The sequence below is a fragment of the Scyliorhinus canicula genome, chromosome 27 (genome assembly GCF_902713615.1).
Source record: "Scyliorhinus canicula chromosome 27, sScyCan1.1, whole genome shotgun sequence".
NCBI classification, from domain to species: domain Eukaryota; kingdom Metazoa; phylum Chordata; class Chondrichthyes; order Carcharhiniformes; family Scyliorhinidae; genus Scyliorhinus; species Scyliorhinus canicula.
The window spans coordinates 3,833,948-4,052,766 of record NC_052172.1 but is presented as its reverse complement, the minus strand read 5'-3'; the positions used below and the strand labels follow the sequence as shown (position 1 = coordinate 4,052,766).

The following is a 218,819-nucleotide window of genomic DNA, read 5'->3' as shown; positions in this document are numbered from 1 at the left end:
CCCCCCCCACCCCCCCCCCCCCCCCCCCCCCCCCCCAGATTCTGGGTCCCTGTCCCGTTCCAGGTCCTGAGCACAGAGACTGGGTTGACAATCCGGTGCAGTGTTGAGGGATTGCTGCGCTGTCAGATGTGCCGGGTGAAAGGTCAAACCGAGGCCTGAGTTTATTGCCTGGTAGCCGCTCATTCCTGCCCACAGTCAGCCCCAGACGTAATGTCACGCTGGCCGGCCAAATAACGGGCGGCTAGTTTGAAGCGCGCTCTGCAAAAGGCTGAGGGCTGCCGGGGAGGGTGGGCGAGGGACGGAGGGGCAACCAGAATAGGGAGGATTGTGGGCTGGCTCCCTCAGGGGGCAGCTGATCCGTCAAAAATAAATTGCGACGGAAAAACAATGCAAAGTGTGCCGAGGCAGCACACTCAAACACAATCCTCAGTCCCCAGATATTGTTTCTTTTTTTAAATTTCGAGTATCCAATTCATTTTTTGCCAATTAAGGGGCAATTTAGCGTGGCCAATCCACCTACCCTGCTGCTTGGGGGGGTGAGACCCACGCAAACACGGGGAGAATGAGCAAACTCCACACGGACAGTGACCCAGGGCTGGGATCGAACCTGGGCCACCCTTCTGCCCCGAAACTCCGGATTAATGGCAACCCAGGAATCTCAGGCTCGGGGAATCCAATTTCCGGGGACAATTCTGGAAAATCCACCCTCAGCACCCTACCCAAGGTCAACACCTCCACCCTATCCCCATAACCCAGTAACCCCACCCAACGCTAAGGGCAATTTTGGACACTAAAGGCAATTTATCATGTCCAATCCACCTAACCTGCACATCTTTGGCCTATGGGAGGAAACCGGAGCACCCGGAGGAAACCCACGCACACACGGGGAGGATGTGCAGACTCCACACAGACAGTGACCCAGCCGGGAATCGAACCTGGGACCCTGGAGCTGTGAAGCAATTGTGCTTCTCTGGGGTATCAGTCGATGATTGTAGGGGATAGTTGGCAGACGCCTGGCTACCTACATCGTGCCTGCACGCCAATTTATGGCACCCGATCAGTACAACTACCGACTGCCTAATGTACTGAGTTGAGGAGCTGTGGCAGCAAAGTCTCGACATTTTCTGAAGACGAATATTGGAGCAACGAGACAATTCAGGCTGATTGTCCCGCTAGCGATCATCTCCCCTTGAGGAGTCCTTACTGCTCTTGGTATGTTAACTTGCGAAGGGATCGAGAGTGGATTGAAAATGAAAGACAATTCAAACTCGGGAAGCACAGGAAACCTTCCAGAAGCTTCCTTCCTCGGTGATTTGTGCTGAGCCGTCACGTTTCTTTCATTCTTGCAGACAGAGCCCGCAATCCACTTTGCTGGCTTGCTCCTGGCCCCAGAACACTGCACAGGTGCCTTGCCCCACCATCGTGTCCTTACACACACAGCACCGGTCCGGTGGCACAGTGGTTAGCACTGCCGCCTCACAGCGCCAGGGTTCGATTCCCGGCTTGGGTCACGGCCTGTGTGGAGTTCTCACGTTCTGCCCGTGTCTGCGTGAGTTTCCTCCGGGTGCTCCGGTTTCCTCCCACAGTCCAAAGATGTGCGGGTTGGGTGGGTTGGCCACGCTCAATTGGACCCTTAGTGTCCGAAAGGTGAGGTGGGGTTACGGGGATAAGGTGGGGAGTGGGCCGAGCTGGGGCGCTCTTTCGGTGCAGACTCGATGGACCGAATGGCTTCCTTCTGCACCGTAGGGATTCGCTGAGCTCACACGTGCAAAGACAAAGGTGTCCTCACAACATTGTCCTCAACGTTATGAGGAGCAGGAAATGAAATGAAAATGAAAATCGCTTCTTGTCACGAGTAGGCTTCAATGAAGTTACTGTGAAAAGCCCCTAGTCGCCACATTCCGGCGCCTGTTCGGGGAGGCCGGTACGGGAATCGAACCGCGCTGCTGGCCTGGCTTTCAAAGTCAGCGATTTAGCCCAGTGAGCTAAACCAGCCCCTATGTGTGAGTGGGCAATTCAGCCCCTCGAGTCGCTCCTCCACTCAATATGATCATGGCTGCTCTCCTCCCGGCCTTATAACCACCTTTCTGCCTGTCTCCATAACCCTTCAACTCATTACTAATTAAAAACCTCCTTAAATTTGTTTGGTGTTCCGGGGTCCACTGCACCCTGGGACAGAGAATTCCACACGTTCGCGACCCTTTGAGTGAAGCAATTCCTCCTCGTTTCTGTTTTAAATCTGCCGCCCCTTGGCCTTAAACCATGGCCTCTCGTTCTAGCATGTCCACCAAGGGGAAACGTCCGCTCTACGTCTAACCTGCCAATCGCCTTTAGCGTTAGAGTAAATTTCTCATTCCTCGGTACGAGTTGGATTGAGGAGTAGCTGACTGGGAGAAAGCAGAGAGTCGGGATAAACGGGCCCAACGCTGTCTGGCGAACTGCGGGGTGTCGCAGGGGTCAGTCCTCGGACCTCGACTGTTTCCAATCTATATAAATGGGACAGGGTGCAACATAGCAAAATTTGCGGATGACACTAAAATAGGTGGGAAAGCACGCAGTGAAGTGGAGGTACAGATTTCACAGACGGATATAGATAGGCGTGGATCTTTCGCAGAAGGGGTTTAATGTGGATAAGTGTGAGGTTATCCATTTTGGCTAAACAAAAAAGAAAGGCAAATTATTATCTAAATGGGAAGAAGATACAAGATGTCCCTGGCCAGAGGGATCTGGGTGTCTACATTGCCCCATAAACTAAACATTTGGTCGATGTTTATTTTGGGGCAGCACGGTAGCATGGTGGTTAGCATAAATGCTTCACAGCGCCAGAGTCCCAGGTTCGATTCCCGACTGGGTTACTGTCTGTGCGGAGTCTGCACAACCTCCCCGTGTCTGCGTGGGTTTCCTCCGGGTGCTCCGGTTTCCTCCCACAGTCCAAAGATGTGCGGGTTAGGTGGATTGGCCATGCTAAATTGCCCTTAGTGTCCTTAAAAAGTAAGGTTGGGGGGGGGGGTTGTTGGGTTACGGGTATAGGGTGGATACGTGGGTTTGAGTAGGGTGATCATTGCTGGGCACAACATCGAGGGCCGAAGGACCTGTTCTGTGCTGTACTGTTCTATGTTCTATCAATCTCATTTAGTATTTATACACCTCGATCAGATCCCCTCTCATCCTTCTGAACTCCAGCGAGTATAACCCCAAACTGTTTAATTTCTCCTCAAACGTCAACCCTTTCATCCCCGGAATCAATCTGGTGAACCTCCTCTGAACTGCCTCCAATGCCACCCCATCCTTCCTCAAATAAGGAGACCAAAACGGGACACAAAACTCCAGATGTGGTCTCACCAACACCCTATACAATTGCAACAGCACTTCTCTACTTTTATACTCCAGTGCTTTTGCAATAAACAGTAAAATTCCATATTCCTTTTTTATTGCACGCTATACCTGCCCACCGACTTTCTGCGATTCGGATTAAGGCACTAGTTCTCCTGCCCAGCAGAGGGTCTCTCTGGAAATATTGGGCAGGTCAGGCAATATTACGTGTTGTGGGTACACCCACAGCGTTGTGAGGGAGGGGGCTTCCAGGATTTTGACCCAGCGACAGAACGGCCGATATCTTTCCAAGTCAGGATTCCTGCGCGGATTGGAGGGGAACCTAAAGGTGGCGCCGTGTGTCCTCTGCCCCTTGTCCTTCCCACTTACCAACCATTCAGCACCCTCTTCCCAAGCAGGATAAGTTGCTGTTGCCTTTGAGGGTTGGTGTTTCTTGCGAATCTGACCTGATGAGTGCAAGGTAGAAAGCTTTGATGGCATGTCTCTTTTTTCGTCAAAACAACATATTTTATTTCGAACAGAGTGGGCCGGCAGGGCCTCAGATGATGAATGGCTCCTTCGACATTGCACCCTGTTCTCAGTCCTGTACTGGGTTTGAAGCTTTGGATAACGTGCTTACATCACTGGCATGGGAGTTTAATCCACAACTTTATGACTAAGGGGTAAGTGTAGGACACATCTTGCACTCACTAACTGGCCCCATAAGGGGCACAATTTCAGAGACACGATATTTGGATTCGAGCAAAAGCCCAGTGGCCAATGTTGCATCTCCAAGAATAGAACAGTACAGCACAGAACAGGCCCTTCGGCCCTCGATGTTGTGCCGAGCAATGATCACCCTACCCAAACCCATGTATCCACCCTATACCCGTAACCCAACAACTCAAAAATTTGTCGGCACAGGCTTGGAGGGCCGAAGGGCCTTGTTCCTGTGCTGTACTTTTCTTTGTTCTTTGACTCGGAATGTTAACTCTGTCTCTCTCGCCACGATTGCTGCCAAACCTGCTGAGTTTTTTTCCAGAACTTTCTGTTTTTAATTCACATTTCCAGCATCTGCAGTATTTTGCTTTTACTTCAGGCGCCAGAGTGCCGTGGCCTCGCCATCCCCACCAAACACTGAAGAAGCGCGACACCATCCTGGACAAAGCAGCCGTGCTTGATTGCTTTTTTCACACAGAGGGTGGTGAGTGTCTGGAACCAGCTGCCAGAGGCAGTAGTAGAGGTGGCTACAATTTTGTCTTTTAATAAAGCAGTTATATGGGTAAGATGGGTATAGATGGATATGGGAAAAATGCAGGCAAATTATAATAATAATCTTTATTGTCACAAGTAGGCTTACATGAACACTGCAATGAAGTTACTGTGAAAAGCCCCTAGTCGCCACATTCCGGCGCCTGTTCGGGTACACAGAGGGAGAATTCAGAATGTCCAATTCACCGAACGGCACGTCTTTCAGGACTTGTGGGAGGAAACCGGAGCACCCGGAGGGAACCCACGCAGACACGGGGAGCCGGGAGTGCAGGAGGCGAAAGAGGCGGAGAACGTCTGGGGAGAACGTGCAGACTCCGCACAGACAGTGACTCAAGTTGGGAATCGAACCTGGGACCCTGGCGCTGTGAAGCGACAGTGCTAACCACTGTGCTACCGTGCTAAAGACCTTGAACAGCCAATTGGATTTATTAATTTTTTTTTAAAAATAATTTTTATTCACATTTTCACAAAAAAGAAAACAGTAACAGAAAATTCAAAGAACAAAAGAACAACCCCCCCCCCCCCCCCCCCCCCCATATATACAAAAGAGAAACAATAAATAAACGCCCGTCATTAGTGAAGATTCAACCCAAAACAAAAACAAAGAGACAACCCCCCCGGGTTGCTGCTGCTGCTGACCTTTTGATTTTACTGTTCTGCCAGGAGATCTAGGAATGGTTGCCATCTCCTGAAAACCCCCTGCACTGACCCCCTTAGGGCAAATTTCACCCTCTCCAATTTAATGAACCTCGCCATATCGTTGACCCAGGCCTCCACGCTTGGGGGCCTCGCATCCTTCCACTGAAGAAGAATCCTCCGCCGGGCTACTAGGGACGCAAAGGCCAGGACCCCGGCCTCTTTCGCCTCCTGCACTCCCGGCTCCACTGCAACCCCAAATATTGCGAGCCCCCAGCCTGGATTGACCCTGGATCCTACCACCCTCGATACCGTCCTTACTACACCCTTCCAAAATTCACCCAGCGCTGGGCATGCCCAGAACATATGGACATTGTTTACTGGGCTCCCTGAGCACCTAATACACATGTCCTCGCTCCCAAAGAACCGGCTCATCCTTGTCCCAGTCATGTGGGCCCTATGCAGCACCTTAAACTATATGAGGCTAAGCCTCGCACATGAAGAGGAGGAGTTCACCCTTTCCAGGGCATCCGCCCACGTCCCCTCCTCAATCTCCTCACCCAGCTGCTCCTCCCATTTATCTTTCAGCTCCTTCACCGAGGCCTCGTCTACCTCCTGCATCACCTGGTACACTTCCGAGATCCTCCCCTCTCCAACCCACACCCCCGAGAGCACCCTGTCCTGAACCCCACGCGGCGGCAGCAGGGGGAACCCCGCCACCTGCCACCTGACAAACACCCTTACCTGCATGTACCCAAAGGTGTTCCCCGGGGGGAGCCCGAACTTCCCTTCCAGCTCACCCAGGCTCGCAAACTTCCCGTCTATGAACAGGTCCCCCAGCCTCCTGACACCTGCCCTGTGCCAACTCAGGAACCTGCCATCAATTCTCCCCGGAACAAACCGGTGGTTCCCCCGTATAATTGGATTTATTAATGACCGTTGTTTATTCAAGACCATAGTTTGGGTCTCCCCCCAGGTAGAAACATCATCTCTATGTCTCTATGTCAAACCCATCAAACCCCTGTCTAATTTTCAAGAGCTGTGTTAGTTTACTCTGCTTAGAAAAAGTTCCAGCTCTTTCCTCTGAAATTTACTGTTATTCTTGAAGTTTTCTTTCTGCATCTTCTCAAGAACTTTGATTATTATTTTTCTAATATGGAGGAAATAACTATCCACCAGATACCAGGGGTAGTGAGCGCTCCCTCAGTACTGACCCTCCCACAGTGCAGCAGTCCCTCAGTACTGACCCTCTGACAGTGCAGCACTCCCTCAGTACTGACCTTCTGACAGTGCAGCACTCCCTCAGTACTGACCCTCTGACAGTGCAGCACTCCCTCAGTACTGACCCTCTGACAGTGCAGCACTCCCTCAGTACTGACCCTCTGACAGTGCAGCACTCCCTCAGTACTGACCCTCTGACAGTGCGGCACTCCCTCAGTACTGACCCTCTGACAGTGAGGCACTCCCTCAGTACTGACCCTCTGACAGTGCAGCACACCCTCACCACTGACCCTCTGACAGTGCAGCACTCCCTCAGTACTGACCCTCTGACAGTGCGGCACTCCCTCAGTACTGACCCTCTGACAGTGCGGCACTCCCTCAGTACTGACCCTCTGACAGTGCAGCACTCCCTCAGTACTGACCCTCTGACAATGCAGCACTCCCTCAGTACTGATCCTCTGACAGTGCAGCACTCCCTCAGTACTGACCCTCTGACAGTGCGGCGCACCCTCAGTACTGACCCTCCAACAGTGTGGCACACCCTCAGTACTGACCCTCCCACAGTGCGACACTCCCTCAGTACTGACCCTCTGACAGTGCAGCACTCCCTCAGTACTGACCCTCTGACAGTGCGGCACTCCCTCAGTACTGACCCTCTGACAGTGCAACATTCCCTCAGTACTGATCCTCTGACAGTGCGGGACTCCCTCAGTACTGACCCTCTGACAGTGCAGCACTCCCTCAGTACTGACCCTCTGACAGTGCAGCACTCCCTCAGTACTGACCCTCTGACAGTGCGGCACTCCCTCAGTACTAACCCTCTGACAGTGCAGCACTTCCTCACTACTGACCCTCTGACAGTGCAGCACTCCCTCAGTACTGACCCTCTGACAGTGCGGCGCTCCCACAGCACTGACCCTCTGACAGTGCAGCACTCCCTCAGTACTGACCCTCTGACAGTGCAGCACTCCCTCAGTTCTGACCCTCTGACAGTGCGGCACTCCCTCAGTACTGACCCTCTGACAGTGCGGCACTCCCTCAGTACTGACCCTCTGACAGTGCGGCACTCCCTCAGTACTGACCCTCTGACAGTGCGGCACTCCCTCAGTAGTGACCCTCTGACAGTGCGGCACTCCCTCAGTACTGACCCTCTGACAGTGCGGCACTCCCTCAGTACCGACCCTCTGACAGTGCGGCACTCCCTCAGTACTGACCCTCTGACAGTGCAGCACTCCCTCAGTACTGACCCTCTGACAGTGCGGCGCTCCCTCAGTACTGACCCTCTGACAGTGCGGCACTCCCTCAGTACTGACCCTCTGACAGTGCGGCTCTCCCTCAGTACCGACCCTCTGACAGTGCGGCACTCCCTCAGTACTGACCCTCTGACAGTGCAGCACTCCCTCAGTACTGACCCTCTGACAGTGCAGCACTCCCTCAGTACTGACCCTCTGACAGTGCAGCACTCCCTCAGTACTGACCCTCTGACAGTGCGGCGCTCCCTCAGTACTGACCCTCTGACAGTGCAGCACTCCCTCAGTACTGACCCTCTGACGTCTCTGACACTGAGAGATTGAGAGGTGGCAATGTTCTTCAGGGCACAGTGGATATGATAATCTGATCACTGAAGAAATATCTCTCCTTTCTGAGCACAGTTCCTCTCCGTACTGATTTTCATTGACACAATAATCAGTAAATGCAGGAAGCAAAGGTCTCCCCTGGGAGTCTGTGTGTACAAAACACCATGGAATCAATGTTAGAACAGCAATCCAATTAAAAATACATTATTACAACAAAACGTAATTGAAAGAATGTGGTGGTAGGTGAAAGTTAATTGAAACACAATCCTGTTTAATGTTTCCTGATGACAGTTTTTGAACCTCGTTCCCTGTTTTATAACTGAATCTATTTCCTGTTTAATCTGTTTAATCTAATGCCAATCAGGTGACATTATCGAGCCCAACTCGTGTTTCCCTCAAAAGGTCTTCGACCATTTGGCCCCTTCAAGCTGGTCAATCGTGGAGTTTATCACTCAGTGCGGTGCTGGCAGAGAGCGAGGGGAAGGATGGAGGAGAAGGACAGGGAGAGGGGTGGGGGAATGGGAGGGAGAGGGGTGGGGGAATGGGAGGGAGCGGGGTGGGGGAGGGGTGGGGAAGGGGAGGGGGTGGGGAGGGGTGGGGGAGGGAGAGGGGTGGGGAGGGGAGGGGAGGGGAGGGGGAATGGGAGGGAGAGGGGTGGGGGAATGGGAGGGAGAGGGGTGGGGGAATGGGTGGGAGAGGGGTGGGGGAGGGGTGGGGGAATGGGAGGGAGAGGGGTGGGGGAATGGGAGGGAGAGGGGTGGGGGAGGGGTGGGGAAGGGGTGGGGGAGGGGTGGGGAGGGGGTGGGGAGGGGAGGGGTAGGGAAGGGGAGGGAGAGGGATGGGGGAGGGGTGGGGAAGGGGAGGGGTGGGGGAGGAGTGGGGGAGGGAGAGGGGTGGGGGTGGGGAGGGGAGGGGAGGGGAGGGGGAATGGGAGGGAGAGGGGTGGGGGAGGGAGGGGGAGGAGAGGGGGGGGGGAGGGGAGGGGAGGGGGAGGGGAGGGGGAGTGGGAGGGAGAGGGGAGGGGAATGGGAGGGAGAGGGGTGGGGGAGGGGTGGGGAGGGGGGAGGGGGGGAGGGGAGGGGAAGGGTGGGGAAGGGGAGGGAAAGGTGGGGGGGAGGGAAAGGTGGGGGGGGAGGGAGAGGTGTGGGGAGGGCAGCGGGAGGGCATGGGCGAGGGGTGGGGGAGGGGAGCGGTAGGGGTGGGGGCAAGGGGTGGGGGAAGGGAGGGAGAGGGTGGGGAAGATGAGGGAGAGGGGTGGGAGAGTGGAGGGAGAGGGGTGGAGGGGGAGGCGAGGGAGAGGGGTGGGTGCAAGGGGTGGGGGAAGGGAGGGAGAGGGTGGGGAAGATGAGGGAGAGGGGTGGGAGAGGGGAGGGAGAGGGGTGGCGGGGGAGGTGAGCGAGAGGGGTGGGTAGGGGAGGGAAAGCAGGAAGTGGGAGGAGGTGGGAACGGAGGGGTTTGTGGTGGAGGGAGGGGAGGAGAGAAGGGGAGTGTGGGGAAGGTGGGAGAAATGTGGGGAAGAGGAGGGAGAGGGGTGGGGGCAGGGGTATGCGGCTGAGGCAGCGGGGAGGAAAGGAGAGAAGGGGAGAGGGAAGGGTGGTGGGGTGGGATGTGGATGGGGCCTGAGGCAGTTTGAGTGAGGGAGGGAGGGGAGTGGAGGGAGGAGGGAGGGTTGGGGAGGAGGGAGGGAGGGGAGGGTTGGGGAGGAGGGAGGGAGGGGAGTGGAGGGAGGAGGGAGGGAGGGGAGTGGAGCGAGGAGGGAGGGAGGGGAGGGTGGGGAGGAGGGAGGGAGGGGAGGGTTGGGGAGGAGGGAGGGAGGGGAGTGTTGGGGAGTGAAGGGAGGAGGGAGAGAGGGGAGGGTTTGGGGAGTGGAGGAGGGAGGGGAGGGTTGGGGAGTGAAGGGAGGAGGGAGGGAGGGGAGGGTTGGGGAGTGGAGGAGGGAGGGGAGGGTTGGGGAGTGAAGGGAGGAGGGAGGGAGGGGAGGGTTGGGGAAGAGGGAGGGATGGGAGTGGAGGGATGGAGGGAGGGAGGGGAGGGCTGGGGAGTGGAGGAGGGAGGGAGGGGAGAGTTGGGGAGGAGGGAGGGAGGGGAGTGGAGAGAGGAGGGAGGGAGGGGAGTGGAGAGAGGAGGGAGGGAGGGGAGGGTTGGGGAGTGAAGGGAGGAGGGAGGGAGGGGAGGGTTGGGGAGTGAAGGGAGGAGGGAGGGAGGGGAGTGGAGGGAGGAGGGAGGGAGGGGAGGGCTGGGGAGTGGAGGAGGGAGGGAGGGGAGAGTTGGGGAGGAGGGAGGGAGGGGAGTGGAGAGAGGAGGGAGGGAGGGGAGGGTTGGGGAGTGAAGGGAGGAGGGAGGGAGGGGAGGGTTGGGGGAGTTGAGGAGGGAGGGAAGATGGCACAGGGACATTGGGGGTGTAGAGAGGGGAGGGGAGCAAAGGGGTGGAGGAGTGGGGAGGGGGGGGGGTGATAGAATGGTCATGGTTCCTCCAGGGTGAGAACAGTGGGCCTGTGTGTAGCTGGTGTAAGCAACAGGGGCCCAGACGGTGAGATTCTCAGACCAGCACGTGGATTTGACCGGTTTACCCTTCAACAACATCGGGGAGGAAATGTTACAGGAAGTTTCCAGCCTGTCTGTCACAATCTCTTCCGCCATCGTAAAACCCACCTCCGTCTTTCTCTCTCTCTCACCTCATTCCCACTGAAATTGCCGTCCTTCCCATCACCCCTTCCAGCCTCAATATTCCCACCTCCCTCCTGACCTCCACCGCTCGCAAACTCCACATGATCCAGTACTCCGCTGATCCACCCCACTCCTTACATTATCCCACTGACCTTTCACCCATGTCCAGTCAGTGGCTCCACACAGCCACTGCTTTCATTTCTAAACCTTCATCTCAATTCACAAATACATCCGTGATCCCCCCGCCCCCCCCCCCCCCCCAACTCCCCCTTCCCGAGCCCAACATCCCAATTCACACCCTAACCCGGCTTCGTATATACCCCTCTCCATGTCCTCTCTCCCACCATTGTGGCCATGGGTCCCACCCTGTCTCCCTAATCTCGTACCCTTCCCACTTTATTACACCTTTCCCGCCTTCAAAACCGTCCTCAAATCCCACCACACCTCTGGGATATCCCTGTTTGGCACCTGACAACTTTCCCCCTCTTGGCAAACGTTGAATCCCTACAGAGCAGGAAACCTTTCGGCCCGTCTAATTCACACTGACCCTCTGAAAGAGCACCCGACCTCGGCCCATTCACCCCTGCCCTAACCCCACCTAACCGGCACATCTTTGGACTTGTGGGAGGAAACCGGAGCACCCGGAGGAAACCCACACGCGGACACGGGGAGAAGGTGCGGACTCCGCACAGACAGTGACCCTAGCCGGAATCGAACCCGCGTCCCTGGCGCCGTGAGGCAGCAGTGCTGACCACCGTGCCGCCCTGCTGCCCATTGCTCGGTCTGCCCCAGGTGCAGGGTGGACACTATGGAAAGCCAAACTGATCTGTGGCCATGCCGGGGGGGGGAGCATAGAGAAACCAGGGGACGTCTCCTTCAGTTTCCCTGTTTCCGATCCTGTCTTAGGACACTGATATTCCGATTTCGGCCGAAGTTGCTGCAAAGTAAACGGACTAAAATTACCTCACGCAAAGCTGCGGAAATCCAAACGAAGAAGATGCAGGAACATCAAGAATAAGCAAAGCCACTCCAGTGGCCATCCCTTCAGCCAAACACTCTCTCACGGCCTTGATGATGCCTGCTTGTTAATTCAAGGGGTGGGTGGGGGAAACGGGGGGACGTTACACAACGTCAATTTGGCTTTTTCTTCCATGGGATGTGGGTGTCGTGGCTCGGCCAGCTTTTGTTGCCCATCCCTAATTGCCCTGCAACTGAGTGTCTCTTAAACTGAGCGTCTCGCCCGGCCATTACAGGGGGGGGGGGGGGGGGGGCAAGTAACAGCCAACCACATGGCTGTGGGTCTGGAGTCACGTGTAGGCCAGACCGGGTCAGGGCGGCAGATTTCCTTCCCTCACGGACATGAGTGAACCAGATGGGTTTTTACGACAATCGATGAGAGTTGTCATGGCGGCCGTTACTGAGTCTTAACTTTGTAATTCCAGATTTTGTGAATTGGATTGCGATTCCACCACTGCCCCGGTGGAATTTGAACCCTTCCCCCCCCCCTCCCCCCGCAGAACATTAGCCTAGGCTTTTGGATTGCTAGTCTAGCGATATTACGATTCACACCACTCCCTCCCCCACAATAACCTGTATTCACCCTTTGTTGCGTTATGCAATTTGGAATAACACAAGCTGCCACTTGATGCAGTTTTGAGTAAAAGATGCTCCTGACTTTGAAGTGAGTTCAATGTGTTTTATTGAACTATTGGCACAGTTCTCAATGCGTGCGACTCTCTGCTAATCTAAATGTAGTAACTCAGTCTGACTGAAGCAGCCTTTGCTCTAAGCCACGTGCTGGGGTGTGTTGCTGAGGATACGCCCTGTCTGACTCTGTAGATGTTGGTCTGTGGAAAGAGACTCATCCCTTTGATAGTGAGATACCACCCCTGAGTGTCCTGACTGCTCATTGGTCGTGTCCTATTCTATGTGTTCGTTAGTTGCATGTTTGCACATCATTTTTTTTTTTCTTTTTTTAAAAAAAAAAATTTAGATTACCCAATTATTTTTTCCAATTAAGGGTCAATTTAGCGTGGCCAATCCGCCTACTTTGCACATTTTTGGGATGTGGGGGCGAAACCCACGCAGACACGGGGAGAATGTGCAAACTCCACACAGACAGTGACCCAGAGCCGGGATCGAACCTGGGACCTCAGCGCCGTGAGGCGGTTGTGCTAATCACTAGGCCACCGTGCTGCCCTCGTTTGCACATCATGACACCCTTAACATAGAGAACCGTTCCTCTATGCTTTATTGTTTTTATTTTTTAATATAAATTTAGAGTACCCAATTCATTTTTTCCAATTAAGGGGCAATTTAGCGTGTCCAATCCACCTACCCTGCACACCTTTGGGTTGTGGGGGTGAGACCCACACAGACACGGGGAGAATGTGCAAACTCCACACGGACAGTGACCCAGAGCCGGGATCGAACCTGGGACCTCGGCGCCGTGAGACTGCAGTGCTAACCACTGCGCCAGCGTGCCGCCCTTCAATGTGCTTTATTGACATGTGAGCAAACATAGCCAATCAGGTGAATGAATAAAATGCTTAAAGAAGATGATTAAAAGTCAAGACAGAGGAAAACGGCTTTTCAGGAAGGTCTTCCCTTCAATGCATCTTGACTGTCTCAACCGCTGACTGCAGGTCCCTCTGGAGAACTGTCCATTGAATCCTCGCCACTTTGCCCGCCCGAATAAAGGACGGGATTAATTCTTGACTCCCCCAACAAAAGGACTTTGGAAGAAAAACTGGCAGACACTGGAACCAGGAACAGAAAACTTGGCAAAATAATCTACTTGACTGACTGCCCGTCAAGGACAGAGGGAGACTATCCCACCTCGGTCCTGGCCCTTCCCACCAATCCCGTATCGTTCAATTTACAGAGCTGGGCCCAATCCCCAGTTCACCCCCCACTCTCTGGAATTCATCGTGAGACACTCACTTTCCTCCAGGCTCAATTTGAAAGAAAGATTTTCTCTTTTTATGGGTCAATCCCCAATCCAATTTTTCTAATCCGTGCTGAGGGCTTCGGCCAAGGTTGGTACCATGGCAGGTACAGGCTTGGAGGGCCGAAGGGCCTGTTCCTGTCCTGTATTGTTCTTTGTTCTTTGAGCAGAACTCCACGCGGTTAGGGGACTAAGGAGACTTTACTTATCACTTAACTCTTTAGCTCACTTCTTTTTTTTAAAATTTAGATTACCCAATTATTTTTTCCAATTAAGGGGCAATTTAGCGTGGCCAATCCACCTACCCTGCACATCTTTGGGTTGTGGGGGCGAAACCCACGCAGACACGGGGAGAAACCCACGCAGACACGGGGAGAATGTGCAAACTCCACACGGACAGTGACCCAGGGCCGGGATTCGAACCCGGGTCCTGAGCGCCGTGAGGCCACAGTGCTAACCACTGTGTCAGAGTGCTGCCCTAGCTGACTTCTTTTTAAGGACACGTGTTAGCCAGACCCTGTGACACATCGCAATGTGGAATTTCCGGTTATTTAGAAGTGAATGAATTTTTTTCCCACAGTCGGTCGCAGGTTGAATAGCAGCATGGTTGGTAATATCGGAGTGATTTATGCTGCTTCCCTTAATGTTACAGCGAGCCAAATGCTCCCTTGGGATGGCTAAGGTCCGCTCTCATTGTTTCCTGCCTTTTGGTTTCAATGAAGCAATTTCCTACGGTGCCTTTACCTCACGGTGACAAAATGTCCAACGCTATTGTGGGCAAGTGGGAGAGGGAGAGAGAGAGAGGGTCCGGGAGGAAGCTGGCAACAAACAATGGGTGACATTTTCATTCCATTTTACAGTCGCACAATCCTCCCACGTCTCGGAGGCTCCGCTGCTCCAATATCGCTCCCCCCCCCCCCCCCCCCCAATCCGCCTGATTGTGGTCAGCATCAGGACGGCAGGGCGGTTAGCACTGCTGCCTCACAGCGCCAGGGACCCAGGTTCGATCCCGGCCTTGGGTCCCTGTCTCGGGTGACCTCCCCCCCCCCCCCCCCCGCGCCCTTCCTCCCCTCCAAACTCCAATATCTTAAGAACACGATTGGCAAAAAACTTTCAAAGAGAATGTATTTCTCCAGGGCTGCTGGAGAATCCACCATTCATCTCCGGAGGCTTCACTGTCGCTGGGCTAAAGTCCTTGAACTCTCTCCCTAACAGCACTGCAGGTGTACCTACACCACACGGGGGCTGCAGCGGGTTCAAGAAGGCGGCTCACCGCCACCTTCTCAGGGGGCAATTAGGGATGGGCAACAAAGGCTGGGACCTTGCCACGTCCCGTGAATGAACTTTAGAAAGAATTGACGGTAGGATCTTTGCATGATTTCTAGCAGCGTTCTTAGTGGAGAAATATTCTCTTTTACCCTTATTTTAAAAATAAATTTAGAGCACCCAATTCATTTTTCCCAATTAAGGGACAATTCAGCCTGGCCAATCCACCTACCCTGCACATCTTTGGGTTGTGGGGGTGAAACCCACACAGACACGGGGAGAATGTGCAAACTCCTCACAGACAGTGACCCGGGGCCGGGATTGAACCCGGGTCCTCAACGCCGTGAGGCAGCAGTGCTAACCCACTGCGCCACCGAGCCACTCTGCTTAGATCCCTGAAAGTTGCCACCCAGGTTGATAGGGTTGTGAAGAAGGCCTATGGTGTGTTGGCCTTTATTGGTAGAGGGATTGAGTTCCGGAGCCATGAGGTCATGTTGCAGCTGTACAAAACTCTGGTACGGCTGCATTTGGAGTATTGCGTACAGTTCTGGTCGCCTCATAGGAAGGACGTGGAAGCTTTGAAACGGGTGCAGAGGAGATTTACCAGGATGTTGCCTGGTATGGAGGGAAAATCTTATGAGGAAAGGCTGATGGACTTGAGGTTGTTTTCGTTAGAGAGAAGAAGGTTAAGAGGTGACTTAATAGAGGCATACAAAATGATCAGAGGGTTAGATAGGGTGGACAGCGAGAGCCTTCTCCCGCAGATGGAGGTGGCTAGCACGAGGGGACAATGCCTTAAATTGAGGGGTAATAGATATAGGACAGAGGTCAGAGGTGGGTTTTTTATGCAAAGAGTGGTGAGGCCGTGGAATGCCCTACCTGCAACAGTAGTGAACTCGCCAACATTGAGGGCATTTAAAAGTTTATTGGATAAGCATATGGATGATAATGGCGTAGTGTAGGTTAGATGGCCTTTAGTTTTTGACTTCCCATGTCGGTGCAACATCGTGGGCCGAAGGGCCTGTACTGCGCTGTATCGTTCTATGTTCTATGTTTTACACTTACGACGTGGTGCAAAATGTCAAATTGTGCAGACCAAGGGTAGCCGTGTTTAATTCCCGGGATAGAGCTGGCTCACTGTCCCTGGGAAAAACTACCAAACAAAACATCAGTCAGAATTCCAGTTCCTGAGAGCCGTCGACAGTAACGTTGATTTGCAAAGCGATTTAAATGTGGTAAAATTACCCAAGATGCTTCACAGGGGCGATAACAAATTTGCCATTGAGCCTCCAGAAACCTCGATCAAAAGAGGTCAGTTTTAATGATCAACTTTGAGGCGGGAGGCTTGCCGAGGGAGGGAATTCCAGAACTTGGGGTCCCGGGAAGCTGGAGGCCTGGTCGCTAACGGTGGGTTAAAATCGGGGACGTACGTAGTGCCAGAATCGGAGACGAGCAGGGATTATGGAGGGTTGCGGAGCTGGAAGACGCTGAAGAGACGGGAGGCAGGTGAGTCTGCGGAGGATTTGAACACGAATATTAGAACAAACTGGTTCCGAGCGTAATAGAAAAACAAGCAAAATGCTGGCCCCTGTGTCTTTGCCTTTACACAGATAAGGGAGCTATTTCAGAGGTGGTGACTGCTGCTTTATCTTGAGTGGGTCAGGAACCTGACTCGGGCCGAGTCTTATTGTCAGAGTTCAGACGTCGCTTCCTGGGGATATCTTTTCTCACAGTTCCTTCGAAAACTAAAGTGGCGGCAACAGGCTGCCGAGGAGTGAGAAAGTGGGACATTGGGGCAGTGTGCACACACTCTCACACACACCCTCACACACACACTCACGCAAACTCACACCCTCGCACACACACCCTCACACACACACTCACGCAAGCTCACACCCTCACACACACCCTCACACACATACCCTCACACACACCCTCACACACACACACACTCACACACCCTCACACACACACCCTCACACACATACCCTCACACACACACTCACACACCCTCACACACACACCCTCACACACACACCCTCACACACACACACCCTCACACACACACCCTCACACACACACACCCTCACACACACACCCTCACACACACACTCACACACCCTCACACACACACCCTCACACACACACACCCTCACACACACACCCTCACACACACACTCACGCAAACTCACACCCTCACACACACATCCTCACACACACACTCACACAAACTCACACCCTCACACACATCCTCACACACACACTCACGCAATCTCACACCCTCACACACACTCTCACACACACACTCACGCAAACTCACACCCTCACACACACACCCTCACACACACACTCACGCAATCTCACACCCTCACACACACACCCTCACACACACACTCTCACACACACTCACGCAAACTCACACCCTCACACACACACCCTCACACACACACTCACGCAAACTCACACCCTCACACACACACCCTCACACACACACTCACACACACACCCTCACACACACCCTCACGCAAACTCACACCGTCACACACACACCCTCACACACACCCTCACACACACACTCACACACACACCCTCACACACACACTCACGCAAACTCACACCCTCACACACACACCCTCACACACACACTCACGCAAACTCACACCCTCACACACACACCCTCACACACACACTCACGCAAACTCACATCCTCACACACACACCCTCACACACACACTCACGCAAACTCACACCCTCACACACACACCCTCACACACACACTCACGCAAACTCACACCCTCACACACACACCCTCACACACACACTCACGCAAACTCACATCCTCACACACACACTCTCACACACCCTCACACACACACCCTCACACACACACCCTCCAACACACCCTCACACACACCCTCACACACACACCCTCACACACACACCCTCACACACCCACTCACGCAAACTCACACCCTCACACACCCACTCACGCAAACTCACACACACACCCTCACACAGACACTCACGCAAACTCACACCCTCACACACACACCCTCACACACACACTCTCACACACACACTCACGCAAACTCACATCCTCACACACACACCCTCACACACACACTCACGCAAACTCACACCCTCACACACACACCCTCACACACACACTCTCACACACACACTCAAGCAAACTCACACCCTCACACACACACCCTCACACACACACTCACGCAAACTCACACCCTCACACACACACCCTCACACACACTCTCACACACACTCACGCAAACTCACACCCTCACACACACACCCTCACACACACACTCACGCAAACTCACACCCTCACACACACACCCTCACACACACACTCACGCAAACTCACACCCTCGCACACACACACCCTCACACACACACTCACGCAAACTCACACACACACCCTCACACACACACCCTCACACACACACTCACGCAAACTCACACCCTCACACACACACCCTCACACACACACTCACGCAAACTCACACCCTCACACACACACTCACGCAAACTCACACCCTCACACACACACCCTCACACACACACTCACGCAAACTCACACCCTCACACAGACACCTTCCACACACACACTCACGCAAACTCACACCCCCACACACACACCCTCACACACACACTCACGCAAACTCACACCCTCACACACACACCCTCACACACACACTCACGCAAACTCACACCCTCACACACACACCCTCACACACACACTCACGCAAACTCACACCCTCACACACACACCCTCACACACACACTCACGCAAACTCACACCCTCGCACACACACACCCTCACACACACACTCACGCAAACTCACACACACACCCTCACACACACACCCTCACACACACACTCACGCAAACTCACACCCTCACACACACACCCTCACACACACACTCACGCAAACTCACACCCTCACACACACACTCACGCAAACTCACACCCTCACACACACACCCTCACACACACACTCACGCAAACTCACACCCTCACACAGACACCTTCCACACACACACTCACGCAAACTCACACCCCCACACACACACCCTCACACACACACTCACGCAAACTCACACCCTCACACACACACCCTCACACACACACTCACGCAAACTCACACCCTCACACACACACCCTCACACACACACTCACGCAAACTCACACCCTCACACACACACCCTCACACAGACACTCATGCACACACTCACGCAAACTCACACCCTCACACACACACCCTCACACACACACTCACGCAAACTCACACCCTCACACACACACCCTCACACACACACTCACGCAAACTCACACCCTCACACACACACCCTCACACACACACTCACGCAAACTCACACCCTCACACACACACCCTCACACACACACACTCTCACACTCACACTCACGCAAACTCACACCCTCACACACACACCCTCACACACACACTCACGCAAACTCACACCCTCACACACCCACCCTCACACACACACTCGCGCAAACTCACACCCTCACACACACACCCTCACACAGACACTCACGCACTCACGCAAACTCACACCCTCACACACACTCTCACACACACCCTCACACACACTCACGCAAACTCACACCCTCACACACACACCCTCACACACACACTCACGCAAACTCACACCCTCACACACACACCCTCACTCACACCCTCACGCAAACTCACACCCTCACACACACACCCTAACACACACTCACGCAAACTCACACCCTCACACACACACACACCCTCACACACACACAGACCTTCACATACACACACACACACACACACCCTCACACACACACCCACGCAAACTCAAACCCTCACACACACACCTTCACACACACTCACGCAAACTCGCACAAACACTTACACAAACTCACACCCTCACACTCACACAAACTCACACCCTCACACCCTCACCCTCACACCCTCACCCTCACACACACACTCACGCAAACTCACACCCTCACACACACATCCTCACACACACACTCACACACACCCTTACACACACCCTCACACACACACTCACGCAAACTCACACCCTCACACACACCCTCACACACACACTCACCTAAACTCACACCCTCACACACACACTCACGCAAACTCACACCCTCGCGCACACACACCCTCACACACACACTCACGCAAACTCACACCCTCACACACACACCCTCACGCAAACTCACACACACACCCTCACACACACACTCATGCAAACTCACACCCTCACACACACACCTTCACATACACACACTCACACACACACCCTCACACACACACCCACGCAAACTCACACCCTCACACACACACACTCACGCAAACTCACACACACACACACTTACACAAACTCACACCCTCACACTCACTCACACTCACACTCACACCCTCATACACACTCACTTACATAAATTGACACACTCACATCCTCACACACCCTCACAAACACACTTACACAAATTCACACCCTCACACTCATACCCTCACACTTACACAAACCCACATTCTCACACTCACACCCTCACACACTTACACAAATTCACACCCTCACATTCATACCCTCACACACCCTCACACTCATACTTACATAAGCTCACACCCTCACACTCACACCCTCACACACTTACACAAATTCACACCCTCACACTCACAGTTACACAAATTCACACCCTCACACTCGCACCCTCACACTCCTTCACACACACACTTACACAAGCTCATACCCTCACACTCACATCCTCACACTTACACACACTCACACTCACACCCTCACAATCACACCCTCACACATACTCACACTGACACAAATTCACACACTCACAGCCTCCCCACACACTCACACTTACACAAATTCACACCCTCACACTCACAACCTCACACACACTCACAAATTCACACACTCACATTCACACCCTCACACAGACTTACACACACTCACACCCACAGACTCACACCCTCACACAATCTCACACCCACACACTCAGACATCTTCATGCTCACATAACCTGACACTTACACCCCCCCCACACACCTCACCCTCACGCACATTCAAGCTCATACACACACACACTAACATACCCTTACATTCACACACATATACATGCACATATACACACACTAACACAGACTCACATCTCGGATACTCACATCCATACACACACACACTAACACGCCCTCAAACTCACACTCACACACACACCGTCACACACACACCCTCACACACTCTCAAACTCACACATGGGATGCATGGGAATACTCCCTTGGAACTTGGGAATATATCGGCCGTTCCTTCACTGTCGCTGGGTCAAAATCCTGGAACTCCCTCCCTAACAGCACAGTGGGTGCACCTACACCTCAGGGAGTGCAGCGGTTTGAGAAGGCAGCTCACCACCACCTTCTCAAGGGGCAATTAGGGATGGGTAATAAATGGCAGTCTAGCCAGCGACTCCCACATCCCGTTGATGAATAAAATGTGTGTGTGAGGTTTACATTGTGTTAAGTGTGTGAGGGTGAGGTGAGGTAATGAGTGTGAGGGTTGACCGAGATTGCTGGTTACTAGGTGAAGGAGGGGCAAGTTGAATTGAGTTGTGCGAGAGACCAGTGGTCTATCTGTATAAGGATGTGGCATTTGAAGATTCGCTCGCTCACCTTGACCTCTCTTGTGAGGTCATTCGACCTCTTGAGGTATTGCATCCAGTTCCATTGAGTGCCATTGGCCATGGTGACCATCTTCTCCCACTACCTTGGTAGTGCTATGGGTAAAGGACATCTTTCTTGTGGGCCACTTTTAGCGCTAAGGCTGGAGAGAGAACTATCCTTGACCAAGCATTGCAGACTGGCGCCCATGGGAGAGGCTGCTGTCTAAGGTCCTCCCACCAACGTGAACCGTGGTGTCAGTAACCGTGGAAGAGGCTGTATGCTTGACCAGTAATCAACATTATAAGTGCTGTCAGTAACGTACAATATTGGATGAAACTGATTCGTTTTAACTTTACACGATGTCGACTTTGAATCACCATGTGCCACACACAGAGTCAGGGCACAGAAAGATCCCATTCAGCCCTTACAGCCCAGTGCAGACCAGGCCTAACCACAAACAGAATGTTGCATGTTTATTTTGTCTGTAGTTAGATATTTTATATCGTTCTTCCCATTCCCGAGGTGGAGATGGTCGACATCTTCAAATTCCCAGGTGTGCACATCACCAACAATCTGTCCTGGTCCACCCACGTCAACGCTACGACCAAGAAAGCACAACAGCGCTGATACTTCCTCAGGAAACTAAGGAAATTAAGCACACCCACATTGACTCTTAGCAATTTTTACAGATGCACCATAGAAAGCATCCTATCGGGCTGCATCACAGCCTGGTATGGGAACTGCTCGGCCCAAGAAACTACAGAGTCGTGAACACCGCCCAGTCCATCACACAAACCTGCCTCCCATCCATTGACTCTGTCTACACCTTCCGCTGCCTGGGGAAAGCGGGCAGCATCATCAAGGATCCCTCCCATCCGGGTTACTCTCTCTTCCAACTTCTTCCATCAGGCAGGAGATACAGAAGTCTGAGAACGCGCGCTAACAGATTTAAAAACAGCTTCTTCCCCGTTGTTACCACACTGCTAAACGACCCTATTATGGACTGAACTGATCTCATACATCTTCTCGACTATGTAGTATTACACTCCGTACTTCACCCGATGTCTGTGTCTATGTATTTGCATTGTGTATTTATGTTTGTCCGATGTTTTTTCATGTATGAGATGATCTGTTTGGACTGTACGCAGAACAATGCTTTTCACTGTAACTCGGTACACGTGACAATAAATCAAACCCAAATCTATTGGCCTCTTGCCCTCACAGACACTGGGAGCAGGCAAAATGAACCCTCCCCTTAATAGGCGCAGGGCTGGCTTGAAGCCTGACCTAGGCCTCAGCTCATCGTCGAGGGTGTGCAGCCAATTAGCAGCGCGTTGGGAGCACAGAGTGAGCAGTGCGGTTCAAGGCAATGAGCAGGCGACATAACGCCTGTGCGGACGCACGGTTTAGGGAGCAGGGGGAGGCCATTCGGCCCCTCAAGCCTGCTTCGCCATTCAGCTACATCTGACTATGGCCTTAACCCGACTTCCCTGCCTGCCTGTGCGTTGTGTGAATTGGAAGGGACGGGTAGAGTTCATTCCCTCACTGCAGTCCCCAGACTTTGTATTCACGGAATATCAAAACTTTCCCTCAGAGGTGTACGAGCTTGAATCTTTTTTGAAGAGGGCCTCAGGTAGCAACAGGGGTTCCTGTCAACCAAACCCATCCAGAAGAGGATTTCAGTTATCGACTGCTTACAAATTGGACGTCACTTTAGAATCATAGAATCCCGACAGTGCAGAAGGAGGCCATTCAGCCCATCAAGTCTGCATCGACCCTCCGAGAGAGCGCCCTACCTTGGCCCATTCCCCCACCCGATCCCCGTAACCCCACCTAACCTTTTGGACACTAAGGGCAATTTAGCATGGCCAATCCAGCTAACCTGCACATCTTTGGACTGTGGGAGGAAACCGGAGCACCCGGAGGAAACCCACGGAGGGAATCCACGGGAAGAAAGTGCAGACTCCGCACAGTCACCCGAGATCGGAATCGAACCCGGGTCCCTGGCGCTGTGAGGCAGCAGTGCTAACTACTGTGCCACCGTGCTGCCAACTCTGACAGCTTCTCTCCCTGTTCTAAGGTCTGTGGCCACCTCTCGAGCATTACCCACCTGGCAGGAAGCCCCCCAACACGGAGGCTGGTCCCTGGGTGAGGAACCTGCTGGGAAAACAGGCCCCCATTATTGCCAAGTCATTGAGTGCCTTAAAGACAGAGAGCAGGGCAGCACGAGTAGTTAGCACTGCTGCCTCCCGGCGTCGATGCCCCAGGTTCGATCCCGCCTCTGGGTCACTGTCCGTATGGAGTTTGCATATTCTCCCCGTGTTTGCAAGGGTTTCGCCCCCACAACCCAAAAATGTGCAGGCTAGGTGGATTGGCCACACTAAATTGCCCCTTAATTGGAAAAAATGAATTGGGTACTTGATGTGACCATCAATTCACGCGAGACAGAGAGTTGAAGTGAACAGTGGCTTTAATCGACTAGAACAGTGCCTGCCTGCGACTACTCTGCAATGAGAGCCACGTACAGGGCAGCTGCTCTTTGTGCCTGTGGTAGTCACCACTGTTGTATTGTATATATCAAATATGAGGTGTAATACGGTAAGGCTCCTGTACTACAGGTACGGGGGTAGATCCCTGCCTGCTGGCTCCGCCCAGTAGGTGGAGTATAAATGTGTGGGCTCTCCGAACAGCAGCCATTTCGGCAGCAGCTGTAGGAGGCTGCACATCTCTGCGTAATAAAGCCTCGATTACTCTCTACTCTCGTCTCGCCGTAATTAATAGTGCATCAATTTTTTACGCAGAGATTTCAAAACGATGGATCTCCGCATCAAGCCTGATCGCCTGCAGCTGCACCCTCAAGCAGACAATGCCAAGTCGGCCTTCACACATTGGCTAGCTTGCTTCAAGGCATACATCGGATCTGCGACAGAACCACCCTCAGAGGCACAGAAGCTCCAGATCCTTTACACGCGGCTGAGCTCAGACATCTTCCCCCTCATCCGGGACGCGCCGACATACGCTGAGCCCATGGCACTATTGAAGGAGAACTACGCTCAGCAGACCAACAAAATCTACGCCAGGCACCTCCTGTCCACGCGGCATCAACTCCCCAGTGAGTCTGGAAGATTTCTGGCGTGCCCTGCACGCCCTGGCAATGGACTGCGATTGTCAGGCCGTTTTGGCCGTTGAACATTCTGAACTTCTAATTAGAGACACGTTCGTTACAGGCATAGGGTCGGCTTACATCCGCCAGCGCCTCTCAGAAGGGGCTACCCTCGACCTCGCGGCAACCAAGAAACTCGCGATCTCGCTCACAGTCGCCTCCCGCAATGTACAGGCGTATGCCCCCGACCGCGCGGCCCACCCCTCCTGGGCATCGTGGACCCCGCCAGCGGCCACCCCATCGTGGACCCCACCAGCGACTGCCCCCAGCCAACCCCAGGCCTGCGCCACGCGGCAGCCAACCAACTTCTGCGGACAGACAAAACACCCCCGACAGCGCTGCCTGGCACGGAGCGCGCTCTGTAAGGCCTGCGGGAAGAAAGGACACTTCGCTGCAGTGTGCTAGGCCCATGGGCTCGCCGCTATTTTCCCTGCACCACCCACGTGCGGCCCATGGGTGCCGCCATCTTCCCCGCCTCAGGACATGTGCGGCCCGTGGGGGCCGCCATCTTCCCCGCCTCAGGACCCCTGCTCGTTGGGCACCTCATCGGGCTGCTCATCGCCTGCAACTGCCGCCGGCCAGCCGCGTCTGGCCTCGATCACGATCGACCAGTCCCGACAGCACAACCTCGCGACCGCGTCGACAACAGTGAAGGTCGATGGGCACAAGGTTTCCTGCCTTCTGGACTCCGGGAGCACTGAGGGCTTCATCCACCCCGATACGGTAAGGCGCTGCTCCCTCACGGTCCACCCCACCAACCAGAGAATCTCCCTGGCCTCCGGATCCCACTCCATGGCGATCCGGGGGTACTGCATCACCACCCTCACCATCCAGGGCGTAGAGTTCAGCGGCTTCCGGCTCGACGTCCTCCCCAAGCCCTGCGCTGCCCTGCTACTCGGCCTGGACTTCCAGTGCAACCTCCAGAGCCTAACTCTGAAATTTGGCGGGCCCCTACCACCCCTTACTGTCTGCGGCCTCACGACCCTTAAGGTCGACCCACCTTCCCGGTTTGCGAACCTCACCCCGGATTGCAAACCCGTCGCCACCAGGAGCAGATGGTACAGCGCCCAGGACAGGACCTTCATCAGGTCTGAGGTCCAGCGGCTGCTGCAAGAAGGCATCATCGAGGCCAGCAACAGCCCCTGGAGAGCCCAAGTGGTAGTGGTGAAAACTGGGGAGAAAAACAGGATGGTCATTGACTACAGTCAGACCATCAATCGGTACAGACACTCGACGTGTACGCCCTCCCACGCATATCTGATATGGTCAATCAGATTGCACAGTACCGGGTCTTCTCGACGGTGGACCTGAAATCTGCCCACCACCAGCTCCCCATCCGCAAGGCGGACCACCCGTACACCGCGTTTGAAGTGGACGGCCGCCTTTACCATTTCCTTAGGGTTCCCTTCGGCGTCACTAATGGGGTCTCGGTCTTCCAACGGGAGATGGACCGAATGGTTGACCGGTACGGACTGCAGGCCACCTTCCCGTACTTGGATAACGTCACCATCTGCAGCCACGGCCAGCAGGACCATGACGCTAACCTTTCCAAATTCCTCCACACCGCCAAACTCTTCAACCTAACCTACAACAAGGAGAAGTGTGTGTTCAGCACTAACCGCTTCACCATCCTCGGCTATGTGGTTCAAAATGGAGTACTAGGGCCCTACCCCGATCGCATGTGCCCTCTCATGGAACTCCCCCTTCCCCACTGCCCCAAGGCCCTCAAACGATGCCTGGGGTTCTTCTCATACTACGCCCAGTGGATCCCTAACTATGCAGACAAGGCCCGCCCACTCATTCACTCCACTGTTTTCCCCCTGACAGCCGAGGCTCACCAGACCTTCAACCATATCAAGGCTGACATCACCAAGGCCGCGATGCACACGGTCGACGAGACCCTCCCCTTCCAAGTCGAGAGCGATGCATCAGACGTCGCTCTGGCCGCCACCCTCTACCAGGCAGGCAGACCCGTGGCATTCTTTTCCCGCACCCTCCATGCCTCCGAAATTCGGCACCCCTCCATCGAGAAGGAGGCCAAAGCCATCGTTGAGGCTGTGCGGCATTGGAGGCATTACCTGGCTGGCAGGAGATTCACTCTCCTCACTGACCAACGGTCGGTTGCCTTCATGTTCAATTACACACAGCGGGGCAAAATCAAAAATGATAAAATCTTGAGGTGGAGGATCGAGCTCTCCACCTACAATTACAAGATTTTGTATCGCCCCGGTAAGCTCAACAAGCCCCCCGATGCCCTATGGTACCTGTGCCAGCGCACAAGTGGACCGACTCCGGGCCCTGCACGATGCTCTCTGTCACCCAGGGGTCACCCGTTTTTTTCACTTCATGAAGGCCCGCAGCCTACCCTACTCCATTGCGGAGGTCAGGGTTGTCACCAGGGACTGCCAGGTCTGGGCGGAGTACTAGCCGCACTTCCACCAGCCAGACCGAGCGCACCTGGTGAAGGCCTCCCGTCCCTTTGAACGCCTCAGTGTGGACTTCAAAGGGCCCCTCCCCTCCACCGACCGAAACACGTACTTTCTTAACATGGTCGACAAATACTCCAGATTCCCCTTCGTTGTCCCATGCCCCGATATGACGTCAGCTACCGTCATCAAGGCCCTCAATAGGGCAGCATGGTGGCACAATGGGTAGCACAGCTGCCTCACGTGGCCGAGGTTCCAGGTTCGATCCCGGCTCTGGGTCACTGTCCGTGCAGAGTTTGTACATTCTCCCCGTGTTTGCGTGGGTTTCGCCCCCACAACCCAAAGATGTGCGGGGTAGGTGGATTGGCCAGGCTAAATTGCCCCTTAATTGCAAAAAATGAATTGCGTACTCTAAATTTTTTTTTAAATAATCAAAGCCCTCAACACCATCTTCGCTCTGTTCGGTGTTCCCACCTACGGCCACAGCGACCGGGGGTCCTCCTTTATGAGCGATGAGGTGCGTCAGTTCCTGCTCAACAGGGGCATTGCCTCGAGCAAGACGACCGGCTACAGCCCCCGGGGAAACGGGCGGGTGGAGCGGGAGAATGGGACGGTCTGGGAGGCCATCCTGCTGGCCCTACGGTCCAGAAATCTCCCGGCCTCCCGCTGGCAGGAGGTCCTCCCCAACGCCCTTCACTCCATTCGGTCGCTCCTGTCCACTGCGACTAACAAAACTCCCCATGAACGTCCCTTTGCCCTCATCTCCATCCCCGGGTGGGACCAAGGAAAGGGCGGATTATCCTGGAGTGGGGGCTGTGGTGGGGTGCGCTGGGGGGAGGGAGGGTGGCGTCGGGGCGGGGGGGGGGGGCTGTGTGGGGACCCAGCTGGCGCCAGGTCCCTGAGGGAGACTGTGTCGGGGTACGCCGTACTGCGGGTTCGCTTGGAGTAGCTGTTCCCTCTCAAACAACGGGTTTGCCTTGAGGAGCCGCAGGTGCCTGCAGAGGAGAACGGGTCCTGGAGCTGCCAGCCATGTTGGGAGCAAAACCCCAGAGGTGGACTTCCTGGACTCTTTTTAACAGGGGGTGAATGTGGTAGTCACCATTGCTCTATTGTATATATCGCATATGAAGTGTATTATGGTAAGGCTTCTGTACTACAGGTATGGGGGTCGATCTTAGCCTGCTGGCTCCGCCCAGTAGGCGGAGTATAAATGTGTGTGCTCACCGGGCTGCTGCCATTTCGGCAGCAGCTGCAGGAGGCTCCACATCTCTGTGTAATAAAGCCTCGATTACTCTGTACTCTCGTCTCGCCGTAATTGATAGTGCATCAATACCTGCCCTCAAGGGGGCGGAGCCAGGGGCGGAGCCCACAAGGGCACCAACATGATACATTCCGTGTAGTACAGCAGAATGGTCCATAGGTGGAGCCCACATGGGCAACAGCGTGATACAGTGTAACACATGGTGAATGGTTAGTACAATACATTCACCAGAGTACTCTAAATTTGTATATAAAAAAAGACAGAGATAGATAGAGATAGAGAAATACAGCACAGAACAGGCCCTTCGGCCCACGATGTTGCGCCGAACTTTTGTCCTAGGTTAATCATAGAATTTTGGACAATTTGTCATGGCCAATCCACCCAACCTGCACATCTTTGGACTGTGGGAGGAAACCGGAGCACCCGGAGGAAACCCACGCAGTCACGGGGAGGATGTGCAGACTCCACACAGACAGTGACCCAAGTCGAAATCGAACTTGGGGCCCTGGAGCTGTGAAGCAATTGTGCTATCCACAATGCTACCGTGCTGCCCTTAAGAAGTTAACCTACACTCCCTTATTCTACCCTAATCCAAGTACCTATCCAATAGCCGCTTGAAGGTCCATAAATTTTCCGACTCAACTACTACCACAGGCAGTGCATTCCATGCCCCCACTACTCTCTGGGTAAAGAACCTACCTCTGACATCCCCTCTATATCTTCCACCATTTATCTTAAATTTATGTCCCCTTGTAATGGTGTGTTCCACCCGGGGAAAAAGTTTCTGACTGTCTACTCTATCTATTCCCCTGATCATCTTATAAACCTCTATCAAGTCGCCCCTCATCCTTCTCCGTTCTAATGAGAAAAGGCCTAACACCCTCAATCTTTCCTCGTATGACCTACTCTCCATTCCAGGCAACATCCTGGTAAATCTCCTTTGCACCTTTTCCAAAGCTTCCACATCCTTCCTAAAATGAGGTGACCAGAACTGCACACAGTACTCCAAATGTGGCCTGACCAAGGTTTTGTACAGCTGCATCATCACCTCACGGCTCTTAAATTCAATCCCTCTGCTAATGAACGCTAGCACACCATAGGCCTTCTTCACAGCTCTATCCACTTGAGTGGCAACTTTCAAAGAACAATGAACATAGACCCCAAGATCTCTCTGCTCCTCCACATTGCCAAGAACCCTACCATTAACCCTGTATTCCGCATTCAGATTTGTCCTTCCAAAATGGACAACCTCACACTTGTCAGGGTTAAACTCCATCTGCCACTTCTCAGCCCAGCTCTGCATTCTATCTATGTCTCTTTGAAGCCGACAACAGCCCTCCTCACTATCCACAACTCCACCAATCTTCGTATCATCTGCAAATTTACTGACCCACCCTTCAATTCCCTCATCCAAGTCGTTAATGAAAATCACAAATAGCAGAGGACCCAGAACTGATCCCTGCGGTACGCCACTGATAACTGGGCTCCAGGCTGAATATTTGCCATCCACCACAACTCTCTGTCTTCTATCGGTTAGCCAGTTTGTTATCCAACTGGCCAAATTTCCCACTATCCCATGCCTCCTTACTTTCTGCATAAGCCTACCATGGGGAACCTTATCAAATGCCTTACTAAAATCCATGTACACTACATCCACTGCTTTACCTTCATCCACATGCTTGGTCACCTCCTCAAAGAATTCAATAAGACTTGTAAGGCAAGACCTACCCCTCACAAATCCGTGCTGACTATCCCTAATCAAGCAATGCCTTTCCAGATGCTCAGAAATCCTATCCCTCAGTACCCTTTCCATTACTTTGCCTACCACCGAAGTAAGACTAACTGGCCTGTAATTCCCAGGGTTATCCCTATTCCCTTTTTTGAACAGGGGCACGACATTCGCCACTCTCCAATCCTCTGGTACCACCCCTGTTGACAGCGAGGACGAAAAGATCATTGCCAACGGCTCTGCAATTTCATTTCTTGCTTCCCAGAGAATCCTTGGATATATCCCGTCAGGCCCGGGGGACTTGTCTATCCTCAAGTTTTTCAAAACGCGCAACACATCTTCCTTCCTGACAAGTATCTCCTCAAGCTTATCAGTCTGCTTCACGCTGTCCTCTCCAACAATATGGCCCCTCTCATTTGTAAATACTGAAGAAAAATACTTGTTCAAGACCTCTCCTATCTCTTCAGACTCAATACACAATCTCCCGCTACTGTCCTTAATCGGACCTACTCTCACTCTAGTCATTCTCATATTTCTCACGTATGTGTAAAAGGCCTTGGGGTTTTCCTTGATCCTACCCGCCAAAGATTTTTCATGCCCTCTCTTAGCTCTCCTAATCCCTTTCTTCAGTTCCCTCCTGGCTATCTTGTATCCCTCCAGCGCACTGTCTGAACCTTGTTTCTTCAGCCTTACATAAGTCTCCTTCTTCCTCTTAACAAGACATTCAACCTCTCTTGTCAACCATGGTTCCCTCACTCGACCATCTCTTCCCTGCCTGACAGGGACATACATATCAAAGACACGCAGTACCTGATCCTTGAACAAGTTCCACATTTCACTTGTGTCCTTCCCTGACAGCCTATGTTCCCAACTTCTGCACTTCAATTCTTGTCTGACAGCATTGTATTTACCCTTCCCCCAATTATAAACCTTGCCCTGTTGCTCGCACCTATCCCTCTCCATTACTAAAGTGAAAGTCAGAGAATTGTGGTCACTACCTCCAAAATGCTCCCCCACTAACAAATCTATCACCTGCCCTGGTTCATTACCAAGTACTAAATCCAATATGGCCTCCCCTCTGGTCGGACAATCTACATACTGTGTTAGAAAAGCTTCCTGGACACACTGCACAAACACTACCCCATCCAAACTATTTGATCTAAAGAGTTTCCACTCAATGTTTGGGAAGTTGAAGTCGCCCATGACTACTACCCTGTGACTTCTGCACCTTTCCAGAATCTGTTTCCCAATCTGTTCCTCCACATCTCTGCTGCTATTGGGGGGCCTATAGAACACTCCCAACAAGGTGACTGCTCCTTTCCTATTTCTAACTTCAACCCATATTACCTCAGTAGGCAGATCCCCCTCGAACTGCCTTTCTGCAGCTGTTATACTATCTCTAATTAACAATGCCACCCCCCCACCTCTTTTACCATCCTCCCTAATCTTGTTGAAACATCTATAACCAGGGACCTCCAACAACCATTTCTGCCCCTCTTCTATCCAAGTTTCCGTGATGGCCACCACATCGTAGTCCCAAGTACCGATCCATGCATTAAGTTCACCCACCTTATTCCTGATGCTTCTTGCATTAAAGTATACACACTTCAACCCATCTCCTTGCCTGCAAGTACTCTCCTTTGTCATTGTTACCTTCCCCACTGCATCACTACGTGCTTTGGCGTCCTGACTATCGTCTACCTTAGTTGCTGGACTACAGATCCGGTTCCCATTCCCCTGCCAAATTAGTTTAAACCCTCCCGAAGAGTACTAGAAAACCTCCCCCCCAGGATATTGGTGCCCCTCTGGTTCAGATGCAACCCGTCCTGCTTGTACAGGTCCCACCTTCCCCAGAATGCGCTCCAATTATCCAAATACCTGAAGCCCTCCCTCCTACACCATTCCTGCAGCCACGTGTTCAACTGCACTCTCTCCCTATTCCTAGCCTCGCTATCACGTGGCACCGGCAACAAACCAGAGATGACAACTCTGTCTGTCCTGGCCCTTAACTTCCAGCCTAACTCCCTAAACTTGTTTATTACCTCCACACCCTTTTTCCTACCTACATCGTTGGTACCAATGTGCACCACGACTTCTGGCTGCTCACCCTCCCCCTTCAGGATCCTGAAGACACGATCAGAGACATCCCTGGCCCTGGCAGATAGATATGTTCTTGATCAATAAGAGGATCAGAGGTTATGGGGAGAAGGCAGGAGAATGTGGATGAGAAACATATCAGCCATGATTGAATGGCGGAGCAGACTCGATGGGCCGAATGGCCTAATTCTGCTCCTATGTCTTATGGATAGAGCCCCCCCCCTCTATACTCATCCAACCTGCCCAAGTAAATATTGAGGGGGTGGGGGGGGAGTGTAAAGTACAAAGGAGAAGATCTATGACTGGCTGGAAGGCAGGAGGGGTTAAATGAGCAAAGCGGTGATGGTGTAGGACAAGATGAAGAGATAACTCAATGAGAAGGGCCAGAGGAGATGGAAATGGGGAATGGGAGAACTATCTCCAACCACAGCTGTCCTAAACGGAAAATGGCAGAGGGGCTGGTTTAGCTCACTGGGCTAAATCGCTGGCTTTCAAAGAAGACCAAGCAGGCCAGCAGCACGGTTCGATTCCCGTGCCAGCCTCCCCGAACAGGCGCCGGAATGTGGCGACTAGGGGCTTTTCACAGTAACTTCATTGAAGCCGACTCGTGCCAATGAGCCATTTTCATTTCATTTCATTTCAAGTGACCCAATCAATTGCTGCAAAGTGTCTAACTGAGGTATGAGGTAATGTTCCTCCAATGGCAGAGTGAACATGTGAACATACGTGTGTGGGGACAGGAGCAGGAGGAGGCCATTCGGCCCCTCGAGCCGGCGCCGCCATTCGATAAGATCGCGGCCGATCTGACAGGAACCTCGGCCCCACATTCCCGCCGGCCCCCACCCCCGTAGACCTTTCACCCCCCCCCTTGTTAATCAAGAATCCATCCGGCTCTACCTTGAAAAGATCCAAAGATCCTGTTTCCACCGCCTATTCGGGAAGGGAACCCCTGAGACGCACGGGCCGCCGAGAGAAAGGAACATTCCGGAGGGGCCCCCCAGCCAGCGCAGAGCGATTGCCCAGAGGAAGTTTGCATTTCTGGGCAATTGCTGTAAAATCCCCTGACCGTCAAACCTCCGAGAGGGATTCCCCCAGCGCATCTTTGGGGTCACCCCCCCTTCCCCCCCCCCACAACCCCCCGCCCCCACCCCCCAACAAGCCCTCTGCTGGGAAACTCAAACGCTCTGATTTAATACTTTCCCGATGAATGTGATTATCTCAGATCCTCTCCCCACTTTCATTTCCTGATTTACGGCTATTTCTGGGATGCTATTTGTATCGTCGAGAATGCAAACTGAAGTTGTCGGGATGGTAGAGTGGGTCTACGGTGCCAGACCTAAGCAGACATTGAAGAATGTAAAGTGATGCAATGTTCAATCCCTCCATGGGTCTCCCCACTTTCCATTCGCAGTTGCCCAGATATATTTTCTATCGGGTGCTGAGCCTTGTAATCTCTTCTCTTACTTAAATATCTACAGAATCTCGTACCGTCGATCTTTATATTTGTAAGGGGGAGTGTGGTGTAGGGGCGCACGGTGGCGCAGTGGTTAGCACTGCCTCACGGCGCCGAGGATCCGGGTTCGACCCCGGCCCTGGGTCACTGTCCGTGTGGAGTTTGCACATTCACCCCGTGTCTGCGCGGGTCTGGCCCCCACAGCCCAAAGATGTGCAGGGTGGGTGGATTGGCCGCGCTAAATTGCCCCTTCATTGGGAACATTTTTCAAAAATAGGAGTGTGGGGTTGGAGGCCGAAGCCAGGGAGCTAAGAGTGGGAAGGTGAATTGAAATGGTAGCTTATTGGGAGCTCGGACTGACTTTTGCGAGGTGATGGTTTCCACAAAGCCCCCCCCCCCAAATCTGTGTTTGATGTCCAAAGATGTGCGGGTTAGGTGGATTGGCCATGCTAAATTGCCCGTAGTGTAAGGTTAATGGGGGGTTGTTGGGTTACGGGTATAGGGTGGATACGTGGGTTTAAGTAGGGTGATCATTGCTCGGCACAACATCGAGGGCCGAAGGGCCTGTTCTGTGCTGTACTGTTCTATGTTCTATGTCTGGGAGACGAGACGCTGCACACAGTTTGGTGCAGTATAGGTGAAGTTGCTACAGTCCCAGATGACCATAAGCTGCTTTCCCCTTTGAGGGGGGAGAGCTGACTGGTGTTGATTTAACCTGAGGCGCAGGCGAACACCACACCTCGGGCGAGGGGCAAGGTTGAGAAGGCGGGGCCTTCCTGAACAACCTCAGTACACAAAATGGCAATAATAGTCACCTTTATTTATTTGGAGTGTCCTTGTAGCATCTCCTCTGCCCTCCTCGTGATCGCTTGCCATTGTGGATCTCGGAGTAGAGCCCTTGTTTCAGGAGTCCTATATCGAGCATGCGGACAATGTGGCCCGGCCCATCGCAGCTGGTCGAGCGTGACCAGTTCCTCGATACTGGGGATATTGGCCTGGGAGAGGAGGCTCACGTTGTTACACCTCTCCTGCCAGTGGATTTACAGGGTTTTCCGGGGGTAACATTGGTGCCCTGGACATGGGGGGAATCGCTTGCTTCAGAACGCACAAATTGGAGAACAAACATCCATGAAGGCTCCAATCACCTCGAGCATCATGGGGTGGAGCAGGCGGAGGCCAGGCGTAAACAGCGGAAGGAGCACGCAGAATCCAGAGCATCCCACCCACCCACCTCATCAAACACCACCTGCCAAACCTGTGGCAGAGTCCAGGATTCAGCCACCGCAGGAACCACCTCTCCGGAGTGGAAGCGAGTCACCCTCGAGCCTGAGGCCCAAGAAGGAGACGAAGGTGGCCGACTGAATTAAGTGCATTTTGGAAGGCGCCGTACGCATTGAGAGACTCAACCAAAAGATGCCTTTAAATGTCATTTTGGGTGAGTTTGATGGGACGTTTCCAGCTGGCTTTCTGGGTGATCCAGACGGGTATTCACCCACAGTTAGGCCCCCGATCTAACCAAATAGGACCCCCCCAGCGAGCGTATTCAGCCACGTGTGTCACACAGTCACCCGAGGCTGGACCCGAACGCGGGTCCCTGGCGTTGTGGGGGCAGCGGTGCTGACCACGGTGCCACTGTGCCGCCCACAAATCGGCCGTTTCTTCACCGTCGCTCAGTCAAAAACCTGGAACTCCCTCCCTAACAGCACCGTGGGCGTACCTACACCACACGGGAGACAGCCCACCACCACCTTCTCGAGGGACAATTTAGCACAAGCTCTCCAGTCTGCTCAAGACAGCTGACGACCTGCATCCTTGGTAACATTCGAGAACATCCCCTCTCCCTGCTCTCAAAGGGTTTGATCTCCTTCCTAAAGTGCTGTGCTCAAAACTGGAGGCAATCCTCCAGCTGTGAGGGTGAACCAGTGATCCAGGTTTCTATTTGTGAACTTAAACATCCCGAACGTTCCTTTTTTGAAAAAAGAACAAACGGCCTTATCGACTGATCATGTGACCTTCAAAGACTCGAGGGTGTAAATCCTCATGTCCCTTCCTGTTGTGTTTGGTCCTTTGTACTTCATGAAGGAACTCACCAAACACTTCAACTTGTCCAAACCAGGATCTTTTATTGAGTCTTGCGCAGTCAGATAGCAATCTGGTACAGAGCATGTTATCATGGAGGCTGCTAACTTCTCCTCTGGAACTTGCCCCCAGCACTGGCCATTCACCTGTATGTCTTGTTACCCTCTCAATCTTCTTCTGAAGATGGCCGGATGTGTCTTCCTTTATATCGGAGTCAAGGTCACCTGGCCTTGGTCGAGAGACCGCATGGGGTGTCTATACCGCCACCTGCTGGCTGGAGGTCCCACACCTTCCAACTACGATATAGCCCATAGGCATATCATCACATTTCCTGCACCCCCGTTCAAAATGGTTCGTTCCAGACTGGTCTTTCCTCATTCTTCCGACCAAATTGCACCACTTCATGCTTCACATTTGTCGGCCATCTGCCCCTTTCACCTGGCTAGGCCCTCGCCCCTGTCACCTGGCTAGGCCCTGGCCCCTGTCACCTGGCTAGACCCTGACCCCTGGCTAGGCCCTGGCCCCTGTCACCTGGCTAGACCCTCGCCCCTTTCACCTGGCTAGGCCCTCGCCCCTTTCACCTGACTAGACCCTTGCCCCTTTCACCTGACTAGACCCTGGCCCCTGTCACCTGGCTAGACCCTGGCCCCTTTCACCTGGCTAGACCCTGGCCCCTTTCACCTGGCTAGGCCCTGGCCCCTGTCACCTGGCTAGACCCTCACCTGTTTCACCTGGCTAGGCCCTGGCCCCTGTCACCTGGCTAGACCCTGACCCCTTTCACCTGGCTAGACCCTCACCTGTTTCACCTGGCTAGGCCCTGGCCCCTTTCACCTGGCTAGACCCTGACCCCTTTCACCTGGCTAGACCCTGACCCCTTTCACCTGGCTAGACCCTCACCTGTTTCACCTGGCTAGGCCCTGGCCCCTTTCACCTGGCTAGACCCTGACCCCTTTCACCTGGCTAGACCCTGGCCCCTTTCACCTGCCTAGACCCTCACCTGTTTCACCTGGCTAGACCCTGGCCCCTTTCACCTGGCTAGACCCTGGCCCCTTTCACCTGGCTAGACCCTGGCCCCTGTCACCTGGCTAGACCCTCACCTGTTTCACCTGGCTAGACCCTGGCCCCTTTCACCTGGCTAGGCCCTGGTCCCTTTCACCTGGCTAGACCCTGGCCCCTTTCACCTGGCTAGACCCTGGCCCCTTTCACCTGGCTAGACCCTGGCCCCTTTCACCTGGCTAGACCCTGGCCCCTGTCACCTGGCTAGACCCTCACCTGTTTCACCTGGCTAGGCCCTGGTCCCTTTCACCTGGCTAGACCCTGGCCCCTTTCACCTGGCTAGGCCCTGGCGCCTTTCACCTGGCTAGACCCTGGCCCCTTTCACCTGCCTTGGCCCTCGCCCCTTTCACCTGGCTAGACCCTGGCCCCTTTCACCTGGCTAGACCCTGGCCCCTTTCACCTGGCTAGACCCTGACCCCTGTCACCTGCCTAGGCCCTGGCCCCTTTCACCTGGCTAGACCCTGGCCCCTTTCACCTGGCTAGACCCTGGCCCCTTTCACCTGGCTAGACCCTGACCCCTGTCACCTGGCTAGACCCTCGCCCCTTTCACCTGGCTAGGCCCTGGCCCCTTTCACCTGTTTTGGCCCTGGCCCCTTTCACCTGGCTAGGCCCTCGCCCCTGTCACCTGGCTAGACCCTGGCCTCTGTCACCTGCCTAGGCCCTGACCCCTGGCTAGACCCTGACCCCTGTCACCTGGCTAGACCCTGGCCCCTTTCACCTGGCTAGACCCTGGCCCCTTTCACCTGCCTAGACCCTGGCCCCTTTCACCTGGCTAGACCCTGGCCCCTTTCACCTGGCTAGACCCTGGCCCCTTTCACCTGGCTAGGCTCTGGCCCCTTTCACCTGGCTAGACCCTGACCCCTGTCACCTGGCTAGACCCTGACCCCTGTCACCTGGCTAGACCCTGACCCCTGTCACCTGGCTAGACCCTGGCCCCTTTCACCTGGCTAGGCTCTGGCCCCTTTCACCTGGCTAGACCCTGACCCCTGTCACCTGGCTAGACCCTGACCCCTGTCACCTGGCTAGACCCTGACCCCTGTCACCTGGCTAGACCCTGACCCCTGTCACCTGGCTAGACCCTCGCCTGTTTCACCTGGCTATGCCCTGGCCCCTGTCACCTGGCTAGGCCCTCGCCCCTTTCACCTGGCTAGGCCCTGGCCCCTTTCACCTGCCTAGGCCCTGGCCCCTGTCACCTGCCTAGACCCTCGCCCCTGTCACCTGGCTAGACCCTGGCCCCTGTCACCTGGCTAGACCCTTGCCCCTTTCACCTGGCTAGACCCTGGCCCCTGTCACCTGGCTAGACCCTGACCCCTGTCACCTGGCTAGGCCCTCGCCCCTGTCACCTGGCTAGACCCTGACCCCTTTCACCTGGCTAGGCCCTGGCCCCTTTCACCTGGCTAGACCCTGGCCCCTTTCACCTGGCTAGACCCTGGCCCCTGTCACCTGGCTAGGCCCTGGCCCCTTTCACCTGGCTAGGCCCTGGCCCCTGTCACCTGGCTAGGCCCTCGCCCCTGTCACCTGGCTAGGCCCTCACCTGTTTCACCTGCCTTGGCCCTCGCTTGTTTCACTGCCTAGGCCCTGGCCCCTGTCACCTGCCTAGGCCCTGGCCCCTTTCACCTGGCTAGACCCTGGCCCCTGTCACCTGGCTAGACCCTGGCCCCTGTCACCTGGCTAGGCCCTGGCCCCTGTCACCTGGCTAGACCCTGGCCCCTTTCACCTGGCCAGACCCTCACCTGTTTCACCTGCCTTGGCCCTCGCTTGTTTCACTGCCTAGGCCCTGGCCCCTGTCACCTGGCTAGGCCCTGGCCCCTGTCACCTGGCTAGGCCCTGGCCCCATTCACCTGGCTAGGCCCTGGCCCCTTTCACCTGGCGAGGCCCTGGTCCCTGTCACCTGCCTCGGCCCTCGCCTGATGTCTCTTGCTAGGCCCCTCGCTGTTGCTATGGACGCTGTACATCGAGGACCATCGCGCCTCATAAACTAAAAACTGCTCGCGTCGGCGATGGACCCCCCCCCCCCCCCCCCCCCCCCACCAAAGGATGTTTCTCACGTTTCAAGTTAACTTGGTATGAACCAGGGTTATTGTTAAGAGTTGAGAAATTTGGAATTTCCTTTCGGAATGACTCCTCTTTGCTGGCGTCCCTTCAGCTCCACAATAGCAAGGATTAAAAAAAAACATTCTGCACCCCCCCCCCCGGCCTCCCAGTGATCTCCAGGAAGGTGAAAGTTCAAACAGGGGCACCTCTGCTGTTCACTGGGAGGTCACCTTGGCCGCTCCAGCTGAGGTGAATGTCGGGATACTGATGTCACATGAATCTCTGGCTCGATTCTGTTCCGCTGCCTGCCCTCTCGTACACACAGAGTACAAAACAAACGCGTTTCCTTCCCTTGTTGTCTCCAGCTCCCTGAGCGGCTCTGCTTTCCCAAGTCTCTGCTGCCCCCTAAAAGCTGCCGTTGACATTTTCCTTCCCCCCCCCCCCCCCCCCCCGGACTTTCCGATGAGCACGTAGCCTTGCTGGCTGCCCAACGCCTGGCGTAACGTGGCCTTGCCGGAGGCCCGACAGCGAGACAAGCCAGCATTGTTTTTAAATTCATTTGTGGAATGTAGGCCCCACTGGTTAGGCTGGCATTTGTTGCCCGTCCCTAATTGCCCCCATTGGCTTAGACATCGCTGCTTGACTAAGCGGCAAGAATCAGCCAATTGGCTGGTGAAGAATCTGTTCACTTTCCTATTGCTGCACCTCTAGGATGTAGACCAGTGGAGGAATGTGGGGGTGGGACTGTCAGAGCAAATAGATGATGAAACACTCACACACACACACACACACACACACACACACACTCATTCGCACACACTCATTCGCACACACTCAGTCTCATTCACACACTCATTCATACTCACTCATTCACACACACACACACACACTCATTCGCACACACTCATTCGCACACTCAGTTTCATTCACACACTCATTCACACACACTCATTCGCACACTCAGTCTCACTCACACACTCATTCATACTCACTCATTTACACACACACACACTCATTCGCACACACTCATTCGCACACTCAGTCTCATTCACACACTCATTCACACACACTCATTCGCACACTCAGTCTCACTCACACACTCATTCATACTCACTCATTCACACACACTCATTCGCACACATTCATTCGCACACTCAGTCTCACTCACACACTCATTCATACTCACTCATTCACACGCACGCACACACACTCATTCGCACACACTCATTTGCACACTCAGTCTCATTCACACACTCATTCACACACACTCATTTGCACACTCAGTCACACTCACACACTCATTCATACTCACTCATTCACACACACACACTCATTCGCACACACTCATTCGCACACTCAGTCTCATTCACACACTCATTCACACACACTCATTCACACACTCAGTCTCACTCACACTCATTCATACTCACTCATTCACACACACTCACTCATTCACACACACTCATTCACACTCACTCTCATTCACACACTCACACATACTCACTCATTCACTCACTCTCATTCATACACTCATTCATACTCACTCATTCACACACTCATTCGCATACTCAGTCTCATTCACACTCACTCATTCACACACTCACACATACTCATTCACACTCACTCATTCACACACTCACACACACTCACTCATTCACACACACTCACAGATGCACACTCATACACACACTCATTTACATATACACACACACTCACTCATTCACACACACGCTCATATGCATACACACACATATTCACACACACACTCACATATGCATACACACTCACTCATTCACACACATATACACACACACTCACACATCACACATTCACACACACACTCACATATGCACACACTCACTCATTCACACACATATACACACACACTCACACATCACACATTCACACACACACTCACATATGCACACACTCACTCATTCACACACATATACACACTCACATTCACACACACACTCACATATGCATACACACTCACTCATTCACACACATATACACACACACTCACACATCACACATTCACACACATATACACACACACACTCACTCATTCACACACACACTCACATATGCACACACTCACTCATTCACATACATATACACTCACTCACTTACACTCACATATGCACACCCACACCACACACACACACTCACACTCATTCACATACACTCACTTGCTCACACTCATGCACACACTCACATATGCACATACACATGCACTCACATATTCTCACATTCTCACAGTCACCACAAAGTCTTACTCACACTCATACACACATCACATATGCGGCACAGTGGTTAGCACTATCCCTCACAGCTCCAGGGTCCCAGGTTCGATTCCCCAGTGGTTAGCACTGCTGCCTCACTGGGCCAGGGACCCAGGCTCGATTCCGGCCTCGGGTGACTGTGTGGAGTCTGCACGTTCTCCCCGTGTGCGCGTGGGTTTCCTCCGGGTGCTCCGGTTTCCTCCCACAGTCCAATGATGTGCAGGTTAGGTGGATTGGCCATGCTAAATTGTCCCTTAGTGTCCAGGGATGTACAGGTTAGGTGGGGTTATGTGATAGGGTGGGGGAGTGGTCCGAGGTAGGGTGTTCTTTCAGAGGGTCGGTGCAAACCTGATGGGCCGAATGGCCTCCTTCTGCACGGTAAGAATTCTATGGATTCTATTCTATGCACACACATATACTCACTCTTAGCCATGCTCACAGACATGCTCATACATACACACATTGACACAAGCACACACACTCAAACACACTCACTCACACAAACACATTCACACACAAACACACTCACACACAAACACACTCACACACAAACACTCACAAACACATTCACACAAGCGCACACATTCAAACACACAAGCACACACACACTCACACACTCGCTCACATACTCACACAAACACACACACAAAGGCACACACACAAACACATTCACACAAGCACACACACACGTACTCAAACACATACTCACATTCACACACAAACATACATTCACACAAACACATACACAATACACACTCAGACTCACACCCACTCACACTCGCACACACACATTCGTGCACACACACACAATACACACTCACACACACACACACAATACACACTCACACACACACACACAATACACACTCACACACACACTGCCCCAGTTGAAATGAACAACATCAGTAAATTGTTGTGGGAAAATGAATAAAGGACGTGATAGGAGAGATAACGAGGAATGATTTCCTCTGGTGACGGATTCCAGAACAAGACCAAAACTGGGGCCAGTCCATTCCAGGCTGATGTCAGCAAACATGTCCTCACTCTCCCTCCCCCCAAAATAACACTGGGGCTGGGGGTCACCTGAAATTTAAAAAACTGACATTGATACATTTTAAAAAATTTTTTAAAATAAATTTAGATTACCCAATTATTTTTTCCAATTAAGGGGCAATTTAGAGTGGCCAATCCACCTACCCTGCACATCTTTGGGTTGTGGGGGCGAAACCCACGCAGACACGGGGAGAATGTGCAAACTCCACACGGACAGTGACCCAGAACCAGGATCGAACCTGGGACCTCAGCGTCGTGAGGCAGTTGTGCTAACCACTAGGCCACCGTGCTGCCCAGATACATTTTTAATAGAAGCAAAATACTGTGAATCTAGGAAATCTAAAATAACAACAGAAGATGTTGGACGATCACCACAGTGTCTGTGGGGAGGTGGACAGTGACGGGCACGTTGCGCTGGGCGGGAAAACGTGCGGGCCGGATAGAACGCGGGTGAGGCTGAAATCGGGAACCACGCCGGCTGCCGATCGGTTTCCGAACTAGCTCATTTGGGCAGCACGATAGTACAAGTGGATAGCACTGTTGCTTCACAGCGCCAGGGTCCCAGGTTCGATTCCCCGTTGGGTGCACTGTCTGTGTGGATTTTGCACGTCCTCCCCGTGGCTGCGTGGGTTTCCTCTGGGTGCTCCGGTTTCCTCCCACAGTCCAAAGACGTGCTTGTTAGGTGGATTGGCCGTGATTAATTGTCCCTTAGTGACCAAAAAGGTTAGGAGGAGTGATTGGGTGACGGGGATAGGGTGGAAGTGAGGGCTTAAGTGGGTCGGTGCAGACTCGATGGGCCGAATGGCCTCCTTCTGCACTGTATGTTCTATGTAGCTGGAGATCAGGATCCCACACGGTCAATCATGACCGGTACAGGCTTGGAGGGCCGAAGGGCCTGTTCCTGTGCTGTATTGTCCTTTGTTATTTGAGTCCTGATCGGCTCTCCGAAACAGCACAGGATGGGTGGCGAGACACCAGTAATCACCAAGGAGCACCTATCTAACCGGCTTCCTGCGATCTAACCGGCTCCCCAGCGAGCGGCCATTTGGGGAGGTGGGTCACCATCGTTGGGGAGGTCTCCCCTGGGCTGGGGTGCAGCAAGAGGGCTCAGCACCTGCAGGTCCGCCATGCCACCCGCCGGATCGTGTATACCCATAACGAGGGCAGCTCAGCTGCTGCCTGTGTATCCCACCTGTTATGGGCCAGGGTTTAGAAACTCCACAGTATATTATGAAGTCCACCTGTAATCTATGTATACAACTCTTAATGAATGCCCCCTTAACTGTTCCAATGCAGTAACAAAATCTCATAAACCAAAACCCCCTTTTCAAGGGCGTGGCCCAGCACTCTGCATTCTCACTTGAAGACTGGCCTTCCCTGCGATTCTGACCCCATCTCACCAGCAGGTTTAAACCCTTTTGGAAGGCAACTTTATCTTTTAAGTTACCAAAGCAGGTTGCTACAATCAATGGGTTTTTTATGGGAACAACTCTTTAAAATGAAAACATAGAAAGACAGGAAAAACCTACTTTTTCCTCCTTGAGTCCACTGCAGTCAAACTGAAAATGAAACTAAAACAAACCTCACAGCCACAGCCCAGCTCCACCCACACAATGACATCACTGAAGCCATGTGATAAGACAAAAACCTTTCTTAAAGGGATACTCCTATGACACATCGAACACCCCCAGGACAGACTCTCGTCCATGGTAATGTAGTGATGGTCACTTTAACCCCCGCTGATCATGCGGCCGCTGGCTGCACAGTTAAAGCGGATGGCACGGTAGCACAGTGGTTAGCACTTTGGCTTCACAGTGCCAGGGTCCCAGGTTCGATTCCCGGCTTGGAGTCCGCACGTTCTCCCCGTGTCTGCGTGGGTTTCCTCCGGGTGCTCCGGTTTCCTCCCAGGTCTACAAAATTATGAGAGGTATGGACAGGAACAAGCTTTTCCCAAGAGTGGGGGTGTCATTTACAAGGGGTCACGATTTCAAGGTGAGAGGGGGAAAGTTTAAGGGAGATGTGCGTGGAAAGTTTTTTACGCAGAGGGTGGTGGGTGCCTGGAACGCTTTACCAGCGGAGGTGGTAGAGGCGGGCACGATAGCATCATTTAAGAGGCATCTAGACAGGTATATGTATGGGCAGGAACAGAGGGAAGGTGACCTTGGAAAACAGGAGACAGGTTTAGATAAAGGATCTGGATCGGCGCAGGCTGGGAGGGCCGAAGGGCCTGTTCCTGTGCTGTAATTTTCTTTGTTCTTTGTTCTTTGTTCTCACAAGTCCCGAAAGGCATGCTTGTTAGGTGAATTGGACATTCTGATTTTCCCTCTGTGTACCCGAACAGAGTGTGGCGACTAGGGGCTTTTCACAGTAACTTTGTTGCAGTGTTAATGTAAGCCTACTTGTGACAATAATAAAGAGTTATTATTATTATTGTTAATGGGAGACTGTCAAGGTGCCCAGCCATGGCTGTCACTGACTGAGCCACGCCTTGCACACCACCACTAATGGTGCTGGCATCGTGCACCAGGCTCTCCACTGCAGTCGCCACCCTAGCAGTGTTGGCCTCAGTGCCATTCATCGCCGACATCTCCTGCGCCCTTCGCCTTTGGGACTCTTCCAATCGGCTACGGACCTGCTGGAGTGTCGCTGACATGCCCGTCTGAATCTCACGGCCGCCCCCCCCTATCCGCTCCGGGTAAACCTGCCCCAGAGGCTCAGCATCTGACTGGCACCCAGCTGGGTCCTGGGATCCAGCAGCCCTCCCACTGCTGCCTCCCCTGGGGGGTTCCTGCCCCCACCTGATGTGCATCAGCAGCTGGGTGCTGCTCACCAGAGTCTGCCTCAGAAGCCTGTCCACCGCTGTCACCCGCCGAGGTGCGTGTCGCTGCGCTGGCGGAGGGTGGGGATGACAATCGATGGTGACATCCTCCGAGGTGTTTTCTTGGACAGCAAGCGAAAGTAAAGGCCGCAACACCGCCGACAGCACATACGTCCCGGCCGGGACTACCGATTATGACGGTCCCAATCTGGGCCGGCTTTTTAGTACCTGGTTCACGAGCCCCAGCTGCTGCCCCCCCCCCCCCCCCCCCCCCCACTTAGGCCATATTCCATGGGCCCCTGAGGGACATCAATTGGGACCCCCCCATGGGTCTTGTGAGGATTAATACAGTGTCGGCCAGACCGGCTAAGGACGGCAGATTTCCTTCCCGAAAGGAGCATCAGAGAACCAGGAGGGTTTTGACGGCAATCGGCAAGGGTTCCGTGATCGTCACTGGGCTTTGAGTCCCAGATTATAATTTTTTTTTAAAAATTGAATTCAAATTTCGCCACCTGCCGAGGTGGGATTCGAACCCAGGGTCCCCCAGAGCCTGACCCTGGATCTCTAGAGGCGGCACAGCGGAACAGTGGTTAGCACTGCTGCCTCACAGCGCCTAGAGACCCAGGTTGATCCCAACCTCGGGTGACTGTCTGTGTGGAGTCTGCGCGTTCTCCCCGTGTCTGCGTGGGTTTCCTCCGGGTGCTCCGGTTTCCTCCCACAGTCCAAAGATGCGCGGGTTAGGTGGATTGACCGCGATACATTGCCCTAGGCAGGGTTAGGCGGATAGGGTGGGGCATTGGACCCAGGTAGGGCGCTCTTTCGGAGAGCCGGTCAGGATTCAAAGAACAATACAGCACAGGAACAGGCCATTCGGCCCTCCAGGACTGCCCCGGTCATGATACCGGCCGATGGGCTGAATGGCCTCCTTCTGCACTGTCGGGATTGACTAGATGCCCCGTGACGAAACCCACCACATCCTCGATTTCCTTCGCCACCGTTGCCCAAAGCTCCGGAGATCCCTCTCTCAATCCTCTCCGGCTCCCCACGCCCCACCCCCCCCCCTCCCCCTCTCTAGGACTCCTCTTAAGACGCCCCTGAAAGCCTAACCCGTGCGGCCAAGCGCGGCATCCGTTCGGCAGCCGGTACCCGCCGTCTCGCTCGCCGCTGGCGCGTTTGCTACTTATAGAACAGTACAGCACAGAACAGGCCCTTCGGCCCTCAATGTTGTGCCGAGCCATGATCACCCTACTCAAACCCACGTATCCACCCTATACCCGTAACCCAACAACCCCCCCCCCCCTTAACCTTACTTTTATTAGGACACTACGGGCAATTTAGCATGGCCAATCCACCTAACCCGCACATCTTTGGACTGTGGGGGGAAACCGGAGCACCCGGAGGAAACCCACGCACACACGGGGAGGACGTGCAGACTCCACACAGACAGTGACCCAGCCGGGAATCGAACCTGGGACCCTGGAGCTGTGAAGCATTTATGCTAACCACCGTGCTACCCTGCTGCCCTTGTTGGAGCTTCACGTGCGACACTGCGCTGCGCAACTCTGCGGCGAAGAGCTCGGTGGAGTCATCCACGGCGAGGGGGGGGGGTACAGCATCTGTGGGGGGGTGGAGGTGGGGGGGGGTACCGCATCTGTGGGCCGGTGGGGGGGGGGTACCGCATCTGTGGGAAAGAGAATATAACAGCAAATTATTCCCTGTAAACATCGCGAGCAGGAGGAAACAGGACCCTTCCACTCCTACAGGCAAATCTCCTCAAACAAACCTTTGCTGAGGAGACGCTGGCCTGACGTTGCCTTCAACGCTGCAGCACATACCTTACCTGCTGTGAGAATGTGCTGGTTCCTCACAGCATCTCCTGACAATTAAAGGAAATGGCTGCCCTGGTAACCCCGGCGCAGACAAGGCTTTGATGTCCCAGTAACAAACCGATTGTCGGGCTGGATGAGCATCTGACACTCCCGCCTGTCGCACTCATTAACCTCGTGGAGCAGGAGGCAGGCAGTCACTTCCTGCTGTTGTTTCCCCAAGTAACCGCTGCTCAGCGCGCCCCTCGCCAACATTCATATCTCAGCCACCTAGACCCAGTTCAACCTGCCTGGGGTCGCCGTGCACATTCCCCACCAAATAATAAAGAGAAACAAACCCACAGAGTGAAACGAGATCGGAAGGGCCGGTGGTTATATTCCCGCTCGGTTGGCTGGACGTTGGCTGGCTCACCTCCTCCCGGTCCCTCTCTCTCTTTGAGTTGAGATGGCGGCTGCTTTGGAAAGGCTTCAGGCCCCCCTGATCCCCCCCCCCCCCCCCCCCCACCGGCCTCCCCCAACACCCCCTCCCTGCACCCCCCCTTCTCGCAATGGCTTCTTTCTCTTTCGAGGTATTTTATTTTAGGTATAGGTATAGGCCCTAATCCTATACCCTATCCTCTTCACAACCCCCCCCCCCCCCTCCCACCCCCCCCCCCCCCCCCCACCCTCCCACCCCCCCCCCCCCACCCCACACCACCCAACCCCTCCCCACTCCTCAGCCAGTAGGAATAGTTAGAGTCATAGAATCCCCACGGGGCAGGAGGGGGCCATTCGGCCCATCGAGTCTGCACCCACCCTCTGAAAGAGCCTCCTACCTGGGCCAACTGCCCTGCCCTATCCCCGTAGCCCTACCTCAACCTGCACATTTTTTGGGACACTAAGGGGCCAACCCACTTAACCCGCACATCTTTGGACTGTGGGAGGAAACCGGAGCACCCGGAGGAAACCCACGCACACACGGGGAGAACGTGCAGACTCCGCACAGACAGTCACCCGAGGCCGGAATTGAACCCGGGACCCTGGCGCCGTGAGGCAGCGGTGCTAACCACCGTGCCGCCCTGGATTTGATAACCACTCCTGTGAGCACTTGCGTCTAAAAAGGGAAAGCAGAGATCTGGAACCAATCTTGACCTGTCAACATCAAAGTCTGACTGCCCAGGCCCAGTCCCACATCCACCTGCTGTCCGCAGGCAGCAGGAGTTGCCTTAGGACCTGATGAGGAAGCTCAAATCCTCCCAGTTAGAAGCTATTCCTTGACCAGAGCTCTGCTGGGTGTCTCTGGGCTGTGTTTGCCCCCACGCTGTAGCTGCTGACAGACCCGATCCAGACTCTCCACATCATTCAGGTGACATCCGGCTGCCAGGGGGGGTAGTAATGAAATGAAAATCGCTTTATTGTCACGAGTAGGCTTCAATGAAGTTACCGTGAAAAGCCCCTCGTCGCCACATTCCGGCACCTGTCCGGGGAGGCTGGTACGGGAATCGAACCGTGCTGCTGGCCTGCTTTAAAAGCCAGCGATTTAGCTGAGTGAGCTAAACCAGCCCCTTAGTAGGTGACCACACTTAAAAAAAAAAGACTTCATTGGCTGGAAAGAGATGTGGTGGTTGGGAAAGGCGTTACATAAATGCACGCATTTCTTGGTTCTGAGGCTGATTCGAAAATCAGTCAGGAGGCAATGGTCGCTGAGGGGAAATAGGTTGAATTTACGTTGATTGGTCCAGTCCAATAGTACTATTCCCACCCGGCGCGGAGGAGGTTAAATTCCTCCCCCAGCCAACACCCCTGACGGCGCCCAACCGGGCTAATTCCTCCATCTTGCAGTCCGAAAGGCTGGAGGTGATGTGGTCAGAAGGACAGGAGGAGAGGCTGACAACTTTTACCCAGCTCCCAGTTAGACCTGATGTGCCTGGCGGGGAGGGAGGGAGGGAGCGAGGGGGGCCTGGGCTTGTCCGTCATTCGCCGCTGCTTGGCTCCATTTCCAATTTCCTGCTCTGCTTCTCGTAGCTCGGGGGAGAGACTTTGACATTCTCGTCCAGTCTGGATTTAGCCTGGAACTTCCTGCGGGAGGGCTGAATATAGCTGGCAGGGCTGCAATCCTGACCATTTAAATCATGGCAGTGGTGAATCAGGGGTAAAATCCTGTGGAGCTTCTGACAGCAGCAATTAATTCAATCAGGAGGCTGATTGTCACTAAGGCGTACTTTGAGTATTTTTCTTCAAAAATATATTTATTGCCGTGTTTGCGTGGGTCTCACCCCCACAACCCAAAAGATGTGCATGTTAGGTGGATTGGCCACCCTAAATTGCCCCTTAATTGGAAAAAATAATTGGGTACTCTAAATTTATAAAAAAAAGTATATATATATTTATTGAAGTTTTATAAATTAACAAACAATCCACCATCGCAGGCGCAAGGGCTCAAAGTCAAAATGTGACAAACGAATCGATAACAAAAACGCAAACTAAAACTTAAACACTCCCTCAACAACTGACGGTGTCTAGATCCTTCAAATAAGGAAATGGAAAGGCTGCCATTCCGGGTAGAACCTCTCCACTGACCCTCTGGATATATTTAATATTTTTGACCCGGGTTCGATTCCCGGCTTGGGTCACTGTCTGTGCGGAGTCAGCACGTTCTCCCCCCCTGTTTGCGTGGGTTTCCTCCGGGTGCTCCGGTTTCCTCCCACAAGCCCCGAAAGACGTGCTGTTGGGTGAATTGGACATTCTGAATTCTCGCTCCGTGTACCCCAACAAGCGCCGGAATGTGGCGACTAGGGGCTTTTCACAGTAACTTCATTGCAGTGTTAATATAAGCCTACTTGTGACACCGATAAAGATTATTATTAAATCTCTAATATAGTGTGAAAGAAGGTATCCCAGAAGTTGGCATGTTTGGGACAGGACCAAAACCTATGTGTGTGTGGTTAGCCAGGGCAAGGGAACAGCAATCACACTTGTCCTCCACATTTGGGGAAAACCCACTCATCTTTGGGGTCCTGTGTAATACTTTGACTGGAGCAACCAGACTCCAAGGACGGGGTGTTGACCCTGTACCTGGGGTGGCCACGTCCCGATTCCAAAATGGACATTCGCAAAGAGTACAGGGAAAATTGGACAGTGCTAGGAAAACAAGCAAATGCAAGGTTTGCCTGTGGATTGGAACTTGCAGATCCCAGACAGAACTGACACTACAAGCCATTAGCATAGTAATGAGCTATCTCCGGGGCCAAAGGAGAAACATTTAAGCAATCGGTACCAGGGCAGACTCCCCGGCGCCAGTGGAGACTAAAACAAAGGCAGACCAACGGTTACCTTGGGCCCGCCCAGTGATCGCGGAACGACCCCTTTATTGGAGAGAATCAATACAAACGATTGGGACATGGTCCAATTAATTGGGACCACGTTCAGGAACTTGAGAGCCAAGGCCAAGATGAAGGTGAAGCGGAAGAGAGCGATCTGACTTTGGGGACTCTTCTTTATACCCCAAAGGGTTTCGCGCCCTTTCCTCAACTTTGTTTTTTATTAAGGGGCAATTTAGCGTGGTCAATCCACCTACCCTGCACATCTTTGGGTTGTGGGGGTGAAACCCACGCAAACACGGGGAGAATGTGCAAACTCCACACGGACAGTGACCCAGAGCCGGGATCGAACCTGGGACCTCGGCGCCGTGAGGCAGCAATGCTAACCACTGCGCCAATGTGCTGCCCTCCTGATAGGTAGATGTGACGGTACATGTGGGACTGTATCGTAACCGGGGAGGGAGGTAACTGAACTGCTCTGATTACACCGGTGGATAAAGTCGATTCTGATCTCCGTTTAATAAAATAAAACACAACCGATTCACTCTGGTAAGATCGCAGCCCAGTCGCCACGATATTGACTCCCGTTGATAGGGGAGCCTAACGACCTGTTGATCAACACGGCTCCTGCGCCCAGACGCATTTTGCTTCATTCAAGGAATCAAACAGGTGGCTAACACTGCGTACCAGGTCAAAATGCCGTGTTAACAAAGAAGAGGAAGATTAACCAGAGCATCTGCGATGGGGCATTATGCGAATTTCCCCGACCAATGCATTCTCTAAACTTCTAATCAGTCCTCTCAACTGCTTAAGTCAATCAATACAGTCAAAGGATCGGAGGCTCTTTGAAGCAGGAGTTGATTCGGGGTGGGGGGGGGGGGGGGGGGGGGGGGTGCTGTACAGATCTCAACATTTCAATTTCTAAAGTTTGCGCAGGGCCCAGTGAGGAGCGTTGCGTATTTCCAATTTTTATTTGCACTGGCGGTTAAAATGTGTGCGCAGGGTAAATCTATAAAAGTGGGTTTTATCTCTGTATCTATCTCAACGCGCTCCAGTAATTGCCTTTTGTGTTGTCGCTCTGTGCACCTGCCAACCAGCTGTCAAACACAGAGGGAACTCACTCTCCCCTCCTTCTGATAGACAATGGGCAAAGTATTGGAAAATGGAAGCTAATCACGGTTGCACTGACATTGGGGGTGGGTGGGAGGGGGCTGGTGGATAGAAGGGAGCAGGAATCAACCATTAATTATTTTGCTAATGAATCGTGAAGTTGTGCTTGATTCGTGCTGAAAGGTCACGTTTGTGTACTTGTACAGTGTGTGTGTGTGTGTGTGCGGGGGAGGGGGAGGGGGGGTGCGTGCATAAAAGAATAAACCAGACATCAAACCTGAATTATTGATCAGGAATATTCGGCGAGGTGGGACTTTGCTTCTTGCACCTTTCCCAGCGTAGTAACCACATTGGCCGTGAAAAGTCAGAGGCAAAATCCACAGTGTACAATGGCGTGTCCGGCCTATTGGCGGTCGCCCGCTTGCACTGTCACAGGTCGGCATGGTGTCGAGATGAGAGGCCGGTAACCTCTGGCTGGGATAGAGGTAAGTGAACTAGTGCCTCGGGAGGTGGGGGGCCGCACAGTGGTTAGCACTGTTGCCTCACAGAGCCAGGGACCTGGGTCCGATTTCAGCCTCGGGTGACTGTGTGGAGTTTGCACGGTCTCCCCGTGTCTGCGTGGGTTCCCTTCCGGGTGCTCCGGTTTCCTCCCACAGTCCAAACATGCATAGATTAAGTGGATTGGCCGTGATAAGTTGTCCCTTAGTGTCCAAAGGTTAGGTGGGGTTACGGTGATAGGGCAGGGGGGGGGTTTAAGTCTGGGTCGCATGCTCTTGATTCAGCAGTGGCTCAGGCAGCCAGCATTCCTCCCTCTGAGTCAGAACGTTCTTGGTTCCATAAGACATGAGGGAGGGATGGAGAGAAGTAGGCCATTCGGCCCATTGAGTCTGTCCCGCCATTCAATTAGATCATGACTGATCTGATGTGATAATCCCCAACTCCAATTTCCCGTTCCTTATCCCCACACTCCTCGATTCCCTCACTGATTAAAAATCTGTCTCTCCCGGCCTTGAACATACTTAACGACCCAACCTCGACAGCTCTCTGCGGTAAAGAATTCCACAGATTCACTACCCTCTGCAAGCTGGGTTCCAGCTCCTGATTGCAATCTCTAATGCCCAGGGAGGCTAACAATGGCCTTGGCTCTGATGCATGGCCTATGATACCCAACACTGTAAATCAAACAATGGTTGTTTCTTGGAGAGGAGGAGAAAGAAAAAAAGTCTCAAATGTTTCCACAATGATAAAACATAAAGGACAGAAGGAGGCCACTCCGAGCTGCTCTGATATTCAACATGTTCATAGCTGATCTTCCAGATAACCCCTACAGTGCAGAAGGAGGCCATTCAGGCCATCGACCCTCCATGAGAGAACCCTACCTAGGCGCACTTACCTGTCCCTATCCCTGCAACCCCACCTACCCTGCAGATCTTTGGACTGTGGGTGGAAACCGGAGCACCCGGAGGAAACTCACGCAGACGCGGGTGAACGTGCAGACTCCACACAGTGACCCGAAGCCGAAATTGAACCGGGGACCCTGACGCTGTGAGGCAGCAGTGCCAACCACTGCACCACCCTGCCACCCATCCCAAATCCATCTCCCCGCACTAATTCCAGTCTCCCAAAAACCTATTGTCGTCTTTGATACATGCAACACCTGAACAATTACAGCTCTTTGGGACGGAGGATTCCAGTGATCCACAACACTTACGAGTGAACAAATGTATTTTCACCTCAATCCTAAATGGGTCTGAGACAGTGGCCTCTCCCCCAGCCAGGGTAAGGATCCTTCCTGTTCGGTAATTTGGACATTCTGAATTCTCCCTCTGTGTACCCGAACAGGCACCAGAGTGTGGCAACTAGGGGCTTTTCACAATAACTTCATTGCAGTGTTTTTAAACAATAAATTTAGAGTACCCACTTGTTTTTTCCAATTAAGGGGCAATTTAGCGTGGCCAATTCACCTACCCTGCACATCTTTTGGGTTGTGGGGGTGAAACCCACGCAGACACGGGGAGAATGTGCAAACTCCACACGGACAGTGACCCAGGGCCGGGATTCGAACACAGGTCCTCAGCGCCATAGGCAGCAATGCTAACCACTGTGCCACCGTGCTGCCCTTCAGTGTTAACGTAAGCCTCCGTGTGACAATAAAGATTCTTATATTATTATCGTTTTGCACCAGTGAAATCAATTCCTGCCTCCAGTTTGGAAGTTAAGTTGAGGGCCTTCAGCATGTTCCTGTCGAGCAGCAGGCCATTCAGTCGAACTGATCCATGCTATCCCATGCTTGAGCCTCCTCAAACCCAGTGAGGCGTGAAACCAAAACAAAGGACATTGATGGAGCTGTAGAGCGGCGTAAAAACTAGCAGCGGAATTCTCCACTGACGGGATCATCCCGTCTGCCGACAGCGCACTCACGCCCGCGGGTTTCCAGACGGGCTGAGGTGGCCTCAATGGGAACGGAGAATCCAGCTGACGGCGGGAGCGCGTGGCGCAGGAAATAGTGGCGAGCGGGACAGAGAATCCCGCCCTTGGAATTCCAACTCCCCATTCTGACATCCGGAGCACTCCAGTCGGTCCCAGAATTCCTAGACCAAGGGGGAAGAGGCAAAAACCAATGGGAAATTAATCAGCTTTGGAGCTGAACCACTAGGAAGGTTCCAGACCCAAGCCCGGTGTTGAGCGATTAGATCTGCAGCTCCGTGTCCATCGCAGGCTCCCGTCCCCCCTGGGTGAAGCAGGAGAAACAATGGACAGGGCAATGGGCGGCAGGGTGGTTAGAACTGCTGCCTCACAGCTCCGGGGACCAGAGTTTGATTCCGGCTTCAGGTCTGATGGGAGTCTGCACGTTCGCCCCGTGTGGGTTCCCTCCGGGTGCTCCGGTTTCCTCCCCCAGTCCAAAGATGTGGTAAGGTGTATTGGCTATGCTAAAATTGACCCGTAGGTTAGGTGGGGTTACGGGGACAGGGTGGAGTAAGTGGGGCCTAGGTAGGGTGCTCTTTTGGAGGGTCGGTGCAGACCCGATGGGCCAAATGGCCTCCTTCTGCACTGTAGGGGTTCTATGATTCAACGATGATCGGACAACGATCCCTGCTGGAAATGCAACAGGCTCGACTTCTTGAACCGCTGCCGTCCCTGTGGTGTAGGTACACCCATAGTGCTGTTAGAGAGTTCTAGTATTTTGACTGAGGGCCTGTAAAAGAGCTGGGGTACATTTGCAAGCGGGGATGCGGTACCCCTTGGAGGGGAACTTGCAGCTGCAGCCATAGCAGTCGAGGTTGCGTTTTGGAAGGTTCTGTCACAGAGGCTTCAGCGAGCTGTTGCTGTGTGTCTTGTAGATGGTACACACTGCTGCCACTCTGCATGCCGGTGATGGGAGGGATGTTTAGGCTGGTGGCTGGGGTGCTGTTTTGTCCTGGATGGCGTTGAGCTTTTTGAAAGCTGATGCAACAAGACTCTTCTAGGAACTGAGAGTATTCCATCGCAGTCCTGACTTGTGCCTTATCGGTGAGTTACATGTCATAGAATTCCTAACCTCTGACCTGCTCTTGTGAAATGAAATGAAATGAAAATCGCTTATTGTCACAAGTAGGGCTTCAAATGAAGTTACTGTGAAAAGCCCCTAGTCGCCACATTCCGGCGCCTGTTCGGGAAGGCTGTTACGGGAATCGAACCGTGCTGCTGACCTGCTTGGTCTGCATTCAAAGCCAGCAATTTAGCCCTGTGCTAAACAGCCCCATTGCAGCCACAGGTCCAGTTAAGGATCTGGCCAGATGATAAGAACAAAGAAAAGTACAGCACAGGAACAGGCCCTTCGGCCCTCCAAGCCTGTGCCAACCATGCTTCCCGTCTAAACTAAAATCTTCTACACTTCCTGGGTCCGTATCCCTCTATTCCCATCCTAATTCATGTATTTGTCAAGATGTCCCTTAAATGTCACTATCGTCCTGTTTCCACCACCTCCTCCGGCAGCGAGTTCCAGGCACCCACTACCCTCTATGTAAAAAACGTGCCTCGTACATCTCCTCTAAACCTATGCCCCCTAGTAATTGACCCCTCTACCCTGGGAAAAAACCTCAGACTATCCACTCTGTCTATGCCCCTCATAATTTTGTAGACCTCTGTCAGGTCGCCCCCTCAACCGCCGTCATTCCATAGCTAATGCCCTCCATACCAGGCAACATCCTGATAAATCTCTTCTGCACCCTCTCTAAAGCCTCCACATCCTTCTGGTAGCGTGGCGACCAGAATTGAATACTATACTCCCAAGTGTGGCCTAACTAAGGTTCTATATGGATTTCAGTAAAGCGTTTGATAAGGTTCCCCACGGTAGGATATTGCAGAAAATACAGAGGCATGGGATTGAGGGTGATTTAGCAGTTTGGATCAGAAATTGGCTAGCTGATAGAAGACAAAGAGTGGTGGTTGATGGGAATGCTCTGACTGGTGTCCAGTTACTAGTGGTGTGCCACAAGGATCTGTTTTGGGGCCGTTGCTGTTGGTCATTTTTATAAATGACCTGGAGGAGGGCGTAGAAGGATGGGCGAGTAAATTTGCAGATGACACTAAAGTCGGTGGAGTTGTGGACAGTGCGGAAGGATGTTACAAGTTACAGAGGGACATAGATAAGCTGCAGAGCTGGGCTGACAGGTGTCAAATGGAGTTTAATGCAAAAAAGTGTGAGGCGATTCATTTTAGAAGGAATAACAGAAAGGCAGAGTACTGGGCTAATGGTAAGATTCTTGGTAGTGTGGACGAGCAGAGAGATCTCGGTGTCCATGTCCATAGATCCCTGAAAGTTGCCACCCAGGTTGAGAGGGTTGTTAAGAAGGCGTACGGTGTGTTAGCTTTTATTGGTAGAGGAATTGAGTTTCGGAGCCATGAGGTCATGTTGCAGTTGTACAAAATTCTGGTGCGGCCGCATTTGGAGTATTGTGTGCAGTTCTGGTCGCCACATTATAGGAAGGATGTGGAAGCATTGGGAAGGTACAGAGGAGATTTACAAGAATGTTGCCTGGTATGGAGGGAAGATCATATGTGGAAAGGCTGAAGGACTTGAGGCTGTTTTCGTTAGAGAGAAGGTTAAGAGGGGACTTAATTGAGGCATACAAGATGATCAGAGGATTAGATAGGGTGGACATCGAGAGCCGTTTCCCTCGGATGGTGATGTCCAGCACGAGGGGACATAGCTTTAAATTGAGGGCAGATAGATATAGGACAGATGTCAGAGATAGGTTCTTTACTCAGAGAGTAGTAAGGGCGTGGAATGCCCTGCCTGCAACAGTACTGGACTCGCCAACACTAAACACATTCAAATGGTCATTGGATAGGCATATGGACGATAAGGGAATAGTGTAGAGGGACTTTAGAAGGGTTTCACAGGACGGTGCAACATCGTGAGCCGAAGGGCCTGTACTGCGCTGCAATGTTCGATGTTCTATACAGCATCGAGGAACATTCACACTTCTGACCCTATGATAGGTGGTCCCGGAAGGTAGCTGAGGATAGATCCAGGACACTATCCTGAGGAAATCCTGCAGCCATGTCCTGATGCTGAGATGTTTATCCTCCGATGATAATCTATGTTTGGTTGGATTCTGGCCAGTTGAGATCTTTCCCCTTGCCCAGTAACTTCAATTTTGCTAGCACCCATTGATGGCACATTCACTCAAATGCTGCCTTGACATCGAGGGAAATCACTCTCACACTTCTGCCATTCAGCTCCTTCGTTCATGGGTGGACAAAGGCTGTAATGGGGGCAGGAGCTCAGTGATTCTTGCTCAAGTCAAACTGAGATTGTTGCCACGTTTTGCTGGAAAGCGCTCTTCAGCAACACTTTGCTGAGGATTTGAGAATAAACTGTCTGCAGGCAATCGGCATCTAATTAAACTTTTGGATTTACCTTCTCGGGCCTCCTGAATGTTTAGACATTGCTCGACCAATGCGCTCAACTCTTGCTTGGTACCAGGTGGAGTGAACCGTTACCTGTGACAGTGGGATCTTCGCAGCAGAGGCCAAAATGGATCTTTCATAGAATTTACAGTGCAGAAGGAGGCCATTCGGCCCATCGAGTCTGCACCGGCTCTTGGAAAGAGCACCCTATCCAAGGTTAACACCTCCACCCTATCCCCATAACCCAGTAACCCCACCCAACACTAAGGGCAATTTTGGACACCAAGGGCAATTTAGCATGGCCAATCCACCTAACCTGCACATCTTTGGACTGTGGGAGGCAGCACGGTGGCCTAGTGGTTAGCACAACCGCCTCATGGCACTGAGGTCCCAGGTTCGATCCCGGCTCTGGGTCTCTGTCCGTGTGGAGTTTGCACATTCTCCCCGTGTCTGTGTGGGTTTCGCCCCCACAACCCAAAAATGTGCAGAGTAGGTGGATTGGCCACGCTAAATTATCCCTCAATTGGAAAAAATAATTGGGTAATCTAAATTTATTAAAAAAAAAAAAAAATCTTTGGACTGTGGGAGGAAACTGGAGCACCCGGAGGAAATCCACGCACACACGGGGTTCAGCTGACAGGACTTCAGCCTCATCGTTTGCACTTAGGGGCTGGCCTTCACCATGGTTGACGAACGGATGTTCTTGGAGCTTCCTCCAATGTCCCACCAGCGTGCACAACTGGATGCAGCTGGGCTGCAGAGCTTCCATCTGGTCCATGGGGAATGGGATCACGTGGCTGCAAATATTGCATGCAGCTCCCACTGGTTAGCGTGCACACAGTTCTATATGATAAGCTTATCTGGTATGCTCACCGACACTCCTCATTGAAGCAGGGCGTGAAAACCTTACCCCGCACATCTCCCTTAAACTTTCCCCCTCTCACCTTGAACCTGTGCCCCCTTGTAACTGACACTTCCACCCATGGGAAAAAGCCTCGGGTGTTTCATCGCATATTTAGGCAAGCGTAGCACAAGAAAAAAAGTTAGCAATGCAGTCTGTAAATTGAGGACAAAATACTATCGACGCATATCACAGCTCTGCTCCAATGTTACAGAACGCACACTGATTGGATCTGCCACCCAGGAAAGAGCGAGATACGGGAACAGACTTTCAACTTCGTTGCAAACGATGTGCTACAATCTTGTGAGAAGGCGACTTGCGATTTTATAGTGACGGTTATCTTGGAATAGTTGCCAAGACGGACTCAGTATTACGTTTAACAAAAACAAAGCTGGACCCTTGTGTCCCTGGACAGTCCAAAAGTGGAACAAGTGAATAACCAGGAATGGCGAACAGCAGAACTCCCTTGTCATCTCCGAGCAGTCACGTTGATTTTATTTGCGCATGGAATTACCTCATCCAGATGGCATCTCCAACAACGCAGAGCTCCATCGAACAGCACTGAAGTTGCCTAGGCTACGATACGGGTCCTCCATTCTGCCAGAGTGGAGAGCAGCACCAACTGAACCAAACCAACAAGAAGTTCCAGAATTAAGAGTCGAGTCGAATAGTCAATTCCTCATTGGAATGGCATGATTGAGGTATACAAAATTGAGGGATAGAGACAGGCAGGGGGAACCTGTTTCCCCCTGGCAGAGATAAACCAGGGTGGGGGGCATAGATTCAAGCGAAGTAGGGAGGCTTGGTGGCACAGTGGCTAGCACTGCACTGCACAAAGCCAACAACTCAGCACAGGCTAGGGATTAAACTCTTCCGAATCTGTATACTTCTGTACCTAACCACTCAGCCACGGCACTATCTATGCCTCACGGCGCCCAGGGTCCGGGTTTGAGCCTGGCCCCGGGTCACTGTCCGTGTGGAGTTTGCACATTCTCCCAGTGTCTGTGTGGGTTTAGCCCCCACAACCCAAAGATGTGCAGGGCAGGTGGATTGGCCACTCTTTTGAGGTAATACATAGAACATAGAACAGTACAGCACAGTACAGGCCCTTCGGCCCTCGATGTTGGGCCGAGCTTTGTCAAAACTAAAATCAAGCTATCCCACTCCCTGTCATTCTGGTGTGCTCCATGTGCCTATCCAATAACCGCTTGAAGGTTCCTAAAGTGTCCGACTCCAATATCACAGCAGGCAGTCCATTCCACACCCTAACTACTCTGAGTAAAGAACCTACCTTGGACATCCCTCCTAAATCTCCCACCCTGAATCTTATAGTTATGCCCCCTTGTAACAGCTACATCCACCCGAGGAAATAGTCTCTGAACGTCCACTCTATCTATCCCCCTCATCATCTTATAAACCCCCATTAAGTCGCCTCTCATTCTCCTCCGCTCCAAAGAGAAAAGCCCTAGCTCCCTCAACCTTTCCTCAAACCAGGCAGCATCCTGGTAAATCTCCTTTGCACCCTTTCCAAATGATGACCATCAGACTGTTATCAATTGTCGTAAAACAAAACCCCACTTGGTTCACTAGTGCCACTTTAGGGAAGGAAATCTGCTGCCATTACCCGGTCTGGCTACCTTGTGACTCCAGACCCACAGCGATGTGGTTAGCTCAACTGCCTTCTGAAATGACCTCGCAATCCCCTCCGTTCAAGGGTATTTAGGGACGGGCAACAAATGGCGACTTTGTCAGGGACACCAACATCCATGGAAGAAAAAAATATCCTGAGACGTAGCAAGGGTCAACAATATGATATCGAGGGAAGAACATTGGCAGTACACATAACCAGCTACATGGCTGAGTGCTTAAGTGTCTAACCAGGAATGGTACAGAGGCAGACACATTCAGAAGAATTTAATCCCCAGTCTGTGCTGGGTTGTTGGCCTCGGGCAGAGCAGTGCTATCATTGGTAGTTTGCATAAGAGCGAAACAAGTCAGCAAAGCAGCTTGGTCTTGAGTGTTCTTTCATGAACATCACTGGAAAACACAGCGGTGTAGAAAAAGGGTCAGGGCTGGATGAAGTGCCTTCCGACAGTCTGACAGCCTAACACTTTATTGCTTTGGGTTGTCACAGCGTAGGAAGCAGTGGGAGACTTGTACGCCAATGAGGCGCTCAGCAGGGTGGCGCAGTGGGTTAGCATTGCTGCCTCACGGCGCCGAGGTCCCAGGTTCGATCCCGGCTCTGGGTCACTGTCCGTGTGGAGTTTGCACGTTCTCCCCGTGCCTGCGTGGGTTTCGCCCCCACAACCCAAAGACGTGCAAGTTAGGTGGATTGGCCACGCTAAATTGCCCCTTAATTGGAAAAAATGAATTGGGTACTCTAAATTTATTTAAAAAGAGAAAACAACGGCCACAAATTGAACTGGGACTTTCTGCTTGACGCTGTGACACGAGGCTGTTGACATATCAAAGGACTGGGAAGCCGACTGGCCATTCATCCCAGGTCTGCACCCACCCTCTGAAAGAGCACCCGATCTCAGGCTGGCCCCACCCTATCCCCTTAACCCAGTAACCCCACCTAAACTTTTGGACACTAAGGGGCAATTTATCATGGCCAATCCACCTAACCTGCAAATCTTTGGACTGAGAGAGGAAACGCATGCAGTCACGGGGCGGGCGGGGGGGGGGGGGGGGGGGGGGGGAGAACATGCAGACTCCACAGTCACAAGGCCGGAATTGAACCAGGGTCCCTGGCATTGTGAGGCAGCAGTGCTAATCACTGTGCACCCCGAATGTTGAGGGTGGGAGTGGGTCCATCATATATGGAGTGGCTGAGATGAATAGACTAGACGCATCAAAATGGGAAGGGGCAGATAGGAGCAGTAGCACAGAGGGATAAGGTGAGATTCTGAGGAACGGGGGGGAGGGGAGGTGGTGTTCCTATTCAAATGACATACATTCTTCTTGCAGGGTTCGACAGGCTAGATGTAGGATGTCTCTCCTGGCCAGGGGGGCAAGAACCAGGGGATGCAGTCTCAGAATAAGGGGTCGGCCATTTAGGACTGAGGTGAGGGGGGAATTTCTTCACTCGGGGATTGTGAAGCTTTGGAATTCTCTATCCCAGAGGCTGTGGACACTCGGTCGCTAAGAATGTTCAGGACTGAGATTGATAGACTTCCACATCTTAAAAGCATTAAGGGAGCCAGGGGTGGTGTTGAAGTAGAAGATCATCAATGATCTCATTGAATGGTGGAGTGGCCTCGAATTCTTCCATTTTTGCAAACAGAAGTAGGAAGAAATATGCCCTCTCGGGCGATATGGTGACGGCTGTTTCACAACGCCGGGGACCTGGGTTCGATTCCCACCTCGGGTGACTGTGTGGAGTCTGCACTTTTGCCCCGTGAATGCGTGGGTTTCCTCCGGGTGCTCCCGTTTCCTCCCACAGTCCAAAGATGTGCAGGTTAGGTGGATTGGCCATGCTAAATTGACCCTAGGTGGTGTTGTGAGGTTTGGACCTAGGTAGGGTGTACTTTGAGGGTCAGTGGAGACGCGATGGCTGAATGGCCTCCTCCTGTTCTGTAGATTATGGATCATAAACACTGGCACAGACTAGTTGGGACAATCGCCCGGCTTCCTGTCCTGTAAATTCTATACAACTGGAGCGACATTACACTAATTTATAGTGTGAGATCGTAATGATGCACTTGCGACCAGCTCAAGAGCTGCGGGAACCATGTACAATTGTAATGGATTTTATTTTGCACCTCCCCATGGGCGGCACGGTAGCATACTGGTTAGCACTATTGCTTCACAACGCTAGGGGTCCCAGGTTCGATTCCCGACTTGGGCCACTGTCTGCGCGGAGTCTGCATGTTCTCCCCCGTGTCTGCGTGGGTTTCCTCCGGGTGCTCCGGTTTCCTCCCACAAGTCCTGAAAGACGTGCTGTTAGGTGAATTGGACATCCTGAATTCTCCCTCTGTGTACCCGAACAGGCGCCGAACGTGGCAACTGGGGGATTTTCACAGTAACTTCATTGCAGTGTTAATGTCAGCCTATTTGTGACACTAATAAAGATCATACTTGTTCTCTAAACTCTTTGACTTCTTCCTCTTCGAAGGAAAGTAAATAATTCGGTCCTCAACAGCATGAGGTAAAAACAGAGATTGAATAAATCGGACACACATTATAAAGACCAGGAGTCCAGCCTCTCAGCTCGACCATTTAATTTGACCATCACTGATTTATACGCCAACTTCATATACCTGTCTCCATTCTTCAACCAAACAAACAGCCTGTTGGGTGGAGAGAGAGTTCCAGAACTCCACTACTATAGGGTGTGTGAAAAGGGTTTCCTCACACCACTCTTGAATAGAGTGGTGTTAATTTTACCGGAAAATGGAGCAACAGAGGCATTAAATATTAAGTAGGGCTGTAAAGATTTGCACGGGATCCAAGACGTTAAGATACCCCGTACTGAATTGACGGCGTTGAGAATGGATTAAGCTTCCAATCGCTCGTGCAATAATTGGATCCGTGGTTCAATGCAAATAAGGCAAACACATCACGAGTGGGGCAGTTACAAACATGGCACAGGTTCCACAAGACACTTCCACGCTGCCTTTCACAAGATTCAGGGGGAATTTTCAATTCCTTGCTGCTCACCGTCATAATTTTATTAAACATTTCACCGCAGACTACATTCTGTTTCATATGCACTTCATTTACAGAATGTTACAGGTGCAAAATTGTACCGATTGTACAAGGAAAAGGGGAACGACATTTCGGTGGACGCCATCCTGCAGGCACTGTGTGTGCAGGTTTAATAGTTGGTACATTTAAGTACTGCTCACAGTCACAATGATAAGACAACGGGATTCCGCCCCCCTCCCCTCCCCAGTGTAATCACCATTGAACTGCTGGCTTGTAAATAAAAAAAAAAAACGGCAGTTTTAAAAAGCCTACTTCTTCCAATTAACTAGAACACATGACAAAGCTAATGACAGTGGATCAAACTTGACTTTTCCATGGCTTTCAAATCGTGTCGGTGCGCCTAAAATAGCCGCCAATATCCGGATTTGTAATGGGATGTAATGACCAGTCTTCCATCTCGGTGTTGTCTTCCATACCTTAACCCTTCCAGCCAAATGGATAGCATAGTGCAGAATTTCACTGGACTCTGCCTGGTATCAGCTTTCACTGCCTGCGCGACCTCATGGTGAAGACACCACCAATATGCTCTCTCTCCAGTTCGGAGCAATGGGCCAGACGTCTTCGGGTCGCTCTACAGCAATGTAGGAGGGTGGGACTGGACGTCAAGCCGTACGTTACTGCGGTTTAGAACGCTGCCACAGCTTGCTCGTCAAGGATCCAAGGGAGAGGCCAGAGGGTTTCTGCTGAGATCGGTCGGTTATTCGCTGCTGTTCTTCCTGGGAACGGGAATCAAAATGGCGAGGTTAGTGCCTGCCTGGGAAACCATGTGGGTTCGACACACTCTGCTCAAAACATTTCAGACAAGCTTCCATTAGAAAAGGCAGAGCGAGAGATGCCGATGACTTACTCTTATACGGTGGCTTTTAACAAAACGGTACGTTCCCAAAGCACCTCAAAAGAGCGTCAAAACAAAATGTAGCACTTCGGCAATGGACGGAACTATCAGGGGTAGCACGGTGGCACAGTGGTTAGCACTGCTGCCTCGCGGCGCCGAGGACCCGGGTTCAATCCCGGCTCTGGGTCACGTCCGTGTGAAGTTTGCACATTCTCCCCGTGTCTGCGTATATTTCGCCCCCACAACCCAAAGATGTGCAGGGTAGGTGGATTGGCCACGCTAAATTGCCCCTTAATTGGAAAAATGAATTGGGTACACTAAATTTATTTTAAAAAAGGATAGGTAACCAAACAGGGGCAAACAGGTCACCAAATAGGGCAGCACAATTGATTAGCACTGTGGCTTCACAGCGCCAGGGTCCCAGGTTCGATTCCTGGCTGGGTCACTGTCTGTGCGGAGTCTGCACGTTCTCCCCGTGTCTACGTGGGTTTCCTCCGGGTGCTCCGGTTTCCTCCCACAGTCCAAAGACGTGCAAGTTAGGTGGATTGGCCATGATTAATTGCCCTTAGTGACCAAAAAAAGTGAGATGGGGTTATTGGGTTACGGGGATAGGATGGAAGTGAGGGCTTAAGTGGGTCGGTGCAGACTTGATGGGCTGAATGGCCTCCTTCTGCACTGTATGTTCTTTGTTCAAACGTTTAGTCAAAAGGGAAGTTTTCAGGAGTATCCTGAAGGAGGGGAATGGGGAGCAGGAGAAAGAGAGAGAGGAGAGGGAAGCGTAACAGAGAGAGGGAGTGGGAGAGAGGGAGTGGGAGAGAGGGAGGGAGTGGGAGAGAGGGAGTGGGAATGGGTGAGGGATAAAGAAAGTGGGATGGAGAGGGGGAATGGTAGAGGCGGTGTGGGAGGGAGAGGGTGTGGGAGTCAGGGAAAGCAGAAATTATACATCTGTTAGCTGGAAAAAGAAAGCTGCCAAAGAAAGGAATATTGGAATCAGTCACATGTACATTTTGCAATCAAATTTAATGGTTTGCACAAGGTGATCAGGCAACACATTTTTTTGCAACAAATGGCAACATATGTTTACCATGGCAGAAATTAATTCAAGACATTCATTTACTTATTATTTGCATGAGGCAAGTGTGGCAGATTCCACATGAGGAAACTATTTACAAGAGGCTACAAAATAGCCAAATTAATTCAGAATTTCAATACAGAAATTGTTCATTTTGCAAATGTGTGAAGTTAGGTTACAGAATGACATGAGTCAAGTTACCTGGTGGACGGGCAGCACGGTGGCGCAGTGGGCTAGCCCTGCAGCCTCACTGCGCCGAGTTCCCAGGTGCTCTAAATTTTAAAAAAAGTTACCTGATGCACTACGGTAATTTAAAAAAAATAAATTTAGAGTACCCAATTAATTTTTTCCAATTAAGGGGCAATTTAGCGTGGCCAATGCACCTACCCTGCACACCTTTGGGTTGTGGGGGTGAGACCCACGCAGACACGGGGAGAATGTGCAAACTCCACACGGACAGTGACCCAGAGCCGGGATCGAACCTGGGACCTCGGCGCCGTGAGGCTGCAGTGCTAACCCACCGTGTCACCCTGCTGCCCAAGCACCGTGGTAATGATCAAAGCCAAGTAGTTACATGTTTGATAAAAATATACAATTTTTCAAAGTTCTTTGATGTCTGGAATGAGGGGTCACGGATAGAGGTTGAGAGGCGGCAGATTTAGAACTGAGATGAGGAGGAACTACTCCTCGCAAAGGGGATTTGTGGAACTCACCGCCCCACAGGGGGGTGGAATCGGAGAAATCCAATGGTTGATGGATATATTTTTGATTTTAAAATGGGTTAAAGGGATATGGGGAACAGGCAGGGAGGTGGATTTGAGACCAGGAAGAGATCAGCCATGATCTGATTGAATGGCGAAGCAGGTTCGACGGGCTGAATTACATCATCTTCTCAATGAAAACTGACTGTTCCTGCTGTTAAAATGTGCATTACTAGCAGTGCTGCCTCACGGCGCTGAGGTCCCAGGTTCGATCCCGGCTCTGGGTCACTGTCCGTGTGGAGTTTGCACATTCTCTCCGTGTCTGCGTGGGTTTCGCCCCCACAACCCAAAGATGATTAAGGAGCTGCGCTCCGAAAGCTAGTGATTCAAAACAAACCTGTTGGACTTTAACCTCGGGTTGTAAAACTTCTTACTGTGCCCACCCCAGTCCAACGCTGGCATCTCCACATTCTGGCAACCCAAAGGTGTGCAGGGTAGGTGGATTTGCCATACTAAATTGCCCCTTAATTGGGGGGAAAAAAATTGGGTAATCTATATTTTTTAAAAAGTGCATTACTGGACATACGGCTTCAAAACTATTGGCTTGCTAGAATGGTAATAGCAACATTGATGCTTGCTCCCACGATTAAAATCAATACTTTAGGAGAAGGTCCATCTTAGGAATCAGGCATTAAAAAAAAAGCCAAAGCATCGTTGAAAGATTCCTTCCAGTGATAGGTGAGTGAAGCAGGTTCAATCATAAAATGCCTACAGTGCAGAAGGAGGCCATTTGGCCCATCGAGTCTGCACTGACCCTCCGAAAGAGCCTATTTAGGCCCACTCCCCCGTAACTCGAACTAGCTCGCTGATCTGTGGACAGTAAAGGGCGATTCAGCATGGTCAATCCCCACCTACCCTGCACTTGTTTGGGTTGTGGGGGTGAAACCCACGCAAACACGGGGAGAATGTGCAAACACCACACGGACAGTGACCCAGAGCCGGGATCGAACCTGGGACCTCGGCGCCGTGAGGCAGACAGTGCTAACCCACTGCACCTGCCCTTCCCTCCAAAATCTGATTAAATCAGCTGATCTTAGTTGGGTGGCAGTAGGGACGATACAAATGACTTCTCCATTCGGACCCTAACCCTAACTCGGTTACAGCTCCTGACCACTGTCCAACAGCTTGTAGTCAGCAGGTGTGGGTGGGGGAGACCTGGATTGAGTTGCACTGTGATGCTTCCATAGTCAACCAGCTGACATGCAGCGTTTGAGCTCAAACATGAATACAGATCATCTCAATGAGGATGACAAACTTCTATGAACTTCGAGAAGGCATTAATAAAGTCTGTTCAAAGCAGCCCAGTGGTGTATCACAACAGCATCAATAGGCGCAGCATGGGACACCAGGGTAGCGATCACAGTAAGGCTAACAACAGAGGCATTGGAGAGGAACTGGACACTCACCCAGTGGGTAACGGGGAAAATCAAGAGCTAAGTCAACGAGGGGCACTCCTCTATATCACTCGACAACCTAACAGAGCAACACTGATAGCTGTGTAACCCCTCAACTGATGCGATTGTGATATATCACAGGGACGCTTTGAACACTTTCTTCAAGCTCATGGAGCATCATCCTCATCGATGCAATCTGTATTCATGTTTGAGCTCCCATGTTGCCTGTCAGCTGATGGATCGTGGAAGCATCGCAATCAAACTCACACCCACACATGCCAACGACAAGGAAAAGTTGGATGGTTATCAGGTAACAGGAGCAGAAAGAGAGACGACTGAACAAGCGATGTGTGTTTGGAGTGACACAAGTGACTGGGATCATAGAATCCCCACAATGCAGAAGGAGGCCTATCGGCCCATCGAGTGAGTCTGCACCGACCCTCTGAAGGAGCACCCTACCGAGGCTCACTCTCCCCGCCCTATCCCTGTAACCCCACTTAACCCTCAGCACGGCCAATCCACCTAACCCGTACGCATTTGGACTGTGGGACGAAACCGGAGCACCCAGAGGAAAGCCACGCAGACACGGGGAGAACGTGCAGACCCCACACAGTCACCCAAGGCCGGAATCGAACCCGGGTCCCTGGTGCGGTGAGGCAGCAGTGCTAACCACTGTGCCACCCTAATGACAGAAAGGTGAGCGCCATCGATCATTTTTTCCAATTAAGGGGCAATTTTAGCGTGGCCAATCCACCTCGCCTGCACATCTTTGGGTTGTGGGTGCAAAACCCACGCAAAATTAGGGAGAATGTGCAAACTCCACACGGACAGTGACCCAGAGCCGGGATCGAACCTGGGACCTCGGCGCTGAGGCAGCAGTGCTAACCACTGCGCCACCGTGCTGCCCCCCCAGGTAGGAAACTGGCAATCTGCGTCAATATTATAGAAAGTAACTTGCTCACTCTTGCATTACAGCAGCACTGTGAGCGTTTTGCATGCGGACAAACGGCTGAACTCTCACCTGTGCTAATAGCTCTTGTCTTTTTTTAAATGCTTCAATTGGATCATCTTCTAGAGCGTAATTCTCCAGTACAGCTCTGATATCATCGACTCCATTCACCGCAATGGCTGCAATGCAACACAGAGGAAAGTGAGGCTGGGCGGGCACATTCTGAGCAGGGAGAACTCCCTAATCTTCCTTGGGATCTTTTAAATCCACAAAGAACCAGATGCAGACTATGCTTAACATCTAGGAAAAAAAAGTCAAACATGTACTTATAAAAAAAAAATACAGTAAAACCTCTCGAGTTACGACACCTTCCGGACCGACACCTGATGCCTTTTTCGTCCAGGCATTCTTATTTTCAGCAACCACTGCAATCCCAAACAATCGTGGAGAATTAACGATTAACCGCCTGGAACAATGCTGAGAATCTCTGTCCCATGCACCAACTCTCTACGTAGCGTCGCAGTCTAAATTCGTGTTTCATTTCTAACTGCTCTCACTCTGGGCCAGCAGCTGCCCAGCCTTCCCAGCTCTACTTACCAGGATTCGGGCAGCACAAGAATAAAAAAAGGAGTTTGTTGTGGCGCTGCCAAAGACCACGTTTCAGAACGAATCGGGAATAACTGGGTGGGAGCACACACGGGTTTAGCTGGTTGGCTTAGGCTGGTTTGGCAAACTGGGCTAAATCGCTGGCTTTTAAAGCAGACCAAGGCCGGCCAGCAGCACGGTTCGATTCCCGTACCAGCCTCCCCAAACAGGCGCCGGAATGTGGCGACTAGGGGCTTTTCACAGTAACTTCATTTGAAGCCTACTCTGTGACAATAAGCGATTTTCATTTTTCATTTCATTTCAGGCTGAGCGTAGGGGGTCAGAGTTTAGATTTTGAGCAGCAGAACTGAAGGGCGCCTGGCTCATAGGCAGCATAGTGGTTAGCACTGCTGCATCACAGCGCCAGGGATTCGGGTTCAAATCCAGCCTCAGGCGACTGTTTGTGTGGAGTTTGTACGTTCTCCCCGTGTCTGCGTGGGTTCCCTCCGGGTGCTCCGGTTTCCTCCCACAGTCCAAAGATGTTCAGTTTAGGTGGGGTTATGGGGATAGGGTGGGGGAGTGGGACTAAGTAGGGTGCTTTTTCAGAGGGACGATGCAGACCTGATGGGCCCAATGGCCTCCTTCTGCGCTGTCGGGATTCTATGGACAAAGCAACAGAAAGACGAGAGACTTGGGACAGGAGAACAACCTCGGGCTTTCCCCAAAACCTAAAGGGGAGAGAAAGACGATGGTAGGAGGGTCAGGGTGAAAGAGGAGCCGGCAGCAGCTGGACGCTGTTGCAGGGCAGCCCCTTCCCGCTGTTTACTCCTGCTTTCCCCTATTGAGCAGGCAGGCAAGCTTGGTGCATGCAACACGACAGGAGCAGTGGGTTTGTGAAGACAGCAGCTTTTGTGGATTGTGGGGGGTGGGTTATTTACGTAAGCGGGTCAGATTTCCACAGTGAGTTTGTTAACTCGCACCCAGAGAGGCAGAGAAACCCATCCCTAGCCTGGTGCCATAGTCGCAGAGATAGGGCAGTTTCTCTGTTGCTGTGAATTCTGGGTAAAGAGGCCTCCATTGCACAGAAGCCACTTCTTTCATTAAACCTGCTGCTGCCTTGCGCTCACCGGGCGTTGCGTGTATTTAAGCTGCATAAGGACTTGGTACATTGAAGGCTGACTGAAGTCCATCATAATTTGCCATGCCCATGATTTCAGAACCCCTCAAAATGTATATTTCAACTTGCAAGTTTTTTAAAAATTGTAAAGTATCCAATAACTTTTTTTTTTCCAATCGAGGAGCAATTTAGCGTGGCCAATTCTACCTCGCACATCTTTTTGGGTTGTGAGTGAGACCCACGCAGACAGGGGATGTGCAAACTCCACACGGAGGGTGACCCGGGGCTGGGACCGAGTGCTAACCACTGTGCCGTAGTGCTGCCCTTCATCAGGGGGAGGGGAGTGTGGAGGTGGAGGTGGAGGGGGGGGGGGGTCCTGTTTATGCTGGTTTCACTGCTCCCATTCAGTTAGGTGGAAGTTTGCTCTGCTGGATATTTTGAACAAGTCTTTTATTTAATCCACTTCTTTAAATTGGACACCAGATACCAATTTAATCCACTTGAAAGCGGAATCCACCATCAATAATGTACATTTCCTGCATGAAACTTTAAAGAAAAGCATCATCTATCCAATGCCAATGAAAGTTGCAATCATGATTTTTTTTAAATTGGGATCTTGGTGTGTAAAGGCTCCACTGCTGCTGACCAGCTTTCCAATATTTCAGCAGCCTTCCTACTAATATACGCCGAGACATGAAATATCAACAGGGTATTTGAGGAGGGTCAGCCCGCTCCTGGATTTCCCCCCTACCCAATGTCGACACGAGCACAGTGAATTGGAGATGGAGATAGTTAATAATAATCTTTATTTGTGTCACAAGTAGGCTTACATTAATGCAATGAAGTTACTGTGAAAAGCCCCTAGTCGCCACACTCCGGCGCCTGTTCGGGTACACGGTGGGAGAATTCAGAATGTCCAATTCACCCAACAAGCACATCTTCGGAACCTGTGGGAGGAAACCGGAGCACCCGGAGGAAACCCACGCAGACTCCGCACAAACAGTGACCCGAGCCGGGAATCGAACCTGGGACCCTGGCGCTGTGAAGCAACAGTGCTACCCACTGTGCTACCGTGCCGCGTAGCTAACCCGCTTTGTTCTTCCGCTCCCCATTCTCGTGGGATTCAGGCCAATTGCAACATCCCGGTATCAGAGCAGCCAGGACCTTTCAGGTTTAATCTATGACACATGACCCCACAGAATCGGACGTTAAGTTGAACCCAGGGCCACAGCACAAACCGGGGGCTGAAACATCAGTGTAGCACTCAGGGGGGGTGGCATTACATTCCAGACAAATTCTTAAATCGAGGTCCATTCTGCCTGCTCAGGCGCTTGCAAAACATTCCAAGACTTGGAAGAGGGGAGTTCTCCCGCTATCTTGGACAACATTTATCCCTCAATCAAAACCATCTGTCGACAGATGAGCTTGCCATCCAAATAACATCATTGAGGCCACTGTCAAGTGTCAGAGTGAAACGTTAGATTACTCTCCCAGTAATTAAATAAAACTGCGGTGCCGTTTACATCTCCACAAGAGGGATTGCTTTGGGAAGGCATTTCAGTGGGAAATCACCCGCCCGATGGGTTAAGTACAGAGGTTCCAGGTTTGAGTCCTTCTTTCACCTCTCAGTCAAATAGGCTCTTGATTTGGCCACCAAGAGGCAATGGAAGTGCAGTTTGCCGGCGGACGGTTATCCGCTGGCTCCACACTCGGCTGCAGCAATATTCTTGAGGTTGGAGATCTGCGGGATGGGTGACTAATTTTGGGGTTGTTCCACTCTTAATTCTGGGATCCAAACATGCTGTATCACCATAACAAACAGCTGTTTGTATCAGTCCTTGTTACCCCCATCCCCCCAGTCATGAAGTTATTCAGGGGCGGGGGGGAAAGAGAGAGAGCGCATGGGTGGCCTGTCGCGTGGAGGATGTGTGCCTGTGCATGCCTGCCCGCGTCTGTTTGAGCTTATGTCTGTGTGCGCCTGCATGTCGTTGTGCGCCTGCTTGTCTGCGCGTGCCTGTGCGTCTGCGCGTGCCTGCTTGTCTGTGCGTGCCTGCGCGTCTGTATGTGCCTGCTTCTCTGCGCGTGCCTGCGTGTCTGTACGTGCCTGCTTGTCTGCGCGTGCCTGCTTGTCTGTATGTGCCTGCTTGTCTGTATGTGCCTGTTTGTCTGTACGTGCCTGCTTGTCTGCGCGTGCCTGCTTGTCTGCATGTGTCTGCTTGTCTGTATGTGCCTGCTTGTCTGCGCGTGCCTGCTTGTCTGTACGTGCCTGCTTGTCTGTACGTGCCTGCTTGTCTGTACGTGCCTGCTTGTCTGTATGTGCCTGCTTGTCTGTATGTGCCTGCTTGTCTGTACGTGCCTGCTTGTCTGTGCGTGCCTGCTTGTCTGCGCGTGCCTGTGCGTCTGTACGTGCCTGCTTGTCCGTGCGTGCCTGCATGTCTGAGTGCGCCTGCATGTCTGTGTGTGCATGCGTGTGTGTGTACCTGCTTGTCGGTGCGTGCCTGCGTGTGTGCGCCTGCTTGTCTGTGTGTCTGCTTGACTGTGTGCATGCGTGCCTGTGTGTCTGTGCATGTGTGTGCGTGCCTGCTTGTCGGTGCGTGCCTGCGTGTGCCATGTCTGTGCCTGCATATCAGTGGGCACATACATGTGCAGATGCTCCAAGTTCAGGAAGAAAAATCCGATCTCCTCCACTTCATTGACACTCGTGGGAGAGTGCGCGTGTGCCTGGTTGCTTGGAGCCCCGCAAGTGACTTTTGTGGGCTTTGCATCCTCAAAACCTATTGGCACGTGGGAATGTTTGCTTTGGGTTTCTGCTCAGTTCCTCGACCCAATTAAAGGCACAGAATGTTCAAGCGCATGTGCAAACACATCTCAAGAAAGTTGACCACTCTGCCTCCAGAGCCTCTTCTGTCCCTTTCACTTGTTCCCTGGACAGAGTCTCGTTCAGATTACAGCAGTGGGGCCCTCTCCCCATCGCAAAGCAGAATTGGCAACAAGTGAGAAAGGATCGTTGCCCACACATTGTGAACACAACCACAAAAGCAATTGTGTCTGTGGTTTACCCACCAGGCTGGGGGGTGGGGGTGGGAGTGGAGGGGGTGTCCTGCTGATGTCAGGAAAGGCTCAAACGTGTCAGCAGCGGGGGAAGCACTGATCTGCTACCCAAATCACTGATTGAAGAGGTCCGTCTACCCACAGGCATCCTCCAGACGCCCCACTGATGTCCCCCTACACAGCAGATAAGCACTAGTGCCTGTTTAGTCCTGACACTTCCAGCGAAAGGCATCTTTATGAAGGGGCTGCTTGTCCTGGCTTTTTCCCCCACACAAAGACTACCGGGTAATTCGCATTACAGGGTTTTCTCCCTTGGTACTTTTCCCGCCGGAGGCAATCGGTTTGATAGAAAGAGGCAGAAAGGTCTGTCGCTCGGGCTTCTGGACGTTAAATGTAACGCTAATGGAGAGCCACGTAATTTAGCCCAGCACAATGCAATTTTAAACACACACACACGCCGGATCCTCTGCAAGCCTCCACTGTCACAGCTTCCCTTTGGCCCCCGCGACCTTCGAACTCCGGTTCATTGAAAGGAGCAACAAATATTTAACTCGTTCACAACCAAAGGAGCCATTTGGCATTGTTCCCACCCGCGGACCTTGGTCCTGAGCGATGCCAGATGGCTTGGCTTGCAGCTGCTTCCAGGGATATGAGCTATAGCAAGTGGCATCACAATGCAGTGCGTGGGGAATGAGTTAATCGACATCAATAGTGAAAAGGGGAGGAAAAAAAATATATTAATAAAACACAAAAGGCCAAATAACCAGATTGTCATAACTGACCCAAAGGTCATGGGCACATATGCCTCGTTGCAGCTTTCCCGTGATTAACTGTTAAGGCACCAGTTGCAATATTTGTTATGCAAACTTGTGTTTATTCAAGTAGAGAAATTTGGAGAGGTGGGGGGGGGGTGGTGGGGGTTGGTTAAGTTTAGGCCCGACAACAAAAAAAAAACAATGACCCAACCAACCAGCCAATGCGACCGTGCGTCGCTACACCTTCGAGGGAACCTTGCCCGTGAGAATCATGTAGAACAAAGCACGCTTGCCTACCAGCTGGCAGATGGGAGCTTACTTTTCAGGAATGCCGCAAGTTCATACAGGGTCCGGTCGTCAGAATTCCCATCCCATTTCTTTAGTGCAATGCCATTGAAGGGCTGGAGGCGGAACGCTTCCTTTTTACAATCCACGATAATAACTTTGGAAGGGTCCCTGTTCAGGCACGACACGTCCTACAAGCACAGAGAGAAAGCGATGAAAATTCAACACAATTTCTATTCAAACGTCCCACTCGTTGTTCAGCTAAGACAGCGGGCAATAACGTTAAGGAAGGTCGACATTTGACTCTCAGTCTAAGCTTCCAGGCAATGTCAACGTGCGTATGAAGCCGAGGTCGAACTCGGCTGCGATGCTCCACTGATGGGAGGATGTTTATTTAGGGTGAGTCAGGGTCTGAAGCATGATTAGTAACCGTGAAGAAATATTGGGACAGCACGGTAGCCCAGTGGTTAGCACAGTTGCATCACCGCTCAAGGGTCCCGGGTTCGATTCCCGGCTTGGGTCACTGCCTGTGTGGAGTCTGCACGTTCTCCCCGTGTGTGCGTGGGTTTCCTCCAGGGGCTCCGGTTTCCTCCCACAGTCCAAAGACGTGCAGGTTAGGTGGATTGGCCGTGATAAATTGCCCGTTAGTGTCCAAAAAGGTTCGGTGGGGTTACTGGGTTAGGTTGGTGGACTGGGCTTAAGTAGGGTGCTCTTTCCAAGGGCTGGTGCGGACCCGATGGGCCGAATGGTCTCCCTCTGCACTGCAAACTCTATGATTTTATTGCTGCACCCGCCAACCTTTTGAGGAGAAGAAACCGGGACAATTCCTTTTCCGAGTTGCGTTTATTGATCTCAGGGGTTGACACCTGCACACTGTGAAGGTGCACCTCCGCCCCATCTATGGGTTGCATTTGTGCCCCATACAATAATTCAGTTATTTCCCCACAACATCCAGGCATGGGTGTTGGGTGAGGTCAGAATTGGGCTTGGTTGCAAATCGCTTGCCAACATTTCCTATGTCTATGGAGGCAGAACGGTCACTTTGGGGAGCCATGTACAGGGGAGCCAACACCATCCAAAGCTTTCAGCAGAGTCAGGGAAAGAGGGGGCAGAAGAGGAGAGAAATTCGTAATGAGAGACAGGCAAAAGTGGGGAAGAATTGAAAGGAAAATCTAAAACACAGTCAGGGTGAATATCATATTAATAACAAAACATTAATATTAAATAGACTGCTGTTACCATCTGCAGATATAGAATTGCCTGATTCTTTAATCTAATTATCGCAAACCCATCTGGTCTCCAACAAAGTACATCAGTCATTGTTTGACCAGAAAGATATATTAATAAAGTGGTTATATGTCATCCCTTTATTGGTGGAACCTCCTAATTAATTCTAATTAAATCTACAGTCACTCCATATAAATCTGTAGTTTATTAGAGCAGCTTTGACATCTTCTCGGAGAAACCTGTCAAAGGTTAGCATGTTTCCACTTTGTGGACATCTGATATTAAACCAGAACATAACTAAACTGAATGATGGCAAAACTTCAAAGGGTGAGGAAATAATACCAGTTTTCTATCGTAACATTTCAATCGCATAAGAAACAACAAACAGGCTTACAGCTGCTGTCATTTTGTGAATTTATTATAAGCTCTCCAGGTTATGACAGAATTGACAGTGCCGAAGGAGGCCATTCAGCCCATCGAGTCTGCACCAGCCCTTGGAAAGAACACCCTACTTGGTGACATATAATCTTGAAAATAAAAAGTGTGTACATCGGAGCACAAAGTCTGATCCCAGGTCAGTGTTGAGTAAGTTAATCTAAGCAAGGATGAGCGTAGGGTGAACGCATCATTGCATCCGAACTGGCATAACTCCACTCTCTCTCGATGACTGCCCCGGTCAAAACTGTCCACAATACGTTCACTGCAATTCTACCCGGGCCTTTTTTATCGTCTTTCTTCTTAGTGCCTTTAAGAACATAAGGAGCAGGCCAAATGGCTCCACTATCCTGCTCCGACAGTCCACATGCTGATGGCTATTCAATGACCTCAACCTCACTTTTCTGCCGAACTTACACAGGCCTCAGAGAATCCAGAAGTCTCGGCCTTAAAAGGTGGGGCAGAGAGTTCCAAAGATTCGTAATGCTTGAAGTGAAGAAATTTCTCAACCTTTTAATGAGGCAATGCCTCCTGGATTCAGACTCTCCAGGCAAAGAAAACCCTGTCAAACCATCTCATAACCTCACATAGTTCAATGAGATCACCACTCGCTCTTCAAAACCCCAGAGGGTTTTGGCCCGTTCTACTCAAGTTCTTCTCACAGGACAACATTCGCATCTCAAAATCAATCCTTTTGTTACATCCTCTCTGAGCGTGGCGGGGAGGGTGTATAACCTATCTGAGAGAAGGGGACCACAGCTGTACACAGTACTCCAGGTGTGGTCTATCTGAGAGAAGGAGCCCACAGCTGTACACAGTACTCCAGGTGTGGTCTATCTGAGAGAAGGGGACCACAGCTGTACACAGTACTCCAGGTGTGGTCTATCTGAGAGAAGGGGACCACAGCTGTACACAGTACTCCAGGTGTGGTCTATCTGAGAGAAGGAGCCCACAGCTGTACACACTACTCCAGGTGTGGTCTATCTGAGAGAAGGGGACCACAGCTGTACACAGTACTCCAGGTGTGGTCTATCTGAGAGAAGGAGCCCACAGCTGTACACAGTACTCCAGGTGTGGTCTATCTGAGAGAAGGGGACCACAGCTGTACACAGTACTCCAGGTGTGGTCTATCTGAGAGAAGGGGACCACAGCTGTACACAGTACTCCAGGTGTGGTCTATCTGAGAGAAAGAGCCCACAGCTGTACACAGTACTCCAGGTGTGGTCTATCTGAGAGAAGGGGACCACAGCTGTACACAGTACTCCAGGTGTGGTCTATCTGAGAGAAGGGGACCACAGCTGTACACAGTACTCCAGGTGTGGTCTATCTGAGAGAAGGGGACCACAGCTGTACACAGTACTCCAGGTGTGGTCTATCTGAGAGAAAGAGCCCACAGCTGTACACAGTACTCCAGTTGTGGTCTATCTGAGAGAAGGGGACCACAGCTGTACACAGTACTCCAGGTGTGGTGTCACCAAAGCACCGTAAAAATTGAAAATTGAAATTGAAAATTGCTTATTGTCACAAGTAGGCTTCAAATGAAGTTACTGTGAAAAGCCTCTAGTCACCACATTCCAGCGCCTGTTCGGGGAGGCTGGTACGGGAATTGAACCATGCTGCTGGCCGGCCTTGGTCTGCTTTAAAAGCCAGCGATTTAGCCCTGTGCTAAACCAGCCCTGCAGTTGCAGCAATTGCAGGAGGGCCTCCTTACTCTTGCACTTCAACCTTGCTGTGATTAAATTCTACATGCCATTTGCCTTCCACATTTAGGGCTGCACCTAAGACCATAAGACATAGGAGCAGGATTAGGCCCATCGAGTCTGCTCCGCCATTTGATCATGGCCGATATGTTTCACATCCCCATTCTCCTGCCTTCTGCCCGTAACCCCTTATTAATCAAGAACCTATCTATCTCTGTCTTAAAGGCACTCATTTGCGCACATACCTACATTTCATTATTTCTCGCCATTTTAAAAATAGGGGGCGGGAATCTCCGGTGGCCGACGTTCGGCGATAGGCTGGAGAATACCCGTTTCTGACCAAATTGGGGGTGGCGCCGTTTTCGCAATGCTCCGCCCCCTCAGGTCGTTGCCTGAGGCCCACCCTCCGATGCTCTGCTCCCGACCCACCGTGTTCCCGACGGCGTGGTTCACGTGTGGTCTCACCTGTCGGGAACCCGGCGTGGTGGCTGCGGACTCAGTCCGCCACAGTCGGGGGAGAGCCGATCCCCGGCAGGGGGGACTTTACAGGACTATGAGTAGAGAGCTTCATTGAACAGCTCTATCAAAGAGCTAGCACAGGTATGAAGATCAGATGGTCTCCTTGCTGTCGCCTTTTAAGATTCTATGATTTCTGTCCAGAATCTCACCATGGGCAGCAGGGTAGCATGGTGGTTAGCATAAATGCTTCACAGCTCCAGGGTCCCAGGTTCGATTCCCGGCTGGGTCACTGTCTGTGTGGAGTCTGCACGTCCTCCCCCTGTGTGCGTGGGTTTCCTCCGGGTGCTCCGGTTTCCTCCCACAGTCCAAAGGTGTGCGGGTTAGGTGGATTGGCCATGCTAAATTGCCCGTAGTGTCCTAATAAAAGTAAGGTTAAGGGGGGGTTGTTGGGTTACGGGTATAGGGTGGATACGTGGGTTTGAGTAGGGTGATCATGGCTCGGCACAACATTGAGGGCCGTAGGGCCTGTTCTGTGCTGTACTGTTCTATGTTCTATGGTGCTGCAGTTCGTCATGTTATTTATTCAGCCCAACTTTCCCCCATCTCTACCGAAGGTGGTGTCCTTTTTTGCTGTGGGACAGTTCCATTGGTGCCTTGCCCAACTGAAGGCGGTTCCCTTCGATGGCCCAGCCATGTCAAATAGGGCCAGCAAACGAATGGCCTTTATGGGCTGGAGGATGGAGTGCCCGAATGAACAAAGCTGGGAAAGGGCGCACGCCTGTGGATACAGGAGGACGACACCTTGGCCTGTGGTTGCTCAACATTTAAGCTCACACATGAAGAATGTCCACTCAAAGGTACAACATGAGTCACTACCTTCAGGACAGAGGTGGAGAGGAGGGTGGAACGAGGGAGCAAAAGGAAATGAACCTTAAAAATCATTCCAAGACCGCGGCCTCATAAACTGCTCCATAAAACCAGCTTAATCAAAGAGGATCTCCACAGGTCTCTTTAACAAGCCAGCCTTTTTACCGAACTGTAACGTTTGCTTTGCAGAATTCAATTAGAATTAATTTAATGGAGGTAACCTTCAGCACCTGGGTGACTTTCTGGGAGACCCATTGAACACACACCCCAGAAAAGAGTCTACAAAGTTATGAGATGAGAGGGAAGGGGAAAGCACTGATGCCCAGAGATGGTAACTGTGATTAAATGTGTTTTCCTGGAGACTTGCCCCCACACCCTCCAGCCATTTATTGGCCACATCCATCCTTGTGGGGTAGGCCTTCCCACACCAATTGCAAAGGGAAAGACTCATTGTCCAACTGGATGATTCTGGCCTGTCAGCCACATAGACCTCCCCACTCGTTTTCAGTATTTCAGGTACGATAAAGAGAAATGTTCAAAGAAAATGACAGAAGAATAACGTTTCTCCCCCCCCAATGAGTTTTCTAGGGTTACAGTGTCCTGGAGATTCACCTCCAATACCTGGAAACTCTAAGCCAGTCCTGGAGGGCTGCCGACTCTAACTGATACAGAACACTGCATAGAAAATAACTGGTAAACAATACACCACCGTTGCTACATGGCTTCTAGAAAAAGCCAAGGAAAGCAGGCAGCTAGCTGCCCAGCCTTCAGTTACCAGTTGAGAGATCCAAAGGAGTGTGCCTCAAGGACTCCCCCATCTCTCCAATGATTCAATCACACTCCTGTTTTCTGCAATTTTTCCCCCAAAGCCTGTCCACCTTCTGCAAGGCACAAGTCAGGAGTGTGATGGAATACTCCCCACTTGCCTGGATGAGTGCAGCTCCAACAACACTCAAGAAGCTCAATACCATCCAGGACAAAGCAGCCCGGATCGATTGTTCCCCCTTCCATAAACATTCAATCCCTCTACCACTACTGACGAACAGTGGCAGCCGTGTGTACCATCTACAAGATGCACTGCACAAACTCACCAAGGTTCCTTAGGCAGCACCTTCCAAACCCATGATCACTACCATCTAGAAGGACAAGAGCAGCAGATACCTGGGAACCCCTCCACCTGGAGATTCCCCTCCAAGTCACTCACCACCCCGATTTGAAAATATATCACCGTTCCTTCCCCATCGCTGGGTCAAAATCCTGGAACACCCTCCCTAACAGCATAGAAGGTGCGCCTACACCTCAGGGACTGCAGCGGTTCAAGAAGGCAGATCACTACCAGTTCTAAAGGCAACTACAGATGGGCAATAAATGCTGGCCTAACCAGCAATGCCCACATCCAGTAAATTCATTAAAAAACCTGTCAATAGCTGCACCTGAAGTTTAGTGGTCAGTATGTGTGAGGCTTAATACCATCCAGAGCATTCTCAAGACTGAACTGACTAGGGGCGGCACCTTAGCACAGTTGTTAACACTGATGCTTCACAGCGCCAGGGACCCGGGATCGATTCCCGGCTTGGGTCACTGTCTGTGCGGAGTCTGCACGTTCTCCCCCGTGTCTCCGTGGTTTTCCTCCGGGTGCTCCGGTTTCCTCCCACAAGTCCTGAAAGACGTGCTTGTTAGGTGAATTGGACATTCTGAATTCTCCCTCTGTGTACCCGAACCAGGTGCCGGAATGTGGCGACTAGGGGCTTTTCACAGTAACTTCATTGCAGTGTTAATGTAAGCCTGCTTGTGACAATAAAGATTCTTATTAATAATCTTGCGGATTATATCCAAGATTGTAGCTGTATAAATCTGGAACCTTTGACTTTATAGAAAACCTAGTTAATTCAATGGAAAAATAATCAACTGTCTTAAAAGCAGAATTAAATTAGCCAGTGCAATGGAATAGATGCAGCTGACCAGTGGATCAGGAAGGGACAGGGTAAGAATGCCAACATGCGTGGTGGGGGGAGGGAAAGAGAGAAAACCCCTGAAATTTAATTCCAGCCGGTGACTGAAGGTTAGGTACCTGACCATTTCCCATTTCTTAAAAATGTATTCATTCGTGGGATGTGGGCGTTACTGGCTGGACCAGCATTCCTTGCCCATTCCTAATCGCCCTCGAGGAGCTGGTGAGCTGTCTTTGTGAACCGCTGCAGCCCTTGCTGCTGTAGCAACACCCGCTGCGCTGTTGGGACGGGAATCTCAGGGTTCCCCAGCTTCTCAGACCCGCCGGTCGGCAAACGTCATGGAGGAGGGGGGGATATTTTTCCCAAAGTGGTGGGATCACCTCCCCCCATTCTGACCATCATAAAGAGTTTGCAAAAGTCATTCCCCCCCATCAAATCATTCCCATTTGCCTCATGATATTGAACAAGCTGTGCAAGTTAAAGGGGTTAATGAGGGTAGGTGTTAAAGAGCGAGCCTGTCACTTTACATTACACAGTTTATAAAGAAACATTTGATTAAATTACCCTAATTTCAGATGACATTAAGACACAATTTAAGGACGCATGAGAGCTGATTGAAATGATGCTGTGTAGCTCTTTGATGGATAAGTTACAACACATTGAATACACTTGTGTGCTTGGTTATATGCCAGCTAACATCAACCCCCAAGCGCAAGGCTTTGGAAAACGAAAGGTATTCCCGGTTTAAACAAACAAAAACAAAGGCTAATTGGAGGAAAAACAAAATCTTCATCAAAATGTAAATTGCTGCGCACATCCCTCTAACCTGTCATTTCCTGACCTGTGTTGTATGGTCGCACAATAGTTGCGTACATAGTCTGTTCGGCTGGGACTCAATGCCGAAGCTGATCGTTTGATGTTTCTATTGGTGCAGGTTGACTTCTGACGGTGCCAAAAAAAAACCCAAGGTGACAGATTGCCTGTGGCCAGATGCTGCACTGGGAAGGCGGCAGATGGGCGATGGGCTGCTTTGGAAAGACACCGGCGCCTTGCCCTGGGTCTAACGAGGGGCTTGTGCCGATAGTTAAGTTAACTGCTGTGATTCATGAATACAGCCGGCACGGCTGAAATTATGCAGTGCAAGGTGCATTCTGTGAGTGGGCGAGGACGACAAGACAAATATACATACTTGCACCTGAAGAGTAGGGTGATGACTGATTTCAACTAATTGAATTGTGACAACACTCACAAATGCTCTCCAATATATTGCAGACTTGTCGGGAGGGACAGTTCCAGGTGTTACGACCCTCCAAAGCTTTATTTCCAACAGGAAATCTTGGCAGGACTGTCACGTGTTGGAATCATTATAGCTAAACTGAATCCTCGCTTTACCTGACATGAACATACCCACACCTCCCAATGTAACTCACTGGATATGGGCCACAAGCAGGAACCCTACAGTCTGAGTCCCTATTAATAAAACTAGGATGTTGTCTGCTTTATTACCCATTCTTCCAATTCACGCCGCCACCTCCAATGACTTATGCACATAAATCCTCGGTCCCTCTGCTCCTGCACATCCCTTTAGAATTATACCCCTTATAGGGCAGCACGGTAGCCTAGTGGTTAGCACAGCTGCTTCACGGCGCTGCGGACCCGGGTTCGAATCCCGGCTCTGGGTCACTGTCCGTGTGGAGTTTGCACATTCTCCCCGTGTCTGCGTGGGTTTCGCCCCCACAACCCAAAGATGTGCAGGGTAGATGGATTGGCCACTCTAAATTGCCCCTTAATTGGAAAAAATAATTGGGTAGTCTAAATTTAAAAAAAAAGAATGATACCCCTTATTTTATACTCTCTCTCCTCTTTCTTCCTACCAAACTGAATGATTTCACACTTCTCTGCGTCAAATTTCATCTGCCACTCGATCACCCGTTCCAGCAGCCTGTCAATGCCGTCTTGATACCCAAATCTAGGTCATTAATGTATATCAGGAAGAGCAAGGGTCCGAACAGTGACCCCTGGAGAGCACACCATTCCTCGTGCCCGAAAAACAACCATTCACCACTACCGTTTCCTGTTCCTCAGCTAATTCCGAATCAATGCTGCTGTTGTCCCTTTTATTGCGTGGACGCCAACTCGCAAGTCTGACGTGCGGCATTTTATCAAATGTCTTTTCGAAGTCCGGGTAAACCACATCACATGCATTGCCCTCATCAACCCTCGCTGTTACCTCATTAATAAGGTAGTTACACAGCTTGCTCTTAACAAATCCTTTCTGGCTTCCTTTGGTCAATCCACATTTGTCAGAGGGACTATTGATGTTACTCCGAGTTGTTTCCAAAAGCTTTCCCACCGCTGAGGTTAATCTGACTGACCGGTAGTTGCTGGGGTAATCTTTACAACCTTTTTATAAACAAGGGTGCAACATTCATAGTTCTCCAATCCTCTGACCAACGCCAGCATCCGAGGAGGATTGGAGGAATGCGGCTGGGACCATTGAAATTTCCGCCCTTCCTCTCCCTTATTATATCCCCATCTAACCGTGCCCTGCCGACTTGCCGTACAGCCAACCTACCTAATACCACCTCTTTGTCAATTTTTAGCCCCTCCAGCCTCTCAATTGCTTCATCTTTCACTATGACTTGGACATCTTCCCTGGTAACGAACAAAGTACTCATTTAGTACCTCAGCCCTTGTCCTGCCTCCATGCATAAGCCTACGTTTTGGTTGTTAATCTGCCCCACTTCTTTTACCATTTTATTTTGTATTTACATGCCGATAGAAGACTTCTTTGGATTTTTATTTGCCAGTCTTGTCTCATACTCTTTGTTTCTCTTATTTGTTTTCTCCCCCCCCCATTTTCCTTCTGAACCGTCAGTGCTCTGCCAACCTGACATCGGTCACCTGCACCCTTTTTCTGCTTTATCGTACTCGCTATTCCTGTCGTCATCCAAAGAGCTGCAGATTTGTTTCGCCCACCTTTTTCCCTTGTGTAACCAAACTCTCTCTTTCTCTTTGTAGGCAGTTCATTGCTCCCTTTACAGTTTTGCCTGCCGATCCTTGGCTCCAGTTTGCCTGGGCCTGATCCATACTCACCCCATTGAAGGTGCCTCGCACCCCCTGTTAAATTATTTTTACTCTGGATTGCCCCTTGCCCTTTTCGATAGCTAACCAAAACCGTATGATGTTACGGTCAATATCCCCTGAATGCTACGCTATTTAAAAAAAAAAAAATTTAAAGTACCCTATTCAATTTTTGCCAATTTTAAGAGGCAATTTAGCGTGGCCAATCCACCTACCCTGCACATCTTTGGGTTGTGGGGGTGACACCCACGCAAACACGGGGAGAACGTGCAAACTCCACACGGGAAGTGACCCAGAGCCGAGATCGAACCTGGGACCACGGCGCCGTGAGGCAGCAGTGCTAACCACTGTGCCACCCTCGAATGCTCCCCTATTGGCACCCGATTCACTTGACCCACCTCATTTCCCAGACTAGATCCAGCGATGCCTCCTTCTTCATTGGACTGGCAGCATACTGATGTAGAACATTCTCCTGAACACAATTCAGAATCTCTTGCTCCTCTGTCCATCTTAATATAGACTGGGATAGTAAAGCTCCCCCATTATAACTGCTCGATAATTCTTGTACATCTCTGCAACTTTATGCTCTTCTGAGATTGCGGGGCTCCCTTGATACTACAGTGGGACTGCCATGTTAGGTTTTATGCTCATCTCTGTAGTGTAGCCATGACCTTATGACACAGAGTGTTAATCCACTGAGCGATGGCTAAGATAGTGAGATAACCGGTACAAAGAAACATAGAAAATAGAAGCAGGAGGCCATTCTGCCCTTCGAGCCTGCTCCGCCATTCACTATGATCGCGGCTAATCCCGCCTTTCCCCCATATCCCTTGATGCATTTAGCCCCAAGAGCGATATTTAATTCAGCCTCCTGCCTTCCCTTTCACAGAGAAGGGCAAGGTGATTGGGCGTGTTTTGTAATGCATCAGTAAAGGTCACTTGATCGACCAAAAGAAAATAGGACACGCTACTTCAACGGGCTGAAAATCTGTTTCTGCTGCCTCTAGGCAGAGCCTGAGAACAAGTCCAATTGTCTGTTACAGCGATGCACATCATCACTCAGTGCTCTCTCCGAGAGATAACTTCACCTGAAGCTAGTTTGGCCCAATCGTGGATGTTTTGGAATAACTGAAATGAAAACCAGGAATTGGCCGAGAGTTCCACAGATGGCGCAGTAGATAAATGAACAGCAGTGATTGTAGGTACACGAGCACACAGGAAGGATCCAAGGGGTAATTTGAACGCTCAATTTTCTTGATATATATTAACGACCTCGACTTGGTGTACAGGACACAATTTCACAATTTACTCTCGTCACAAAATTTGGAAATGTTATGAACATAGATAAGATGCAGAGCTGGGCTGAGAGGTGGCAAATGGAGTTTAATGTGGAGAAGTGTGAGGTGATTCACTTTGGAAAGAATAACAGGAATGCGGAATATTTGGCTAATGGTAAAATTCTTGGTAGTGTGGATGAGCAGAGGGATCTCGGTGTTCATGTACATAGATCCCTGAAAGTTGCCACCCAGGTTGATAGGGTTGTGAAGAAGGCCTATGGTGTGATGGCCTTTATTGGTAGAGGGATTGAGTTCCGGAACCATGAGGTCATGTTGCAGTTGTACAAAACTCTAGTACGGCCGCATTTGGAGTATTGCGTACAGTTCTGGTCGCCCCATTATAGGAAGGACGTAGAAGCTTTGGAACGGGTGCAGAGGAGATTTACCAGGATGTTGCCTGGTATGGAGGGAAAATCTTATGAGGAAAGGCTGATGGACTTGAGGTTGTTTTCGTTAGAGAGAAGAAGGTTAAGAGGTGACCTAATAGAGGCATACAAAATGATCAGAGGGTTAGATAGGGTGGACAACGAGAGCCTTCTCCCGCGGATGGAGGTGGCTATCACGAGGGGACATAGCCTTAAATTGAAGGGTAATAGATATAGGACAGAGGTCAGAGGTGGGTTTTTTACGCAAAGAGTGGTGAGGCCGTGGAATGCCCTACCTGCAACAGTAGTGAACTCGCCAACATTGAGGGCATTTAAAAGTTTATTGGATAAGCATATGGATGATAAGGGCATAGTGTAGGTTAGATGGCCTTTAGTTTTTTTCCATGTCGGTGCAACATTGAGGGCCGAAGGGCCTGTACTGCGCTGTATCGTTCTATGTTCTATGAACTGTAAGGACAGTTATAAACTTCAATCTGACATACGCAGGGCAGCACGGCAGCATTGTGGATAGCACAATTGCTTCACAGCTCCAGGGTCCCAGGTTCGATTCCCGGCTTGGGACACTGTCTGTGCGGAGTCTGCACATCCTCCCCGTGTGTGCGTGGGTTTCCTCCGGGTGCTCCGGTTTCCTCCCACAGTCCAAAGATGTGCAGGTTAGGTGGATTGGCCATGATACATTGCCCTTAGTGTCCAAAATTGCCCTTAGTGTTGGGTGGGGTTATTGGGGTATGGGGATAGGGTGGAGGTGTTGACCTTGGGTAGGGTGCTCTTTCCAAGAGCCGGTGCAGACTCGATGGGCTGAATGGCCTCCTTCTGCACTGTAAATTCTATGATGATACGCAGGCTGCTGTAACAGCGGAACATGTGTGAGACAATGTAAAGTAAAACGTTTCCAATTAAGGGGCAATTTAGCATGGCCAATCCACCTAACCTGCACTACTTTGGGCTGAGGGGCTGAGACCCACACAAACAGGGGGAGAATGTTCAAACTCCACATGGACGGTGACCTGGGGCCGGGATCGAACCCGGATCCTCGGTGCCGTGCTAACCACTGCGCCACCGTGCTACCCAAATGGTACAATTCCAAAGGGAGGGCAGCACGGTAGCACAGTGGTTAGCACTGTTGCTTCATAGCTCCATGGTCCCAGGTTCGATTCCCGGCTTGGGTCACTGTCTGTGTGGAGTCTGCACGTTCTCCCCGTGTCTGCGTGGGTTTCCTCCGGGTGCTCTGGTTTCCTCCCACAAGTCCCGAAAGACGTGCTTGTTGGGTGGATTCGACATTTTGAATTCTCTCTGTGTACCTGAACAGGCGCCGGAGTGTGGCGACTAGGGGATTTTCACAGTAGCTTAATTGCAGTGTTAATATAAGTTTACTTGTTACAATAAAGATTATTCTTGTTCAAAGCAAGCGGCGTGGGAGTATATATGCACAAATCACTGAGGTGGCAGGGTAGGTGGATAAAGCGACTAAAAACATGTGGGACCCAGGGCTTCGTAAATAGGAGCACACACCTGCACAAAACCTGCACCTACACAGACAGGAGCACACACCTGCACAAAACCTGCACCTACACAGACAGGAGCACACACCTGCACAAAACCTGCACCTACAGACAGGAGCACACACCTGCACAAAACCTGCACCTACAGACAGGAGCACACACCTGCACAAAACACTGATCCAGTTCACCCTCAACTGGAGAATTGCATCCGGTTCTGGACGCTACACTTTCCTCCCACAGTCCAAAGATGTGCAGGTTAGGTGGCTTGGCCATGATAAATTGCCCTTAGTGATCAAAACTGACCTTAGTGTTGGGTGGGGTTACTGGGTTATGGGGAGAGGGTGGAGGTGTTAACTTTGGGTAGGGTGCTCTTTCCAAGAGCCGGTGCAGACTCGATGGGCCGAATGGCCTCCTTCTGCACTGTAAATTCTATGAAACTTCTATGAAACTATGAATACATGGAAAGTACATGGGTCGGGATGAGGAATAAAATGCTGAGCCGCGATCCTCCTCACAGAAGGATGGCCTGCCAACATTCCCTGATCGTGTTGCACGTTTCAAAAGAAAGGTCACGCGGTGCGACAGCAAAATATTCCAGAAGCAACATCGGTAGCGCGGGGGAAGAAAACCAGGGCGGGCAATCTGGCTCTTCTCCCCAGTTCCATGTCAATTTCCCACTCATTATAATACCTGCAGTCGACCCCCATCATTTAATTTACATTTAGATGTGAACAGGCTCATCTTGAGCATACTTGGGCGTCCACCACAGCTTCATCGTGCGTACATCTGCATCCACCCCTCCTGAGTATTGTAATTGGGTTTTAAACAAACATTGTAACGCAGAAGGTGAAGTCGGAGTAGAGGCAGATTAATTAACCCATACAGCAGTTAAAGTTTCACAACACCCCGCGCGAACAGAAAGCAAATACCCGTATTAGCGAGCAGACAAACTCAGGACCAAGAACTGCAGAGGGATTAGGATGACAAAAAAATAAATGTGGCGTATTAAGTGCGGGTGCAAGGACGAAGTAAAAACATAGAGACAGACAGGAGACTCGAGCCAATTCCTCACCATTTTTCTAAAATGCCACAAACGGTTGTACTGAGGAGATATTGATATGTAATTAAGCACTTGTGGCTAGATCTACCCATGTCTTTCATCTGGAAATGAAAAGGCCCTTTGGGGAAATCAGTCTCTAACACTGTGGTTATAGCACCAGCAGTCTTTAAACTATCGTAATCTTAACTGCACAGCAGGTCTGTCACTGCTCCTGCCCTCGGCAAACCCCAGCCTTTTCCAGGAGGCCGGGGGGGGGGGGGGGGGGGGGGGGGGGGGGGGGGGGGGGGAGGGGGGATGGTGTGAGCTCAGAGAAAGACTCCCCGGGTGCCACGGCGCAACAGATGGGAGGTGGGGAGGCGGGGCAGAAGGCTTGCAGCAATGCAGGCCTCACATACTATTGTAGGCATGGTCATTTTGGAGGAGCTCGGATTACAGAGCACGGGGCAATGCACAACCCGTCCCGTGCCTCCCAAACCCCCCCCCGCCGCCACACGCACAGCTCGATAGACCTCTGCTTTGTAAATATTGTGCTGCAGGTATTGTGGATTTGAAGGCAGTGACTTCAGACAGATGGGATGCACAGCTTTACCATGGGGTTTTAACCCATTACAGCCTCCCAGACGTTTGCAGCATAAAACCAGTACAAGATTTTGTTTCTGGATTTTATCCCACATCCGACCCCCCCCCCCCCCCCCCCCCCGACTCGCCCACCTGGGTGAGGAACAGAAGGCTCGATTCATGTCCGCAGCTGACTGGAGAGCTGGGGTTTACCCTCCACCCACAGATAAACAGCCAGCTCAGACCCAGAGAAATATAGGACAACAACTAAAAAAAAAAATCACCTGTTTAGTTAAAGGTTTCCGGCTCCGCAAAGAACAGACAGAGAGAGAGAGCTGGGCAGCCCCCAGGCTATCAGGTACCTGGGTTCCTGGAATAATAGAAGAGCTCCAACAGAGAATGGTGCACAGTGTCCAGAGTAAATGGGGGAAGAAAATCAGAGCGGTCACTCTGCACAAGCCAACAAAAGCATTTTTAGTGAAAGGGCTGCCTGAGAATCTCAAACCAGCGTGCTTCGTAGTCCTGTGAAAGTCACGATTCTTTTCACTTTTAATAATCTTTATTGTCACAAGTTGGCTTACATTAACGCTGCAATGAAGTTACTGTGAAAAGCCTCTGGTCGCCATATTCCGGCGCCTGTTCGGGTAATGAGGGAGAATTCAGAATTACCGCACAGCACATCTTTCGGGACTCGTGGGAGGAAACCGGAGCACCCGGAGGAAACCCACGCAGACACTGGGGGGGGGGGGGGGGGGGGGGGGGGAAGAACGTGCAGACTCCGCACAGACAGTGAACCAAGCCGGGATTCGAACCTGGGACCCTGGTGCTGTGAAGCAACAGTGCTAACCACTGTGCTACCGTGCCGATAATCAGCAACGCACCTCCGGCGTCAAGCGCCCGAGTGATCTGCTCACTCAGCTTTTCAGCGGGCCTGACAATTACCGTGGGTACTCTTCCCACGTGTGCAAATTTCATCGAGGCTAAACAGTGGGTTTAAAAAGCCTAGAAATACTCAGCAGGTCTGCCAGCATCCGCAGAGAGAGAAACAGGAGTTAATGCTTCCGTTCTGATGAAAGAGCCACATCCTGAAGTGTCAACTCTGTTTCACTCTGCTTGGATGGTGTGCGGCCTGCTGAGTATTTTTCATAGAATTTACAGTGCAGAAGGAGGCCATTCAGCCCATCGAGTCTGCACCGGCTCTTGGAAAGAGCACCCTACCCAAGGTCAACACCTCCACCCTATCCCCATAACCCAGTAACCCCACCCAACACTAAGGGCAATTTTGGACACTAAGGGCAATTTATCATGGCCAATCCACCTAACCTGCACATCTTTGGACTGTGGGAGGAAACCGGAGCACCCGGAGGAAACCCACGCAGGCACGGGGAGGATGTGCAGACTCCGCACAGACAGTGACCCAAGGCGGAATCGAACCTGGGACCCTGGAGCTGTATTTCCAGCCTTTTGAATGTTTTTTTGGGGCTCTGATTCCCAGCATCTGCGGGATTTTGCTTTTGGGTCAAACCTGTTCCTCGTGCTGAAATTTCTATAATCTTAGGAGAACGTTTGTGCGTCAAAGACAGCGAATTTATTTTAAATAAGATGGTGACTCTACAACAAAGTGATCCAATTCATAGCAGTCGGATCACATTGTCCTGTAGTTTTTCCATGTTTATTTTAGCTTTACTGTGCAGGAGGAGGCCATTCAGACCATCATGTTTGCACCAGCCCTTGGAAAGCGCACCCCACTTCAGCCCACACCTCCACCCTATCTCCGTAACCCGGTGACCCCACCAAACCTTTTTTTTCTTGGTCACTAAGGGCAATTTATCACGGCCAATCCACCTAACCTGCACATCTTTGGGCTGTGGGAGGAAACCGGAACACCCGGAGGAAACCCACGCTGACACGGGGAGAACGCGCAGACTCCACAGTCACCCAAGCCAGGAATCGAACCTGGGACCCTGGAGCTGTGAAGCGACAGTGCTAACCACTGTGCTGCCATTGAAAAGTATGGACCCTGTTGCCTTTCACTCACCATAATTATGCTATGGCACGATAGGAAAGAACTAATTGGTCCTCACGAAACAGAGTGTTCACAGGGCGGCACAGTGGGTTAGCCCTGCTGCCTCAGGGCGCCAAGGACCCGGGTTCGATCCAGGCCTTGTTCACTGTCCGTGTGGAGTTTGCACATTCTCCCAGTGTATGCGTGGGCCTCGCCCCCCAACCCAAAGAAGTGCAGGTCAGGTGGATTGGCCACGATAAACTGCCCTTAAATTTGAAAAAAAATAATTGGGTGCTCGAAATATATATAAAAAAAACAAAACTGAATGCTCTATGATTGAGTTGCCCACCACGACTCATACCGAGATGGTCAGGAGGATGCTCTATCACTGACAAATTAGGATCAAACATCAGAGAGGGCAGCACGATAGCTCAGTGGTTAACTCTGTTGCTTCACAGCTCCAGGGTCCCAGGTTCGATTCCCGGCTTGGATCACTGTTTGTGCGGAGTCTGCACGTTCTCCCCGTGTCTGCGTTGGTTTCCTCCGGGTGCTCTGGATTCCTCCCAGAAGTCCCGAAAAACGTGCTGTTGGGTGAATTGGACATTCTGAATTTCCCCCTCTGTGTACCCCAACAGGCGCCGGAATGTGGCGACGAGGGGATTTTCACAGCAACTTCATTGCAGTGTTAACGCAAGCCTACTTGTGACAATAAAGATTATTATTATTACGGTGCTACACCTCCATGTTGCAGAGGTACAACTGCAATTTTAATACTACAAGATGCAAAAGCAAGAAAGTTGAAAATACCTTTACATGGTGACCATCCATATATCGTGTCGCATCCCTGAACAGACGGTACATAATGAATCCGTGTGGATCCACGCTGTCAATAAGTGGGTACGCGGTCTGTAAGAGAGAAGCATGTAGAGCTGTCAGCAACCATCCTGAAGATAGATGCACGCTCAGATCAAAGAACAAATCAAGAAGCGAGGTGACATCCCAAACTTCATGCCAGAGCCCCGCAACGCCGTGCTATCTGAAACCCAAAACATGCTTTCATCTGATTCGAGACTTGGCGCTGGGGGTTTGCAGCCAGCTACAACTGGGAAACAAACTTGTTGGGATTCGCTGACGGCAGCAACGAGGAAGACTGAGCCTTTTCCAAGCCACAAGCCTCAATAGAAAGTCTTTGCCAGGTGTGCAAGGCCCACGGGTCGGGAGCTGGGGCCACAAGCAAATCCAAAGATACCGTCCAGCTCTCTAAGGAACGGTGTAAGTGACCCCGAATGATACTGTCAGATAGTCCGACGCCACTCACAAAAATCTTTGGAGGTCCTAATCAATAACGTAACGCCTGCCAGCTCACATTCAGATCCAACGAGGAGAATCTGAGCTGCGATAGGATGTAGGTGTCATAGTATCCAGTATACCCACACCATTCGCGACCACCTCTATTGCAAATTAGTTTAACCAGCCCGAATGTATTTGTACATGCAATCACAGCTCAGTGCCCCAAAACCCATTCATACACAGGTTAGAATGCCTTTCCCAGGCCGCTGGCATGGAGAAAGTGTGCACTGTGCAGGCGCAAAGCTCACCGTTGGCGATTCTGCGCATCGTAGGAACGGCATCCCCGTGAGCAGGACGTTTTCCCACACAGAAGGAGCCCATCGTACCGGCTCCTTGAAAGAATAATCCCAATTGTACCCGTTCCCCTAACACTGCACCCCTATAGCCCTTCTCCCACCCCCCCACCCCACTTGGAAGTAAATCCCCAATCACCTTTCGAAAGTTATTATTGAATCTGCTTCCAAAATCTTTTCAAGAACTTGATTCTGATCGGCACAACACAACGCGGGCGAGGGGGGGGGGAGGCGGGGAATGCTCACCTCCCTCCTGGTTCCTGTAACCTGTCCCCTCCAATGGCTAATTTCCCCCCCCCAGGTGGTGGGAATGTATTTTCCCGTTCCACCATTAAGTGATCTACGACAGTGGCACAGTGGTTAGCACTGCTGCCTCACGGCTCCAAGGACCTGGGTTCGATCCCGGCCCCGAGTCACTTTATAGAATACACAATATTTTGTTCAATTAAGGGACAATTTAGCGTGGCCAATCCACCCACCTTACGCATCTCTTTGAGTTGTGGGGGTGTGACCCACACAGACACGGGGAGAATCCGCACACAGACAGTGACATGGGGCCGGGATCGAACCCGAACCCTCGGCAGTGTGAGGCAGCAGTGCTAACCACTGCGCCACCGTGCTGCCCTGACTGCCAGTGTGGAGTTTGCGCATTCGCCCGGTGTCTGCCTGGGTCTCACCCCGACAAACCCAAAGTTGTGCAGGGTAGGTGGAGTGGCCACGCTAAATTGCCCCTTAATTGGAATTAAAAAAAAAAAGTACTTTGTGATTTCAAAATTACTAGCTTTTAAAAACAACAACTGCCTTCAATCACAGTTGAAGCCAGTCCTCATCATGTCTTCTTGCCTCCAGGGGCCCCGCCGAACGCGAGGAACCAACGTGCCCGGCGGCAGCTGAATTAGTCACAATGAAAGAAAGGAAGCTTCAAAGTAATGGGCCAGTCCACGTCTACAGCGAGAGATGGGGAGATAGATCAAGGCCACTGCTCTAGCCTTGCCTCTCCTCCAATGGGAACCAGAAGCAGCAATCCACAGAGATATGATAATGTTGCGGTGTGTCCACATTAAACATCTTTCAGAAGAGATGTTAACCGGAGGTCTCGTTTGCTCTCAGACGGCCAGAAAGGATCTCTTGGTGCCATTGCGAAGAGATGCTGGAGAGTTTTCCCTGATGTCCTGCCCAGAGTTTACCCCTCAACCCGCAACACTTCAAAAAAAGATTTATTTGGTCAGTAGAGGGCGGCACGGTGGCACAACAGTTAGCACTGTTGCTTCACAGCTCCAGGGTCCTAGGTTCGATTCCCGACTTGGGCCCTTGTCTGTGTGAAGTCTGCACGTTCTCCCCGTGTCTGCGTGGGTTTCCTCCGGGTGCTCCGGTTTCCTCCCACAATCCAAAGATGTGCAGGTTAGGTGGCTTCGCCGTGCTAAATTGTCCCTTAGTGTCCAAAAAGGTTAGGTGGGGTCACTGGGATAGGGTGGAGGTGTGGGCTTAAGGAGGGTGCGCTTTCCAAGGGCCGGTGCAGGCTCGATGGGCTGAATGGTCTCCTTCTGCACCGTAAATTCTATGATTCGATGGGGCCCTGCTGCGTGCCACTGGTTGCTGCATTCCCACTCGCAAAAAAAATAAAAATAAGGCAAATGATTGGCGGCGCAGACCTTTTGGGAAGACCGGAGGTCGGGAGAGGTGCGACATCAGTTTGAGCTGCATTCGGAAAACAACGACCGTAAATCATTACCAATCGTTGGAATGAAGTACGAGATGGGAAATACAGAGTGACAGAGTATGGGGAATACGGAGTGCGAGTGCGTGTGTGTATATACAGAGTGAGTGAGTGAGTGTGTGTGAGTGGGAGTGTGAGTGTGTGTGTGTGTGGTGGGGGAAGGTGTTTAGGCTGCAGCAATTGTATGGTGTCCGCTTCACACTTGGGTTCAGGAGTAAGATTGGCAAGGAAACCAGTCCTTCTGCATGAGACAGGCAGAAACCTGCCAGGCAGGTACACATTCATCATTGTCTATTCCAGAACAAGTAGATTTGATTTGCTTCACTTCATTCCAAGCCATGCCCTCAAGAACATTGCTGAGATTTCAGCGGTCGAGATTGCCTCACGTGGAACTGAACCTATTGCAACAGAGACTTCTTTTATTTTTGGTCACGCATCATTTATCAGGGTCAGAGTGTTTCTATATTTCGATTACTGAAGGGTCGGAGTCGAGATCGAGTCCCTGCTCCAGAGGCCTGCGACCCTAATCCAGGCTGACGCGCCAACCCTGCGGGGGTTTTTTTTTGAGCGCGACGTTAATTGGAGGCCTCCTCTGTCCTCTCGGGTGGGTACAACAATTGGCACTGGTCAAACCACAGAAGGCAGCTCGCTCCAACATCTAGAGCAATATCGGACAATGCTCGGCACAACATCGAAGGCCGAAGGGCCTGTTCTGTGCTGTACTGGTCTATGTTCTATTCCGCACCCAAAATCATTACAAACGGCGATCATCTCATTGTGCAGTAACCAACGCTTCAAAAAGTTGTTTGCAAACGTTTTCTCCCAAGGTCGCAATGAAGACCGGATAAAGGCAAGTTCTGCCATATAAGTATGTAGAAAGTCTGGGAGATAGATTTGTGCCTCCTTACAGCGATTACAAACGAACAGGTGCAAAGCTCAGCTCGAAACACTGGCAGTAAATCTCCCGACGGCACTTTCCAACTGCTCACCGAGATATTCTGGTTGGGTGGTTTGCCTGTCAAATGGGGTCGCCGGGGTTGACGTGGTTACCGCAACGTTCCAGCCAGCAGAGATGCAAGGTGGGCGGGCAACGTAGATGCAAGATGGAGTTCACGGTGTGTTGCAAGGGCCACTCACTGCTTTTGTCCAAACTGCCGCAGGTTTTTGGCGGTTAACAAAACGGAGGAATGCACAACTTGGGCTTGGTCACTGAAAGTGCGCTGGAGCTTTCTGGTACGGCATCAGATCTGTATTAGTGTCAGGGTCGCACGGTGGCGCAGTTAGCACTGCTGCCTCACGGTGCTGAGGACCCGGGTTTGATCCCGGCCCCGGGTCACTGCCCGTGTGGAGTTTGCACATTCTCCCCGTTTGCGTGGGTCTCTCCCTCTCCCCCTCTCTCTCTCTCTCTCTCTCTCTCTCTCTCTCCCCCCCCCCCCCCCCTCCCGCCGTGCAGGCTAGGTAGACTGGCCACGCTAAAATGACCCTTAATTGCGAAACAAAAAATAATTGGGTACTCTATTAAAAAAGAAAGAAGTGAAGTATAAGCTTTTCCGATTTACTGGTCCCGTTCGCTTGGACTGAATCAGGTCACATGAAATCTCAAAACCCTATTTAAACCAGGCCCGAGCTTCCAGCCCACATCAAATCCATCATCAAGGCACTTCCATTCTCCACAACACCACTTACCTTCATAATTCCCTTGTTCCCTCGTGTTGCTGAAACTCCTTCTACCTCCAGATGTGTCGCCAACATCCTCTTATGATATATATATCTCTCACTCTCACACACACACCAATATCCAGACAGCAACAGGATTGTACCTAATTACAAACGGACTCATTGTCTGTCCTCGGTGACTGATGGGAAAGGGGCGATTCGCTGAGTGGAATTAGTTTTAACCACTCTGAAACCTGCTGCGAAAAACTAAGTGGACGTGTCTTTAGAATGCCAGTTCTGACTCTTAAACGCTGCTCTCATTAATTAACTAACAATTAAATGGGGCCTCACGGTAGCATGGTGGTTAGCATCAATGCTTCACAGCTCCAGGGTCCCAGGTTCGATTCCCGGCTGGGTCACTGTCTGTGTGGAGTCTGCACGTCCTCCCCGTGTGTGCGTGGGTTTCCTCCGGGTGCTCCGGTTTCCTCCCACAGTCCAAAGATGTGCGGGTTAGGTGGATTGGCCATGCTAAATTGCCAGTAGTGTAAGGTTAATCATTGCTCGGCACAACATCGAGGGCCGAAGGGCCTGTTCTGTGCTGTACTGTTCTATGTTCTAATTGCCGATGGAATTTCTCTCGTACTCTTGTTTTCTGGTCCTCAGCCCAGCTCTTACTGAAGTACAGGAGAGTTCTGATGACACCTGCCCTGCACACGAGAACTTTTGTTGACTGATTGGGGGGGGGGGGGGGGGGGGGGGGGTGTCTATGATACCAAACGCTTGCTGCTGTAGTTTGTAGAAGATTGAGTTGCTGGATCTCCCGGGTCAATGGTGGCCGCCAAGGTATGGGAAGTACTCGGCCTATGCCAGGCTCTCTGCTTCAACCTATAAACAAGGTGGAATATTTGGCTGACCAGCTGTGGGTAGATAAAGGGTTTTGTTTCGGTACCATTCAAGGCAGAGTTTCTTGTAAGCAGAGATCGAGCGTGACTTGCTGATTTGGTGCGATGTGGACAAGGCCGCTAACTCTCACCCGCTAACTATAGATCAAGTATGTTTAAGTTTTGAAAACTGACACAATAGAGGTCAAAGAACATCCGCCGGATTCAATGAGAGGATTCCAGTCTTCTCCCTGAATAATAATAATAATCTTTATAGTCACAAGTAGGCTTGCACTAAGACTGCAATGAAGTTACAGTGAAAAGCCCCTAGTCGCCACACTCCGGCGCCTGTTTGGGTACACGGGAGGAAGAATTCAGAATGGCCAATTCACTTAACAAGCACGTCTTTTGGGACTTGTGAGAGGAAACGGAGGAAACGCACGAAGACACGGGGAGAACGTACGGACTCCGCACAGACAGTGACCCAAGCCGGTGAATCGAACCCGGAACCCTGGAGCTGTGATGCAACAGTGCTAACCACTGTGCTGCCTTGACACCCGCAGGCCAGCTCCACAAGTATTCAGACAAGACTCCTGCAAAAACAACTTTTTTTTAAACTTTAGAGTACCCAACTATTATTTTTTTCCAATTAAGGGGCAATTTAGCGTGGCCACTCCATCTAACCTATACATCTTTGGGTTGTGGAGGGGTGAAACCCACACAGACACGGGGAGAATGTGCAAGCTCCACACGGACAGTGACCTGGGGCCGTGATTCAAACCCGGGTCCTCAGCACCGCAGTCCCAGTGCTAACCACTGTGCCACCGTGCTGCCCCAGCAAAATCAAGTTTGAGGGACTGGGCAATGTGTCCAGGTGGCCAACAACAGTCTCGTTCACCAGGCCCTGTTTTCGCACTTCTCAAATGGCCATTGTTCCAGGGAAAAATGAAGAAAATGCTCTGAAGGGAGCAGCATTGTCAGCGGATTGAGACCACAGTCAGATCAGCCCATAATCTTACTGAATGGCTGGAGGGGCCAAGAGGCCTACTCCAGCTTCTAATCCATACAGTGGACACTAATTGACCGGGAGGAGCTTGCTACCAAACATTCAAAATGGTGACAAGTTGTTCTTCCCGCTGCATCACACTAAGTCACTGCGTCTTAATGATGTTGCAGAGGTGGAAAGCAAAGGAAGCAAATCCAATAATAATAATCTTTATTGTCACAAGTAGGCTGACATTAACACTGCAATGAAATTACTGTGAAAAGCCGCTAGTCGCCACATTCTGGCACTTGTTCGGGTACACCGAGGGAGAATTCAGAATGTCCAATTCACCTAACAAACACGGCTTTCGGGATTTGTCGGAGGAAACCGGAGCACCCGGAGGAAACCCACGCAGACACGGGGAGAACGTGCAGACGTCGTACAGACAGTGACACAAACCAGGGATCGATCCTGGGACCCTGGCGTTATGAAGAAACAGTGCTAACCACTGTGCTACCGTGCCGCCCTTGCACCCGGGATCCCACTACCTTGTGGGAATCCTGCCCCACGCCCTCAAAGATCTGCACAATCACATCCAAGGGGAACCGTCTGCATGAAGATCCACGGCAGCAATCATTGGCCCTGGGCAGATGTCGCCCCTGAATCGAGGGACAGTCGATGATGATTTCGCCAGCATTTCAGATTCAAAAATCGACATTCAACGCGATCGGCAAGTTACGTGAAACGTTTCAGGGGGCAAATGGAAGATTTCACATGCTCCTTCTTCCCAAGCATCACTGACTCACTCACTGTGTTCTCCGACTGTTGAATGCGCAGACCTGAACTTACCAAAGACCATGTGAACAAGCTTGAAAGCAATCAGAAACTCGCACCAAAGCTGGTCCTCGGGACAGCATACTAAAGCTACTGTGGCACAGTCAAACAACTGAATAGGTGGAGAAAGCGCAGTCTGTACTTGGCTAGAAAACTCCTGTGTCCCACCTCCCGTTCCCACTACCCCTTGTCACAACCAGACACATGTAAGTGTGTGACGGAAGGAGAAAAGTTGCCATTCCGCAATTAAGATAGAGAACGAAGTGACCAATCCGCTACCTTAATAAAGTTCATTAATAGTATATAAATGATCAAGAATTTAATTACCTCAACTGAACAACACATGATCAATTAATACAACGCACAAGGGTGCAGTCGAGCTTTCATTTGTTTCTGTAAATTGAGACCTACATTTTTCAACACTTTGCATTTATCTGTACACTTAAAATGTTCATAATTGAGCAATTAAAAAAAAAATTTTACAACTCATTTTAATAATTGTCTATAACTATGTTACGAACAATGATGATTCATTCTATTTGTGTTGTCATCACAATCTGGCATCGATCATGGAATCCCTACAGTTCAGAAGGAGGCCATTCGACCCATCGAGTCTGCACCGACCCTCCGAAAGAGCACCCTACCTAGGCCCAATCCCCCGGCCTATCCCTGTGACCCCACCCAACTTTTGGACACTTTGGCACGGCCAATCCACCTAACCTGCACCTCTTTGGGCTGTCACTGCGACGATTTTCCAATAAACCAATTACCGGTCCGACTAAACTGTTCAATCTTCATTGAAGCAGCTTGCCGCGGATGCTGGAATCTGAAACGAAAACAGAAAAAACGCTGGACAATCTCAGCAGGTCTGACAGCGCCTGTGGAGGGGGAAGGGAGTGCGCGTTTCGAGTTTGGCTCGCTTTCACAAAGAGCCAGCCAGACTAAAAACGTTGACCCCCGTTCTCTCCCCACAGAGCAGCTGAGATGGTCCAGCAATTTCTGTTTCTTGCCTATTCCTCCTTCCTGCCTCAGAGCACCATCTCTGCAGGCAGCCCAGAGCCCATTACCAACACAGATTTTAACGTGAGTAGACCCTGAAAGTGATCATTTCTTCTTAAGCGTAAAACAACGGGCAGATCCAAACCACTTCGACCAATAGCTCAACTTTAAGGGAGGGCGCAGTGGTTAGCACTGCTGCCATCACGGCGCCGAGATCCCAGGTTCAATCCCGGCCCTGGGCCACGTTCCATGTGGAGTTTGCACATTCTTCCTGTGTCTGGGTGGGTTTCACCCCCACAACCCAAAGATGAGCAGGGTAGGTGGATTGGCCCCGTTAAATTGTCCCTCAATTAGAGAAAAAAATAATTGGGGACTCTTAAATTTATAAAAAAAACAACGTTAAGGGGTTTTGCACTGCAGCACTTGTGGGAGAACAGCGGCACTTGCACCGATCCGAGGAAGCTGCTTCTTTCCGCTTAATATCCAGCCGCCGCCGGTCCGCGCCCGATTCCGGGCTGGAGAGGAGCCCGTGGACCGAGCCACAAAACGGCGAGCCCCTGCGCCCGGTGGAGAAAGGGAAATCGGGCACTTTGCACTTCAAACCACAACTGGCGACAGAGCTGCGAAGCTGGTGCCAGCTGCTGACGGAGTATGCGAAAGTACCTCCCACAGCGCCTTCGGCAAGAGCAAATGCGAGCGAGTTAGTCCCTACTCCCAAGAGCCTGCGCTTTGAAGTAGTTACAGTGGAAAAAAAAACTAGCTATTTCTTTCGCAACATAGATGGCATTACATAACTGCAACCAAATGCCAGATTCAGCAGATTGACTCCAGCCTGTTATACACTGTATACACTAGAGGATTGTGAATGCGTTTGTCGCACAGTCAGTAGATAAACGATACTCACCATGCCTGTTTCTGTGGTGAAGATAACTATTTCGTATAACGGAGCCAACTGCTGGAAAAAGTAGTCTATACCAGGCCTCTTCTTAAATCGCCAGCCAGTCACTAACTTGAAAGAAAGATAAGGGACAGGGTTAATCATTACTAACAGCAAAGGTTTATAAAGCTTAGGTGCAACCTCTGGTCAGACCCCTTTTGGAGTATTATGAGCAGTTTGTGGGCCCCGTATCTAAGGAAGGATGTTCTGGCCTTGGAAAGGACCCAGAGGAGGTTCACAAGAACGATCCCCAGAATGAAGAGCTTGTCATATGAGGAACGGTTGAGGACTCTGAGTCGGTGCTTGTTGGAGTTTAGAAGGATGGGGGGGGGGAATCTTATTGAAACTTACAGGATACTGCGAGGCCTGGATAGAGTGGACATGGAGAGGATGTTTCCACTTGTGGGAAAAACTAGAACCCGAGGCCACAGCCTCAGACTGAAGGGACGATCCTTTAAAACAGAGATGAGGAGGAATTTCTTCAGCCAGAGGGTGGTGAATCTGTGGAACTCTTTGCCGCAGAAGGCTGTGGAGGCCAAATCACTGACTGTCTTTAAGACAGAGATAGATAGGTTCTTGATTAACAAGGTGATCAGGGGTTATGGGGAGAGGCAGGAGAATGGGGATGAGAAACATATCAGCCATGATTTAAAAAAAAAAAAATAAGTTTAGAGTACCCAATTATTGTTTTCCAATTAAGGGGCAATTTAGCGTGGCCAATCCACCTACCCCTGCACATCTTTGGGTTGTGGGGGTGAAACCCACGCAGACACAGGGAGAATGTGCAAACTCCACACGGACAGTGACCCAGGGCCAGGATTCGAACCCGGGTCCTCAGCGCCGTGAGGCAGCAATGCTAACCACTGTGCCACCGTGCTGCCCTATATCAGCCATGATTGAATGGCGAAGCAGACTCAATGGGCCGAATGGCCTAATTCTGCTCCTATGTCTTTTGGACTAACCGCGGCTCAGTGGTAGCGCCCTCGTCAGAGTTGGAGGACCAACTCCACCCCAGAGAGCCAATCACATAATGACGGCTAACCTTCAGAGCAGCGCTGAGGGAGAGCTGCACTGTCAGAGGTGCCGCTTTTTCCCAGACCTTGTCTCCCCTCTCCAGTGGATGTAAAAAAAATCCCAAATAATAGCCGGAGAGTACCCCTGTTGTCCTGGCCAATATTAATCCCTCAATCAACATCACCAAAGCAGATTATCCTGTTATTTAAAAAGGGTTGCAAAATACCACCATCTGGAAGACAACAGGGTGCCTCAAACGATGCCGGACTGGCAATACACAAATAAGATTCAAGGATATAGTTAAAATGGAGTGTGATCAGGCAGGTTAGCTGGTGACATATAGGGACAAATGTAGGCACTGACAAGGAGTGGTCAAACTTTGTTTCCATGGGTTACTCCCCGCATTACATGGAGCCTTACTTAATAGACAGACATGGGGGTCGACATTCACCCCAAGCAAGGGGAAGAAGGACAAAGGCAAAAACAATTTGCCTGGGCTTCAAAGGCTGAACTACTGGGTCGCGCATGGGACCGAGGAGCAATAGTTTGGACACCTTTCGCACCGCCTTTCAATACCCAGAGCATTATTACTCGGCTTCAATCCCTGTTCACGAAATATAACCGGCCAAGGTTGATTGCAACATTACAACAACATTTTAGAGATCTTCCTGCATTCTCTTTTACAGCGACAGAGTCTCACGGAGGTATATCTTATCAGACGTCTCGTCCCAAATATTCGCATTTGCCTCGTGTTAAGTAAAACTTGGGAAAAGTCCCAAGAAGTGGAAAGCAGGCGAGACGAGACTTTAAAAAAAATTAAATCTAACCATTCTTCATATTTAACACACAGGAGGGCTATACAAGCCAGCCCTTTGAAATGGAGCCGTGAACAGACCCAATCTGAACCCTGAAGGCAAGTGATGCAACGTTAATCAGCTGGAATGACTCCACATGTCTCAGAACATTTCTAAAGAGCAACGGCGCAAATCTGCAGTAACTTTCAACAAACTGTAAACACAAAGGCAACACAGTAAGGAAGCATTTCCAGAAACATCAAATAATAAAAACAAAACCCATCTCGCCCGAGGGCAAATGCTTTCATTATGTCTCTACATTATGGGAAAAGTACTGTAATACATATCACTGCAAACCCTCCCCTCGGAAGGGCACCATATGGGGAGTCCTCAGTCCTTTCAACCACCTGCTCCGTACTCAGGTGCTCGCATTACAATGGACTGCCCACTGAACAGGTGTGGGTTTCAACAGATACAATGCAACACTTAGACACATTGACACTGGGAGTATCGACTGCACAGCCTGCGCTGTCAGTCTATTCCAGGCGTAACCGGGCAATCGAGGCGCAGCAATCGTTCTCAGGACTACTGCAGGCGGGCAACAAAACCAGCCGTGTCCCCTGCTCCGAAGCGTCGACTGAAACTGTGCGCTACTGGTCGAGAACAGGCGTGGATTCAGCTTCAACATCGCCCCCTCCGTGACCAAACAGACTAGCCACGTGAAGCCGTTGGATTAACACGGCAAAAAAAAAAAAGAGGCCGTTTCAGGAAAAGAGAACGGTGCCGATGTCGCCTGACCTCGCTCAATGTGAAGCAAAGCCTACAAGCTCAGCAGAATAATAATAATCTTTATTATTGTCACAAGTAAGCTGACATTAACACTGCAATGAAGTTACTGTGAAAAGCCCCTAGTCGCCACATTCCGGCGCCTGTTCGGGTACACAGAGAGAATTCAGAATGGCCAATTCACCTAACAAGCACGTCTTTCGGGACTTGTGGGAGGAAACCAGAGCACCGGGAGGAAACCCACCCAGACACGGGGAGAAAGTGCAGACTCCACGCAGACAGTGACCCAAGCCGGGAATCGAACGGGATCCCTGGCGCTGTGAAGCAACAGTGCTAACCAATGGAAAGAGGATCGGTAAAACTGTTGCGTGGTACGAAATTACCAATGCCAAGAGGCACGCAGCAGAGTGGTTATCACTGCTGCCTGCAGCAGTGAGGACCCCCGTTCGAATCCTGGTCCTGGGTCACAGTCCGCGTGAAGTTTCACCCCCACAACCCAAAGATGTGCAGGGTAGGTGGACTGGCCACGCTAAATTGCCCCTTAATTATAAAAAAAAAATTATTGGGTACTCTAAATTTATTTATTTTAAAAAAACAAATTACCAATGCCTTTCTGGGAATGGAGATCTTTTCCATTTACGCAAAAAATAACTCCTCCAGAATCATTAGGAATAACTTGCAGTCCTGTGGTACCTTCCAGAATGACAGGGGCCCGTGAAGCTCATTTGAGCAACAAGCTACTGTCGCCACATTGGGAAGCACAGAAGCCAGTTTGTGATTGTATCCCCACTAACAATTAGATTAAAAAAAACACAGATTTGTTGGCTTAGCGATGAATTTACAATGCTTGCAAAAAAAAAAATTTAGAGTAACCCATTTCTCTTTTTCCCAAGGGGCAATTTAGTGTGGCCAGTTTTCCCAACTGACACAGGCAGTGGCCTAGTGGTATTGTCGCTGGACTAGTAATCCAGAGACTCGGAGTCCTGCTCCGGGAAACCGGGTTCGAATCTCACCTTGAACCCTTCCGAGGGGAGGGTTTGCAGTGATATGTATTACAGTACTTTTCCACAATGTAGGCAGATGGTGACATTTGAATTCAATAAAAACTTGGAATTAAAGTCTAAACGTGACTATGAAACCCTTGTTGACTGTCGTAAAAACCCATCTGGTTCACTAATGTCCTTTAGCGAAGGAAATCTGTCGTCCTTACCTGGTCTGGAAAACATGTGACTCCAGACCCACAGCAATGAGCTTGGCTCTGAAATGACCAGCCAGCCCATGAACGAACAAACCCCCTCCCCATATTTTTGGGTTGTGGGGGTGAGATCCACGCAGGCACGGGGAGAACGTGCAAACTCCACACGGACATGGGCAGCACGGTGGCACAGTGGTTAGCGCCTTTGCTTCACAGCTCCAGGATCAGAGGTTCGATTCCCGGCTCGGGTGACTGTCTGTGCGGAGTCCGCACCTTCTCCCCGTGTCTGCGTGGGTTTCCTCTGGTTTCCCCCCCACAGTCCAAAGATTAAAAAAAAAAAAAATTTAGAGTACCCAATTCATTTTTCCAATTAAGGGGCAATTTAGCATGGCCAATTGACCTAACCTGCACATCTTTGGGTTGTGGGGGCGAAACCCACGCAAACACAGGGAGAATGTACAAACTCCACATCGAACCTGGGACCTCGGCGCCGTGAGGCAGCAATGCTAACCATTGTGCCACCGTGCTGCCCTCCCACAGTCCAAAGATGCACCGGTTAGTGCCCACAGTGTCCAAAAAGGTTAGGTGGGGTTGCGGGGAGAGGCCGGAGGTGTGGGATGCTTTTTCCAACGGTCGGTGCAGACTTGACGGGCCAAATTCCCGTACCAGCCTCCCCGAACAGGCGCCGGAATGTGGCGACTAGGGGCTTTTCACAGTAACTTCATTTGAAGCCTACTGGTGACAATAAGCGATTTTCATTTCAAATGCATTCCTTCTGGACTGTAAATTCTATGAAACTATGAATATGGAACTACGACAGTGACCCGGAACCGGGATTGAAGCCGGGTCCTCGGCACCGTGAGGCAGCAGTGCTAACCACTGCGCCACCGTGCTGCCCAAAGTTGTGTTTTGTTTAAGAATGGAATAATGAAAGGACAGTTCGAGCAGAATGCATTTTCCCAAGACTTTCCTCCCCCTTTAATCTTCCCAAACCGGTCATTTGCCGCGGGAGGGTTGACAAGTGTTGCCGCGGGCTGCTGTAACGACCAGGTGTTGAGAGACTTACCGACCACTCTGGGTGCAGCAGCACATCTGTTAGCTCCAACACAACTGTGTACGGTGGCTGGTAATACGGCTCTTTAAGGGGGTCTGGCAACAACTTCTGACTGGTGGGCTCAATTATCATCTGGGGAAAAACAAAATGAAAGGTAGAGTGTAGGATCAAAGAGACATGCGGCGGCTTATGTTACAAGGGCAAATTTGTAAAAAAAAAAAATACTTTGATCTGTCTAAAGATGCAGGGAAAGGAAAGTTTCTTTTCAGAACGTCCCTCCCACCTATTGATGACAATCTCAATGCTGCTCGCCTTTCTATTGTTACACTCACGAGTCTGCTGCATGCGAGTCCAGATCCCAGCTGTCGGGGGATTACTACACACCTGAACCTTGATGTGCACCACAGGGCAGCCAAGCCAGGCGGGATTTTACTAACCATTGATGCTAACACAAGTATTCCGTATGCCCCATTTACTGTGGTGAGTGAGGCACGATCGCTGCCCAATCAGCTGGCTCTCTCCAGGGCAAAGCAGCTGTTGGCATGTGGATCACTGGCATGCCGTTTTTTTTACTTCTTTGCGCTCGGCCTTCAGCCCAGCCCAGCCCTGCTGGTCAGCCCGTAATGTGACTTCCATATCAGAGCTCAAACGTACACCCCTCCAACCCCAACATAATAATAAGAATCTTTATTGTCACAAGCAGGCTTACATTAACACTGCAATGGAGTTACTGTGAAAAGCCCCTCGTCGCCACATTCCGGCACCTGTTCGGAATTCAGAATGTCCAATTCACCTGACAGTACGCCTTCCGGGACTTGTGGGAGGAAACTGGAGCGCCTGGAGTAAACCCACACAGACACGGGGAGTGTGTGCAGACTCCGCACAGACAGTGACCCAAGCCAGGAATCGAACCCGGGACCCTGGTGCTGTGAAGCAACAGTGCTAACCACTGTGCTACCGTGTGAAGCCTCGTCATTGGGACCACTCGAGTTTACCTCAATGTGATCAACAGTGGAATTGGCTTCAACAACCACGGTCCTCAGTCCTCAAAAAAAAATCACAGTAGCAATATCCTGTACTGCCGGGGCTGAAGGGGAGGACCATCCTTTATTTCCCCCACATCACGGAAACTCAAAATAATTTTTAATTTTTTTATAAATTTAGTGTATCCAATTGATTTTCTTTCCCAATTAAGGGGTAATTTAGCATGGCCATTCCACCGAACCTGCACATCTTTGGGTTGTGGGGGCGAAACCCACACTAACACGGGGAGAACGTGCAAACTCCACATGGACAGTGACCCAGGGCCGAGGGGGAGCTCAAAATAGACTCGGAATCTCGCTTTTCGGAAACGCGGAGAGTAGGATGACGGAAGGACGGTGGCACAGTTGCTTCACAGCTCCAGGGTCCCAGGTTCGATTCCTGGCTTGGGTCACTGTCTGTGCGGAGTTTGTACATTCTCCCTGTGTTTCATCCTGATGCTCCGGTTTCTTCCCACAGTCCAAAGATGTGCAGGTTAGGTAGATTGGCCACGCTAAATTGCCCTTGGGTTAGGTGGAGTTGCTGGGTTACGGGGATAGGATGGAGGTTTAAGTAGGGTGCTCTTTCCAAGAGCCGGTGCAGAGTCGATGGGTCGAATGGCCTCCTTCTGCACTGTAAGATTCTGTGATTCTACAATTTGGGCAGAAGATGGAAGCGTTTCGACAAATATTGCGGGATCAGGGCATAATCGGGTTCGACTGGGAAGGCAGAAGGCCATTCCCAAATTCCACCTGGCAAAACGAACAGCCTCACTCAACCTGGTAAACAGCTTCTCTCCATCTTCACGGATATCGAATTGAGACGTTTGCCGACTTGTATGGAACTCAGTATCTGATCACAGACAGACTCTGAACTGTGCCCACAGGTTTACTGAGTAAATGTACCATGACGATCTGCTTAACACCAGAAAGATCGGTTGTGACACGCTGTGTATTCCTGACCCACCTGCCTGTAAGCTTTAAAGTAGCGATATGTCCTTCGTAACTGCTGTACAACTGGAGGATCTGCAAGGGCACAAGCATTCTGTTTAATTATTTAATCCACACAACGGTTTGAACGAACAAAATAATTTGTCAATAAAGCCACAGTAATTACTTCACAAACTGCTGGGAGAATACCATGTTCAAGCCACGACTTGCACCTCTGTCTGGAAGGTAGGGAAAGGGTTATGTGCAGCAAAATCATTGGCATGGACTACTTGGGTTGCATGACCTATTTCTGCACTGTATATTCTATGTAATTCTACGTAAGCTCTATACAACAATCCACAGGAACCTTGCGGTGCAGAAGGAGGCCATTCAGCCCATCGATCCTCCTAAAGAGTATCCTACTTATGCCCAAATTCCCCCGCCCTGTAATCCCACCTGCACATAAACTGTGGGGGGAAACCAGAGCACCCGCAGGAAACCCACGCAGACACGGGTAGAACATGCAAACTCCACACAGACAGCCACCCGAGGCTGGCACTGTGAGGCAGCAGTGCTAACCACTGTGCCACCCTGAATGTATGGTGCAGAATCCTGGGTCTGCTATAGGTTCGCAACAAAGCTCTGGAAAGCTTCCCATCATGGGAATTCAATGGCAGGACAAAACCACAATCAAGGTCTTCCGTCATTCTGGGCTGAAAAGCACGGAGATCTCCTTCCAGAAAATTCAACTCAGATGGGCAGACCATGTCTCCCGCATAGCCCATGAAAAGAATCCCCGAGCAGATCTTCTGTGGGAAACTCTCTCAGGGAAAACGGAACTCAAGGTGATCAGTGCAATCGATACAAGGACACCTTTAAAAACGCTGTACAATTCTGCATCGAAAATTAGTTCAGTATATTTCAAGGACCATCTGTGGCAGGTTTGTCCAACCCCAGCGGGCCACAGCCTGCCTCCCAAAGCCTCTGTACCCAGCAGCCCACGGACTCACTGTTCAAATAAGTTCAATGAAAGATTTGCAAGAGCCGTTCCTCCAATCGCAGGCCCTCCCTCACCCACGTTTGCTGCTGAAACGCTCTTTCAGCGGCAAACTCGGGCAGGGTCAGTCTCTGGTTGGAGGAGTAACGAGCTGTGCGAGAGTGAGTGGCTTCTCCTTTGTTGACACATTGTGCAATCGCGCTCACCCTCCAATATGCTTTTACCTTGCCATCCAGATTCAGCATTTATCCATCGGTGAAGGAGCAGGTTTAAGAAAAAATCCTTTTTGAACATTCACTCCCTTCAAATTCAAATGGGAAAAAGGCAAGAGCAGCAGAGTGGCTCATTCTTCTCGAGGCCTGATAGAAATCTTTAAAATCAGATATTAAGTTATGGCGGCACGGTAGCACAGTGGTTAGAACTGTGGCTTCACAGCACCAGTGTGCCAGGTTCGATTCCCCACTGGGTCACTGTCTGTGTGGAGTTTGCACGTTCTCCCCGTGTCTGCATGGGTTTCATAGAATTTACAGTGCAGAAGGAGGCCATTCAGCCCATCGAGTCTGCACCGGCTCTTGGAAAGAGCACCCGACCCACCTCCACCCTATCCCCATAACCCAGTAACCCCCCCCCAACACTAAGGGCAATTTTGGACACTAAGGGCAATTTATCATGGCCAATCCACCTAACCTGCACATCTTTGGACTGTGGGAGGAAACCGGAGCACCCGGAGGAAACCAACGCACACACGGGGAGGATGTGCAGATTCCGCACAGACAGTGGCCCAAGCCGGAATCGAACCTGGGACCCTGGAACAGTGAAGCAATTGTGCTATCCACAATGCTACCGTGCTGCCCTCTTTCTTCCGGGTGCTCCGGTTTCCTCCCGCGGTCTAAAGATGTACAGGTTACGTGGATTGGCCATGCCAAATTGCCCCTTAGTGTCCAACAAAATGGTGAGGAGGGGTTATTGGGTTACGGGGATAGGGTGGAAGTGAGGGCTTAAGTGAGTCGGTGCAGACTAGATGGGCCGAATGGCTCTCCTTCAGCACTGTATGTTATCGATTGAGAAACCCAGGAGAAACTCTCTACCCACAAAGTGTCGGGAGTGTAGAACTTGCAATCACGTGGAGTGGGTGAGGAGAAACCCAACTGAGAAGGGCCACTTCAGCTGGAAACCAGCGCCCGTGACATGGGAATCCAGGAATGGTCGTGTCATTTGAGGGGAAGAAGCAAGGCAAATTCTGGGAGGATAAGTTTTCAGGCATCAGTTTAAGATTTCTTTTGAAGAAAGTTCCAACTTAATGCAGCTAACAATTGAAATTATGGCGTTAAACATGGATTAAAGCTCAACTTCAGCTTGAGCCAAGGTAAACACCCATTTCCCCCTCCCCCCTCCCATTCGTGTTCATCGTCTAATTCCTCCTCCACTTCCACACGTTGATCATTTTAGTTTTATAATTGGAAAAACACTAGTATAGCAGTAAGCTCGGAGCTCAGCTAACCTTTCCAAACCACCTACACTTGTCTGACACACCTATCCTCACATATAAAGAGCTTTACAATAGCCACAATAGGTTCGTCCACGGGTGACTGAATACAACTTGTAAAAATAAACTAACTGTGAGTGTGCTTAACCTCAGAAGATAAAATGACTTCATCCCAGGTTGGTTGGGCACTGTTCTATTCTCACTTTCCCTCATTAACACGGTGGCTTGTGATATGGCATTGTTCCAAAGGTGCCAATACCTGTCTAATGCCTCACATCCAAGCAGCAAGTCTTAACACACAATCTCGATAGTTATTGTTGGTTGGCATTAGAATCATAGAATTTACAGTGCAGGAGGCGGCCATTTGGCCCATCGAGTCTGCACCAGCCCTTGGAAAGAGCGCCCTACTTAAGCCTACACCTCCATCCGATCCCAGTAACCCCACCTAACCTTTTGGACAACTAAGGGTAATTTATCGTGGCCAATCCACCTAACCTGAACTTCTTTGGACTGTGGGAGGAAACCGGAGCACCCGGAGGAAACCCACGCAGACACAGGGAGAATGCGCGGAACCGAACCCGGGTCCCTGGAGCTGTGAGGCAGCAGTGCTAACCACTGTGCCGCCCATTGGTAGGACAGAAAGGCGGACTGAGTGGGGGGGAGGGGGGGTTTGTTTACACTACTCCATCCTCACCACGCCACACCCAGACGCACTCATTCCCTTCCGTGCGCCCCATTTTCAGGCCGGTGGAGTAGAAGGCCACCCCCTGGGTTTCCCACCTTCCTAAATAGAAACGCCATTGGTGTGAGAGGAGTGAAAGAGCAGTACCTAAGGGCCAGCATGAGAGAAGGGCCGACCCCTGTCAAAATTCGCAGATGTGAGAAGCAGGAGCGGAAAACGGCGGAGAACGTGACCATGAATGAAGGATAGAAGAAAGTCAAGAAAAGGGCGGAAGGGAGAAGCAGCAGAGAAAAATAAAAAAGGTGAGGGAGAGAACAAAGAAAGAAATGGGTAAAGTGCAAGGAAACCGTGAGAACTAAAGTGGCGGGAGTAAGAGGAGTGAGAGAATAGAAAGATCTTCAGAAAAGACGGCATGGTAGCACAGGGGTTAGCACTGTTGTTTCACAGCTCCAGGTTCGATTCCGGCTTGGGTCACTGTCTGTGCGGAATCTGCACATCCTCCCCGTGTGTGCGTGGGTTTCCTCCGGGTGCTCCGGTTTCCTCCCACAGTCCAAAGATGTGCAGGTTAGGAGGATTGACCATGATAAATTGTCCTTTGTGTCCAACGGTTAGGTGGTTACTGGGATGGGGTGGAATGTGGGCTTAGGTAGGGTCCTCTTTCCAAGGGCTGGTGCAGACACCAAGGGCCGAATGGCCTCCTGCACTGTAAATGATTCTAAAAACGCAAAGTTGGGTACTCACACACGAGAGAGAAAATACAGATCGAGTGAAAGAGAAGGTTTGATTCAATCAAAGTCATGATGTTAGCTGGGGGGGGGGGGGGGGGGGGGGGAGGAAGTGTCTTTAAGACAGAGATGAATAGATTCTTGATTAATATGGGGATCAGGGTTATGGGGAGAAGGCAGGAGTCCGGTGATGAGTAACGTATCAGCCGTGATTGAATGATGGAGTGGATTCAATGGGCCGAATGGCCTAATTCTATTCCTATGACAGACTTGCAACTCTATAATGCCTTTCACAACCCTCAGGACAGCCTTTTACAACCAATGAAATATACTTCCAGTTGTAAATAGAAAATGAGGCCGCTGAGTTGCACACAAGAAGGTTTCACATCCGGTAACGTTCTAAAGATCAGATAGACTGTTTTAGTGAATACGGCTGAGGGATCAATACAGGTGTGGACACCTCTGATTAATGTCTCATCGGAAATATGGCGCTCCCGACAGTGGAGTCTGGATTTTTGAGCTCGAGTCTCTGGAGGGACTTGCACCCTCAGCCTTCCTCATCAGAGATGAGTGCGCTACCAGCGAGTTGCCAGGATTCAAGTCCCAGCCTCTTGGGCAGTGGTCAGGTGAATGGGGAAACATTGAACAGGTTCGATTCTGGTCCACGCTCCCATCTGGGGGATTATAAATGACCTCAGCATTCCTAGGCTGCGGAAGAAACCAAATTTCCGAGAACGATACCGGGAATGAGGAATTTTAGATACAAGGAAAGATTGGGGAAATTGGGCTTGTTCTCCTTGAGGCAGAGAAGATTAAGAGGCGGCCTTATTGAGGTGTTCAAAATTCTGAATAATTTTGACAGGGTAAAGGAGGATATTCTGTTTCCACTAGTTGGTCTGTCAGTGAGAGGGCCAGGTGTGAGATGAGGAGGAACGTCTTTACTCAGAGTTGTTGGGGTTTGGAATGCGCTGCCTGGGAGAGTGGTGGAGGGGGATTCCATAGGAGGTTTCAAAAGAGAGCTGGATATATATTTGAAAGTGATGAATTTAGCGGGCAACAGAGATAGGGCTGAAGAATGGAACTAGCTAGGTTGCTCTTTCGGGAGCCGGTGCAGACACAATGGGCCGAATGGCCTCCTCCTTTGCTCCTACTCTTGGTCACGCCAACAACAGCAATTATGATTTATGATGTGGTCCTCAAGAATCATGGGCTACTTAATGCAACATGGGAAGCTGTACGGGTGCGATGGGTGGGGGAAGAGATAGAGAGGGGAGGAGGCATATTCAAAGAAATTGGTCTTTAAATCGACAGAATAGACAGGGAGGCAAAGGAGTTTCAGAGACGTCAAAGTTTGGGGTTTTTGAGTGAAAGATCAGCCGTTGTACTAATCATCAGATGCTGGACTGTGGTCTTGTATCAATGAAAGGATTTCTAGTAAGAGTGTTATCAGTTGGGGCAGCACGGTGGCACAGTGGTTAGCACTGTGGCCTCACGGCGCTGAGGTCCCAGGTTCAATCCCGGCTCTGGGTCACTGTCCGTGTGGAGTTTGCACAGTCTCCCCGTGTTTGCGTGGGTTGTGCCCCCACAACCCCAAAGATGTGCAGGTTAGGTGGATTGGCCACGCTAAATTGCCCCTTAATTGGAAAAAAATGAATTGGGTACTTAAATTAAAAAAAAAAATAAAAAAATAAAAAAGAGTGTTATCAGTCTGTGAGAGGGTTTGTAGCCTAGGTTGAGGATTCTGAAAATGGATTCCTTCCAGCATGTGCATCGAGAGAGTCTGGCGATGAGGAGGCGGGTGGGCCAGCCTTTCTTATGGTAGAGGACTGGGACTGTAGAATTTGGAGTAACTGAGGTTTAAACAGGCGGGGAATGCACGTTTCAGGAGTAACAATAGCGCGTCGAGGATATAAGCTGGCTGTGTTGTGGAGGGAAATATTGGGGGGTTTCAGAGGCAAAAAAGGCATGAGGATGAGACTCAATTCTGGGTTGATGAGAACGGAGATAAGAACACCAACGCATAGAACAGTACAGCACAGAACAGGCCCTACGGCCCTCGATGTTGTGCCGAGCAATGATCACCCTACCCAAACCCATGTATCCACCCTATACCTGTAACCCAACAACCCCCCCCCCTTAACCTTACTTTTTTTTTTAGGACACTAAGGGCAATTTATCATGGCCAATCCACCTAACCCTTATGTTAGGATGAGACATGAAGGCTCAGTTAGGGCACTTGAGAGTTACAAGTTAGCCAGGAAGGACCTAAAGGGAGAGTTAAGAAGAGCGAGGAGAGGACACGAAAAGTCGTTGGCGGACAGGATCAAGGAAAACCCTAAGGCTTTCTATAGGTATATCAGGAACAAAAGAATGACTCGAGTAAGATTAGGGCCAATCAAGGATAGTAGTGGAAAGTTGTGTGTGGAATCAGAGGAGATAGGGGAAGCATTAAATGGATATTTTTCGTCAGTGTTTACACTGGAGAAAGACAATGTTGTCGAGGAGAACACTCAGGTTCAGTCGACCAGGCTAGATGGAATTGAGGTTCAAAAGGAGGAGGTGTTAGCAATTTTAGAAAATGTCAAAATAGACAAGTCCCCCTGGGCCAGATGGGATTTATCCTAGGATTCTCTGGGAAGCCAGGGAGGAGATTGCTGAGCCTTTGTCCTTGATCTTTATGTCGTCTTTGTCGACAGGAATAGTGCCGGAAGACTGGAGGATAGCAAATGTTGTCCCCTTGTTCAAGAAGGGGAGTAGAGACAACCCTGGTAATTATAGACCTGTGAGCCTTACTTCGGTTGTGGGTAAAATGTTGGAAAAGGTTATAAGAGATAGGGTTTATAATCATCTTGAAAAGAACAAGTTGATTAGCGATACTCAACACGGTTTTGTGAAGGGTAGGTCATGTCTGACAAACCTTATTGAGTTTTTTGAGAAGGTGGATCAGGGTAAAGCTGTTGATGTGGTGTATATGGATTTCAGTAAGGCGTTTGATAAGGTTCCCCACGGTAGGCTATTGCAGAAAATAAGGAAGTATGGAATTGAAGGTGATTTAGCGGTTTGGATCAGTAATTGGCTAGCTGAAAGAAGACAGAGGGTGGTGGTTGATGGCAAATGTTCATCCTGGAGTTCAGTTACTAGTGGTGTACCGCAAGGATCTGTTTTGGGGCCACTGCTGTTTGTAATTTTTATAAATGACCTGGAAGAGGGTGTAGAAGGATGGGTTAGTAAATTTGCAGATGACACGAAGGTCGGTGGAGTTGTGGATAGTGCTGAAGGATGTTATAGGATACAGAGGGACATAGATAAGCTGCAGAGCTGGGCTGAGAGGTGGCAGATGGAGTTTAATGCGGAAAAGTGTGAGGTGGTTCACTTTGGAAGGAGTAACAGGAATGCAGAGTACTGGGCTAATGGCAAGATTCTTGGTAGTGTAGATAAACAGAGAGATCTCGGCATCCAGGTACATAAATCCCTGAAAGTTGCCACCCAGGTTAATAGGGCTGTTAAGAAGGCATATGGTGTGCTAGCCTTTATAAGCAGGGGGATTGAGTTTCGGAACCACAAGGTCATTCTGCAGCTGTACATAACTCTGGTGCGGCCACACCTGGAGTACTGCGTGCAGTTCTGGTCACCACATTATAGGAAGGATGTGGAAGCTTTGGAAAGGGTTCAGAGGAGATTTACTAGGATGTTGCCTGGTATGGAGGGAAGGTCTTACGAGGAAAGGCTCAGGGAATTGAAGTTGTTTTCGTTAGAGAGGAGAAGGCTGAGAGGTGACTTAATAGAGACATATAAGATAGTCAGAGGGTTAGATAGGGTGGACAGTGAGAGTCTTTTTCCTCGGATGGTGATGACCAATACGAGGGGACATAGCTTTAAATTGAGGGGTGAGAGATATAGGACAGATGTCAGAGGCAGTTTCTTTACTCAGAGAGTAGTAGGGGTGTGGAACGCCCTGCCTGCAATAGTAGTAGACTCGCCAACTTTAAGGGTATTTAAGTGGTCACTGGATAGACATATGGATGAAAATGGAATAGTGTAGGTCAGATAGGCTTCAGATGGTTTCACAGGTCGGCGCAACATCGAGGGCCAAAGGGCCCGTACTGCGCTGTAGTGTTCTATGTTCTATGTTCTAACCCGCACATCTTTGGACTGTGGGAGGAAACCGGAGCACCCGGAGGAAACCCACGCACACACGGGGAGGACGTGCAGACTCCACACAGACAGTGACCCAGCCGGGAATCGAACCTGGGACCTTGGAGCTGTAAAGCATTTATGCTAACCACCATGCTACTGTGCTGCCCCTGCTACCGTGTTGGCCAACGCACGGTTAGTGGAGCAAGTTTAACTGGCACGCCGTCATAGTCGAATAGTCGGCCCACACTCACTAGCGGATGACGAACGATCACTTTTGAAACAACTTAAATACCAGTGACAACCAAGGACTCCTGGAAATTTACCTCAACCCAAGTCATCACTTCGACTGATAAGAAACCTGCTACTAAAATAAACAAGCAGGCCCAATTCTTACGGACGGTGAAATAACCAGTGAATTCATGAGTGAAGGGGTTAAACCATCTGAGCGAATGGGCCCGTGTTTGATACGATTGTCTGCGACAGACAATGGGGCGCAGTATACTGCTAATCTAGGTACAGCTGGTGATTCTCTGCGCCATTCTCTTCCTCCATGTGTGGCTGGGAGGAGGAGCCAGTTTGGCAGTGCTGACTGCGCCGTGATTGCTAAATGCTCCTCGGAGAGCGGGTATTAGCATTTGGGAGGCCGATCTTATTCAAACAAAAAAAAAGGAGTGTGAATCAATCATTCGGAGCCCTGCTGAATGATCCCTGATTTGTTTTTCGATTCTGATGTTAATGCTGGGGAAGAGCTGAAACAGGCGGCTGCTTAACCATTCCGAGCGGGGTTTCAGGTGTTAACCTGTGCGCGGGGCGGGAGAAAGCGTGAGAGCGCGTAAGGGTGAGAGCGTGAGAAGAAGAGAAGAATACGTGCGTGAAATGTGGCGCAGGGTGGGGGGCACACAAGAAGGGAACGCGTTCACCATACTAAGGAGCCACAGGAACAAAAAGGAAAGGGGTAGCGGATGGGAATAAGATGGGATAGAAAGAAATGAATGGGGGGGGGAAACATAGAGAGAGAGAGAGAGAGAGAGAGAGAGAGAAGGGGAGGCCATACACACCAATAACAAGACATAAAAAGAGATAGCTAGAGAATCTATAAGTTGTCAGAGAGAGAGCATATTGGTCAGTGGGCCAGCAAAAGAGAGAGAGATAGCCGGGTGCCAGTGTCGACTCATTGGGAGGATGGGTACAGATGGTGCTCAACGGCACACTCCTGGCAACCCCATGCAAAACCAATGTTAAGGCCAGGCCTTCTCATGACCTCTGCCCATCCATATCAGCACCTCCTGCTGTCAGGTGCAGTGCTGCCCACTTTCCCCGTGTTGCAGGGCTCAGTTAGATCGGGTATGCTGAGGCCGCAGGCCGGGAGGATGTCCATGTCCAGGTGATTAAAAATAAATACTGTCCGGTAAAGGACAGGAGCAGACCCGTTGAAAACCAAGGGTGTCCGGTGTAAAACCGGACAAATGACCTCCCTACACATTTGGTGGGTGCGACATCTTGATCCCGGACGTGGGTTCAGCTCTCAATGTGCTTCTGGGGCGGCACGGTGACGCAGTGGTTAGCACTGTTGTCTCACAGTGCTGAGGACCCAGGTTCGAACCAGGCCCCGGGTCACTGTCGGTGTGGAGTTTGCACATTCTCCCCGTGTCTGCACGGTAGCATTGTGGATAGCACAATCGCTTCACAGCTCCAGGGTCCCAGGTTCGATTCCCGTCTGGGTCACTGTCTGTGCGGAGTCTGCACATCCTCCCCGTGTGTGCGTGGGTTTCCTCCGGGTTCCTCCCACAGTCACAAAGATGTGCAGGTTAGGTGGATTGGCCATGATAAATTGCCCGTAGTGTCCAAAATTGCCCTTAGTGTTGGGTGGGGTTACTGAGTTATGGGGATAGGGTGGAGGTGTTAACCTTGGGTAGGGTGTTCTTTCCAGGAGCCGGTGCAGACTCGATGGGCCGAATGGCCTCCTTCTGCGCTTTAAATTCTATGTCTGCGTGGGTCTCACCCCCACAATCCCAAAAACGTGCAGGGTGGGTGAATTGGCCACGCTAAATCATTTTTAAAAAAAGCAATGCACTTCTGCAAACTTTATTTTGGCGCGAAGAGGGTGCTCGGCCACAGGACCTGGATTCCAACTGCAAGAGCAGTCACCTCGTCTCCCCTTATTGATTTGCTACAGGAAAACAAATGTGGGGGGAGGAAATGTGGGACATTTGGAAACCCGCACAGGTGTAGAACGGGGCTGGAGGTGCGCAGAACTGATCTTTTTTCTTGTTGGGGGGGGGGGAGCGAAAGAGTTTTTATTGATTTATTTTTTTTAAAAACATCGAAAGAAAGCTTCAATGATTGAAAATGATACCAAATCCATCTCCCAGTCATTAAGACAATCCAAATTAAATGAAGCAGCTAAACTTGACCTCGAGGCACCTAATATGTACCAAATTTCAAATATCAGGAACTGCAGATAACATCATAGCAGCGAGACATTCAAATATTAAAAGGACCAGAGGCTTGCATGGACGGTGCACAATGATCCACTGATTCATTAATGCCTCGCACTCAGTACAACATATGCTGACCTTGTCATACTGAGCAGGTGAAGCAACTCCTTTTCATGCTTCAAACATTCACAAAGCAGCCTTAAATCAAATCACTCCACTCTCTGCTGAACCAGTTGCTTTTACATCTCTAATGCCTTTAGTGCAGCCTCAGACCCCGGCTCCAAACAGCATTTGGACTCCTGTGGGAGAATGTTTCAAAATGTGCGTTTCTGCCATGCAATATGTTACAGCAAAGCAGCTGGGAGGCCCGAGCTCCAGGGTCCTTGGGGACCGCCATTTTACCCCCGTCCCCAAAGGTCCTCATTATGCTTCATTACACCATTTGCCACCATGCTCCCTGTAGCCATGCCTAAAGGGCAATGTGGAGCCACGGCAGGCCCCTTCCCTCACCCTGACCTGCTGTCCTTACACTGGGTCAAGCGCTGTTAATTCAGAACTACAGCTGTTCCCCTCGCACAGTGCAAACAGCTCCTTTATCCAATGTTTCGTAAATCTTATTAGAATTGTAAAGTGCATTTCTCTGCTCTGCCTTTCTTGTGTTAGTTATTTACCATGAGAAAGCCCTTGAACACATACACCAGAAGGCTCATTTAAGCACGGTAGGTACTTTGCATTTACAGTGTGCGCTTCAACTAAACTGTGAATTATCTCCGCACTGAATTCTAATGCTGCTCTCCCATTAAAAATTCAGTTTTGTTATATATTTAAAAAATAGAAGTAGTGGATAATGGGTGGCAGAGTGGTTTAGCACTGCCCGGGTTCAATTCTGACCTTGGACGACTGTCTGTGTGGAGTTTGCACTTTCTCCCCGTGTCTGCGTGGGTTCCCTCCGTCTCGATGCTCCAAAGATGTGCAAGTTAGGTGGATTGGCCATGCTAAATTGCCCCTTGTGTCCAAAAAAAGGTGGGGTAACAGGGATAGGGTGGGGCAGGTGTCTAGATAAGGTGCTCTTTCAGAGGGTCGGTGCAGACCCAATGGGTCAAATGGCCTCCTTCTGCACTGTAGAGATTCTGTGATCGATGTGCAATGACAACCAGGCTCCCAAATGGGTCACACGTTTACTTCTCGGGTGCTCAAACTCAATGTTTGTCATGAGAGCTTTTATTTAAATATCCATATCTGGATCACAATCGATACTACTTACCTGAAGGTACATTACTAGAGCCCTTTGCTCCTCTGGTTTACATTATTGAGACGCCCGAGTTAAGCATTCTGCTGGTGCGCTGGGAAAGGGATTAAACTGGCTTCATCCCGTGTGTAAATACCATAAATCAAACCCAGGGCCCCTGCAGTGAGCTTTTGTCCATTTCATAAAAGAATATAATAGGATGCTTATACCGGGACCAGGAGGTGTGATGCAAACTCAGTATATTAAATTTGCATAGACAGATTGCGCAGAACTGACCCCGTTAAATTGCACACCCTCTGTGGGGCAGCTCGCCTGTAGAAATATTTTCTTGCCATACACAAAGCATAGACTCACACGGGCTGATTTTTCCACCGCCCAAACCGTCCCTACTTTCTCCCTTCCTGTCCTGAAGCCAATAACCCAACCAGGCGGCACTTTCACGGACAGCTGGTGCAAGTGCCATTATTTTCAGACCGGGTCCAGGCGCAAGAGTGTCAGCACACGGCACATCGCTCCGCTCCCGAGACATGGCTCAGACGCGATCCCAACCGTGCTCCATTTTCCCCCAAGGCATCACTTAAAAACGCAATCACCGATGAGGAATCCTGACCCAGTTACACCACCCCGTCATCCACAACACTGAAAAAAAAACCCGTTTCCAGCCCAGCCAAGTGCAACTTAGCAGGAAAAGTACTCGAACTTGTGCAACACCTTTCACAATAATAATAATTTTTAGTAATAATAATCTGCATTAGTGTCACAAGTAGGCTTACATTAACACTGCAATGAAGTTACTGTGAAAAGCCCCTAGTCGCCACATTCCGGCGCCTGTTCGGGTACACAGAGAGAATTCAGAATGGCCAATTCATCTAACAAGCACGTCATTCAGGACTTGTGGGAGGAAACCGGAGCACCCGGAGGAAACCCACACGGACAACGTGCAGACTCCGCACAGACAGTGACCCAAAGCCGGGAATCGAATCTGGGGCTCTGACGTCGTGAAGCAACAGTGCTAACCACTGTGCTGCCCTTACGTTTTGGCGGCAGCCCGGTCCCAATGTGCGAACCCACCCACATGAACAAGGCGAATTGTAAGGTGAACAAATGAATCTATCTCCTGGTCAATAAGACATCAGCTCCTATTCTAGTATTAGGTGATACGCTATGAGGAAATAAGTGGGCAATTCAGAAACCCTCCAGGCAGAACGTATAGTAAGTATAGTCAACAATACAATGATCCAAGATAATAAGGTGTTGAGGAAGCAATTAAAATCGGAGAAAACTTTGTTCAATGTCCATACTGTCTGATTAATGACGGCCAGGCAGTTAAGTTTGTCACTTGTCAGTTTTAGCATTGAGTCGGCATTCATCAATATTGGTGAACTTGTTTCTAATAGTGCACTTTGAAGTTGAATAAACTTACATCAAGTAATTGAATTGCATTTCAGCCTATTATAAATTATAATATCACTATCTTTAGGTTTCTGGCTCTTTTATTTACAAGAACCACAAACATCGCACCCCCAGTGATCGCTGTTCTTTGTTCTCCTCTCCTCAGTCTTCTTCCTTCGCTTCTTTTTTCTCCCCCCCCTCCAGGCAGTACCCCTACGATGAATGCAGGTTCACAGTTGTTGTCGGCCCTCCAGTATCTCTCGTGAGTAACTATTCTTCCCTGTGTGACCCTGGACAGTGAACCTTTATAGATAGAGGAGGACATCACAGGCATGCCTGATCCTGTCCTCACTCAATGCTGACATGAATCCAACGCACCCGGGGGTTACTGGGTAGTGATTAACAGGAAATCGAGATGATTTTATTTCCCTCCCTTGCCTGGGGCAAGAAAGTCTCCCCAAACACTGCCTTGCCTCAGGAAAGACTGGACAAACGGACGTGGCGTGGGTCCCAAAGGCCGGCCAGTTGGGCGCCAGGGAGAAAAAGTTTGTAAAACACTGGCTTAGATTGTGGGAGCCAGTGCCTCGAGTGGAATTAGAACCCAAAATCTTTAGAATCAGCAGCTGCGAGCATGCTGCCTACCATTGAGGAATAGCTGGATTTCAGATACCTCAAGCAACATATATACCCTCTACAGTTCAAATTTAAATAGCTGCGGCAGGTGCTGAAGGCCACCTCGAGGACTATCATGAAGTGACATGGTTGGTGGAACAAAGACAGGATACCCGTCAATGAGAGAAATCGAAGAGTACCAGATTACACTGGCACAGTTCCAGTTCGATGATTGCAAGATTTACAATCATGAACATAGAACAAACAGTGCAGAAGGAGGCAATTCGGCCCATCACGTCTGCACCGACCCACTTAAGCCCTCACTTCTACCCTTTCCCCGTAACCCAATAACCCCTCCCAACCTTTTTGGTCACTAGGGGCAATGTAGCATGGCCAATCCACCTAACCTGCACGTCTTTGGACTGTGGGAGGAAAACGGCGCACCCGGAGGAAACCCACGCAGACACGGGGGGAACATTCAGACTCCGCACATACAGTGACCCAGCGGGGAATCGAACCTGGGATCCTGGCGCTGTGAAGCCATGGTGCTATCCATTGTGCTACCGTGCTGCCCTAAATCCACCTGATGCCTCCAGTTTTAAGAGATCTGACCTGCAGGAACAGCATGGTGACAAGACAAGAGTTCACGGTCATATAATCCTGAAACAAAATCTACAGCATGAGAGAGGTTCATGTTAGTTTTTCCAGCTCCTCACTGAGCTACGGGATGGGGCAGTGCACAGTTTTCATGGAGGCATTTAATAAAGTGCTGCACAATGGGCCAGTAGCGATATGAATTGGAAATTGGCAGAGTGACAGGAAAAAGGTCATGGTTAATGGATGTTTTCTTTTTGTAGTGGAGGAAAGTGTATGGCGGAGTTCCCCAGGGGTCACTGTTGGAATCCTTGCTTTTCCTGATATATATTAATGACCGTGGGTGTACAAGTCATCATTTGAAGATGACACAAAACTTGGAAGCATTGTGAACGGCGAGGACAGCGTGGAACTTCAGAAGGACACAGGTTGGACAAGTGGCGGATGAAATTTAATGCAGAGAAGCGTGCAGTGATTAATTTTGGTAGGAAGAACATAGAGAGACGATAGAAAATCTAAAAAGGTGCGGGGAGCAGAGAACCTGGATGTATTGCTGCAAAAGTAACTGAAGGTGGCAGGATGGCTTGAGAGAGCAGTTAATAAAGCATACAGTATCCGAGGTTTTATTAACAGGGCACAGTAGGAAGTCTTACAACACCAGGTTAAAGCCCAACAGGTTTGTTTCCAATCACTAGCTTTCGGAGCACTGCTCCTTCCTCAGGTGAATGAGGAAGGAGCAGTGCTCCGAAAGCTAGTGATTGGAAACAAACCTGTTGGGCTTTAACCTGGTGTTGTTAGACTGCTAACTGTACTCACCCCAGTCCAACACCGGCATCTTCACATCTTTATTAATAGGGGCACAGGGTACATTATGGTAAACTTGTATCGGACACTGGTTTGGCCCCTACTAAGGTACTGGGTGCCACACTTATGGAAAGATGTGACGGCGTTAGAGAGAGGTCGGAAAGAATTCCCAGGAATGGTTCCATGGATGAGAAACCTCAGGTACATGGATAGATTGGAAAGGTTGGGACTGTTCTGCTTGGCAAAAAGAAGGCTGAGTGGGGATTTAATAGAGTCATTCATAGAATCACTACAGTGCTGATGGAGGCCATTTGGCCCATCGAGTTTGCATTGACCCTCTGAAAGAGCACCATACCTATTCCCATAACCCAGTAACCCCACCTAACCGTTGGACACTAAGGGGCAATTTAGCAATGGCCAATCCACCTAATTTGCACATCTTTGGACTGTGGGGGGAAACCGGAGCACCCGGAGGAAACCCACGCAGACACGGGGAGAACGTGCAAACTCCACCCAGACAGTCACCCGAGGCCGGAATCGAGCCTGGGTCCCTGGCGCTGTGAGGCAGCAGTGCTAACCACTGGGCCACCCCAAAATCATGAGGGGTCGGGACAGGATAGGGACACCATTGGCGGAAGAATCAAGAACAGGAGGGCACAGATCAACGGCAATTGGCAAAAGAAGTTTGCCAATTGCCGTTGTTGGGTTGTTGGGTTACGGGTATAGGGTGGATACATGGGTTGAGTAGGGTGATCATGGCTCGGCACAACATTGAGGGCCGAAGGGCCTGTTCTGTGCTGTACTGTTCTATGTTCTATGTAAGCAATGGCGACGTGAGGGAAACCTTCTTCCACACAGCAAGCGGTTAGGGCCAGGAGGCAATTTGACTGAGGCGTTCAAAAAGGAATTGGATTATTATCTGGAAAGGAACAATGTGCAGGGTTTCAGGGGACAGGCAGGTGGGAGTGATAGAGACACGATGGGCTGAATGGCCTCCTGTGCTGTAGCAATTCTGGGTGAGAAGAGGAAAAGCAGTAAGGGACTAACCCAAGGGTGCAAAAAGACAATGCCGTTTCATACGTTAAAACAGCGAGTACAATTCAAAAGCACTTTGGAACATTTGGAGTTTGTCAAAGACAATGCGAGTTTTCTTGTTGCTGCCATCTTGTCTGTGGTCAGCGTACTCCATATTTAAAACACAAAGTCACTTCAAGTAGCTGCTGAATCTACTCTATTCCAACAGCAGGGACAATGACAACCGAACAGCGAACATGGGAGATCTGCTCGAGCACAGCTGACTGGAAGCATACTGGCTGGGAATTTCCATATTTGGCTGATAGGCGCCAGAATTGGCCATTTATTTTGTATCTGCTACCCTGATTTCCCCGGCCATACTCAGGGTTGCTGCTGACAGCTCTCTTGCCATCAGGCACATCCCTGCCAAGTTAAGATTGGGTATCCAGTTGTACAAAACATTGGTAAGACCACACATGGAATATGTGTTCAGTTCTGGTCACCCTATTATAGGAAGGATATTGTTAAACTAGAAAGAGTGCAGAAGAGATTCACGAGGATGCTACCAAGACTTGATGGTCTGAGTTATAAGGAGAGGCTGGGACTTTTTTCCCTGGAGCGTAGGAGGCTTTGGGGTGATCTTTTAGAGGTCGATAAAATAATGAGGAGCATCATAAGAACATAAGAACTAGGAGCAGGAGTAGGCCATCTGGCCCCTCGAGCCTGCTCCGCCATTCAATTAGATCATGGCTGATCTTTTGTGGACTCAGCTCCACTTTCCGGCCCGAACACCATAACCCTTAATCCCTTTATTCTTCAAAAAACTATCTATCTTTACCTTAAAAACATGTAATGAAGGAGCCTCAACTGCTTCACTGGGCAAGGAATTCCATAGATTCACAACCCTTTGGGTGAAGAAGTTCCTCCTAAACTCAGTCCTAAATCTACTTCCCCTTATTTTGAGGCTATGCCCCCTAGTTCTGCTGTCACCCGCCAGTGGAAACAACCTGCCCGCATCTATCCTATCTATTCCCTTCATAATTTTAAATGTTTCTATAAGATCCCCCCTCATCCTTCTAAATTCCAACGAGTACAGTCCCAGTCTACTCAACCTCTCCTCATAATCCAACCCCTTCAGCTCTGGGATTAACCTAGTGAATCTCCTCTGCACACCCTCCAGCGCCAGTACGTCCTTTCTCAAGTAAGGAGACCAAAACTGAACACAATACTCCAGGTGTGGCCGCACTAACACCTTATACAATTGCAACATAACCTCCCTAGTCTTAAACTCCATCCCTCTAGCAATGAAGGACAAAATTCCATTTGCCTTCTTAATCACCTGTTGCACTTGTAAACCAACCTTCTGTGACTCATGCACTAGCACACCCAAGTCTCTCTGAACAGCGGCATGCTTTAATATTTTATCGTTTAAATAATAATCCCGTTTGCTGTTATTCCTACCAAAATGGATAACCTCACATTTGTCAACATTGTATTCCATCTGCCAGACCCTAGCCCATTCACTTAACCTATCCAAATCCCTCTGCAGACTTCCAGTATCCTCTGCACTTTTCGCTTTACCACTCATCTTAGTGTCATCTGCAAACTTGGACACATTGCCCTTGGTCCCCAACTCCAAATCATCTATGTAAATTGTGAACAATTGTGGGCCCAACACGGATCCCTGAGGGACACCACTAGCTACTGATTGCCAACCAGAGAAGCATCGATAAGGTAGATAGTCAACATCTTTTCCCAAAGGTAGAGGAGTCTAGAACTAGTGGGCATAGTTTTACGGTGAGAGGGGAGAGATACAAAAGAGACCAGAGGGGAAATGCCTTCACAAAGCATCTGGAACGGGCTGCCAGAGGCAGTGGTAGAGGCGGGTACGATTTTTTCCTTTTAAAAACTGTTAGACAGTTACATTTGCAGGGTGTGTATAGAGGGATATGGGCCAAATGGGACTAGCTCAGTGATAGAAACTGGGCGGGATGGACAAGCTGGGCTGAAGGGCCTGTTTCTATGCTGTAAACATCAATGACTCTATCCCTGCCTTCAAACCGCTAGGCAAACTGTGAGGTCATCCAGTGAGGCAATGGTGAATGGTTCAACTCTAAAACATTTTTTATTTTAAAAGAGTATCCAGTTCTTTTTTTTCCACAATTAAGGGGCAATTTAGCGTGGCCAATCCACATCAGATGTACCCTGCACATCTTTTTTGGGTTGTGGGGACACAGGGCCAGGATCGAAGCCGGGTCCTCACCGCCACGATGCAGCAGTGCTAACCACTGTGCCACCGTGCTGCCCTCTAATGGTTCAACTCTGACGAACTGGCAATCTCAGGGTTATGAAGCAACCATCACGAACAGCTAGGCTACGAGTGTAGCTCCTTTGTGTTTTTTTTTCTCTCAGGGAAATATAATGTATTCCTGCAACCACCTCTTATCTTAAAAAAAACCTTTTCCCCTAACCCAGGCTCCAACTTGCAGCGGCTATGTCACAGCTTGAATGCCTACTCTGAAGAACAAACCTGAACGGCAAGCCCCACTATTTCGAGGCCCTCCAGTCACACGTGACAACACCTTTAACACAACGAGCGGGCACCGTGAACACATCTGAGTTTGACGATTTCTCGTTAATCTATTAAAACCAATTCATCTCGTTTTAATCATGGTATTAATCTGCAGCTAATTAATATGCAAATTGAAAGGATTTTGGTAACAATGCGGTAGTGATTAATTAGTTGGGTGGTTTTGTTCTGCGGCCGGTCCAATTTCTTTACGAGTTTTTTTTTGTCTGAATGTGTAACAGCAAGGAAAATGAGTCTGTTAAAAGAAGCCAGACTGTGCGCGCCAATAATTGTTACCAGCGTTTGCAAAGAAAATACAAAAATAACTCCAGGCAATTTTGTTCTTTTCGGAGGATTAAGGCTGCGCGAATCACTGTTTTTACCGTGGTTTGAGCCGAGCAGACTTTTCTTCCCTATTAACGCAGCCATTCCACCACAGCCAGTGCTCTGTAACAAAGAAGGTGTCAAGTACAGATGCTGTCTCTGCACCAACAAACAGTCACAGGGAAGCAGCACGGATCTGCTCCTCCAGTTCCTTAATAAGGCAGGCTACCAGCCTGACAGTGGCTTTACCCACATATCACCGCACTGGAGCAATTATACAGCAAACGCTGGTTCACCTTCCCGCCTCCACAAACTTCTCTTAGTACTTCTTGGGTACCACTGGGAGATAGTGTTTAATATGGGTCTGCTTGTTGCTCTGGTTGCTTCGCAGCTCAGTGGGCAGCTCAAGGGGGCACTTGGGAGCCATGAGAAAAGTGTAGGAGCGGGGCTAAGTTTCGCCGAGACGAATATAACTGGAAAAACTCACTGCTAAACTTGGTGTCCCGCATAAGTTTCTTTTTGTCTTCTGCTTTTGCAACAATCACTTATCATTACCCCAGCTCGGAGCAGTGCTCCCTGCAGATGTAGATTCTGTCTAGACTGTACGCAGAACAATACTTTTCACTGTACCTCGGTACGCGTGACAATGAATCTAAATCTAATGTAGGTGTCAGATGGTCACTTGAGTCTTGCCCCTTCTCACTGCAGAACAAACACGGGTAAAAAGAAATGAGTTGGTAGGAAAACTATAATAATAATCGTTACTAGTGCCACGAGTAGGCTTATATTAACAGTGCAATGAAGTTACTGTGAAAGTCCCCTAGTCGCCACTTTCCGGTGTCTGTTTGGGTGCACAGAGGGAGAATTCAGAATGTCCGATTCACAACAAGCACATCTTTCGGGACTTGTGAGAGGAAACCGGAGCACCCGGAGGAAACCCATGCAGACACAGGGAGAACGTGCAGACTCCGCACAGACAGTGACCCAACCGGGAATTAAACCTGGGATCCTGGCGCTGTGAAACAACAATGCTAACCACTATGCTAACATGCCGCCCTCTTCTGCGAGTGGGAAACAGCTAGAAGGGCGGCACGGTGTTAACACTGGAGACTCACTGGAGCGCTAGGAACCCGGGTTCAATTCTGTCCATGTGGGGTTTGCACATTCTCCCCCTGTCTGCGTGGGTTTCCTCCGGGTGCTCCGGTTTCCTCCCACAGTCCAAAGATGTGCAGGTTAGGTGAATTAGCCAAGCCACATTGTCCCTTAGTGCCCAGAGAGGTGCAGGTTCGGTTAAGGGGATAGGACGGGGGACTGGGCCGAGGGAGGGTGCTCTTTCCGAGGATTGGTACAGACTCCTGACCTGTAGGAATTCTATGAATCTAAGGGAGAACATGGAACCGAATGTGGAGTTATAATTCGCACTTTCTTACATCCAAATCAGCAAGTTAAGAAAAGCACCAGTGGTAGAGGCCTGGGACAAGTGTCTCATTAACTCTGGGTTCACATTCGTTCTTTTTTTAAAGAAATTTAGAGCTGACAATTATTTTTTTTTTACCAATTAAGGGGCAATTTAGCGTGGCCAATCCACCTGCCCTGCACATCTTTGGGTTGTGGGGGTGAGACCCACTCAGACATGGGGAGACTGTGCAAACTCCAGACGGACGGTGACCCGGGGCCGGCATCGAACCTGGGACCTCGGCGCCGTGAGGCAGCAGTGCTAATCACTGTGCCACCCTCACATTCGTTCTTAAGCAACGTTGGCCAGACAGGGGAAGATTGCTCCCCATCCAGGTACATCAGAACACCAATATACACTTATGTGCTTCCTCCAGCCCTGTACTTTTACACTTCTGAGGTCGTGCTATCAGATGCTGCCAGCAGAATATGCCAACACAGACTGGCCTCTAATGGTGGAACTCGAGGACTGCAAGAGTTTCATTTTCCCAGAAGCTGAAAACTGGTTTACAATTTCTGCAATATCTTGGGCCAAACTAATGAAAACACTGGAACTATTATAGGCTTTGATGACAATCAGCAAACACAACTTAAGCTAACATTTCCCAACATTGATTCAAATGATCTCTTTCATATTTAAGCAGCAAAGTGTCATTGCTACCTGCCAACTGTCCTCTTAAATCTTTAAAAGGCGGCTGGTGGAATATGCTGCTAATCGTTCATCTGCGGCTCCCCGAGCTTAGAAAACAGGTTTCTCCTGGATGACTCAGTGCGTAACTGCACCACCTAAACCAGCCAAAATAGTGAGGGCTTACAATAAAAATCATACAATAGAGAAACTAAAGAAAGCACATTATTTGAACGAAAGTAATAGGAATTAGGATCAGATGTGGGCAATTCAGCCCTTAGAGCCTGCTCCCCCATTCAATCAGATCATGGCTGATCTCTTCCTGGTCTCAAATCCACCTCCCCACCTCTTCCCCATATCCCTTTAACCTGTTTTAAAATCAGAAATATATCTATCTCCTCCTTGAAACCATTTGATGACTCCAATGCCACTGCACTATGGGACAAATTCACCACCCTCTACGAGAAGTAATTCCTCCTCACCTCAGTTCTAAATCTACCGCCTCTCAGCCTCTCGTTCTAGGTTGCCCCACACGGGGAATATTTGGTCTAAGTTTACTTTATCAATCACTCTTAGTATTTTATATACATCGATCAGATCCCCTCTCATCCTTCTAAACTCCAGCGAGTATAAGCCCAAACTGTTTAATTTCTCCTCAAACATCAACCCTTTAATCCCCGGAATCAATCTGGTGAACCTCCTCTGAACTGCCTCCAATGCCACCACATCCCTCCTCAAATAAGGAGACGGAAACTGGACACAATACTCCAGATGTGGGCTCACCAACACCCCATACAATTGCAACAGCACTTCTCTACTTTTATACTCCAGTGCTTTTGCAATAAACACTAACATTCCAGTTGCCTTTTTAATGACATGCTGTACCTGCATACCAACTTTCTGCGATTCATGAACAAAGACACCCAGATCCCGCTGCCCAGCGACATCTTGAATCCGGTCTCCATTTAGATAATAATTTGCCTTTCTATTTTTTCAGCCAAAATGGATAACCTCACACTTATCTACATTAAACTCCATCTGCCAAATTTTGGCCCAATCTCCTAGCCTATCTATATCCATCTGTACAATCTGTTATCTCCACTTCACTGTCTGCTTTCCCACCTATTTTAGTGTCACCTGCAAATTTTGCTATGTTACACCCTGTCCCTGCTTGCAGATCATTTATATAGATTGTAAACCGTTGAGGTCCAAGGACTGACCCCTGCGGCTCCCCGCTAGTTACAGTTTGCCAGCCAGAGAAGGACCCATTTATCCCGCCTCTCTGCTTTCTGTCAGTCAGCTAATCCTCAATCCGATATAGTGCTCTACCCCAATTCCCTGCAGTCTCGCCTTCTGGATCAGCCTTTTATGTGGCACCTTGTCAAAAGTCTGGAAGTCTAGATATGCCACATCCACAGGTTCCCCATTATCCACCTTGCTGCTTACGTCCTCAAAGAACTCAAGCAAGTTTTTCAAGTCTGACTTGCCCCTCATAAAACCATGCTGACAATGGTGGATTGTCCTTCCAATCAGTCATCTCCTCATTCATGATTGATTCCAGCAACTTCCCCACCAGAGGTCAAGCTAACCGGTCTAGTTTCCTACTTCCTCCCTCTCTCCCTTTTTGAATAGGGGTATCATTAGCGTCATTCCAATTCACCGGGACTCTTCCAGAATCCAGCGAATTCTGAAATATAATAACCAATGAAAACTCCAGAAATTTGCACTCTGGAAGCCATCTTCCCCCCAAACAGCACCTCCATTCTTTAGGAGGCTCCTCAAAATGTACCTCTTTAACCAGCTTTTGGTTATAAATCCCAATTGTTTCTTATGAAGCCTGCTGTCAAATTTTGCTTGATTATGCTCCTGTGGTTTTTTTCTACATTAACCGATTCAGTTCCTCAAACTGAAAACATCTACAGTAGCAAATAACAAGCGTAAGAGTCCTTCCTGTTCTTACCTTTGTTCCCATTTCTTAAATTTTGTTATTTTTGGTCCATGGACCCATAAACGGGATGTGCCTTTAAGCGGAAGAGTCAGTTAAAACAGCCTGCTTGCCAGGACACTGTTCCCAGGTTTTGTATTTTGGAAAGAAGCCAGGCTCCTCGGCACAGAGTGGATCTCATGAAATAGATTTGGAGGGGCTCAGTTCGATTAGAGTATTTTTTTATTTAAAAATTTTTATTTTTTTTTTATTTTAAAAAGAGTACCCAATTCATTTTAGAACATAGAACAGTACAGCACAGAACAGGCCCTTCGGCCCTCGATGTTGTGCCGAACAATGATCACCCTACTTAAACCCACGTAACCCGTATACCCGTAACCCAACAATCCCCCCATTAACCTTACACTACGGGGAATTTAGCATGGCCAATCCACCTAACCCGCACATCTTTGGACTGTGGGAGGAAACCGGAGCACCCGGAGGAAACCCACGCGCACACAGGGAGGACGTGCAGACTCCACACGGACAGTGACCCAGAGCCGGGATCGAACCTGGGACCTCAGCGCCGTGAGGCCGCAGTGCTAACCCACTGCGCCACCGTGCTGCCCTAGTTCGATTAGAGTTAACTGGAAACTGGGGGGTTGGCCAGGGGCACTGTCCGCCTTGACAGTGATCAGTGACTGGTTCTTGTGTGATGCTCTCTGAGAGAAGTTAGCGGAAGTGTTTCGACCTTGAAGTGGAAGGAACACCCTCTCTCTCTCCTGCTGGCTGAAGTGAAAGAACTGCTCTATTGTTCTGAAAGTAGTGAATGCCTGGCTCATCCTTTGCTGTAAACCTGAAGTGGTGGCGAGTCTGCAGAGAAAGTAGACAACGTTGCCAGAGAAAACCATCTCAAGTCGAAAGCCTGAACTTCAGAAAGACATTGACTGGAAGTCATCCTAGTGGATCAGAGATCCTTATCAAGTTATCTTTATGAATATTTTATTTTCCTTTCCCCTCTGTGTTGTTTGTCTGCATGTGTGTGTGTGTGCGTGCGTATGTGTGTGTGCGTATGTGTGTGCAAGTGTAATTAGGAGGGGGGGGGTGTTGGGAAAGGGGTACTAGAAAGTTACATTTCTGTCCGTTAATTATGATATTGTACATAATAAAAGTTCACTTGTGTTTTAAAGTTAAAAACCTGGTGACTGTGGTTTATTGGGCTCAACCTCGGGTATATTCAGTAAAATCTAATTTCACCTCCGGGTGGGGCTGGAATTAACCACGCACCAGCCCAGGGCGCTGTGACACAAGCACGTTCCAAAACAAGGGTAAACTATTCGGAGGATCAGGAGCTAAACAGGGAGACTAGGGAACTTTTATGTCCCCAATTATATTGAGTCATTGTAGTTAGGAACATATGAAGAGGATTCAGCAATCTGGATAAATACCACGGAAAGGAAAAACACTGGCAAGCCTCCAGGGACGAATGAGGGAATGGGACAACTCTTTTCAAGGGACACACATGACTGTGCTGACCGCACATTTTCTGTGCTGCTAGCACGGGGTTCCAATTGTAGTTTTTGTTTAATAGGTTGGCCAGGTTCTTCCAGCCCTGCCACAGCGGACGCAGTGAGCCAGCCAGAGGTCAGCAGGACCGGAAGATCCCACTTGCGGCTGCGGGGACTGGAATATCCCGGCCCATCGTTTTGGCAATATTATTGGTCCTCGAGAAACAAACAGGTGACCTGCTTCTCGGATTCCGATGGCCGAGGGCAAAGGAGCAAGGGGTGACTATTCTACTTGCATTTGATTCCTCGCCATGCAAAAGTAATTGGGCTATGCTTGTCAATTTGTAATGAAGCCGTGGACAAGGAAGCTCCAAGTACTGCATTGCAGCAATGTCAGCATTTATTGCCCATACCTCGCTGCCCTTGAACGGAGTACCTTGCTGGGTCATTTAAGAGTCACTGCGGATCTGGAGTCACATGCAGACCAGACCAAATGAGGATGGCAGATGCTGAAGGACATTGGTTTTTACAACAAATTGACAATGATCTCACGATCATTAGACTTTTAAAAAATCAAATTCAAATTCCATCATCTGCCATGGTGCGATTCTAACCGGGGTTCCAAGGTTAGTGTCCTATGTCTGTGGTCCAGTGACTATATCACGATAACAATGCCTCCCCTTATTTCCAAATGATACTATTGGCTATCCTGTTAATTTAATGATCTTTTAGAATTGTGCCACTGAATATTCCTCAGATTGCTTCAACTGCAGCCAATAATTATGGCAATGGAGACCCAATTTTTCTGAGGTTAATTAGGAGCAGCTTCCGGTCCCGGGACCTGCAATTCTTGTAGAGTCAAAGTCATAGAGTGTCACAGCGCAGCAAGGGACCCTGCGGCACATCACATTAGTCCAGTACCTCACAGAAGAGCAAGGAGTGGAATGCAGCACTGCAAAGTTAGCACTGTTTGTGCGTGGAACCCCACCTGCCCTTTCACCATGCGGATTCTGAAAAACATAGCATTTAAATTGCCTGAATAATCATATTTTAAAATTAATTTAGAGTGCCCAATTCTTTTTTTCCAATTAAGGGTCAATTTAGCGTGGCCAATCCACCTACCCTGCACATCTTTGGGTTGTGGGGGTGAGATCCACGCAGACACGGGCAGAATGTGCAAACTCCACACGGACAGCGATCCGGGGCCGGGATCGAAAGCATGTCCTTGACGCCACGAGGCAGCAGTGCTAACCACTGTGCCAATTGCCCGAATAATAAGCCCCGATTGAGCAAAACCCTCTTTAACGTGTTATGTGACGAGGTAGTGAAAATCTACCACCCCCTTCAGCATTTCAGTTAAGAGTGGAATGTTCCCCACGACTGTGAGAGCCCCTGGCAGTAACATTTGAGAGCTACAGAAAACCGTGGAAATAAAGCAGCTCAATCCAGCTGAAAAATAACTGAATTGCAATAATAGACTGCTGTAGTTTTACTGGGGGAATTCAGGTGAGCAGAATGGTGGAAGGATTCACCAGACAGTCACTGTGTCCTCAATTCCATGTTACAGTCCAGGCAAGTGTCCACTCTTACACAATGTGTTTCCCCTCCAGGAAGGCCAGCGAGATCTTCTGAGAGCAAATGTTAGGGGTTGTTTAGTGGCATGCAATGATGCTCATGCAGCATTCATCATGGCCGATTTCTTTCGGTTTCAAATTGAAATACTGGCCAGCCACCGGATCTGCAAACGTCGATAGGAAGTGGTTGATCAAATCTCAGAAAATCTGATCACCCAGAAAAAAAAACCCCTTCTAAATGCTAAACCGCTACCATTGAGTGGAGCGCTGCAAGTGTGACAATGGTGGAAGGGGCTGCACAGCCAGGCTAATTCAATGCTGGTCAGAGCTTGGCAAGGAGGCTTTTGCAAAGGTCACCAAAAGTCCCTTCCCTGATACACGGGAGGAGAAACCAATGGTAACTTGCCCCCTCAAATCAGTTGCCCACGTGCTTCAGGGCTGAATGGAGACACAGTTTAAAAAAAAAAAATCCATTTAGAGTGTCCGATTCTTTTCTTTCCAATTAAGGGGCAATTTAAGGTGGCCAATACACCTAGCCTACACCCCTTTCAACCCACGCAGACAAGGGGAGAATGTGCAAACTCCACACAGACAGTGACCCGGGTCCTCGGCGCCGTGAGGCAGCAGTGCTAACCACTGGGCCACCGTGCCGCCCTAGAATGGAGACACTGTTCTGACTCTAAAAGATTACGCCAGCTTTCTCAGAAGTACATCCAATTTCGAAACTTCAAAATTTCACATCTGCAAACCCGTCCATATTAATAGTCTCTTGAGGTCATTATTTATTTATTTATTAAAAAAAAATATAAACTTAGGGTACCCAATTCTTTTTCCCAATTAAGGGGCAATTTAGCGTGGCCAATCCACCTAGCCTGCACATCATTGGGTTCATAGCATTTACAGTGCAGAAGGAGGCCATTCGGCCCACAGAAGTCTGCACCATCCCTTACAAAGAGCACCCTCCTGAAGCCCACGTCTCTACCCTATCCCTGTGACCCAGTAACCCCACTTAACTTTTTCGGACACTAAGGGCAATTTAGCGTGGCCAATCCACCTAACCTGCACACAGAGGGGCAGCACGGTAACATGGTGGTTAGCATAAATGCTTCACAGCTCCAGGGCCCCAGGTTCGATTCCTGGCTGGGTCACTGTCTGTGCGGAGTCTGCACGTTCTCCCCGTGTGTGTGTGGGTTTCCTCCGGGTGCTCCGGTTTCCTCCCACAGTCCAAAGATGTGCGGGTTAGGTGGATTGGCCATGGTAAATTGCCCGTAGTGTCCTAATAGTAAGGTTAAGGGGGGGGAGTTGTTGGGTTACGGGTATAGGGTGGATACGTGTGTTTGAGTAGGGTGATCATTGCTCGGCACAACATCGAGGGCCCAAGGGCCTGTTCTGTGCTGTACTGTTCTATGTTCTATCTTTGGGTTGTGGGGGTGAGACCCACGAAGACATGGGGAGAATGTGCAAACTCCACACGGACAGTGGCCGAGGGCCGGGATTCGAACCCGGGTCCTCGGCGTCGTGAGGCAGCAGTGCTAACCACTGTGCCACCAAGCCACCCTCTTGAGGTCACACCTTGTGAAATTTTAATGCTGGGTACCAAATATAAGACAAGGCAAGGTTGGCTACCGAAATGCAAAACCTTGGTTTCCTACCCCCGAGAAGACAGTTTCAGCTGCAAACAGTGTTAACGCAGGCTGGTACTTTGAGAACTATATGTACAAATAGCTACAGGGAGCAGGGGGGGGGGGGCCAGGAGGGATAGGAATATTCTGCCCCAAACACATTAGTTCCTATTTATTTCAAGTTGCCGAGGTGGAGCATCATTTGGCAAACTGTTCACAAACTGTTCAGCGGAGTTTACAGCTTGAAATATAGACAGAAGGAGCCCCAATTTCTATTATACTTAAATCCCACTTTAGCAAAGGGGACCATCTGTGAGCAGAAGCAACATTTGCAGCATTTATTAAAGAATTTTTAAAAGAAGGACACTTTGCCCAGGCCGTGCCACACAGAGAAAGAAAAGCTTGCATCGACATGCCAACCCCAAACCCGACCCAGCAGTGCAAACAATTCCAAATTGATTTAACTCACCATTATCGAATTCATCTGGAATCTGTGGAGAGGAGAGAGAGAGAGAGAAAGAAAATGATCAGTTTCTGCAGCCTGTTTACCAGCAGGTCGGGAGCATTCATAGCACAACACTGTCCTCCCAATTAAGACAGAAATTAATCGCCAAACATATGAATATTCAAATACATCTGTCGATGGATGGGGATGGCAGCTGGCTTCCCAAGCCATCGCCAGCACCCTCACTACAGCTAGAGTCAGGGCTGCTGCTGGCCAGGACTTGATTGGCAGCGCGCAGTGGAAGTCGATCCACATGTACCCCTTTCTGTCCTGAAGGCTTTGAAGCTGTGGGTGGCAACGCGACCAACTCATCCAAGTGGCCACTCTTTGTGTCTGACTGGCTGCCTTGCGGGTTGCTTGTGGGCATGACAAAGCCACGCCAAGTCCTGTTGGCCAAACAAGATCCAAACACTGAATAGCAATTTGGGGTGATCAGCCTTGGCTCATTTTCTCTCCCCCCCCCCTCCCCACCCATCAGCCTTGCAAGCCCAGGGCCAATTTTAATGGCCCATTTGCCGCTGCAGATAAAATTAGCAATCACAGCACAGACATGGATAATAACCCAGCACCTTCTGGTCTTTATGGCGATGTGCATCGGGCAGTTGGCAAACCATCAGGAGCGGTACTCAAGTAACTTAGCTACCACCACCTCCCCATCCAAAAATCATGTTCTCCCCCCCCCCCCCCCACCCCACCTCATAATTCTTCCAACTTCCAATGGCGATGTTTCAATCTATGTCAGCACGCTAAACACCTCGTGTGTTCAACTGCAGGTGCTAATATAGCCCGGCCCTCACCCAAATCTGCTTTTGTGAAGGGCCGTTGGGTTGGAATAATCAGAGGTGCGGAACCTTGTTCCTTGTTTGAGGAAGACAACATCATTCTCGTTCTTCCTCCTCCTCTCTCCGTTGCCACTGCCCTAATTGTGAAGGACAACTTGGGAATGAACAGCTTTTCAAAAACATTCGTTCGCGGGATGTGGGCATCGCTGGCAGGGCTGGCATTTGATGCCCATCCCCGAGGGCATTTGAGAGTCAACCACATTGCTGTGGGTCTGGGGTCACATGTAGGCCAGACCGGGTAAGGACGGCAGATTTCCTTCCCTAAAGGACATTGGTGAACCAGATGGGTTTTTACGACAATCGACAAAGGTTTCATGGTCATCATTAGACTTTCAATTCCAGATTTTTATTTTATTGAATTCAAATTTCACCATCGGAGGCTGGTACGGTTGGCGCAGTGGTTAGCATTGTATTCGAGCACAGTCTGTAACCTCAGGGCCTACCACAAACCCTCCATCACTACCACCCACCCTGCTTCAATGAAGGGTGCCGGAAACCATGGCGGGAGCGGGTGGCAGACAGAGCTGAGTAATGCCACAGCAAACGGAGCAGATCAAAGCTCTACAGTCCTGCCACATCCAGTGGTGAATGGTACTTGAGAATTACTAATCTAGAGGTGGCGGCTCCGTTAACGTCACTTCTTCAATGATGCAGGAGCCCAGCATCTTAGTGCAATAGGTGAGGCTGAAGTGTAGCCATCTTCAGCCAGAAATGCCCAGTGATGTGCCATCTTGGCCTCCCATCTATTGCTCTATATAGAACATTACAGCGCAGTACAGGCCCTCGATGTTGCGCCGATCTGTGAAACCACTCTAAAGTCCCTCTACACCATTCCCTTATCATCCATATGTCTATCCAATGACCATTTGAATGCGTTTAGTGTTGGCGAGTCCACTACTGTTGCAGACTACTGTTGCAGGCAGGGCATTCCACACCCTTACTCCTCTCTGAGTAAAGAACCTACCTCTGACATCTAGAACATAGAACATAGAACAGTACAGCACAGAACAGGCCCTTCGGCCCTCGATGTTGTGCCGAGCAATGATCACCCTACTCAAACCCATGTATCCACCCTATACCCGTAACCCAACAGCTCCCCCCCTTAACCTTATTATTAAGACACTAAGCGCAATTTAGCATGGCCAATCCACCTAACCCGCACATCTTTGGACTGTGGGAGGAAACCGGAGCACCCGGAGGAAACCCACGCACACACGGGGAGGACGTGCAGACTCCGCACAGACAGTGACCCAGCCGGGAATCGAACCTGGGACCCTGGAGCTGTGAAGCATTTATGCTAACCACCATGCTACCGTGCTGCCCCCATCTGTCCTGTATGATATGATATCAAGAAATGGAATACAGCAAAAGACCAAATGATAACATCCAACTGTAGGGATGAGGCCTCGTGCTCCAAACTAGTCACACCCCTAGCAAAGCCATTCCAGTACAGCTACGACACTGGCTGGCGTCCCATCCCTAAAAAAGGACAAGTCTAGTCCAATCCAGTCAATTACTGCCCCATCAGTCGACTCTCCAGTATCAGGAAGATGTATTCGACAATGCTATCAAGCGACACTTACTGCTCACTGATGCTGAATTTGTGTTTCACCAGACGCGCTCAGCTCCAGGTCTCGTTATGCAGCCTTGACCCAAACATGGACAATTCCACAGATGAGATGAGTGACAGCCCTCGACATTAAGGCAGCGTCAAGCGGCGGGAGTAAAATTAAAAAGTGTGGAAACTGGGGAGAATTCTCCCTTGGTAAGGAGTGCTGCCTAGCGCAAAAGAAGGTGCTTGTGTTTGTTAGAGGCCAATCGTTTCAACTGTAGAACATTGCTGTGAGAGTCTCTCAGTGTAATGTCCTATCCCAACCTCTTCAGCTGCTTCAGGAATGTCTTTCCTGCATCATAAGATCAGAAGCGTGGATGTCACTGACAATCGCAGAGTTCAGTACCTCGTACAACTCTTCAGTTACTGAAGATGTCCATGCCCACATAGGGCAAGACCTGGACTACAGATGGCAAGTGCCAGACAATGTCATCTTCAAATAGAGAGGATCGAAGCCCTTGATAGATTATTATCCCCAAATCATCCAGGTACAAGTCAAGGATGTGATGGAGTACTCTCCACTTGTCTGGATGAGCGCAGTCCCAATAACATAAGATGCTTGACACCATCCAGGACAAAGCAGCCCCGCTTGAGCAGCATCCTATCCAAACACCTTAAACATTAATTGGTTCCACAAGCAGCCCTCGGTTGCAGTCGACACGTTAACAGTGCGCTGCGGAAAAGGGGCCAAGACTGGTTAGATGTCACCGCCGGACAAAACCAGACTCTACCATTGAGGAAGACGAGGGCAGCAGATACCTGGGAACCCCACCGCCTGGAGGTTCCCCTCCAAGTCACTCACCGTCCTGACTTGGAAATATATCAGCCATTCCTTCACTGTCACTGGGTCCCTCCCTAACAACACTGTGGGTGTACCTACACCTCAGGGACTACAGCGGTTCAAGAAGGCAGCTCACCACCACCTTCTCAAGAGCAATTAGGGATGGGAAACAAATGTTGGCTTTCCCTGCAATGCACACTCATATCCATGAACCAAAAACATAGTTTTCTTTTGTTTCCGCTTCAAGACTGCCCTGAATCTGCCCCTGAAACCCTCATTACCTCTTTATTACTCTGGGTTCGACCATTCTAACACTCCTGATCTGTCTATTGGGTAATGGAATGTTTCCCGTTTCTGGCCGAAGAATCCTATTGCTGGACTTCCTTTTGAGGTGCTTTCTGCGCACCAGCCATTTTTTTCTTCTGGGGGCAAAGAAAAGGAGGGCAGAGGAAAGTTCGGAGTGTTCCGGTTCCCTCGCTAAACACTGCCAGCACTCCCTGCTCTCATGCCCAGCTTGTGAAACCAGACATGGACAGTATGATTAATGAACTCTCTATAATTATCTGCATACTTACAACATCACATGGGTGCTGAGAATCATAGTCGAAGGGTGAAAGCACATTAAAAACGGCAAGGTTTGGAAATATTAAAGAGGAGTGGCGTTGGAAGGAGGGGATCTTTTATGAAGCAATTTTATGAATTGAGAGAAAGAGAGAAAGCGCAAGAGAGAGCGCGAGAGAGAGAGCATGAGAGCGAGCGCGAGAGAGCGCTTGAGAGTGCGAGAGAGAGAGCACAAGAGAGAGAGCACGAGAGAGAGAGCACGAGAGAGAGAGCACGAGAGAGAGAGCACGAGAGAGAGAGCACGAGAGAGAGAGCATGAGAGAGAGCACGAGAGAGAGCACAAGAGAGAGCGCGAGAGAGCGAGAGAGAGCGCGAGAGAGAGAGCGCGAGAGAGAGAGCGCGAGAGAGAGAGCGCGAGAGAGAGAGAGCGCGAGAGAGAGAGCACGAGAGACAGAGCGTGAGAGACAGTGCAAGAGAGAGAGTGCGAGAGAGCGTGAGAGAGAGAGCAAGCAAGACAGAGAGAGCACGAGAGAGCGTGAGTGAGAGACGAGAGAGAGTGAGTGCACGGGAGTGAGAGAAAGTGATAGAACGAAAGTGAGAGTGAGAAGGGCTCAGGTGGAATAGATAGCACGAACCATATTTCAAAAACAAACAAAATGAAAGTGAGTAGAGTACGAGACAGGAATTTTGCTTCAGGCAATATAGGTAAAGGAGAATTGAAAAGATACGAATTAAACCTGGGACAGAATTAAGAAACATGAGAGCAAAACATGAGAGCAAATAGGACAAGGTTAGGGTGTTTGGCTCAAAGAAGCATTCTTTATACAAATGCATGGGTTTGGCTTTGTGGTACTGGAGAAAGAAGATGTCCTAGAGTGGTCAAGGACAGAATCAATTTGGTTCGAGCGAAGGAACAAAAAAGGTGCAATTACGTTGCTCGGTATGTTCTATGATGTGGAGATGCCGGCGTTGGACTGGGGTGAGCATGGTAAGAAGTCTTACAACACCAGGTTAAAGTCCAACAGGTTTGATTCAAACACAAGCTTTCGGAGCGCAGCTCCTTCCTCAGGTGAATGGCGAGGTATGTTCCAGAAACATTTATGTTCTATAGCAGTGCATCTCAAACTATCTGATGTGGCGTACCGGCAGTTTTCTTTTTCAATGTGCCAGGGACCGGTGAGCGAAACAAGCCAATCCAGGATTACTGTCTCTTTCTTTTCTGGAAACACTCCCAAGTACCGGCAGACGATGGCTCGCGTACCGGTACCACACTTTGAGAAGCACTGTTCTATAGGTCACTAATAATGGGACGGGTGAGCAGTGGTGGTGGGCAACAGAACGTCACAGGCTGCATGTGGCCCACCAGGGTTCTATTTGCAGCCCACCAGACATTTTGTACTTTAAGCTCACTCGCGAAAGTTTTCAATGACCACGCGGCTTGCAATATCAATACTGCAAGCCAGCAGATCCCCCTGCTTGTAATACTGTGGCTCACGGCACAGAGGTAAGTGGTGCTTGTCTGTCGCTCGGGCATCCCTCACTGTCATGGTACTGAGGTTGTTGCCTCCTCGGATGGATCCTTTCCTGATGTGTCCCAATTCTCAATCTATTAACAAACGGCTTCTGGCGTGTAAAGTGTAAATGTAAATATTCCTTTTGTTTGTACCATTTGAAGCTGACAACAATTCAGAAGTATGTTTGGTAACTCGATATGAAATACCCGGCAGGTATTTAGTCTTATTCACGGGGTTATATGCATACGCCCTGATTTCAATGCTAAAGGCCCAATGAGATGAAGGAGGGCCTCTCATGGTCCACTCACTGGCCCAGATTGCCCATCACTGATGTAGAGGAATGGCACGGTAACACAGTGGTTAGCACTGTTGATGGACGACACGGTAACACAGTGGTTAGCACTGTTGATGGGTGGCACGGTAGCACAGTGGTTAGCACAGTTGATAGACGGCACGGTAGCACAGTGGTTAGCACAGTTGATAGACGGCACGGTAACACAGTGGTTAGCACTGTTGATGGACGACACGGTAACACATTGGTTAGCACTGTTGATGGACGACACGGTAACACAGTGGTTAGCACTGTTGATGGGTGGCACGGTAGCACTGTGGTTAGCACTGTTGATGGACGACATGGTAACAGTGGTTAGCACTGTTGATGGGTGGCACGGTAGCACAGTGGTTAGCACTGTTGATGGATGGCATGGTAGCACAGTGGTTAGCACTGTTGAAGGACGTCATGGTAACAGTGGTTGGCACTGTTGATGGGTGGCACGGTAGCACAGTGGTTAGCACTGTTGAAGGACGGCACGGTAACACAGTGGTTAGCACTGTTGATGGGTGGCATGGTAGCACAGTGGTTAGCATTGTTGAAGGACGGCACGGTAACACAGTGGTTAGCACTGTTGATGGGCGGCATGGTAGCACAGTGGTTAGCACTGTTGATGGGTGGCACGGTAGCACAGTGGTTAGCACTGTTGATGGGTGGTAAGGTAGCACAGTGGTTAGCACTGTTGATGGGTGGCACGGTAGCACAGTGGTTAGCACTACTGATGGGCGGCACGGTAGCACAGTTGCTTCACAGTGCCAGGGTCCCGGGTTCAACTCCCGGCTTGGGTCACTGTCAGTGCGGAGTCTGCACGTTCTCCCCGTGTCTGCGTGGGTTTCCTCCGGGTGCTCCGGTTTCTTCCCACAAGTCCCGAAAGACGTGCTTGTTGGGTGGATTGGACATTCTGAATTCGCCCTCCGTGACCCCGAACAGGCGCCGGAATGTGGCGACTAGGGTATTTCACAGCAACCTCATTGCACTGTTACTGTAAGTCTACTTGTAACACTAATAAAGATTATCATCAGCTAAATATGGACTGGGATAGTGGAGTGTAAAGGGCAAGAATTCAGAGTGTAGTTCTTTTGACTTACCCAATTACTTAACCCGTGACTGTCCCACCAAGAGATATACACACTAGAATCCGAAGACATTTAACTCGTAACTAAATTGAATTGCTGATTCCTTGTTAGAAAGCCAGCTTGCCTCAGAACAATCTCCAACCGTCCCAAATATTTCACACTTGTGAAAACAAAAGGTTAATTATTTCCAAACTTTTTCCTGGACCATTACGTCACAAGAAACTGTATTATAAACACTTAAAAATGCACACTAGGTTGGTTCTGAGTTCAGCTAGGGACATCACCATGAGCCATCACCGAGAATGGGCAAATCGCCTGTGGAGGTGCTGACCGCAGACCAGCGGATATGTCACTTTACAAACTGCGGGGTGTAGTGTCGGGGAGAAATGAGGTTCATGGACATTGTAACTGGAGAATTGAAGTGGCAGTGTGGCAATTTTGCTACTGTCCTCGAAATGAAATTCCACAATTCTGTCCATTACCTTGACCATAAATGAGTGGCCTTCCATTTGTTCCTCCGCCTCCCTGTTTTGAAGGTGGACGTGCAAAGCAGGACGGTATGCACCCTCAGAAGGAAAGAGGCATTGGGACTGAATGGGTGGAGGAGTCTCAGATTTGATAGGAAAGCAAGGGGGGAATGCCAGGGTTTTCAAGCACGTGGGTAATTCTTCAGTGTGGTGGTTGACTGGGGGGGGGGGTAGGGGTCCCAAGGTTCCGCCCCTCGTGTCAGCAACAACTTGGTATTTGTACAACTCCTTTAATGTTTAAATAAATGCCCCCAGGCGCTTCGCAAGAGCTTTATGAAACGAAATTGGACATTGGGCCACAAAGATAATCCTGAGGACAAACGACTAAAAGCTTCAAAGAGGCAGTCTTAAGAAGCATCTCAAAGGAAGCTGAGGAAGGGAAAGATTCAGGGAGGCCATCCCAGAGCTCAGGCAGCCGCCCGCAGGCACGGCCACTCTCCGGGAATGCTCAAGAAACCAGAATTTGGTGACAGCAGAAGCGCTGTGGCTCTGGAGGAGGTGACAGAGCCAGGGGAGGGGAGGCCAGGAAGGATTTGAAAACACACAAGAATTTTACAATCAAGGCGTTGCTTGATTGGGTGGAGAGGGCATTCCTTCTTGTGGGAGGATCTACAACTAGGTGAGGCGGGGGGGGGGGGGGAGGAGGCACTGTTTAAAAATAAGGGGTTGACCATTTAAGAGATATGGGGAATTCCTTTCATTCCGAGGGCAGTGAATCTTTGGAACATCCTTCCTGCCATGGTAGATGACGTATTCACAGCTCCAGGGCCCCAGGTTCGATTCCCGGTTTGGGTCACTGTCTGTGCGGAGTCTGCACGTTCTCCCCGTGTCTGCGTGGGTTTCCTCCGGGTGCTCCGGTTTCTTCCCACACTCCGAAGATGTGCAGGTTAGGTGGATTGGCCATGCTAAATTGCCCTTGGTGTACAAAATTGCCCTTAGTGTCGGGTGGAGTTACTGGGTTATGGGGATAGGGTGGAGGTGTGGGCTTGGGTAGGGTGTTCTTTCCAAGAGCCGGTGCAGACTCGATGGGCCGAATGACCTCCTTCTGCATTGTAGATTCTATGATCTTAGTAAAGAGTGAAGCAGGCGCGAGCGATTGAGTGGCCTACTCCTGCACTTAATTTATATGTGACCCAATATAGGCCAGTGAGCACAGGGCTGGACAGAACTCATCACCTCAGGAAAGGGGAAAATAATTGAGAGGTAGAGGCAGAATGCGATGAATAAGTGGTACCTGTCTGTTATCACTTTAAATAACGCAGTGGAAGAGGAAGAATGGGACATCTGTTTACAGTTTTTCTTTTCCTGCAGGCTTTAATAGTCTTTTTACGAGGTTATCATCTTCGGATGAAGCGAGTTGCCTCCTTCTGCCAAGGTTAAATTGGCAAAGTATGACTCTTGTGCAGAAAACGTCAGGATGTGATCGTTAGATAATGTGGTTAAAACAACTGCGGTTTTTCAATAATGTGGTTAAGCGAGCTGCGACAAGGACAAAGTAATTAAACATTTGACAAACTTAAAACATAGTGTGTCTGACATCGCTTGCTGAAAGAACAATTACGTAGCATTGTGGTTTACAATGTGTTGAAGTTTAAGGAACCAGTCATTCTGTTGGTCTAACCATATGGATCAATGCAATGCGGTTTCATGTCTTGTAAAAGGCCTCAAAATTGTCATACTAGGAAATAATTTGAAACGTTTTGCAGAATTGCGACTTTTGAAATCTTTATAATAATCATAATCTTTATTATTGTCACAAGTAGGCTTACATTAACACTGCAATGAAGTTACTGTGAAAAGCCCATAGTCGCCACATTCCGGCACCTGTTTGGGTACACAGAGGGAGAATTCAGAATGTCCAATTCACCCAACAAGCACGTCTTTCGGGACTTGAGGGAGGAAACTGGAGCACCCGGAGGAAACCCACGCAGACACGGGGAGAACGTGCAGACTCCGCACAGACAGTGACCCAAGCTGGGAATCGAACCTGGGACCCTGGCGCTGTGAAGCAACAGTGCTAACCACTGTGCACTGTGCGACCAGATCAGGGAAAACAGGTGAGGGTCTGCGGACAGAAACGTAAAGCGATTGCGACATCAGACACAACCAATCATGTGAGAGAGATTGGGATATGCCCGTCACAGGGTAACTCACCAGAAAAGAGGATAAACGATGTGGCGCTTTGAGACACTAGTGCATATTGACAGACGAATTGCCCACCTAACCTAAAATCTTCTACACTTCCGGGGTCCGTATCCCTCTATTCCATCCTATTCACGTATTTGTCAAGATGCCCCTTAAACGTCACTATTGTCCCTGCTTCCACCACCTCCTCCGGCAGCGAGTTCCAGGCACCCACTACCCTCTGTGTAAAAAACTTCCCTCACACATCTCTTAAACTTTGCCCCTCGCACCTTAAACCGATGTCCCCTAGTAATTGACTCTGGGGGAAAAAGCTTCTGACTATCCACTCTGTCCATGCCCCTCATAACTTTGTAGACTTCTATCAGGTCGCCCCTCAACCTCCGTCGTTGCAGTGAGAACAAACCGAGTTTATCCAACTTCTCCTCATAGTGATCTAATAATTATTTAAAACATTACTTACACCCCCCCCCCCCCGGGCTGCCAATTCCTCATCGGGTCATGGGCTGACAAGTACCATACTGTTACTTTTTCCCCCAGCTGTAATAGTGATACTGGACTTGAGGCCAATCCTATCCTCACCTGACATTCACACATGGAATTTCCCCCGTGGGGGGCAGCTGTAAACAGGAGTGGGAAGCCTGGCTTATTCCGCCAACTAATCTAGCAATGCTGAATTATTGGACCCCCTGCTGAGATAATGAACTCAGCAACGATTAAGGATTGAGCCAGAGGATTCCTTGCTTTACAAGGATTGGTTACCCGCTGCCCAAGCCAGCTGAGGAGCTCTTAAAATTGACTTCTGTTTTAGCAGCCTAAAACAAATCCAACTCCATCTACAAGTTTGCTGATTTGACCATAGTGGGTCGGATCTCTAATAACGACGAGTCAGTGTACAAGAGGGAGATAGAGAACTGAGTGGAGTGGTGCAGTGACAACAATCTCTCCCTCAATGCCAGCAAAACTAAAGAGCTGGTCATTGACCTCAGGAAGCAAAGTACTGTACACACCCCTGTCTGCATCAACGGGACCGAGATGGAGATGGTTAGCAGTTTCAAATTCCTTGGGGTGCACATCACCAAAAATCTGTCCTGGTCCACCCACGTCGACGCTACCACCAAGAAAGCACAACAGCGCCTATACTTCCTCAGGAAGCTAAGGAAATTCGGCACGTCCACACTAACTCTTACCAACTTTTATAGATGCACCATAGAAAGCATCCTATCGGGCTGCATCACAGCCTGGTATGGCAGCTGCTCGGCCTAAGACCGTAAGAAACTTCAGAGAGCCGTGAACACCGCCCAGTCCGTCACACGAACCTGCCTCCCATCCATTGACTCCATTTACACCTCCCGCTGCCTGGGGTAAGCGGGCAGCATAATCAAAGATCCCTCCCACCCGGCTTACTCACTCTTCCAACTTCTTCCATCAGGCAGGAGATACAAAAGTCTGAGAACGCGCAGAGTCACAAGCAGCTTCTTCCCTGCTGTTATCAAACTCCTCTTATGGACTGACCTGATTAATACTACACTCCTATATGCTTCACCGGATGCCTTTGTCTGGGTATTTACATTGTGTACCTTGTGTTGCCCTATTATATATTTTGTTTTCTTTTCATGCACTAAATGATCTGTTTAAGTTGCACGCAGAAAAATACTTTTCCATGTACCTCGGTACACATGACAATCGACAAATCCAACATACGTACAAATTAGGAGCAGGCGAAGGCCATTCAGCCCCAAGCCTGCTCCGCCATTCAGTAAGATCATGGCTGATCTGGCCTCAACGCCACATTCGGCCCACCCTCGATATCTCTTTGACTCCCTTCTTAAATCAAGGATCTACCTCCTCTGCCTTAAAATATTCAATGACCCTGCCCCCAACACTGTCTGGGAAACAGTGTTGCAACGGCTAATGACTCTCCTGAGAGAAAGCATTTCTGCTCACCTCAGACTTAAATGTGAGACTCTTTGTTTTTAAACGGAGTCCCCCAGGTCCAGTATCTCCTTGAAGGGGAAGCATCCTTTCTGCCTTTCTGAGATTGTTGACAGCCAACTTCAGTGGAGAGTTTTAATCCTACAGTCATAAAAGAATGAATTCTCATGATTAAGAGTATTGACAGGCAGGGCGGCACAGTGGCTAGCATTGCTGCCTCACAGCGCCGAGGTCCCAGGTTCGATCCAGGCTCTGGGTCACTGTCCGTGTGGAGTTTGCACATTCGCCCCGTGTCTGCGTGGGTTTCACCCCCACAACCCAAAGGTGTGCAGAGTAGGTGGATTGGCCCACGCTAAATTGTCCCTTAATTGGAAAAAAAATGAATTGGGTGCTCTAAATTTAAAAGAGTATTGACAGGCAGAGGGATCTGGGTGTACAGGCTCACAGGAAGTGGCAACGCAGGCGGAGAAGGTAGTCAAGAAGGCATAGGACATGCTTTCCTTCATCAGCCGGGGCATTGAGTATAAAAATTGACAAGTCATGCTGCAGCTGTATAGAACCTTAGTTAGGCCACACTTGGAATATAGTGCTCAATACTGGTCGTCACACTACCAGAAGGATGTGGAGGCTTTAAAGAGGGGGCAGAAGAGGTTTACCAGGATGTTGCCTGGTATGGAGGGCATTAGCTATGAGGAGAGGTTGGATAAACTCGATTTGTTCTCACTGGAACGACGGAGGTTGAGGGGCGACCTGATTGAGGTCTACAATATTATGAGGGACATAGACAGAGTGGATAATCAGAAGCTATTCCTCAGGGTGGAAGAGTCAATTACTAGGGGTCTAGGGTTTAAGGTGCGAGGGGCAAGGTTTAGAGGAGATGTGTGAGGGAAGATTTTTCCAAAGAGGGTAGTGGGTGCCTGGAACTCGCTGCCGGAGGAGGTGGTGGAAGCAGGTACGATGGTGACGTTTAAGGGGCATCTTGACAAATACATGAATAGGATGGGAAGAGAGGGATACGGACCCCGGAAGTGTAGAAGGTTTTAGGTTAGATGGGCAGCATGGTCGGCACAGGCTTGGAGGGTTGAAGGGCCTGTTCCTGTGCTATACTTTCTTTGTTGTAGTATGCATTTTAAAATCACTCAAATATTTAAAGTTAAAAGTATGGCCCATTTCCTCACCCAAATTAGAGCCACAACAAAGAAATCCTAAGATCTGCCACCCCATCACAATCCCAATGCAGGTAGTGTCTAAAATCCAGGGGACATTTTTATAAGCCACAGGCATACATTGGAATTCTTACAAAATGAGTAAAATAAATGACCAGCTTGTTTGGTAGACAAGTTATCGCCTTATCGCACTGGTCTTCTCCCATGCTCCAACTTTGTCCCCACTTGCTTCAGCTTGGTTTGATCTGCCTGACCCAACCAGTAAAAACTGGCAAGATCCAAAATCCTGCAGGAACTCTGCCCCAAGAGTGGCTGTTTTGAGACTCTACACCTGGATCACAATGAGTACTGCACAAAAAGCACAGGTAAAGGGAAGGCAAAGTTGCCAGGGTCCCAGGTGATCTTGGGCTGCTTTCCCCTTTGGGGTGGGGGGGAGCTGACTGGTGGTGATTTAACTGGAGGGTCACCACATCTCAGGCGAGAGGCAAGGTTGAGAAGGCGGGGCCTTGATGAATAACCTCAGCCGGTACGGGGATCAAACCCCCGCTGCTGGCCTCACTCTGCATCACGAACCAGCTGTCCAGCCGACTGAGCTAAACTGGCCCCCAAAAAGTCCAGGAGTAGACTCGATTGGCAATGAAGCGGTTAGCACTGCTGCCTCACAGCGCCAGGGACCCAGGTTCGATTCCGACCCTGGACAACTATGTGGAGTTTGCACGTTCTCCCCCTGTCTGTGAGAGTTTCCTCTGGGTGCTCTGGTTTCCTCCCACAGTCCAAAGATGTGTGGGTTAGGTGGATTGGCCATGATAAACTGCCCTTAGGATGGGGTTGCAGGAATAGGACGGAGGATTGGGCCGAGGTAGTGTGGTCGTTCAACGGGTTTGGTGTAGACTTGATGGGCCGAATGGCCTCCTTCTGCATTGCAGGGATTCTATGATTAGAAACATGAAGACTTTCCCTGGGAAACAAACATTCAGCAGTATTTTAGTTACCACTTGTACTGAAATAGAATCATGGTCAGCATTGCTGGATGAGAGAGACATGTTGGGGAAAACCTACACAATGACATTCCGACTTGATGAAATTCAATCCATCCCTCTATAAAGTTTTAAACCACAACAGACAGCTTTGTCAAAAAATCTGTGCTTTAGGCACAAGTTTCCAATCAGCACCATAAACTGCTGAATGGGAATGGTTCTTCAGGAGAGTGCTAAGCACACGGGAGGGAATCCGGGTTCCCACAAATCCAGGCTATCAGGCTCCCAAACAAGGCGGCTGATACATAACGGGTAGTCTCTGATACCTGAACAATATGAGGTACAAGAGCTTGGCTGTCCATGCCGATAACGGTTTCCATTGATATGCTGTTAGTGATGTGCAAGAATTCTCTCCCATGTGGCAACTGCAGCTATTTTACATCGCCAAACCAGATACAGTAGTCCCCCGTTATACCGCGGTTCGCGATATACGGCGGGGGTGCTTATGGACCCCAACTTTTTTCGTGGGCTCAACCCACACTTTAGTCTGTGAGGGAACTTGGGAGGTTTTGGTCCAAAAAGGCTGAATTCCAAGCCATCCCAGCCTGAGACTTGAAAGCGCAGAAAAAGCAATCAACATTGTCTAAGTCGGAAACCATGCAGTTGTGATGAAAAACGCCTAAGAACAAGAAAGACAGGATTGTTAAGCACCCTACCTTGCAATGGTGGTCCTCAACCTAGGATGCCCCGCTGGATGCGGAGCGTCACCTTCCTGTGCTGTAGTTCAGGACTCCCGCCAAAGGAGACACAGTCCTAGTGACCAGCACCAGCGACAACACTTTCCTGGCAAGAGTCGGCATCACTCCCCCATACCGGAGACTCCCAACCTGCGAGATGGACGCGTAGGTACCCGGATAAATCGGCAAACCAGGCACCAGTGGGTAAGCCTGCCCAATGATCATCTCAGGGGGAGGACACATTTTGTGGACGAGTCTCAGTCTTTCAAAATTTCCGTAGGCTTCCGCGGCTCGGATGCATCGAGGGTGGCTGTCTTGGACCCCAACACCCGCGGTATAACGGGGAACTACTGTAGTATATTGCAAAGCCTTCAAATGAAAATGGTATTGCAGCTATTTGAAGATATATTCTGAATGTCAACCAGATAATATTGTGCGAGACCAGTAAAGCAATTGCATGGATGTTAATAATGATGATCTGTACCAGGGCCCCATCCCACGGGGCACTGGCCTGTACCGGGGTCCCTACTCCTGGCACTAGCCTGTACCCGGGCACATCCCACCGGGCACCAACCCATGCTGGGGCTCCGTTCCACTGGGGCACCAGTCCGTACCGGGTACCGGTCCCTACTGGGATACCTTTCCATGAGGAACTCTCATACTGGAGTACAGTTGGATGGGTGCCAATTTTTTGGTAGCTCACCCAAATGGGCATCCCTTTAGATGGCCTGCAAGCAACTATCTGATTAGCTACTCCCATGTAAAGTCGTCACAAAGGCAATTTACTGGAGAATGACTGATGCCATTGGAATAACGGGCAAGAATGAGTTGGGACCTTTGGGAGAGGAGGAACAAACAGGTAAAGCAGATTTTGAACAATGAATGTCATGATTCTGGATTCCCGTGCCATCTTTCAAGTATTGCGTCTACCCGAATTAAACCAACTTGTAATTCAATGGTGGAACACTCGGTTTAAACTTCTTGGTTCAGATGGGATCCACCGTGGCCATGCATTTAATGGCAATGCAATGGAGCGGAATCTGGATATAATAAAACTCAAGGACATGGAAGGTCTTGATTGTGCTGGTACCATGACAACAGAGATGGGGGCTTTTTTCTGCAACCATTGGGACTATTGTCCCCGATGAGGGGGAAGGAAATGGACCGTTGGTTTGAGACAAGGAAGAGGGTCAGAGTGAAGGGGTGAAGATTATGGGCGAAGACTTGGCGATAGCGAGTAGCTTCAAATATCTGGGTCAACGGTGGCAGAAGACGGAAGCATGGGCACAGAAATTAATTCGTGGATTAGCTCTGGTTGGAGCAATCGGTACAAGTGCGGTGGAATGTTGTGTGATAAGAAAAGTACCACATAAACTGAAAGGAGGAACCTACAAGATAATCATGAAGCCCTCTGCTAATGAGATGTGAATGCTGAGATTGATATGAGGAGTAAAGAGTCGGGGTCAGGAACCAGCATGGCAGGGGCTCAGTGAAGATTGTGGAAGTGTGGAAGAAGGTAGCTGAGAAAGGATTGAAATGGGATGGACATCTGCTGTGGAGAAAGAGGCTGCGTAGCGAGGTGAGTGATGCATATGGGGTTGCCAGGAAGAAGGGGAATTTCTACGGCCAGATGGAAAGAGGTGGTGGTGAGAGGTTGGAGGAGGAATGGGTGACTGAACGAAGGAGATGGAGAAGTGCGATCGACCAGCATTGTGATGGCCCTAAATAAGCTGAAATAAGGGCAGCAGGGTAGCAGGGCAGCATGGTAGCATGGTGGTTAGCATAAATGCTTCACAGCTCCAGGGTCCCAGGTTCGATTCCCGGCTGGGTCACTGTCTGTGTGGAGTCTGCACGTCCTCCCCCTGTGTGCGTGGGTTTCCTCCGGGTGCTCCGGTTTCCTCCCACAGTCCAAAGATGTGCGGGTTAGGTGGATTGGCCATGCTAAATTGCCCGTAGTGTCCTAATAAAAGTAAGGTTAAGGGGGGGTTGTTGGGTTACGGGTATAGGGTGGATACGTGGGTTTGAGTAGGGTGATCATGGCTCGGCACAACATTGAGGGCCGAAGGGCCTGTTCTGTGCTGTACTGTTCTATGTTCTAAGATGATGAGGAAGAATGAAAAGTGCTATTTCTTCGCACTGTGTGTTCAAGGCACGCAGAAAATAATAGAATACAGGACAGAAGAGACCCTTCAGCCCATCGAGTCTGCACCAACGCATGAAAACACTTGACCTGCCCACCTAATCCTCTTTTCCAGCACTTGATCCATAGCCTTGAATGTTAAGACGTGCCCAGTGCTCATCCAGGTACTTTTTCAAGGATGTGAGGCAATCCGCCTCTCCCACCCTCCCAGGCAGTGCGTTCCAGACCGTCACCTACCTCTAGGCAGAAAAGCTTTTCCTCAAACTCCTCCCCAAACCACCTGCCCCTCACCTTGAACTTGTGTCCCCTCCTAACTGCCCCTTCAACTATGCGGAACAGCTGCTCCCTATCCACGCCCCTCAATCTTGTTCACCTCGATCAAGTCGCCCCTCAGTCTTCTCTGCTCCAGAGAAACCAACCCAAGCCTATCCAACCTCTCTTCATCACTTAAACGTTCCATCCCAGGCAACATCCTGGTGAATCGCCTCGACACCCCCTCCAGTTCAATCACATCCTTCCTAAAATGTGACATTTTGCACTGGGGTATTAGGCGTGACGGGGTGGTAACACGCTACTGGGAGGTGGTGAGAGCAGGTATGATAGAGGCATTTAAGGGGCATCCAGACAAATATATGAATAGGGTGGGAATGGAAGGATACAGACTCCGTAAGTGCATACGGTTTTAGGTACCGTGGTTGGCGCAGGCCTGGAGGGCCGAAGGATCTGTTCCTGTGCCGAATTGTTCTTTTATCAATCCCAGGGTGGTGCATAAACCCACATCTGGTCCCAAGTAGGGGTGGAGGTTGAAGCTTAGGAAGCAGGGAGGGGACAGGGCGAGGAGGAAGTCAACAAGAGTGACTCCCCTTGTCCTTGAGGCTGTTACTAGCAAACACGTCTTTGTGGAAGGCAGGAATGAACTGAATACACAATGCCCTGTGCGGTCAAGCGTGCTGCCACACAATATCAAGGCCCACATAAAATAGGCACTTCCATGAGATTATAGAGGGACCACGCTGAGCAAGAGTCAGCAAAGGTGGGGAGGAAAATGAGGGCCGAGGAGCACCAAACTGGCTTCACAGCTTTGAAAACGTAAGGCCTACAAGCTGGTCATTTTCATAGTTCCACCTACGTGAAGCTTTGATGCAAAGCCTGTGCTACATATGAAAGGCAGAGCATCACTCACTCAGGCAAATACAGGTTCAAAGTGGGGAATGTGTTCGCATCACCTTGTAAGGAGTGTGCTTCAGTCACACACACACACTTGGCTCTTCAGCTCTGCTCATTTCCAATGCATTATGATGAGACTACAGAGTTTCCCAGGGAGACTCGAAAGGTGAAGATTCTCACAGTCACCAGCGTGGCAGCTAACCTGTAAAATTTACTGCGTACAAATGAGCTTAAGCAGGTCATTAAGGGAGCACCTTCACACATCGATGTTAAGAGTCTTTGGTCAGCGCTTAATACAGGCCCAATTATGAAAGGGGGAGGGGTGTGGGAAACAGAAGAGCAGCGGGAGACAAAGAAAGGAAGTTACTCATCACTGATCTGAACTACTTCAATGAGTCTCATTTGTAAGTACAGAATCCCAATTTGGAATTTCTTTCATCCACAAAGAACATATGATCGAAGGGTTTTTTTTTGATTTTTCCAATAAAGGTGCGGCTTACTGTGGCCAATCCACCGACCCTGCACATCTTTGGGTTGCGGGGGCGAGACCCACACAGACACGGGGAGAATGTGTAAAGTCCACAGTGACCTGGGGCCCGGACCGAACCCGGGTCCTCGGTGCCTGAAGCAGAAGTGCTAACCACTGTGCCGCCGTGCCATGATCGAAGGTTACAGGTTAGGGGCAGCACGGTAGCATGGTGGTTAGCATAAATGCTTCCCAGCTACAGGGTCCCAGGTTCGATTCCTGGCTGGGTCACTGTCTGTGCGGAGTCTGCACGTCCTCCCCGTGTGTGCGTGGGTTTCCTCCGGGTGCTCCGGTTTCCTCCCACAGTCCAAAGATGTGCGGGTTAGGTGGATTGGACATGCTAAATTGCCCGTAGTGTCCTAAAAAGTAAGGTTTAAGGGGGGGGGGGGGGTTATGGGTATAGGGTGGATACGTGGGATTGAGTGGGGTGATCATTGCTCGGCACAACATCGAGGGCCGAAGGGCCTGTTCTGTGCTGTACTGTTCTATGTTAACCATGCTACGAGTAGATTGACGCCCTTGCTTCAAAAGCAAATCTTCATCATGCGCTCCATTTACATTGAATGTTAGAGAATGAATTAAATGTAAATGGGGCCTTTCTTTCTCTTCTTCTCAGACTCAAGTGTGGGGCATGTTTCTGGAGGGACACTGACAGCTTCAGGACCCCGTGCATCAAAAAGCCTTGAAATCGTGTTGTGCATCACAGCCGAGCCTGTGCGAGCTCTCATTTAATGTTCAGAATTGTACACTGTCCAGTTGAGTCACTGAAAAGCAGGCAGGAGTCCCTAGCCCAAGGACACAGACAAACTGCAGAATTCCAGCCAAGATTTGTTTTGTATGGGGCAACACCGAGTTGTACAGAAAACAAAACTTATTATTTAACATGTTAACTATTATGTACAGCTACAATAGTTCCTACTGGGTCTTCTCTAGGTGCCTGACTGGCCGATTCTTATTTATATTAAGGCACGCGAGCGGTGTTATCCCTTATCGGGGGAGCCCGTATTCTGCAAGCTCCACAGGATAGTGGATCACCCCTACTCCGTGAGACCCGTACGGGTTATAACATCTGGTCAATTCCAGAGAGGTCAGTCGAGAGCCTTCAGGTCTACATGGACCAGTTGCTTACTGCCTCAACAACCGCCCCAGTGAGGGAAGTGTAACTAGGAATTACAATTGCGTTTTTGAGATGCTAAATGACTAGCCCTCCAGGCGCCACATGTTTTCCGCAGCTGTTAATGAACTAAATCACTCTGCACTTCAGTTTTTATCCTTTGTCTCCAGTGAAACGTTTACTCTCTCCCCTCCTGCTCATCCCCATTGGTATGGTCTCCACTCTCATCTCAGAGTCAGCGGGTCACGGATCCAAACCTCATAACCTGAGAGCAGACACTCAGCTAACACTTCAGGAACAGTGTAATGAAGTAACAATGGGAGTGTCGCACTATCGGAGGTGCCGTCTTTCAGATGAGGCAAACCGAGATCCAGTCTGCCTGCAGCAAGCGCAAAAGATCCCACAGCTGCCAACATCATCAGAAACAAATTAACGGGCAGCACGGAAACATTGTGGATAGCACAATTGCTTCACAGCTCCAGGGTCCCAGGTCCGATTCCGGCTTGGGTCACTGTCTGTGCGGAGTCTGCACAGCCTCCCCGTGTGTGCGTGGGTTTCCTCCAGGTGCTCCAGTTTCCTCCCACAGTCCAAAGATGTGCAGGTTAGGTGGATTGGCCCTGCTAAATTGCTCTTAGTGTCTAAAATTGCCCTTACTGGGTTATTGGGTTATGGGAATAGGGTGGAGGTGTTGACCTTGGGTAGGGTGCTCTTTCCAAGAGCCGGTGCAGACTCAATGGGCCGAATGGCCTCCTTCTGCACTGTAAATTCTATGATATCTATGGTCATTTCAGTGCTTGTGGGACGTTGTCGCAGACAAGCGCCTGACAAATTTGTGCGCAGTGAGCAAACCACAAAATGAATTGGAAGATACCAAGACATTTTAAGGACGTGAACTAAACAATGCAAACAACTCCTTTCTTAGCCACATTGATGCAGATTACAGGCTGGTGTGATGCGAGTTTCAAATCCACAATATGACTGCCTCCTAGCAATCTCATTACAAGAATAAAGTGGAGGTGGGGAGGCTGGCTTGTATTATTGCTACTTGGTTTTATGAATCCAGTCCAGATCTAATGCTTCAAAGGGTGGATACAAATCCAAGACTGAATTCACTCAATGGAGAAGTGTAATTTTGAAAACTGATATTACAAATGCCAATGAGGTAGCTCTGAGGTTTAAAGTCTTGCACGGTGGCATAATGGTTAGCACTGCTGCCTCAGCGCCAGGGACCCAGGTTCGATTCCGGTCTGCGTGGAGTTTGCCCGTTCTTCCCCCGTCTGTGTGGGTTTCCTCCGGGTGCTCCGGTTTCCTCCCACAGTCCAAGCGTTGGGTGGGGTTACAGGGATGGTTTGGGTAGGTGCAGGTTTGATGGGCCGAACGGCCTTCTCCTGCCCTGTAGAGGTCCTATATCTTTAACTCCATGGTTTTGAGCGACTTCCTGACTGACAGCATCACGCGGCTAAAGTATTAATTGCAGAGTTGGGGATGATCATCAGCAACAGTGAAGATTAAATTAATTTATGTTGGTCAACAGCAGAAGCCCCTGTGCACCAGGGGCTCATGGCAAATGCATAGTGGAGGCAACATTACATTTGCATTTATTTAATTTCACAATGCAATTATTCCTTTTCTCCGAAGAAATCTATCGGCAAGATTCCCCTTCTCCCAGCAAGGGTTCACAATAATGAAACGACAAGTTTTGAAAAGACCCATTTATCCCTGCTCTCTGCTCCTGTTAGCTAACTAATCCTGGCCTTCAGGTTGGCGAGATGCAACCAGTGGGGTTGCCACAGGGATGAGAGCTGGGCCGCTGTTATTTGCCATCTACATCAATGGCTTTGATGAAGGGACGGAAGGGCAGCACGGTAGCCTTGTGGATAGCACAATTGCTTTATAGCTCCAGGGTCCCAGGTTCGATTCCCGCTTGGGTCACTGTCTGTGCGGAGTCTGCACATCCTCCCCGTGTGCGTGGGTTTCCTCCGGGTGCTCCGGTTTCTTACCACAGTCAAAAGATGTGCAGGTTAGGTGGACTGGCCATGATGAATTGCCCTTAGTATCCAAAAATTGCCCTTACTGTTGGGTAGGGTTACTGGGTTATGGAGATGGGGTGGAGGTGTTGACCTTGGGTAGGGTGCTCTTTCCAAGAGCCGGTGCAGACTCGATGGGCCGAATGGCCTCCTTCTGCACTGTTAATTCTATGAAACATGCAGTAGCCAAATTTGCCAAAGACACCAAGATAGGCAGGAGAGTAAGGTGTCAGAGTAAGCAATCTACAAAGGAACACAAGACAGGGTTAAGCGATTGGGCAGAAGTTTGGCAGATGGAGCGTAGCGTGAGGAAATGTGAACGCGTCCACTTTGGCAGGGAAGGATAGTAAAGCAGCGTACTGTTTAAATAGAGATTGCAGAACTCAGAGGAATTTGGGTGCCCTGGTACAGGAATCGCGAAAAGTCAGTAGGCGGGTACAGCAAGTGATTGGGAAGGCAAATGGAATGTTGGCATGGATTGCAAGGGGAATGGAGTATAAAAGTAGGGATGTTTTACTGCAGTTGTACAGGGTCTTGGCGAAACCACATCTGGAGTAAGAGGTACAGTTTTGGACTCCTAACTGGGAAAAAAGGATATAACTCATTAGTAGTTCAAAGAAGGTTCGTTTAGCTCATTCCAGGGATTGTGTGTGTGTGTGTGTGTGTGTGTGTGTGTGTGTGTGTGTGTGTGTATGTATGTGGGGGGTTACCTTATGAGGAAAGTTGGACAGGCATGTTCATCTCAAGCATTCTGCGGAGGAAAAAAATGAATTTGCTGCTGTGAAACCATAGACACAAACTTTCTGTCACTGGGATTATCCCAGTCCAATGTCCATACAGTGCAAAGTGTTGAAATCCCACGGCTACATATCAAAACATCAACCTTATGGAAAGAAAGGTCATTTGGTCCACCTTAATTCGTTGATAACAATCTTCCATGTTCTCGATTGCTATATTGAGTTATCTTGTCAATGATTACATGGCTTTCACTTTCTACCAATTTGGAGAAATATCACTCCAAGAGTCAGATTTATGGAGAACTCACTCCACGGGCCTTCAAAATAAATTTAAAAATGTAGAAATCCCGCTCCCATTTCCAACAGATCCAATTTTTGTCGGTGCTGGATGTGATTCTGACACGAGGAAAAACTAAATTCAGCACTTGAACTCAAATGGCCTTGCTGAGTTCAAAGGACATCTTTCTGGCTGTTGCAAGGGCCTGGGCACAAATTTGTCACAAATATATGGAGATGTGAACACTCCTGAAGGGCACACAAGTTTTGTTTGACTGTCATGATCTGAAGTTATTTAAATTTACAGCCCTTTAAATTAAAAAAAAACAGGCTGCAGCTATCAGTTCAGAAAAAACATTTTATTGATGGGCCAAGTGGCATCCATTCTAGAAGTCTGAATAGTTGTTTGTTGACATGTATGGTATAATTGTTTGTTGAAATTTCCCAACTTGAGCTACCCACCTCAGAAGTTAAAATCCAGCCTGAAATACTTGCAACACTACACTTTCCTTGAGTGTTGATTTTAAAAGCTCTGGGATCTCTTTCAATCTTCATTTTTAGCAATCACAACATCACTCATGGGAAACGTATGGAGTCCATCTCTCTTTCCTCTGTACGATAAGTGACTCCTGGCTGACATTGACATTATATGGCGCGCATATAATTTGTTCAACTTTCTCTGAAGGCTTTGGGCTGTCGCCTTCAATGCTGCCTTTCCTCATTCAACCAACTTGCTTTGAGGTCCAAAATCGAAGTATTTGTAGTAAATTTGGGATAGTGGCAGTGTCCCCCAATACTGTGCACTTCAAGTATTCCTTCCCACCCTGGCATGACCCATGTAAAATTACTCATCCTCACCCAAATCAAGTTGGATTGCCTTCAATAATTCAGAGAGGAAATGAGGTTTACATTATATCCATTTGAACCAGCACAGATTTATGTCACCTGTATTCTGCAGAACTATTTTCTGGGATACTTCCCTGCAGATAGCGATCGCTCTATAAATACATGTTATCACCTGTGATTCTGAAATGTTGGCTGCAGCTCCCAGCACAGTGGAATTCACCCCATTTTATTTCTTAATAGTTTCTAAAGAACTTAATCTACATTTACACAACTTTGGGAAAGACTATGTCATGGCCCGATGCACGGTTTAAGGAGATGTTAATCTTCAGGATTATAGGAAATTGGGCACAGAGAAAGATAGTCCACTGTCACTTTGTTATGACAGATCCAGGAAAGAAATATTGCACATTGCAACTTCACACCGTGGGCAGAGAACGAAACGTTATTCCGCACGGTCCAAGGTGTCACTACAGGCAAACCCCTACTGTCAATTTGCACTCGTCTGCAAGCAGAGTGATTGAATGAACGAGGACATTTAGAGAACACGTGAGACGGTGCAAAACTCCACAAATCCATCAGGGAATAACACCAGCCACATTAAAATATATTTTAAAGTTGTGATTTAAGATGGTTTTCAGCAGTTTTCAGTTGCGCTCTGGGCCGGTTTAGCTCAGTCGGCTTGACGGCTGGTTCGTGATGCAGAGCCTAGGCCAGCCATGTGGGTTCAATTCCCGTGCCGGCTGAGGTTTGACTGACCTGGAGCGAGGTGACTCTCGGGTTCAAATCGCAACCCCCCACCCACACACCAGTCAGCTCGCTCTTCTTCTCCCCCCCCCACCACCAAAGGGAAAGCAGCCTATGGTCACCTGGAACTAGAATCATAGAATTTACAATGGAGAAGGAGGCCATTCGGCCCATTGAGTCTACACCAGCCCATGAAAGAGCACCTGAAGCCCACGCCTATCTCTGTAACTCCATCTAACCTCTGGACACTAAAGGGCAATGTAGCATGGTCAATCCACCTAACCTGCACATCTTTGGACTGTGGGAGGAAACCGGAGCACCCAGAGGAAAACTACACAGTCACCCGAGGCTGGAAAACCACACAGTCACCCTGGAGCGTGAGGCAGCAGTGCCAACCACCATGCCGCCCCTATGACTACTTCACTTTACCGTACCTGCTCGGAGGCCACAAGTAAAACTTCTTTAGTCGGGGCAACTTCAGTCACTCAGAAGAGGGGGGTGGGGGGGTGGGGGGGGGGGGGGGGGGCCACAAAACGTGGCCATATTCCCAGGGCTGCCAGAGGCAGCAAAATAATTGGGCCTTAGCTGGACATGGTGGTGATTAACATGGCAGCAGACAGGCAGAAGAGCGTCAATAACACTTCAGCATCAATTCCTTCACTTATTCGTCCCACGCAGCACATGAAAAGAAGTGTGCCGCATACTAAAAGGCAACATGTCCCATTTGCAAAATACAGACAGCACGAGCTGAAGATCAAAGGAACAGCTTTTGCACCCACACGTGAGCTTGTGCTGATCCACTTTCAGCTTTCCCGGGTCGGCACTGGGCACATGGAGGATGAAAGAGGAGTGAAGAGGGATTGCGGTGTGAAATGTCACAGGGATTTACCCGGAGGAAAGGACCCTCATCTCAAACAAATGCTAACAAACAGCCGAAAAGGGCTCGCCATCTCGCTGCTGTTGATGACGTGCAGTATCCTCGAAAGAAGTGTGCGGAGGACACCTCCCCATTTTACACTGTCATCTTCAGGTGGGGGTGGGGGGGGGTCTTCACTGTTTGAAACGTGCGGCAAGCTGGACAATGCATTCCAACTTCTCCCACTGAAGAGCAAGGTGAACCAAGGGTGCCATGTGCAAGCTCATACACCACGTGGAGTCCAGCAAAACAACTGGAATTCTCCCAGGCGCTCTAGATGATAAAGGCAATTAGAACGCTCATCTTAGCCAATTCCCAACGGGATGCTGGGTTCACCAAGTTCAATTCTGGACAGAAATTTAGTTACCGGTGGCAAACCGCACATTTGCTTGATGAAAACCAGATGCAGTTTCGATCGTACTTATTAAACTCGCTCATTCACTCAGCATGTCATCAAATTGCCTGGACTTTCCCGAGCTGATATCCACAAAGTCACCCACTGCGAGTAAAACCAGAGAACGATAAAACAGCCTCCTGATTTTCCCAATGTCGATAAACACACTGCATAGTGTAATGGCAAACAGACAATAGGTCCCAGGTTTAACTACTCAGCTTGTGTATTCTGCTGGTTAAGCAATAGGGGTGATTTAATGGGCCTGCTTGCCCCAAGCTAGAGTTGAAGGGGAAGGGAGAGGGGGTCAGCCAGAGCTTCCACTTCCATTTACTTTCCAGCACATCTTGGTGGAAAGCACACATCTGTAGTTGTTGAGTGACGATAGGTTCAGGGTGACCAGTGCCCGCCAATGCTCCATGATTAAAGTTTGCAATTTTACAATGGCTATGTCGTAACAGCACCAGGGATTGTATTTGTGCGAAGTGGCGCCTGCCACCAGCTCGCACCCGGCAAAGCGCCGCCCGGCACCAGCTCGCATCCGGCACCAGCTCGCGCCCGGCAAAGCACTGCCCGGCACCAGCTCGCACCCGGCAAAGCGCCGTCCGGCACCAGCCCACACCCGGCAAAGCGCCGCCCGGCACCAGCTCGCACCCGGCAAAGCGCTGCCCGGCACCAGCTCGCACCAACATAATCTCATGGTATCACTATTCTGCACTGCAGGGATTATACGATCAACACCTCCAACTGATCATAAACATTGGTTAAGTTTAATTTTGAAAGAATAAATAAAATAAGATGCCAAATACCCCAGTACACCGTTGCTGCATTGTAGACAACACTATTCTTCTTCATTTTCCTTGATCTTCGTGTCCCTCATCAAATTTGCCTAACCTCTAGCCAAGATTTATTTTTCAACTCCCAGCTATGCAGGTGCTACACAAGCTGTCAGGAGGTGCGGGAAGGTGCCTTAGGCGAATGTCTGGGGAACAATATTCAAACGTATGGATTGGGAGCAGGAGGTGGCCAGTCGGCCCCTCCAACCTGCTCCTCCATTCAATAAAATCATGGCTGATCGGATAGTCACCTCCCATTGCCGCCTACACCCGTTAACCTTTGAGCAAAACCTTGATTTGATTCCAACCTACAGAGGCACGGCAGATCAAGAGAAGGAACATGGGAGGGCTTTGTATTTGAACGGTAAATCTATGTCTAATTTAGTGTGGCCAATCCACCTAGCCTGCACATCTTTGGGTTGTGGGGGTGAAACCCACGCAGACACGGGGAGAATGTGCAAACTCCACACGGACAGTGACCCGGGGCCGGGATTGAACTCGGTCCTCGGCGGCGTGAATAAATGTTTTTTTAAAAATTTATTTCTATATATAAAGAGGAGGTTCTTCTCATATCCAGTGCCAGATTGATTTGGTTATTGGGCAGCACGGTAGCACAGTGGTTAGCACTGTTGCTTCACCGCGCCAGGGTCCCAGGTTCCATTCCCGGCTTAGGTCACTGTCTGTGCGGAGTCTGCACGTTCTCCCCGTGTCTGCGTGGGTTTCCTCCCACAAGTCCCGAAACGTCGTGCTGATTAGGTGAATTGGACATTCTGAATTCTCCCTCTGGGTACACGAACAGGCGCCAGAGTGTGGCGACTAGGGGATTTTCACAGTAACTTCATTGCAGTGTTATTGTAAGCCTACTTGTGACAATAAAGATTATTAGATTATTGTACTCTTAGATAAAGGCAGTAGCAAGGAAGATGCGTTTTTAAAAAATATAATGCTTTGCTGCCTGCTGGATTTTGTAAATTACCTTTTGACGATGCTGCTGGCTGTACTGGGCTGAACTCTGGGAACCAACAGCATTCAGCGCAACGCCAAAGCAGCTCCAGTTTCTGCTCAACCAAACAAGCTGGGCAGCCGAGTATTACAATATTAATGGGATCTTTTATTTACAATGTCCACAGTTAAAGAGCCGCATTTAATTAGCGAAGACGTTAAGATACATTTACACATCTGATTCACAATGAACAACAAGGATAGTGTTTCACCAAAGGAATTTAACTGGGCAGAATGCAATTTTTACCGAGAAAGCAAAGCAATTTAGATTGATTACTCTCGAGAGCAATTGGGAGTGAAGAGGGGAGAATGCTGGAATAAGCAATTTTCCAAACAAAGATCAGAAGGAATGTTTGAAATCTAACTAGTTAACAAGAGCTCACAATGTACAGCAGCCTACTCAATTCCTTACTTTTGTCACATTATCACCTCTATCGCCTGCACTCATCAACACTGACACCGAGACGACCTATTTTATATTCAGTACGCTGCACTGCCTCTCGAATGGGACCGTGTGGGAACAGGACCTGCTCTCAGCTGCACTCCCACAGTTGGTCCATTGCTGCTGTCAGTCTCCCAAACCTGCCCTCCGGCATAACCGGAGGAAAATACAGAACAAGGATGAATGAATTCTGCCCCAGAGATGCTTCCACTGGTCCCAGCTGTTGCACATTCAATCGGGGGAGGGGTGGGGGGGGGGGGGGGGGGGGGGAGAGAGAGAGAGAGAGAGAGAGAGAGAGAGAGAGAGAGAGAGAGCAAGGCCTGCATATTGCAGTTCCATGCTGGGGTATTATCACTCGCCAAAATCGGTACCAATTTGGATTTGGGGATGACTAGGATGGTACTTTTTAAAAAAATAAACATACATATGAAAAAGCTAAAAGGAGTATAGCAACTGGTCACGAGGCGAGCCTGACGCAAACTGATGTAGTCTCCAATGTTTGGCTTTTCCTTGTTCCCTGCGCCCTCCACGTCACCAGTTCAGCCACTACGCTTTTGCCCTCTGAATACCTCGTCTAGTTGCCATCTCAGTCATCCTGTCGAGCACTCAGAGAAAGGAGCTCCTCAAAATCCTTCTCTTTGAGTGCAACTTCAGACTACCCCACCCCACACACACCCCAATTCTCTCTCATCCCTTTTCCACTCATGCTAAACATTCGTCGCATTAACCCCTTTAATAAAACAGTAAACCAAGTACGATTCCGGCACCTGGGGGATCACTACAGACATGCAAGGACTTCTTGTAGTAGCAATGGGGCGATGTCATAGAACACAGTGCAAAGGCCATTCAGTCTATCAAATCTGCACTGGCCCTCTGAAAGAGCACCCTATCTAGATCCAGTCCGCCACCCTATCCTCATAACCCCATTTCACGTTAGCATACTAAGGGGCACTTTATCACGGCCAATCCACCTGACTTGTACATCTTTGGACTGTGGGAGGAAACCAGAGCACCCGGAGGAAACCCACGCACACACGGGGAGAACGCGCAAACTCCACACAGACGGCCACCCGAGGCTGGAATCGAACCCGGGTCCCTGAAGCTGTGAGGCAGCAGTGCTGACTCACTGTGCCATCCTAAACAGAAGCGTTAAAGTTGGCCACAACGGAGCTTGGTTCAGTGGAGAGGAGTCGGCCTATGCACCTGATACCAATCACTATTCCGCAAACTAGGCTGGAAAGGCAAATCGAGAGATGATCAGATTCAACCCGTGTTGCCATCAGAGTCTTCATAGAATTTACAGTGCAGAAGGAGGCCATTCAGCCCATCGAGTCTGCACCGGCTCTTGGAAAGAGCACCCTACCCAAGGTCAACACCTCCACCCTATCCCCATTACCCAGTAACCCCACCCAACACGAAGGGCAATTTTGGACACTAAGCCCACCTAACCTACACATTTTTGGACTGTGGGAGGTAACTGGAGCACCGGGAGGAAACCCACGCAGACACGGGGAGGACGTGCAGACTCCACACAGACAGTGACCCAAGCCGGAATTGAACCTGGGACCCTGGAGCCGTGAAGCGGTTGTGCTATCCACAATGCTACTGTCAGACCGCTTTGAAAGAGCATCCTATCCAGGCCCACTTCCCTGCCATGTCCCTGTAACCCCACCTAACTTGCACATCTTTGGACAAAAAGGGACAATTTTAGCAAGGCGAATCCACCTAGCCTGCACATCTTTGGTCTGTGGAAAGCAACCAGAGCACCCGGTGGGAACCCAGGGGGAGAAGTTGTAGAGTTTGCACTTTCTCCCCGTGTCTGCGTGGGTTTCCTCCCGGTGCTCCAGTTACCTCCCACAGTCCAAAAATGTGTAGGTTAGGTGGGCTGGCCATGCTAAAATTGCCCCCTTAGAGTCCAAAAGCTTAGCTGGAATAGGCTGAGGGGGTGAGCCTGGGAGGGTGCCGCTTTGGAGAGTCTTGCAGGCTCAAAGGGCCGAATGGCCTTTGTCTGCACTACAGGGATTCTATGAAAGTGCAAACCCCATACAGACAGTCACCCTAGGCCTAAATTGAACCAGGGTCTCTGGCGCTGTGAGGCCGCGGTGCTAAACACTGTGCCGCCAATACGCTCAACTAGCATACACGGTGTCCGGAGTGCTACTGAGTCACACTAGCCATGATGATCCCAATTTCCAAACCAGCTGAGCAACCCGTCGCTTCGTCATTGCGGAAGCTGCAGTTGGACAGTCACAACTGGGATGGGGAAAATAAATGAACACCATTCATCCTGGATTGTTATCCACTGGGATTGGCTGAGATGTGCAACGATGGCGATATGATCACACCCCTACAGACCATCTTACGATCATAGGAGGAGTGTGTAGCCAATTGCACTTGCGGACTAGAAATCACTGCTCTCGGGCGGGGGGGGGTTTGACCCAACTTAAAATAGCCCTGGACCTGGGCACGGTGCCCCCACGGTGGATGTGCCCCAGAACTGTCATCATGGTTTGAGCACGGAAAACGGCTTAAACATGGCACGGAGGCCTAGCTTTTGTTGGCATAAAAGTGTAATCGTATTCCACTCTTTAACTGTCTTAACATAACCACATTTGGAGGTTGAAGGAATATTTTGGACATCGAAATGGTGAGAAAATGGGGCAGAGTGACAAGGTGACTAGACTGGAGAATGGTTTGTTGAAGGAGCAGGGTTATCATTGGCAATGTAATTTGAAGCCGAGTCCAAGAATGTCCCTAACTATGGGCAAACCTTTTCCTGGTAAAGACTCTACATCTTGCACATTGGAACTGTCGGAATCTTCTTCCACCTGTGCGCATTCCTGGGAATTGGGATAATTTATAAAGGACAAAGTTGGCTGCCGTTGTGTAAGCGGAGGTGTGTGCGGCGTAAGCGGTTGTACACTTTTACACAATAGCCACGCCATTCTTTCAAGGGAGGAAAACGTTACCAGGTAGTGTCTCAAATCAGACGACCTGAAAACCAGCAATGCCCGAAAAGAGAATTTTTTTTTAAAAGCCCTCATGCATTTTAAAAATCGATATTAGAGGAGTAAAATAACTTAATGGCTTGTTGGGCTAGGTGTTGCGGTATGTTTTGTGCGTCTATCTTTTCCTATTGTCTGATTGGTCAGAGCAAACTTTGACCTAATGCTGTACTAACAGCCCAGTCCAAGCCACCCGACCCAAAGTCAGTAGGATTCAGGGGCGGCACATGGTTAGCACTGCTGCCAAAGACTAGTGTTTGATCCCGGCCCTGGGTTACTGTCTGTGTGGAGTTTACTGTGTCTGCATGGGTCGCACCCCCACAACCCAAAGAAATGTGCGGGGTAGGGGTATTAGCCACACTAAGTTGCCCCTTCATTGGGAAAAATGAAAATAAAAAATCAGCAGGATCCAGCACGGTAGCACAGTGGTCAGCACCGTTGCTTCACATCTCCGGGGTCCCAGGTTCGATTCGCGGCCTTGGGTCACTGTCTGTGCGGAGTCTGCACGTTCTCCCCGTGTCTGCGTGGGTTTCCTCCGGGCGCTCCGGTTTCCTCCCACAAGTCCCGAAAGACGTGCCGCTCGGTGAATTGGACATTCCGAATTCTCCCTCAGTGTTCCCGAACAGGCGCCGGAATGTGATGACCAGGGGATTTTCACAGTAACCTCATTGCACTGTTAATGTAAGCCTACTTGTGACACCAATAAAGATTATTATTATTAAAAATCCAGCCCGGACTCTGTCCGCAGGTTGCCGGATATCTGACATTGTACCTGTCGTTAAGAAAAAACATTGCCAGCAGCCGCCCTTTGCTGTGGACTGTCCTCAGAAACTCGGTTTCTTCACTGGAGAAAAGCTCAGGTAAGGGGCTCAATAACTAACGGCGCAAACTGTAGATTCTGAAACAGGCTTACAGCATAAAGGGGTGAATCCCGGGAAAATTAACAAACATCTCCAGCAGCACCTGGCGCATGCAGAGGTGGAGACTCCACAAAATCTAATAGTCTTACATCAATATGCTAAGTGCCCAGATAACAGGGCTATAAACTGTAATCAAATGGGCCTGTAATTAATTCCTTTTCAAAGCCGACGCTAGCACGCCCAGCCCCACTGTGGCACAAGTGGCATCATTTTTACAACTGGGGCCGGTACTTTAAAAAGTGCAACTTCCTCAAGAGTTTCAATAATCATCGCCAGCAGATTGTTGAATTCAATGAGCGCGATCATTCACTTCACCCATTCGATTCCTATTCTTTGCAAGGGGTCTCACTGCTCTACGATTTGCCGTAAGGGGCGTGTCACCTTCTAAAGAGGAGGGCGCCATTTACAGCCAAAGGATCAAAGGAGAAGTGACTTTTTCAGCTGAGTTTAAGAAGTGTGCTGCAGTCACACAACAAACACACACACACACAAAAAAAAAATCCTGGTTCTTTGACCCCAGCTATCGCGGACGTGTGAGGGTGAGAACCAAGTTACACGGGCGACACGCCGGGTTTCTCGGTTTTCAGAGTCCCAGGCAGTCACCTGCTTTCCTCACAGTCCTTCAGGTATTTTGCAATTGTTGCCATTTATTTTTTTTAAATGCTTTAGTGTCACATGATGCAGTTGTCATTCATCCAAACAAATGTGCGCTAACTCCTTACTTCCATTCCCGTCCTCTTCCGCCACAGTCCGGCAAATTCTTTCCGCTCAAGTATTTAGTTCTGCCCTCTCTTGACGCTCATGACTCTTGCGAGGACCTGCTTTATTACTAATATTATCTATTCCATTAGACACCAATGAAACTTCGGGCTTTGATCACGTCCGCTGATGGTCAAGGCTGGCAACGTGGCTGCCTCCAAAACCATCCATCCTATGTCATCTCAGCAGTCTCTCTCTCGCTCCCAAAGTTCACCATCTCTCCACTCCTCGCCCTTAAAAAGGTTGCCTTTTGTCACAAATGCCAGGTTGCCCATTGCATCTCCTTTCTTTCTAACAGTTGTCATGTGAGAGTACCTTTAAGAAATGGATGTTTAAGCAATGTACCTTTAAGAAAATAGTGATGTCAGAAAGTGGGTGGAGCTGAGCTCACTTCTGCGTTTGGGAGTTTTTTAGTTTCAGTTTTGAAGAAAGCTTGGGTGTGGTTGTGAGCTGCATTGCTGGTGATCTCTGCCAGGAAGGACTATCTCTTAATCCTTTGGTGAAATCGGAATTGTAAAAAGATCTCAGTATTGAATATAAATTTAATGTGCTTCTGTTTGAAGGATTTGTTAAGTCTTTTGGATGTGTAAAGGAACAGTTTACAGGATTGGGTAGTGCTGTATTATTTTCGGGGTTATCTTTGAAGTAAGGGGTGTTAAGAGATCCACTGTTTATTTAAAAGGTTGATTTGAGTTCATGGAATAAACATTGTTTTGCTTTAAAAACCACGTGTCCATGATTATAATACTACACCTGGGGAACAAGCCGTGTGCGTCAAAAGCAACAATCCATTAAAGGTGGGGGTTGGTTGAACTCCATGATACATTTTGGGGTTCTGAAAACACCTCTCCCATAACACACTGGCACATTTCTGCAGTGCTTCTCACCCTCGTCTGATATCCAGAAGTGAGCCATAGTTTATGAATTACTTGCGCAGTGTGGTCACTGTTACGTAGACAAAACACAGCCGTCAATTTATTTACATGCTCTTATTCGAAGAGTAGGAGAGGATGTTTCATCTCACGCCCCCCTTCCCCCAAAAAAGGTGCTCACGCAGAAGAATACAACTCCACAGGACTGGGTACACTCTACTTCACACCCAAAGGGCCATTCTTCATGTGATGTGCATAACCTCTAATTAATTGTTTACCTGTTTATTAGAACATCTACATTAGCAAGGTAGCATTGTAGTGAGCACAATTACTTCACAGCTCCAGGGTCCCAGGTTCGGTCACTGTCTTGGTCACAGTCTGTGCGGAGTCTGCACATCCTCCCTGTGTCTGCGTGGGTTTCCTCCGGGTGCTCCGGTTTCCTCCCACAGTCCAAAGATGTGCAGGTTAGGTGGATTGGCCATGCTAAAATTGTCCTTAGTGTCCAAAATTGCCCTCAGTGTTGGGTGGGGTTACTGGGTTATGGGGATAGGGTGGAGGTGTGGACCTTGGGTAGGGTGCTCTTTCGAAGAGCCGGTACAGACTCGATGGGCCAAATGGCCTCCTTCAGCACTGTAAATTCTATGAAATGTTCTGGGAACTGTTGACTATTGAATGGATTGGCTTCAGAGAACCATGATTCAGCTTTCCAGTGGCACTCCTACCTCTGAGTGAGACGTAAGTAGGTTCAAGTCCCACTTTAACGATGAAACGTGGGCTGCCACTCCAGTGCATCATTTGAGGAAGTGCTGCACTGTCGGAGGTGCCATCTTCTGAATGCAATGTTAAACCAAAGTCCCATCTATAATAATCATAATCTTTATCAGTGTCACAAGTAGGCTGACATTAACACTGCAATGAAGTTACTGTGAAAAGCCCCTCGTTGCCACATTCCGGCGCCTGTTCGGGTACACGGAGGGAGAATTCAGAATGTCCAATTCACCTAACAGCACCCGGAGGAAACCCATGCAGACACGGGGAGAACGTGCAGACTCCGCACAGACAGTAACCCATGCCGGCATCGAACCTGGGACCCTGGTGCTGTGAAGCAACAGTGCGAACCACTGAAGCACATTGGAAAATGAAAGGCACTATACAAATGCAAGTCTTGCTTCCCGATGAATTTCCTGCGGTCCCCATCTGCTTGCTCGATAAGATTGGAGCACTTTAATCTTGAGATCTCGAACTCCTGGTCCCGATACAAATCAGACAAATGCCACAATTATATCTGTGAGGAGGTCCCCCCCCCCCCCCCCCCCCCCCCCTCCCCCCCTCCGGCTTTGGTCTCAATCCGGGTGCCAAGGGGAGGTGCAAAACAGTGGCACAGAATAGAACAACAGAACTAATTCAACCTGTGGGCGAGTGGCATTGGCGGGCATCTGGGCACAGGCCATTTGTTATCATCCTCTTTGCACAAAGAATCTGGGAACTGTTAACTATTGAACCATGATTCAGGTTTCCAAAGAAATCCTTTGACAATGAGAACATGAAAAACGGGTATTAAAAACTTCCCACTATCCAGTACCTACAGGTCCCAAGTATCCAAATTTGTACAGCAAGCAAGAACAGAAATCAGCTCAACTGTGCTAAAACTACATTTAGATAATCCTTGGCTCACACATGAAGTCTTGGATTTGGGTGCGTCATCAAATGGACGCTAGTGCCTGTGACATCCATACCCGAGTAAGCGTTTGTGTAGCCAGTGAGATTCAGTGCCTTCAGGAAAGGAGGGGCTAAATTGAGGAGAAAGATGTACAGATAAGGGACGCACAGGACCAATACATCTTTTCATGATACTACTCCTTTGCAGCCGTCTATTATTTAAGTAATGCATGTTTCCCAGGGTAGACCTTGAGAAGCGATGTATCTCTTTACAACAAAAAAAAAACTCTTGGGAAATTCCTGTACAAATGGGAACGAACTCCTAGCAATGTGAGTGAGAATCAAAGCTTTTCTTTGATGACCGGTCACTATTTCAAAGCGACTGTATATCAAAGGGCTGTGTGTGCTGCCCAATAGCACCACTTCAATCTCGGAGGTAGCGCCGCGGTTCACAGACTCACCTAATGGGAGTGTTGCCGGCATGTGCTGAGTATAATGTGACACTGGGGGTGAGGTGTTAGCACTCTCACCTCAGGCACATGTGAAACACTAGCTGCAGGTGAAACCTGTGAGAACCTCTGCTTTCCAGACCGACAAAAACTGGTACATTCAGCCGACTGTATCACTTCTTACCGGTGTAGCGCACCCTCCTGATACCTCACCCATACGGCCATTCTTTATCGACAGGCCTGAATTTGCGCAGGACATTAGACTCAATAGCTACAAACTTTTTAAAAAATATAAATTTAGAGTACCCAATCATTTTTTCCAATTAAGCGGCAATTTCGCGTGGCCAATCTACCGACCCTGCACATCTTTGGGTTGTGGGTGCGAGACCCACACAAACACGGGGAGATTGTGAAAACTCCACACGGACAGTGACCCAGAGCCGGGATTGAACCTGGGACCTTGGCGCTGAGGCACAATGCTAACCACTGCGCCACCGTGCTGCCCTCAAATCCACAAACTTTTCGAGCAGTGCTCAATGAATAGCAATAAGATGCCAGGTGATTTATTCACACCCCTCAGCCCAGTGTGGTTCAGGCCAGTTGCAGATCACGGACAACAACATCGGCTCACGATTGGCGCTGACAACACGGTTTTTATTCTAACATCTCTGAAGCTCTCGGGACGTTATGTGCGTGTTTTAAAAATCCAGATCTCTGCGTGTTGCCTATTTATAGCGAATGATGCCCAATAAGAGCGGCTATGGACACTGCATTGCCTTCAGCTGAAGTGGGACTGCTGCTGACTGCTGGTGTGGATTGCCTGAAGTTAACAACCCCCTTCAGAGTAAACAGACCGCTAGCTATTCAGCTAACAGCAGCCGAGATTCACTTTTTCACAAGACTCACAATCGTTACGATAACAATGAGCTCCTCAACAAACACAATTCCAGCCACCTTTGTTGCGATGGTGCCACAATTCTGCACTGTAAATTCTATGATGATCTATGATAACGGCACTGTCAGGACGGACTGCTGCAGGTGGTCAGCCTAACTTCAAGCTTCATATCCAATGTCAGGCCGACAATCCCAACGTAAAACAAAAACCTACCAGCTTGACAACTGGCTCCCCAATTTCCTAAAACCAATGCACAGAAGTTCACGGGGCGGTACGGTGGCACAGTGGTTAGCACTGTTGCTTCAGAGCTCCAGGGTCGATTCCCGGCTTGGGCTCCTGTCTGTGTGGAGTCTGCATGTTCTCCCCGTGTCTGGGTGGGTTTCCTCTGGGTGCTCCCACAGTTCAAAGATGTGCAGGTTAGGTGTATTGGCTGTGCTAAATTGCCCTTTAGTGTCCAAAAAGGTTCGGTGGGATTACAGGGATAGGGAAGAGGTATGGGCTTGGTTAGGGTGCTCTTTCCAAGGGCTGGTGCAGACCCGATGGGCCAAATGGCCTCCTTCTGCATGATAGCTCGCAATAACTCAGGATCACCAGGGGGGGAAAAAAATCACAAGCTCCCGGATGATTTTCTATTCCGAGAGTGAAGCAATGCGTCCAGTGAGTTAGAAGATTTGACTTATAACCACCGCTTAAAGAGCCTGCCGTCAATTCCCACAAAGGCAGCCTTTGTTTTCAGGACTAGCAAACTTCGAGGTTAAATCACAGGAGGGTCAAGTGAAGCCTACAATTGCGGAGCTACATTGCACCAAATTTAATGTCAGGTGGGAAAATCTTGGAAAACCAAGACCACGACGGAATAGACCAGCTTGAGTGCAGGCCCTGTTTTTGGTTAGATCAGTGCAGCTCCGTGACAAGCTCAGTGCCAGAGGCACATTCTCTGCAGGCACTGGGGAAGGTGGTGACGGCATGGACGGCCCAAGGCTAATCATTTGTAGGTTCAGTGGTGTCGCATTGACAGAAATATCAACACCAGCACTCCGGGGTACTGGGGCAAACATCCAATATCAAGCTAACATCTGGAACATAGAACCATGTTGCAAACTGCCAGCCAAGGCAATTACTGAAGCACAAATTTGATGAAAGCGCCCAGAAGGAGCTCCAAAAGGTTTTGTGAATCCTTCTTCTCAGACCCAAGGGACATCTATAGCATAGTACCGGTGCTGCATCTGTTATATACTGATAGCAAGTGTTCCAAACTTAATATCTTCAATGTGCTAAATTGGAAGATGTGTTTGAAGGCCACTGTTTGAAAGATGTGTTTCAATTTGTAATTAAATGCGGCACGGTAACACAGTGCTACACAGGGGCGCAAATAACAGAAAATATAATACAGGCAACCACTTGACAAATTAAAATAAATACACAGACCTCCTACCCAAAAAGGATATTTAACATTGAATTCATTAAAAGCACTTCCTAAAATGGCAGTGGATGCAGATTCAATCATAGCCGAATGGGCAACACGGGGGAAGCACAGTGGTTAGCAATGTTGCGTCACAGCGCCAGGGACCCACGGTTCGATTCCCAGCTTGGGTCACTGTCTGTGCGGAGTCTGTACGTTCTCCCCGTGCCTGCGTGGGTTTCCTCCGGGTGCTCCGGTTTCCACCCGAAAGTCCTGAAAGACGTGCTTGTTAGGTGAATTGGACATTCTGAATTCTCCCTCTGTGTACCCGAACAGGCGCCGGAATAAGGCGACTGGGGGCTTTTCACAGTAACTTTATTGAGTGTTAATGTAAGCCGACTCGCGACACTAAAGATTATTCTCAGCTGTCATTTGGGATTTGGATGCCTGATTGAAAAAGCAAAATTTGCGGAGCCGACGGAAAGTGCAGGAGGATGAAAGTAATTGGTAACTCTTTCCAAGAGCTGGCACGGTGTGATGGGCCAAATGGCCTGCTTCTGTGCTGTGCCAAGCTATAGGCAGGTAACAGTGAGGCCGTTATAATTCAGAGATGACGTGAGACGATGGGAAACTTGCCCAGAGTCAAATGCCAGCTCTAAAGCAGGCAAATGTCAGCCGTATAGCCACTTCAGCCGGGTAGCAGTGTTTCTGTGGGGAGTGTGCTCAGGGTCCAAGTGAACTGTGAGATGAGAGGGGGAATCTGGAGCCTTTCCCACGTCTGTTAGCACCAGCCCACGAACTGCAGTCGCTGATTAGCTCAAACTCAAAGAGAAAACGGCGTTTTTCCACGGCGCTGTGGGAAGTGTGCCGGGAGCCACACTTCACATGTGTGCATCTGATCTTGTCTTAACGATACTTAGTGTTGTCGAGACATTGCAATTCTTGGTCTGAAGGTTTAACGCAAGGCAATGCTTTTGAACAGTGTAACAACAACCTGTGAATGGACTTCAGAGCAGCTTAATGATAACTTTGTTTGACAGACTCTTGTTCCCACAGGACACCATATCCTTGTCCTCCTTCAAAGAGCTTGGGAAAGCGGGAAAATACGTTTAAAAGTAGAATTAAGGAATCAGAACTTGAAATTGGGAACAAATAGTACTTAACAAATTAATTAAATGCCAGCTTCCAACGTATTAAATAAAAAAAAATAATTAGTGTACCCAATTATTTTCTTTCCAGTTAAGGGCCACTTTGGAGCACAGTGGCGCAGTGGTTAGCACTTCTGAGTCACGGCGCCGAGGTCCCAGGTTCGATCCCAGCCCTGGGTCACTGTCCGTGGAGTTTGCACATTCTCCCCGTGTTTGCGTGGGTTTCGCCCCCACAACCCAAAGATGTGCAGGTTAGGTGGATTGGCCACGGTAAATTGCCCCTTAATTGGAAAAAAATGAATTGGGTACTCTAAATTTTAAAATAAGGAAATGAAATGAAAAATGAAAATCGCTTATTGTCACGAGTAGGCTTCAAATGAAGTTACTGTGAAAAGCCCCTAGTCGCCACATTCCGGCGCCTGTTCGGGGAGGCTATTACGGTAATCGAACCGTGCTGCTGGCTTGCTTTGGTCTGCTTTCAAAGCCAGCGATTAGCCCTGTGAGCTAAACAGCCCCTAGCGTGGCCAATCCACCTAAACTGCACATCTTTGGGTTGTGGGGGTGAGACCCACGCAGACATGGGGAGAGGAGGATTGGCCACGCTAAATTGTCCCTTAATTGGAAAAGCAAGAATTGGGTGCTGCAAATTTATTTTAAAAAAAGAATGTGTAAACTCCACATGGTCAGTGACCCGGGGCCGGGATCGAACCTGGGTCCTCAGCGCCGTAGGCAGCAGTGCTAACCACTGCACCGCCCCCAATGTATTAATAATAGTTCTATTCACATTCATATTCTTGGATGGAACTTTGAACTTTTAACTGTGATGCTGTCATGCGGATATGGATTCTAAGATTCTGATCCATGGAGTTGTTCACTGGCACAAGAAAAAGACCATAAAAGCTGCCAGATCGTCCTAAAGGACCCATCTGTGCAGTGAATCACAAGACAGGAGCCCTACCATTTCCTACCTGATTTAACCTACCTAGGACTCCAGTCCCACACGACGCTAGCAACACTTAATGCCCACTCCAAAGTGGGACAATGATCACTTGGCTGAAGAAAGTAAGCAAGTAACAAGCATAGCCACTAATATAATCACCCTCCCACAACCATCTTGGGGCAATGATGGATGGGCAATAGCCAAGGCCTTACCAACAGAACAAACATCCCCAGAGGTTACATAAGAACATAAGAACTAGGAGCAGGAGTAGGCCATCTGGCCCCTCGAGCCTGCTCCGCCATTCAATGAGATCATGGCTGATCTTTTGTGGACTCAGCTCCACTTTCCGGCCCGAACACCATAACCCTTAATCCCTTTATTCTTCAAAAAACTATCTATCTTTACCTTAAAAACATGTAATGAAGGAGCCTCAACTGCTTCACTGGGCAAGGAATTCCATAGATTCACAACCCTTTGGGTGAAGAAGTTCCTCCTAAACTCAGTTCTAAATCTACTTCCCCTTATTTTGAGGCTATGCCCCCTAGTTCTGCTGTCACCTGCCAGTGGAAACAACCTGCCCGCATCTATCCTATCTATTCCCTTCATAATTTTAAATGTTTCTATAAGATCCCCCCTCATCCTTCTAAATTCCAACGAGTACAGTCCCAGTCTACTCAACCTCTCCTCATAATCCAACCCCTTCAGCTCTGGGATTAACCTAGTGAATCTCCTCTGCACACCCTCCAGCGCCAGTACGTCCTTTCTCAAGTAAGGAGACCAAAACTGAACACAATACTCCAGGTGTGGCCGCACTAACACCTTATACAATTGCAACATAACCTCCCTAGTCTTAAACTCCATCCCTCTAGCAATGAAGGACAAAATTCCATTTGCCTTCTTAATCACCTGTTGCACTTGTAAACCAACCTTCTGTGACTCATGCACTAGCACACCCAAGTCTCTCTGAACAGCGGCATGCTTTAATATTTTATCGTTTAAATAATAATCCCGTTTGCTGTTATTCCTACCAAAATGGATAACCTCACATTTGTCAACATTGTATTCCATCTGCCAGACCCGAGCCCATTCACTTAACCTATCCAAATCCCTCTGCAGACTTCCAGTATCCTCTGCACTTTTCGCTTTACCACTCATCTTAGTGTCATCTGCAAACTTGGACACATTGCCCTTGGTCCCCAACTCCAAATCATCAATGTAAATTGTGAACAATTGTGGGCCCAACACGGATCCCTGAGGGACACCACTAGCTACTGATTGCCAACCAGAGAAACACCCATTTATCCCAACTCTTTGCTTTCTATTAATTAACCAATCCTCTATCCATGCTACTACTTTACCCTTAATGCCATGCATCTTTATCTTATGCAGCAACCTTTTGTGTGGCACCTTGTCAAAGGCTTTCTGGAAATCCAGATATACCACATCCATCGGCTCCCCGTTATCTACTGCACTGGTAATGTCCTCAAAAAATTCCACTAAATTAGTTAGGCACGACCTGCCTTTTACGAACCCATGCTGCGTCTGCCCAATGGGACAATTTCTATCCAGATGCCTCGCAATTTCTTCCTTGATGATAGATTCCAGCATCTTCCCTATTACCGAAGTTAAACTCACTGGCCTATAATTTCCTGCTTTCTGCCTACCTCCTTTTTTAAACAGTGGCGTCACGTTTGCTAATTTCCAATCCACCGGGACCACCCCAGAGTCTAGTGAATTTCGGTAAATTATCACTAGTGCATCTGCAATTTCCCTAGCCATCTCTTTTAGCACTCTGGGATGCATTCCATCAGGGCCAGGAGACTTGTCTACCTTTAGCCCCATTAGCTTGCCCATCACTCCCTCCTTAGTGATAACAATCGTCTCAAGGTCCTCACCTGTCATAGCCTCATTTCTATCAGTCACTGGCATGTTATTTGTGTCTTCCACTGTGAAGACCGACCCAAAAAACCTGTTCAGTTCCTCAGCCATTTCCTCATTTCCCATTATTAAAACTCCCTTCTCATCCTCTAAAGGACCAATATTTACCTTAGCCACTCTTTTTTGTCTTATATATTTGTAAAAACTTTTACTGTCTGTTTTTATATTCTGAGCAAGTTTACTCTCATACTCTATCTTACTCTTCTTTATAGCTTTTTTAGTAGCTTTCTGTTGCCCCCTAAAGATTTCCCAGTCCTCTAATCTCCCAGCAATCTTTGCCACTTTATATGCTTTTTCCTTCAATTTGATACTCTCCCTTATTTCCTTAGATATCCACGGTCGATTTTCCCTCTTTCTTCCGTCCTTCCTTTTTGTTGGTATAAACCTTTGCTGAGCACTGTGAAAAATCGCTTGGAAGGTTCTCCACTGTTCCTCAACTGTTCCACCATAAAGTCTTAGCTCCCAGTCTACCTTAGCTAGTTCTTCTCTCATCCCCTTGTAATCTCCTTTGTTTAAACACAAAACACTAGTATTTGATTTTACTTTCTCACCCTCCATCTGTATTTTAAATTCCACCATATTGTGATCGCTCCTTCCGAGAGGATCCCTAACTATGAGATCATGAATCAATCCTGTCTCATTACACAGGACAAGATCTAGGACCGCTTGTTCCCTCGTAGGTTCCATTACATACTGTTCTAGGAAACTATCGCGGATACATTCTATAAACTCCTCCTCACGGTTGCCTTGACCGACCTGGTTAAACCAATCGACATGTAGATTAAAATCCCCCATGATAATTGCTGTACCATTTCTACATGCATCAGTTATTTCTTTGTTTATTGCCTGCCCCACCATCTCGTTACTATTTGGTGGCCGATAGACTACTCCTATCAGTGACTTTTTCGCCTTACTATTCCTGATTTCCACCCAAATGGATTCAACCTTATCCTCCATAGCACCGATGTCATCCCTTACTATTGCCCGGATGTCATCCTTAAATAACAGAGCAACACCACCTCCCTTACCATCCACTCTGTCCTTCCGAATAGTTTGATACCCTCGGATATTTAACTCCCAGTCGTGACCATCCTTTAACCATGTTTCAGTAATGGCCACTAAATCATAGTCCTTCACGATGATTTGTGCCACCAACTCATTTACTTTATTCCGAATACTACGAGCATTCAGGTAAAGTACACTTATGTTGGTTTTTTTACCTCTGTTTTGAATCTTAACATCTCCAGTTTTATTCCTTTTGTTATTACTGGGCCTATTCACTGTGCTCCCCTCAGTCACTGTACCTTGTACTGTCGCCCTTATGGATTTCTGACTATGTCTTCTCTGCCTTGCACTTTTCCCCTTACTTCCTTTTGTTTCTGTCCCTGTTTTACTACCTTCCAACTTCCAGCATTGGTTCCCATCCCCCTGCCACATTAGTTTAAACCCTCCCCAACAGCTCTAGAAAACACCCCCCCCAGGACATCGGTTCCAGTCCTGCCCAAGTGCAGACCGTCCGGTTTGTACTGGTCCCACCTCCCCCAGAACCGGTCCCAATGCCCTAGGAATTTGAATCCCTCCCTCTTGCACCATCTCGTTACGTTTGTGAAACGCTCACTGGTCACCACTTGACCCAATAAGGGGCAGCTCAGAGGAGTGCGAAAGGTCAAAAACTGGGCAATCTCCAACGAGCTGGCAAAAGATAACTGCTTGGACTTCTGACAAGTAAAGAATTGCAGAATCCCGACAGTGCAGAAGGGGGCCATTCGGCCCACCGCATCTGCACTGACCCTCTGCAAGAGCACAATACCGAGGCTCACTCCCACACCCTATCCCCGCAACCCCACCTAGGGGCAATTTATGATAGCCCATCCCACCCGGAGGAAACCCACGGAGAACGTGCAGGCTCCACAAAAACAGCGACCCGAGATTGGAATTGAACCCGGGTCCCTGGCGCTGTGAGGCAGCAGTGCTAACCATTCTGCCGCCCCTTACCATCCCTTTCTGGCACATGCACTGGGGAGAGGGCGAGAAGACAATCTTTCAGTGTTTCCTCGTAAATAATCAGATTTATAGCAACCTTTTTTCCTGTTTATACTCTTGATGCCCCTTTAGCAAAAACATCAGAAACATTCCAAGGGGAATTGTTTAGTATTTAAGAATGCATAATGGATATAATGGACAAAGATGTGCAGGTTAGGTGGATTGGCCGTGCTAAATTGCCCCCAAGTGTCCAAAAGGTTAGTTGGGGGGTAACTGGGTTGGGGGCGTGGGCCTCGGTAGGGAGCATGTTGGTGCAGACTCGATGGCCTGAATGGCCTCCTTCTGCACTGTAGGGATTCTATGCTGCAATTTTGATCGCTAATCACGCCATGGTGGTAACCACTTGGGGAGTTTACGGGTATAGGGTGGATACGTTGGTTTGAGTAGGGTGATCATTGCTCGGCACAACATTGAGGGCCGAAGGGCCTGTTCTGTGCTGTACTGTTCTATGTTCTATGTAACTACATAAGCATTGGCATCGGATGAAGCATACAGGATGTAGTGTTAATGAGGTCAGTCAATAAGAGGGTCATTTAGGAGTCTGGTGACAGTGGGGAAGAAGCTGTTTTTGAGTCTGTTCGTGCGTGCTCTCAGATTTCTGTATCTGCTGCCCGATGGAAGAAGTTGGAAAAGTGAGTAAGCCGGGTGGGAGGGATCCTTGATTATGCTGCCCGCTTTCCCCCGGCAGCGGGAGGTGTAGATGGAGTCCATGGATGGGAGGCAGGTTCGTGTGATTGACAATCTTTTTGTTCAGAATTCGAACTCAACAAAGATAAATTGGGGGCTGCTGCTCTGATCTGGAGTCCCAAACACTAAAACAAAGGGAAGTCAGGTTTGGCAACGTTGAAGAGCACAATCTGGAGCGTGGATTTTGGCTGAAAGTACCAGCTCTGTCGAAATGGATGCATTGAGCTCAGTGTAACACTCGGTAAAGGTTCTATGCGAGGACATGTATCAGGTTAGGGGCCACGAGTGATGGATTGGGGAAGATGTGGGAACCCCCCTGCATCGCCTGTCCACTGGCTCGTCTGCCGATTGCTGCCCGTTTTTCTGCTGCATTCTCTCATCAAGCTGATATCAGCTCCTTCCAAACAAGTGGATAAAAGTTTAAAAGCCTCAATATTCGAAAGCAAAGCAATTAAGCCTTTCAAAAGCCTCGACTGGGTTGGAGACGAGCACATCGGGAGCAAGGGGAGAGCATTTGGCAACAGGTACGAAACTGCACCTTAGACCGAAGGAAGGGGGACGCCACGGTCCTAACCACCAGTCTTGAGACTGTGCCCCCTAATCCTACACTCGCCAACCAAAGGAAGACAGACTGTCAGCAGCCGACCCGTCAAGTCCTGCGGGAATGTTTTATGCATGAGAGAGATCACCGGGCATTCTTCCAAACTCTAGGGAATGCCTCACGGCACGTTAGCACAGTGGTCGGGTGGCACGTCAGCACAGTGGTGAGCACCGTTGCTTCACAGCTCCAGGATCCCAGGTTCGATTCCGGCCTCGGGTCACTGTCTGTGCGGAGTCTGCACGTTCTCCCCGTGTCTGCGTGGGTTTCCTCTGGGTGTTAAGGTTTCCACCCACAGTCCAATGATGTGGAGGTTAGGTGGATTAGCCATGATAAATTGCCCTTAATGTCCAACTAGGTTAGGTGGGGTAACTGGGTTACAGGGATAGGGTTAGGTGTGGGCTTAAGTAAGGTGCTCTTTCCACGGGCCGGTGCAGACCCCATGGGCCGAATGGCCTCCTTCTGCACTGTAAATTCTGATTCTCACCACCCACTCTCCACTCAGTGATCAATCTATGGAATGTTTAGGTAAGGAGACCAAAAACATCAGATGAAAAGGTGTGTAGAGAGAGAGAGAGAAAAAGAAAGAGGCAATGAGAGAGAGAGAGACAAAGAGAGAGACAATAAGAAAGAGAGAGAGAGAGAGACAATGAGAGAGAGAGAGAGAGTGAGAGAGAGAGAGAGAGTGAGAGAGAGAGAGAGAGAGAGAGAGAGAGAGAGCGCGAGAGAGAAAAGGAAAAGTGAACTCTGCAACAATCAGCTGTTTTAGCTCAGGATGTGAATATATCTTGCCTACAGCTACTGTCAGTGGAACAGTGGAAAGAACTGGAGATGACGCAGAGTGTGCAACTATTCAACCATCACGAGAGATGAGGGGCTGTGCGAAAAGACGGAGCCTGCAGGGGAGGGGAGAGACACAGCGAAGGGAAAGATAACAAAAAATGATTTTAATTATCTCCCGCACTGCCCTGGTTATCGCAGCCTGCCTCACGAAAACGGAGGTGGCTCTTCTTTCGCTCGACAGTTCCCCACTCCTTTAACATTCTTCTAAATTTCTAAAGGATGACAACATGCTGCAGAAGACCGAATTCCCCAAGGGACATCCATTCAGCAAGCCAGCAAAAATCAAAGATTTCTTACCTTATTTCCAGCTTCATCCATTGAATGACTACCTGCAAAATAAAATTTGGGAGGCGAGGGGGTGGGAGAAACGGAGAAAGAAACACATTAGTAATTGGCAACAGAAAACTACAATTAGATATTTTAGAACATGTGTTAAGTTGGAGTGCGAAGATATTTTATACTGTATAATTGGTACTGTAGTGTTTTGGCTCAATATATATTATTACAAATAAAGATGAAGCACCATGCTGAATTTTATGCAAAAGGACCCAGGAGTATTGCTTATATTTGGAACAATTGCATTTTGTATTCAGATTACGTAGCCTTGTTCATGCTGGCACAGTAAGAGGTAGATGATTTTAGCGACAGTCATCACCACCCAGCTGAACTCACCATATTCTTTACTGTTCATGTGCTTTTCCTCTCAACCTGACTTTACCTCACTGCGGCGCAGTGGTTAGCACTGCTGCCTCACGGCGTCGAGGACCAAGGTTCGATCCCGGCCCTGGGTCACTGTCCCTGTGACGTTTGCACATTCTCCCCCTGTCTGCGCAAGTCTGACTCCCGCAACCCAAAAAGATGTGCAGGGTAGGTGGATTGACCACACTAAATTGCCCCTTAATTGGAAAAATCATCAAATCCCTACAGTGCAGAAGGAGGCCATGCAGTCCACAAACTGAGCACCGTCACTCTAAAAGAACTTCCTACTTAGGCTCACTCCCCCACCATTCCCCATAACACCAGCTAATCTTTGGACACAAGAGTTCATTTTAGCATGGTCAATCCAGCTGATCTGCACATCTTTGGACACCAAGGGGCAATTGATTACGGCCAATTCACCGAACCTGCACATCTTTGGATTATGGTATGGAAAGAAACCCACGCAGACACCGGGAGAACTTACGAACTCCATACAGACAGTCAGGCTTTACTGCCGATGGGCAGCACGGTGGCTAGCACTGTGGCTTCACAGCGCCAGGGTCCCAGGTTTGATTCCCGCTTGGGTCACTGTCTGTGCGGAGTCTGCACGTTCTCCCTGTGTCTGCGTGGGTTTCCTCCGGGAGCTCCGGTTTCCTCCCACCAGTCCCAAAAGACGTGCTGTTAGGTGAATTGGACAATCTGAATTCTCTCTCCGTGTACCCGAACAGGGGCCGGAATCTGGTGAATCGGGGCTTTTCACAGTAACTTCATTGCAGTGTTAATGTAAGCCCACTTGTGACACTAATAAAGATTATTACTATTAAGGTCAGAATTGACCCCGAGTCCCTGGCACTGTGAGGCAGCAGGGCTAATTGTGCTGCCCAAGTGAAAGATTTTAAGTGACGCCACACACTCTCGCTAACAGGTAGCAGGTAGCCACACAAATCTGATAGATTGCATTGTTTCGATTTCCCCAGCAGGGGTTAGCTGGTACCAGGAAGGGGGGTTGGAGGTGCTGCACTTAACTGCTAGCAGCTGACGGCTGTTGGACAGCGTGCAGGAGCGTCGAAACCATTCTGTGCCGAATCGTGCCTACATCTGGTCAGGAAATGGCCCAGCCGCTGTGTCCGCAAGCATTAGGAAAAATCTGACAGCACTTGCTGTCTGGGCTTATACAGGAACAACCGTCACTCAAGCAGGGCACCTGGCGGCTGGCGTCACAAGAGCTGCTGCCCTCAGCATGTACCAGCACCTTCAGGAGAGAAGGGGAGGGGGGAAAAGAAGCTCTGCCGAGTGGCCCTCATGTCAGCACTGGAGGTACCAGCGTTGCCTTTCACTGCACAGATTAACTGGCTCAGTGGTTTTGCTGAAAAGCAATATTTACATGACACGTTCTTACTGCAAAGTACCAGATACCAACACACGTGTCCAAGTGACAAAAATAATAGCGGCACAGCTTTCCTGATTACGCTGCCAAAAGACTGGTGTTTCTTTTTTATAAAAAAAAAGCGTTAAGCAAAACAAACTGAGGATTCAACAAAAACAGCTCAGGCCAATTGGGACTCGAGTGACAGGAGGGTTTTTTTCCCAAATAGACCACCCCGACCCTTTAAAAAGTAATTTAAATTTCCTGTTCAGTGCCAAATTGCTTAAACTCAGAAGTTTAAAAGAAAAATGATACTCAGTGTCTGGAGGAAAACGTGCCAGATTTTCCTTCTACCTTAGACTCCGACTTGTGCGTGGAGCCCTTGACACTCAAATAATCTACGAACTGTCATTGTCAAAGCCCACACATGGCCTCAATCCAGAAGGTCAATCATGGCACCAAAATCCTACAAGGAGCAAATGCCATTGACAAAAGGCAGAGGGGTTATCTTTTTCACATAGGCATAGAATATATGCAGAAGGCCATTTGGCCCATCGAGTCTGCACGGACACACTTAAGCCCTCACTTCCACCCTATCCCCATAACCCCTCCTAACCTTTTTGGACACTAAGGGCAATTTAACATGGCCAATCCACCTAACCTGCACGTCTTTGGACTGTGGGAGGAAACCGGAGCACCCGGAGGAAACCCACGCAGACACGGGGAGAACGTGCAGACTCCGCACAGACAGTGACCCAGCGGGGAATCGAACCTGGGACCCTGGCGCTGTGAAGCCACAGTGCTAACTGCTTGTGCCTCAAAAGAGGCAGCACGGTATTATTTTAAAAATTTTTTTAGAGTACCCAATTATTGTTTTCTCCCAATTAAGGGACAATTTAACGTGGACAATCCACCTAACCTGCACATCTTTGTGTTGAGGGGGTGAAACCCACGCAAACACGGGGACAATGTGCAAACTCCACACGGACTGTGACCCAGGGCCGGGATTCGAACCCGGATCCTCAGCGCCGCAGTCCCAGTGCTAACCACTGCGCCACACGCTGCCCTCAGAGGGGTTATTTTTAAGTTACTTGTAAGATATTAATTTCTACCCAGAATCTCAAGAAAGTGTTGCAGCTGTTCCCCACAGATGACCAGTTCCAGGTGATAGCAGAAATGAGGGGCCGAGATAGAATCCCTACAGTGCAGAAGGAGGCCATGCAGCCCATCGACTCTGCACCGACACTCCTTTAACTAGGCCCACTGTCCCTCACCCTATCCCTATAACCCCGTGCATTGATCGTGACCAATCCACTTAACCTGCACATCTTTGGGCTGTGGGAAGAAACCGGAGTACCCGGAGTAAACCCACGCAGACACGGGGAGAAAGTGTGTTCGCTGTCAGACCACGGTCCAGCTCCAGTGTCATATCTTCCTGGCACCGAGTAAATGTGAACCTGTGAGTGCTCCTGACTTAGCCAGAGAGTAGCGAGGTGTGAAGTTCAATTACCAGCCACAAGTCAGCCAAGGAAATGTAGGTTGGGTCAGACTGGGGCAACGGCAGACTGTAAATATGAGTTCACGGAACGAGGCTGAGATCAGAGTCGACTTGGTCTGCTTATAAAACAAATGATCTTTCCCTTCAATCAGCAGAAAACTAGCGTGGGGGGGGGGGGGGGGTAAGCAGAACAGTTGTCAAATTTCTTGCGCATATTCCACACTTTGCTGTCTGATAAAGCAAATCGAGTGGACGTGTCGTGATAAAAGTGGATTTTATTACCATTCGCAGAAGGTCTATCATCAGGACCTTGGTTCGGCTGCCTCTCAAGAACAAAGTTAACTTATGCCACTGATCACTCGGGGAATATGTAGCAATCCAACTGTGGGGTAGGTGGACGACGTTTAAATAAGCAGCAGCCTCCTCGAGTTGTCCGCAAACGTGGGGACAGAATTGATTTTTCTTTTTAATTTATAAAAACAAAAGGAGTCCTCACCAAATCACAATCTGTGCGTGTGCTTTGAGAGATTCGATTCTTTCAGTTGCAGGTGAAAGCAAGCATCCAGTGTGAGTTTTCCCAATATTGCCTGGTTTTATTCCAGAGTGAACTTTTCCAGCTATATCTACTTTCTGGTGAAGGCAGCTCGGCTGTGCTTTTTTTTTTTTACTACAGTTGTATCGGCATTGGTGAGGTCACACCTGGAGTATTGTGGGCAGTTTTGGTGACCTTATCTGAGGAAGGATGTTGCTGCTATGGAGGGAGGACAGCGAAGGTTTACCAGGCTGATTCCTGGGAGGGCCGGACTGTCATATGAGGAGAGACTAAATGGGTTAAGATTTTATTCATTGGAGTTTAGAAGAGTGAGAGGGGATCTCATAGAAACTTATAAAATTCTAACAGGTTCAGACAGGGTAGATTCAGAAAGAATATTCCCAATGGTGGGGGGAAGTCCAGCACAAGAGAAATTTCTTCACCCAGAAAGTGGTGAATTTGTGGAATTCGCTGCCACAGAAAGTAGCTGAGGCTAAAATGCTATGTGATTTCAGGAAGGAATTTGATATAACTTTGATATAAAGAGATCAAGGGATATGGAGGGGAGGCAGGATCAGGCTATTGAACTTGGATCAGCCATGATCATGATGAATGGCGGAGCAGGTTTGTTATAGGCCAGGGTTTAGAGAACCCCAAAGTGTATCATGGAGGTCACCTGACCCACAACTTTTAATAGATTGTGGTTATGGGGAGCACACGGCCCTACTCTGCAGGTGTGATGCAACAGGAATCTACAGTACTTTTAAATTAAAACAATGTGTATTTATGAAACCAGTTAACACTTTATAAACCCACAGTAAACATCTTAACAACTATCAACACCGATAAATTCCGCAAAGAATACAGAACTCTCTAAGTAACTCTTAATCTTTCCTTGCAACATCCATAAGGCAAAAGAACCCTCTTTACTGAAAGAGATCAGGTTTAACTTCACTACTGAGAACAGTTACCACTTTGAAATCACCAAATGAACATTCATAAGCTTGTGAGATTCATACACATCTTGCTGTGACTGCAGTTTCTCCTAATCTAAAATGAAACTAAACACACCCTGTAGCTGCAAGCCCAAAGTGAAAGTAAAAGCAGATAGACAGCCCACTCTCTGACATCACTGATAGATACCCATTTCTTAAAGGTACATCCACTACAGCTATGTTTATAAACACCCATTTCTTAAAGGCACTCTCACATGACAGGCTCCAAGGGCCGAATGGCCTCCTCCAGCTTCTGTTTTCTATGTTTCAAAGGGGGAGTAGGTCGATATTTGTAGGGCGACAGGGAAAAGGCAGCACTAGATAAATTGCTCGTGCAGAGCCAGCACAGAGAAGGTGGGCCGAATGGCCTCCTCCTGTGCTGTAATCATTCTACGATTCAATCTACATTCTGCTGCCCCTCCAATCCCAAAGGCATCAAATTCACGGTGGGCTACAGTTTCAGCAGCAGCAGCAGCAGCCGCCCCATTTGTACATTGCCCAAGTGGCTGCGCGGGTGGCAGCCAAAATAACAACTGCAGTATTTTCCAGAGGATCAAAACAAGCCAGGGAGAGCGCGAGAGGAACAGGGAAAGTACAATGGGACAGCTAGCGCACTGTGCCGACCGCACTCCAGTTGGGAGCACCCTCGCCTCAGAATCAGAAGGTTGTGGGTTTCAGACCCTGCCCCGGGATGCGAGCATACTCAAAAATAAAAATATCAGGGCTGGCTCTCCCAGCGCGGTGCAGCACTGAGGGAATGCTTCACGGTCAGAGGACCTTATCTTTCGGACGAGATGTTAAACCCAAGCCTGATCTGCCTTCTCGGGTGGAGAGCGAGGGAATTGTCCATGGTGTCCCGGCCAATGTTTATCTGACAATCAACACAAGAAAAAAAACAGACGGTCATGACCGTGATATATCGCTCGGTTGCTACCCTTTATAAATATGGCAATAGCTGTAAACTGCTTTGGGACATTCCGAGGTTGCGAAAAGGGCTGGAGACATACGTCTTCTGTTGCTTCATAGAATAAAGGCCAGATTAGTCAGGGAAAAGAATGACTGCACAGGACATAAATTGTACAGCGGAGGACCAGCACTGAAAAAAAGTTCTAGTTTTGTTAACGGAGACCCGAATACCACCACTGGACTAGAGCCATTAATAGAAATAGAATAGAACAGTACAGCACAGAACAGGCCCTTCGGCCCTCGATGTTGTGCCGAGCAATGATCACCCTACTCAAACCCACGTATCCACCCTATACCCGTAACCCAACAATCCCCCCATTAACCTTACACTACGGGCAATTTATCACGGCCAATCCACCTAACCCGCACATCTTTGGACTGTGGGAGGAAACCGGAGCACCCGGAGGAAACCCACGCACACACGGGGAGGACGTGCAGACTCCACACAGACAGTGACCCAGCCGGGAATCGAACCTGGGACCCTGGAGCTGTGAAGCATTGATGCTAACCACCATGCTACCGTGAGGCCCCAAACCCCCCATCCACTATATAGAATAATCCGAAACCTCACACCGAGCACATAGAAAAAGACATTACTACAGTAAAGGTACCACCACAAGCTAAAAACACTTAACACTGGGTATATATAGTACCATTTCTTGGATCATCTGGGTTACCCAAGACCACACGCTGGCCCATTATACTGTCCCTTCCCATCGGTGAAGCCCACTGATCCAGTAAGGACCCCCAAAGATATTTCCCCAACCATTTCTCACCCGCAGTGATCCCCGGAACCCCACCCCGAACCAGACATTCATGCTCAGCGATGCGTTTTTCATCAGTGCGTCATTTCTGTACACCTTGCTATGACTGTAACGTTATATTCTGCAGTCCTTCCTTCCTTCCCAATGTAGGGTATGCATTGTTTGTACAGCATGCAAGAAACAATACTTTTCACTGTATACTAATACATGTGACAATAATAAATCAAATCAAATCAATCCCTTTTTCAACTTAGAATCATACAATTTACAGTGCAGGAGGCCATTCGGCCCATCGGGTCTGCACCGTCCCTCGCAAAGCCCATGTCTCCACCCTATCCCAGTAACCCCACCCAGCCTTTTTGGACACTAAAGGCAATTTATCATGGCCAATCCTCCTAACCTGCACATGTTTGGACTTAGGGAGGCTGATCGGGGCAGCACGGTAGCATGGTGCGGGGGCAGCATGGTAGCATGGTGGTTAGCATAAATGCTTCACAGCTCCAGGGTCCCAGGTTCGGTTCCCGGCTGGGTCACTGTCTGTGCGGAGTCTGCACGTCCTCCCCGTGTGTGCGTGGGTTTTCTCCGGGTGCTCCGGTTTCCTCCCACAGTTCAAAGATGTGCGGGTTTGGTGGATTGGCCATGCTAAATTGCCCGTAGTGTCCTAATAAGTAAGGTTAAGGGGGGGTTGTTGGGTTACGGGTATAGGGTGGATACGTGGGTTTGAGTAGGGTGATCATTGCTCGGCACAACATCGAGGGCCGAAGGGCCTGTTCTGTGCTGTACTGTTCTATGTTGAAAATGGAGGCGGCGCCCCATCTGAGGTCAGGTGTTCATTCAAGATGCGGCGTTTTGCTTCCTTGGTGCCTGCTTTCTACTTTAAGATTCATGGTTATATTCCATACCTACAAGTGTAAAGTAGCAACGGATAAAGACCCAGATGTGCCAGTCTTAAATTCAAGTGCTACAATGATGTACCAATATCATAAATTGATAATAAGAACATACAGTGCAGAAGGAGGCCATTCGGCCCATCGAGTCTGCACCGACCCACTTAAGCCCTCACTCCCACCCTATCCCCGTAACCCAATAATCCCTCCTAACCTTCTTAGTCACTAAGGGTAATTTAGCATGGCCAATCTGCCTAACCTGCACATCTTTGAGAGAGGAAACTGGAGCACCCGGAGGAAACCCATGCAGACATGGGGAGAACGTGCAGACTCCTCACTGACAGTGACCCAGTGGGGAATCGAACCTGGGACCCTAGCGCTGTGAAGCCACAGTGCTGTCCACTTGTGCTACCGTGCTGCCCATGAATGATAATCGTATCCTTTCTCACACCCCTCTTTTTCCCTTATCTAGTTCTCTACGTCTCTCTAGTTATCACTTTGATGAACATAACCTGCATTACTTAGTTACCCACATTCTGCATTAACTATTAAAAAGAAATAATTAGAGTACCCTCTTTTTTCCCCCCAATTAAGGGCAATTTAGCGTGGCCAACCCACCCACCCTGCACATCTTTGGGTTGTGGGGGCGACACCCACACAAACATGGGGAGAATGTGCAAACTCCACACGGACAGTGACCCGGAGCTGGGATTGAACCTGGGTCCCCTGCGCCGTGCTAGCCACTGGGCGCCCTATGCATTGTCTAATTGGGCGGTATGGTAGCTCAGTGGTTCGCACTGTTGCTTCACAGCTCCAGGGTCCCGGGTTCGACTCCCGGCTTCGGTCACTGTCTGTGCGGGGTCTCCGCGGGTTTCCTCCGGGTGCTTCGGTTTCCTCCCACAAGTCCAAAGATGTGCAGGCTAGGTGGATTGGCCATGCTAAATTGCCCCTTAAATGCCCAAAAAAGGTTACGGTGGGGTTACTGGGTTACGGGGATACGGTGGAGGCTTAAGGGCAGGTGCAAACCCGATGGGCCAAATGGCCTCCTTTTGCACTGTTGATTGTATGTATGTATGATTTGCTCCGTCTTTCCTCCCATCTTTATACGGCGCTTCATTATGGAGCTAAGCCTTTCACCTAACGTTCAACCACTTGGGGCTAACCTCACGTTCACTTTTATTCCTCAACTAGGCGAAGGGTTAAGATGAACAACACTGGAGCGCGCGCCTCAAACTGCTTCCCCCCACCACACAGGGCACCAGTGATTTCCAGGTCAAGTTCCACTTCTGTCTGCTGGAGTTACGCAAGAGTGAAAAATTCTAACAGTAGACGTCGCCCGTTGCGAAATCTTTCTTTAAATAAAAGAAACGTTTAAAACTTTGGCACGTCCTGGTGGCAGGTAGCGAAGATAAACACACAGCTGGCAAGCGAGCAACAAACATTTGGGAAGAATTCGCCCACCAGTTTGTGGTGACAAGACTGTACAAGCCTTGGAACTGGCCCAGGAATGGCTCTCTCCCTAACTTGGGTCTTCTGGCACCCACAACTGTTCTGATGCAATATGTTTATTGGAAAAAGAAGAGTTTGTCCAGGTTTCCTGACAGACCTCGGGCGACCCAGGTGAAAAAGATAACAACGCCCAAATTTTTTTTAAAAGGAGAAAACCTCGATGTAAAGGAGCAGGACTCACGTTGGAGGATATCTAAGAGATTACGGCACAATCTATTTACAGACCTTCCTGTAACTAAAGTGCGCCACGTTGCATAACAGCATCCAAGGTATTTTGATGTGTTAAGATGCCGTACGAGCGCATTTTCTCCGAGACACTTTAAATCAGAAGATAAAGTTAGGGCAGTGCCAGACTTTGAACTTTCGATCATATGACGGGAGCACAGTGGTTAGCACTGTTGGTTCATAGCGTAAGGGTCCCGGGTTCGATTCCCGGCTTGGCTCACTGTCTGTGCGGAGTTCTCCCCGCGTCAGCGTGGGTTTCCTCCGGGTGCTCCGGTTTCCTCCCACAAGTCCACGAAAGCCATTAGGTGAATTGGATATTCTGAATTCTCCCTCTGTGTACCCGAACAGGCGCCGGAGTGTGGCGACTAGGGGCTTTTCACAGTAACTTCATTGCAGTGTTAATGTAAGCCTATTTGTGACAATAAATATTATTTTTCAAAACTGTAAACCTCACCATCTCGCAATTTTCGAATAAAAGCATTAACATTGCGAGGGACAGGAGCAATAGTGTAACCAATGTTTTCCAAATAGATCAAATTGACTTTTGTTTTATTCTTTGGGGTGTGGAGCAAGGGTTGGCTTCGCAATTGAAACTCTCCCGTGGTTCGATGTTTACCTTCCTGGCAATAATTGCACGCGTTATATCTTTGGAGAAACGAAATGTTACAGCGGTTCTCAAAGGGGTTAATGATAGGGAAGGATTTGTATTCCTCAACAAAAATGTAAAACAAAAGGAAGCAATTAAGTTCGCTGGCGAAGCAGATGGGACCACAGGGCAGCAGCAGGGGAGTAGACAGAGTGCCACATGCAGGGGTGCTAATACTTCTGTTAGCTTTAACTGCTGGCACTCGCACACTAACACATGGCGGCAAGCCTTTGGCAGATTCGTCGGAAAACTCATTTCATTGAAACACAAACTGTTTGCTCCTCGATTGGGGGGGGGGGGGGGGCAAGGTCAAGGAGCCCACAAATTCACAACTTGCTGGAAAAGCAGAAACAGCCCGTGGATTAGGACGCTGAACAGCGGCAGCGAGCGACAATGGTACTTTGGCGGGATAGATAGAGAAATACAGCACAGAACAGGCCCTTCGGCCCACGATGTTGTGCCGAACTTTTGTCCTAGGTTAACCATAGAATTTTGGACACCAAGGCCAATTTATCATGGCCAATCCACCCAACCTGCACATCTTTGGACTGGGATAAATCTATCTACCAGCCGCCGAGGCGAAGGCAGTGGCTGCTTCTGGAAACCGGGCCTCCTCGCGAGGCACCTATCTTCTCATTGCCGCAAATTAACTGTCGCTATTTTTACGCTTCTGCCCTTCGCACAGTGGAGGGTATTTTTTTTCATTTAAAATGACAACTTGCATTTGAGTAGCGCATTCGGCACAGTGAAATATCTCAGGAGACTTTGCTAATAAAGATGAAGCGGCGGTGAGCCAGGGAGGGAGCAATTAGGTGGCAACAGATGAAAACAAGGTGGAAAAGATGTGCTGAAATTTTCGAAAAGGCGACGAGATGTATAGCAAGAGGAGTGGGAAGGTTTAGCGCGGGGGGTGGGGGGCTGCTGAGAAAGATGGAGGCAGACTGAGGGAAGGGCAACACACAGAAGACAAGGAACAAAGCTATGCCGGCACAGTGGTTAGCACCGCTGCCTCAAAGCGCCAGGGACCCGGGTTCGATCCCAGCCTCGGGTCACTGTCTGTGTGGAGTCTGCACGTTCTCCCAGTGTCTGCGTGGGTTTCCTCCGGGTGCTCCGGTTTCCTCACACAGTCCAAAGATGTGCAGGTTAGGTGGCCATTCGGCCCATCAAGACTGCACCGACCCATCTAAGCCCTCACTTCCACCCTATCCCCGTAACCCAATAACCCCTCCTAACCTTTTTGGACAGTCAGGGCAATTTAGCATGGCCAATCCACCTAGCCTGCACGTCTTTGGTCTGTGGGAGGAAATCGGAGCACCCGGAGGAAACCCACGCAGACACGGGGAGAACGTACAGAGGCCGGGATCGAACCCTGGTCCCTGGCGCCGTGAGGCAGCAGTGCTAACTACCGTGCTGCCCGGGGGATTGTTAGGGGAGGAGATTGATTGCTAAAGATGGTCTTAGAAATGGAACCCTACAAGCGGGAGCCCAGCTAAACCGGATGACAAGGAAAAAAAGGCATTAGATGAGGCATGGTTAACGGCGGAAAGATGAGGAAGGTTAGAGGATCATGGTACAGATTCACCCTATCCACCCTGTCCATGCCCCTCATAATCTTGACCACCTCGATCAGCTCACCCCTCAGTCTTCTCTGCTCCAGAGAAAACAACCCAAGTCTATCCAACCTCTCTTCATAACTTAATGTTCCATCCCAGGCAACATCCTGGTGAATCTCCTCTGCACCCCCTCCAGTGCAATCGCATCCTTCCTATAATGTGGCGACCAGAACTGCACACTGTATCCAGCTATGGCCTCACCAAAGTTCTATACAGCTCCAAATGGTCGTGTGTGTGAGTCAGCTCCTTTGTCTACACATCCCAATCAGCAACAATTACCCATGAAGAAAATGTGCGGCAGCATCGCATCAAACATGCACTAGTTACCAACAGATATGGTTCGCAAGCCAGTCATCAAATACAGGAATCTACTGGCAGAGAGGCAGAAATTTGATCGCCTCGATTTCCTCCTCTCAGAAGCAATCAGGTCAGTAAATCCAATTCCATTACGCAGAAATTCCAGGATTTTAATCAGCTGGAGTACTGTGTGCAATTCTGGTCGCCAGATTATCGGAAGGATGTGATGTTTTGAGGATTCCTTTGACAGAGATGACGTTGTTAGGGATACACAACCGCGGTTTCTTGAAAAGAACACCATTCTTGTTCGGCAAGGGGAGCACGGGGCTGACGGCGCCAAAGGTGGGTGGTTAGGCGTTAAGGTGCAAATCAGCCATAATCTCACGGATTGGCAGTCAACAGTGTCGAGGAGCCCATCCCTGATCCTATCACATCTCGCTAATCCCGGCGAATTCTTTTCAGGTTACGAGTTTGACGGGGTTAAGATAACCCTGTTGATAATGTATATTTTTTACTTTCGAAATGCCCCTTGATTGAGCTACCACACGCAGGCTGAGGGAGTCCTGCGGGATTTTGGGGGGGGGGGGTGCATTCGCAGACAGGGAATTTTCATTAACGATAGCGGCTCCTCAGAAAGAATGAAAAGAGAGGTCCCTTGGGGCGGTCAGTTACAGAGTTATTACTCCACAATCAACATCGACGATCTGAAGGACGAGACAGGATTCTCTTATCTTCCAGCCAAGGGCTATATAATCTGTGCTGGCATCAGAGTGCCAGAGCGGTAAGGAAGATGGCAATCTGATTTCCATTTGGGGGGGGGGGGGAAATCGGCTCAAAGTCAACAGGAAGAATGTGCCGAGCAAGCCAGGATCTGCGAGCAAGTCTCTAAAAGGCCACGACCAGGAGCAATGCAAACGGGGTAAGAGGACATATCGCTAAGCTGCTCAAGAACAAGCCAACAAGCACAGTGTCTATGTACAAGACCCTGGCTAGGCGCCATCGAGATTAGACCGAGGTCTGGTGAGAGATATGTCAGCCCTGGAAAAGGTTTAAATATCACCAGAGTAACACCCAATTTAAAGGATCTCACTTACTGTAATAGCCTGAGAGCTCAGTCACTTCACTGTAGAAAAGCAGAGACTTTGGACAGAATTCACCGCAAATACCATACTTAAAATATTACAGGTATCAGACGGTGTAATGGCTTCCCAGTGGGAATGCTGGCAAAAGGAGCATCGCAAGGAAGAAGTACACCCTTGCCGGAGTTTACGGTGCGCGACGCACGGTTACACAGAGGCCGGCTTGTAGAATACGCTTCCAGTTCAAGCGTGGCATCTTGGCGGTGGACGGGGGTCCCGTTTCCATCTGCCCAAGGCTGATGGCAAAATCGTTCAAATTTAGACGTATTCCATGATTCCAGGGGCGAAGAAAAGCCCAATACATTTGCTAGACTGGCTGACCCCACTCCTCACTCAGCAAACGGGAGAGACCGGACCCCCCCCCCTCACTCAGCAAACAGAAACACCAGCGGATCACAAACCTGGCATCGGTTTCGATGCAGGGCTGGTGCAAGGCATGTGTCCAACCACAAGGCAGACGCTGCCATCCAGTGGACACCACCCCCCACTGCAGCTGGGAAAAATAAATTTGTTGAATCTGGCCGGGGTTTTGAGAACGCAACCGACGGCAACCTGATAAAGGAAAACGTGATTAAATGTGCACGCTTTACTCATGATATCCGCAGACATGCTGAGATTGTATGTTTCCTTTTAAACAAATGAATTAGTTTTTAAAGATGACCAAGTTCTGCTCACCCAATATCCTGCCTTCACAGACCTATGTCCACTCCTGCTCCTCCAGCACTTCAAATTTAAAATTCTCATCTCCTCATTTCGATCATATTATGACCTTGCCCCTCCCACCTCCTGACCTTCCTTCAGTGCGACAAACCCGGACCACCAACGACGCCCCCCCCCCCCCCCAATCCCCTTCACTACTGAATCCTCCATTCTCGTGACTCAAGTCTCCTCACTAACCTCTTTTCACCCTCTGACCTCGGCCACGCCATCAGGTTTCCAGAACGCGTGCTGCGAATTCCCTCCCATAATCCTTCCGTCACTTCAAACCTCCGCTTCCCGGCTCGATGAAGCTTTATGCATTGCACAGTCCTCTCTTACTTGTCCCTGTGGCCATTTGTTTGCTTTACTTGCTGACCGTGATGTGCTTGTTCTGCATTGATGTTGCGTCATTAATGACCGAGTTATTGCTGTTCTTTACTCGCCCAATCTGAACTCATTTTAAACGGACATTTCCACAGGTTTTGCGGCACAGCGGGTAGTGCCCCCACCTCTCGACCAGGAGCCCCAGGTTCGAGTCCAACGACCGGACTCGTTGGCCACAGAAGGAGTGTTCGACGGGCTGACAATCGGAGTCACAGGGCTCACCTCCTCCCCAGCCCTCGTCACCTCATCCACTCACTCTTTGCCGATGAGGAGATCCTTTTCTCACCAGCTCAGAGCAGGCTGAGATGTTTCAGGTTAGGAACCCTGGTTACGCAGCTCAGGAAAGACCCTTCCACACAAGTGAAAGTCCCTCGATTGTCCAGAGGCTGGTATTCTGAGCATCGGAGGATGTGGGCTGACCATAATCTAGGCTGTGTCTGCACAATCACCTTCCCAAATTACCATCCAAAACTGAAACGCGCCAAAGCAACATTTGTTTTGGCAAATTTAGAAATTCTGCTCGCATAACTTCCCTCTTCAATTCTTCCCCATTGAGGAGTACGCCACTCCACGGGCCCTATCCGTCCAATCCTGCATAACTTCCCTCTTCAATTCTTCCCCATTGAGGAGCACGCCACTCCACGGGCCCTATCCGGCCAATCCTGCATAACTTCCCTCTTCAATTCTTCCCCATTGAGGAGCACGCCACTCCACGGGCCCTTTCCGGCCAATCCTGCTCCACAAGTTCCAGAATTGATTTGAAATGAAACTCACCGGAATTGATGGTGCAGGCTTGAAAACCTGTACACGACGTTCAAAAGAAAATTCAGCACTCCGCCTTCTCAATGACTGTTCTGCCCATTTTCAATTCCTCCGTATCCTAGCCAACAAGATTGCAGGCCCACTGCCCAAAGCACAGACTGTACCCAAGCTATTGTGGATCATTTCAGTGCAGGATGGTGTCTATTTGGCCCATTGAGTCTGTGTGCTAATTCTTTCAATGGGCCAACCCAATTCGTCCCCCTCCACTGCTTCCATTTAGCCCCGTCAATCTGACCAATAAATAGACTGGAGTTGATATTTTTCGTTGCAAATCAGAAATATTGGGTCACGTGAGCTACGAAAACTACAATGCCTCAACTGGGTACCAATTCGCAGCAAAAAAAGGCTGAACAGAACAAAATAGCATTAAATCGCATTCAAATGGGGGCAGCACGGTGGCGCAGTGATTAGCACTGCTGCCTCATGGCGCTGAGGTTTGATCCCGGCCCTGGGTCACTGTCCGTGTAGCCTTTGCACTTTCTCCCCGAGTCTGCGTGGGTTTCGCCCCCACAACCCAAAGATGTGCAGGGTCGGTGGATTGGCCATGTTAAATTGCCCCTTAATTGGAAAAAAATTAATTGGGCACTTTAACTTAGGAATCTTTAAATTAAGGAAACCCACGCGGACACGGGGAGAACGTGCAGCCTCCACACAGAGTTGCACAAGGGTGGAATTGAACCCGGGTCCCTGGAGCTGTAAGGCAGCAGTGCTAAGCACTGTGCAACCCCAGTACAAGCAGATCTGTTTTTGAAATGTTTGCTATCCAGGCCTAACAGAGGTACATCCCATAGCTCTTCCAAACCCACGACCACCCCATAGCTCTTCCAAACCCACGACCACTACCACCTAGAAGTGCACAGTCCTCCCTTCTTGTCTCTGTGACCTTTTATTTCCTTTCCTGCTGACCGTGATGTGCTTGTTCTGCATTTATGTTGAGTCATTAATGACCGCCATCACCACTCTCACCATCCTGACTTGGAAATATATTGACCGTTCCTTCGCTGTCGCTGGGGCAAAATCCTGGAACTCCCTAACAGCACAGTGGGTGTATCTACACCTGAAGGACTGCAGTGGCTGAAGACGACAACTCACCACCACTTTCTGAAGGGCAACACGGGATGGGCAATGAATGCTGGCCTAACCAGCGATGCCCACATCCCGTAAATGAATACATTTTTTGTTTTAAAAAGCTCCAATGACAATCCCTGCAGCAGCGATATGAACCTCTGTTCAAACACTGAACTTGTGCTCAGAGCCGGTTCCTGGAATCGACGTGCCCAAACCCAGCTCCCCTGGTGCCGGCAGCGGACTCCCAGGCCCCGTTTCTCTCGACTCCAATCTTCAGGCTGCGGGGGGGGGGGCCTGCTTTCACAGTGGAAGCAAGTGAGCTGATTCACACAAACACCAGTCTCCCGGACTCTACAGCAGTGACGGGCAACCTGGGCCAGGGAGTGGGGCGCACGAGAGGCCCTCCTTTATCTCAGTGGGCCGCAGGATTGAAATCGGGGTCTGTTCACTCACCGTGACCCCATGAATAAGATTCAATACATTTAAAACACACTGAATATTTCATAACGAGTTGTAGAAAAATGTTCAATCAAATAGAACAGTCATCAATGTCAAATGAGAAAACAAATGACAAGATTTACCCTTTGATCAGACACAGTGCCACCGAGTACTCGGTGCGGCCCGCAGCGGCAGATGGAGCACACGGTTCTCACAAGTCAATGTTGTGAGAAATCAGCACGCACCTCACTTCGCTTGCCCTTGCGCACGGCGGTTAGCACTGCTGCCCCACAGCGCCAGGGACTCGGGTTCAATTCTGACCCGGGGGGGGCGGGGGGCTGTCTTGTGTGGAGCTTGCACTTTTTCCCCGTGGCTGTGTGGGTTTCCTCTCTCAGTCCAGAGATGTGCAGGTTCGGTGGATTGGCCATGATAAATTGCCTTTTTAGTCTCCAGGGATATTAAGGGGTTATTGGGATGGCGGGGGTGGGGAGTGCTCTTTCAGAGGGTCGGTGCAGACCCGATGGGCTGAATGGCCACACTGTAGGGATTCGATCATTCTACGGGCGTCAGATTGGTCATGCCAGTCGGGGGAAAAGCTCCGCGGGCAAAAGCCAATGGAATAGGGCAACGCTGCACGTGGGAGCCGGTCAACAATATGCCGCTGTGGGCCGCACTGAGTACTCGGTGGCCCGCGAGGCCGCGCGCTGCCCACCGCTGATCTAAACTAAACCAGGGTACGGGCCGCTGCAATGAGAGCACAAGCCCGGAAGACAGAAACATTTACGGAACGCGTTATCAGGAGACCGAGTACCGCACTGCTGGCTGGCATCTGAAGAACTGTGTTTGGTTTTAGACGGTTTCACACTTACAAAGGCTGAGCCCAAGATTGACAGCGGCCCCCAGCTCATTTCCAGAATGTTCTGTTTCGTTTTCAGAACTTGGATTGTGTTGTTTTTTTTCTGAGTAGCCCGCATCCGCGGCAAAACAGTGTGGTTTCTTCAGAGTAAACAAGAGCGCGAGCTAACCAAAACTCCCTGGGAGTTTAATGTCCAATCCACGCTTTCGAATATCTAGATCGGCTCGCTTCCCTGCCGTTTGCAGCCTTGAGCTGCTCATTTCCATCCAAGGTAATCCTTTAATACTTGAGACTATCTCCTGCCGTTCGCCACAAGACACAACAACACCATATTAAAATTACCGCCTTTGGACTCGATGGCCCAGGTCTGAAAACTCTGACGCCGAGCTGGACACCAGAACAGAAAAATAAATGATGTGCACTGGGACGATAAGGCAGGGAAGTAACAACGCTGCGGGGCCATGAATAGATATGTAAGCACACAGGTTATTAAAGGGAAGAGAGAAAGAAAAACCAGAGTTTACAATACATAAAGAAGCCATTCATCCATCATCTTCATATTGGCTCTTTTTGCGAGGGTGACACAGTGGCAGGGACCCGGGTTCGATTCCAACCTCGGGTGACGGTGGCACAGTTGCTTCACAGCTCCAGGGTCCCAGGTTCGATTCCCGGCTTGGGTCACTGCCTGTGCGGAGTCTGCACGGGTTTCCTCCGGTTTCCTCCCACAGTCCAAAGATGTGCAAGTTAGGTGGATTGGCCATGATAAATTGCCCCTCAGTGTCCAAAGATGGGCAGGTTAGGTGGATTGGCCGTGATAAATTGCTCCTCAGTGTCCAAAGATGTGCAGGTTAGATGGATTGGCCGTGATAAATTGCCCCTCAGTGTCCAAAGATGTGCAGGTTAGGTGGGGTTACGGGGATGGGGCGGGAGAGTGGGCCTGGGTAAGGTGCTCTTTCAGAGAGTCGGTGCAGGCTCGATGGGCCGAATGGCCCCCTTATGTGCTGTAGGGATTCTATAGTTCCATGGTCACCCAAATTGATCCCCTCCCTCCCCGCACCTTCAAATATTTAGCCATTTTTCTGTCAAAAGAAGCAATGGTCTCTCAACTGTGACAAAGTATTCCAATATTCTACACAAAAACAGGAAATGTGGACAATCTCAGCGGTTCTGACAGCGTCTGTGGAGAGAAGGGAGCTGGATGACACTGGTCAATATTCTACCAACTGGCTGGGTTCCGCAGTATTCTGGTCCTGAGCAAGGACAATACAGAGTATCTGGTAGTCCAGAGGCTCAGGCTAACGCCCTGGGGACAGGGGTTCAAACCCCACGCCAGCTGGTGCAATTCACATTCACTGGATAAAAGCTAGGATTGAAAAGCTGGCCTCAGTAACGACGACCCACCTGGTTCACTAAAGTTTCTTTCGGGCAGCAGACCTGATCTGGCCTACACGTGACCCCCGGCCCTCACCGCGATGTAGCCTACCTCCAACTGCCCTCAAATGTCTGAAGAAGCCACTCAGTTCAAGGGCAATTAGGGGTGGGCAACAAATGCTGACCCAGCCCAGCGATGCCCACATTCCACGAAGGAAGGCACTGACCGAGAGTGTGGTGGAGGCAGATTCAATTGAGGCTCCCAAAAGGGAATTCGATAATTATCAGAAATGAAACAATTTGCAGGACTCTGGGGAAAAGGCAAAGGGTGTGGCACTGGATGAATTGCTCCTTCGGAGGGTCAGCATAGACATGACAGGCTGAATGGCCTCCTTCTACTCTATGAGTCTATGTTCTGTTAAATAAAATCACTATACACAATACTCGGCTCTCTGACAAATTAAAATAATTTTGTTGACACATGAAAACACGGGGAGGGCACAAGTACACGCACACATAGATGCATGCATAAAGACAGATGTACACGCACACAAACACACAGAGGCATGCGCACAGACGCACGCAAACACAGGCACACAGACGCAGGCACACACACAGGCACGTGCACACACAGACACACGCGCACAGACGCGCGCACACACAGGTGCGCACAAACACAGACACGCGAGCACACCGACTGACGCGTGCACGCACACAGACAGGCACGCACACAGATGCACATGCACACACAGACGCACACACACAGATACACACACGCACACACAAACAGGCAGGCACACACAATTGTAGACAGACACGCAGGTAGACACGCGTGTGCGCCCACACTCTGACGTACGCGCGCCCACACTCTGACGTACGCGCGCCCACACTCTGACGTACGCGCGCCCACACTCTGACGTACGCGCGCCCACACTCTGTCAGACGCGCGCCCACACTCTGTCAGACGCGCGCCCACACTCAGACGCGCGCCCACACTCAGACGCGCGCCCACACTCAGACGCGCGCCCACACTCAGACGCGCGCCCACACTCAGACGCGCGCCCACACTCAGACGCGCGCACACACACAGATGCGCGCTCACAAAGATGGCGCCCACACAGATGCGCGCACGCACAGATGCGTGTTAATTATGTTTAATTATGTGCAGGCATTAATTGGGCGTTTCACTTGCCCACATACAAAGTGTTTCCCTTTAAGGGGCTGCCCTTTAAATTTGTTTATTTGATCTTTTGTTAATTTGTCCCCTCTAATCATTAAATCTTACATAATGTAAAGAGATATGTGCTGAAAGTGATGCAGTTGGGTTAGGGGGTATATGCTTGCACTGTTTTACTCCACACTCTGCAGCAGGGAGTTGCCCTGCTCCACTCTGCATTTAAAACGCCTTTTCAATCAGATCGAGCAAAAGGCAAACAATGGGACACAGCATTGGAAAAGCAGAGAAAGCTCGGTATGATGGATTCCCACTTCGCTCCCACTGAACGGAACAAAAAAAAGACAAATGAAAAAGAAATCAGCGAAAAACTAAAATGGCGATTGAGCAAAGCGGCGACGGATGAAGTCATGACAGTGAGATCCCGCCTGTGACCATATCGAGGGACAGTTGACATCAATAACTCAATTCAGGACTCAGTCTGTGCTTGTTGGAGTTTAGAAGGATGAGGGGGGATCTCATTGAAACTTACAGGATACTACGAGGCCTGGATAGAGTGGACGTGGAGAGGATGTTTCCACTTCATAGAATTTACAGTGCAGAAGGAGGCCATTTGGCCCATCTAGTCTGCACCAGCTCTTGGAAAGAGCACCCTACCCAAGCCCACAGCTTCCCCCTATCCCCATAACCCAGTAACCCTACCCAACACTAAGGGCAATTTTGGACACTAAGGGACAATGTATCATGGCCAATCCACCTAACCTGTACATCTTTGGACTGTGGGAGGAAACCGGAGCACCCGGAGGAAACCCACGCACACACGGGGAGAACGTGCAAACTCCGCACAGACAGTGACCCAAGCCGGGAATCGACTCTGGGACCCTGGTGCTGTGAAGCAATTCTGCTAACCACTATGCTACCGTGCTGCACTTGTAGGAGAAGCTAGAACCAGAGGACACAAATCTCAGACTAAAGGGACGATCCTTTAAAACAGAGACCAGGAGGAATTTCTTCAGACAGAGGGTGGTGAATCTGTGGAACTCTTTGCCGCAGAAGGCTGTGGAGGCCAAATCACTGAGTGTCTTTAAGACAGAGATAGATAGGGTCTTGATTAATAAGGGGATCAGGGGTTATGGGAGAAGGCAGGGGAATGGGGATGAGAAATATATCAGCCATGATTGCAGAGCAGACTAGATGGGCCGAATGGGTGGGGTTCCTGGGATAGGGTGGAGGTGCGGGCTTAAGTGGGGTGCTCTTTTCAAGGGCCGGTGCAGACTCGATGGGCTGAATGGTCTCCTGCTGCACTGTAAATTCTATGATTCTGTCAATGGTCAAATTCCGCGGCAATATCTTATAGTCTTAAACACGTCCTCTTGTTCAAATTCCTCCATGGTCTCATTCTTATCTCTAATGAGGAGGAATTTATTCGGCCAGAGGGTGGTGAATTTGTGGAACGCTTTATCGCAGAGGGCTGTGGAGGAGTGCCTTTAAGAGACAGATAGACAGAAAGATTCTTGATTAATAATCAATAATTACCACAGAAAGTACTTGAGGCCAAAACATTGTAACTTCAAGAAGGAAATCGGTACAGCTCTTGTGGCTAAAGGGATATGGGGGGTAGGGGGGGCGGGGGAGGTGGGATCAGGGTATTGAACTTGATGACCAGCTGAGATCATAATGAATGGCGGAGCAAAGGGCCGAATGGCCTCATCCTGCTTCTATTTTCCATAGGATCAAGAGGTATGGGGAGAAGGCTGGGGAATGAGAAACATATCAGACATGATTGAATGTCGAAGCAGGCTCGATGGGCCAAATGGCCTAATTCTATTCCTATGTCTTTTTTTTAAATTTAGAGTATCCAATTTTTTTTTTCAATTAAGAGACAATTTAGCATGGCCAATTCACCTGCCCTGCATATCTTTGGGGCGTGGGGTGAGACCCACACAGACACGGGGAGAATGTGCAAACTCCACACGGACAGTGACCCAGGGCCGGGATCGAACCTGGGGTCCTTGGCGCCGTGAGGCAGCAGTGCTAACCACTGCACCCCCGTGCCGCCCATAACCACCTGCTGTTCTAAAACAAAAAATTAACACAAAGACCGAGTAAAGATTGGCCCCAGTGTGGTCTTTCAGCAATTGGCTTATGGGAACCAGCACCGGAGATTTACTGAGAAAATGCTGCACAGAGACCCATAGATATTGCTCCGGGTCACAGCAACGCATTGAACGCAGAGACAGCTTATTAAACGGGAGGCAGAATAGGTGATAGAGAGTAAATACACTGAACAGACTGGAGAAGAGTACAGGCCAGAATAGATTTACCCATCAGCAGCTGCTGAAGCTCTGTGGAGTCCAGTGTGGCGACTGCCTGCTCATCATCCCGTTCAGAGCACAGGAACTGTGAAAACGTTAAAAGGCACGACGACTTTCCTCAGCCTGCAGGAAGGATGTCCCTCCCCCCCAGGTTGGGGTGTCGGGAAGCAGGGGACACCAGTCTCAATAAGGGGCCGGTCATTTAGGACCGAGAGGAGGAGGGATTTCTTCAGTCAGAGAGTGGCAAATTTTGGAATTCTCGACCCCACAGGGCGGTGGAAGCTCAAACCTTGAGCATGTTCGAGACACAGGTTGATAGATTTCTACGTATTAAAAACGTCAAGGGATACGGGGATAGCGCAGGGAAATGAAGTGAATGATTAGCCAGGGTCTGGGTGAATGGTGGATTGGGGGGGGGGGTTGTTGGGTTATGGGTATAGGGTGGATACGTGGGTTTGAGTAGGGTGATCATGGCTCGGCACAACATCGAGGGCCGAAGGGCCTGTTCTGTGCTGTACTGTTCTATCTATCTAATTTCCTACCTAACTCCATAATTTCTGACTGCAGGACCACATCCCTAATAATAAGAATCTTTATTGTCACAAGTCGGTTAACATTAACACTGCAATGAAGTTACTGTGAAAAGCCCCTAGTCGCCACATTCCGGCGCCTGTTCGGGTACACAGAGGGAGAATTCGGAATGTCCAATTCACCTAATAGCACGTCTTTCGGGACTTGTGGGAGGAAACCTCGGAGAAAACCCACGCAGACACGGGGAGAACGTGCAGACTCCGCACAGACAGTGTCCCAAGCCGGGAATCGAACCCGGGACCCTGGCGCTGTGAAGCAACAGCGCTAATCACTGTGCCACCATCCCGCCCATCTTTCCACCCATGCCGTTGGTACAGATCTGGACCGTGACTGTTCAGCCTTCCCCCATTCAGCAACTTCCTTATTGCCGGTCTGTTCTCCAATCGCGTCTCCTATCGTTATCGCTCACCCAATCTTCTTCCTGCCGCCCCCGCCCCCCGCCGAACTGCTGAGCCAGTCGTAGTGCCCTGGACTTCGCTCGAGCACCACTTCCCCGATGAACCAGCGGGAGTGTCATTGACTTTGTTGGTACATCTTTGCCCAGTAATTAATTTCCTTCCTCCATCACACCTCCCCGTTCTGGGGAGAAACATGAAGCGACATAAAAAATGTCCCAATCCAAATCAGCAAACTTCACTTGTGGCGAAGGAAGACTGAACTGAAATACAGTACAAGCAGTAAATGTAGGGAATGTGCCACTGGTCAATCAGGAACTGACCGAAAGGCAGTTAATATTTCAAGTCGGATCCTGGAGGTTATGGAAGGCAGGGTAAAGTCCTTTTTGATGAGAGGTCTCACCCAACAGGGCAACCTACTCAGCCTCTTTCAAACAACCTGCTTGCACAGTCCTATCTTTTGCACCATTGCTGGCACCTGACCTACAATGTAGTTAAACACACACAGACACCAGCAACCTGTTCCCTGTTTCGTCTTGAGCCACCCATCTCCACAAATCATTCCACTGCCCTCCCACCAAATCTGGAACTGGTACAGTGACAGCCAATGAACTGCATGCAGAGCCACACAAGCATGCAAAGTACTGAGAGTGTCTGGCCACACTCTCTGTGCAGACAGCGGACATAGAATATAGAGAAATACAGCACAGAACAGGCCCTTCAGCCCACGATGTTGTGTCGAACTTTTGTCCTAGGTTAATCATAGAATTTTGGACACTAAGGGCAATTTATCATGGCCAATGCACCCAACCTGCACATCTTTGGACTGTGGGAGGAAACCGGAGCACCCGGAGGAAACCCACGCACACACGGGGAGGATGTGCAGACTCCACACAGACAGTGACCCAAGCCGGAATCGAACCTGGGACCCTGGAGCTGTGAAGCAATTGTGCTACCCACCGTGCTACCGTGCTGCCCTTAAGAACAAATTAATCTACACTCTATTATTCTACCATAATCCATGTACCTATCCAATAGCCGCTTGAAGGTCCCTAACGTTTCCAACTCAACTACTTCCACAGGCAGTGCATTCCATGCCCCCACTACTCTCTGGGTAAAGAAGCTACCTCTGACATCCCCTCTATATCTTCCACCATTCACCTTAAATTTATGTCCCCTTGTAATGGTTTGTTCTACCCGGGGAAAAAGTATCTGACTGTCTACTCTATCTATTCCCCTGATCATCTTATAAACCTCTATCAAGTCGCCCCTCATCCTTCTCGGTTCTAATAAGAAAAGGCCTAACACCCTCAACCTTTCCTCGTAAGACCTACTCTCCATTCCAGGCAACATCCTGGTAAATCTCCTTTGCACCTTTTCCAAAGATTCCACATCCTTCCTAAAATGAGGTGACCAGAACTGCACACAGTACTCCAAATGTGGCCTTACCAAGGTTTTGTACAGCTGCATCATCACCTCACGGCTCTTAAATTCAATCCCTCTGCTAACGAATGCTAGCACACCATAGGCCAGGGGTGGGCAAATTTTTCCGTGCAAGGGCCACATTCAGAAATTCACAATTTTAAAGGGCCGCATAGTATATTAATTAATAGTCCCGGTTGTAACCAATTAGCATGGGGCATATACCTCAGCGCTTCCCCCGGCGGCATCCTGCCTTTAGCCCTCTTTTTGTCTACTTTTCAAAAATGGTGCTTCACCCGGTTATGATTCTGGGCGCCTCATATAGAACATAGAACAGTACAGCACAGAACAGGCCCTTCAGCCCTCGATGTTGTGCCGAGCAATGATCACCCTACTCAAGTCAACGTATCCACCTATACCAGTAACCCAACAGCCCCCCTCCCCCATTAACCTTATAAAAAAAATATATAAAAAATTTACAAAAAAATTGGTGGGCCGCATAAAGACCTTTGGTGGGCCGCATGCAGCCCGCGGGCCGTAGTTTGCCCACCCCTGCCACAGGCCTTCTTCACAGCTCTATCCACTTGAGTGGCAACCTTCAAAGATCTATGAACATAGACCCCAAGATCTCTCTGCTCCTCCACATTGCCAAGAACCCTACCGTTAACCCTGTATTCCGCATTCATATTTGTCCTTCCAAAATGGACATCCTCACACTTGTCAGGGTTAGACTCCATCTGCCACTTCTCAGCCCAGCTCTGCATCCTATCTATGTCTCTTTGCAGCCGACAACACCCCTCCTCACTATCCACAACGCCACCAATCTACGTATCATCTGTAAATTTACTGACCCACCCTTCAACTCCCTCATCCAAGTCATTACTGAAAATCACAAACAGCAGAGGACCCAGAACTGATCCCTGTGGTACACCACTGGTAACTGGGCTCCAGGCTGAATATTTGCCATCCACCACCACTCTCTGACTTCTATCGGTTAGCCACTTCGTTATCCACTGGCCAAATTTCCCACTATCCCATGCCTCCTTACTTTCTGCATAAGCCTACCATGGGGAACCTTATCAAATGCCATACTAAAATCCATGTACACTACATCCACTGCTTTACCTTCATCCACATGCTTGGTCACCTCCTCAAATAAGTCAATAAGACTTGTAAGGCAAGTCCTACCCCTCACAAATCCGTGCTGACTATCCCTAATCAGGCAGTGTCTTTCTAGATGCTCAGAAATCCTATCCCTCAGTACCCTTTCCATTACTTTGCCTATCACCAAAGTAAGACTAACTGGTCTGTAATTCCCAGGGTTATCCCTATTCCCTTTTTTGAACAGGGGCACAACATTCGCCACTCTTCAATCCCCTGGTACCACCCCTGTTGACAGTGAGGACGAAAAGATCATTGCCAACGGCTCTGCAATTTCATTTCTTGCTTCCCATAGAATCCTTGGATATATTCCGTCAGGCCCGGGAGGCTTGTCTATCCTCAAGTTTTTCAAAATGCCCAACACATCTTCCTTCCTAACAAGTATCTCCTCGAGCTTACCAGTCTGTTTCACACTGTCCTCTCCAACAATATGGCCCCTCTCATTCGTAAATACTGAAGAAAAGTACTCGTTCAAGACCTCTCCTATCTCTTCAGACTCAATACACAATCTCCCGCTACTGTCCTTGATCGGACCTACCCTCGCTCTAGTCATTCTCATATTTCTCACGTATGTGTAAAAGGCCTTGGGGTTTTCCTTGATCCTACCCGCCAAAGATTTTTCATGCCCTCTCTTAATCCCTTTCTTCAGTTCCCTCCTGGCTATCTTGTATTCCTCCAGCACCCTGTCTGAACCTTGTTTCCTCAGCCTTACGCAAGTCTCCTTCTTCCTCTTAACAAGACATTCAACCTCTCTTGTCAACCATGGTTCCCTCACTCGACCATCTCTTCCCTGCCTGACAGGGACATACATATCAAAGACACGCAGTACCTGTTCCTTGAACAAGTTCCACATTTCACTTGTGTCCTTTCCTGACAGCCTATGTTCCCAACTGATGTACTTCAATTCTTGTCTGACAGCATTGTATTTACCCTTCCCCCAATTTTAAACCTTGCCCTGTGTAGCCACCGAAGTTGGCCATTCCCTCAATACAAACTGGAGGAACGCAAAGCTTGCAGGGTAAAATGGACAAAGTTTGCAGCACAAGCAGGCTGCACCAAGCCAATGTGGATTCTGTCTGCTAGGAGAGCAGACAGCACCGAAACGAACATTCCGCATGCTAATGAGGCAATCTCCGGGACAGTTAGCATAGTAATGCAATGATCCCAGGGACAATGGACACAAATAGGGAAGTGATTGCAACATTGTATAGGAAGCCAGACACCCAGGCACCAGCAGGGTTCGAAGACAAAGCACCTGAAGGCCCGCCCAGTAGCCGAGGGACAGTCTCAGTATTGGGGGGGATTCAAACAAATCGATTGGGAAGAGGCCCAAACGATCCCCAGCAGATAGAGGATCCGCCCAAAAGGGCGCAAAGCCCTGGGACCTATAAAAGACAGGTCCCAAACTCAGTTCGTTCTTCTTGACCAGCCCTCCTCTCTTGACCAGCCCTCTCGACCACCCTTTACCGAAGAAGACCTTGACCGAGAGAAAGGAGGTTCGGACAGCAGCCGCCAGCAAGTGTCTCACAACGATCGCTACCAGAGATAGACACTCCTGACCCCTTTTAACCCGTACCAACCTGAAGTCTGCGGACCCAGTGCAGAGCAAGAGGCCATTGTCCCCCTGATCCGGCAGTTCCTTATTCAGATAAGTATTGGTCTGTTTAGTGGTAGGAATAGTTTAGTCATCTTAGCGTGTGCATGAGTAGTTTATAATTGTACTATAATCAACTCATTTGTTTGAACTTATTAATTGGTGTATGGTTTTATTGCTTTGAACTTGACCTTGAAACTTGTGGCGGTATCTTAACGATACCTGGCACACCTATCCCTCTCCATTACTAAAGCGAATCACAGAATTGTGATCACTACCTCCAAAATGCTCCCCCACTAACAAATCTCTCACTTGCCCTGGTTCATTACCAAGTACCAAATCCAATATGGCCTCCCCTCTGGTCAGACAATCTACATACTGTGTTAGAAAAGCTTCCTGGATACACTGCACAAACACCACCCCATCCAAACTATTTGATCTAAAGAGTTTCCACTCAATATTTGGGAAGTTGAAGTCACCCATGACTACTACCCTGTGACTTCTGCACCTTTCCAAAATCTGTTTCCCAATCTGTTCCTCCACATCTCTGCTGCTATTTGGGGGCCTATAGAAAACTCCCAACAAAGTGACTGCTCCTTTCCTATTTCTGACTTCAACCCATACTACCTCAGTAGGCAGATCCTCCTCGAACTGCCTTTCTGCAGCTGTTATACTATCTCTAATTAACAATGCCACCCCCCCCCCCCCCACCTACCTCTTTTACCATCCTCCCTAATCTTGTTGAAACATCTATAACCAGGGACCTCCAACAACCGTTTCTGCCCCTCTTCTATCCAAGTTTCCGTGATGGCCACCACATCGAAGTCCCAAGTACCGATCCATGCCTTAAGTTCACCCACCTTATTCCTGATGCTTCTTGCGTTGAAGTATATACACTTCAACCCATCTCCTTGGATGGGGGAAAATCGAAAACCGCGGTCGCATAAGTAAGATAGTCACGAAGCCCAACCATCTTCAGCTGCTTCATCACTGGCTTTCCTTCCATCATAAGGTCAGATGTGGAGATGTTCACTCAGCATCAACGCTCAGCGACCCGTCGGACACTGAAGTAGTCCAAGTCCAAATGCTGCAGGACCTGGGCAATAGCCAGGCTTGGGCATTGTCTTGGTCACAAGTGCCAGACAATGGAACACAAGTTCCCGACAATGACCATCTCCAAAACAGAGAATCTAACCTTTTCCCCTTGACATTCAATTACATTTTTCTAATGCGCTCATTGGATGTGGGCGTCGCTGGCTGGGCCAGCATTTGTTGCCAATCACTAATTGCCCTTGAACAGAGTGATGTAATAGGCCATTTCAGAGGGCATCGCTGAATCCCCTATCAACATCTTGGGGGGGGGGGGGGGGGGGGGTTACCACTAACCAGAAACTGAACTGGAAATGCCATACAAATACTACAAGGGCAGATCAGAGGCTGGGAGTTCTGTGGAAAGTAACTCATCTCCTGACACCCCAAAACCAAGTCAGGAGTGTGATGGAATACTCTCCACTTGCCTGGGGGAGTGCAGCTCCAGCAACACTCAAGAAGTTTGACACCATCCAGCATAAAGCAGCCACGCTAGATTGGTACCCAAATAGGCCCTCCAACACAGCCGTATGTGCCATCTAAAGATGCAGTGCAGTAACTCACCAAGGTTCCTTAGACAGCACCTTCCAAACCCACAACCTCTCCCACCTAGAAGGACAAGGGCAGCAGATACCTGGAACTCCATCACCAGGAGGTTCCCCTCCAAGTCACTCACCGTCCTGACTGGGAAATATATCAACGTTCCTTTACTGTCATTGGGTCAACATCCTGGAACTCCCTCCCTAACAGCACTGTGGGAGTACCTACAACACACGGACTGCAGCGGCTCAAGAAGGCAGCTCACCACCACCTTCTCAAGGGGCAATTAGGGAGGGGCAATAAATGCTGGGCCCTGCCAATGGAGCCACATCACTTTGAACAAATAATAAAAATATACATATAATAAATCCAGAATGGAATTCAGACGAAACTCAACCTAGAGAGGGACGGAATCCAAATTCACGTTTGAAAAGAGACGGACAAGTTGCAGAGGCTGGGCTCTGGTAATGAAGAAGTTCAAAAACTACGAGGGAATGGTTACTGCATCGGGGCGAGCAGTGGTAATGCAGACCATCCGGGTTACAAGCGATGGGTGAGCTGCCCAGGATACAATTTTGGAAAAGTTGGAAGTTTATAGATGATTTATTGCACGTTACAGAAATCAGAGACTTCGTTTAAATAGACGGGAATGTGTTTATTTTTAAAGAAGTGAGCCAACTGATTCTGAAAATGAAAGATTTGACAGCTGTACTACACAACAAATGACTAATAAATAGTCCATTGCTAGTAGAGAACTTGGAATACTGTTGCATAGAGAAACATGTTGTCAAAGCTTTTTGTCTTGCACTCATCAGGACAAACGCAAGAATACCAAATTTCAAACAATGACAACAATACATAGTGCAGGAGGAAAGAGTGCTGATTGGTTCGCAAGTCGACTCAGATTGGCTGAGGCATTGGCAAAGAGGAAGGGAAATTCAAAATATCGCACACGGGTTGAACACATTCCCCTTGTTTGCAGAGACCCCATTGCTGCATATGGATATACACCGCTTCTAGTGAGTGAAAATCAGTCGCTCATGAGTGCAACTGATTGCCTCAAATTGGTTGTAGATGTGCCTATTAGCACACTGAGGATTGTTCAGCAAAGGCTGCCCAATCACAAAAAACACATCAAACAGGACACGTTCAGGTTTGCTTTTTGCAAATGCAGCCGTGAGCCATTTTTGCGAATTATCTAGGAGGTTGGGGAGCCTAGAGTGCTTCGCCACTTTCTCCGTGGCGATAGCTCAGCCAATCAGCACCCTCTTTTCCCGTATTATAAATTGCGGCGATTCTTCGAGCTTTGGCATTCTTGCGTTTTTCCTGATGAGATGACTGGAGTGGGTCGGATCTCAAACAACGATGAGTCAGAGTACAGGCGGGAGATAGAGAACTTAGTGGCATGGTGTAACGAAAACAATCTCTCCCTCAATGTCAGCAAAGCTAAGGAGCTGGTCATTGACTTCAGGTAGCGGGAAATTTGGGAGACATTTAAAATTCAGCAGAGGGGGACAAAGGGTTTAATAGAAAATGAGTAAGCTTGCAGAAAGCATAAAAACGGACTGCAAAAGCTTCTATACATATGTGAATAGAAAAAGACTGGTGAAGCCAAATGTAGGTCCCTTACAGTTAGACTCAGGTGAATTCATAATGGGCAACAAAGGGATGGCAGACCAGTTGAACAAATACTTTGGATCTGTCTTCACTGAGTACGACAAACAACCTTCCAGAAATACTAGGGGACAGAGAGTCTAGCATGAAGGAGGAACGGAAGGAAATCCTTATTAGTCAGGAAATTGTATTGGGGAAATTAATGGGATTAAACCCCTATAAGTCCCCAGGGCCTGATGCTCTGCATTTTAGGGTACTTAAGGAAGTGGCCCGAGAAATTATGGACCTATTGATGATCATTTTCCAGCATTCTATAGACTCTGGAAGAGTTCCAATGGATTGGAGGGTAGCTAATGTAACCCCACTTTTTAAAAAAGGGGGAGAGAGAAAACGGGGAATTATAGACCGGTTAGCCTGACATCGATGGTGGGGAAAATGCTGGAGTCAATTATTAAGGATGAAATAGCTGAGCATTGGGAAAGTGGGGACAGGATTGGTCCAAGTCAGCATGATTCACTTTATCAGATCCTTTATCTAAACCTGTCTCCTATTTTCCAAGGTCTACTACCCTTTAGGAAAAGAAGAAGTGCAATGAGTGACATGGTGGAACAGTCACTGAAGGTTGGCATGCAGGTATAGCAGGCGATGAGGAAAGCTAATGGCATGCTGGCCTGCAGAGTGAGAGGATTTGAGTGTAGGAGTAGGGATGTCTTGCTGCAGTTACACAGGGCCTTGGTGAGGCCACACCTTGAGTATTCTGTGCAGTTTTGGTCTCCTTGTTTGAGGAAGGACTTTCTTGCGATTGAGTGCGTCCAGCGAAGGTTTACCAGACTAATTCCCGGAATGGCAGGACTGACATATGAAGGAAGATTGAATCGACTGGGCTTGTACTCACTGGAGTTTAGAAGAAATGAAAAAATGAAAATCGCTTATTGTCACGAGTAGGCTTCAATGAAGTTACTGTGAAAAGCCCCTAGTCGCCACATTCCGGCGCCTGTTCGGGGAGGCTGTTACGGGAATCGAACCGTGCTGCTGGCTTGCCTTGGTCTGCTTTCAAAGCCAGCGATTAGCCCTGTGAGCTAAACAGCCCCTGTTGAGCCCCAGAATGAGAGGGGATCTCATAGAAACATATAAAATCCCGATGGGACTGGACAGTCTAGATGTGGGCAGAATGTTCCCCATGTAATAATAACAATCTTTATTATCACAATTAGGCTTACATTAACACTGCAATGAAGTTATTGTGAAAAGCCCCTAGTCGCCACATTCCGGCGCATGTTCGGGTACACAGAGGGAGAATTCAGAATGTCCAAATTACCTACCAGCACGTCTTTCGGGATTTGTGGGAGGAAATCCACGCAGACACGGGGAGAACGTACAGACAGTGACCCTAGCCGGGAATCAAACCTTGGACCCTGGCGCTGTGAAGCAACAGTACTAACCACTGTGGTACCGTGGAGCGGTGGAATTCAGAACTAGAGGTCACAGCCTAAGAATAAGGGTAAGCCATTCAGGACTGAGATTAGGAAGAACTTCTTCTCTCACAGTTATGAACTTGTGGAACTTGTGAACCGCAGGAAACTGTTGGGGCCAGTTTGCTGGATATATCCAAGAGAGAGCTGGGCGTTACCTTTGCAGCTAAAGGGATCAAGGGGTATGGAGAGAAAGCGGAAGTGGGATACTGAATTTGCATGATCACATTGAATGGTGGTGCAGGCTCGAAGGGCCGAATGGCCTACTCTGCACCTATTTTCTATGTTTCTATGTATTGTACACTTCCCTGTCTGCATCAATGGTGCCGAGGTGCAGATGGTTGACAGTTTCAAATTCTTAGGTGTGCACATCACCAACAGTCTGTCCCGGTCCACCCATGTCAACGCCACAATCAAGAAAGCACAACAGCAAACTCAGGAAACTAAGGAAATTTGGCATGTCCACATTGACTCTTACCAATTTTTACAGATGCACCATCCGATCTGGCTGCATCACAGCCTGGTATGACAACTGCTCGGCCCAAGACCGTAACTAACTGCAGAGAGCCATGAACACAGCCCAGTCCATGCAGCGAATCCACCTCCCATCCATTGACTCCATCAACACCTCCCGCTGCCTGGGGAAAGCGGGCAGCATAATCAAAGACCCCTCCCACCTGGGTTACTCACTCTTCCAACCTCTTCCATCGGGCAGATGTAAAAGTCTGAGAACACGCACAAACAGATTCAAAAACAGCTTCTTCCCCGTTGTTACCAGACTCCTGAATGACCCTCTTACGGACTGAACTGATCTCTTCATACATCTTCTTTACTGAGTAGCACAACACACTCCAGATGCTTCACCCGATGTTTGCGTCTATGTATTTACAATGTGTATTTATCGAATGTTCTATGTTTTTCATGTATGGCACAATCTGTCTGGACTGTACGCAGAACGTGTACCTCGGTACACGTGGCAATAAATCTAATTTTTAAAACATAAACTTAAAGTGCACAATTCTATTTTTTCCAATTAAGGGGCAATTTAGCGGGGCCAATCCGCCAACCCTGCACATCACTGGGTTGTGGGGGTGAGACCCACGCAGACATGGGGAGAATGTGCAAAACTCCACACGGACGGCAACCCGGGGCCGGCGCCGTGAGGCGTGTTGATCCAAATCTGTGTGCAGGTGCAAAAAGAAAACCTTTGCCCCGCTCTTTGGCAACATTCGAGCCGCCAATGACGCGCAGCCCGGACGGTGCACCCGTTCACCCAGGCATCGATCGTGGGTCGACAGCGGCGCAGTCCCAACAGGCAGCTTGAGGTGGGCCTCGCTGGAGGTTGGTGGCAGATTCACGGCGGCAAAAGCGGGGCCCCAGGAGGCCACGTCACAGCGTCACAAGGTGGTCGGGACCCGCAACTGCAGCGTGACTGTTGACATAGGGAAATTGAATGGGGAGTTCTGAGAATGGAGGAAAGGGGGGGTGGAAAGGAGGGGGATAGAAGGAGGGGGGTGGAAAGGGGAGTTTTGGGGGGGGGGGGGGGGGGGTTATTTTCCCCATACACTCACCGAAGACGTAAACCACCCCGAAGGCGCTCCCGGCCCCCAGTAGCCCCGCGAGCCTCAGGACCATTTTCTTGGCGTAGGCCGCGCTCTGCTTGCGTTTGGCCTCCTGCTCGGCGCCCGCCTCGCCGCCCCCGGCGCCCGATCCCCCGTCGCCGCCGTCCTCCCGGGTCCGTTCCCGCTGCCGTAGCTTCTCCTGCAGGATGGCTTGGGCCAGGCCGCCCGCCCCGGCTCCTCCTCCTCCACCGCCGCTCCGCTCGGCCGACAGCCGCCGCGCCACCGGGACCTGCCCGGGCCCGGAGCCCCGCCATATCCTCCCACCGCCGCACAGGCCGAGGGCCCAGCGGCCGCCCGCGCGGCCCAGCGACGCCGCCATCTTGCTGCCGCTCAACCCAACCCGCCGCTGATCGACGTGGCGGGCGGCCAATCGGCAAGCGGGGAGCCCGAGGTCGGGCCAATCGGAGCCTTGAGAAGATGACGGGACCCGCCCCCTCCAGGGCAGCCAGCAAGCTAGGTTGCTCCCAAGCCCTGACCCTCCCCCGGCACGGGGGCCGCGGAAGGACAAACCAGCCTGAGAGCAGAACGTGAAACTCAATTCAAAACCCCCCCATCACTGGCTGCAAGAGGAGGAACATTAACCAAGGTCATTCGTGTTTTAAATTATAACAAGTCACAAAACGCACTTAAAAAAAGAAATTTAGAGTACCCAATTATTTTTTTCCCAATTAAGGGCCAATTTAGCGTGACCAGTCCACCAACCCTGCACATCAGCACAGTGGTTAGCACTGTTACTTCATAGCCTCAGGGTCCCAGGTTCGATTCCCAACTTGGCCACAGTCTGTGCGGAGTCTGCACGTTCTCCTGCGTGGATTTCCTCCCACTGGTCCCGAAAGACGTGCTGTTAGGTAATTTGGACATTCTGGATTCAGAAGATAATTTGCCTGACTATTCTTTCGGCCATTTAACCTCTCACTGCTTGATCAAGGACGTTAGAAGGAGCCTTACAATTAACATTCGCGGACGAGGGAAAACTCATACTCTCCCCGCCTCTTCCAACACAGACTTTTTTGGCTCACGTGAAGTATGACTCGTTAAACACATCCTCTTGTTCAAATTCCTCCATGGTCTCATCCCTTTCTCCAATCTTCCCCCTACCAAACTGTTCGAGTAAGCTTCTTTGTCCAAATCTGACCTCTTCTACATCTCCCCAAACACCCAGTCGACTGTGATGTGGAGATGCCGGCGTTGGACTGGGGTGGGCACAGGAAGAAATCTTACATCACTAGCTTTCGGAGCGTGAACCAGGTTCACTCACCTAATGAAGGAGCAGTGCTCCGAAAGCTAGTGATTCTAAATAAACCTGTTGGACTTTAACCTGGTGCTGTAAGACTTCTTATTGTACCCAGTCAACTAAATTGTGACTGTGCCCTCAGCTGCCTTGGTCTTAAACATTTTTTCCACCTCCATTGCTTCCTCAAAAGCCTCAGTTTAAAACCTCCCTCTCTGGCCCACTGTTAGTCACCTGTCCAAACGTTGGCATGCCATAAAAGTGCAAGTTATTGTTCAGGCACAAAGAGGGTTATCAGCAGCTGCAGAACTACACCCTGACTGAGAGATGTCGAAAAGGCGAACCCTCCAATTTTACACCCCCTCTGCCTCACGAGCCAACATGAAGCTACAAAAACCTGGTCCCACTCAGCACCTCCCCACAATATAGAATGCAACGGAACGGGGAAACATTTCTGTACTGGGAAGATGGCAGCTTAACGGTAATGTCACTGGACTGATACTCCACAGATCCAGGCTAATGCTCTGGTGGCATGGGTTCAAATCCCACCATGGCAGGAATTTAAATTCACAGTAACAAAATCTGAAATGGTGACCATCGATTGTTTTAAAAATCCGTCTGGTCACTCATGTCCTTCCAGGAAGGAAATCTGCCATCATCACCCGGTCTGGCCTACATGCGACTCCAGATCCACAGTCAATGTGCCCCTTAACGGCCCCTCTGAAATGGAGCAATCTCCAGGGCAATTCGGGATGGGCCTGGCTAGCAATGGCCATACGTCAATCCATTGCATGGTATCAACCTTCAGCAACCAGAGGGTAAAACTGCTCAGTAGATTATTCCATCTCCATTTTAGATTCAAAGAAATTATTTTGCAAATGTTTAATAGGATACCGGATGAGAACCTCAAACAACTTTTCTGTTTGTAAAACTGTGGGAAGGGATACTTCACTCCAGGAGCGATAAGTCTGACCAACAGGTATCTTTTATATTAAAACAAACTTTGATATAAACACAGAATTAACCAGATCATCAATTAAACAGTTCCTAAATAACAGGAAAAATTGAACTTACTATCTACACCTGCTAATTCCAATTAAGCAACCCAATACAGTTCAAATGCCACTCATAAAGTTAACAAAACAGGTTACTTGCTTATCTGTGTAGAGATCTTTGGAGAGATCCTTTCAAGGACACGTCCAGTACACTTCTGCTCAACCTAACAGGATGTCAGAACTGCTGTTCAATGTCAAATCTTGTAACAGACACAAACTACAGACAGACCTGGCTCCTCCAATTAATTACATCACCTGCATCCATGACCTGCTTAGCTAGGGCTGAACACCACTCCCTCAAAAATTATTTAATCTCCAGGGAACCATCCAAAATATAAATGATTACCTCCCTTTTATGACTCTCTAATTACAGCTTTAGTAGACACACTGCCTGTATGTATTTTAAATCAGGGTTTTTAAGAACATTACTGCAATAGAATATAAAATATAATACATAACAATTTCTATATTCAGTACAAGGTACAGTCAGAACTCAGGGGTCCATGTCTCTTGGGAAAATCTGTAATAAAAGGAAAAGCAATCTGATAGCCAAGCTTGTTAACCAGATGCCTTGCAAGTCTGAGTGTGCGTCCAGATTGCGACAGAATCCTCACCCTAGCCTCCTACGGGCTAATTTGGGTTACAAAAAATCAAATCACCTGCCCAGCAGGACTGAGCAGCAGAGACCAGGGAGGACCAAAATGTAATGACTCATTTGCGAGTGGGATTAACCTCCCCAGTAATTCCCACAGCATTCAAGGGCCAGGAAAGGAGGCAGAATTCGGGATTATAGGGCAGCACGGTAGCATAATGGTTATCACAATTGCTTCACAGCTCCAGGATCCCAGGTCCGATTCCCGGCTTGGGTCACTGTCTGTGCGGAGTCTGCACGTTCCCCCCATGTCTGCGTGGGTTTCCTCCGGGTGCTCCGGTTTCCTCCCACAGTCCAAAGACGTGCAGGTTAGGTGGATTAGCCATGATAAATTGCCCTTAGTGTCCAAAATTGCCCTTAGTGTTGGGTGGGGTTACTGGGTTATGGGGGTAGGGTGGAGGTGTGGGCTTGGGTCGGGTGCACTTTCAAAGAGCTGCTGCAGACTCGATGGGCCGCATGGCCTCCTTCTGCACTGTAAAGCCTATGATTCCTTGTCTGTGGTTGCTTTTCCATCGACTCTCTCCTGGAGATCGCGCGCACATGAATGTCAGGCAGGGAAGGGGGCTCAGTCTCAGGATAAAGGGTCAGCCACTCTTCAGACATCTGCTAGTCTTAGAAATGCTCATCTGAAGAGGGCGGAAATGTCAACTGGTTGGGGGCTGCGGTAGCTCATTCACTGATTAGATTGGAGGCAGAGGCCGATAGGGCTTAGGGCACAAAGGGATTCAAAGGAAATGGGTTAGGGGCAGCAAGTGGAGTCAATGTGGAAGTTCAGACATGATCTTAACAAGATGAGAAGGTTCGAGAAGTTGTATCGACTACTCCTGCTCCAAGTTTTTATGTTATGAACAGAACTGTTAATCCCCAAAGGTTTATCAATCAGCCACTACATTATAAAATGTTACATGATCAGAACATGAATCATCAAACTTCCAGAAGGCTTTTGACAAGGTGCCGCATAAACGATTGACCCAGAAGGTGAGATCGCAGGGTGTTGGGGGTAGAATACTAGATTGGATTGAGGAATAACTGACTGACAGAAAGCAGAGGGTCGGGCTAAATGGGTCCTTCTCTGGTTGGCGAACTGCGGCGTGTCGCAGGGGTCAGTCCTCGGACCTCAACTGTTTACAATCTATATAAATGGAACAGAGTGTAACATAGCAAAATTTGCGGATGACCCTAAAATAGATGGGAAAGCACGCAGTGAAGTGGAGAGAACAGATTTTGCAGATTGGGCCGAAATTTGTCAGATGGAATTTAATGTGAATAAGTGAGAGGTTAAATGGCTGAAAGAATAGTCAATGGAAAGCAGATTCAAAATGCCCCTGGGCAGAGGGATCTGGGTTGCTTTGTTCATGAATTGCAGAAAGTTCGTATGCAGGTGAAGCAAGTAATTAAAACGTCAAATGGAATGTTAACGTTTATTGCAAAAGGACTGGAGTACAAAAGTTGTTGCAATTGTATGGGGTGTTGGTGAGACCAGACCTGGAATATTGTGTCCAGTTTTCATCTCCTTATTTGAGGAAGGATGTGGTGGCATTGGAGGCAGTTCAGAGGAGGTTCACCAGATTGATTCCGGGGGTGAAAGGGTTGATGTAAGTTTTCAGACGACACAAAGGTTGGTGGAATTGCGGATAGCGATGAGGACTGTCAGACGATACAGCAGGATTTAGATTGTTCGAGACTTGGGCGGAGAGATGGCAGATGGAGTTTAATCCGGACAAATGTGAGGTAATGCATTTTGG

At 49.7% G+C, this 218,819-nt stretch overlaps 1 protein-coding gene across 3 annotated transcripts; it reads right to left on the bottom strand.

The window, feature by feature from the left end:
• Positions 1-62,267: 62,267 nt before the first annotated feature.
• Positions 62,268-214,473, bottom strand: timm50 (translocase of inner mitochondrial membrane 50 homolog (S. cerevisiae)). 3 transcript variants are annotated; one of them, XM_038786194.1, is made up of 10 exons: positions 214,086-214,473; positions 180,671-180,702; positions 134,815-134,836; positions 106,649-106,707; positions 104,675-104,794; positions 99,787-99,891; positions 90,975-91,073; positions 73,630-73,786; positions 67,875-67,981; positions 62,268-63,507 (listed from the first exon to the last, which is right to left on the bottom strand). In XM_038786194.1, the coding sequence occupies exons 1-10, from the start codon at positions 214,453-214,455 to the stop codon at positions 63,406-63,408; spliced, it is 1,173 nt and encodes a 390-aa protein (XP_038642122.1). In that variant the 5' UTR covers positions 214,456-214,473; the 3' UTR covers positions 62,268-63,405. The 3 variants fall into 3 exon arrangements, with proteins under 3 accessions (XP_038642122.1, XP_038642123.1, XP_038642124.1); XM_038786195.1 differs by having other exon boundaries at positions 180,671-180,698; positions 214,086-214,189; XM_038786196.1 differs by lacking the exon at positions 214,086-214,473 and adding an exon at positions 197,790-197,937.
• Between the last annotated feature and the right edge of the window lie 4,346 nt (positions 214,474-218,819).

Excerpts from the sequence above, each read along its gene's own strand:
- timm50 (XM_038786194.1), bottom strand. The coding sequence starts at position 214,455 with ATGGCGGCGTCGCTGGGCCGCGCGGGCGGCCGCTGGGCCCTCGGCCTG. Across the intron at positions 180,703-214,085 it reads CGGGGTGGTTTACGTCTTCG|GTAGTCATTCAATGGATGAA; the intron begins GTGAGTGTATGG and ends TTTATTTTGCAG. Across the intron at positions 134,837-180,670 it reads TGGATGAAGCTGGAAATAAG|ATTCCAGATGAATTCGATAA; the intron begins GTAAGAAATCTT and ends TCCTCTCCACAG.